The 288,358-nt window shown below is 35.6% G+C and overlaps 6 protein-coding genes across 7 annotated transcripts; 2 read left to right on the plus strand and 4 right to left on the minus strand.

Annotated features, from left to right (window-relative positions):
- Nucleotides 1-276: 276 nt before the first annotated feature.
- On the plus strand, nt 277-5,166 carry LOC139685686 (NADH dehydrogenase [ubiquinone] 1 alpha subcomplex assembly factor 4-like). 2 transcript variants are annotated; one of them, XM_071582673.1, is made up of 5 exons: nt 277-292; nt 461-702; nt 821-912; nt 987-1,209; nt 3,424-5,166. In XM_071582673.1, the coding sequence occupies exons 2-5, from the start codon at nt 558-560 to the stop codon at nt 3,537-3,539; spliced, it is 576 nt and encodes a 191-aa protein (XP_071438774.1). In that variant the 5' UTR covers nt 277-292; nt 461-557; the 3' UTR covers nt 3,540-5,166. The 2 variants fall into 2 exon arrangements, with proteins under 2 accessions (XP_071438774.1, XP_071438773.1); XM_071582672.1 differs by lacking the exon at nt 277-292 and having other exon boundaries at nt 299-702.
- An 8,551-nt stretch (nt 5,167-13,717) lies between these two features.
- Nucleotides 13,718-31,416, minus strand: LOC139685862 (transmembrane protein 135-like). Its single transcript, XM_071582978.1, has 9 exons — nt 31,052-31,416; nt 30,703-30,833; nt 30,486-30,612; nt 30,261-30,415; nt 20,023-20,302; nt 19,585-19,752; nt 17,687-17,827; nt 14,895-15,061; nt 13,718-14,779 (listed from the first exon to the last, which is right to left on the minus strand). Exons 1-9 carry the CDS (start codon nt 31,196-31,198, stop codon nt 14,695-14,697), a joined length of 1,401 nt encoding a protein of 466 aa, XP_071439079.1. The 5' UTR covers nt 31,199-31,416; the 3' UTR covers nt 13,718-14,694.
- A 31,854-nt stretch (nt 31,417-63,270) lies between these two features.
- LOC139685804 (DNA-directed RNA polymerase III subunit RPC5-like) lies at nt 63,271-98,247 on the plus strand. The gene is made up of 9 exons (XM_071582922.1): nt 63,271-63,327; nt 63,459-63,557; nt 70,017-70,189; nt 70,413-70,603; nt 81,701-81,876; nt 86,443-86,644; nt 91,094-91,305; nt 94,571-94,734; nt 97,284-98,247. Exons 1-9 carry the CDS (start codon nt 63,271-63,273, stop codon nt 97,510-97,512), a joined length of 1,503 nt encoding a protein of 500 aa, XP_071439023.1. The 3' UTR covers nt 97,513-98,247.
- Nucleotides 98,248-100,623: 2,376 nt separating this feature from the next.
- LOC139685687 (rootletin-like) lies at nt 100,624-215,021 on the minus strand. Its single transcript, XM_071582674.1, has 50 exons — nt 214,446-215,021; nt 214,016-214,352; nt 212,927-213,085; nt 210,918-211,172; nt 208,531-208,653; nt 205,146-205,271; nt 204,610-204,735; nt 202,672-202,848; nt 201,228-201,417; nt 198,115-198,280; nt 189,149-189,319; nt 187,156-187,305; nt 185,314-185,410; nt 183,200-183,403; nt 180,074-180,269; nt 178,577-178,689; nt 175,081-175,218; nt 171,673-171,870; nt 167,479-167,601; nt 164,794-164,909; nt 163,012-163,447; nt 158,347-158,626; nt 156,596-156,759; nt 153,377-153,544; nt 150,449-150,508; nt 144,458-144,562; nt 144,069-144,215; nt 141,826-141,981; nt 140,312-140,424; nt 136,684-136,936; nt 135,353-135,631; nt 132,830-132,979; nt 130,665-130,841; nt 129,936-130,100; nt 129,519-129,827; nt 129,196-129,384; nt 128,902-129,083; nt 128,121-128,380; nt 124,824-124,966; nt 123,172-123,424; nt 120,972-121,173; nt 117,649-117,799; nt 116,345-116,467; nt 114,320-114,463; nt 111,251-111,421; nt 108,506-108,643; nt 108,258-108,395; nt 105,145-105,392; nt 104,717-104,901; nt 100,624-102,304 (listed from the first exon to the last, which is right to left on the minus strand). The coding sequence occupies exons 1-50, from the start codon at nt 214,955-214,957 to the stop codon at nt 102,201-102,203; spliced, it is 9,270 nt and encodes a 3,089-aa protein (XP_071438775.1). The 5' UTR covers nt 214,958-215,021; the 3' UTR covers nt 100,624-102,200.
- Nucleotides 214,984-229,195, minus strand: LOC139685805 (tropomyosin-like). Its single transcript, XM_071582923.1, has 8 exons — nt 229,160-229,195; nt 227,459-227,561; nt 225,234-225,337; nt 221,279-221,503; nt 217,008-217,087; nt 215,421-215,569; nt 215,119-215,343; nt 214,984-215,000 (listed from the first exon to the last, which is right to left on the minus strand). Exons 1-8 carry the CDS (start codon nt 229,193-229,195, stop codon nt 214,984-214,986), a joined length of 939 nt encoding a protein of 312 aa, XP_071439024.1.
- A 14,058-nt stretch (nt 229,196-243,253) lies between these two features.
- On the minus strand, nt 243,254-244,778 carry LOC139685863 (cytochrome c). Its single transcript, XM_071582979.1, has 4 exons — nt 244,700-244,778; nt 244,422-244,468; nt 244,006-244,147; nt 243,254-243,733 (listed from the first exon to the last, which is right to left on the minus strand). The coding sequence occupies exons 2-4, from the start codon at nt 244,458-244,460 to the stop codon at nt 243,588-243,590; spliced, it is 327 nt and encodes a 108-aa protein (XP_071439080.1). The 5' UTR covers nt 244,461-244,468; nt 244,700-244,778; the 3' UTR covers nt 243,254-243,587.
- Between the last annotated feature and the right edge of the window lie 43,580 nt (nt 244,779-288,358).

Below are 288,358 nucleotides of genomic sequence, written 5' to 3' on the forward strand. Positions count from 1 at the left end.
GATAGTACTATTACCCATGAGTGTTACCTATAGGCCCTGAAACTCACACACGTTATCATGAATATTCAAGTACGATTAAATATACGCTATATATGAACCATGAGTCTCTTCCACTTGCTTTTACCCCAATGGAAACCTTCCCGAGGAAAGTTTGAATTTGCGTACCGCCCTACATAGAAGTAGTTCAAATTGTGGCTATGCAGATGGCGTAAAGAGGTCACGTTCGCCTCCCCTCCAAGTATTTGTTTTCGACAGTTGAAGTTTGATATACGAAGGTTGTCTGCTACAATCGGTAAGTGGTGGAGACTAGTACGGAAAGAAGTTGGTCGATAACGTGTTAGACTTTGGATCCCTAAAAATGTTAATTAGTGTTTTATGAGGAGTAATTTTTTTAGTTAGGCTTTTAAACCTTATGGACAGAATATTATGGGGTTAAGAGTTTGTTTTATATTTTTCTAAGTTGATTTTAAGGCACTTGGATCCTTACTGCGAAGATCAAAATTTTTTAAATCCGCATTATGATGGCAAAGTATTCTTGAAAGTGATCTTTGTAAATCATGGGCGCAGCTGTATCTGGTTTGACTCGAAGAATACAGAGGTTTAATATTGAAAATAGAGCTCATCGAGAAATAAGCAAAGAAAAACCTACACCTGCTCCTACATATCCTTCCACCGCCAGGGAAATCGAAAGGCTCTCTAGAGGTTTTGTATTTGTTTTTAGCTGGTGGGAATACACGAGATTATGTTCGAAATTTTCATTTTTGAGGTTTTTAATCACCTCCGACGTGTTTAAAATAAGAAAATGGCTTTAATTTTTCAGAAAATCCGGAATTCATTGAGCAGCAAGCTCGAAAAGATAAATATCTCCATGAGCGTTTAAAAAGTGTCTACTTAAAATCTTATGACGTTAAGGTAAAATTTCATGATCTTACTGAGATTTTAAGTTAACGTAATTTTAAATAATTAATTAAGTATTTAATTTCCAGGAAGAGCCTAAATCTAAAGCCTCTGATGCAGTAAAATCACTTCCCATTAACCGTTCTACCCCCGAGGAAACAGACTTGGGCTTTATTGAGCCAAAAATGATATCCAGAGGTCGAGTGACTTTGAGACAAGCACTGAAATTCATAGCCGAGTACCAGGCGGACCCAAAGAGTTCCGTCGTGTCTACTATTGCCGCTCAGCATCATATTAGCCTGGAAATGACTGGTAATTAAAATTTCAATTGTTGTGTAAATGTTAGTTATAAAATTTACTCAAACATCCACTGGGATTTAGCTTGTAAATTTCTCGATCATATGAAAATAAGTGCCTTGCATATCATTTTCATTTACTCAGTGATATTAATGGGTACTATCCTATATAACTAATTATCTTGCTTAAGCCACATGCCCAGATATTTCTCGAACATTACTAGAGATTAGCCTGTTAGTCTTTAGTAATTCTCAATGAGAAATAGCATTTTTAATAGAAAAACTAATAACTTTTGTCCACCAAAAATTTTGGGTGTTTTTGGTATGGATAATTCTAAATATTGTTTTATGACTCGTTTTGGATGAAATTTTACCTCTTTTAAGGGTTTGAATATAGTTAATTTCCTGTGATTCCGTTATGAATGATTCACATTTCTGGTTTTAATTTTCTCACCGAAAAACTTCATCTTCAATACAGATTACTTCTTTTTGCTTGCTCACTGATTGACATGAAATATCAGATATTACGCGAATAGATGTAGTATCTTAACCTTGATTGATTAAACCCATCATGAATTTTTGTTTGCACTTAGTGTGTAATGACATCAGTCAGCCATACTGGGCTTTTCCTAAAGGAGAAGAGAAGGGAGCCCATTGCCAGATCTGTACCAAACACATACAGTGGAATTTTCAAGATTTCTTGAGTTTTGCATTGAGTAGCATTGAAGATCATGGATTTGAATTGCAATTTATTTATTCACACATTCAATTGCAATTGTGGAATCTGCCCTAGTCTTAATTAATTGCCTTTATGTTGTCATGAAGATGAAGGTGGACTGAGCCATGGAAATGTCGTTTTTCTTTAATGCTACCCAGTGTTGAAAACTGAGAGATCACGAATGCTGTTCACTGCAAAAGTCTTACTCACTTAATGCTAAATATCTCATTATTTTATTGTTAGGTTGTTATTAATTCCTAAACATTAATTCAGGATTCATCAGATTGAATGTACAAGTTTTCTTCTTTGAACACACAATTCTGGCAAATATTTCTAATAATATTCAGTTTTCCTGCTCGTTTTTTATTTCCTATGTGAGAAAAATTTTTAATTTGTTAACTTTATTTCTGTTTGGTTGAAGTAGTTTTCCAAAACATCCTCTGATTTATGCATATATCCCAAAAATAATGTGTAATTATTGTGTGTATATACCTGTACTTACTGCTTCGAATAAGATTTAACTTGTATTTCATGGTAAATTGTCAGTTTCATGTGGAAATAAGAGAAAAATCCGATAGGAAAACAGAAAGTTAAAAATGGAAGGGCAGGATCATTCACAGTTATTATTAGTCCAGATGGTTTAGTAATGCCTGTAATTTGACATGAAAATTCTTAAACTGCACTAATCACACCTTTAGACATTTTCTAAAACTGATTTTTAACTTCCTTAAATGTATTCATTTGGGGAATTGTAGAAAGATGTTGTGGATGATTTGCGAGAAAACCTGAAAAAATCTTAAGTAATTTATATTGTCATTAACAAATATCAACAAAAACATCTGAATGTATTCTATATCTTCATTGCATACTTGATATATTCAGTAAGAATGTAGCTACTGTGTACCTGCAGTACAGTATGAGAGTTGATCTAAGCTTGAAGAATGCAATGGGAAATTTATGTATATGATGAACCCAATAGCACCATTGGAAGTGTGCACCTTTGGCTAAATTTTACAATGTTGTTGCTGGTATGATACACAGAATTAGAAAAGCATCATATTTCATGTATTGAGCCAAAAATGGAATATAAAATTTGTATCTCTCGAATTGCAACCTTCCAAGGTCAGTTTGCCTTGTAGTAAATGTGGACATAAAACCATTTTGATTTTACTGGCCTATTAGAGAGCTGTAAATTTAAGTTTAATTTAAGACCTAGATGTTTGAATTCCTGTTGTGTCAGTCCCTGGAGTTAAGAAATAATTATGCTTTACTATAAATCTTCAATACCAATGGAATAGTTAATTCTATTATTTTAATTGTAACTGTATATGGATGTAACTAGTGGAATAGCAACTTGGTACCAACCCAATGCTTGTTATGCAGGCAAGCTTGGTATTTTTGACATAATACTTAAATTATTAGTTGTTTTATCTAAAATGCTTAATAATTGTCATTATTTTATTTGGGAGTGAAACACTGACTTGATCTTATAAAATTATTATTTTATTTCAGAAAATATACTAAAATATTTTAGGACCTTTGAAATATATATTCCTGATAATAAAGAGAAAATTGGTGGAGAGAGGACAACAGTAACACACATTGAAGGAGGGAAACCGATAGAGTAAATGTGATGACCGAGCTTGAATTACTACAACAACTTATATCCCATGTTAGAAGAATCTGCCTTTCTGCCATTGGTTAAGGAACCTCATGATGTCACATATGTACCTTAGATTTATTTTATTTGAATTTTTTGGTACCTCAACTACTGCTTCACCTTAAAATACTAGAGTAAAGAATCGAATGGTCAGCAAAAATAATTTTGACCTAGTATAATAAGGGAGGATAAATTAGCAATCTGAGTTTACCACAATAATTTGGATACCAATGATGAGAGAATTAGCAGTGCTCAGGGTGGCCACTCGATCAGGAAAATGTGAAAGTATGGAAATACTTTTTTTAAATTAGGAAAAATGACCAATTTTGTAACAGCTCATCCATAAGAGCTGTTGAGCTTCAGAACTCCTTTGTTTTTACACAAAACAACTTATGTTTGTCAAAGTAAAATATGAAGTCATTTAATGAAAGCTGGAAACATGGTAGTCCTGGGGTAGAATGTTGGACTGGACCTGCGGGCATGGATTCAATTCCTTCATCCAAAATATGTAATATTCAGGTACCTGAATTTCCTGGGAAAACAGACAACACATGGAAAGGAACTGGTCCCCCTACCATTATGTGTGAATTTTCCATGTCATTGGGCTTAGTATTGGGCAAGCTCTGCACATGCCTATCAAACCAACATTCAGGATGATAACTGTGATTGTGGTTTATGTTTTTATAGTGAATGCTAATAAATATTCTCACACTTAAATGTACAGTATTCCTAATGCTGCCAACCAAAATGCTTTTATCATGCAAGGAAAAGTATGGGGCATGAGACGGTATCAGGTTTGAGTATGTGGAAAATCAATTTTGATTTTTTTTTATTTCTTTCAAAAGTCTGGCTTGGTTGACCAAATGTAGCTTCCAGTTCTTGTCTTGATGCAGTTTAACAATTAGGGGAACGGAGGTAGATGGGGGTAAAAATAAGTTTAAATGAGAAATTGGGCAGCAAGGTTTTAGATTTTTTTGAAATTACATTATGTAGAAAACTGAAAAATCATTGTAATGTTAATGTGGCCCTATAAATTAACCATGACTGTGTGGCTTTCATATGGAAAATGTTGATTTCCTTCGTTTACCTACTTTTTGCTGGTTTTGTTTCATGAAATATGCATCATGACAGAGTAATAGAAGAAGTTTGAAAATAATTAATCCTAAGAGCTCTGAAAAGATGTACATTAACAATGATATAAGCTTGCAAATGCTTGTAAAAGCATTGCATCTCGTTTAAGTGATACAAGATTAGGTTGAAGCAGCACTGTGAAGAGGCAAGAAAAACGTGGGGAAATTCTCTCAAAAGTATTTAATTTTTGTATCAAATTTTGTGGAAATTTTTAACCTTTGGAGAGACCATTTTGAGTCTTTTAACCCTGGTATTTTCATGGACTTCTGGAACATCCTTGTAAGCTTGATGAAAATCTAACACTGTACTTTGAATTATCTGCTGTGTTAAATGGAAATTCTAAACAACACAGAACAAGCATAAAAAATTAGAAAATCATCAAAGCTAAATTCCTGACTAATGTTTAATGAAACAATATGCTGGAAAATACATAGGCAGAACTAATAAACCATTATGAAAAAGAAGAGATTTTCTGTTTGTTTCACTATGCCTTGGGTTTGTCAGAATATATTTTAGAGCAACCCAACGTTGTTATGAAGAGTTATGTAGAAAACAAATTCCTCTGTTGTAATAAAGTAATGATGCTGCTGACTCAATAGTGACAGATTGGCTTTTGAATTACAGCTTGTTTTGCTACCAAGCTCATTTAGTCATTCTAAAATGAACACTGTATGGGTCTTAACAAGAACCTGCGTCACAGTTATGACAGGGTGAAGATCATGAGTGAAAAACATTTCCAACCCTAGGTGGAAATGCTTTTGACTCATGATCTTCACCCTGTCATAACTGTGCTCTAGTGATAACTGAGCAAGTCTACTTCATTTGTGAGTGAAAATATTTAGTCAATGCATTAAAAAAAGTGAAATTATAAAAATGAAGATAAACTTCAGAAAAACTGTTTAGCTGCCACATGAGCCCCCTGGTGGTCAAGAATGTAGTGGAATAGTTGAGATTTTTCCAGTACTTCTTATGGTGAAATGCACCAAGCACCGCTGGCCAAATGTTTTAAAAAAGTCTGGAATACAATATGCAATTTAGAAAATCCTGATGAGAGCTATGTTTTTTACAGCTCTAAGACCAGTTGGTGTTTGGTATAGACCATCACACACGTAAGCCCTGGCAAATGTCAAAACAATAGTAGGGCCAACTTCAATTATATCAATGGCTGGTTAAATAAAATCACCTAATTTCTTTTGCTCTCTGGACACCTCTGGTGGTCCTTGCACCCCTTGAGATCACCATGAGTTACTCTGAAAATTGGGAGAAACTCTGGAATTGTAGTAAAATAAATGAATGGCCCCCCTGGTTCTTCTTACCATTATGGTTAAGGGAGCACTCTCAGGAGTGTATGCATATATGCATGCATGGGAAATGGAAGCAATAAAATGTATGAAAAGTACTTTGACATTTAGGGGTGTGCTAAGTAAGATATTTTCCAATGAGAAGAATGTTATAGGATTCTTTACTAATGAATAATGTGGGATTAGTAAGACGAAGTATTTATTGTGAACTTAAGTAGATGATATCACAGTTGAAAACCAATACCAGTGTCAATGGAAGTATCTGCAACTTTCAGATAATTTTTCTATGTAAGCGCATTTTTATTTGGATATTTGTTGGCTACATGTAGCAGTGTAGTATTCCAGCAAGATACATTATTCATAGTTTAAATATTTTTGCTCTATAACATTCTAACATACTGTAGCTGATGATTAGCTAAATCCTGTTTTGTTTTGAAGCCAAAATTTTTATTGAATATTTGATGACAAATAACATTGATATTTCACTTGCAATTCAAATTATGATATCCATAACTTACTAAAATTTGATGAAAGTCTACTATGCTGTAGCTTTATTATTTTGTATGGATTATTCTACTAGTCAGATTTTCATGTAGTGGCATTTTTCTTGGAACTCATCTTTTTAATATTTTCACAATTCTGTAAATTCTTGGGGGATGGGTATGATGTGGTGGCTAATGCACTGGCTTCCCATCCATAGGGCCGGGGTTCGAATCCTGGAAGTGATAGATTTTTTTCATTGGCTTCCTGATCCTTACTTGAGATGCTTAGCGGAGAGCCTTTTAAGTGAGTATGCCATCTGCCGGATGGGACGAACTGTGAACCCCTTGGTACCCTTTCGTTAAGAGTAGGCTAATGCCAACGCTCGGTTTCTCTCCACCCTTCCTCTTTTCCCATCCATCCCTAATGGCACAAATTACCTAAGCTGTTGGTCGTCTTCCCTAAATATCTATTATCTTCTCTTAAATTATTTTTTAAAAAATTTCAAATTACAAATTTGGAGATTTCTTGGGACAAACCAAAGACATATTGGGTAATATAATTTTTGTTGTTTTTATTAATCAATTCCCTAATTATCTAATGTTAATTTGAATTATTCTAGTGCTATAAATTATTATACTTAAATATCTTGTGGTTTTTTATGAATTTGCATTCTTTCAACACTTGCTGAAACCCAGTGTTGCACTCATTGGTTTGACTTGGTGGTTTTGACCGAAGAAATGTTTTCCTGAGCTTAAAGTCTATTGAATTGACCTTTTTCCATGCCAATTAGCCAGCTTTTGTTATTCATGTAGTAGTGAAAATGCCTATGCACTAGGTTGTATCCATAATGGTCAAAGTCACATGGCCTCAAGACGTGTAGTATTTTAAGTCTTAAAATTTCAGATATCAACATTGACTGATAATCTTGAAAGCATTCCCAATCATTTGCCATACTCATCTGTGTTTAAAATAATATGAAAACACTATCACAATCACTCCTATTTTCCTATGCCAGAATTCAGCATTCCAGAAAGTTTGTATTTATGCAACTCCAATTTCAATATGCTAATCTTTTTTTTTGTGATTTAAATCTCTAGAATTTTGATTGATCGACACTAATGAGTCTTTGTACACCCCTAATGACATTAGATGGAAGAGCAAAATAGAGCATGACCCATTTCAAGGGTTTTGATGGTGTTAATATTGTTCTAATTGCCAAGCAAAGAGCAATCTGGCAGCATATGTGACAAGATTATCCAATACTGTTTTACATCTTTTTCAAAGCCTTATTATTGTACGCAATTCATTTTATAGCATGCATAACAAAGTTATTGAGTGTGTTTTAGTTATTTAAATTAACTGGGGATCGAGATGGTGCGGGGGCTAACGTACTGGCTTCCCACCCAGAGGGCGCGGGTTCAAATCCCGGCGGTGTTGAATATTTTTCAGAGGTATCTCGATCCCTACTTGAGGTGCTTTGTGGAGGGCACTTTGAGTAAGTACGCCGTCCGTCAGATGGGACGTTAAACTGCGGACCCCTTGGCGCCTTTCGTAAAGAGTAGGCTAATGCCGACGCCGGGTTTCTCTCCACCCTTCATCCTTTCCTGTCCATCCCCTATGGCGCAAATGACCTCAGCTGTCGGTCGCCTCCCCTCAAAACTACTACTACTTAAATTAACTATTATAAGTGAAGTACATGACTGTAATTATATAGTAAATACTTCAACAATTGTACCGCAGCTCTCGTAAAAGAGCTTCATCCATGTGCTAAAAGCTTTAATGATTTATAGAGGTTCAGTGTATGGGCCAGAAATATTGCCTTGGAATATTTTGCATATTTGTATAAAGGAGTTAGATGCCCTACTTACTGGAGATTGAAGCATAGAACTTATTAGTTTGATTAACTAAAATATCAATAATAAAAGATATTTTGATACCAAAGTTCTTTTTTTTAGAGAGGGAAGGTTACCATATTACCACCTGATATCCTCTGTCTTTTTAATGGGGAAAATATGAATTTAACATAATTTATGTACATTATTTGTGAATGATCATCAACCACACAGTAGAATTCTGAGGAATTTAGTATTGATAAATTGTATAATCCATTAAATGTTTGGTATGAAAAAACTGAACAATCAGATCTGGATGACAAGAAATCCCAACTGAAAATTGTTGGTAAAAAATGAGTTGGCCCAAGATATCCTGGGAATAATTATAATTTTTATTGTTCATTCCACGAACATTCTGTGGATCTTGTCAAACATTAATACTTACAAAAAAAATCAAACAAGTGTATGTATGCACATAGCAAAAAAAATGTGCATGCAAATGTAACTTGCATGTTGAGAAACTTTCCCCATGAACAACAACCTTGATGTGGTGGAAGGGCTTGGGCATTTTGATGGCCACTAAAGTTGTGCTGGTGGGAGCAACGATAATTGCTTTCACCCATGCTAGTTAGGTGAAAGGGTATGAGAGGGAAGAAATATGCAGTGTGTGCAGAGGCATCTGACCCCAGTGGGTCGGCCATTTGAGTAATGAAGTTACATTAAAAATGCTAGTGAGGAAGGAAATGGGAAACTACCTAAATTTTTTATCCTAGGAATCTATGATAGACAAAAATTCAGAATTGTAGTAGTAGTATTTAGGGGAGGCAACCGACAGCTGAGGTCATTTGCGCCATTAGGGATGGATAGGAAAGGATAAAGGGTGGAGAGAAACCTGGCGTCAGCAGTTGCCTAATCTTTACGAAAGGTGCCAAGGGGTCCGCAGCTTAACGTCCCATCTGACGGACGATGCACTCACTCAAAGTGCCCTCCACAAAGCACCTCAAGTAGGGATCGAGATACCGCTGAAAAATATTCAACACCGCCGGGACTTGAACCTGGGCCCTCTGGGTGGGAAGCCAGTACGATAGCCACCGCAACAACCCGATCCCCACGAGAATTGTATCCCAACAACTTTGGGATTTGATCCACTGGGCCATGTGTTGTGTCTGGCAGCAGGAGGGGAAAGGCTTCCATAGTCATCATTCCAAAAAACCCTTTCAAAGCGGAATCGGTTTCAGCAGCGGCAAAGAAGAGGATTGAACCAGTTAGAATAGGGGCTTGAAATGTTTGGATGATGTTGAAGTGGGGGAAATTAGAAAATATAAAACTGGAGATAAGTAGAGGAAATGTAATTGCTTTGGGGCTGTAAGAAATGAGATAGAAGGATAGTGGGGATGATTGGAGTGATAATCACACGAGAGTCAAGTACAGGAGAGAGGTCAGTAATCAGTAAGGGTTGGCAATAGTGTTGAACATAAAGATTGGAAGGAGTGTAGTAAGCATAGGGCAGGTGAGTGATAGAATATATTATTAAAAATACAAGCTGGACCAATGAACTCACCATTAATCTGGCTACTTTGCCATAGGGAGGAAGGAATGGGGTACACAAAATTATGGAGCTTGTAATGTGGTGGTGGATTATGGGAGCGATGGAAAGAAAAAATGGTACTATAATTTAAGACCAAGGAATGACTGGGGAGAAAGCAATCGAGTACTGCAGAAAACAGGGTTTAATCCTAACAAATGCCCAGGTGCATATTGAGGAAGAGATGAGAGATCCATTTGCAGTTTCCCAGGAGTGGATGGAGATTCAGATCATAATTTAGCACTAATGAATTGTATAGTCAAATTCAAGGGAATATAACAGGAAAGACAGATGAGGATATGAAATGCCAGGAGAGAGTGAAAAATTGATTAATGAGAACAAGGATACTGGTTCAGTAGGAGAAATATGGGAAGATATCATAAAGGAATATCAAAAGCTGAACACAAAATTCTAGGAAAAAAAACCAAAGATTATGGACAATATGATTTTGAAGACAGTTGAGAGAAGGAAATGAGAGAATTTTAATGCAGAATTAGGCTGATGCACAAAGAGATAAACAGTAAAGGGAGGTGTAAACAAATTAGGTGAAAGAAGTTTGGTGGAAGACTGTATGAAGATAAGGAGTTTTTACAAAGAACTATAGAAGTGGGTATATTGTATAGAAAGATGGGAAATAAGAGGATAAAGAGTCGGGCACACTGTTAAGGTGTCGAAGGAATTTCATATCAAATTGAACCTAGAAAGATTTGAGAGAGATGGAAAGAGTGAGCGGAGAAGCTGTCTGGTAAATAAATGTAATGGAGTTGCAATTTTAGATAAAGGGAGAGATCATTTCATAGATGGGCCCAACTTAGGTCCAGATACACTTGATTTTAAAATAGAAGAAAATTGAAATTAATTTAGGCTGTGGGGGATGGATAATATACCTGGAGCACTTATTAAGGGTCTTGAATAACATGGAAAAGTTTTTATCACTAATTCGTTCCATTCATAGGGGAGGTATTTGGCTGGAAGATTTTTTCAGGTCAGTGTTTTGAGGACCAAAGAACAATTAAATTTGATTTTTCAAGCACTTAAGTGGTACTTCTGGTCACCAATAGAAAGGAACATAAAATACAGTCAAGATGTACTAGTTTGTGTCATGGATTTAGAGAAGCCATTTTACCGAGTGAATTGTATAGAATTAATGAATACAGAAGATAAAGGTAGAATAACTGAAGATAGGAGTAAGTTGGAAGGATCTTATCTGTAACTTGCACATCTCTCCCTCCATCCATTGTAGCTCATAACAAGTATTCTCTGGCACAGCCACTAATATATGGGGCCAAATGGATGTTAATTCAAAGGTAAACAATATTTTTACAAGAATAATTTAATAAAATGTTCATATTAAACAACTTGAAACAAATATAACAATGCAATTAAAATTATTTAGTGAAATTACCACACATCAATGGTACAACAATAACACAAAACCAACATAATCAAGTAATTCCTTTAAGGGTTATAGAAACAGCAGGGCAAGTCAACAGAAACTACAACCAGGTATAATAAGAGCAGTAAGAGTGTAGTTCATAACAATCAGGAGTTTTCCAAGAAAATTTTTCTAAAAACACACAATTAGGTGAAATTGTAACTGGTAAAAACATAACCAGAAAAATAAAGAATTCCTAAGTTCATTAATCAACATTAAACATTTTTTCTAATGCATAATATTTTTAGTGCATGAAGTATGTGATGCCTACAACAATTCCCCATGCATTCCAAATATTTCATGTTAAATTCAGGAAAACCACCCCTATACTACCAATACCCCAATATATGATACCCCTGTTTTCAAAATCACTCAATCAAGTTCTGCCATAAGCCATTACTGCAATTACATCACAAGTTTTATTTACAATGTTCATGTTCCAATTTTCCAATTAAATGTTCCAGGTGTGGCCCCTTACTTTCTTTCTGGATTCACATTTCAGGCTCTTCCTAATTAGCCCACAGTAAAAGTTGGTCTCACAACAAAAAAGGAACACTACACCATTCTCATTAGGAAATCCCCATTTCCACACTGCAGTGAAAGATCACATATCAAATTCTTAACTTTTTCTAAAATATGGCCCTAATCCAGAATTTTTGAAGAAGTTTATTCATTAAAAACTTTTTCTTGATTTCCCAATTATCCTGACTGAGTGACCACCTTGCGGAGGACTATTCCATAATACAAGCGGGATATTTCCCACCTCCTGGATCTCATCCATTTCTTTGTCGCCTCCATTGACTTCCTAAAAGTTGTGCGACTCTGTTCTCACCAGTGGTTTGGCAAAAACTTGAAGAAACCCAATGGAAAAACAGTTTTGAGTTGCTATAATGCCTATTAATCTTTATAATATAGTGCAAATGTCTACCCATTTTGTGCACAGTAAATATCTTAATTCACACACAGTCAATCCTTACTTCATGCCAATATTAATATTAATCACCCCAGATAAAAATTTGAATAATTGCTGGATACTGAAAATAGAATAGGTATACCAAGGTACTATGCCCATTTCCACTGAATTTATTTTCTTGTAACATGTTTACCTTTCTTTTTACTCATCCTGAAAAATGTTTCAAATAAGGGATTTGCTATTTTCAGGGAATTAATTAGTTTATATTTGCATCAATTCACCAGTGTAATTTTTGAAAGAGCACATGGTGAATGTGCATTCATTCCATTTTAAATACACATGAGATATGGCAACTGCACCATATAGATAAAATTCTTTTACTGTAGATTAAATGTACTGTAGAGTATATTATGGTGTTTTAGAAGAATGAAGAAAATAAGCTAGGTGGGGTACATGAAAAATAATATTTCACAAATTATGGGAGGGGTTCAGGGAAATTGTGAAGGAAGGAAAAGAAGTTATACAAGGTCTATGGAGAAAATACTGATGTGCAAAGTCTACAATCAAAGTAAGAATGCTTGGATAAGTAGGGAAGATGAAGGTAGAGAATAGTGTTTTTGGCTGGTAGATGACAATATGACAGCTGAAAGTATGAAGAACTAAAGAGTAAATGCATAGGACATAAGAATTTATGCTGATAGCATGAAGAACAAAAGAATACATGCATAGAGCATATGAATTTATGTTTGAGGAAGATTACGATGATATGCAATAGTTGCCTGGGACCATCCAAAACGTACCACTGATTTGCAAGCTACCTATGATGCTGATAAACATCATGATTTTTGCTCGCCATATTTTACCTGCATATGTTTATGCAACATATGCTGAACTTCAGTAATATTTTTTATTGCAATCAGATTTTAATTAATAAAGACTGCATTCTCTTGGGTGCATTGTCTACATTTGTTGTTGCATTCTCGACATTTCTCCACATCTTCAAATTGATGATGCTACCAGGAATCCTGATATAACTGTTGTTAACACAGAACAAATAAATGCGGTGAAAACTAATAGAATTGAGTCCCTGCAATCTACAAACTGCAGAAGCCTTCACAGCAAAACAGTAGCTCATTAAAATGGTGCAATGATATGAAGAAAAATATTTCACTGTGGCCTAATATTTTCAAACCAAATAGTTTGAATTTATTTCTTGGTGGCTTCAAAACTAACTGTACTACATTATGAATTATTATACCACATTTAAAAAGTAAAAAATAGTAAGATTTTCATTAGATTAGTTGAATCATAGGAGATATATATATATATATATATATATATATATATATATATATATATATATATATATATATATATGTATGTATGTATGTATGTGTATATATATATGTGTGTGTGTGTGTGTGTGTGTGTATATATATATATATATATATATATATATATATATATATAATGCCTAGTTAGCAAACACCTAATCCAGCCAATTAAGATTACCACTTTTTTCAGAGGGCCTTTTCCAAGACCTTAGAAAATTGCATCACAGTACCCTTACATCACCCATGTTAACTTAAGTCAACATGCCCCAAATAACCCTTCTGGAAGAGTCTGCTCTCCTCACATTCTAATTTGGTTGCTCCATTTCCACAAAAAAACAACACACTAGGAAATAGTCAAATGAGAACCAAGGGGGGACTCATTTTCTGATACACCTTGAAAGCTATGAGATTTAGGAGGTGGGTTCTGACCAATCTGTGGCTAGAAAATGCATTGTAGAATCACATCTGATGAGAAGGGTTTAACTGGTGACTCTGAGTTCCCCAACCTGAGTAATCACCAGGTGATTTGTATTATGGAATAGCCCCCCAGATTCCCTTGAGGTAACTTTGGTTAACCTTGTCCTGGATGGTCAAAGCCAGACGAAGATGTGATGGAAATATGTCCGGTAAGAAAAACATGCTACATGCCCAGGGCTCTATGGAAATAAAATCAGTAAAGATGGTATTTCAGTCAAGAATAAATGCAGATATTTCAATGAAATACTTCCTGAATGCAAGGCAAGAGAATATCTTGAAAGCAAACAGACAAGCATTCGCATCATTCCCTAATTAAAAAATAATGATGTGAAAAATGGCTTGCTCTTGTAGAAATAAAAGATTGCCTAAAAAGACTGAAATTCATCAAATACAGAAATGAGTGATGTATCAAGAGTAGCACTTCATTAGTGTATATCATATATATCCGCATCACAGCATAATTGATGGCCATTTACAACACCCCAAATTTAATCTTATATATCCACATGTTCAAAAATTTTAAACAAATTTATAAAATATGTACCCAGATAAAATTATTGGAATGATCAACATTTTAAATTGGTTTTTGCCCTGTTTTTTGTATTACTAGGAAAAAACACACATTCATACTTTCATATGAATGGTTTGAGGCTCTTGTAAAGCTTGGCATTGCTGGTTCCATATGTTACTAAGCAATCACGATTTATGTCCTGAAACCTAGAAATAAAAAATTACTATATCAGTTCGATGCATTCACACATAATTATAAATAAAATTATATAGCAGCAAGAGTGAGCATAATTAAATGAAGTGTATGTACTAAAAAACCAACCTTCCACCAGATAGTCGAACTAGGAATTTCCAGTACGATGGACGAAGGTTATGAGGTTCAAGTACAGCAGCATGAAAAAGAACTGCCGTAAAAAAGCAATAAAGGAAAATAGTACATCCAGGAATCTTAGGCAGCTGTCCTTTCTCAATGCCAGCATTATACATCACCTGGTGAAAAAAACAATATTGTCTGAGTGAACAAAGACAATAAACAATACACAGTGAATCCTAACATAATGAGTACCTCAAAGAGTGAGTAATTCACATTACGAGAAAAAATATTGGCCCCAAAAGGAATTGCTTAACATAATGATTGATGAGGATAGGGGAATTCCTGGAACGATTGTGCACCTGCTACTTCAGTTTGTGTTTAGCTAGCATATTAGTGTCACTAGTGATCACATTTTTCCAAACTAGTGCTCAGACATGTTATTTGCAATTTTTTGTGTAAAGTTTAATAATATTTCGGGTAAAGTTTTAGAAAGGTCCTGGAAGAAAAATCCACAAGAAGACAGCCATGAGGGAATAAAAATAATCATAGAAATGAAAAGTAAAATCATTGAAAATTGGGAACAAGGTGGGATCATGGCTGATCTAATGCACACATCAACAGGATCAACATCAACAGTTTGCATTTTTTTCATGAAAAAGGACAAGACTAAGGAGATAGATGCTTCAAGAGAATGAAAATAGCATTTATGCAACCGTTACATATCCTCAATGATGCTGACAGGTTGCTTCTCATATGGATAAATGAAAAGCAATATCAATGCAACAGTATTTACGAGAATATAATTTGTGAGAAGGGGAAAGTGATTTTTGCCGACCTCGTTTAGAAGATGTCAGGATCATAAATGGTTAGAGAAGTATTTACGGTGAGCTGTGCATGGTTCAAGAAGCTAACGACAAAAACTGTCATCCATGGCACTGTGAGGCATGGTGAAGCAGCAAGCTCTGTATCAAAGTCAGCAGAGAAATTTATTGGAGACTTCAAAAAGCTTGTAGATTCTGAGGGCTGCTAGCCATAACATGTTTTTAATTGTGATGAGACCGTTCTCTTCAGGAAAAAAATGCCATAGGAACCAACATTTGTGCATATGACAGTAGAAGAGAATGCATTGCCCGACTCAAGGGAGTAAAAGGCCATCTCATTCTGCTATTTTCCACAAATAAGCAGCGATTTGAAAATCAAATCCCTGCTTGTTTGCCGCTCAGAAACTTAACAAGCCAAGTGTTAAATCCAAAACAGCAGACTTAATGAGATGTGGAGGTGATGGGAAACTTTTGCATTGTACCATGCATATGAGTCATCACCCTAATAAGGCAGGGGCAATGCATGCCATAAATTTATTTAACAATCATTCTGAGTCATATTTATACCAAATAATGAAGTATCGGCAAATAGAGATGTCTCGAGACATATTTATAGTAAAAAGGAATTAGGTATGTAGCATAAATAATAAACTATTTATTTAAACTCTTTTCTGTTTTCATAAATAGAGTTCACATTTCAGGTTGCTTCATTCCACGTTAGAAGAAAAGATAAACATGATCCTAAACAATGCTATATTATTTTCTTTGAATTAACCTTGTGCATAATTAATTTTTTTGGCATGTAATGCATTATCGTATAATACATTAACTTATATGCAAAAAGATATTTCACAAAACGAGTATTTTGCTTCATGAGAAAGATTGTAGAATGAACTATGCTTATTGTACAAGGTTCCACTGCAACTCTGAAACACTCGAAAATTAAAAGCTATCATTTGCTACATTATTTTCTATAACTGAGACATATTTACAAGAGGGTAGTGAGATACACATCTGCATTCACTCAGGGGGGACACCATGAGACATGTGAACATGAAAGAGACTTCAAATGTCCTACTTCTCCCACTTGGCAATTTATACATGATAGATAGACCAAGTATGAAAGAAAAAAACTCCAAGATTTAGTCTCCCTCAGCAATAGTATTTAACTATCCATGCTCACTTTCCTGCCTTTACTAACTTGGAATGATTCTTATGAAGGGGCCTCATCCACATATATGCATTACTATTCTCAGAAATAATTAATCATTAGACCATGCATAATAATAATAACAACAGGAACACATTATTACGGCGACTGGATATGAAAAATAAGCAATACCATTCCCTAAACAAAAAACTTGCAGGAATAAAATAAAATGCTAATATGGAATTACTATGCTTCAAAAGTCAAAATATGGATTTTTTCACTGTTAATTAATCATGGCAGTCTAAATACAGCATTCCATAGGACTGGCAAATTGGCCTCGATTTAATGGAAATGTCATAGTAGCAGCCGAATTACCACCTCTTTAAGTCAATAGATTAGGTAATATAAACTAAGGAATCATTTCAAGTGCTTATTATTTATATGTGTAAGAAGCCTCATAATCAACAACTATTTTTACTAGGTTGTCTCATTAGTCAACATGTTTTATTGGCATGCATGCAGATGAGAATACTTAGCCGTAGCTTACTCAGTATCATTATCAAGAAAACTATTCTCAATCCATTACCCTGAAAAACTTTGCTCTAAGCTTTGCTCATAAGTCAGGATGGTATGGCATTTTTCAAAATACTATTCAACCAATGAGACATACTTAAAACAGTCTTAACACATTAAAGTAACATAATCAAATAAATAATTTAAAAAATCAAATGTTACAACACTGCAACATAAACAGGAATACTCTGTAGGATGAAAAACTGGCTTTCTTTCTGAATAGTTTTAAAGTTTGAATTTTCTACTTCATTACTTACTTCCAACATTTTCCAAAACATGTACAAGGCAACTGTGGTATTTGGATAAACCCAAAATGTGAGCCCAGCAACTAGACCAGCAGGTATACCCATACTAGGAGAATCACCATTGAACAGTTTGCGCAGGCAGCAAGATGATAACTGCCAAATATAAACAAAACACTGTGAACTAACAAATTACTCTGGTTAACCTGTTAATAGTTAATACTGATTGTAAAAGCATGTGGACACTCATTTTTCTTAATGAGCAATGCTTTGAACAATTTCATAGCAATCCGAATCATCATCAGGTGGGTATTTCCCATTAAGTGGGTATTTCTCAAAATTTCCATTAATTTTATTTCTTAACCTGTAAGCCATTATAGAATTTATCAATCTTCATTCATTGATTAATGTGTTTGTATCCCAAAACATGGGATTGCAAAACAAATGCAATTTGCAGCAAAAAACAAATAAAACTAATAAAAGTTTGTTCACACAACTATCTCCCTGCATTTAATGTCAACTACCATAAAAAAATAATTTGTAACCATATTCCTTTGAAGTCTTCCTTCATGTCATCATATAAGTGTAAATAATGTGACTTACAGATTCCATCCAGGGTGATTATTAATTACCCACCCTGCTATTTAACCAATCGGGGTGGCACCCATTTTTCATTATTTTTTCCAGTGCATATTTATTTAATCCAGCAAAAAAATTTGCCACATGAAGAATATATCTTTAGCTTTTAATAAGCCTTTTGGATATTTACGAAGAAATTAACCCCTTTTGATTTTAATGTTAGCCTATAGTTTTTTTTTTTTACTTTTTAGGTGATATTTGAATTACATAATTTACATGGTTATTTTATGAGAAACTTTCCTTTTACACAATGATTGCTATTGTGATGTGATTCTTCATCCATAATTTATAGATAAATAAAAGACAGTAAACAATGTAATTTTAGGGTTTAAAAAAAGGGTTCGCAATTTTAAATTAAAATTCTTAAAATTGGATTCTGAACAAACCATTCATGTAAACAATCAACTAAAGTCTCATATTTGCAGGTTTGGTTGCTTCCTTTAGAGTCCTCATTTTTTCCAACTAATCTGAGAAGGAACTTTCTTCTTCCACAATCTATCCTCATGCTACCTCCACGGGATAGGATGATTCCAATGTCACTTGAACAAAACAACTTTTTAAGTGTTTGATAGCATTCATCTCATCATCATTCATTTTCTATGATTAATTAAATCAAATTTAATTTCTTATGAATGAATGCTATATCTGTACAGCATGAAAAATTTACTTTTCAAGTCAGTTGGAGCAATGATTTGCAAGACTGTTCCCTCTCACAAAGGAAAAACACCCCTCAGGATCATTAGAGGAGGAAAGATTCCTTTACTTTAATATCCCATTGTAGCACTATTTTTCTATGAATTTCTTACTGCAACGGTGTTGGGCAGTAAGATCTGCAGTAATGTCTAAACCCATGGTATAGGCGATGGCATGATACCTGGGGTATAATATACTTTAAAGTCCAATTTTTCCAGATTAGTAGAAATAATGAGGATTAACTGAATCTACTTCTGTAGATGAGATTCCTTTTATCCATAAGCAATTGTTCCTATTTATTAGGTAGCCATTATATTTTTTAATTCACAGCAAATTACTTAGAAAAGCAAAATATAAAATTCTTTTCATTTTAACACATTTTGTTCAATTTTGTGCCTTTGTAATAACCTATATCCAAAAAATGATTTTTTAAGCAAGGGTAATATCAAAATTCGTTCACACTTCTATTGGAGTCACTACCTACGCAAAAAGTGATGAGCCAATAAATATTCTAGAAATTCCATAAAAATAATCTGATTACCACCAACAACGGAAGTAACTTTACAGGTTCATCAACTCACCCTAAAAAATCCAGAAAATCCTCCCAAAAATGCTCCTAATTTCAATGAATCCTTAGACAAAAATATCTTTGGCAATGATTTTGGCTCTTTTATCCACTTCTTAATCCCCAGCAAGAAGGTAAGGCACACTTGCAGGCTATATCCAACAGAGAATAAGTTAGCTGCACCCTAAAGAAAAATAATGTCATGCAAAATTGAGAAAATGAAAGTTTAAATCAACTTACTTCACAAAGGAAAATAATCACATCAAATGTATCTATTGTCAAATTTCATATGCTCCTAAAATAAAAACCAATATACAAAAAGCATAGTAATATGAGGAATAGTTTGTTTTGCATTCTATGTAATTATCAATAACACCTAATTACAGGGGTAACAATTGAATTCAATGACAAATAGATGATTATGTAATAAACATAACAATACACTGTAACTCACTTGAATGGAGTAATAGACACAGCTTGAAGGATGTGGACACAATGGATGCCTGCCACCATCTTTCAACTTCCTCACTAAGTTCTTGTAAATTTTACAAATTAATAATGTGTATGGAAGAACTGATCTCTGTCTTTGATGACCATGGCTGGCTGGCAAAGTATTTCCTTTTGCTAAGAGTGGCTCGGCTCCTTTATTCCTGCTACAAGACACCTTACTCATTGCAGGAAGTATTTCCTTATTCTCAGTGAAACCTTTCTCTTCATATGGACCAACAACAAATCTGTAAATATTGAAAATGACCAATTGATTTTAAATTCGACTTTTTTACTGAGGAATTAGTTTCCCTAATATTGTAACCAACTGATATTTTAACACTGGGATTTGTGTGTGTGATATACTAGCAAAATATATAGTTGTTTTTCAATAAAAAATATATTCAGGTAGAAAACCCCCAAAAAAAGCTTCATTTAAAGGGAGAACGTGACCAAGACAAGTTATTTTCAGCAGTACCACTGCAACAAAGGTAAGCAAATCTGTTTGGTGTCCTCTTTGACTTCCTTGAGTCAAAGTGCACAGGGAGGGACACTGCAATCAGGCCACAAGAGGACCTAGGCCAGCCAAGAGCTCAACGGACTCATGCTTTCCACTGACCTCATCACCATGAAGCATATGAGTCTTCACCAGACTTGGAAACTGGCAAAGGGCTCACATGTATACTGTTTTCAAACAGCAAACCGAAATAAGACGTGAAACAAATGATGAAAGTTTGCGTGAGCTCAGAGCTCTGAGAGCACAGTTGTAAATTACACATCACTGTCATGATGTTACTGAGAAAATCAAAACTTAATAGTAAACACTAAAAAGCCATGAAAGAGTGTTATACAATGTATATGGTATCTCAAATTGAAACTATAAGAAAAGAAGTGTGTTAGTCCAGTAGGTAATGTAAAGCAACTGACTAAAGGGCTGGGTTCAATTTTGGGTGATTCCTCAGGGTGCTCTCAGCTTTGCCCAATCCATGTAACTTTTTGGGGACCAGATATTCACTGGAAATGACAGGCAGTACAAGGAAAAGAATCTTGTCCATCTCTGCAACTTTAATCTGTGTAACATCCTGTTAATATATGAATCTTGCACACCATTAAGCTTAGTATCAAAGCAGCCCCCAGGTTGATTACTGTGGTTCTCTTAATCATGTAAACCTAATTATTGGGTATAATCATCTCTGATTACCCTCAGCTATTTCTTAAATACTTTTAAGCAGTATTATCAAGGAGATAAAAGATTTCTCCGCTAATCTATCAACTGAACCATGTGTACCACAAGATTACTATTTCCTGGTTAACAAGTTTTCATTGACTTTCAAGTATATACTTCTATATTTTATGGGCATTCATAACATTATATTTTAGGGCATGCCTAAATATTTCCCAATAATTTTTACTTTGAAAAAAATGAATAATACACCTTGAAAATTAGTGAATAAAGCTTCCTGCAAAGTTAATTTGTAGTTTGTTTGTCCTTTGAAGAAATTCCTAGAACATGAAATTCTATGCCTAAAGATTTTATTTTGTAAAAATGACCCCTCTAATATTTCACAACTATTTTTTATGCTATACAATGAATACCATGCCACTTCATAATATAAACTATCATTCTTCAACCCATAGAATTCAACCTCAAGGAAATGAAGTTATTCCAGATTTAATTATAATATTGTACATATCACACCAGCTAGAACTAGAGGTGGCATGATGGTTAAAAATCTGATACCCTGCTCTTTTTCATGAATTCTCTGCCCCTATGCAATCTCATAGAGCCTAGTTCCTACCCCACACAGAGAGACAAGGAATTAGACCCACCGTAAACCATGTCTCTTTTAAGCTCTCAGTTGAATGACCCAAAAATTCAGACAGGCATTATGTTTGAATGAGAAAGAATACAACAACATGGATAAAAACTAAAATGAGAATTGGCAATTTTCAACATCCTGACTTCTCACATAACACCCAAATTATCTCAACCGATTTACTTCTACATGAATACCATTTTATCTTGCCCCTAAATTGAATTTGTATTTGCAAAGTATCTCAATTTAGGAGAAGGGATCAAACATTACACCAATCACAGCTCAGGATTGTGATTGTCCAAAGCCCTGATGCACTCTACACATTCAAGGTCAGCAATGATTGGATCACCTATCCCAATTCAAACAATATCGCATACCAAATAAACACTCCCAAGACTGCACCCTTTAAACATACAATTCACCTCCTTCCTTAGACAATATGTTGATTATGCTGGCTTATGAATTTCTACTTGACTCTAGAATTATTCTCTGTCAACATAGAGATGAGGAATACATAAAAGAATAATTTATAAGGTATATTAATTAAGTCATAACTCCAGATTTTCCAAGGCATATAACAAAGGAAGGAATTTCAAGTTCTTGAAAGTTTTGTGGACAGCCTCGGATTGCATTGTGTTAGGTCACCTTAATGGAATTCACAAATAGTGGCAAGATAGAGATTCCTCACAGCAAAATTTGAATTCCATGGGTTTTCTCCAATATAGCGTTAACATACTATATTTCTTTCCTTCTGTCATTGATATTTGGCCAGATGGCCCTTTGTTTAATGTTATGTACATTAGCCAGGGAATAATTCCTAATATTGACATTGTCCACCAAATTAGTAAAATTACCATCAACATATCCAAGGATTGCACATCTACTATGATTGATCCACGATTACATTGTCCATATCAAAGATAATATATTTTTCTTGGGTACATCAATGCTGAATAAAATGGTACCTTAAATGGCAAACCTAACTAACTTTCAGGATGAACCTCCCAACTGAAATCCAGCATCACCTGGATGTGAAGCTACCACACTGCATTTTACATAAACTGCATGCATCAAAAAACAAACAAGGCACAAGCACCGATTAAACATTTTGGTAGGAAGATGACAAGTCCCTAGAGTAAGTGAAGAGGTAGCAGGTATATGAAGATCCCTTCCTCAGGAATGGAACCCTCATTGGCCAACTTGAAAGTTTTGAGAGAACTGACTATACATAGGGAGTATGAGGTAGGGGCAAAAAACCCCAATATGAGATGTGAATGACCCTGTGGCCCAGGGTGATACTGAAGCATATTACTGGTGGAATTTCTTGCTAGTCCTTGGTTCCTGGTGCCTTAATCCTTTCTTTTCCATCCCTTCCCATTGTCTCCTACTATCCAGACTCTCTAGTGCATCACATTGTGCCTGGATTTGAGGTGTATTGAATTTGTACATAAATGTAGCAGATGAGTGTCTTATGACAATTGCTGCAAACCTCTAGAAATTTGACCTTTTCATAATCATTTCTAAGATGCAAATTAACAAATGGAAGCCAGCAGAATAATTGTCTAGCTGAAGTATTTTAAATGGGAAAGTTAGCAAAATAAACATTGTATATGCTGATTCACTGGTTTACTCTTAGTTAAGTTCACTAATTTCTGCAAATATTCAAACAGGATGTATCCAATCCAACCATCACGATATTCCTCCAATAGTCGGGAGAACATTAAATTTTCCTGGGCAATCCATATCTACAAATAACTTTATCCATGGGTAAATATTTGTCATGTTAATAATTGTTCACTACATGCCCCAGAAATGACAAGAGAGGGTCGGCAATCAAATTGCAATACTAGAAGGATAAAAAAATGCAAAGATTAACAGCTCCACAATCCTGACCAGAAATACTCCAGTAATTGCAAATTATTGATTGAGGGCCCTCCATTGGATCAACTATGATTTCTTGGAAAATAAAACCAATATTCTGAAAAAATAGTGATGTACTGTTTCACTAACATGGTTGCTGTGTAAATGGTCACAGTAAAAAAGAATGTCAACAGGGGCCAAAAATGGACATAAACTAAAACTGTTTTTGAACATAAAACAAAAGAATGCTCAGTGAATTAATGTTTATGCCCTTATTTTCACTCAAATCATCTAGACACAAATTATTAGCATCACTTGAATCCTCTAAAATGGTACGTGGGCAACATTCCCCACATAAAATGAGTCAAATACTTGTTTTTCCACAACATTCACCAAATTCCTGGGTGTTCCTCATTTTACCAGTTTTATAGGTTGGTTGGCACTGTGGTTAAAGTACTAAACTTCGAAACATCATATATCGACTTATTATTGACTTTGATAACTTAACTAAGAATGTCATCAAATTTTAAAACATTCTGAGGGCTGATAAGAGATCGAGAGCATGAAAATTTTCAAGCGGCAACCATTGATAACTACCCTTGGAAAGTGGTCTTTTAAAGTTGTTGTAAACATCAGTCTCATAGAAGGCAGAAGACAAGGAAACATTTATGTTTTGGAACACAGCAAGGAAAAGTTGTTTCCCACAAAATTAATGAAATGTTTACAAGTATATAAAAATATATCCAAACGAGATAAATTTTATGTAATAATAGGTTACACAAACATCAATCCAATGGCTGGGTGGAATAGAGTGAGTATTGGTAAGCTGATATTGTGTAAGAGTCAGGAGGCTGAATGCTTCCCTGAAGAAATCCTTTTTAATTGCTGTTTGAAAACATGACTACACTATTTGCTACAGAGACTCAATAAAAAAAGAGCCTAAAGAGATCTAAAGGATTTCGCACCAAAGAGGGCAAAATGAAAAAATTAAGACATCTAGAAGTCAAAAGCCATAGAGATGAAGAAAAATGATCAAGTAATGATCAGAGTTATCCCATATTAAAATTGGGAACCAGGGAAAATAGTTGGAAAGTATAGTAACCCTCATATCTTGAATAAAAACAAATTTACTTTTCACAAACGTTTCAAACAATTCCACTGCCATACTGTAAATGCTCACTTTTGCTAAAATACGTCAAATTCTCACATGCATCATAATGCACTTCATGTGCTAAGAGGTGATGGTTATCCCAGCAAATCAGGAGGAAGAAGAAACGTCAGCTGCTTCATCTAGAGCAGTAGTTCCCGAAGTTGGCGCTACTGCCCCCCGAGAGGTGGTGCTCTAGTCTAAGGGGGCAGAAAAAGGCAAAGAGGGCCGCAGGGGGACGCCGGAGGATTCTGACAATGTGATATTTGCGAAGGCTCAATAACCTTCTTTTTGCCTCCGTTTTGAAATTTCGGTTTTCAAATTTACATTGTTTCCCGCATCCTTACAGTACAGCATACTTCCATTTTAAAGTAAGAACGATTGAAATATATTTTTGAGCCTTTCTCGCATGAGGGAAACTTTCAAAGGGGTTTAATGTCATTTGGTCTAATTTGGGCACAACTTTGTTGTCACAGTGCTTTGGCAGTAAGGTTCAATGTATTAAAACCGGTGTGAATCCAGAAAGGAATCAGCTCATCCGATAAATAGATCTAGTGGTTTTACATCAAATATTTACCAGGATAATCATTTTCCAAACCATTTGGTTCCAACAATATTATCAAGTCTGTACTGGTAAGTTATTTTTCATTCATCGCATGATATCATTCTCTTAATTTTACTATTACATTAGTATTTGTATTAATTTATGATGGCAAAGTATATTATGAAAATAAACGGCCAGTATATTTTTTATGTTTTCATGAAATGGTAATAGATAGTTCAAAAAGAGAATCTTTTCTCTGATACTTCGTATATAAACGATTGAACTTTCCCTTTGCCGGCTAGATATCAATTAAATAAATTCCCGGTAAACTGATATAAGTCACAGTTTTGCTGACATTGTGCATTTACTTTAAGCATAGCTTTTTTCAAACAATGGTATTCACAAATATTTTTTGAATAAAAAGAAAACTTTGGGAAGATTTCGACTTCACAAGTAAATTGAGTAGTAAACATACTTCTTCACAAAATTCCTCTTCATAATATACCATCAAATGGAAAGGTGGCCTTGCTATGGAATAAACTTTTGTTGAATCAACCCACACACTAGTATCCAAAAATTGAACCAAAGCCAATTTCACCGCAACAGTCCGTTGAGCTGCCTTTCTTATGAATACAATGTAGGGAATTGCATGGACTAATATGACCACAATGACATAATAGGAGCCAAAAAAATATTATTTCACCCAAAACTGACTGGGCCAGTATTATAAATCGAATTCAAGAGGATCTTACTTTGCAGCCAAGTATTTGGTTTCTCTCTGAAAGACAACAAAAGTGGATGTTCAGACCTCTGGCATAAACTCTCTACACATCATTTTTAAAGTTGCGCTCACGTAATAAATGATTGAAATTAGGCCGCAAGCACATAAATATTTTGTTTTGTTCATAAGATTATCAGTAATTTTCTTTTAAAAGTAACTACTTAAAAATGAACCCACGTCTAATCATTTACTTGTATGTGTACTCTATTTCGTTAATATATATTAAATTTTATTTTAAGAAAATTTAATATATAAAACTTTATTGTGAAAACAGAATGGCAGGAAATGACTAATCAAAGAAGAAATGTAGGCATAATAATCTGGATTATCTTAAGTACAGATTTATAGTCACCTATAAACAAGCACAGGTGCATAAAATGCAAACGGGTATTTTCAAATGAGGCGATGAAACCTTCCAGACTAATTGAACATTTTAGGAAGGCACATCCTGACAAGACAGAAAAGACTTGAACATGTTTTTAGTCACTTTGTGATAGATTGCAAAATCGTCCAACACTTTCAAATATGTTGTGTAATGCTTCAAAACATTTCACTGATGGTTTGCATGCATCATACAATATTTTACTCTTAATTGCCAAATCTGGAAAGCCACAAAAAATTGGTGAAGAACTCGTCACACCAGCAGTTAGGGAAGTCCTGAGTACTGTTCTGCATAAGCCACCATATGATACAATAAAAATTATTCCCTTAAGCAACACTTCAGTTCAACAAAGAATAGATGAAATGGCTGAAAATCGGGAAGATATATTGTGCGGCCTCCTGAGAACAACAGAATTTGCATTACAGTTACATGAGTCAACTTTGCCAGGTAATGAATCTGTGCTTCTAACTAATGTACGCTTTATTAAAGAAGAAAATCTATCTCAAGAGTTGCTGTTTGCAAGGCAATTAGAAAATGACACTAAAGAGGAGTCAATATTTTGTATTGTGGAGCAGTTCTTCAGGGACAAAAAATTTCACTTTCTAACATACTTGCTGTTGTGAAAGACAGGGCTCCGTCAATGACCGGTCATCATCATGGTTATATTGCAACTTGAGAAAATATGTAGCAAATGTTTTTGCTGTTCATTGTGTCATTCACTGAAAATATCTAGTGGCTGAAATACCGATTGATTGCCTTCACCAGTCCTTAAACATTGTAATTACATCAGTTAACAAAATCAAAGCCCATGCTCTCTAAATGATCAACTCTTTTGTGAGTTGTGTGATGAGAATGACGAAGACTTCAGACGTTAGTTACTACACACAAAAGTTCGTTGGCTATCAAAAGGCAGTAGTATAAACTGCTTCTATAATCTATTTGACACTGTCGTGCAGTTTTTTGAGGAGAAAGATGCTTTTCTCAGGGAGAACCTTAATGAGATTAGGAGTGACGTTGCATTTTTGTCTGAACTATTTGCAAAGTTCAATGAAATGAATTTACAATTGCAGGGAAATGATACTAACCTTATAAAGGCAAAATCTGTGGTGACAGTGTGTATTTCAAAGTTGCTTTTGTTTAACTGCAACATAGGTCGCCGCGAAATTCATCCATTTCCTTCCCTGCTTAAGCTAGAAGAGCAAGTTGGTATAGATGATGATGATTTGGGAGTCTCTTGTGACCATTTAGCCACCTTACATGAAAATATGACACAGCGATTTGAGGATATTATTATGTTGGAAATTCCAGACGAAGATAAAGCCGTTTATAGATACTGAGGAAGTTGGAGTGTTAGAGGAAGAATTAATTGGACTACAAAATGACGCTGAATTGAAACCAAAGTTTAAGATAAATTATCAAGAGTTTTGGAAGCAGGAGGATGTTTCTGATTGTTATCCTGCATTATTGATGGTGGTTAAAAAACTCCTCCTTACATTTCCAACTTCATATTTGGTGGATCGTGGTTTTAGTGCAGTCATTCAGCTTATTTCCAAGCAGAGAAAAATACTTCAGGTTAGTGAACGCTGTGATTTAAGACTCCCACTCAGTGACATTAAACCGGACGTTGGAAAACTGGTATCAGGTCATCAAGCCCATCCATCCCATTAAAATTTTATTTGATGGAAATATGTTATTAAATTAGTCAATAGAATTTCCTTGAATGACTTCTAGACCATCAAAAACTATTATCAGTAGCCAATCGTTCAACTAATTTTAACAACACATGATTGGTTATTCAATTTTTATAAATTGAAAATGTTTGTTTTATAATTGCTCAATTTAAGGGAAAAAATGACATGTAAACTTCCAAAAAAAGCTTTTTTAAAAATATTTGTTTTGATAATTTATTATTATGTAAAAAGTATTCTCTCATCTAAGTCCCTTTTGTTGTGTATTAAGTCTTTTGCATAAATGTGATATGAAAACAATACATCTACTGCATTAAAAAAAACATTTAACCAGTCATCGTTTTTAATTTAATTAATTCAATATTCCTCATTTGGTTATTTTGTTTAATGATTTTAATTATTATTTTAAAGCTGCCGATTGGGGGTGTTGAGTATAGGTTTATGGATCCATATATGATGGCTCGAAAAGGTTTGGGAAACGCTGATCTAGAGGAACCCACACATATGACAGGGACCACATAAGCAGATTCATTAGAAATGGGAGTCAACAAATAAGAATCCCCACAAGAAGAGGCAAGAGTGCCAATGCATGAAGCACTTAATGTAAGGGGGAATGTAAATGTAGAAAGCTTGAGTGGGGGAACCTAAATTTGTCAGGGCGGCCCTCATGGGTGGTATCTGCATTATCTGGGTGAGTGGGTTAACACTCTGTTTTGCCTGAACTACTGTACACAATACAATTTTCCATGATAATCTTATGATAAACACACATTGTGAAGCATCCAGACTTGAAATTTTGATGCATGCATATGCATGATGTATTAAATTAACATGGATTACGGACAGTGACTGAACAATATAGAAGTGAAGGCATAAACTTAAAATTTTATCCTTTTGAATTATCAGTCCACAGCCAGAATATGATGGCCTTAACTGAATTAAGATTTGTATTTGTTTCTAAATCCGATCATTATCAAATATTTAAAGTCATCTACTAAGTAGAAGAGGCATTTGAAAATGTCAAGTTTGGGAAAGATCTCCCTAGGCAAAGATGTCTCATGGCATTTGAAAATTTGGCATGGGAAAATTTGCCCTGGTTGAAAGGAGATTATCAACATATTTAACCGACTCAAGGCAAAAAAAACGACAATTTTGTTGGGATCACCTTGAATTTTGTGACTAAATAGAAACTCCATCTGCATAGCTGAAGACGGACATCATAAATTATGAGTGGAAACAACCACAATGATCACTTGAAGATCGGTTTCATATACAATTGGACAGCTCACCTAGCACTAAGCCTGACAGATGTGTAATTCAAACATCAGGGGAGTGGAGTTTCTTTACCTGTGCCTTACATGGTTTCTAAAAAATTTTTCGCCCCAAAAAATCACATAGTTTAAGTAAAGCTGGGGGGCCAATGGTTACCAGAAATGTCACACTGAATCAAACCCAGCCATCCAGTCAATACTTCAGCACTCTACCCACAGGATTATCATGTCCCCTGGGAAACACTCAAGCATATGAACTTCTAGTGAATATGTTTTCTGTCTAATGTCGGTAACTTGAAGCGCACAATACAAAGGGACATTCAATCTTTTGCATCATAAATTATACACAAGTTCTTGGGATTGAATCACATGCAATATAAAAACAAAATAAGTAAATGAGGCAACCTCCAGTTTGTGGCAATAGGTCATTATGACAATCAAAGTTAGTTGTAACTTTCCACAGACATTTTCAGAATCTAATATGAGTAGAACATTGCCACTGACTTGCATTGACAATATGAAAAGAAGTTGAAACAACCGCTCTCATTTGTGAGCAAGCTTCAATACTTATGAAATAATGATAAATCCATGGATTTTCATTACTTCAACTATTCTGGTTAAAATTAATCGCAACATACATTACTGTAAGTCAGATTTCCAAAAATTCCAGATTAATCCTAAATCTTATACTACGGTAGATTCAAAAACTAACTCACCGTAATAGGGCATAAATGGGATCGCGACTATTGTGAACTCCTCTGTATGAATACATTAATGCTGCTATTGACGCCATAAAAATTAGCACTTCTCCTTTGGGAATAGCTCGGACCAAACCTCTGGAAACCGCCATCCTGAAGAGGGTTTCTGATGCCTGAATAATATTAATGCAGGAATGTAAACTACAGACATTAAGGAATAAGCATTTAAACATTTATACTTACCACATTGGCCACGTAGAGACATAATAAACTTCTTCTGGATGGTCTCTCCACCAATATTGAAATAAAACTTGAAATGAACGCCGGCAAAAATGATACCGTGAGATAATTAAAGTTTCCCAATACTTTTCTACAAATAGATAAAAATTGCTGATTAAAAAGACGAAACATGTAACAATGAAAATAGGCAGAAATTCGGTTAAGCACTTAGGCCGCTTACCTTATCGCACAGACAATTAATATAAAGGAAAATGCGTGGGACGTCAAAAAAGCGGAAGACTGAAGGATTCCCAAAACTGTCTTCTTGATATGTAGCACCGAAGGGATTTTACCTCGCATAAGGAGGGCAAGCTGAAAAAAATGTTCATTTGCGAAATACAGACAATTATTTCCACAAACTACCATTCTATCAATTTTTATCCACTGTCATTCTAATTAATTTCTCACGACACACTGATCTACCTAACAAACACACTGAAGAAACCTAGGCAAAAATTCGTTACTGCATAATAAATCAATACACTTCAGGAAAATAAATATTTAACAAGTAATGGATATTTCATAAATACCATATAAACGGTTGTATAAATTCGGAGGCATTCGAAAACCGCGTGGAATCCAATGAATGCTGATGCTTCTGTGCAGGAAGGTGTCCATGGATGTGCATAATCATGACACGAGTGTCCCAAAGTTTGAAACTTGCTAAATAACACCATTTTTTAATATTTGAGTCCATAATCATTAGCAAAACATAATATTGCCACGATTCAAACCTTCACAATACCAACAGACGACACTACTATCAGTAACGTGCAAGATATTATATCCTTGAGTATTGCGAAAGCATTATCTTTGCCTATCCGTGACATAACAAATCGCTTTTGACGAAAACAAAAATACGACGAAGGATTCCAGAACTGTCAAAAAATAAAAATCATTCGCTCCATCCGTTTAAGTTCTTTGCTTTTTTCGCCTCACCTGTTTTGGGGAAATATCAAAATTACGTTTGGATCTAAGCGGCCTATTTGAATTTATCTATATTGTTTTACTTCAACGATAAACATACATACAATGCTTTCAATTTCATTTCAGAATAATCACTAATACATAATAATAAACGTATCGTCGGCTAAATGGTACTAAGAAACGCGATCTTAGTCGATTATAAATGACAAGGTGCCTCATATTTGAATAGTTACTATTGTGTAATCGGTGGTTTAAACTCTCTGTTTGCCACACTTTCACGCTATACCTTACACTGAATAACCACGTGACTTTTTCCGACTTCAGTAACAATGGGCCGTTGAATATTAATGGATGGTAAATATGCCCCTCACAAACAAACATGCTCTTTCAAATCAGTCAGCGTCGCAATTTCAAAAAGATGGTGTCACAAAGCAAACTGAAGTTAGTTGAATATTGCCCATGTTCAGCTTTCATTCATCCATGGAATCATAATTGTTTAGAAGGAATTATGATGATGTTTATATCCTGCCTTAAAGGATCGTTCAAACTTTTCCTGACAGTGTATGGGGTGAGAATATTTTGGTTATTTTCATTAGCGATTAACCTTAACATATTGATTTTTAAAATATATAAATTTTCAAATTTTATTTCATATTTTCCTTTAACCGTGCTCATTGTCTATGTCATGACAAGATTTCATTTTCATTGCAAACAATGTGTAAACTTAAATATCTAGGGAACTACACTAGACGAAATTTCTGCCCCTTCAAGAAAGTAGGTAGTATTTCATCCATTGCTTTCTTTAATTAAGAGGAAAGGCAGAGGAAATTCTCTATTTTGAGAAATTCGCGGAGTCATTTAAGTCTCACCAACTTTTTACTTCGTATTCAGTTTGGAGAATGGCCTATACCTATATTTTTCATAGCCAGTAATTTTTTTATCAAGATAAATTTTCTGTGTGCATAGAAAAATTGGCTCTTATTATTGATGGTTACAATTCAGTGGTTCCCCTTCCTACTGCTGTGTGTTTTATTAGATTTGCTAAAGATGGGACGAGTTTGGACATGCAGGGCAAGTTTGAACGATCAATCGTGTGGAGTTGTAATTGCTTCCTATTTTCATTTGAAGTTCATTTTCATACTATGCAAGTGCTCTTTGTCTACCAAACAAAGAAAGTATTTCATTCTTCAGTTTCCTTGTTCCTTATGCCTATCATCAACAAATCTAAAAAGCCTATTCTCTTCCTATGTAGTGGTAGTATTTGGGAGTTGACCAACAGCTAAGTTCATTTGCACCATTTGGACTAGAAGGGTAGTTTGGTTGGCGATGGAGGCAGGGTCGACAGAAACCTGGCATCGGCCTCATCTTAATAATAGGTGCCAAGGGATTCACCGATGCCCCATCTGATGGGTGGTGAACTTCACCTGAAATACCACATGGCATTGCAATTTGGGATTGGGACTATTATAATCAGTATTCTACCGATTAGGGTAGATTTTGAATGAGCATGGCCCAAAAAACTATCCAAAAATACATTTCCTTGCCCCTCTTAACAAAAAGCACTACCTGAAATCGAGCGCTACAGCAAGCTCATTTCCAATTCCAGGTACTTATTTCCTCCATTCATTGCATCCAACATATCTATCCTATTCCTTCCCCTTCGCCCAAAGTTCTCCCATCTATTAGTCTTCAACATCCTACCACCTATCAAAATTTTCTGAATCAATCTTTTTTACCTCCTTTTGACTTCTCCCAATATTCCTTTCTCCTTCCTCACCATGCCTTGCCCTTCCTCGTTTGTTTTTCTGTTATTCCACTTTGCCTTTTCCATCCTTCTCCACATTTCAAAAGCCTCCAATCTATGGCTATCACCCTGCTTTAAAGACCATGTTTCCGCACCATACAAAATCATGCTCTATATCATAGTTTTAACAAGCCTTTTCTTAACATCCTTGCTGAAACTCCAAATCATTAATTCTCTCCTCTATGTGAAAGTTTCTTTGCCTGACATAATTCTTCTACTTATGTCTCCACTATGACCATTTTGGTCCAAAACACTTGGGAGATAAGTAATCTTTTCCACCTCCTCTAGTTTTTACCCTCCTATTTTAATATTTAACTTAGCTTTTCTCTTTCTTGAAAACCGGATTACCTTAGTTTTATTTACACTTATTCTCATTCCGTATCTATCACGCTGAATTTCCAATTCACTCAGCACTGCTTGCAATCCCTTGGCTAACTGACAAACTAAAGTTTGGTCATCTGCAAATCTAACTGATTTTATGAATGCCCCACAGATTTTTATTGCTTCCTCAAGTTCTTCCCATACCTCTTTTACCATATGAGATTGGGATATCTCTGAAAATCCTATCACCTCCAAGACTGAAACCTCGTGAGTCAGGGTGTGAAGCTAGTACATTAGTCACTGCACCATTCAGATCCTTTAATCTCTTCCTTCCTTTACCCTACTTGTCCAACATTCTTCAATATATCATGGCTGTCACAAAATCATAACACTACCTCTCATGATATCCTCCTCTCACTTTTTCTGCCTTTTTTGATTTCATGATTTTACATTATTATTACAGCAACTTCCTCTCTTTGCTGACCATATTCTCAAATTTATCATTTGTTTCCTGCTACATCCAGCTTACTCTCCATTCTTCTCCATACCTAATTTAACAAATGATATAAAGTTAATAACAATAGTGCTATTTTTGTTGAATAGATATTACTTATATGTGATATTAAAAAGGGTAACATTCTTATAATTTCATATCAGTAAACCATTTTTACTGGCACATTTTTACTATATATATTTTTTTAATTAAAATGAGAAATCTAAATAAAATAATACAAAAGTACTGTGTACCTTTGTTTTTGAATGCATTGCATTTCTAATTCTATTATCAAATTTGTTTTATAATTTTTAATTGGAAAAATGAATATGTAATTTTTCCCAACCTGGTTGTGGTCATCAGACATCAGTTGCCTTGGTTGTAATATTACCAGATCAATTTGGCCCCTTGACTTTTAGACTTAGCTGGTTGATACAAATACTTCAGTTTATTCTCATTATAATATAGTTTCAGAAATATAATTCCACATAATTTCCAGGCCAGTTTCAGTTGAACTACAAATGAAATATTTAAACTGAGCTTGGCTAAAGACCAAAGGCCTTGGTCCAATTCCAGGTAACACCTATGGGCTCCTCAGCTTCGCCCCAGCTGTGAAATTTTTTAGTTACCAGATCTTCCTGGGGAACAGGTATCAGTCAAATTTTTCTGGTGACTTGGCTGAGGTCATTGTGGAGTAACCTCTCTAGTATGGTTATTGCCATATTTTGTCATACCATGGGATATGAAAGGGGACAAGATATTTTAAGTATGCATGCATATTCAGGGTAAAATTTCTACTTCCTGTTTAACCACAGCAGACAATGTAGGGGGTGTCTACCAGATTATATATATTAAGTATAGGTAACAGGTATGTAAATTTATTACCACCTATCAAAATTCAGCTGCTGCTACTGACTTCCTAATGCACATGGAAATAAACATAGTGTTGCCATTACTTTCCAAATTCAAAATGGTAGCACCAACAACAATGATTTTCCAGTGTTGTCGTGCAATGGAAACCAATACCACTATAGCTCATTAGTGTAAACCAAGCAGCCCAGACCATAATAATAATAATAATAATAATACTTTATTCATTTTAAAAATGGTACAACCATATTAAATGTCGTCAATCATAATATTACTTAATATATAAACATAAGTTCTTAAATGTGATGAAGATTGTCACAAAAGAATTCATCCAATGAGTAAAGTGGGTGAGCAAGTAACCAGGTATATACCCTATTCTTGAAACTCTGGATACCATCTGATTTCAACTGAGTAGGCAGATAGTTATACAGTCGTATGTTCATATTGTGAAATGTGTTGTAAGTTGATGACAATCTACAATAAGTAGTATTTAGATTCGATTTACCTCTTGTGGAATAGTTATGGAGGTTGGACCTTAATTGGTAAGTTTCTAGATTAACTTTCACATGAATCAGAGCCTTAAAGATATACAAACAAAATACAGTCATGATTCTATACCTAATAAAAAAAGGTTTGCAGGAATCACGTGGTGGTATATTAGCAAGAGAGCGAATAGCTCTCTTTTGCAGTAGCAAAATTTGTTTAACATGAGGGGAATGACCCCATAACTCAACACCATAATTCAAATGACATTGAAAGAAGGCATGGTAAAGTGTTAAACGATACTCATTTGAAATGATAAAGTTGAGCTTTCTTAACATATAAACAGCTTTACTAAGTTTATTACAGGTCTGACTGATGTGAGTCTCCCAATTAAGTTTTGTATCAATATAAATTCCTAGTATTTTAGCAGTTTCAATATCAGTTGTTTTTGATTTAAGACTGCACACAATATGCTGAGTTTTGTTAGTATTTAATTGTAAATGATTAACATCAAACCATTCCTTAGCCTGTTTTTGGGTAGCGCTAGATCGTAACTTTGCATCTTCTGGATGTTGACACTTTTGCACAAAAGTAGTGTCATCAGCATATAAAACAGATCTAGGTTTCATATTACAGGGCAAATCATTAATCATGATAATGAAAAGTACTGGGCCAAGCACAGAGCCCTGTGGTACACCACATTTTACTTTAAGAGCTGCAGACCGACAGCCATCAAGTTCAACCAATTGGTGGCGATCATCCAAATATGACTTCATTAGTTTCAGTGCAACTCCCTTAATACCATAATATTCTAGCTTTGTTAGTAATATTGAATGATTAACACAGTCGAAGGCCTTACTAAGATCACATAGTGTCACTGAGACTGATTCCTTTTCTTCAAATGCATTAATGACATAATTAACGATGGACTCTACTGCCAAAATTGTAGATTTCCCAGATCGAAAGCCGTACTGGGATTTGGAAAAGAGATTATTTAACTCAAAAAAATTACATATTTGATCTTTCATAATAGCTTCAAAAATTTTACCAAAAACGGGGACTATGGAAATGGGGCGGTAGTTAGCTAAATCATCTTTATCACCTTTCTTATAGACAGGTACTGTTTTGGAATATTTTAGACATATGCATATCCATTTTAGACATATGCATATGGCATATCCATGGAAATATAAATGGCAATAACTTCAAAGATCATTAAACTATTTTTTCTAGATAAAAATACTGATGAAAAGGAATTTATATCCTAATAAAAGTGGCTTTTGTTTGTTAAAAGCACTGATTCAATCAACTATTTATGGAGCATTAACTGGCACAGGCTTTGTTACATTCAACTGTGGAATAAGGTAATAATTCTATGATTTTCATTTTGGCTCTTTAACTTATTATTGCATGCCAAGCTATGCCATGAAGTACCTTTTTAAAATAAAATTAGTTTCACCATCATCATGTACTCAAGAAAAAATAAAGATTAGTGTAGTTTTTTGACTGAGTTTCATGAATAAAGTGGTGAAATTTGGTGAATATTTACTGCTGCTACTGCGCTATTCCCTTCACCTTTCTGCAACAGCCAATTCTCAGAGCAAGTCCTTGGCTTGGGCACAATAGTTGGCCAGACTAGCTCACTTTATGTGCCCAGTTGAATATTATAGCATCAGATACTGGTCCTTTTATTATGCAATTTTGTTCTGGGAAATTTTCACACAGAATGGTTTTATTAAATGAGATAGTACATATTTATCTATTTTTGTATTATTTACTTTCAAAATTTAATCATTGTACACCAGTTCATTCTATAATTTCCAAAGAAAATTGCCTTTCATCAACAGAAACATCTTAGGGAGATTTACATACAGGACTCTTGGTTTTGTGCCTGGAATTCTAACTGGCTTGGGCATTTTTTTTGAACATCCATCACAAAGAGGACTAATGGCCACCAGCTTTTTACAGATGGTAAATGTGCCCCAGAAAGTTAAATTTTATTTTTAAAAAATGGACTACATTTGAACTTTTCGTTTTATCTTAATTTTTAGGCAATGGGGTTGAAGATGACAGAATTGAATTATTTTAAATACATTAAACTGACAAGGAAAAATGCCATTCTGATATTCATGATTTGTAATTCTCTCATCATGTTCTTGATCAGTACATCCTCAAAGATAGTGGCAGGACACTGGTGAGTAATATAATTATTATTTTGATTGGTGATTTAGGTACCTTCTTAAAGATTATTAGGATTTTGTTCTTTCATTTTTTTCTCAGAAACATGCCAATCATTTTAAGGTATTCCAAAGTGCTAAAACTTTTCCTCACTCTTTAATCATTTTTCCTGAATTGCCGAAAATATTATTCCAGTCTGAGGAGAGATATTTTTCCATTGAACATACAATTCATTTAAACTTATTTAGCACTAATCATTTTTTAGCCTTTTATGTAAGGTTTTTTAACATGAAAATTAGAAAAAGGACAATCACAAAGACTTCAAGCCTAGGCAATGGAAAATCCATTTGGGCAGGTATCAAATCAAATCTTCTGGGTTAGCAATAAAGGATAGAGCCTTATCACAACCAGGACTAGGAATAACTAATTACTATAGTTCCAAGCAAAGTTCTAATCGGTAATTATAAGTATACATTTTGCACTGGAAAGAATGCTAAGCATCAATTGTCATACCAAGATTGTGAAAATTATATGTTTATTGTCATTATCTCAAATATTCCTAAAAAGTGAGCAATGAAATTTGTTGTGGAATGACCTGACAATGCCCGTTTTAAGGCCCCATTCTTAGACTGCTCGGCCAAAATTATAGGTTGGGATGGGACTCCAAAAGTCATGTTTTAAAACCTCAAGATGCAATGGTTCCAAGAAATGTGAATAATTCCATAAAGCCTACCGGTCACAAAGCATGAGAATCCTGAAACTTCCCAACATATTCACTCTAAAAACCCTTTGGTTCCTTACATTGTCTAGGATGCCCCTTCATTACAAGTAGACACCCTTGGCAGAAATCTCTTCATGGGTTGTCACCATTATCAGAAAATTTAAGCTCTCAAACACTGAATCCAAGGTCCTATTTGGTATAGTTGGCATAACTTCCATTAACATTATTGTATAATCTAAGGTCCCTCTTGATAAACTGTTGGTTCTTTAGCTGTTGAGCAATTATGATGAATCATAATTTCATTTGATTTTAAACTAATGCTCCAAATCTCCATGAGAATAATTTTTTGAAGTGGCTAATATATTTATTGTGGGCCATTGCCCTTCATATTACTGGCATAATCATTCTCTTAATCTATGATGCAGACTGCTGCTGCATGGGAAAAAATCTGCCCCACATATATGTAGGAGCTAGTACTGTTACAGCACATCATGTGTTTTCCGGTACTTACTCCTATTTTTCCGAGAGTGTGGAGGCCTAGGGATTGAACATTTGGTGAATCACCAAAGGAATCTAGGCTCAAAACTAGGTAATGCCTGCTTGAATACCCCATATTATCACAATATTACCACATATGCAGCAAATACTGTCTTAGGCACTAGAAACAATCACAGTCTGGAGTTGGTAATGGGAGAAAGAGAGAAAATCCCCACCACCTCAATACTATCCTGGCATACTATACTTTTCCACTAAGTGGCCCCCTTCACTATATTTAAATGGCAAAAAGAACCAGAACTGAGATAGTAGGAATGAAATGGAGAAGTAACAGGGTAGAGAGAGAGAGGAAACAAAGTTACAAGGGTGTGTGTAGTTGCCTACCAAGCCCAATTTTATCCTTTGACTTGGAAGTGTTGCTAATAGCAACTTTCCCTTAGGTTAAAATCTCTTCGGGGTTCTAGTAAAGATGAAAATAATATGCAGTGTCTGAAGAGTGTTCAAAACCCCCTTGGATGAAACTTTCCTCATTTATAAATCTGTAACCATTATTATTGCATATTTTTGAAAATCAGAGCTTGCCTCACCTTGTCCATTTTGATGATTGCACTGTACATGAAAGATGGATGGCTTCTTGTTTGCCTTCACATCCAAGGCTTTAACTCATTATATTCTTTGTGTAATGTTTTATTTGTGGGATATTTAATCAAGGGATACGATTAGTGTGAATTATATACAATGCAATAATCAAAGTGAACAGGGTGAGGCATATTAAGAGGCTTTTTGGACTCTGCTTTTGAAAAATATACAGGCATTAGATCATTATTTATACCTTATAAATCGAGTAGCAAATGCAAGCAGATACATTTTTTATAATTGTTTCAGATTCTTAATAAGTAAAGTTTCATCCAAGAAGGTTTTGTTCATGTTTTTTTCCTGTCCCCTTGTTACTTTCTACGCCTCATTCATCCCATCTCAGTCTTGTGCTCTTTGTCACTTAAAAATAGCGATGGAGACATAGCATAGTATGCACCATGTAGCTCTTCAGCTCTAAGCTGTGATTGTTCCTAGAGTCTACAGCAGTACAGAATGTGCTGCACATGTGTTGGTATTGTGATGGATGGTAAGCCAGATGTAATTAGTCATAACAGAACTGAAAAAAACCATTTATTTTTCGGGAATGATAATAATAATAATAATAAGTTTATTTGTTCAGAGACTGCATCATACAAAAAATTGTACACATAGTATAGGACACGTCAATATATACAATAATACACAATGTAATACATATACCTATTCTAAGTTTCATGTTCCATGAAATTCCTAATAGAATAGAACAAATTCCTTTGAAGAAAAGCTCTCAATTTCCTTTTAAATAGACAAATGTTTGTGCTGGATTTCAGGTCCTCATTTAGCTTATTAAACATAAGGAGACCCATAGATTTAGGGCCTAGCGCTGTGGTTCTAGTTCTTACGTAAGTTCGGTGCAGATCATTTTTAGACCTGGTCCCATAGTGGTGAATACCACAATTTGTGTCATACATTGAAAGGTTTAAAAAGGTGTACACCAGTAATACATAGATATAAATACATGGCAAAGGTAGAATGTTCAATTTATGGAATAATGGACGACAAGGAGCATTATGCTCTGATTTGACAATTAGCCGTACGGCTCGCTTTTGAATTTTAAATATTGTGTCTGCAAGCGGAGAAGAACCCCAGAAAAGGATACTATATACTAAACAGGAGTAGATATTTGCATAATATATTGACATGAGGACATCCATTGTTACGGTAAACCTGATGCTTCTAATAAGGAAGCAAATGGTATTCAGTTTTTTGCCCAGGTGACATATATGCTCCCACCAGGACAACCGCCTGTCTAGAACTATTCCTAGGAATTTTGCATGGGGCGCTTGGGGAATTAGTTTTCCACTTGATTCAATTGCAAAAGTGGCCATGTTTTTGTTTTTATTTGCAAAGTAAAGTAGTTGGGACTTTTCCACATTTAAATTCAGCTGATTCCTGCTACACCATGAGTTCAGATGTTGAACGGTTTGTTTAGCATTGTTTGTTAAACTTTGGACTGTAGAGGCAGTGAGTATGATACTGGTATCGTCTGCAAATAAGAGTGGATCATCCCTTTCGTTGGTTCTTATATTCTCAGGTAAGTCATTAATGTAGAGGAGAAACAGGATAGGACCCAGAACTGAACCCTGTGGGACACCTTGGCATACAACTTTACCAGGAGAGATGAATTTTTTTCCATCATTGAGCAAAACCACGTGCTGCTGACGGCCCTAAAGATATGAGACTAACCAGTCATGTGCATTGCCCCTAATGCCATATTTATGCATTTTTTGCAATAGTAAATTGTGATTTACTGAGCCAAATGTGTCAGAAAAATCAAAGAACATTCCTACAGATTCTAACTTGCAATCAAGAGCTGTCAATATATTATCTATTGCCTGATAAGTAGCAGATTTGGTGGGCCTATTCTGCCGAAAACCATGCTGAAATTTTGACAGAATCTTCTCAGATTCAACATATGGGATGAGGCGATTGAGAAACACTTTCTCAAATATTTTGCTAAACTGATTTAGGAGAGATATTGAGCGATAAGAATTCATTTCGTGGGGGCTACTTTTCTTTTTATAGAGCGGGATAACTTTTGCAACTTTCAAAGGAGGTGGGAATATTCCTTGCAGCAGGGATTCATTTATAATATGTAATAGAGGTGTCCTGATCAGATGAAATGAGCGTTTAAGAACTGGGCTGGGAATCTCATCCAACCCTGAACTAAATTTATTTCGTAGATTCTGAAAAATATTTTTCAATTCTATGTCTGTGCAGGGGTAAAGAAATAAGGATTTGCAAGAGCTGGTAAAGCTTGGCTCCAATGGGTGAGCTGGATTTAGGGGGGCACTTGTTTTGGAGAAAAATTCATTGAAACTATTTGCTAGGATGCTGTAGCTGGAGATAGGATGGCCTTTGGGGTCATTGATTTTGAGTTTGACTCTTTGTTTTCCTGCTCCCTTGGCTTCATTAATTATTTCCCATATGGCCTTAGTCTTATTTTCTGCCTGATCAAGTCTATAGTTGTTACACGACTTTTTAGCATCATTAAGCATTTTGCGGTATAATTTTTTCAAGATTTTAAATTGAACTACAGTTTCCTTGCACATCGAGGATTTACAGACTACAGCCATTTCTTTAAGATGAATCGACATCAGATGAATTTCATCAGTGATCCATTTTTACGTATTGGCTTTGGCTTGACTTTAATTTGCAGATTAGGATAGGCTATATCAAAGTAAAATAGAAATTTGCTGTAGAATGCATCAAACTTGGTTTCTACAGTTTTTGCAGAAAAAACTGCATCCCAGGTTTCTGTATCTAACATTTGTGAGAAATTAATATTATTCATCTCTGAGAAGGAGCGGCGAGTAACTGTATAACATGGAAAAGAGAGGCCTATTTCTAGGCTTGTTAGTATGGGGTAGTGGTCTGAAATATCCTACAGAATCACTTCTGATTTGGCACAGTTGGTGTTGATGTTGGAAGCAATTACATCCAATAGGGATGCTGAGTGTTAGTGGTTAATGATGTTCTTTCCTTCTAGATTCTGCTATTGTTTTACACCAATTTCAAATTTCACTTACTCCCCTGGCTTGAATTCAGCTTTGTTCTTCTGCTTCATTTATTTCCACTATCAATGCATGTAATTATATAATTTATAAGGAAAACTTGTTAAGACACTCTTTATTGAGAGTGATTCTTCAGATCCAATATGGAAAATAAATTTTTCTTCAATTTTATTTAAATTACTTAGGATTGTGAAATGTTAAATTAGCCAATTTTATGATGACTCAATACATAAAGGTCTCAAGATCCATGTAATTAAAAAAAATAGGAGTAGCAAACAAGTCACCCATTTATACGGGGGTATATACATTTATACACCCTGTACGTTCTTGGACCTTCGTTGTTCTTCGTTTTTATAAATGATCTTCCGGGGCAGCTGCAGATTAATAGTGCTAGGAAATGTTTTAATATATGCTGACGATGTGAGTGTAATGACATCCAGGAAACATTTATGTGATCTAGCTTCGGCTGGTGAAGTTTTGCTGAAATGTATGACTACATAGTGCGCAGACTAAAATTTGGTTCTAAAAATTGAAAAAACTCAAGCAATGATTTTCTCTAATTCTCACAGCATTATTGACATTGACTCTTTTACAACATATGGTAGTCTCATAAATACAGTTAATAATTTTAGGTTCCTAGCACTCCATTTTGATAGTAACCCAAAATGGAATATTCATGTTATGCACCTGATTAAAAAGCTAAATTCTGTGTTCTACTTATTCTCTATCATAAGACATTCAGTAAACTAAAATGTATTGATGATATGGTATTATGAGTTATTTTATTCAAGAATTTTGTATGGCATAATGTTATGGGGTCTGCCCTCTCACCATCTCTTTGAAGATGCAGAAAAAGATGGTAAGAGTGATATGTAACCAAACTTTTTATGCCCACTGTTGTCCTCTTTTCAAAAAATTGAAATTGTTATCCCCACCATGTGTTTATATTTATCAATGTGTATTGCTTGTGAAACAGTATAGTGCTGATTATTAAATGAACAATAGCATCCACTGGTATAATACCAGATACTGCGACAACTTATATATAAAGTCAACCACTTTATCCTTGGCTTCGAACAGTCCAAAGTCTATGTTTGTAATATTATATAATAACCTTCCAGTGAATATTAAATAAGAAGAGGGCATATGTGTATGCCAGTCTTTAAGAAAGAGGTCTGGGAATACCTCATTGATAAGTGTTTTCATAGTGTCAAAAAATACTTGAGGCCAAATTTATAATGTTTTCTGTTATTTTAAACTTTGTACTTGACATGTCCATTACACTTGCCAGTATTATTACAGTGCACTATTGTCTTGGAAGAATAAAATATTATTATTATTCATTCATAAGCTCTTTTTCAGGTTTTTTGATCCAGCTTCTCCAGAGCATCAGGCAAAAAAATTAAAATCACTCTGGTTGAAGCACATTGCCAAGGTAAATCATAATCCATAATAGGATTGTTCATCATTTATTAAAACTGCATTACTGCATCTGTATGCTTATCAATTACAGGATGGAATTAAATACTTTGCAATAGGATTTGTATTAAATTCGTTAAGGAAAACATTGGAGTGCATTATTTTAAGGCAGAATTTTCGAGCAGTCATTTCTTCACTACAAAATCCAAGAATGTATGGCCCTGGATTTTTTTTGGGGGTTTACAGCGTGGTATTTCAGGTGTGTAAGTTTGATATAATAATCTAGTTATTAAGGAATTCCCTAAAATGCCATTATTGCCATCCCTAGGCTCTTTTTCATGTGTGGAGCTAACTTATCTTTGTGCTACACCCACTCGTGTGTGAAATCATGAATTCAATTCAGAGGAGGAGGGAAGGAGGGTATGTTCCTTTCCTATGGTGATGTATGGATGTTTCAGGCAAAAGTGGTACCCAGAAAATCACATCTTTATTTAACTGAGCAGACAGTGAAGTATGAAGTGGATTTTAATTAAGAATATCCATATAAATTACAGAAACACTAAACAGCCATGCTAACTCAAAGGTTGACTGTATGTATAATTAATTGCAGCAGAAACATATGTGCACTGGTCATCCCTGACTTTATGCAAAGGAGTGTGAAGTTGATGTTATGGCAGTTTCAAAAGTTGTCTAAATCATACTGCTCCTTCTTTTTATTTGTGAAACAGTTATAAGTTATAAAACCTAAAAGCTAAAAAGTGTGACTAGCTAACAATATCAGTTGTGAAGGTTAATATCTGCTGAGAATAGGCTGACCTGTTGCTTCAGGGAATTGCACATTTTATATCTGTCTGAACTTTGATTTTGAAGGGTATTGTGCAAGGGGTGATGTTGCCAATTCCCTAGTAATATACATAATCTTTTTGAATATCTTATTCTTCATTTCTTGTCTCCATACTTTTACCCTTCAAGAGCAATTTGTACCTTATTTTTTATAGAGTATGAAAATATTTAAGCCATATCTTTAATTTTACTAATCAATCCAGTGTCATGCGTGTAATGTAATAATACTCTCTAATGCACATCTTTGCTATAAAGTAAGTTGCTATAAAAGTTAGGAAAATTGATGTCTTCAATATCAAAGGTAATTATTACTTAAAATACAGGTCCGATTATGTGGATTGCCATAGAAATATTTTTAAACATCTTGTCTACTTTATTTTATACTAAATAATGGTCATTCTAGTGTAAGAATGTAAGGGTAAAGAAGGTATCCTATTATTCTGTATTTAGCTCTACCTTTATGACAGAATATTTATAAAAAAAAGTGCAGTAGGATCTCTTTTCCTCAGAGAATTAAACAAATTTCAGGATATTAGTCACCAGCAACAGGAGTTGAGAACAAGTCTCATGGACGTGAATAATAATGTACATGACGTTAAAACTGGTGGACAGAAACAAAAACACAGAAACACAAAAAAAGAAAGGAAACTCACTAGGTTTCAAATTTTCAGTGTTCCACACCACCTTCCTCAAGGAAGAGAAAGACAGAACTTAGTTATATTGCTCTTGTGAGTGCTTTTACATCTATATATATATATATATATATATATACATATATGCAAGCGTTCATCTGGTTCCTGGATTCCTGGAATCTTCCAGGTATTAATATTAGACATTAATTACCCCAATCTGCACATATTTTTATCCCCCCTCTGCCCCTCTGACCTTCCATATTATCCCCACCCTTCTAAAAAAACCCCATCTAACTCTACCCTCACAAACCTTTACCCACTTTCCCCTTCCATCCATCATTTCTAGCCCTGTATTTTCCTCAATTCTGTCCTTCTCTTCCTTGAGAAAGGTGACTTGGACCACTGAAAATTCGAAACCGATTGAGTTTCTTTTCTTCTTTTTTGTATGTTTCTGTGTTTTTGTGTTTGTCCACTAGTGCTAACTTCATTTATACACAAATTACTCCTATTCACCAAAGGTCGTAAAGTTTTGGAGTGCTTATTGAAAAATGGCTGAGGAAGTCAATATTTGCTGTTGCAACAGTGACTGTTGTTTCAGAAAGACTGTGATATGACTACCAGATAAATCAACAAATGGAAATAAAAATCATATGGGAGAAACAGGTGCCTGTAGTATTGAAGACAATGTTAGAAGTGATTTTCTATGGAAGATATAACTAGCCATCCTCACCATAGCCTACGGATGATAGGGTTGGAAAATATCCTAATAATAGTCACAAATATAACTACTTGAAGTCAAATTTTCCAGACCATAAAAATGTGTGAAGTATATTGTCGACAGTGTTATATCTTCAGAGAGGTAAGATACCACATGGAAATATGCTGATGGTTATACGATCACTCTGATCTGTGGTTTACAAAAAACTCATATACATAAAAGATGATATAACAAACTTCATATCCTTTGACTTTATTGACTAATGTATGTCTACTACACATTGTGTGTGGGGTTTTTTCAAAATGGTTTTTTTTGTCATGGTGACCTAGTTTGGAACCATTTAATGGGTGAATTCTTTGATGATAATGCGGTTTACTTTTATTAATCCCTCTGAGTAAGTTTAATGAACTCCACCTACAAAATATCATTTTAAATACTAAAACTTAATTTTTAATATTTCATTAATTATCTATTACTTTCCTGAATGAAAGGAAGTTTGTTCTTTTTTGATATGCTCAAAAAGGGGAAGTAATGTAAGTGCAGTATTCTCTGTGTATATTCTTTTGTTCATACTGTGTGCAGGGTAATTTTGGTATTTTACTTTTGTATCATGTGATGTAGTGATATCACACCTGCTTGGCCCCATTAAAAGGGTAAGCTCCTTGATGACAATGCAATTTACTTTAGTTAAGCCCTGTAATAATTGCTGTGAACAACCCCGATAAAACATAATTAATATCTTATTTTTCCCTTTTTGCAAGGTATTAAATTGCATTTTACAAGAATCACTGGGAGGAAAACCACATATAGCAGCCCTAATTTCAGGATTTGCTGCTGGAGCATCGTCATGGTTCATGCAACCTAGTTTACCACTTTTGTCAACTTCCCTGGCTTCTCTAATACTGGTAATAGTGGTTTTTGTATTAGGCTCCAATTTTTATAGTTTTCTAAGATATAGTCAATTAATTTCAAGTAAATAAGTGGCTAACACACTGTCTATGGTATAAAAAACTTGGTATTATAAACTTAAGTGAGTAAATATCTTTTGAATGATCAAGGATGATGCACTTCAACGAAGGTAGATTTAGGGCTAAGGGACATGAGTTTCTCCTGTTGAAAATGCTTTGATGCTGGTATATTTTTGCTGGGTGTCAGTAAATCTCTTTGCATGAGAACATTGTAAATTACAGAACTTGGTTTTTTACCCTTGCAATGGAGGACTGGATGAGGAAATTTGGGTATAAAGTTATGAATTAATGTAATAAGAGGTTTGCTTTAGTGCACTCATGAGTGTTTCCTCTCTGTCACTCATGAGTGTTTTGCTTTAGTACATTCATGAGGGAGGGAAGGGAAAGTGTGCATGGAAGAAGGGACAGAGGGGAGAAGAGAGAGTATGGCATGTTATCAATCTTCACTGCCTTATTTGATTTCAATTGCCTTGAGTGCCCTTTCTATTTCACAATCAATTTTGCTTAGACCTTAGTTGTCCTCGATAGCATCATATAAGTGTAGAGAGAAGTAGTTCTCTCTACACTTGCTGGTGAAATAGCAACACCAAAAATGTAGTTCCTGTTGTATTCTTTCCATCTCTCTTGAGTTTTCCCTGCATTCATTAATAATATTCCTGTCATAATGAGGCATTCTGAACTCTTTGGATATTCCCCCCTTTTTGTACATTTTGGAGAAGTGGGCAAAGGACTTTAAAACTTTCAGCCCCAAAAATGACCTACAATCTTCAACAGGCAGCACTTCACCCCTGCAGGCTGCACCAATACCTCATGTCACACTCTCATTTGGTCTGACTGCTAGCCGCTGTCATAAGAAAAAATACAGCTCCGCAGATGATTGAAACCTTACAAAAAAGGCAATATATTCATCTGCTAAAAGCAGAAATAGAAAATGGTGCTCCAATCCCAGCCTCTCAACTTGTAGGTTGACGACTTCCCATCCTACTGACCAAGGATAACCTCTCCAACCATCAATATCAGGTGTCTCTGGAAATATGAATCATTCTTATTCCTGCAATGCAGTGGAGATAGGGACATGTTAAGTACATCTTGACAAAGATAATAAGGTTTTTGAATTTTGTCCATCATGACCATAAGCATTGTTATCAATGCAAAGGTCGGTTTGATAGGTGAGGGTAGAACTCACCCAGTACTAAGCCCAATGGTGTGTGAAATTCACGCATCAAGATAGAGGGGTCAGCTCCTTTTCCTGTTCCACATATGATTTTCCAGGGAATCCTGGCACTCAAAAAATCACCAAGCTTGGATGAACGTGAGGGATGCTCCATCATAAGTTTCTTTGCTAAGTAGGGTTAATTTCAACACAGCTATGTGATAATTTTCCATTTTGTTTTCAAAAACTCAGAGATAATTTTGTAGCTGCCTTTTGAATTGAAATATATTTCATTTGTTTACAATTGCTTCTTGAGTACTCATGTGATTTCATAAATTTAATGCAGTTCATGAAGTGTGTTGGCGGTGCATTAAAGGAAACAAATTCCAGAAACTCAGTGTCTTTCATAGTACCCTCAGATTTTCTTTTATTATTTCCTAATAGTGTTTAAAATTTCCTGCACAGCATACCCACCTCACCTATTTTCTGTAAGCTCACCGTATTCTTGCATTGCTTCTTCCATCATGCTTCTTTTCCACTTTTCCTTTCTTGCTTTGATTTATTGGTTAGATCTTATTACTTTATTCTCCCTAATTCTATGTTTACATCATCCGATTTCCTTTTCTTATCTACCTTCCTGATAATCTCTTCTGTAATACAACAATTTCTAAACATTTTACCATTTGCTGTTCCTATTTTTTCATTTGCAGATTGTGACATCCCTTTTTTAGACATTCACATCTTTCTTGTGCTGGACCCATTTCCCTCTCCTCACTCATACATTTTGGTACTCCTTCCTTTTCATCCCAGGTAAACTTTCTACATTCTATTTGCATATTCATCTTCCTTTTTTGTCATTTCAATTTTATATTAAATTATGAATTTAATAAGAATCCACTCCTGGGAAAATGTGGGAATTGATTACACTGTTGTGTACTGATTACAATCTGTACCTTACGATAACATATATAAAATCTGATTGATCTCTCTTTGAAACCCCTTGTATTTTCCATGTAATCCTTCATAAAAATGGGTTTGAAACCAAATGCCAATGACAACCAAGCCATTATCACTGCAGATATCTTATATTTTCTCCCAGTGTTCATTCTGCATTCCTAAACTGTACTTGCGTCATTTGCTACCATCCATCCCTTTGCCCAGCACCACATACCAATTCCCCAAAACTATCAAGTGTTTCCTTTAAGGAGCATCTGAAATCATTTTCTCTAGTTGTCACATACATTGTCCACTTATTCCTCCATATCAATTTTCGGCATGTTCACCGGAATAAGAACCAAGTTCATCAGTTCAGCCTTTACCTATATTAATTATATTCTACTACTCGCTTTCTCTTTTTTCACCTGAGTTACCAAATATCTTACCCTGATTTATGTGGAGATTATATTTAACTTCAACTGAAGACTGTTACCTCAGTTTTATTCTTATTTATTTTGAGTTTTTACTTTTTTTTGTCCCCATTTGTTTGTAAATATTGGATAGTGTTCAGGTCAGGTCTCTCAACAAGTATAGCTATGTCATCCAAAAATCACAATAAGTATACATATTTACTCTCTCTAGGTGCATTTATATGAGTACATTGCTTCTTATCTTTTCCTTGATATTGTTAATGTCTTTCTCAGTTTTTTGCACGGAATATCGGAGATGATAATCGTTAACCCTCACTTACCCCTTTTTTATTTTAACTGCTTTCCTTTTGTCTTATCATTGCCATCTGCTCTCTATATGGGGGGTGTATCAATCCCCCCTTTTTGGAATTCACTCCAATATCTGTAAGGGTATGTAGCATTATATTCTGGTACAGCATGAGCTGTCCCCTGGTTTCCACATTTGTCTACCTTTTTCATTTATGGTCTTGAGATGAAGATATTTTGCTTTATGTGGGGGAATCACTTTTAAGTAATTATTTTTAGAAGAGTCTGAGATATTTGAATAAAATTTACTCTGCATATTAATTGATCCTTATGTACGTAATGTTGTAAATTACAGCTGATTTTAATTTAAGTTTTACAAATATTAATTTGTTTTATTGAGGAAGCTATAGATTGAAGTTAATAGTAGTATGGAGAATACTTATATGGAGGCTTATGCTGTGATTAAGTTCATTATTTTGAAAGGTTACAGGTCCCAGAAAATCCATGATGAAATGGGGGCTGTTTAAGGAAATAGTAGCCCATCACATTACACAGTTGTGAGGTGGAAAAGTAATTTTCCAACTGGCCTCATGTCCCTCTCAGATGAACCAAAAAGAGCTAGACAATCACTCATGAACAATGCTACCACAGTAAAGAAAGTGAAGAACTTTATCCCATTAGACTGAAGAGTAACCATCCAAATGATCATGAATGAGACTGATCTTAGCTATGGCAGTGTGTGGAAAATTAACCATGAAGGATGGCACCTGCCGAAATTGTCAGCATGCTTGGTCCCACTACTACTGACTCCTTTTCAGAAGCAAACACAAAACAACTTATAATCAGGTCCACCGCACAACCATCAATCTTAGCAAATTGCCTTTGTAATTTTGCCACATCCACCCTATTCTCCCAATCTTGCCCCAAGCAACTTTTTTTAATCCCAGAACTCAAAAAACCATTGCAGGGTCAGAGATTTGACAACAAAAATGATGTCATGCAAAAGGTAGAACAATGGTTTTCAAATCAACATGCTGACTTCTACAATGACAGCCTTCAAAAGGCCAAGAAATGCTGGGAGGAATGTAAACCTCCGGATGGTGATTATGTAGAGAATTCTTAAGAATAACAAATAAAAGTAAAGTTTATATTTCAATTATTTTTTAATAATAATTAAAAGTCTACGATACCCCATCATATGCCCCACAGTATTTCTTCACTTTTATGCATGTAATGTTTGGTTAGGTTGCATAACTGGTAGTAACATACACTAACCAATGTAAATTATCCTAATTTGGTATGTCATTTCTGAATTTGATTAGTGCCAAAGTGAACTATGCCATATATCCCTGGTGCCCTGTTTTTCTTTAAGCCTTTCACTGCTTTTTCCAATTCAGATGTAAGGATTTGGTCTTCTGTTTCAATTCTGTCAAAAGTATTGTTTTATTCCAGTATTCTCAGAATTCATTTCCTTTCTATCACAAAGCTTCCAAATACTGGTTACATCTCTTCTCCTTAATTTTATCTCTAATTTGAATTGCTATCCCAAGTGATATTTGTTCTGAGGCATCAAATGAAGTGGTTTCTCAAAGTTGTGTAAGCTGCTACAGTTTCTCACTGGACAAGGTCATGCTGCACTCCTCCCGCACAAGTCATTCATCCATTCACTGGTGGAATTTCTTAAATTTTGGGCAATTTCATTTCTTAACCCTTTGTATCATTTCTGCCTTTCCTTGGTTCCTGAGTTTTTTAAATTACTTATATCTTCCATTGGATCCAATGCATAATCTGTAATCAATAGTTTCCACCTTACAGGCCAGCATCTTTTCATGGCTTCCAAAAGTCCACTCATCATTTCTCACTATCTATCTTCAAAAATAATTCTACCATTCGCAGATATTTATCAGGCACCCATTGGAATAGGTTTTTCCCTGTAGCAAATTTCATGAAGCCATTACCAAAGTAATTAATTCAAAGGTTGTTTTAATAGGAAAGGGTAGAGCTCACTTAATACTTTGATCAAAGGTATGTGTAATTCACACATGGGGTAGGGAGATTGGCTTATTCTCCTGGGCTACTGCCAACTTCTGGGGGTGAGCTGGTATTAAAAGCATGAAATATATGATGATATATATGATATTGAAATTAGACCACCATGAAAGCCTTGCTGAAGTTCATAATTACTAAGCATATGGGTATGATTGGTGGAAATCTATTTGTCTTCCTTCCTTGTATTATTTTAGATGCTCTGCAAATTGATGAATAGTAAGCTGAATAGGCCATTCCAATTTCATGGAGAAATAATATACATCATCTGTTGCGGCATTATATTTCAAGCCAGAGCCTTAAGTCAAGAAATGTGCCCTCAAATAGTGAAGGAAGTAATATCAACAGCAACAAATAAGAGGTTGGTTATGTAATATTTAGAATTATTTTGGAGGTGCATAAAAATAAAAATCTTTTTTGTCATGACATGATCTGGTATTCTAACGTAACCCCTTCATTCAAAATGTTATTGTGAAAAATTAATAAACTCAACAGATGTAGCTACTGAAACAGGCATGACATATTCTTCATTTTCATTACAAGTCCCCGGAGTGTTGCCACCTTTACCTTTGGTGCCACATCATAATATCAGCACAATCACTGACTCAGCATCCTCCCTTTTAGAGTACTGAATAGTCCCAAAATCACCTTGAAATATTAGCAAAGTGGCCACTTCTCATGACATAACACTTTTATATAAGGTGTCACTCTTTTGAAATTTTGTGGAATTCCATTAAAATTTACACCTGCTGGAAAACTTGTGCAAACCACTGTTACAAAGTCACACACCATCCAGATTTTGATGCATTGGCATCATCATCAGATGAGGAGACATGGTAAAATGGCTCCATTTTAGTAATAAAATTCTTTAGCTTTGTGCAGTGAAAAAATTCTGAAAAATAATTTAGTTTTACCTTGGTTACAAACCGTATTTCACACTTGTGGTCATTTGGGGAGGCGACCAAAAGCTAAGGTCATTTGCACCATTGGAGATAGGTGGGTAATTTTCTAAAAAAAGGATGTCTAGAGAAAGAATTGAGTGAAAACTTGCACCAGCATTTCTCTTAACCTTATGCGCCAAGGGGTCCACAATTTATTGTCTCATCTGACGGACAGTGTACCCCACTTAAAATGGTCTCCATATGACACCCCAAATGGGGATTGAGATACCACTGAAAAATCCTGCCAACACTAGAATTTGAACCCAGACTTGCAGGATAGGTAGCCAGTTTATCAGCCACCACACCAACCAAATCTCCCACATTTTATTCCAGCACTCGGACAGAACATTACAGAAATGAATCAATTTTCTGGATTAAACCCTCTCTAAATCACTGTTTCACTAATGAATTTCTGTTACATTTCACTACCCTAGTTCATTGATGCTTAATGGTTATACTCATTAGATAAATCTAAAGTTACATGATCATGAACCCTTGAACTGTATCAGTAATAATTAGGAATCTCAAATGAACAATTAATTGTATCATCATGAACTCTGCCAGTAGGAGAATTGTAATTGTTCATTTCATTGTTTGCTAAAAAAATTCAGTTTTGATTAACTATGTGATATATACATTGCACTACAGTCTTACATTAATATCGCATGCCCTCAGTATTTTTACTGCCATCATTATTTCTTAACCCAGGTTTCTGTCTGATTTCATAGTAGGTATAGAAACAAATTCTGTAATTGGAGTTCATGCCCTTAAATAATAATTACTGACTGTTATGTTGATTCCTGGGAAATACATGGGGATGAAACTTCCCACTTATTCCACCATAGTTACTCCGGCTAGTTTATTATGTTATAATCAAGCTTTTCTCACACTCTTTATGACCGTGGCATACATTATCCTTCATTACAATTCCACAATGTTATACGTATGGCTACTTTTCCATCATTATTGCCCCAAATTTCCTTTTTATATTGTAACTAGAATTGCATGAAGCACCTAGCTAAGTAAAGAGGTCAAGTGAGTAGGCACTAGTATATTGTGTAGTCACTTTTGCTAATATTTGAAATTGATGGGCAGATGATCATAACATTCCATCGATGTATCATATTTTATTCTGTATCTATAAAGCAAATTAATGTTACGAAGATCATTTGAATTCCAACAGAGTTAGCTATCTCATGCCTTTCCTTTGAATGTTTCATTGCTTCTAGTTACCGTGGTTTAAAACTACCATCTTTCAAACATTTAAATTATAAATAAATATAGCTACCAATTTTCAGCATTCTTCAGTCTTCTCAGAAATTTAAGGAATCATTTTCTCTTTTCATTTTCAGATCAGATGAAATGGCTAATTCATTAATGGCATGCATTTTCAAAATGGAGAGTTTAATCAAACATGTTCCTTGAAAAATTATAATCTAGTGCAAAAAAGTAAATTATTATGGAAGAGTACAAGGTCACGTAAATAAAAAATGTTTTCTTGAGAAAGCTAATCTCATTCCTAAAATTATTTGATACAATTTGATGTTTAGGCCAATATAATTGTAGTTAAAAAGTTTTAAAACGTAAAGTTGTGCCATTTATTATTTTAACATTTTACAGTTATGTGTAAATGTCAGTTTACTTCTGAAATATTGAAAATCAAGATTGATCTTTACATGACTGATGTACCAGAGAGCACAGTTATCAACCTGAAAGTTGGTTTGATAAGTGAGGATAAAGCTCACCTGGTACTAAGCCCAACACCATGTCAATTTCGTACATAAGGGAAGTGGGAGCAATTCCTTTCCCTGTGCTGCCTACGGTTTCCAAGGAAATTCTGATACCAGAAAAATCAGACAACTTGGGTGATGCTGAGGGTGCCCAGAGGCAACCCTGGGATTCAAACCCAGGCCCTCCAGTCAATAGACCGGGACTCTACCCACTGGTTTACTATGTCCATGCCTGATGTAAAAATAAATAGCAAATCTACTGGAGTACTCATAGTTATTAACGTGGTCATTTGAATCAATAAATAGAAATACATGGATAGGTGACTAAAGAGGTATAGGATTTTCAGGGTAGAGAAGAAGGGTGGAGTTAAACCTCTTTTATATACCTCATTTATATGCCATCAGGGATAAAAAAAACCATAAACACAGTAACCAACCCGAAGGTCGGTTTGGTAGGTGATGGTAGAGTTCATCTAGTACTAAGCCCTATGCAGCATGTGAAATTCACACATCTGGGTAGGGGGCCAGTTCCCCTCCCTGTGCCGGTTATGGTTTCCCGGGAAGAGCTGGTACCCGAAAAATCACTTTAGCTTGGGTGGAGCTGCAGGTGCCCAGAGTGCCTCACCCAAGAATCATACCCGGGACCCTCTGGTCAGCAGTCCAACACTCTACCCCCTGGGCTACCGCAACCCACGCCATCAGGGATATATTATCTAAATAAGTTCAATTTACATCTAATGTGGTGTCATTAGAAGTTTTCATGAGTATAGAATATACAAAATTAAATAAAATCATGGAAAATATTCCATGGGTTCATGTGTTCTAAAAACCCTGGATAAATCTGAATTTCTCCAAATCAAGTTCTATAGCCCCTTAGTGTCAAGTTTGACGAGGATACAGCACTGCACTTTCCCAATAATATCCTTAATAGAATAATAAAGTCATGTTATTATTGCTGATCTACAAAATATGGTAAGTTTTGGACGGGCACAATGGTATGACCATTCCATTGCCATTCCCAGTGAAACACAATCCAACATGCAGCACTTTAATAAGCCCCTCTTTTGTCCTGAATCCTTCCTTCATTCTCTATAATATATCCTATTCCTTACCCTTCCTCACTTGACAAACCTTCTCCCATTTATCACAGTCTTCAGCATCCCATTACCATAATCCTCTGCATACATCTTTCCTCTCTTTTTGGTTAATAAAGTCATGATTGAAAATGAAAAAGTAAAGAGGTTTAAATGATATAAATGGACTATAGACTAGAAATGAAAAAGACAATATATACTCTAATGATATGTATTTCATGCATAATGGGAATATATATCCTCTTAGTAAATATTTATATGAAACCTTTTACCTCAATTTTACCAAAATAAGAGGATTAATAACAACAGTCATTTCAACATCAGCAAGAAGAACAGATTTTGTAAATGATTAAAATATCTTTCTAAGGTTAGCTACTTTGTAAACATTAAATGACTAAATAAACATTATCTTAGAAATTTACTTTATCTTATGAAGCCTTTGATCTTGTCAACCATAATGTACTCTCTGAAACATTACATAGGATTTGTGTCAGAGGCTCACCAAAACATTGGTTGATGTCATATTTACAAGACAGAGTTCAGCATGTTATTATCTATAGAGATGGAACAAAATATACTTCTCCCTCTAAAATAATCAATCAAGGTGTTCCCCAGGGTTCCATCCTTTGGCCCACACTCTTTCTAATATATGTTAATGATGTACCCAATATATTGAACAGCATACCTGGCAGTCATCCCATTTTATATGCTGATGACACTAACATTCTTATTTCCTCAGCCTCACCTCAGCAACTCCTTCACAGTAGCATTCTTGTAATCCAGAAAATTCATTCTTGGTCTATAAATAATTTCCTTGAAATTAATGCTAATAAATCACAAGTACCAAGTTTTCCCATTGATAACGCACACCCAGAACTTTGTAGCTCTCATGAATTTGTATAGATACTGCGCACCCAGGGCTTCATAGTTATCTTGAACATGTATAGAGGCTGTGCATCTGTATGTACATATATATATGCACGTAGAAATTATGTATGGCGTGTGTAAAAATACGCCTACATCGGATGTGTGTGTGTAAAAAAATACATCTATGTTTGGATTTTTTCAATTTTTGTTACATAACGTGCACCATCATTTTTTCGATCATCTGTACATTGTTGTGTAGATAACGTGCGCGTTATCGATTAAGGAAATACCGTAATAAAATTTTCTAGTACGAACACTCCATCTCAAGTGTTGAACATATCATTAGAAGGTATATATTTTGCCTCAGGTTGAGTCACTGAAATTTCTTGGTATAGATTTAAATTTTCATCTTTATTGGAATTCTCATATTGATATGCTCTTTAAGAAACTCAATCCACTGTGTTTCCTAATCCGGTCAATCCACATTACTGTTTCTAATAATGTTCTTCTATCTCTCTATTATGGTCTGTATTATTCTCATATTATTTTAAATGTTGTTTTCTGGTGTTCATCCCGACAGGCCATATCCATTTTTAAATTACAAAAAAAAGTTGTACGATTGATAGCTAATGTTAGATGTGATAGTCTTCCATTATTTAGGTAGGTTAACCTTTTACCTCTTCCATGTATTTATATTTTTACTACTCTAGTGTACACAAGAATGAACAAAAAGAACCCCTACTAATGCTGATGCTCACAATCACAGTACTTGTAATATAAACAATCTACATGTCAATTTTGTGCGCAGGAGATGCACCTACCAAAGGCCCAAGAACATGGGACTTATTTTGTACAATAAATTTCTTTCTTTTCTGAAATCTAATGTGTTTAGTAACCTTTAAGAGTAAATTAAGATATTTTTTATTCGAGAGAATGTTTTATAGTGTGGATGAATACGTCTTGTAATCAATGAATGTGTCTGTTCTCTATTCAGCTTGAATAGTATCCTAATGTTTCTATTGTTTTACATGCATATGTGTGTATTATGCTTTATTGAAACCTATACCACATGGTCTGCTGGTGAATAAATGATGATATGACATATGGCAAAAATCAATTAAAAGGAAATTTGGATATGCTACACAATTATCCCCTCCCATGGACTACAACCTTGAAGTGGTGGAAGGTCTTGTGCATTCTGATAACCCCTAGATCTGTGCTGGCGGGAGCAATGATAATTACTCCTGGTAGGGTCACCCATGCCTGATAGGTTGAAGTTTAGGAGCCAGATGAAAGGTAGTCCACGCAGCGTCTGTTCCTAAGTGAGGCGGCTGCAATGGCGTCTGACCCCAGTGGGGCGGCCAGTAAGTGATGGTGTCACGTTAAAAACACTATTGAGGAAGGCAACGGGAAACCACCTCAATTATCATTCCCAAGATAAATATGATGGACAATATAGAGATTTTGAGTCCTGGCAGCTACAGGGCTTGGCCCAATCGACTGTGTGTCGTGCCCGGCAGCGGGGGAGGCAAGGCTTCCACAGTCGTCATCCCACGAAACCCTTGCAAGGGAAAACCAGCAGCAGCAGGACAGAAGACGCAGGAGAAGAAGACCAAGTTAGTTAGAATAGGAACGTGGAATGTTAGGACAATGATGAGGACAGGGAAATTGGAGAATGTTAAGCTAAAGATGGAAAGGGGAAATATAGGTATTTTAGGTCTATGCGAGGTGAGATGGAAGGATAGTGGGGATTACTGGAGTCATAATTATAGAATAATATACAGCGGCGGGGACGAGAGCCAACGAGGGGTTGCCATAGTATTAAATGAAAAGGTAGGAAGAAGCGTAGTCAACATAGAACAGGTAACGGATAGAATATTTCTAGTAGAGATAAAAGCAGAACTGATGAATTTAGTTATTATTCAAGTATACATGCCACCGAGCAACCATACGGAGGAAGAGGTCGATAGGATATACGATCAATTAGAGGACATGATCGCATATGTTCCTTCAGGGAAACATTTAATAGTGATAGGGGATTGGAATGCAAAGTTAGGCAAAGGAAAAGATGGTGATGAGGTTGGGACTATAGGCACGAGGAATGACCGCGGGGAGAAAGCAGTTGAGTTCTGCAGGAGACAGGGGTTAGTCATCACCAACACTTGGTTTATACACCACAAAAGACGCAGGTATACATGGAAAATGCCAGGTGACTCAGAAAGGTATCAGCTAGATTATATACTGGTTAGACACAGGTTTAGGAACAGTGTGATAAATTCGCACAGCTTCCCGGGAGCGGATGCAGACTCTGACCACAATTTATTTGTTATGAAATGTAGAGTCCGTTTCAAAAAGATAAGGCAGGGGCAGCGGGTTAGAAAATGGAATGTAGAAGCATTAAATGGATTGAAGAGGAAGAAGTACCAACAGGCAGTAGAGGAAATCATGGAGGATGGTAAAGAGCTAAGCACTATTGAAGAAAAATGGGAAAGTATCAAGAAAGGATTATCTAAAGCCGCAAAAGAAACTATTGGAACTGTTAACGCGAAAAAGACTAGGAAACCATGGATCACGGATGAGATGATTACAAAGATGGATGAGAGGAGAAAATGGAAGAATGTAAAAACAGAGTTAGGCAAAATGAAGTACAAAGAGTTAAACAATAAATTGAGGCGGGCAACAAATAAAGCAAAGAAGCATGGTGGAAGACGCAGTATGAGGATATGGAAAGTTTGCAGAGGAAGGGTGAAATTGGTGTGCTGTACAGCAAAGTTAAATCTTTATCGGGAAGTAAGAAAGAGATCTATGGTAACAGTTAGAGATAAGGCGGGGAAGATAATAGTTGACGCAGGGAAGATCCAAGAGAGATAGTGTTAGTTCCTTTTCTGAAAAAGGTAAAGGCTACGTCATGTGAGGACTACAGGACAATAAGTTTGATATCTCATACAGTTTAAGTTGTTCTCAGGATCATAAACAAAAGGATAGAGAGTAGAGCAAATGATTACTTAGAGGATGATCAGTTTGGGTTTAGGAAGGGGAGAGGTACGCGTGATGCCATTGCAGCAATGAGATTATTAATCGAGAGGAATTTAGAACACAACCAGGAGGTATTTGCCTGTTTCGTAGATTTTGAAAAAGCATTTGATAGAGTGAATTGGGAAAAACTAATGAGAATATTGCAGAAAATAGGATTAGATTGGAGGGAAAGGAGGCTAATCCGCAACCTATACATGTCTCAGACTGCTCAGGTGCGAGTGGGAAATGGGGAGTCTGGATGGGCAGTGTTAGGAAGAGGTGTAAGGCAGGGTTGCCCATTATCACCGTTGCTTTTCATCCTGAATGTACAGGAAATGATTAAAGAGGCATGGGAAGAACTGGCGGTAGGAATGAAAGTGGGCAGGTAATTTGTAAAATCAGTTAGGTTCGCTGATGACCAAGCTTTAGTTTGTCAGTCAGCCAAGTGGTTGCAAGCATTGCTGAGTGAATTGGAAATTCAGTGTGACAGGTATGGGATGAAAATCAATATTAATAAAACAAATGTAATGCGATTTTCTAGAAAGAAAAACGCTAAGCTAAACATTAAAATAGGAGGGCAAAAACTAGAGCAGGTAGAACAGTATACGTATCTCGGAAGTGTTTTGGACCAAAACAGTCAAAGTAGTATGGACATAAGGAGGAGAATTGTGCTAGGTAAAGAGGCCTTCACAGTCAGGGGGGAGGGTATGACAGGGATGTTGAGTAAGGATATTAAGAAAAGATTTGTAAAAACTTTTGATATGGAGCGCAGCTATGTACAGTGCGGAAACGTGGTCATTGAAGCTGGAGGACAGATGTAGACTGGAGGCTTTTGAAATGTGGGTGTGGAGAAGAATGGAGAAGGTGAAATGGTCAGAGAAGAAAACAAATGAGGAAGCACTTGGAATGGTGGGCGAAGAGAGGGGTTTGTTGGGAGAAATCCTATGGAGGCAGGAAAAGTGGATGAAGGGAGTATTGACTGGCAGTGGGATGTTGAAGACCAATAGAGGGGAGGATGTTGGGCAAACGAGGAGAGGGAAGGAACAGGATATGGAGAGTTGGACTGGATGAAGGGAGGAAGAAAGTACTCAGAGATGAAGTAGGAACTGATAAAGAGTAGGATCCTGGATTTTGTGTTTTGTTAGGAGTCACAAAATATTTATTTAGTAGCTGTGTCCATCCAAAAACCTACCTTAACCGGTAGATTACCTAATAAATAAATAGTATAAAGTGTATGTTTGCAGACCTTATTCAAATATTTTTCTCAACTTATTTACAAATTTTAGGTGCGTTATCATTATGGGCAGAATGTTCAGTTCCTTAACCATACAGGCCAGAGGAGGCAGGTTAGATTGCCAATGGTTTGCCTGGTGATTTATCAGGTTCTGATAAGTTATCTCGCAAAAGGTTTGAACAACCTGGAAAATTGCAGGCAACACAGAAAGAACTGCCAACTCATTCTCTTTGATTAATTAGCATTTTGGCTATATTTCAATTCTTCATTCAGGCATTCCCCAAGGATCCTATCTGGGTCCACTATTATTTAACTTATTCATAAATATTATCATAATAGTGTCGGACCATATTCCTTTTATTTTGTATGCCGATGGCTATGTTTTTAAGAGTTCAATCAATTGATGATCACCTAACTTTGCAAAACTGACTTAATAGGCTCAAAACTTGGGGTGAGCATAACAATCTAACTTTCAATTAAAAACAATGCTATTCTGTTACATTCAGCTAGAAAAGAAGTCCATAGCATTTTGAAGAGAGACTATGCAATTATCCTAGAGTTCGATTAAAGAATTAAAGGACCAAGGAGTTATTTTTATTTCACAGTTAACATTACATCAACATTATAATAATGTTTAATCTAAAGCATACAAATTGCTTGGATTTATCTTCTGTTAATGTAAAAACTTAACTCATATAGCGCCGTTAAAAGTTCTGTTCATCTAATCAGTTAGGTCACTCAGTGAATACTGCTCTGCTGTTTGGCCACCTTACTACAAACTCCATATTCATACAATGGAATGTGTTCAAAAAAATTTTGTACAAAATTGTATTTCAATTCAATTTCCACAAAGATCTTTGTAGCTATCATGAAATACTTCCTTTGCCATATATCCCCTCCTTGCATAAACATAGAAAAATCAATGACAATACTTTTCTGTATAAATTACTTTCTAACAAGATTAATTCCTATCTTCACACCTAAGTGCCAATATCTTTCAGAGTACTTTCACATGGCACAAGGCATGAAGCACTCTTTCAAATTAGATGTGCAAAATTAAACTTACAACTCACCTGTAAGCCATACTATGAGAGATGCCAACAGTTGTGATTATTTTGACCAATTTTCTATTTCACCAGAATACCTTTAAAAATTGTTATTAAAATACCTGGGTAATTTTAGAATACTAATTATTATTGTATGGATATCTGTACATGTCAATAATTTATTCCTTATGCCCCTTGGGTAAAATTTCTTAACCGATCCTACAAGGTTCATTTAATGACTACTACTAACATTTATAATTTTTGACAATCATATAGCATGTAATATATTATACTTCTCTAGACTGTATGTCTTATAATCGGTTTCCTTTTTTTAAATTTGGAGTATTATTAAATAATGATATTTTGTCTACATATTTAATCTATCTAATCTAGGTATGCATGCGTATCTATATACCATCTGAAAATGTCTTTCCTGCATTACAAATCAAGTTTCTTATTAAATTCCAAATTATATTTTAATTCTCAATAAGGGGTATATCTTTATGTAATTTACTTTATTTATTTATATGTAAATACTTTAATAATTGTGGAACTAATCTAGTTTTTGTCTTTCTTTGTGTAAAAGGGCTATTCCGGCTATTAATATCTTCATAATGAGTGCGTTGCCATCTGCCTATTTAGTATATATTTTCCAAGTAAGAAATGCCTTTTAAAGATCTGGTGCTTTCCCAGCGTATTTGCTTAATGAAGTTTTCTCGGGTCTTCCACCGGGTCAGGGGTTCCATATTGGCTGGCGTAAGTAAGAAATGCCTTTTAAAGATCTGGTGCTTTACCAGCGTATTTGCTTAATGAAGTTTTCTCGGGTCTTCCACCGGGTCAGGGGTTCCATGTTGGCTGGCGTATCAATGCTCGTCTCGTGCATCGTCCTCAAGGTTGGGTTCCACCCCTTACCCGGTGGAAGAGTCGAGAAAACTTCATCAATACCTTTTAAAGTTTGATTAATTTGAACTCAATTAGTATCATTACTTTTTGCATGTGCTTTCTAGAAGTGACTCAGTTCATGGGAGTTTAATAATAAAACATTTAATAATACTTTTTTATACGACTACACTTTCGGAAACTGCCCGCCTTAAATCAAACAAGCCAAGAAACTTATCACAATGTCTAAATTCAATGCAGGATAACCAACGCAACAAATTCAATTTTGGTTGGTAGAGGAAATCTTATAATAACTGACTATTCCATACCGCGATTCTGTTTTGAAATTGAGGTTTCTCTAGATTTTATGGGGCGACATAAAGTTTTCTCTAATAATTGAAGGAGATCCTGCCCGATTTATCCAATTTAACGTCATAAATATTAATGGACTTCATATTTTGATTCTTAATGGTTATCCTGTGATGCAGACTAACAAGAGTTTAACTTCCTGCCGATTTGACTATGTTATGACAATATTCCGTACATCTCTATATTCATTTGTTTGTAAACATGGCATCAGGTCATCACAGTCCTCCTGCTGATCCAAAAGACAGGGTTGTTTTCGAGGTATATGTTTGTTGACTTTTAGGAGGAAAATGTTTTTCATGTGGAGTCTATTATATGTGCATATTTATGAGTGTTTCTTTTGTAGTTTTTTTAAAGTTTATTATTGTTTGTGACTTTCTTTCTGTTCACAGGCACCAGTTTACCTATCTAAACTCTTGCACAAACAACTACATATATTTCAGTATCCAGTTCGTCCGAAAGCGACATCTGTCAATTTCCCCGTGATTCGGGTTTGTAAAAATTTCTTGATTGAATTATTAATTGAACTAAATCGTTGTGGCCGCATGGGTTATCATATTTTAATCTAAACGATTGTCATTCATCGTAAATATTAGAAATGGAATGTATGGGCCGTTCTTCCCGGTTGCTGTAAATTAAAATGGTATTAATTTCCTTGGCGACGGCAATATTAAAGAAAAATGAACGTGGTAACTGACGTTAAGTTTCAAGTTACGGTGTTACTTTTAACTGCCCTGTGTGCTCGGTAGAGATTCACTTTGTAATATAGAATAATAAATATTGTAAAATCATAGTTTAAGGCTATATCCCATTATTTTCAGCCACAAACATGTTTTTATTATTGCATTATTTGAATTTCCTCTCGTTAAACGACCTCAATAATCTATGCGTGGATCCAGTTTTTAAAACGTCTGTTGATCATTGTACTCGGCCATTGCACAGTTTAGTTTTTCTTGTACCCCATCCCAAGTTCCTTTTCTTCATTTAAAAGATAGTTCGTTGATTTCGAACGTTGTGTGTAGCCCATTTGCATCTTTGTGTGCTCCTTATAATAAAGAGATTAAACGTTTTGCATTTTTGTTGGGGGAATATTTTCTCCACTCAACTTTAATGTCATTAATCCTACATACATGTATAATGGACATGTCACCTGTATGATAATGTATTGTCAAACAAACTATGAGTTATACCATATTTAATATGGTTTTGTATATGTTAATATACGAAGTGTGTAGCCTCGATCATCCATCCTGTTCTTTAAACTAATACTCTCATTCATTTATCCTCTTTGCATGTTAGGGAAGATTCCAATCTCTTTTAAATATTGACATCTTTGTGAGTTTGGCTTAATTGTTAAGTCTTTTGTTGCAAACCATATGATATTAAATGAATTGACTGGAATTATTAGTTACATGTATGATTATTGTCTATTGATATCATATATGAATTTTTGTGCAATTGTTTATCTGTTAATATATAATGGCAACATACTTAACATCAGCAGGCTAGTACAAGGAACTAAATGATAAAGTGAGGCAAGAAACTAAGAGAACGAAAAAAGCATGGTGGAAAATATTCTGCAAGGACATGGAAAGTTTACAAAGGAAGGGTTAAATTGGTGCCTAATACAGAAAGGCGAAAGATTTATCAGGAAGTAAGACAGGAAAATCCATGCACACTATTGAAGATACTGTAGGAAAATTACTAACAGAACCAGGTAAGAAAAGAGAGAGATGGAAGTAATATAAAGAGTGTCTATGCGATAAAGACATTAAACCAGCAAGCTTAGACAGAAGGAGAATATGACATAGATTGGGATAGCTTAGGACAAGGTATATTTGATTGTGGAACAGAAAGGGCATTGAAGGAATGTAAAACAAGTGGAATTACTAAGGGTTTAGAAAAACAAGGTAGGAAGAGTTTCAATGGGCTAATTCGAAGCAAATATGAGGGAAGAAGTTGGCCAGAAGATTTGTTTTGATCACTGTTATTTACCATCCCTAAAAAAATTTCCTCCTGAATTTAAGGGCTTTGGAACAGCAAGTTTATTTTAACGTGCGGCAAAAGATCTTCATAGGTTCTTCAAACAATGGGTGAAAAGGATGGCTTATGATTACTTGGGAGATCATATTTGTTTTCAGGAAGGGAAGAGGCATGTGATGTCATAGCAGTAATGAGGTCATAAATAAGATGATGAATCAAGATATATTTGTGTGTTTTTAGATATTGAGAATGCATCTGATGGAGTAATTTAGACTGAATAAATGATTGTATTTTAGAAGAGAAGAGGAATAGGCAACTTATCTGTAAGCTATACTGGCGTCAAACTACTCTGGTGCTTATGGAGGATGGAGTGTATAAACCTGTGCTTTTGACTGTATATGTAGAGGAAATGGTAAACGTGGCATGGTAAGAATTAGAGATAGTGATGAAAGTCAGTTAGGAATTCATAAAATCAGTTTTGTTTTCTAATGTTCAAGCTTTAGTTAGCCAGTCAGGCGAGGGTTTACTGCTGCGTGCAATGGAAAATTTGTGTGGTAGGTATGGGCTGAGAATAAATGTAAGCAAAGCAAAAATTGTTAGGTTTTCAAGAAAGGGGAAAGCTTTGTTGTTGGTTTAAATTGGAGGGCAAAAATTAAAGTAGAAGTGTACATGTCTTAGAAGTGTCTTGGACCAAGGTAGTGACAGTGGAAGAATCGTAAAAAGCAAAGAAACTTTCATAAAGAGGAGGCAATTGTTGGCAAGGATGTTTCATTCCGGGTATTAGGAAACCCTTGTCAAAACTAAAACATGGGGTATGGTTTTTTATGGTGTGGAAAAATGGTTATTGAAGCAAGATGATAGGCATAGATTGGCGGCGTTTAAGGTCTGGGTGTGGAGAAGCATGGAAAAGGTGAAGTGGACAGAAATGAAAAATAAACAAGGAAGTGCTGAGCATCGTGGGTGAGGAGGGGATTGTTGGGAGAAATCTAAAGGAAGTACGAAAGATGGATACTGAGAATTTTGCTGCAGGGGTGGTATGTTGAAGACTGTGATGGAGAGGAGAAAGAAAAGCATATGAGGAAGGGGTAGGAAAAGGTTGAAGTGGGTATGTTGGAAATAAGTTTTCCAGGAATCCTGCATCATTATGTGCAACAAAATATCTATGCAGTTTAGTATGTTTGCATGATTCTTATGCCTGCCTGTATCTCCCACACTTTTGCTTTCTTCAGTGCCTTCCACATTTGAATCATACAGGGACACCTCCAATATCTGTTTGTCAGTGAAAAATTCAAACCAAGAATCTTGAGACTCAGTCAGCAGTCACTCCCAGATATCCTCCCTCCCGTGTTTTCGAATTCTAATGGTGAAGATGCCAAACTGGATAGTTGTGTGGTCCTAAAAAATTTCTTGATTTGTCGAAGAGCTTCCAGGTGCACTGTAATAGTGGATTGGTGAATATATTTGTCATCCATGGAAGGATTGTGGGTTTTTTTTAATTCTTTCTTTCTATCGCCAGAATTTTCATTCTTCTGTCTCCCAATGCATTACCTCAGCTTAGAACCATTTAGCAGCTGCTTTTATATTTTTGTAATTAAAGGACCATTTTGGTAGACACACAGTACCTGCCAGTTTCATCAGCATTGAAGAATTGCTTTGGAAGTAGACTTTTTTCTTCTATTAACTTCTGAAACTAAGCCTAAAATTTATCAGCTGAAAAAGATATTCGTGGTTTGATTTTTTTATTTAATTTCTTTTCATTATACTGGTGACAAAGTCATAATCATGAGTGATCATTAGGAGTATGATTTTTTTATGAATGTGACAAACTGTTGTGCCTGAATCCCCAATTCTTTGGCCATTTTTTTTATTATGTCACCTCTATCTAAATGATTAATAAATTCTGCACAAGGGATTAAAGTATGTAATCTGTTTTCACCCTCCAGTGAAAACTGTGAAAGGGGCCCTCTTGATCTAGCTGTGTGAATCATGAAGATGAGGGGAACGTCATTATTTTGTCTCATTTTTTCCCCTCTGTACGCACCAATTCTCCCGTGAGCATTTTGCATCAGGAAGGACCAATCATTTTGTTGATGGCTGATGAGGGTGTTACATGGATTAATACTCTACCCCCTTAAGAACATAAAAACAATGTCAGCAACTTTTTATCTCTTCTCTTACTTAAAGAGACATCACATTACACACAGCCCTTCTCATCTATGGGTTAGCAATCCATCCCATTGCCCTCCACTCCACCATCACCATTGATACACAAAAGCGATTGGCGATGCATGGATGGTCTGAAACCCAGATAATGCAGGCATGGATAATTGTGTTTACTGTAATTCTAAATGAATTCATTGCGCTGAAAACTAAGTTGGTAGTTTAATTTCCAATAAGAGGGAAAGGGTGTGTCCATCATTTGTATGACATTTCTAAATCACTCCCAAGTCTTCCACGCCTGACTCTTCATAGACCTTACTCAGTTAACATCTACCCCCTTCCTCTATCATTTTCACTTTCTTGACCAAGTGGCTCCTGTTTCTTTTATATATTGTCTCTTTTCCTAGTAATTATGGGAATATTGTTACTCAATTCATTGAATTCAATATGTCAATGATATAAAAAAATGACAATGATACCCTTTCGCAGTCAAAGAAAATCATTCACCACCTACTCATTTCCAGTAAGAATCTCATGTTCAGATTCACCAACAATGCTGTCATCCATTGTCATTACTGTATATTAAGGTGTAGTTGATTGCTTGAATAAATGCTGAATTTAAATTCACAAATAATGACCTTTACAGAAATACTGAATCACTGGTTGGCCTGTCACAACAGGGACTGAGAAGCATGCTCCTGAGGTACAGAACCATAGTGTTAGTGGTAATCTGTTGATGATGCTTTTAAGGAGCATGAGAAATTTGGCCATATCCCCCATCAAAGTTTTAGTTATTAATCGTATGCTGCTTGACCAAAGTATTAGATTTGATGTTGACGTCAGATTTGTGAATGATCAAGCTTGAGTTGACCAGCTGGCCAAATGTTTCCAACCTTTGCTTCCCAGCATTACAGAACCAGTGTGATAGGTTTGGGATAAGAATTTATTATGAGGAAATGAAGATAGTTTTGTATGGCTTTGAAACGTGGTCATTTAGCCAAGAGGATGAGCATAGATTGGAGGCTTTTGAGATGTGAGCGTTGAGAACAATACATTATATAAAATGGTAGAAAGGAAAGCAAATAAAGAGGTTATAGATATGGTAGAAAGACAGATGTTCGGATGATTTTGAAGAAGATAGAGCTAGTGGATGCAGGAGATACTGGGAGGCATTGGCATACTTACGATGGCAATAGAGGGGAGAATGTGATGTAGAGATAAGAAAAGAATAGGATTTTGGATTTAATAAAAGGAAGTAGAAAGCATTCACATATAATGAACAAATTATTTTAATATATAGTGTGGTTTTAAGGATATTCTGTCATTTCAGTTAGGGCTTAAGAGAACAGTAGTGTTAGTGTCGGAGTCCAACAAAGCCAGGAGGCCATGGCTAATAAATAGGTCCTGAAACATGAAGTGTTTTGCTTACTTTTAATTGAGCCACAATATCAGTACAGCCTCCTCTTTTCTTCTTCTTCCGTATAGTAAGTGTGCTTCCTTGGTAATAAACATCTTCCTCTTATTTACATAATCTCTATCATTTACATGCTTTCCTAATTTTGAAATGAATTAAGTTACTTTTTCATTCTACACACACACTTTATTTAGAACACAACCTAGGTTTCGAAATTGGATGTCATCATCAGGTGGTCCTCACAGGAGCCAGCTTTGTATATATCGTGTGCCTTCAGAGTGGGGGAGGGAGGGTTGGTCAGAGTGGGAAGGAAAGGGAGGATGTATGGGTAAAAACATTAAATTGTAGATGAGAGGGAAAGGGAAGTACAGCTTTTGGTGCCACTCATTGGCTGTTAATAGGGGTTTGTTTGGGAGGGGGATACCCTTTGTGGGGAGAAATGGATGTGATATAGGGGTAGATTTAGGAGGAGGGAGTGGGAGGGATACAAAATTTCATTTTCCAGTTCATCCTTGCAATGAACACATTTTAATATTTCTAATTGCTCCAATGTATTGAGTCTATGGCCTGTATTTTCAAAATTCAGAATTTCAGTCTCAAAGTCACCTTGTGGTCAAGTTCTATAAGGTGCTTTGCTAAAGGGGATGTTATGTTCCTTTTCTTTACGCATATTTTGTGCTCCTTTAACATTTCTCCAATTGTCCATCCTGTTTGCTCAAAATATTTAGTGGAACACTCCGAGCACTTAATTTCATGCCTCTCTTGTTCTCTCATCTTTGGGAACTTGGTCTTTAGCGTGTGATATCAGGTTCTTAAGGTATGAATTATTGTAAATTTAATTTTTCTTTTTGATAAATTGTTTATTACTTTTTGAGAAATATTCCCTTGATAGAGGATTTTTTTGCCATTCAGCAGTGGGATATTTCATATATTCAGGGTTGTAAATGTTGCTTAACTTAATTTTAGTAAGTTTCTTCTGGTAGACAATTGATGAGAGGGAAAATACATATGGCTCCATGGGAGTGTCTCACTTTGAATAAAATTATTTCACTAATTGTTTCACTTGAAGTATAAGATTTTATAAGATTAGCCTGCCTGTAAAACTTGTAAAAATGTTTGCCATTTACCTTGTGTATGGATGTCATATACCAGTGGTCAGCACCAGATGTGTATGAAAAAGACATACATGTGGGGTAGGCTCCTGCCCAAAATCAGACCCAATTGTTACAGTTCAAGGCTAGATGCTTAATAATAATTCAGACCTATTTTCAAAGCCATTACCCTGGTCATGAATGCCATCCGTTTTAATTATTTTTGGCAGATATCCACCCCAAACAATTGCTCTAGCAAATTATGAATTTATAATAAATCATTTGAATGTTACTCCCTTTAGTCCAGGATTAAACCTGCTCTGAAAGAAGTTGAATTGGAGGTTAAATTGGATACAGGGAATAAAAATTTTGATCAACCAAGAGCTGCTTATATAGCTGCCCGAGTGGATGGTGAAGACTTAGAAAATGATGATGATGACGACGAGGATGATAACACTGACAAGGTGTATGAGAGGTATTAAAAATTGCTATTTTTTAGATTTCCTCTGAAATTGTGGTAAAATATTTTATCAATTCTTGCTTATGACTGCTAGAAGTGATAACATTGCTTTGATTTATTTTTGTTAATGCTGTGTATTGAATCACCTGCTGTAAATAATAATTTCTAAGTAGTTTAGCTCTTTATTAATGTTACTCCATAAATCATACTCCAAATAAGCATTTCTTTTTTCCTTTAGTGGGATGGTGGATAAGCAAGTCTATTTATCTGGACCGTATAATGTAGAAAACCCCTTTAATTATGCTGTTGGCAAATTTCATAATGGAGAGCTTCATTTATGCCCAGTAAAAGCAATATTGGAATTACAGCCGTCACCCTCTCATGGAGACCTCCCAAATGATGAGCTGGACAAAGCTTGTGAAGAGAAAGGTAGGCACGACTATCTAACTATAACTACTTTTATCAACTTCCCAAGTGATAAATGCAAAGTGAAATTAATGGAATGGTGCATTGTTCTAATTTTACCATGCATGATTTTGACCCTGCCCATCTCAATATCCAAAATAAGCCAAGAGCAAACTTTATTTCTTGTCATACACAGTGTGCGGCAACATAACTCTCTTTTTTCAAAATGCTATAAAACCCATTTCATGAAACAATTTTTTTGTTATTTTTTATTGTAGGTACATATTGAAAGTTTTGTTTTACACAGTTTTAAAAATCAAATCAGGTAGGTGACATCCCCCATTGTTCATACGCTGAATAAGCTGATTTCTGGCATTTGCCATGACCCTTACCAGCATAGCAGCAGGTATGTTGGCAATTCCTGCCCGGATATTGCCCTTCAGGTCATGTAGGGTCCTTGGAGGGTTGGTATAAATGCAGAATTAAAAAAAAAATCGCAAGGGGCCAATGGGGGAGCGGGCTGGCCACTCTAAATTGACCATAATTGAGATGAGATGCTCCTGGAAGTGTGCCCTCATTACAGCCATTGATGCCCTTGATGTGTATACCGCTGCTCCGTCCTGTTGGAACCAATTGTCCCCTAAGTCCAGTTCATCAGGTCTTGGGAAAAAATTCTTCCAACATATTTACATACCGGTCTGAATCCACTGTCACTGTGACCTCATATTCTTCAACAAACCAGGGACCTGCAATACCAACTGAGGAAATTGCACACCACACTGTGACTTTAGGTGAATTAAATGGCATTTGATGCAATTCTCTGGGATTGGCGTTAGCCCAGTAGCGCATGTTTCTGTTTTGTATCACCATTGTGTCATCATTGAAAAACACAATGGTGTCCTCAGGAAAGTTTTCAGGAAGAGCCTGACAATGTTCCTCTGAGAATTGAAGTCATGGTCGGAGAGTTCATGCACAATCACCAATTTTTAAGGATGGTAATAAAGGTCATCATAAAGAATTCGCCTCATTGGACAGTCAGAAATTTCAAGGGCTGATGCATGGTTGTGTGCAGAACGCCATAGGGATTGCAAGATGGTGGCTCCCACTGCCTCAATGTTCTTAGGTAATCTGATGGCTCTAGGGACTCCAGTTCTTTGTCTTGTCGCACTCACGGTTTGTCTGAACATAGTGACCCATGTAACAATTGATTTCCAGTCTGGGACATAGTCCAACAGGTCTACGTTGAAGCAATTTTGGAAGGCCCGCTGGTATGCTTACTTAGCTACAACCTCTACAGCCTGATTGGTGTGCATTTTAAAAGAGGAAGTTATGTTGCTGCACCCTGGATAATGGTCACTTTCTCACCTACACTATTTCAATGATTACTAAGGAGCTTATTCCATTGAAAAATTGGACAGGATAGGGGACAAGTTTATTCATTTTTAAATCGCATGATGATAAAGAAAACCAGATTTTCAAGGTGCTGGAAAGAAGAAAATAAGACAGTGAAAGATTGTTGTATTGTTAAATTAGTGCCATACTTTGTTTTCCTTATGTCATAGTCCATAAAAGAATTAGTTACTTTGAATGTTATTTTGTTCAGGAAGAGCATGTGATTACATCATACATATTCTTACATTAAAAAAAGAGTGCTTTTTTGTGTAATCTATCCAAGGACAAAAGCTGTTATTCGTTGGTGCTTACTATCGCATGAGAGTATTTAACCTCAAATGGAGAGAAGAATGATGCAAAACTTCAGAAGGGAAGAAGTTGCTAATGAAGGCTTGTGCTCAAGTTTTAGAGGCTAGGATCAGAACTCCATGATGTTGAAATCTTCATGAAATGGCATTGAGATATTTTTTTTTAAAGAAGGTAAGTTTTATACTGCCAAATTTTTATCATTTCCATTACTTTATTTAAAAAATAATTTACTTACTGAAACCAATTTAATAATAGTCAAAATGAAAATTGGTAGGAAATTATGTTGTGGCCTCTATTTTACAGGTATGAATTGACCAAAATAGTCTAGCTACTTTTAGTTGATGGGTTATCTTTTAAGTAATTGAATGTCCTGCTAATTATGATACCACCTTAGTCGTAAAATGATCCCTAACAAAATAGACCACTCATGTTTTGAAGTTTCATTCTTTAAAGTGGGTTAATCAATCATAATTTTTTTGCACAAAATTTTAATTCAAGACCATTAACTTATATTAGAATTTATTATTTCTGGTTATCAATCTGCTGAAGATTGGCTTGTAGCAGCTCTTTGCCAATATCTTTGTTCTTTGCACTTCCACATTCAATCTTGCTTTTCATTATTCAACATTTTCCTACCTAGTTAATCCTTTCCCATTATACTGTCTAATATCTCAAATAATAAACTATCCATTCCTACCGGGTTCAAATCCTGGAGACAAAAAATATTTTTCAGTTATAACCCAATCCCTACTTGAGGTGCTTTGTGGAGAGCACTTTGAGTGAGTTTGACGTCCCTTGGATGGGACGTTAAACTGCAGACCCCTTGGGGCCTTTCAACAAGAGTAGGCCAATGCTGATGCTGGGTTTCTCTCAACCCTTCATCCTTTCCTGTCCATCCCTAATGGCGCAAATGACCTTAGCTGTTGGTTGCCTCCCATAAAAACTACTACTACCTAATGTATCTTAGTGGTGCTAACTGACTCAATTTTTCCTCAGGGAAATTTATGCTGCACTTCCTTGTACAATTGCTTTATCCATTCTTGTCTGGCTTTTTTCACGTTTCAGCTTTTTAGTTCAGTTTCTCTTTCACTTTTCAGTTTCTGATACTTTTGTAACAATATTTTTTCTTTCTCATCCTTGAATTTTGTACATTATACTCTCTTCCTTTTGATGGGTACTTTGTTTGCAATCCTCATTTTGCCCTGGTTTTTAGCTGAGGGTCAGGGATCAATTCCTGGGCTCACTCAGCTTCATTTAAGGTGTATGATTTTTCATCTGCCAGAACTTCCTTGGAAACTATAGTCACTGGGAAACCTTTCATAGGGAAAGGAACAAGCCCCCTATGTGTGAATTTTATATGCCATTGGGCTTAGTATCAAGTGAACTCTACCATCACCTACCAAGCTAACCTTTGGGTTGATTACTGGGTATATGGTTTCTTCATATTTTCTAGGATCATGAATTTTCCTTATCTTCTCTTCTATCATTGAATGAACCAACCTGGGATGCGAACTTATTTACGCAAAACAAAGTTCATGGTGTTTGTGATGGTGCAGTGGCTAATGTACTGGCTTCCCACCTCAGAGAGTCCAGGTTCGAATCCTGGTGGCGGCAAATATTTTTCAGTAGTTTCCTGATCCCTTATTGAGCTGCTTTGCAGAGGGCACTTTGATTGAGTATGCCATTCGTCAGATGGGACGTTAAGCTGTATATCCCTGGGTGCCTTTAAGAGTAGGCTTATGCCAATGCTGGGTTACTCTCCACCCTTAGTTTATGAATGTTAAATAAGCTGTGGTTAAATTTTAAAATAGTAAATTGCATTGGCACAACATATCAGAATGAGACTCTTTCATTATCTTATGACAGGGCAATGCATTCAGCCCTGCTGTTATGTACAAGGTCTGTTCCAATAGTAGTAGGGCTAAGTCAATTTTTAAAAATTATTGCCGGAATTGATAAATTCACTCAAAAGTCTTCGAAGGGGGGCCCCTTGTGTATCCATACACCTCTGCTAGCTGATTTCCATACCTAGTACGCCTTCTGGAAGTTGGTGCCCAGAATTCTGCTAAGCTCTCTCATCATGGTCTGTTGTAATGCTTCCACTGAGCCGTGGTGGTATCCTTTCAGCGTGGATTTGAGGCAGGGGAAGAGGAATGACATTATCTAAAAAATTTTGATCCTCACTCAAATGTTCGAGAAGCTCTTGGGATATCCACGTGTGAGTTTCCTTTTGTTCTTCCAAGAGCACTCGTGCCACCAACTTTGCACACACCCATCTCATGCTAATTTTTTTGGTCACAAGGTATATCAGTATTAGGGCTGCTAAGTTCATCAGAAACCATGTGAACACTTAATTTGTGATCCCTGTCCGACAGAGGCTTCACTCTTGCAAGATTTTTGTCTCTTTTTAAGGTCCAAGGGCATACTGGATGTTCAGCAACTTCAACATCTTCCTTACCCTCCCTAAACAACTTGTGCCACTCGAAAACACCATATCCATGCATGGCATTATCACCATAAGCTGTGTTGAGCATGTCATGAGGCTCTTCCGGTTTTGCCCATTTCACACAAAATTTACATTCACACAAAAGATAACTGGTTCATGAAGAACCGTAATGAAGTCGCATTATAGAGGTTTTGCAAATGAACAATCCATACTGTGCCAAGGCTGAGAGCCAACTGCCATCAGCCTCCAGCCCTTCCTGTGGCTCCCCTCCCTTGAACCTAGCGAGAGAAAATGCCGCCCATATGTCCGTCTATCCGGGAAAAAATAAGTCATTTTCTCATGATTAATTTTCATTCATAAATGATTTTGTGAAACACATGACTAGTCTTTGAATTCCATTGTAGACATATTTTGATTTATTTTAACTATTTTGATATATTCTGAACAAAAAAAGGTGAAAGTAAAAGATATGAAAAGCCATGCTTTCAATTGACAATGGCTCTTAGCTTTGAATTACTTTATATATTTTTAACTTAGCTGGTTTTGAAAATGTAAGGTGAACTTTATTGTATGGACTTTTATTTATATTTTTGTATTATTTATTATATATCTTTATTAATTTAAAAGAAAAAATAATGTATTTTTCTATGCACTTTGCCATGAAGCTCTGAACATGCTATGTTTGACTTCTTTCATGCATATTTAATTTTTAAATTTGATTGCTGTAATTGAGGACTGGCCATTGAATGTAATCATTTTTTTCCTATTTTTCATATCTTGGGAGAGAATAGAGGCCTTTTGCCTTGATGCCATCAAATCATATGAAGTCATCTAATCATCCTCCAGGAATTTCTCCAATCACTTTCCTGCTATTTCTCTGTATGAGAAAAGAAAAAATAGCCTACTTATCAGTGGCTCCTAACCCATGAAGAGATTTCAAGTGTTTGCAGCCCATCCGGAGAGTGCCCTTTAAAACTTCAGAAGATCTTTTACTCATCTCCAAAGTGGCAGCGTGGTAAAATAATAAAGGCCCCACATTAAAAGACTGCAGTATTTGACACTTAGTGACACTCTGAGACTTCCTTTTGCCTGGAATGAAAGTCATTTTGCACCTCCGGCTATAGTATTTTGCCTCTAACTTCCCATGAAGGCAACTAACTGCCTTCATCACTGTGCCTATTTTCATTTACTTTGAAGTATCATTAAAATAATTCTAAAAGCATGTTAAGCATTGCTGTGAAAATGGTATAACAAGCTTTCCAATATCATTGGGAACCAAATACATGGAATGGCAGAAAATGTTTTATTTTTCAAATATGCCTTCTTTCTCAATTGGATTTCAAGATACAGCTTTTGGAAGGATCAGAATCCAAATTAATCATATGAAATGAAGAAGAATTTATGCTCTTGCAAGTTGATGAAACAAATCTGTTTGAACACCCAAGTTTTATAACAGGTGTGAAGAGAGATTGCTCTTTGGTCATCCCATCAAACTGCAAGTTGGATATTCCATCCAAAAAAGTTGTGAAAATATGTCCATCAATGTTAAAGTTTAATATTTAATCCTAAAATTGAGTACCAGAAAGGAGAGTATATCTCATCAGTGATGATACTAAGTGAAAAGATATCAGTATAGCAGGTCAAAGAAGGGGCTCAGGCTGACCCTAAAATTCATTGAATTTATTGTATTTACCTGATTACCAGATGACAGAAAATAAACTAGTGTGTGAAGATCATACTAAAAAAGTTTAAAGACAGGTGATTATGAAAAATCTATTAAATGGAGCATGGATCATGAGCCCATTATGGGTTGCAATCTGGCTAACAAAATGTTATCCCTTTTGTTTCATAGAATGGTGCTGGTATTGAAACCATGATGATCTATTTACGTGAGCCCACAAAATTTCAGGATTTGACTCTACAGCTGGTTGAACACAAAAGGTTGCTGAACCTAGGAAAAACCAAGTTTTATTTTAATTTATACTGTATCTTTTTGTCTGTTAATGCAGTGTATACTTTTGAATAAATTCATTTTATATGACATTGTAATTTTGAAAGTAAGCTCATTAAAATTTTAAGTGAGCCCAATGCAGTTTCATTTTATTTCAGAGTTTCCTCTTTCTATTTCTTTGAAATAATAGAAGAATTGTCAGAGATGCACTAGTCCAGTGAGTAGAGAGCTTAGCTACTAACATGAGGGCCCAGGTTTGATTCACCTGATTGACGCCTCTGAGTACCCTGATATTCACCCGAGCAGTGTGATTTTGCAGGTACCATAACTTCCTGGGAAGCCATAGGTGCTACAGGGAAAGGTTCTGGCCCCAATAACCTGATATGTGAATTTCACTCACCATCAGGTTTAGTATTGTGTACCTTATAATCTACCATCACCTATCAAACTGACCTTTGGGTTGATAATTGTGATTCTGTTTTTTAATAGAAGAATTTTAAAGTGCAATTGCAATATCTTGGAATTATCTTGAAATGAAGTGTGTGTATGTATGTACCATATTTCCTGGTCCATGAGATGCCCTTTTTTCACTTCAAAATGTGTCCTTAAATCAACCTGCATCTTATTGGCCAGAGGTTCATGAGTATAACTTCAACCTATAAGCACAAGCCGATTCACAGGAAAAATACTTACTAATAAGAATTTTTACCAAACCAGACCTAGAAAATTGTTGCTTTTATTACAAGTTTTGATAATATCACTGTTTTTAGTCAGTAGTAAGCTACAGATTTTTAATATTTTGTTGAAAGTACTTCCTAAAAATCCTGAATAAATTGTAAATGTATACAATGTAGCACACATAGCTTCATCTCACATGTGGTGCTGCTGTGAAACTTAATACATGTTGGACTAACGAGGCTGTTGCCCAAGGTGGTGCCCAAGGCTGTTGCCCAAGGTGGTGCATTATATTTCTCCTGAAAAACTTGGGAGTCTACAAGTATTCAACCTTAAGTAGTATGAGAGTGCCATATAGGCACAGAAAATAGTTGCATGAAATACAAAGTTCGATACTATCCAAATAATAACCGAAATCAAGCATCAGATAAAAACTAAAATGAAAATAACCTTATAGGATCTCAAGAGAGAAGCATGCCATACAGTATTGCATTTAAACTTGAATTTCTTAGTTATGCCTCTGAACATGGAAACAAGGCAGCTTAAAGGCATTTTGGCCTAGTGATGATGAATATCTGGGATTCTATTTTGAATAAATTTTGATGTACTTGTGGCTGCTAATTTTTAATGTGACAATTCAATTTCCTTCATATGAAGTGTTAACGTCAAAATACTTTATCTTTTCTGTCTGACCCGAGTATTTTTCATAAATTGTCACCCAAGAAATCAGGGTGCATCTCATGGGCCAGTGTGTTGTATGGGTGGGGAAACAAACCTATGTATATAGAAATCAATTCTTAAGTGTCTGTCAATGGTATTGCTAGCATCAAAATGGTAGTGTAGCCATGTCTGCCACCATACCATAGATGGCAACTGTGCTGTTGGGTCATGAGCACTGAGCAGACTAAGGGAGTCCTGGAGCATGGCCTCCTGTATGCCCGCTGCAAGTTCATCCACCTTTCCCCTACAGGCCTGTATACAAGAACCTGTATACAATTGATGTAATTGAATTTTTGACGAAGCCCATACAATTATGTATTGTTCTATGGCGAATAAAACTATCTATCTATCTAGGCTGAGATGTACTTTGGTCTTTTCCAGGAGGGAGTCTTTCTCTCAAACAAACATATCTTTGATGAGGACTATTAATGTTACAGAGGAGCTCAGGTGCATCTCCCCAAGTTCATGTAGCAGATATTAATATTTCATTCATTTTTCCATCTATTTGACGACCGTGTTCATTTTGGCATGAGTTGACAATGTGATCAGGATTATTGAATGCAAACGATGGTCGAGAAAAGTGATATCCGGCTGGGTTGCAGGAGACAGTACCTCAGAGTGGGGATGGAATAATGCCATCAGATGGTACACTTGTCATTCTCTACATTGGACCTGATGTACCTAGAGGCAAAGGGCAGAACAGGTGTCTCACTGATGCTATCATGATATATATAGAGGGCAGTATGAAACATGTAAAAAGTGAAATTTTGCTGGTGATTTACTTCGACCAGGAATAATAGACACCTGGACAGGATATCATTTAAGGCCACTGGTGCTCCTCAGCACAGTCTGCATCTCATTTCTATTATGCTCATACCAGAAATGAGATGATAGTAAATGAAAGCATTCTTAACACTGTCTGGGAATATGCAAGAACAGAGTCCTTGGTATTGAATTTCAGATGTAAGGAATGAAGGAAGGTGAATGCCAGCTCCCTCAATAGCCTATGTGTTTTTTTTTATTTTGTTAGAAACATCCATGTATGGGCTTGGCATGCTTCTTGCAAAATATTTCTGCACAGCACTCTTTTATTTGAGCATGAAGACTTAAGCCTACAGCAATAGGATCAAAGTTTTGCCTAAAATTCAATGGGTAAAGTCCATGTAAACTCATCTACTGCCCTCATTGCCACTGGGATAGAAATGACTCGAGGTCTGCAATATCATAATCTGTGGGGTGCAATATGTGTCTGTGCTGTAGAACACTCTGCATGAGTCACTACTATGGATTACTGAGTATGCTCTTCCTAGAACTGCTCTATCACAGAGACACTCAAAGCTTATTGGCCCTCTGCCAACTAGATTTTGTTGGAGATACATTTGGGTGAATGAAGATTTCAAGTGAGGTTAACAATGTATTATTGTCTTTATCGTGCTCTCAAGATTTTGTAACTCATGGGCATTCCATTTGACAAAGCCAAGGTTGTAAATCATATTCAGAACTGCAAATATTTCATGGCAAGAAGTATGCTCTTGTCAGACAGCTAAGGACTCTTGATGAATTTGAGAGTCTGTATTTTACGGTCAGTTTTTCCTTCACCAATGTTACCCCCTGTATTAGATGTGGGGAAATATCTATTCATCCATCTCATCATCATTGAGATAATATAAATTTTTATTTGCTGCCTATATTTATTGGCATAGTGCATTCAACCCACCAGAAGTTATTCATGGTGTCCTTTTTTGGAGCTTGGAAATACTGTGCACCAGAAAAAGCTTTCTTCACATCATTTTCCGTGACTAAAAGGGCTCCATCCACGTCACAGTGTGGTCATAGTACTTGTTAAAGAAGGAATGAAACTAGATTGTTTTCATTGAATGGGTTTGGTCTTTGAGAGTTTGTGTAAGTTACCTTCTAGTATGTTTCAACATCTGGAGTGTATGGCCAGGATTTGTAAACAGGCAAGGATGGGTAGAAGAACAGGATCGCTAAAGGAAGAAAGTGAAAGTTTTCCTCATGGTCCTAGTCCATTTGTCTTGAATTTTTACCTGTGGTTGTACATAGACCTTTTCTTGTGCTTGGTGGTGGAAATTATGTTTTATGTAGGGGGCAATAGTGCACCCATATAATATGAGATATGCACTTTATCTTGGTCATGAATGAATGCTTTAATGCCATAGAATAAACGTAGGTGGAAGTCCAATCCTAAGAAGGAAAGCCTAAAAATATTTTGTTATCATCAACAGACCACAAAAGTTTTGATCAACTTTACCAGTGAATAATGATAAAGCAATAAAGCAAGGTACCTGATGATGACGCTTGAGCGTTGAAACCGGTTGTACGCTAATAAAGAACAGTGAAAAGTTACTTTGTATTCTTAATTTCATTGATAAAGCAATTGTCCAAAACTAGTGACGTAATGTTAGCAAACTAAACATGGAAAATAATTTTTTAGAAAAGGTAAGTTTATCTTTTGTGATTTAATTCTACCAAGTCTTAGCCTCCTCAGGGATAGTTTATTGGATTTGGTAAAATTACTTGTATGACTGTTTAAGGAATATGAAGGAAACTGGAAACCATGGTACTGTTATCCTCAAGAAGAGCAGTAGAGTTGATCCTTTTACTTGGCTAAGAAGTTAAAATATTAGGACTTGAGTAATGAAATTAAGAAGGATAAAGGTTTTTTGTAATTCTGTGAACTGTACAGTCCTGTGCTTGTAAAACTTAGGCATGACAACTGCACTTTTAAAATTACTTTAAAAAAAGAATGTCGGGAAGATGATAAGCTTGGTATTAAAATACCAAATTGGTTATGTCCTTATGAAAAAGAGTTTTAGAATTAAATAATGGACTGCAAACCCTAGCCAGGGTCTTGTATCAACTACAACCATCAATTAGGATTGTGGAAGTGGCATATTCAAGAATATAAAGCATTTAAAAAATAATTGGAGTTGGAATGAAGAGAACTGTGCCAAGGGTGGATTTCCAATGTTAAATTGAGGCCAGTCATCCAATCAGAAAAACTAGTAAAACAAGATCAATTGAAGAAAGAAGTCATTGCTTACTTTTCCCACGTTTTGTGAGAAAAGTAATCAATGCCTTCATATAGTAGAGGAATAGGTCTTCACATAGTAGAAATAATACAGCATGATCATTTTTGAGGAATTAGGACAACTTTGGGGATTTTACCAAACCATATTTTAGGTATGACTAGTTTCATCACATATGTGACATCCATGAATATTGTTGCCTACAAGCGCCTCTGGTGATTTTCATAAGCGGTCAGAGTACACAATCTACTTCTACTGGTTGTGTGCTCTCTCTCCTTCCCTGTCATATATCTTACTGCCTATAATGTTGCTTCTGCTCTTGCAAATGTGTCTTTTCTCACTTGGTTCCCCTTTTTGGCTCTGAATTTACTATCAACTTTACATTTAGTAAAATAAATACTTAGCACCCTATGAGTCGTCTTTTGTCATGCACCTCTCAGTAGAGACTGCAAAGGCTTTGTAATACTAAATTAAATGGGCTTGTTCCTTGGTGTTCATACAAAGTTATTGCAAATTTTCTATTTAATGTTATTTATGTATTCACTCAAAATAAATGAAGTGCCCTTTTTCATGAAAAGCTGCTGAAGAAATGGAAGAATCTTCGCCTGAAAAAATCTGTGTCAAGTTCCAGAGGCAAGAGAGTGAGCGCACTAAGAAATTGAAGATGATGACATACAGTTACTATATGAAAAAAAGAGCAGAAGAAAAGTGGATTGAAACTCAGTATTACCCTGCTAGTGCCCAGGAGTCGGAGGTAATTTACTATACAAGTATGCTGTGCAAAACAGCTAATAGGTTTTCAAATTACTGTATTGTGTATGGCATGGCAAGTGATCAGTAGATATATATCATACATTAATACATATATATATATATATATATATATATATATACACACAATATATATATATATATATATATATATATATATATATATATATATATATATATATATATATTTATATCTAATCAATATTTGTGTTAGAATGGTTTGCCCCAATAAGGTGATCATCTCAGTGAAAGTAAATCCTCCCCTCTTTAAACTTGAATGTTTCTTGTGTATATATTCCTTATTTTTACTGTTATGTCTTTAAATCTTGGGGGCTTGGTAGTCCATGGTTAAGGTGTTGGAGTACTGACCAGTGGGGCTAAATACAATTCCTGGGCACCCTCAGCTTCACCTGAGCTGTGTGATTTTTTGGGTACCAGATCTTCCTGAGAAACCATTACCGGCACAGGGAAAGGATCTGGCTCCCCTACCTTTATGTGTGAATTTCACACACCATTGGGCTTAGTATTGGGCAAACTCCACCATCATCTATTTAACCGACCTTTGGGTTGATAACTGTGTTTACAGTTTATCTTTGAATCATAAGTATCTCATACTACTAATTTTTAAGTTATTCTAAGGGTCAAATCAATTATGAATCAACAGTTTGTTTTGTGCCATGAATTCATTATCTTTGATAGGTCAGATTTTCAAATCTTCAAGGTTTTTCATCCCCATGTTGCACATTTTCCTAAAAGTAGCTCAATCAAATTCAGAACCCTGATTTTCCATGTATTCTAACTAATCTCTCTTTATTCTTAAATGCCTGGCTGTGATTCTCCTGCTTACAAATGTGCTCATCTTTGCTTCAATCCCCTTTCTCCTGTCTTTTTCATCTTTACCAATTATTGTTATTTGGGAGCCTACCATTTAAGGTAGCTATTAGATAGACACATACTGGGCACTCCTACATTTCTTAGCCAAGACTAACCAGGTAAAATCTGACACACCGCACTGCAATCAACTGTTCATCAATTTGGCATTCATTCTATCTTCCTTCTTTCCTTCCAAAATACCTATTCTTTTCCTACCCCTCCCTTGCTTACCTAACTTCCTCCCCACTATCATAGTCTTCAACGACCCACTGCCTATCAAAATGCTCTACATCCATTTTACCTGCCTTCATTCCATCTCCAAACAATGCCATCTATTCGCCCATCCAGCCTAGTACTTCTTTGTTATGATTTTCTATCCATCCATTTTACCTTCTCCATTTTTCTTCATGCATCTTAAAAGCCTCTAATCCTTCTATTCCTATCAACTTGCTTCAATGACTTTTAAATTTCCTAGCTGTGCAAAACCATGCTCCATACTAAAGTTTTACTAGTCCTTTCATAACCTCCTTACTTAACGTCCCTATCATCATTTCTCTCCTTGTGAAAAATTATTTTCCTAACACAAATTACCTTCATATTTCCTTACTACTGTGACCATCTCAGTCCAAGACACATCCAAGATATGTAAACTGTTTCATTTGTTCTAGTATTTGCCCTGCTGTTTAAAAGTTTAACTTTGCTTTCTTATTTCTCAAACACCTCTTAACTGTTGTTTTCCTTACATTGATTCTCATCCCATTCCCATCTCACTGATTATATTATATGCTCAGCAATGACTGGCTGACTGGCTAAATACAGCTTGATCAACTTCAAACCTAACAGATTTCCCTGCCATCATACACAGCTAAGTTTGGAAAATGTACAAATTAAAGTATACAATTGACCAATTTAGTTTTAAAAATACCCTAATCTGTCAAGTGCAGAAACTTAGGTTCACATTCGTAGTAGTAGTATTTAGGGGAGGCGACCGACTGCTGAGGTCATTTGCGCCATAGGGGATGGACAGGAAAGGATGAAGGGTGGAGAGAAACCCGGCATCGGCATCAGCCTACTCTTTACGAAAGGCACCAAGGCCGCAGCTTAACGTCCCATCCGACGGACAGCGTACTCACTCAAAGTGCCCTCCACAAAGCACCTCAAGTAAGGATTGAGATACCTCTGAAAAATATTCAACACCGCCGGGATTTGAACCCTCTGGGTGGGAAGCCTGTACAATAGCCACCACACTAATCCCAATCCCTTCACATTCGTGTTAGTCTTTATTGGCAAAGGGGACCATATAAGCTGGAGCATCATAATGCAGACTGAGAATATTGTCTCATATTCATCCTCCTCTTCCAGTATTATGAACTGTATTTATTTTCCATCAAGAGGGTTCTCCAAATACCTCTTCCATTTATTCACTTTGCCTTGATCTTCTTGAAGAATTATTTCATTGCTCTCTTGATTGATATCATTGTTTGTTCTGCATTCATTAAAATGGTGTCTCTTAGTTTTGCAAGGTGCTTTCCCTTGGAAAAGGATATGCTGCATTTCTTCGTAAGGATCTTCATCTATCTTCTATGGTAATTCTTGCTATTGGGTGATTTGATGTCTTTACATTTTGTGACAGTGGGCAAAGAGTGCTGGAGTACTGATTGTAGGGGTTGGATTCATTTCTTAGTAATGGTTCTGGGCTCCCTCAGATTTACTCAAACCCTGATTTTCATATGGGATACACAGCCAAGCCCTCTATTTACTGGACTACAATGCCCCTGAATGTGGAATGAGAGTGGATTACTGAATGATCATACAAATTGCACTTTAAAAGATGTAAAAAGAATAATATTTCTGAAGCTTTAATTTTTTCATGTAGAAGTTTTTACAAGTGTACAGTAGGACCTATATTAACAAGGAGTAGGGAGCGATTTGCGCAGTGAGCAAAAATATTTTAGCTTAAAATGACTCACGAAAAGTGAAGAGTCAGGCGTGATGTTGTGGAATCGAGACATAATAAGAACTTCGTTGCAATTTTCCACAGTTAAAACTTTATTTCCGACCATGGTTTCCATACACTGTATCATCATCAACCTGATGATGTTACAGTGTATCGAAACCATGGTCGGAAATAAAGTTTTAGCTGTGGAAAATTGCAACGAAGTTCTTATTAAAATGACTCGCTTAATGAGACCCTTTTTGCGTAATTAGTGATTAGGAGAGGGGAATTTCTGGTATGATTGTGTGCCTACTATTTCAGTTCGTTTTTAGCACTTGTTCCATTAGCATCTTAGTGTCGCTTGTGATCACACATGTTTTCAAACTATTGTTGAGGCATATTATTTGTGATTTTATTTTGTATAGTTTTAAAAATAACCGTAAAGAAAAAATCTACTGGAAGACAATCTTAAGAGATTAACAATCTCAGTAGAAATGTAATATCATGCAAAATTGGAAACAAGGTGTGAGTGTGGCTACTCTATTATGCACAAACAATTGGTTCACATCAACAATTTGTATTTTCTTCAAGAGCAAGGACAAAATAAAGGAGATAGATCTTTCAAAGAGAGTGATAAGAATATCTAAATAGTTACATATTCTCAACAATTTTGGAAGGTTGCTTCTCATATGGATAGAAGAAAAGCAATTACAATGTGACACTATTAACGAGAATATCATTTGTGATTAGGTGAAAGTGATTGTTGCCAATATCGCTAAGCGAGATGACTGCATCATCAATGGGTGAAAAGAAATATTTAAGGGGAGCTATGCATGATTCAAGAAATTTAACAGAAAAACCAGCATTCATGACATTGTGAGACATGGTGAAGCAGCAAGCTCTGAGTCAGAGGCAGCAGAGAAATTCATTAGTGACTTCAAGAAGATTGTAGATTCTGAGGGTTGCTTGCTGCAACAGGCTTTTAATGACAAGGCGGGTTTCTTCTGGAAGAAGATACCAAAGAGGACCTATAATTGTGCACGTAACAGCGGAGTAGTAGAATGCATTGCTCAGCCACAAGCTAATGAAAGTCTTTCTCATGTTGCTATTTTATGCCAGTTCAAGCTGTAATTTGAAAACTAAACCACCACCACCATTTACCATTCAGAAACTCCTATAGTCTTGAAGGAATGTTAAGTCCAGAAGAGCATGCTAAATGTGATGTAATCGTGGGGAACTGTTGCATTTTACCACGCATACAAAGCATTGTCATAATAAGGCATTGGCTGTGTTTGCCAGAAATTAATTTAAGAATAATGCTGATTTGCAGTTTTACAAAATTTTGAAGCATTTACAGAAATTAATAAAAGACAGCCTTCTAGTTAGAAAAAATCAGGTAAACAACATAAGTAATAAACTATTTATTGTAATTCTTTTATGTTTTTACAAATTGAGTTCACATTCCAGATTGCTTCCTTCTGTGAAAGAAGAAAAGATGAACATGATCTTCAATCCCAAACATTTTATACATAAATTTCTTTGAATAAACCATGCACATGATTTATTTTTTTGTCGTGTAATACATTATTATATTTTACATTAATTAATATGCAAAAAATTGCCTCACATAATGAGTGTTTCGCTTTACGAAAAAGATTGCAAAATGAATTATACTCATTGTGTGAGGTTCTATTCTATCTGAAAATACTATTTTTCTGAAAAAGTCATTATTCATTTCAGCTGGAAAGACAGAAGGTCCTCTGCAGCCATCCTCGACTGGAAGTAGCAGGATTAAATGTGGAGAAACAGCAGTATTTAAAAAGTTTAGTGCCATACAAACCTATAGAAAGTATTCCAATTCCTGGTCCCTCAGTCATGGTTTCTGTAGCCAGCCTTAAGCCAAAGCATTGGCTAGAGAAAATTCGGACTCTTCTTCTCAGTGGTAAGTTTATGTCCAGTTCATTTCAAAATACCCACACACCCATTGTATAATTTTTGTTCTTAAGCTGTCTTTTTTTTAAATATAATGCCATCTGCTAATGAATTTAGGTTGTTGCAATAGGTAAAACCCCATGAAATTGTGTCATTTTATTTTTAAAGAATATTCTGTGCACTTTTTATGACACTCAATCTGGAATCAATGGTAGACATCTTATATTAGCATCATCTCCAGAATATTTTGCCCTCTTATTATATTTTTGCCGAATAGTTTTCTGCATTCCCTTTGCCATTTACAGTCAATTACATGTATTTGGTACTGTCCACTGTTCTACAGTTCACAGCATTAGCTTAATATGTATGCAGCAACATTAATTATCGTTCAATTATTGTGTGTAGAAATTAGTAAAAGGGAGTAATTTTTCTGTAAAAACCTAAATCATTCATTTTTGGCTCCAGGAACCAAAATGAGAATGTCATGAAGGGAATGTTTGTATATGACATTTTTTTCAGTCCTACTATTGGCAAATCTACAAATTACAAGTAATCAAAAATTTGACTGTAAGCTCCTGAAAAACAAAAAGTTCATCCAAGTATTTCATTGCATTAGAATATCTTTCCAAATGCCAGCAACTTCATTTGTATAAAAGCCCTAGCTTGAGACTAGATTATTATTAGATTTATAATAATTAAGAAAAATGCCACTTTAAACTTTCACTCATGATGTTATTTTCACAGTTGGATAAATGAGGTCTTCAAATCCTTAGAGATGGTTTATAGTATGGAGAATGAAAGTACCATTATGAAAATGGAAATTTTCATATTTTTATCCTTTATGTTGGTGTCTTAATTTAGCATATTTTTCTACTGTTTTGTGAAGTGATTTTCAGGGCATTTTTGTTATTCAATGGTGGTGCTCAATATCTGTCTACATACTACAATAAATCTTGAAGTGGCATTCAGATGCATTTCAGATGCAATGAATGGATCAAGTCCTAAAAAATTGCTGGCTGATTGAATAGTTAACTCACTTAGCAAGCAGCATTTGAATTATTTTCGTAATGTCCATAATGTGATTCTGTTGCAGTAAAAGTATGCACCAAATTCTGAAGGGTTGAGTTATCGTACTTTCACTCATAGCTTCAGGGAATTTCATTTAGAGAAGTTGAAATTTTGATCTAGAAAAGTTAAGGGAGTTCATAAACCTATAACTCTGGTAACCCTAAACATGTCAATGTACCATTTTATTAGTATGAAATATCAATCACATCAAATTGGGGATTGAGATGGTGTGTTGCATAACGTATTGGTTTCCCACCCCGAGGACCCAGGTTCGAATCCTGGAGATGGCAGGTTTTTCAGTGGTACCTAGATCTCTACTGGAGGTGCTATGTGGAGAACACCACCCATCAGAAGGGGCATTAACTTGTGGATCTTTTGACACCTATTGATAAGAGTGGGCTAATGCCAGTACCAGGTTTCTCTCCACCCTTTCTCTATTCCCTGAACAACTTATCCTGGACAAATTATCCACCTAGCCTATAAAGACATTAATGACCTTAGCTGTTGGTTGCCTCTCCAGAGAACTAGGACCAGTGGATATTAAGTACACCAAGTATAATGAAATATAGTTGGAACGTCTTATTAATATTGTGATATGTGTATATATATATACAAAAATATATATTTATCTGTATAAGTGTGAAAATTTGCTTTGATAGTTACAAATAAAAAATTTCTTTATCATAAAAATAATTCCTGTGGAAACTTTTTCATGTCATTTTCTTGACACGATAACAATATATATATGGTGTTGATTAGACTTTACCCTCATTTAAACACTTTTGTGAACAAATCCATTTACAGTTGTAATAAGAATGATTTCCATGCTAATTTCTCAGTGAGTGCATATGAAATATAAATAGGATTATGGTAAAGGCTGTATACACTGCACTCCAAATCTACCACAGTCTGAAATTTTTCCCATTTTCAGAGAATATAGCCATTCCTTTCATGATATACACGATAGAATTTTTATGGACACTAGCAGTCATATTAACTTTGCCTCTATTATTATCATGCAGTGGTTTTTTGATTATGTAATATAAATGGGTTTGCAAAATCAAAATCGGTTTTAAGCTTTGTGGAATCATAACCTCCTACTGTTCCAAAACGTTTTTCGATAAATTATTTCTTTAATTCTTGCTTGGTTGAAGGTTTGCTGGGAGGATGTCCAATGCTCGCTTGACCTTATTCCCTGGAATGTTCTTTCCTCATTATCCCCTGAAGAAGGAGTGGAATTCTTCTAAGCTGTCCTCAAGGCCGTCATAAAAGACATTGTTCCTCTAGTTAAGCCCAAGACAAAATTCCCCTCGTGGTTTAAACAGGATACAATACATGTTCTTGGTAACAAAAATCGTGCTTGGTACCTCCTTAAGTCTGTCCCAAATGTGGAAACGTGCCGATCCTTTGTTGATCTCTGCCGATATTCTAAATGCCTTATTTTCCATGACTACAAAAACTGTGTGCAGACTGTCTCATCTAATATTGTAATTGTCCTGAAATTCCCAAAGCACTCTCCTATGGAACCAAAAATGCCACGGGATTAGGGAGACCCAACCTCTTTCTAAAATTCTTTTCTGATTTCCTGCAGCCTGCTTTTAACCACAGTATTACCTCCGTCCACTCTCTCCATCCTATTGCAAATCATTCCCTATCCCACCTACAGACAGAGTCCCGGAAAGTTTTTCAATACTTCTGCAAAATACCCCCCGACTACCTGGCCCTGATGGTCTCGGCCCTAAATTTATTTGCAATTGTGCTTCATTCCACTCACAACCTTTAGCCCTCTTGTTCAATTGCTGTTTTCCATGGAACCTTCTCTCCTCAATGAAAATGTGCCAACGTCATTCCGATACATAAAACAGGTTCCAAGAATGATGTTTCAAACTATCCTCCTATCTCATTGCTTCCAATTCTGTCTTCCATTTGTGAGCATATTAGTCTCTACAGGATTTATTATTTTACCTCTCCCTTTTTATCTTCCCAGCAACATGGTTTCCTCCCAGGAAGATCATGCCTTTCAAATCTTGCTGTCTTTAAGAACCAGGCCATCATGGCAAGAGACAAATCAAGTCAACTTGATTCCATCCATCTACCTTGACTTCTCCAAGGCTTTCGACTTCCTCCATCATCAGCTCCTCCTTCATAAACACAGCCAACAGTTTGGCATACATGGTATGTTCCTCAGCCTTCTTTGTAGCTTTCTCACCAACAGAACCAAGCGTGTGATACTCTCAGATGCTTCTTCCTCTTCATTTCCTGTGAAGTCTGGAGTGCCCCAGGGTGGTGTCCTTGGGCTATATCTTTTCAATTTATTCATTAATGATCCTCCTTCCCGGCTCCTTCCCTCCCATGTTTGTACCCCTCTCTATGCTGATGATTGCAAGATTTACTAGAAAATTAAAAATACTTCTGACTGTATTCACCTTCAAATTGCCATAAATCAAATTTCCCTGTGCTGTGATACCTAGAAGCTTAACTTAAACCCTGGAAAATGCAACATCATGAATCTTGCTCTGAAATAAAATCCCTGACATTCAACTACACCATTAATGCAATTCCCTCAAACAGAGTAACAACTATGAAAGATTTAACCGACCAAAAACTAAATTACTCCGACCACAATCAGACTGTAAAAAATAAAAAAATGTTCCTATTAAGCCTTCTTTATAGCTTCACAGAAATTAAAGATCCAATAGCACTCCATTCGTACTTCTCAACAATTGTCCTTCCCATAGTATCATATTGCTCCCCAATTTGGTTTACCTCAGCTCCAACTAAGCTAAAATCCCTCGATTGCATCTCTCACTTCTTTGCCAAAATAGTCAAACACTGAGTCCGTCATTTCCGCAATGTGTCCTCAATTGCTGCTCTATCTTCTTTATCCATTTCTAACCCCTGAAACTGCAGACTTAAAGCTGATTTAAAACTCCTACTCAACACCCTATACTCAACTATTGATTGCCCTGCACTGCTCTCTCTCTCTTCAACTTAAGGATACCTATTCGGTCCACCCGCACCCACTCCTTACTCCATCTGCCTATTCCCAAGATATCTCTCACTAAGCTCACCTTTATTTTGCCTCTCCTCCCTTCTAAATTTATTCCCTCACCCTGTTGATCCTTATCATTAACAATTCACCATCCCAGCTTTATCCCACCTGTCAACAAATTAAATATTTTCCCTTGTCCATTTTCAGTTCTTGTTTATTGTTTTACTGTTGTTGTATTTTGTCCTCTTTTATGTTTTTTTTATGTTTTTCACTGTAAATTGGCCCTGCTGCTCTGTGTGAATAATGTTTTAAATAAATAAATAAAAAATATGAAATTAAGCCGAGTTGTCACAAAATGATTTATACTTAGCTTTACTCATATATTTGTATTGATTTCAGCTAAAATTATACAGTTTGGGAAACTGGTTTCCTTGGTGTCTGATGAAAGAAATCTTAGAGATGTCCATTGCCTACTATGTGCCCTACAAACACAAGCAGTGATGGTTCGAGGTAACTGGATTGTGAGAAGTGAAGTCATGTATCCAGAAAATACCAAAAGTCGCTACAATGGAGTGCCAGCTGTAATCATGTGTAGATCTCGAGATTATCTGGTAAGTGATTATGTGGTAATATCGCATTTTTAACTCGATGGGGTGGCATAAAGAGGTTAATGGGTACCTCATTATTCAGCTGCAACATAGATAAAATGCTTAAGAGTTGGCTTTGTCTATATTCTGTTTGGGTGGAATAGGAATTGAAGGCCTATATTTTAGGTTTTAGTTTCACCTTAAGTATATATAAACCCAGGTATTTTGACCTCTGGGAAACCTCACTTCATGACTAAGTGACTTATTCGGATTCCAGCAAGTATGCAGGCCACCAGCAGCTAGCAAAGTTATTGTGATTGATAATTCAGTGAAAGTTTCAACTTATATTAGATTCCATTAATACTTTTACTACATGATGCCTTCCCACACATTCAGTAAAATATGGTATTGAATGTATTTTCCTTTTTAAAAACTGTGAATGATGTTATCTATTGACTGTAGATCTTGCTTCTTTCAACTTGATTTATGAGAAATGCGCTATAATTCTTCAACAGACATAACCAATAGAATGCCCACATCATTAATAACTGTTGTGCAATTCTAGGATATACTTGACGATTTGTCATGGTCATTTATGTTGTTTGTAGATTTTCTCTTTGTGTACCCAAAAGTCAAATTTACTGAATTTTGCACTTCTTCAGTCATCTAGTTTACGTGTCTCATGCCCATAAAAAAAACTTTTTGCAGTATTTTCATGATAATTAAGAATCCTGTTGTTGATTATAAGCAATGAATTGAATAAATACTTTTTTAATAGAAGATTTTATGTACCAAGAGAAAATATGTAGTTAAACACTTAGAATTATTTCATTCCAGTACAGGTTACCCTTTTCAACCAAGATTTTGTCTACCATGGTCTTTGCTTGTATGCGGGTGATGTTTTGAGTACTAGACCATCAACTGTGAGGCATTAACCTAATATTTTGCTTAGAAAGATGTTGAGAGAATTATATTTTCTAGCAAATAGGATTTTATCTTAATAAAATAAGCCTTATTGCATTTTATAAAACTCCATAGCTGCTTTAAATATTAATACACCATCATTTTTTGCATATCAAAATACATTAGAATGATGAGCTATATCATAATCTTTCAGCAAATTTCTATTTTGCCTTTATATGATGAGAATACATGATATTCATCTTTATCTGAGGAAAAGTTATTTCCTTGAGGAAGAACAATATACTCTGCGTGTATACGGAGATGAGTCTGCAAAAAATGCGTGCTCTATTTTGTCTGGTGGTCGGAAGTACCCTTTACCTAAACAGTCCCATTAAATTGGTGTGATTATTGAAGACACTTTCATTTTATTTCTTGGATTACTGTTTAGTTTCCTGCAATGGAGTAAGAATGCAAGTGTAGGTGGAAAATAAATGTAGTTTCAATGGTGAAGTGCCTAATATTGCCAGCTTTTGCAATGAATACAACAGTGAAAAATCATGATTTGATTCTGAAACATGCAAACATGTGCAGACATTTGTCTAAAATGAGAAAATTTGTCAAGAATTCCAAGTATGAAAAATTATGAAGGTTACTGAAAAAGTGGTTTTCAAGTGCTTATTCTTCAAATATCCTCATGATGTAGAAAAAGCAATACACAGTACCACAAAATTGGGAATTGAAGACTTCACTGCATCCAATGTTTGGTCGGATAGGTTTGAAAATAGGCACAAACTTGTATACAAGGCTGAATATGGTGAGAGTAGAAGTGTTCACATCAAGATTACAATTTTGTGGAAGGTGTCAGAATTGAATAAATTTCATGAAGGCTATAGCCCTAAAAATGTTTTCAGTACTGATGAGACAGGGTTTTTACTATCTTATTAATCACAAATGCAAATGGAAGTGAGAAAATTTAGCTACTGGTGGTTGGTAAATAAAGGAACCCTACGTGCTTCAAACATGTGGAAGCATTGTCCACCAGATACGCAGCAAATTCCAAAGCATGGATGACCTCAGAAATATTTGAGGATCAGCTTCATGCACAGGATGCTAAAATGGGTTATCTGAATAGGAAAATCCTGCTGTTTACTGAGCAGTTTCCAGCCTACCCTGTAATTTTGCCCTTGAGAAATGCACAGTTACAATTTTTCCTGCAAGTGGTACTAGTGAGCTACAGCTGTTTGACTAGGGTATAGTTCACTCATTAAAGGAACATTATCAAAGAATGATTAAATGAAAATTAATATCTCTACATCATTGTAGTAGGAATATAAAGGCAATCAAATTGAGTGAAATAGATGTCCTACACTCCATTTTATGGGTTAGGAAGAAAGTTAAAGGATCAATCAAGTACTTGAGGAAGCAGGATTTAATGTTGATTGTAATGAGAAATTTCAATTAAAATCACTCAAGATGATGATGATACTAAAGACAAATACTGGAATCTTCATGAGGAAAATTGTAAATTCTAAGAGTTTGTCAATTTTGATTCTTGTTTTGTGACTACAGAGTAGTGTTGATGACTTTTTGATTTACACCTGGATGAAGCTGACGATGAAGAGGAGGATGAAGAGGTTTCTCTACCTTCATATCTAGACACAAGTGTTGCTATACATGTTCAAAAAAATAACTTATTAGGTGGTAATTGCTGCAAGCAAATGTTTAGTCAACTGTAGAATATTTTGAAATTAAGTTCATGATATCAATAATTAGAAGAAGTTTAAACACTTGAAAATATCAGACTTTTTTATTAAATACTCATGTTAATCATCAGAGAGAGTCAATGGTTTCCAATAACATATAGAGTAGAATGACTCAGCCATCTTAAATCTTTGTTATGTTTACAATATCTACTTTCAGTATTCAGAACTTGATACATTATATTATTTATTTGGAGAATCCACAGGTACCTGTGAAGCGTATTTGGAAGTTGTTCCTTTTACCTTATTTTATATTATTTTATCATGATTTTGTGCAATATGAGGAAGTTATAACTTATTATTTTATATTTAATGTGTTTTCATCATTTTCATTCATTATATGTTAATAAATGAGGAGAGCTATTCTTTAAGAGATAAATAGTAACCCTGCTCTTTATAGCCTGTTTCTTATTTTTACCTTTTCTCCAGTAATTTAGCATGTAAAAGTGAAAATTCTCCTTTTCCTGTGATTTGCATTTTCCCACAATTTACACTTTTTTTCTGAAGTCCCTTGAAAAGTGTAAATAAGGGGTTCTATTGTACATATGTTGCCATCATACTGTCTATTTTTATGCTACCTCTTGTGATTTTATGTAAGTAAAAATTTTCATTACAATTCTTTTCAGCTTACGTTGTTTAACCAGTACAAATATGTTGGACGGGTTAAATTTGTTAACTTTGTCAAAATTCCTAGTGAGGAAGCCAAAGAAATGCTGATGGAGATTGCTATTTACCATAAGAATAAAGGCTGGGACCTCAAGTATCCAAATGATCATGATTTTATGCGGAGGTAAGCATTATATCCTGTTTTGAGCACACCATACAGATCTATGAAGCTTGCCAAAATTCTAAGGATAATTTTGCATGTGGGGACTGAAATGATAGCATTCCACTTATATGAGTGTCTAATGACCTGAAAAAGCTGGGAAACTCAGGGAGTGTAAGCATTTTTTGCTATAAAAACCTGTGTAAATGATGTTTAGGCTGAATTACTTGGGCGAGTGATGTTCCCACGCATTTTCAAACTATATTCTCACCCCATGGATGACTAAACTCAGTAGTAGTGCTCAGTCCTGCATGCAACTCGTAGTGCAGGGTGCCGAGGTTACAGCATGGCAATCGCCTTTTCCCTTCAGAAGCCCTCTAACAGCCACTGCTGTAGGGCAGGGCCGGCTGCCATGCATAGTGCACTGCGCCTGGTGAGTAGAGATGTGGAGGGGAGGAAGGTTCATACTCCAATTTCAAAATGAAATGGAAGTAATATCAAAGTACAGGAAGAGAGGTTGGGTGATGGACTGAAAGTACGGGGAAAGAAAAGGAGAGGAGGGTGGATGTAGGAGAAGGGGATGGTAGAGAGTTAGGGGTAGGGAGAGAGGGAAATTTGGGGGTGATCAGCAGTGGGGGGTTTGATGGGGGGAAGGGTTCACTCCCAAGTGGGCAAGGTTCAGACCTGGGTCCAAGTAGACGCCCGGGAGTCCTATGCGTGCCACCTTAAGGGTTTTGAGCTTTAATGGTGTGTCTGAGGGAGAAGGGAGGCAATAATTGATATATTGTTACAGTGATTAAAGGAAACGTTGTGGAGAGAGGCATGTCTAAGAACTGGTAGAGAGGCTGGGAGATGGTTTGCAAGAGGCATGGTGATTGTTTATGTTGAGGGATGTAGTGCATTGCCCAATGTAGAAGAAAGGGCAGAGCTTGAAGTTGAGTTGGTTAAATAAAGCAGTTTCTGGCAACACTTGGTGGAAAATCTTCATATTGAAATTGAAAATAAAGAACTTGGCTTTTCCGGAAAAGCCAAGTTGTTTATTTTCAATATTGAGTCGGCTAATTATATAATGGGATGTACATGAAGGAATACTGTGGGATAGGAGAGAGTTGGTCAGTTGAGAGGGGAGGCAAGGAGTGGTGAAGATGGTACATGTTTTACATTTGGGTTAGTGGCAAGGTATTGGGGTGGATTTGTGGATGATTGAGGATTTAGATAAGGAATTGATGGATTTCAATATGTCAGATTAATTGACGGATTATTTAAAACTGATGGGGGGACATTTATATAATATGTTTACCGTTGTTTTGTGATTGATCAAAATGGGGAAGAGGTCATTGAGGATATCCCATATTTTCCCATCGATAATGCGCACCTTATGTATAACGTGCATCCAGAACTTTTTAGCTATCATGAATTTGTATAGATACCACATGTCCAGGGCTTCATAGTTATCTTGAATGTGTATAGATGCCGCGCATCTGTATTTACATATATATATATATATGCACGTAAAAATGATATATAGTGTGTGTAAAAATATCTCTATATGGGATATGTGTGTGTAAAAATACGTCTATGTTTTGATTTTTTCAATTTTCATTATATAACGTGCATGATCATTTTTTCAATCATCGGAACATTTTTGTATAGATAACGCGTGCGTTATCCATGGGAAAATACGGTATTTAAAGGACTGGATTCCTGGGAAGTACACTGTGCTGATGGAAAGGGTTTGTAATTTATTAATGCATAGGAAGGTTTGCGCATGTGAACATTTTGGAAGATTTTTATTTAAAAGGGACTCAGGATATCCATGGTTGAGGAAAGCATTGAGTAAATTGGTGAGAAATTTATCAATGTGTGTTTATACCAATTCCAATTTCCGATTTCAAATTATTGCACATCAAGGATCTCATGATGTAATCCTGTAATGGGTACTAACCGCAATCTGTCAAATATTGGTAAAAATGTATCAGAAACCAAAAATCTAAAACCTTTTGGAAATAGATGTGTAGCCACTTTTTCAAGTTAGCTAGCCGAACATTTTCTGTCTCTGAATTTTGCCTTAATTGCAGTAAGATCTTTGAACTTCCCACTTGAAGATATTTGCTGCAATTAAGGAGAAATACAAATGCACAAAATGCTTCATATACAGCAAATCTCAACAGCTGTCTCAGCATGAAAAAACTGCTGGCAAAGTCTATGATACAAAATCAAGTCAATTAAATTTAGCCAGGAAAAATTAAAAATTTCAGTTTTTAACACCCTGTTAAAAAGAAGTACCCAGAGTGTAAACTTTGATGTATAAATTTTATTTGTGAATATTTAGTACCCTGAAGCCTACTTTAAAACAATGATTGAACTGATTTGTTGAATTATTCTCTTATCAGCTTTAGGGGAAATATTTTCACCCAACCAATAATTTTCCTTCCTTTTTTTGTCAGACATTATTTTAATATGGATTGTTTTCTTTTTCAATTGAATTACCGTTATATTTTTAATATATTGTTGTTACTAATTCACATGCATTGTATTTTATGATTAACATGGATTTAATTTTTTATCTCCAGGTATCCAGATATAACAGTCCACCATCAAAGGATATTAGAAGAAAGAAGGAATGCCCTAGATTTGATGTTCAAGGAAATTCATGAGCCCAGTAAGAGCCCAGAGATTCTCAGAAGGCAGCGAAAGAAATCTGGTCGTGATACCTCTGTTGGGATGAATGAGAATGGGAGTGATCCTGCTGCCATCCCACGCCGGAGGAAAAAATCTAGCAGTAATGCAGGAAACTTTTAATACCATTTCAAAAAGATTTTCTGAGTTCCATTGAGTTAGTACAAATTTTCATATAGAAGTCATGCTGGAATATGTGTGTAATAGACATTTTTCATATTTGTGGAATTTTTTGATCAAGAGGTATCAAGTGAAATGGTATCTGTACCATAACCACTGATGAGGTGTAGACAAAAGCCTTGAGGTGGACAATTTGACTACATATTTAAATTTCCTCTTGAAGTTGATAGATCAAAAAGTTCAGTTATAAATGACCAGGGACCCTTTACAATTCATTATTTATGGATCTTCATAGATAAATGACAATCTAGAGTTATGGATACTTGTATGTTGACTATATTGCATACTAAAAATTCTTAAATATCATATTAGCCCAGGCCTCAGATGTGTATGGTGTTGAACGTATTTACATATCTTGTCAACTTTTCCAAGTTGAAGTATGGAAGATGTTCACTGAGTATAAATTGTTATTTTCAACATTCCATAGATAAATGTATTCCCTCTTGTGTGTTTAAATTTAGAAAACTGTTCTTGGCTATATATGTGGGAGTATGTGAATTAATAGAGGAAAATGGCCTCTGAGCTATCTTTACCATGTGGTAATTTTAAAGCCTTTCCTTTAATCTGACACATTTTATTCATTGACAACCAGAAATAAAATAATTTATTGTTTAATTTTATATTTCTGATTTTAAGTTGAATAAAATAATTTTTAGAAGTTTTTTATCATTGGTTTAGTAACAAAAAACAACCTGACCTCCAGCACCACAGTCTGGTCCCTCTTCTATTCAGCATACTTCCTTCCTCCATTCTGTCTGACATGCCTATACTAATACTACCCTTTCGTCATTTGCCTAACCTTCTGACCTCTATCACAGTCTTCAATATCCAATTGCCAATCAAAACTCTCCCTAGATAGATAAACTGTTCCATCTGCTTTAGTTAATTACTCTTATTTTAATACTTAACTTAGCCTTTCTCATCCTTTAAAACCATATAACTTTTGTCATGTTTTCATTTACTCTCATCCCATATCCCTACTTTACTCCCATCCCATCCCTATCATACTGACTTTCCAAGGCACTCATCAAGGCTTGCAACCCCATGACTGGCTAACAAATTAAAGCTTGATTATCTTCAAGCGGGGGAGTAAAATACTAAATAATATGACAAATAGTCTGAAATTATTTATGTAAAATACTATCTTAACTAATTCATTAAAGCAAAATCCAAAGAAATGGATGTCTATAAAGAGTAAATATAGTCCAATAAAAGAAAATAAATATGAAACTAGCCCCAAAAATCTCTGAATAAATTGTTAAGTGAATTCAGAAATTCACAAAAACCTTGACATGGTTTTTATTTATTTATTTAGCCTTAGTCCGAAAACAACTTTTTGGTTTTTGCATCGGACTGATAACGGTTAAAACAATGGAGATGGTTACAAACACCCTAGCCCTAGGTGGAGGAAAACCCACCCATGGAGGAATCAAACCTGCAATCCTTGGAATGGCAGACGTGGATGTTACCCTGCCACCACTGAGGCCGGCAACTACCCAAAATGTTTACATTCTTACATCATCTTTATTTCCTATTCTTAGCTACATAGATGGCAGTACAACTGTAGGATTTCCAAACTCAAGCTGCCTTTTCTTTAGGTGCTAAAGGCCTAGTCAGTTTGGTTACAGATTTATTGTTTCATTCGTAGCTGTCAATGTTCCATTTTTGATATCCTTGAAAGTTTCGATGAATGATGAAGAGCGAATATTATTTCTTTCTTTTTTCATTATTATTCTCTGATGAAACTACCTTCTTTTTTAATGGGAACGTTAATAGATGTAACCGTAGATTTTGGAGCAACAGTAATCCTCAATGGATGTGAGAAAATCACAATCAATATACAGAAAAGTGCAAATGTTTGGGCCATAATTATTGATGGCAGAATTATTTTCTTTTTTATGGATGGAAATTTAACAGCAGCCAAGAATGAAGATATGCTAAGAAACCAAGTTACACATGCACTTACATTGCACAAACATGGTATCAGTATGATGGGGTGGCAACACATTTCAGTGTTGATGTTTGAGTTTATTTGGACACTAAATTTTCAGGATGTTGACTTAGTCATAACGATAAGGTCAATTACAAAATTTGAGATGAAATTTCATACTCTTTTGATTGGTGAAATGAAAAATGGTGGTTTGCATTTAAAATAATTATAATTTGAAATGTTCTTGAGCTTTGACCTCAATGTCACTACTGAATCATCAACAATTAATCAATAAAATTATGCACTTTTGTGCATCTGAGTTAGAATAAATGGATAGTTTAACCCTCAAACAACCTGCAAAGGCCGGGTATAAATAAGGTCAAGTACATATCTCGACTTAAAATTTCCCCCTCTTCCCATTCCCTGGGCTAAAAATATGCCTTCCCATTTGAAAAAATTACTTAAAACCTTAAAAAAACTTACTTGACCTTAAAATGACCAGGTATGACCTCAAGGTCATATTTGGCCTCTATATAAACAATTCTACAACTTCAGTATACAACATTTTTCTCAAAACCTATAGTTTCTTAATATTAAAGGGTTACACTTATTTTTTGACAGCATGATTCTGTCACAGTTCTTTTGCATCAACCTTGAGTTGGGGTGAAATGGAATACATACAACATGTTTATCCAACTGCACACCTTGAGAAGGGGAGCTCTGTCAAAGAATAAAAAGAATTGCACAAGGGGATATGTATGAACAAAATAATAAATGCTAATTTTGTGCAATGTTGCTTACAGTAATCTGAATGACCTCTTATGGCCTTTAATAACCTGTCTCAAGTCAAATCCATTTCACATGTGGGATTAAGCAGATCTGAGGAATATTTTACCATAGTTAGCCAAATGTACCCTCCCAAATTTATGAAATGACTACCTAGAACAATCAAATATTATTAGCACACTAGAATTACATGTGTGCCTGCTTTGGCTTTGTCATCACCAGATGAGGACAGAGGTTCCCAGCAAATGAATGCCCCAAGTCTATTTTAGTATGGTAGGCATTTTGCAGTACTCTATTCATCAGAATTGTTTTTGGAGGACATAAATAAAAAAGATAAATGCATAAATGCTTTTAATTTATTGAACACAAAAATAAATTAGAACATTGATGAGATATAGTTCATTGGGGAGTAAAAATAATAGCCAGTGTTGTACAGTACACAACTACTTCAAGTGACATCAAGTTAGGATACTTGTATTGGCACATATCCATTCCGAAGTGTGAATGAAGCAATGCAGTAGAAAAATATAAATAATATGAAAGTTATTATATACACTATAGCTAGGCTCTTCTGAAGGATATATCTTGCTGTTAAAATTGCTAATGAACACGAACAATCTCTTATGATGACTCAAGTTCTCAGCTCAACCAATTTTGATGCAGCTACCCAATTTCAATGCAGCCACCTAATTAACACACCACATCAACAGACTGACCTGACAGGTATGATTTCCAACCCACATTCATAGCCAATTGTAATGCTTATACCACAGAGACAAACACATGATGATAATGTTTACTCGATGATGCATTGTGTCAAAACTTCTCACAGGCTTACTGCATTTGAATACCACTCGCTGTATGTCATGAATTTCATACAATGCACATTTACTGTAGCTTTTCTCTGTGGTCTGAGTTTAGTGGTGAGAAATTGGTCATCCACAAGTTTCGACACCACCATTTAAACGAAAATTTCAAGGATATAGGAACAAAAAATAATTACATTAATCAATTACTTTATAACTATTAAACCTTCACAAGATAAAATGTCCACTAAAACAAATCAGTTTTGAGAACCAAAGTACCAAGTTGAAATTATGACCAGTGACATCCCTTGAGCTGAGCTACCACTTTTATTCTTCTTTAAAAACATTTTTGGAGATATATAATAAAATATCAAACAATGCAAACAAATTGAAGTAAAACAGAAACAACTAATACAAAACATTGAAACCAATTCCTTACAGGATTCTCACAAACCATTTGACTTACTGCATTTGGATGTCATTAGCTGTGTGTCATGAATTTCATAAAATGCAAATTTACTATAGCTTATTACTGTGGTCTTGAGTTCAGTGGTTGGAAATTGGTCACCCACAAGTCTCAACACCACCATTTAAACAAAAATTCCAAAGATATAGGAACAACAAATAATTACATTAATCAATTACTTGAAAAATATTAATCCTTTGCATCATAAAATGTCCACTAAAACCAAACAGTATTGAGAACCAAAGTGCCAAGTTGAAATTATAACCAGTGACATCCCTTGAGCTGAGCTACCACTTGTATTCATCTTTAAAACATTTTTGGAGATTTATAATAAAATATCAAACAATTGACACAAACTGCAGTAAAACAGAAACAACTAATACAAAACATCAAACCAATTCCTAACATAAAACTGACAATTAATTGGTATCACACTGTAAATGAAAGACGTTAAAGTAACTTTTTTCTACTGCCTACACAAACTACCAAAATAGGCCACAAAAATATATATCGATTATATACATTGGATTGTACACATATTTTGTGAAGCCCTTACATAAAGAATTTCTTACTGGATGGAACATTTAAAAGTTAAATAGTTACAGCACCTTTTTTTAATGAATACATATGGAATTCCTTAAATTTAAGGGGAGTGTTGATACTTCTCCTCAGCTGGGTTTTTTTTTCGAACACTAACTGCTGAGGGTAAAGAATGCATGGTGTATTGAGAGCCCCCATTTGATGCTCCTGAAATAGATTGCAGAATATATATTGTACTATGATTTTATGAGTGCAGTTTTCTATTAAATGAAAACCTAGGTACGAGGGTAGTTCTCAGAAGTTCTCGGAAAGGAATGGAAATAAACAACTTACCCCAGTGAAACTTTTTTTATTCGTCAATTTTGTCACTCTGTACACTAGTGCACTTAGTCCAGCAATGTTCCAATGCCTTGACCCCATCTCAAAAATTAGATTCCTTCGGGCCTGCAATGTACCTGTCTACTTTGGCTGTTAGTTCTTTGTTTGAAGAGAATCTCCGTCCAACGAGGAAAATTTTAAGCTTGGGGAGAATGGAAATCTGATGGAGCCAAATCAGATAAGTAAGGTGGGTGTGGCAACAATTCCTATCTCAGTTCACATATTTTTTGCTTTGGCAATAATACTTGTGTGTGGCTGTACATTGTCTTGATGAAAGACAACTTTATTCCTTGCCAAACCTGGCCTTTTTCTGTGTATCTTTTGCTGCAGTTGGTCCAAAGGGTTAGCAGAGTACTCCCCAGTAATTGTTTGACTAGTGGGAAGATAATGCATCCGCAAAATCCCTTTTGCATTCCAGAAAACTTAAGCCATCACCTTTCTGGCTGACCTTATTGCTTTTGCTTTCTTTGGTGGTGGTGAATTAACATGTTTCAATACTTGCACAAACAGTTGTGGGACCCATCTAGCAGATAATTTTCTCAAATTCAATTCCACTTTTAAAATGTGATATTCTCATTCAGATGACATCCCTACAGCTTCAACAATTTCTCTTTCTTTCACAGTTGGTGATCCTCCATGACCATCTCTCGCACTTTTACAATAATTTCTGAGATAGAGGCACATTTTTGCCAACCACTACATGGATCATCATCTAAGCTGTACCGACCGAACTTAAACTCGTTTGTCAACTTGGCAACAGTTGAGTATGAAGGAGCAGAGTACCTCGGAGTGTTCTGAAAGTCGGCATGAATTTCCGTTGCTTTCATACCTTTCTTTATGAAGTATTTAATCACTGCTCAAATCTGAATTTTTTCCATCTTCACAAATCATTGTATGGGAACAACAACAAAGAGGCATCAGCACCACAGATTTCTTCCCAGAGCACTGACATGTTACATATATACTCATAAAGGATTACCTATTTCTACAATGGAAACCCTTTCCACTAGCGCTGACGTCTGGTGGCGATTCCAAAAAACTTTAAAACCACCCTCGTACATATACATGTAGTTTTTAACTCATTAATATATGTACACTATCTAAATTTCTATAGTCCTGATATAATTGGGCATGGATTATTAATAACATTTTTCATGAATTTAGTCATTAATAATTGAAGTGACCATGTTTCTTGGGTTTAATTTCAACAAAATTTTACAAATCTGTTGCTTACTACTGACTCAGAAAAGTGATATTATTGAAATTTGTAATAAAGGCAACCATTTTCTAAGCATGATGTGGGAAAAATACTTGGAAAACTGTAACTATTTTTCCAGTGAATCTACTGGTGCTTATAGGTTGATGTTATACCCATATGCCCTCCACCTGTAAGACGCAAGTTGATTTCAGAGCACACTTTGGAGTAATAAGTTGTATCTAATGTGCCTGGAAATACGCTCATACATTTTTGGAAATTATACAATTTTATTCTGACCAATATTTAGACCTTATAATGCCATTTCAAGTAGAATGGTAAGATAAATATTTCTTTTGCATGAGAACAATTTTAATTTTTCATGTTTATTTGATTGCATTTGTAGTGTTCCCTTAAAATATTTGATTATTCAATTCTTTCTTCATAATTAGAGCAAATGGACAACATGAGTAGGGGTAAAAATTTGAAATGAATTAGATGACTGACAGCAAAAGTGCATAGATGTTTCCAAACCTATTATATGGGTGTGTCATTAGGATTAGATAGCGAAATACCATCATATTTAAATTAAGTGCACAGGGACAGTTTAGCAAAGTTTACTATACAGTGGAACCTCGCTAAGTGAGCACCCCACATATCAAGTAATTCACATAATCAGCAAAGACAGTTCTCAAAAAATTACTTGCTTAACAAGCAACTTTTCACTAAATGAGAGGGGATGAGGAGGATTCCCCGCTGCTTTAGTTTGCGTTAAGCACTAGTCGGAGTCCTCTTGCGATCCTACACAATAAATATATATAAATACTTTTTAATAAACTTTGATCATACTTCATTTTTTTTGGCAAGGAATTCATTATCATGTTTTTCATTACTTTGTATGGGAAAAATTGTTTTGCTTATTGAGGATTTTGGTTCATGAGAAAGGTTCTGGAACAAATTGTGCTCGTTGAGTGAGGCTCCACCTTAGTTGATTAAATTGAACTAGAAACCAAATGTGCAATAGAAGTAGAAAAATGATAGCTTACCAGAAGAACAGGGTAAATTGAGATGTGTCTGAGGGTGGCATTGTGGATGGTGCACAATTGTAAAGGAATGAGCTGGCTGAATTATTCCTTCTAGCAGAGATTGTGAGCCAATACGAATTCCAGTCATTGATCGGAGGACTAGCACCTTCATTTTTAATGTTGCAATCACACTCCAAACCACAACCCTTGAGCAAAAAGACAGAAATAAATTGATTAACTACAAAATTCAGTAATTAAAATATGTTCAACTAAAGAACAGACTACTTTCAGACTAATTTAGTTTTCCTCTTTTGCACGAGATATGCAGTTTCATTAGAACTCTTTTTATTATCACATTGGATTTAATTGCATAACAAATAATAGAATAATTATTCTTTTAATAATATTAAATGAGCTGAGGTTTACATTTTTTGTCTCTAGATGCTTACCTAAATGATTTGTTGCCTCTTGATTTTTGGCATGATGCCTCAACTGAAAATCCACTGTGAGTATTACTTCTGCCTGTCATTGCTTCAATAATGGACCTTTGTTCACCAGTCACTTTTGAAAGTTCATCAATTGTTTGGTGCTTGAAGACTTTGTAGTCTTCTAAAAGACTAAGGAAATAGCGCTTCTGCCATGATAAAGCTTTTCTGTTGCGCTCAGACCTCCAATAATATGCATATACTCTTTGAAACTGGAAAATGCAGAAACATTTATTAACTATTTTTGATGGATATTTCAAGAAATGGATGGGATTCAACAATTGAAATGTCATAGAGGGTTGTTTATACTACCCTGTTGATAAAAAAGCAAACAGAGACCATAAAAATTTTATTTTGCAAAATTTAGTCTACATCAATTTTGTCCCCTTCAAAGTACTCTCCATTTGTTGCTATGCATTTATTCCATCTTCTTTTCCACTGTTTAAAGCACCCTTGGAAGTCCTCAGCAGTTAGGTGTCTTAGTTTAGGTCTCAGCGTTTCTTGCCCAATGATGTCCCCTCATCACATTTTTGCATTTTGGGAATAACAAAAAGGTCACAGGGAGGGAGATCTGGCATATGATGAGGACGATCAAGGATGGTGATTGAATTTCTTGCCAGAAACTGGCGCACAATTAATGCTGAATGTGCAGGTGCATTGTCATGGTGAAGGATCCATCCATCATGTTCGGTTAAAATAGTGTGCACTGTTGATTTTCCTAAATTCAGTTCATCAGCTATCATTCGGACAGCTTTTCGACAATCGGTAAGGACAAGGGAATGCACAGGATCAATGTTGTCGTCAGCACAAGTGGTTGAAGGTGTTCCCGGCTTTGCATCATCTGTGGTGTCTTGTCGGTCATCTTTACAAGGCTTAAGCCACTTGAAAACGGATGTTTTCTTCAGAGCATTATCACCGTACACAGCTGTCAACATTTCAGTAATTTCTTGATAACGTCGTGTCCGTGTTCTTGATAATGTTGTCGTCAGCACAAGTGGTTGAAGGTGTTCCCGGCTTTGCATCATCTGTAGTGTCTTGTCGGTCATCTTTACAAGGCTTAAGCCACTTGAAAACGGATGTTTTCTTCAGAGCATTATCACCGTAAACAGCTGTCAACATTTCAGTAATTTCTTGTTAACTCTTACCGCACTTCACCAAAAAACTTGATGTTGATTCGTTGTTCCGTGATTTCGCCAATTTTCATTTTCGACAAACAGTAAAAACAAGGACAACAGAAACTAACACATTAATGGCACCATATGCAAAGCTCAACGGTCCGCCAAGTACAGACGGCTCATTGGGTCTCAGGCAGCTATTGCCGCTAGTGGGCAATTATGGTCTGCATCATGGCCACAAGATTGCACCAGTTTGCGTATTTTTTGGGCAGACCATGTATTTTTAAAATTTTTTAATCTATTAACTTACCCTGCAAGCCACCACTAGGGTATGTGGCAGAGGGTAATACACACCAGAATATTTTTTACCCTACCGCAGTTGGACAATATTATTGTGATCCCTTATCGTTCATGGAAAAAAATGACATCTTAAATCTATCTGCTCTACACTTAATCACTCTAATTGTATTGACATGATCTCTCCTACCAGAGTATGATGGGAGTGATAATACGTTTTTAACATCACTGCTAAAGAGACCCTCTTTCTATTCATGCAAGAGCCTCAATCTGTAATTTAACCTTTGCTCCGTGAGTGATTCCCAGCCTAGCTGCCATAATATTTTGGATATGCTACTAAGTTTATCAAAACAACGTTTTACAAATCTAGCTCCTTTACGCTACACGCAATCCAATTTGGCAATTAATCCAACTTTGTGAGGATCCCATATACTTGCACCATATTCTAAATGAGGCCTTACCAGTGACAGATAACATTTCTCTTTGACTTTTCATCACATTTACCAAGTACTCTTCTAATAAATCCTAATTTATTGTTAGCAAGTCAACATATTCCCCGTATTTGTTTCACCCAGGAGAGATCATGAGTGAGGGTAACGCCTAGGTATTTTATTGAGTCTACACATTCCATTTCGGGTTCCTAATGCAGTAGGCTTTCAGGAGGGAATTGCCCGTTGTCAACAAATTTATCACTATGCACTTTTTTAAATTGAATTCTAATTTTCAAGTGTCGCACTAACGTTGTACAGCATTTAGTTCATCTCATAAAGCTACCGTGTCCTCAGGATCAAGGATATCACGGCAAACCACTGCATCATCGGCAGATAAAAGTATCTTACTAGTGGCTACGGAGTCAATGTTGTAAACGTTAAGTAGGAATTGAGTTTGATGAGTTTATGAGTTAGTCATTTGAGTTTGCTTATTTTATTTTTGTCAAATATTAATGAAGTTTTATTTTTGTAATTGCTGTGTTAGTCAATGTAGATAGTTAATTATTTTGCATTAAAAATTACTAAAAATAGGGCATGCTAAGATCTGCTTTGAAGAAATTTTAAACATGAATTTACAAGTTAAAAAAAGTCTTTGCGTTAAGGTTACATTCTCAACCAGATTTGATGAGTAAACTCAAACCAATGTTGAACTATTTTTATGGTAGTACATTTATGTAGTCACTGAGATTGGCCATGAATCATATAAGACTTAAAATACCAACTATGACCTAAAAAATATGACCTATCCTAAAAAAATCAAAGAAATTTGCTCATAAGTGATTATAAAACCACCATCAGTAATACTGAGAAATCAAAATAGTATGCAACTTTGTTGAAACCATAAGTTCTCCTAACATCACGATAATGTTGTACATTTTTGGTTTAACTCTTGGCCTAAAATAGATTTTGATGTAGAGTGATGTAGCAGCATAACTTCTGGCTATGTCTGCTATTTAAGTGATTGATTATAATTCATGAAAATTATTTGATATTTTCTGAAATACATGGTAAGATAGATATTGCAAAAAATATTGCTAATTCTTATCAAATTATTTACATTCTGAAAATACTGATATGATTCTGACATCCATTACTCCACTACAGGCATACCATAACGATGTGTGCCACCATATTAAATTGAAACATTGTAAAAATATCTCATTATTTTACTAACCACTTCATTGAATTTCTGAATCTCTTTCGGAGTTGTATGATGGGAAATGGATTCATTCATTTGAAATAAATATTGCCGATCCCTGAGCAGCATTGCCCTTTCATTGGCCCACATTGATCGCTCTCTGGTAAGCATATCCTGAAATAAAATTTGACATGTTTTCAACACAGGATATTAAGATGCATTAACGTGCATGAAATATATAGCACACATTAGAGCACAACTAATATGTAATTTTAATATTTTACCTGTAATGCCACTAGTTTTTGCTCTAAGTGAGAGCATTTAGCTTTAAGAAAATTATTTTCTCTTTCCAGGGGGGCTGGATTAGGATTTTGATATTCATCATTGTTTCTCACATGCCATCCAAGCACCTGATTGATACCCTGTACACCAAATAAAAAAAACATATTACTGAAAAAACAATATCTTAACAGAAATCTCACATCACAATTACCGAATACCAGTTCAAAAAACCAAAATGTTATGAAATCTTCACTATCTTCCTTACTTTTGAATGTTAAAAACAATCATTTGCCAATATTTTGTATTTCATATGCCAAATTGAAGACTGAACTGCAGAAGAGACCTATTTACATCTATTTTCTCCTCAGAAGTTATAAATATTCTATAAATGTTACAAGTTAAAGGTAATTAGGTGAAAAATTCTAACATAGGAGAGGAAAATGATTATTATTCTGAATTCTGTGATCAGGGAATTGAATCTCACAGGCCTTATAAAATTCCACAGAATGGCTGAAAAGGCCCATGCCTTCAGCTAATGGGCTACAATCATTGCTCAGTGGGTTAAAAAATGAGTGTGCTAGATTTGAGATGAGAATCAATGTAAAAAAAGTGAGGTGTTCAAGATATAGGAAGGCTAGTTAAATGCTAAAAAAATATGGCATAAATTAGGAATAGTTTACCTTTTTGGAAATATTTTGGATAAAGATGGTCAAAGAAGTCTGGATGTTAGAAGAATTGCATTAGACAAAGAAAGTTTTACAAGGAGAGAGCTGGTGACAGAAATTTTGAATGAGGATGTTAGAAAACGATGAGAGAAATTTTGATTTGGAGCATAGTTTTGTGCAGCACAGCAACTTGCTTGTTGAGGCAAGATGTAGGTGTAGATTAGAGGCTAATAACATAGCCTCTAATAGCAAGTGGTAATGGAGCAGAATGGGAAAGAAAACATCTGATGAAGTACTAGACTTGAGAGGGGAAAGAATTTTATTGGGAGAAATCCAAAGGAGGAAAGAGAATTGAATGCGATCCATTTTGATTGGCAAGCAATGTTGAAGAATGCAACAGAAGGGAGAGGAAAAGAATATAAATGTTGGATGGGATGGAGGTTAAACGTTGGCAGAGCTGAAGGATTTCTTGTAATGTAAGGTGTTAGGTTGTCTTGTTAGGGTAAGCTAAGAAAAAAATTACAAATGTGGTGGTGGTTGATCTGTGCCCATTCAAAACCCATCTTAAACAATTGATGGAAAACCTGAAGATCAATCTTAAACTCCTCTGTATCACTGCACAAAATGAAAACTTTTACCCCTTAAATGGAATCATTTTTCATTAGCAATGAAAGTGTTAATTCACCACTGACGTGTGAGATATCCTGAATGTATATGACACTTCATCAACAGCCTCCATGCCCTCGTGGAACCTCTTAACAGCAACCTTTTCTATTATTCCTTCAAGTCTACAATTTGTCAGTTTGTTTTTCCTTCTGTTCACTTAATTTCTTCTTAACTTCTCCACGCCAACATTGGCGATGTTCAAACAAAGGCTTTCAAACATTTTTGGACTGTACTAACAAATGAGCACCTATTTAATTTACACTTTTGACTTCAGTAAATCTGTAACTTCATTTCTTAAAATTCTCTTCAATGATTAAATTTATTATTATGTTATTAACTTACTTTTTGATTTCATTTTGTTTCAAGTTGGAAAAACATTTTCTATATTTTCTGAAGGTCAGTTGAGATAAGAGGATCTTATGCTAATTAATAAGAAAATAATAATCATACTGCATAATAACTGTCTCTAATAATTGAACATTCACTTAAGAGGGCACAGCTATATAAGTTTTCTTCAATTTGGATTCAATTTGAATCAAGACTCTTGATTGGATTTGATTCAAAGGAGAATTGATGATTTGAAGCTCCTTAGAATTCCATTGATGAAAATCACCCTTTTAAACTAAGGATATCAGAAAAAAAATTGTTTCCTCATGCAGTGAAGTCTTGATTTTCTGAGTCCCAAGTTTCCAAGGCTTCACATTATTCAAGTTACCTAATCACCCATGCATGCAAGCATACCCATTAAATAACATATCCACTACTTTGGCTGAGGTAGCAGCACCAACCCAGTTTAACTAGGCAAGAAAATGTCAGAATTTGATTGTTGTTTATTGTTTTACATATTTTTTGTGATTTTGTATTTCATTCAAGTTTTAAAGCCATTACGTGTGCCAAGTTAGCATTTTCTGAGTGAGAATTTAAAGGATGTTTTTGTTCCTTTAGAGATTTAGTGGGATGGGATTAAGCAATAGGTAAGGGAGAATTAAAAAAGTTAACGTGATTTAGGAGTTGGAGGAGAAACCACATGTGACTGGAAGAGAAAGAGAGAGGAAATTAAGAAGAGGTGTTAACAATGAGTTTCAGAAGGATATAGTGTCAATATTAAAAATCAATGAAGAGGGGAATTTAAGAAACCTCAAGTTTTTTTTGGTTGTTAATACAGATGACAGAAAGGTAGCCCAGGTACCAGAGCAATATAATAATTTAAGGATTTTGAAATCTAGAAGAATTTATACTGAAGGGAAGAAGAGTTCGAGCCATTGTTAGTTGGATGGATGGATATTAAGTTTGGGAGTTAGAAAGTTAAACATTGCTGAGGATGAATTAGCAGCTCCTATGGAAGAAATAAAAGCCAACTAAGAGATGAAACAATTCATGGACATACTTGGGTGTTACAAAATTAAAATGATATACCTGCAGGTTCTGAAGCACCTCTTCAGCATTAAATGAGTTGTCACTGACATTTGGTGTTGATGGTAAGGATGCACTATTCCACCTGGAGCACTCAACAGATATATTAAAGTCTTGATTGGGCCTTGCTTCTAAAATGCTTCGGAGATGTGCCACTTCTTGCTGGAACTTTATCTATGGTGAGTGAAATATTAGCAAATTAATACAAACTGGAAGATATAAGGATTAATCCTCATTCAGTAATCTGAATATAATATTTACAAACACATTCTACTTTCCATGAAACATGCAAGAGTAAAATTCTTAAAAGGACATAATTTATGCATTTGTGATACAATATAAAACAATTATGAAATGCAATAACAATAAACCATGTCCTTTCTCTATTAATTACCACTAGGAACACTAGACCTGTCTTACTATCCCTTGGCAGCAGCAAATTTAAATCTCACATTTAGTATATTCACACAGTAAAAACTATATTTCAATTTTGGTTAATAATATTTTAGCAATTTAACATTTACATACATTGAGAGACATCACCCTAATAAGGCAGTGGCTATGCACATCACAAATTTATTTAATGATAACATTTAATATTGCCTTGCCAGCAAAAACAAATGTCTCTAGACAGCTTCCTAGTCAAAAAGAAAAAGTGATGCATCATAAACAATAAATAAATAATTTTGATTCTAATTTGTTTTCTACAAATCGAATTCCCATTCCAAGCTGGTTTGTCCCATGATAGAAGAAAATATAAAGGTGATGTAATTTTCTTTGAATAAACATTGTCCATAATTTACTATTTTCAGAATTATCTTATTTTACATTAATTTATGTGGGAATATTCTTCTGGTTTAATAAGTTTTTCCCTTCATGAGAAAGATAATGGACAAGTTATGCTCGTTAAGAGGTTCCACTGTAATTAGGTGATGAATAATGATACTTTGTACTCATGGGGGTCACTCCTTAAAATGGTTTTCTACATTACTAACTTCTGGTTACCATATTATTTCGAATGAAGATCATTGATCATCCTTCCACACAACTACTTAAATTTTGCTGATCACTCATGGTTGAATTTTTTGTTACTCAAAACACTGCTGTTTGTTAGCAAATTGTCTATCATCTCCCATATTATACCAAATTCACTCTATGGTGCAAAATTTCATATAATATTCATATGCATTTGTTTTTATCTGCTGATGTAAATCAACACTTCTATTGGAGTAGTGTGCAAATTAAATCAAAATTTTGGTAATTTATTATGGAACATCCATTCCGCAAGTTCTCATTTTTTTGGAACTCCAGCATTGTCAATGGTTGGAGTCTATCAGACTGCTGCACTAAGATATCAAAAAAACACCAAGAAAGCAACCCAGAAAGTTCCCATTTTTGAAGAATAATCAGTTTTGGTTGAAAAAACTAGTAAATAAAACAGATTTTGGGTATTAATATCAGCAACAGATGCAAATGGAAGGGCTTAAGTAAATATGGGAATGTATGGTGCTAAATTCATAACAGTCTGAATTTACTACTCCTCTGCTGGGTCAGAGAAGCAGTGACTTGGGTAAAATTGATTGACCAAAGATAGGAGACAGTTAAATGTGTGCCAGGTGTCTTATGCATAACCTATACATGTCTTACACTGCTCAAAAGTGGGCCCTTGCCTTCAGCTAATGAGTTAAAATCATTGCTCACTCAAAATGTGAGATATCCTGAATGTGCAAGACACATCAAGTGGGTCCATTGACAAACTTACAGAAGAAGATGGATACTGCAAGGATTTTTTTATTACTGTTTTGGACTATAACTGCAGATAAGATACCAATGCTCATGAACAAAAGTAAAAGCCTTCAATTAGGTTGATTGCCGAAGGTTTTCATGGGCCATTGTGAGAACTACCAATGCCAAAAATAATTGCAGTAAAATAAAAGATAAAAATCATAATTTTGATATTCTTTTTTTTAAATATCACAGAATTTTATTAAATTATGTTATACTGTCATTAGGAAAGGTCAGAGGTATAATACTTGTCATTAACTTTTCGTTTTTATTCTCGCGCTGCCATCTCATCTTCAAGAAACTTAAACAAAACCCATTGCCAGCAAGATCTATGGGGTTTTTTTTCATAGAGCAACTACAATGAAATTTGGCTCTAACATATTTACTGACAATCTTATGATACCAGAGATATTAAAAAAATGAAAGAATTACGAAAGATTTCATAATTTAATTGAAAACCATAAAACCATAAACACAGTAATCAACCTGAAGGTTGGTTTGGTAGGTGATAGTAGAGTTCACCCAGTACTAAGCCTGACGGTGTGTAAGATACACACATTAGGGCAGGGGGGCCAGCTCCTCTCTCTGTGCCGGTTATGGCTTCCCAAGAAGATCTGGTACCCGAAAAATCACACAGCTTGGGTGGAGCTGCAGGTGCCCAGAGTGCCTTGCCCGGGAATGGAACCCGGGCCCCTCCGGTCAGCAGTCCAACGCTCTACCCCCTGGACTACTGCGACCCACAATTTAATTGAAATTATAGTGAAAATAAGTAAGTCACCTATGACTTACATATGTGAAATTAAGCGATCACCCTACCTCCAGCCCACTTTCCCCCGGTTGGACTACAGCTTCCTTATAATATTTCCCATTTAGGCACTTTATTCAGGGAAAAGAAAGTTAAATGTGTGCTACATTTTATTTTACCCATTCAAATATTTATTAAGCTCAGCATGAAACATTTAAATATAACTAGGTGAATCTCACTCCTAATTTTTACCCTAACTTCTAACATATTGCTTGATATTTTGCTAAATGTGTAGTAAAATGCACATTTGTATTTACTTGATTGCTTGCACCAAGGATATTCTGTTATTCTTCTCGGTGAATATACCCATATTACATTTGTTACCGTAAGGAGAACACAAATTCAATGTGTTTTCGGCAGAACGGCACAGGCTGACTGATACTTGATAACATGTGTGATGCTCAGTAAAATATTTGGAAGGTTCTTAGGGGACAGCAAATCAACTTGACCAATCAAGATGAGAATTTCAAATGAACACTCACTCTTCTCTGCTTCTCTGCTTCAAGCTCCTGCTCCAAAGCCTTCCTCTCACAGTTTGCCTCTATTTCCTTCAGCTTCAGGTGCTCACCACTCATCATCATTTCAAGTTTCATTCTCTGCTCTTCATTTGATCCCACAGCATACCCCTATAGAAAACCATGGTGACCCACATTTTTAAAGGAAATGTTTTTGTGAAAGCATGGATAGTTAAATCACACTCCTTTAAAAATAATGGATCTCTTAAATGTAACATATGCCCTTGTCAAACTACTAAATTTAGAGGTTATTCTACTTTTTAATATACATAACAAGTCAAAGTTAGTGTTTTTAATCAACAAAATAGAAAATTGTAAACTGAAAATCAAATAGAAAAAATAATTATTCCATAAGGGAGAATTCAAATTATAAATAACATTTTATTATGAAAATAGTGTTAGAAAATTTTTCATAGGAGATTAGCCACAAAAAAATATGTGGAATAAATTAGGATAAATATATTCAAAAGTACAACACTGAAGTTTCACTTGATTCTAATCAAGCTAATATGTTGTACAAAAAATGAACTCTTCGCTATTTACCTTCTTAGCAAATAATGTCCAACAAAGAGAGGGGGACAACATGATTTGCATTTAACAGGTTTGCGTGAAAGGGTGGGAATGATTTTGGAGAAGTTGATAAAACTTAATTTCTGTTTATAGCAATAGTAAGGATTTTGAACAATGGAAAGCTGTAAATAAATATTATGTAGATTTTTAAAATGAGGGTGCCAAATACTGATGATTCATTTCTGCATGTTATTCATGCTTATAAATTTAAGTTGTGAGAGAATGAACGGAGAGAATGAAATTGAGATAAAGCTCTTAATGAATTGAAATATACAGTTCTGTTTGATATGGGAAAGGGCAAGAATGATCCCAAGGTGTAGTGAAAACAGAGAAATTGTTGAAGAAGTGGATGATTTTGTACCCCTCAGCATAATATTTATGAAAGGTAGGCTAGAAGAGGAGAAAAAAAAGGAGTGTGAATGCCCTCAACAAAGTTGTTGGTGTATTTGTAGTACATAAAAAAATATTTTTCCCTGGTATCAAAAATAGCTGTACATTTAAGTGTACTCTATCTCATATTATTGCATGAGTATGAAACTTATGTTTAAATAAGCATAAATGCCAAATACATAAGGTGGATGCCATTTTTGAGCTGTTAACAAGTCACCAACAAATTAAAATGATGGTCACATGGAAACTGAATGAAATATGCTACTTTTTTGAGATGCCAAGTTTTGATGCAAACAAGTGATATTTTTTATATAATAGCTGACAAATTAACGGAATTTGGACTAAATAGAAAAAATGAGAGTTTAATTTACAAAAGAAATTCTTGAAACAATAATAATGGCATCAAAATAAAAATGTCATGAACCTGTTTATGCAAAAATAAAGAGAAAGGCTGATCATTTATAAATCCCAACTGCCACGATCAAAGAAGCCAGGTGGGATATGCCATGCTACTCTTTGGAGATTAATATATATCATGTTTCTATTCTATTTAAGAGGAGAAAAGAGAAAACCTGTATTGAGGGATGTGGTTAATTGTTCAACATAGATGATGTGCAAGTTTACTTTTAAAGAGGTTAATGACATCAGGTAAAGTGGAGACATGAAAGCATATGGAACACGTGAGCGTTATTATGAGAGGGAATGAGTGGTAAAGGTTTGACAAGTTTTACATCTGACTCAATCACATGAAACTGGCATGGAATTGAGGGTAGTGAAGAATTTAGAGTGGTTTGGTTAAAGAGGCTTCCATTATACAACATATCAGGGATTCATTAGAACCAAGTCCTGTCACATTCAAATCTCTAACACCTGGAACAAGGAATTGATCCTTCCTATTGGTGGGTTCTATTAAGCCTAATATCACCCAGCTCCTTGATTAGCAATCACTGTAATAAAAACTCGGGCAAAAAAGCCCTCTGAATGTTTCAATGGAAAAGATTTCTTAAGATTTGCATGTAAATTAAATTTTACCAGCTCCATCTTCAATTGATTCAACCGTGCTTCCAATTTGCTTTTCATATCATGCTCTTCTTTAAGAGATTCTTGAAGTTGCAGAAACTTAGCATGGTACTGTGTTAGTTCACCTTCAAGTGCCTAGAAATAAATGCAACAAAATGAACATTTAAGGAAATAAAAGTAGAATTACGATGTAATAATTAGCATATGCTCAGGAATACATGTATATCAAAAAGTTTTTATATATAGAAATGCATTTAATTAGAATTGCAAAGAACAAAGTGAGGATTTAGTCATCATCAGTTATGCATCTGAACTCTGGGATTAAAAAGAATAGAAAAATGGAGGTTCATTCTCCTAGTGCGCACATTCATTAGAGCACATAAATATGATTTAACTCTATGAGTTAACTTTTTTGCTTTATTTTTCATATCAGTCACATATAAATACTAAAAACATTTACTCAGGTAGTTTAAATTCAAAATGAGGAGCTGTTAGAGCTGGCTAACTTATGATAATATGGGAAACTATAGTAGCCATTTCATATCAAAGGGGGGCATAACAAGGAAATTTGTGGAGTAATCTGCAGGGAAACAATCTTGCGACAGCATCAGCAATGTGAGATTCATGAACTGGCACACACATTCCCTGTGGTTCTTTGCACAAAAAATCTATTTCACATTAGGGATAACCACAGGATGCAATCCTTCTTCCTCCAAGTGGTTCCCTACTGAGAAATTTTGTAAGAGAGCAACAATAGCAGGTCACACTCAACTAAGTCATTTAAGGATTCAACCAATTACTTAAGTATTTATTCATATTAAATACAATTTTTATTTCCACCTTCCGATATATCTTTTCTGATAAAAATAACATTTGGTCTCCAAAGTTGCAGGTTTTTTGTAGGATTTATTCAAGGTTTCCCCATTCCAGGTTTTCAAGGATTCAACAATGGCTGGCCGCCCTACACAAAATTTGAAAATTAATAAACATATTTCAACCACAAGGTGGCTGTCTTCAGCATATTTATGAGTGATTTGCAATGGAACGGAAGGTTCTGACTGTGCGTTTGTGTATAAACTTTATCTTCCATTGGGTTGATCTGTGAGACTGGATCAATATTCCCACAAACCATTTCACAAAAGCTGCAAATTATTCCCCTCTTGAACATGAATGAGACATTTATTGTTTTAGACCACATTTTACTGAATAAAATATATATTATCAGTTGATCGAGAGAAATATCAGTTTGATTTACTAATTTTATGAATGATCATGCACAATCTTATGCATGCAGAGAACAATATCTAAGTTTTTACCTTAGTTACTCTAGCATTCATCTCTTTTGTCATGCTGGACCTCTTCCTTTCAATTTCCAAAGATAATTGTAGTTGAGAGAAGTTCGATTTTTCTTGCTGCAGGACGGATTGTAACCTAATAACATGTGATCTCTCTATTCCAAGTCGATATCTGAAAAAAATATGACTCCTTAAAATAACAACAATAAAGTCAATGCTTTTCACATAGGGTCTGTCCCCAAAAATAAGTAGTCCTTATCTCTTCATCTTTTTCAACTCAAAAGGCATTATCCACAAACAGTTTGCGCCTCAGGGACACAGTGAATGGTAAATTTTACGTGGAGTCCTTAAAAGTCTGAAGAGTGCAATGCATTAAGAAGGAGATCTTTACCAAATGGAGGCTGCACCATGACAATATACCTTCCCACATCGCCTTTCTCAAGACCGAATTTCTCAAACCTTCCTGGTCAAGCACACTGTGGCAATGCTGCCTCAATTGCTCTACCACCCCGATGTGACACCGCTAGACCTCTTTTTTCTGAAGAGTAAAAAGGAGCTTGAAAGGCAACAATTTTGAAATCCTTGATAACATTAAAAAGGCCGATATAAGATGCCTGAACAAGTTGCCCATCAACACCTTCAAGGAAGTGTACCATGACTGGGAGAGGCACTGGTATCAGTGTGTCAATAAACAAACGGGCTATTTTGAAGAATTTTAGTAACCTGCATTTTGATCTACAATAAAATTTTTTTTCTCTGGATTTATTCCACTTCTTTTTGGGGCAGACCATTCATGTAACTACATAAGGAGGAACCTTTTTCATATGAGCATAGCAGCTAATTGTAATGAGTAAAAAAAACCTTCCAGGTATGAGTAGTTGAATGTATCCATGAATTCTAAATGAAGTCTTACGCTTATACTTATGAAAGAATGAGAACTGAATAAAACAAAAACATTTCTGCCAAATGTGAATGTATTCATAAAAAGCATTAATGCTTAATACAAGATTATTGAAAACACTAAATGCTATTCTCAAGCGAAAAGAATGTTAAAGGAGGAAGGCAGATTAATTATAATTTCAAAAACAAGACTAGCATTCAAATGAGTTTATACCAATATAAACAAACCATATACATGTAATTGATTAGAGGGCATATTTCTCAAAGCAACAGGTTCATTTATAAGCCCACAAGTCTACTATTCTTAAGTAATACAAAACTTTAAAATTTACATGTGTAATATAGACAACTTACAAGTGCTAAACCAATTGTTACTCTAAGGAGACTCCATATGAGTAAATCACAAAGAGATGTAAACTAACTTCCAACTTTGAGAAACAGGGCTAAAGTCATACCCTAGTTTTTTCAAGGGCTACTGAATACATACAATAATAACTATAAAACCATAAACACAGTAATCAACCCTAAGGGCAGTTTTGTAGGTGATGGTAGATTTCACCCAGTACCACCCTACTCAGAACTCACCCCCCCAGTACTCACCCTAAGCCTGAAGGCATGTGAAATTCACACATCAGGGCAGGGGTGCAGTTCCTTTCCCTTGCCAGTAATAATAACTATATACATAAATAAATGTAAGCCCCAAGAATGTTTTGTTCTCAGATTTTAACTCATGAAAATATTATGTTTCTGCTTTTTCCAAATTTTATCTTATGATTTCCCAGTCCTAATGAAATCTACATTATGCATGTTCTGATTAATAGTCTACAATGTTTTACTCCATCAGACATATATTAGGGTAATGTGAAAAATTTTTGACCAAACAAATGAGCGGGATATTTTTTTCTTCAAATTTATTTTTCAACTTAGTCTTTTATGTTGATTCAATTTTTCCAGCAATGCTCTAACTTTTTTAACCCTTCCAATTAATAGTTGACATCTTTCTCTGCAAAATAGGCATTTGCATATGCAATAACCTTCTCATGCAATTATAATCTCTCTCTTAGAGGCGAAAAAGTTTGGGAAACAGGAAAAATGTCACCGGGTTTCAGATTTGGTGAATACAGTGAGTAGTCAACCAATTTGAAGTTCCATTCATGAATTTAAGCCAAGGCAACTGCCAAAGTGAGACCAGGTGTGTTGCCCTGATGGAAAAACACTTTCTTCTTCTTCAAATGTGGTATTTTTTGGCAATATCTGCCTTCAGCTTGTCAAGTAATGATGCATGGCACTCTCCCTTAACTGCGTTACCTTTTTGCAGACAATTGATTGACGCAACTCTGTGACTATCTCAAAAAATAGCTGTCATCACTTACATGGCCGATGGAACTGTCTTCAACTTGTTTGAAGCATGTTTGCCCTTTGCAGCTCTCTGTTTTGAATGTTTTTTCATCTCAGGAGTGTAGTGGTTGGTCCAAGTTTCATCTACAGTTACGTATCAATGCAAAAAATATGACTCGCTTCACTTAAACTGCTCCAACAGGACCATATAAATGTTCATTCATTCTAATGCATTTTTGATCCATTGTGAGAAAATGCAACACCTGGCGGATAGCTTACATAGGTCCAATTCTTCAGTCAATACACAACAAATGCATTCTTCTGATATTCCTACAGCCTCTCCTTTATATCCAACCTTAATTTGATGGTTGTCCATTACTATTTGGTGAACTTTTACAATGTTTTTGATGGTAGTTAAAGTTTTGGGCCATCCCGAATGCTCATCATGATCTGCCACGTTTATATTCAACAACGCAAAATTTCACAGTCAAAAATGATGCTGCTTAGTCCCTGTACACAGAATCTAATATTGTCTCTCGTAGGCATATAGCCTTTCAAAAACAAACATTTAATTAGCTTATACTCCACATGTTATAGCTTGATACTCAATTTATTCCATTTTCACAAAAACCCTCACATTGTCTCACTCAAACGATTATCAAATTACAAATGAGGGCTCAAAATGGCTGAAAGTTTGATAAGTATCTTTCAACACAAGAGCAAACAGCCTAGCTTTTGTTAAAGAGTGCTACAATGGTCATGTTGAGGTCAGAAACTTTCAGATAACCCTCATATTAACTTTTGAGACTCATTTTATCAAAGGTGACACTAAAAATATACAAAACATCACATTTAACGGCAATTTTGATGCAAACACCAGGAATACTACACTCTTTATACATTATCGATATTATATTATTTTACTAGAATGCAAAAATTCACATGCAACATAAAACCATTTCTTTCTGATAAATTACTTAATAAATCATAATAACAAAGCCAATTACATGACATTTTCCGGTCAAATGAACTCCCTGGAAAAAACCAATTTCTAAGTTGTAGTAAGCCTGATCTTAAAAAAATATGAGGACCATAAAATTACTCACATAGTTTTCTGTGTCTCAGCCTGAGATTGATTAACCAACTGCTTTAGCTCAGACACTTCTGCTTCCAGTCTTGCTCTTTCATTTCTTTGCTCACCAAGGCGCCCAAGAATCTCCAGCTCATGGCGCTGCTTTTGTCCAACAACATCAACCACACCAGCCCATCCGGCATGACCTTCCTTCTCTTGGAATTCCATCCAATCCCCTGAAGGAAAGACATCATCACTCAGTTAAATTGTGAGAAATTAATGAAACCACGTACAATGGTTGTAATACCACAGGTTAATATGCAATGATTTCTTAAGCAAATATATGGCTTTCACAATGTATGCCTGGAATTTAGAAATGGACACTAAGGTGTGGACACTTCATAATTGATTCCTTAGTATTTAAGTAGAATGTGTGCTCCGAATTTTTATTCCTTTTTATCAATTATATCAGAGACATACACTTCACGGAAAGATGAAGTAAAAGAATAGAGGCCTTCGAAACATGAATTTGGAGAAGGGTGGAAGGAATTAGATCAAAGGTTAGAGTGAAGAATGAGGAGGAGCTATGAAGAATTGGATAAAAGAGATAATTGGTAGAGAAAATCAAGAAAAGAAAGATGAATCAGTTAGGACGTCGTAAGGGGAATTATTGCTTGCAGAAGTGGAAAGGATGATGAAGAAAGAGGTATACAAAGTTCAACATATTTAAGCTGGGAATAAAGTATGAAGAAACAAAGAAACTGGCTCAGGGAAGACAGACATGGTTGCCATCCTTGAGTGAAACTGCCAATCAGCAGAGCCACCCAAGATGATGATTATCAATTATGACATAATTAATATTGCTTGCTAATATAAGTGCAGTTTGTTTAGTTAACCTTTAGATGTACTAAAATATAGATAAATAATTAGTTTTAAACATTTGAATGGAGTATTGAGAACAATTATCTGATCAGTCAATGATTTGTGATGATTTAAAAGGAAAATAAGACAATGAAATTAAAAACATAGACCAGCTTAAAATTAAAATTGAAAAACTGCAAGAAATCATGCTTTGCAATACACTTGAAACTATAATTCCTATTCAGTTCATCACAAAAATTCCAATGAAATTATTGCATTGTAATTGGGATGCTAATAATGAGTTAATTAAATTAAACAAAGTTTTTTATGTCTTTACAAGAAAAGTGTACAGACGTACGAGGGTCATCCGGAAAGTAGTACCCGTTCGTGCCGCATGAAGTGCTGACGACGCGAGTAGCCGCTGGACGAGGTCAGATAGCTTCAGTGGCTTGTCTGCCTTCTCTGAGCCAAGTTGCGTGACGCTAGCATTGCCTGTGTTGTTTCTGTGATTGTTTACAATGTTTAAAAAAATTGAGAACGCCGCCAGTTGTGAAGTGAGGGCAGTGATTAAATTCCTCAATGCAAGAAACGTTCGCCCATGTGATATTCATCGCCAATTAAAGGAGGTGTATGGAGACAATGTAATGGACGAGTCGTCTGTTCGGCGGTGGTGTCGCAACTTCAACATGGGGAGGGGGAACACACACGACGATGAGCGTTCGGAGAGACCGTCTGTCATTACAGACCAACTGGTGAGCTCAGTTGACGAATTCGTGAGGAACGATCGGCGCGTCACAATTGATGACATCTGTGAGCATTTTCCCAATGTTTCTCGAACAATTGTTCATGAAATTGTTAAACACCATCTGCATTATGCAAAAATTTGTGCAAGATGGGTCCCTCGCGTATCTCAATGAGCTGGCGGCGAAGGACTATGCAGCAGGAATACAGAAACTTGTCACACGTTATGACAAATGCCTTAATTTGCTTGGAGATTATGTTGAGAAGTAGTTTAAAGTATCCTCTTTCAAATAAAATTTTTTATGTTTGTTAATATTTACTTTTGTGTCTTTATTTCATGAACGGGTACTACTTTCCGGATGACCCTCGTATTTAATTAACTTTAAACATGCTGACATTTCCTTATCATTTTCATGAGTTTACCCTCCAAACAGCTTAATACAAACAACATCCTATTTAATAGGTAAGAAAATGTATTCAATTATTCAATATGCTGGTTTTACCAGATTTCAGAACATTTAAACTTTCTCCACTTTTTACTCTGAGGCATACTATACAGGCATAAAGCCATATTAATAAAAGGAATGTTGGGTTCAGCTATTTCTATAAATAAGGAAAAACAATGCCCATACTATTCCTGGTTTCCTCTCTCTCTTTGGAAGCCAGTTCATGCTGAAGACTTTGAATTATCTGTAGGAGCCTTGCTCGCTCTTCTTCAGCTAAGAGTTCTTGTTTTTTCTTTTGTGGAGTATTCGACATGCTACTGTCTCTTTGATCATCCTCATCTACACAAATCGGTGACCCTAGTGGTGTTGCTGTGGATGTGGGTGTCCCATTACCGGAAGTACTCTTTCGACTGGCAGCAATCTCACTTAAAGACAATACCTAACGTAGAGAGAAAAAACATTCATTTTTCACATTTCATAGAAGAGAAAGACAAAACATAGTTATTTTTAAAGGAGTCTACACTAGCTTCATCCTAAATGGAAAGTGAGAAGATAAGATTTGTATTGATTGAGCATTGTGATGAAATGCATCAAGTTTCCAATAGTAATGGCAGCCAAATATATAACAAACAGTTTGTTAATTCATCCAGAGATGATGGCGTGACAAAATATTTATGATGACAATATGCTAAATATTCATATCATTAACTTAATCTCTTGAAACTAAAACAGACTAACTCTTACATTTAAAAGAAAATATTTCTGAAACATAAAAAAATAGTCAAAATACTTCAATTTTACAAATTACCATCAATGATGTGATGAACAACTGATGTTTATCAGTATTGCAACCAAATTTGGCTAATGGCACTTTAATTCCATCGGATTCAATTGAAGCTTTAATGAAACATCAACTTCTATTCAAGACTGAAGTCAACAGAGTTGATCAGCTGTTAATTGATGAATATCATCACAAGAGCATGTGTTACCATTTTTTGTGAAATATTACTTTGGTGGAAATGAGTGATCAGGGATTTTTCTGCCATTGGTAATTTTAAAATGTCTAAATAGCAAATGGTTATTTATAAATGATTTATATAAAAGGTTTCTGCAAAATAGATTTATTTCAGATATTGCTACAATGCCTCATAATTCTTCAGAGTACATCCCTTGAGTGACAATACACTTTTGTCAGGGCATTTCCCATGACTTGAAGGCTAACGGGTTAGCGGATTCCTGAAGCTCCTTAATGGTACGTGTGCAAGCTTCTTTGATGGTGCTTAGGGTCTCATGGAGGTATCCTTTGAGGGAGGATTTCACTTTTGGGAATAGGACATAGTCTGCAGGTGCCAAGGCGAGACTGTAAGGGGGTTAGGGAGTCATCCCGATTCTGTTGCAGAAGTTGTATTGTGTAATTACCACTACAGTAACAACTACTACGTAATTTTATTACATAGGAGCTGAATAATTTTAATAATACTTCAAAAACGATGGAAAATCAATGAAGCAGCCATAAAAGCCTTCAGCGCATGCAGCGTGAACAAACAAGTAGTGTTCCTATTGTTCGTACATTTTCTACAGATTATAGATATCTGAAATTTTACAACCACATCCTTGCTTCATGAACTGTCTCAATCAGAATAAGCAGATTACCAATGGTCTTCATTCAACGGTGACATAATTCAAAGACCTTTTTCTCTTCCAATTTATTAACTATTACTATTTTTTGCTAGATTTTGAAGCACCTATGCAAAGCATAACTATAAGAAATATTTTAAGGAATTAGGAACCTAAATTTTTTCATACGTTCCAAGGTGAGCCATTATGATAGAACTCACCTCAATGCCTTCCTGCTGAACTTTTTCTATCATCTTTTCCAAAGATTCATGCTCTAAGGGAGAAGATCCTCTCTCATCAGCATCAGAAAATGGTTCCAATGCTTCAATATTTGAATTGACACTGATCTTGCTCTTGAGAGACTCTGGAAAATCAATGACAATTTTAAATGGTACCATTTATGCACAACAATCAAAATATACAGTACTCTCTTTAACATAATCTTTTTCAGCCAGATGAAAGCTTAAAACATATGGTACTGAGAAAACATGCTACAAAATTTTGTTTCACCTAACTGTAGCTGTAATTTCCTGGCAGAGTCTATATTATAATCACCCTTAGAGTATAGGTTAACCTGAGAAAATGCCAATATACTTTACATCAATTCATTATAACCAACTGCGATATTCTTTTTAGTACCTTATTTCATCATAATGACACCATAATAATACGTATATCTCTTAAATTGCCTAAATGCACATTGAAAGCAATTTGCTATAAATTTATATCAAGAGCACCAAAGATAATTTTCAAACAAATTGATGCATTATGTTGATAAAATCAAAGCCTGGTCAATCAAGCACCTAGAATTGGCTTTACATAAAAAGTTTCTGTTAGAATGAAAAATGTATCTGAACATAATGTAAATGAGTTAATAGATCATTAAATTGTCTCAGAATTGTATGTAACTGCTCCATGGCTAAATGCTTGTCATGAGAAGATTGGTATTGTGCCCTCCCCATTCAGGGAAATTCACAGCCTTGTTTTATTTCATTTTCTTTAATGCCTTTTCATTTTCACAACCAAATATGCCTGGATATAAGCTAACCTCATCGATATCATATTATTTGTCCTCCAAGATGTGGCAATTAATAACTGGACTGATACTACAAAACATTGTATTGATATCCAATTACAATAGAAAGTTTATTGCCTCCATTGTACTCTCCTTGTGGAACCCTACAAAGCTCCATACAAATTTTCCTTTGTTCAAAGCAGTGCTGGAAGTCCACCTCTGTCAACTTGTTGAGAACCTACATTGATTTTACTTTCACTGCTTCTACATTGTCAAATCTTGTCTCCTGAGCTCTGATTTTACCTTAGGAAATAAAAAAGTCAGAGGGGGCCAGGTGGGGAAGGGGGGGGGGGCAGTGGGGGGTCCAACATGGTGCTGCTGTATTATGCAAAGAATGCCTTAACAGACAAGCTGGAATGGGCTAGCACATTGCCTTGGTGAAGCATCCAGGAATTGCTCTTCCACAAATCAGGTCTTTGTCTCCTCACTAGTTCACAAGGGCACTCAGAACCTCAATGTAAAAATCTTGATTGACTGCCTGCTCTTCAGGAACCCAGTGAATGTAGACAATTCCACGCTTATCAAAAAAGGAACAATCATCATGGCTTTGAATTTTGATTAGCTCATTTTCACTTTTTTTGCCATGGTGAGTTTGGGCTGTTCTAATGCATCGACTGGCACCTTGTTTCAGGATCATATGTAAAAAACCCATGATTCATCGCAAGTAATCACTCTATCTGACAATTCTGGCTGATTACCAATGTTGTACGAAAAAATCTCACTAATGTTTATTTTCGATTCCTTTTGCTCTAGAGTGTGAAGTTTTGGCACCATTTTTTTGCAAATGTCACCCATGTTGAATGCGTGACATTTGCACATTCTATGTTAATACCTGAGATTTCAGCTAGAGCTCGGACACTCAGATGATGATTTGTGTGGATCAATTTACCAATTTTATGGATGCTGTCATCTATTTATGATGTTGAAGATCATCCAGGGTGCAGATTTTCTTCGGTCATTTCCTGTCCCTCCTTAAACTTTTTAAACCACTCAAAAACTTGTGCGCCTAAAATTCACTTCCGTACATTTCCTTTAACATGGCATGAGCTTCCGTAGTAGTTTTCCCATGTTTCACTAGAAACTTGACGTTAACTCAATTCTCCATTTGAATACTTTGGATTTTTTGACAAGACACAACTGCAAGGACTTTCAACAGTCGATTGCTACCGCGAGACTGAGCAATATATGACCATGCCCATCGAGGCCAGCGTGGGGAAGCATAACAGGCACAGACATGTTCAAACCAGTTGGGGTACACTCAGTTTGACAGTAGTAGCATCAGTCTGCTTATTTCGTTGCCACACCCTGTACATCTAAACTTGCTGGCCTAATAAAAGTCACATTTGAAAAGTATGAGCCATTTTTTGTGTTTAAATGCTGGTGGGTCAGAACTAAGTTTTCCCCATGCAGTACTAGCCGCTGATTTTTTCCGAAGCCACTGAAGTTATCATTTTATTTCAATTGTAATTTTCTGATCAGTGAATGTAGATAACAATTTCCATGAAAATTGTCACTCCTGCTAGTTGCGAATTGTATGCTGATTCAATTTTTTTGCGCAAAAGGATCAGAAGCTGCCCAAACTCATTGGGAGTTCTACCCAATTAATGGACCAGTAGTAATGAGTGAAGGAAATGTTATATAATTATGTCAAGGCTTCAAAAATGGCCACATAACCATGCATGTTGAAGAACGGGGTGACAGATCCTGCACCCAAACTGATGAAATCATTCAACTAGTAGACCAAGAACTGCAACTTGATCAATGATGGACGATTAGTGCTATGGCTTATTAGAAGTAAAAGGTAATTATTTATAAAAGTGAATGAAGTAGGTTTACAGGAAACTTAAATCACCAATAAAGACTTTTCCTAATAAATATATTCTTTCAATGAGCAAATGGTCTTTATTCTTTGAATATACCTTGTGGCTTCTCTAAGCATCTTTCTGATCTTTCTTGAATCTTTTCTGGGCCATTTAATAATTTTCCAATTGCATCTTTGATAATTTGAATTGATTTTCCTTTTTGGATCAAGGATTTCATGCCATGATGACCTCTAAAGCCTTGCCTCCCCAGCTGTCTATGTTTTCTAACTGCCTTCCTCAGTAATATTTTTTAAATGACACCATCGCTATAAGGACTGCCTCACCAAGGAACATACATTGAGTGGACTCTCTTTCGCCTCATTCCTTCCCCTCTATCTATCTAGAATGGGTCCCAGCAGGTAGCCCTACCAGGAGATATTATTGATATCCTCACCAGTAAAGTAAAAAGGGGCATCAGTACATGCCCCTTTTTAAAGCCCTGCCACTTAGTCAAAGCTGTAGTCCACGGGGGGGGGGGGGGGGGGGGGGGGGGGGGGGGGGGGACAGAGTACAAAGTGAAGTGAATTTATCATTATGCCAAATCACCCAGAGAGGGTTCCCACTGTATAGTATAATCTTACCTTGGACTTCCAGAGCCTTTGTGAGTTCTAGATTTATTTTATCTCTCTGACTAGTAAGATTATTTATCTCTGTTCTCAGGTACTTGATTTCTTCAACCAATATTATGACTCTGTCCCTTAAAGAAGTATTCTCTCCAACTGGACTGTGTAACTTCCTTTGACTAGCATCACTATCTTTACCATCACTGGAGTTATACTTTTCAGAGGAATTTGAAGCAGGCGAAGTTTCATGATGGTCAGTTTGATGTTGACATTCAATACTGAAAGATCAAAACTATGATTTGCATACAGAAATAAAAGAGTTACCCAAAATATACAACCCACAATAAGAGAAAACTGATACAGAATGAATAAATTGAATATGCCCACATTTTCCTTGTCCACATCCACTTTGCCAAAAAATCACTTGAGACTACTAAGAACTTTAGCATTAAGGCATAGCAAGATTTTTTAAATATTAACTACATAAAGGTTGCCTATTCATGGAAGATTAAGCAAGATTTTTAGCAAGGGTGGAAAAAAAAATTCCATTCTATTCTAAAGTGATGAACATTGATGTAATGTTCATGAGTTATTATTTATCACTTATCCAAAAAAATAATGAAATAAGAATATATTTTCTTAGCGAATATACTTCAACAATCTTCATGACATTAAAACTTTTTGGCATTGAAGCCCTTATTGCAATTGTCTCAATGTTATATATTCGTAAAAGAAGAACTCTATAACAGTAAAATAACTAGGAAAAAAGTAGTATATGACCTCAAGATCGAATAATAACCTCAATGTTTCAATCACAGAAATGACTTCCATCCTTTCCTGCTGTGCAGCTTTCAAAAGCATGTGCTGGTCTTTGTTTGCCCAACCATACTTATCTATCCTTCCATTAAGAAGCTTGATGTGCTCCTCTTGTTTTATAATCTCTTCTTGCAACTTAGAATTTGATGTTTTTAATTTTTCCACCTGTAGGAAATGAGAGTTTGTTACATTCTACCTTAATATGTATTACAAAAATAGTGCAGGTTTCTCTCCAGTTAATGTTCAATGCAGCACGTGCATTTTAAATGTATCCTACCTCTTCTTCAGATTTCAGTAGAATTGTTTGAAGGGATTCCTTTTCAGCTTTCATGCCATTAATTAGAGATTCCCAGCCCAAACTCTCTTTTTCAAGTACCTCCAAATGGTGACTGTGCCAAGTGATTTTCTCTCGTAGCTCCTCAATGAGAGATGATAAATCATTTTTCTCCCCTAAGAGCTCATCCACCTTGACAAACAAATTGTAAAATACAGATAAATCAAACAACACATCTCACGGTAAAAGTATAAAACCTTGTAATTCAACCACGAAAATAGTGGAACAAAATTAACTATCACACTAAATCAAATAACATTTTTTACCTTGATTGTGAGTTCTTTGATTTCTTTTTCCTTGTCTGAGAGGACAACTTTTAATTCATCAATTTCCATATGGCCGGATGTTTGCACTTCAGCATCTTGCACTAAGGAAGATAGAGTACCTTCTGCTTTGCTTTTAGAATACCCCGTGCTGGAGAGTGGAAGAGAATCAAGTTTCTTCTGACTTTCCCCTTCCAAAATAGGTGTATTCACCACAGTATGAGCTTCCCTAATATATGGAGTAACTGGTGATGCAGTCAATCCAGGAGAATCAGTCAAATTCTGGATCTCAAGTTTTGTGCTATGAAACCACTGTGCAAAAAGAAATATGAAGTATTAATGTAAACTTTCATCAATTCACTTACTTATTCAAATAAGAATTTCAATTATTTTCTGCAATACAAAGAATTATGTTCATACCTTATGAAGCTCCTCAGGATGAATCACACTAGCTCCCCCGATGGACATCTCGGCTACGGCACATTCTCGCAGAGCCTCAATTTCTGGACCAAGGGATGAGTCATTGGTATTTAAGTTCTGAAGATTTGGTTCATTATCCTCAACAGGTTTCTTCGAAAGTTGCACCTGTTCCAATATATTGTAATCACTCACATTGAAAAATTCATTGACATTTTAAAAATGAGGACTGACAACTGATGTGCACATGGTTGTTAATTGGTAAATTTTTGTGATGAATAATTTAAAAACTAGATTTGGAAAATTATACTGAAGATTTTCAAAATCAATGCAAAATATCTAAACATAAAAAATTCAAAATGGAATTCATATAGACTTTGAAAAGATGATCGAAATAAGCTACTGAAAAACAACTGAGATCAGCTTTCCCTGAGAATATTTGACATAGTGAGACATTTACTTATAATGGCTATGATATTTCAATCCAAAAGAGATACTAATGACATGCAAATTTTGGGTTCATGCAATATCTATGGAAAGGATCAATTATCATTCTAACTCTTCATAAAATAAAATTTAACAAATGGTAATTTTCTCTCATACTCATTTGAGAAAATATGACTAGTAGAGAAAAAGGTGAAAATTTCATAAATGTAAGAATTGTTATCAACTCTTACAATGGAGAGATTTGTTAAGGTTAGGTTTTATTCCATCTTATATGCTCCAACTTACCACCTTTTGAGACAAAACACTATGTTCTTCATTAGCCTTTACCAATTGTTCCTTTACGTTTCTTAACTGCAAGCTCAAGAAGTCGATTTCTTCATTTTTCTCAGCCAACAGGGCATCCAAAAGCGTTGAAAATGGAACTTTTTCACCATCAATTTTGATTCTGTGAGATAGTTTTATCTAACAAACAAGAAAATATGGGGAAAATCAGTTTTTATCCTGGTGAAAGTTATCAATTGGAAATAATAAACTTGATCAATATAGTTAATTAGTAATGCCCATTACTGTTTCTATGGAAGACTACAATAAGATTTTTAGCAATACAAATAGCAGGATCCACATAATTCACAGATTTTAAGATACCAATTCAAACAAGCACTAGGCTTCTATTTACAATTAACCTACCCACACAGATGAAAGTATTGCCATAGATTTTTGTGACTCCTGATCACATAAGCATTTGTTTTTCAACACTATGGTCACAGTCATTATTCACTTATCAGCTCCACATATTTTATATCTCACCCAAAGTATTACTAAATAGATCTGGTAGACTTAGATCTGTGGCCCTTAGTCCAAAATCTACTAATTTATATTTGTGGATAGGAATGAATTTCAATAGTTTTTCACTTAACATTGATATAGCAGCAAGTGCTTCCTTCGTAAAAATAGCACCAAAAAATTACAAACTTGGAAAATCAATTTTTGGGGTATTTTCATGGAAATGAATGGGGAATTTACATGGCATCCTGATTTTACTGGCAAAATTCAGAACCCTAATTCTATTAAGTTCACTTGTTTCAAACCCTGACACTTTGAAGTCCAATATTCTTTGGGCCCTTGAATTGTAACATAATACGATTTAGTTGTGAATTCCGTTTCCCCTAAGTCGGCGATCCTCACTCACCACAGCTGGATGGATGAATTCCAATGGTCAGAAATCAAGAAGACAGAAAAGAGTGTACCAATAGTTCCTAATACACAATTTATTTTAAATGATTTTGAGGTAAATAATATGCATTTGAATCAAAACACCAGATCATGGCTTAGACTTTAATTGGAAATATTGTCCAATTAATTTGTGCAAAACAAAATGTAATAATTTGCTAAATACTGACTGTAGAAATAGAGGGTAATATATATGATTAAATTGGATGGAAATTACAAAATTTAATTTTGAAAGTAGTACATATTACCTTCATTTTTAGCAAAAATTTCTAAATTACATGCAATAAAATGTAAGATTATAACTAACTATTATACTTACATTAAACTACATCCTTTTACTCTGCAATAATTATATAGTCATGTGATCATTTTTAATTATGACCCTAGATTTTGGACAAATATTTCAATAAACATACCTATTGCATTTAGAAACTTTCAGTACTTTCCAAAGCAAAATTTAACTTCCTAACTTCCAATGAATGGTTATTAATAATAACTAAAATGATTACATAAATAATAAGATCACAGCAAAAAAAATGAAACACCAAATTATAACCCAACTTACCCACTTTCAACAAAGTACCCTGCAAAAATTACTACTAAAAGGGAATTATTATACAGGTATTTGGGACAACTATGACCATCATAGCAATGACAGTAACTCATCAATATAATGTCTGAATCATAGTAGTTCCAAAATCCCATTCATTAGTGGTCATTTTTTGAAGGGTGGTTGTATAATTTACTAAAATGGTTTAAGGAATCATTGATTTTAACCTAAAACATGGCATTTATGAATTCAAATATGATGACTGTTAATGAATGCTTCTAAATTGGAAAAATCGGACACATTTCTCCAACTAGAACGAAAGAACACAAGAAATGGATCTGCTGAAAATATGAAAATCATCATTTTGTGATGCACATTTAAATATTCATACCGATTTCATTAACCTCTCACTTTAGGTAACAGGTTTTATTTTGTCAGAAAAATTGATTAAGGGCACAATGGATGTAATTATAACACTTGAATTGTTACATAACCTGAGGGATTATCTTTCTTTTATACAGAACTGATGTCATAGAAACTGCCCTTAATTGTGCTGGTATTATTCACTATGAAGTGGGACATAATATCAGGGGTTAATGAAATAATTTGGGCATGGCTATACTGCCAAATGGTTTAAAACATCACAAATACCGAAATCTATGTCATTTACCTGTAGGGCATCCTTTTCACACTTCAGATTTTCCAATTCTCTAAGGGTTTTCAATGTTTGTGCTTCTTCCTGGGCTTTTCTAATTAATTCCTTTTCTTGTGAGGCCACCACCTTCTTAGAATTCTCAAGAGCACCTTTTAATTGTGTCACCTAAAAAAAGAGAATGTAAAAACCTTTAAGGGTCTAGTTCTAAAATGCAAATTGGTCATTACATAATAAGCAGCAATACTTTTTTCATTTGACTTTATACAGGTGATTTAGGAAAAAAATGAACAATCATACAAAATTTAATGTACATAATATTTATTTTAAATTTCCAGTTTTCAAAAAGTGCACTTATACTCTAGAAAGTACAGTGGAATTCTCTAATACAGCGGGACTGGTAATTATGGTCTCTCACATCATCTCATTTCATGATCATTTCAAAATTCATAAATTAATCTACATACCTCACTGACAATGGTTGTATGGATGTGAAATCCATATGTATGGACACATTTATGAACTATAAGCGTTAAATAAATATCTATATTTCTTGTTCAAAGAGGCCAACCTATTAAGCGGTACTATATCAATTACCTTCATTGTGACACTGTGGATTAAATCCATAAAAATTTGATCAGAAAAATTATGACATCCACCTATTTTTAATTTGTACGTTCAAGATTCATGAATTCATCATTCTTTTATTGTAGATTCATCAAAAAACTATATGATGCAATACATTTTCTGGTGATAACAAAACTTTTCTGCATCAGAAAAAATCATGCTCTTTATTTTCAGAATAATGCAATGATGAAATTGGAATCTAAAAAACCCTGCCTCACAACTGGTGAGTAGCAGTGGTTTGATCAGAATGCACTTATTGGTGGTTCAGATTAAATATCGATTGATCTGGCATCAACTATCATATCTGTGGCCAAAAGTGATGCGCATAGAAATAGCTGCAATGGTGAACTTGATAATCACAAATATATCACAGGATTTTTTTATGATCTTATCTTAAGCTGTGAACATCTTCTCCTTGCTATCATATGCTCCTATGTTGCATCTACCACTTTAACTGTTACTATAATTATCTATAACAGGGGATACTTCTAGATGAGCAATCTATTGAATTTGAAGGACCTATTCTGGGTCCCCTTCTTTTTATTGCATACATACAACCCCTCTTAATAGTGGTACTCTGTACCTTGTCAGTAGTAGTACTCTACTCATGTATGCAGACAACAAAACAACCTTTCTGCCAAAAAATATTTCAAACATGATGACTTTCACGGAGATATTGACTCAATGAATAAACAGCACAATGATAAGCTAGTGCTCAATAACAGTAATGAAACAACTTTTGTAGAGTTGCAGACCAATCAAGAAAAATATTTCCCACTTCTCTTCTTAGATTGAATTTTTCAACATTGTGTTCCTTCTCTGAAATCAAATTCTTGGGATTGCATGAATCTCTGTCCAAAGAAACTCATATTGACAAACTATGCCCCTGATGCTACCTCCTGAGAAGGATAATAAACACTCACTGATACTAGCACTACACTTTGTCTAACAGTCAGCTGACATATGAAATTATAGTATAAGGTCATCTACACCATTACGTTAGACTCTTTAGGCTCCAAAAACGGGCTACTAGGATTCTGGGTAATATCCACGGAAAAAACATCTGTTCATTCAAATCTTTTTGGATTCTTACTTTGCCTGAGAAGGATAATAAACACTCACTGATACTAGCACTACACTTTGTCTAACAGTCAGCTGACATATGAAATTATAGTATAAGGTCATCTACACCATTACGTTAGACTCTTTAGGCTCCAAAAACGGGCTACTAGGATTCTGGGTAATATCCACGGAAAAAACATCTGTTCATTCAAATCTTTTTGGATTCTTACTTTGCCATATCTGTATCTTTTTCTCACAATTGCTTTTATTTGTTAGCAGAGATGATTGACACTCATAATTTCAGCCATTATAGAAGAACCCAATCTATGTAGGAATGAAACTTTTGAACTGCCTATATAGGAAACTCTAGAAACTATCAATCTGACAAAAATCTCATGGTAAACAAAGGAAGCTATAAACAAACTTTTTACACCTTCCTTTATTTTACCCAGTTAACTTTAATGCATTATGGAGTTCGGGATTTTAATTACCTCGGTGTGAGAATTAAAGTAAACTATTCTATCCCCTGGACATCTTAGCATCTTGCACCATAAAACTATTTTATTTTAGAAGAATTTCATATTCATAGTGAAAGGGGTAGTAAAATGACATTCTTAAATAAATGACTGTGATGTAACTTTACCATGCCCTATGACCTGATCCTGATTCAAGCCATTAATCCCATATATCATCATACTATTGAATAAAAAGGAACAAAACTAAAGAAACTGCCTATTCAGGCTATTATAATGATGAATCATACTCTTATAACAAATAAGGATTTGCCAATAAACATTGTAAATTAATGGATTAAACACATTTCACATAGAAACAAAACAAAGAGGTACTCACTTCCAGCTCCTTCTTTTCAAGGCATTCATTAATTTTTTCAATTTCATGACGTGCGTCAGCAAGGGCAGCACAGCAAAAGAAAGGCTGGTCAGGGGTGGCAGAAGGGGACCCAATGGGTGAGCGTGTCAAGGGTGATGAGGGGAGGGGTGTCACTGTCATGCAATGCACTTGACGTCCACCTCTCCGACGGGCTTCATCCAAACGAGCCTGCAGCTCTGATGTGTGCAAGAGCTGTTGCTCCACTTGCGACTGCAGCACTTCTCGCTCAGTAATCAATTCCTGCCAAAAAGATCATATTATTTGACCAAAATCCATGGGGCTATATTAACGTGAGCGTAGGATTAGAAATATGAATACATTTATAAAATATAGGACGCAACATCGTTTAAAAAATTTTGAATCCTGTTTTACTCTGCTCATAGCATTGATTTGTGATACTAGAAATCTGTGTCAGAACTTGAGTATTACCAATGACCTCAACCAATACTGCAATGTGCATATTCACACAGTAAAACAGAACACCATGATTTTTAAAACAGAGCACCATGGTTTAGCAACGTTATTGCCACTGTAATTAACCAAAACACCTCCAATCGTACAGCCCACACTTAAAATGTAGTTTTTATACATTATTAACTGACCTAACCCAATCCAAATATAAAAAGATGGTCAAATTAATAATAAATGTCTGATATTACTAATATGACCAAAATTATTGAAAAATTTTCCGAATGAATTCCAAAAGAGGGAATAATTATACACCAATGGTTAATAAATAGTGTGCATTGGACCCATTAGCCAAAACGAAGGTGTAACAAGCATTCTAAAAAGGTGCTGGGTTGAAAGAGAAATGTTTCCATTTGAAATTAAGAATTATAACATTGAACACTGAAGAAATCTCAAATCAATGTGGCATGAATTAAATTATATTCTTAATTATATAACCTGTTACAAATAAAGTAGGCAATTTGTAAAAGGTTTTCTTTTAACTAAGAAACAAGCATATTTATTTGAACAAACCTTAGTTAGCAATTATGTTGACTTAGGTTTGTTCAATTTTTTTGTTCAACCAAGACATGCAGATGACCCCAAACCAAGAGATATTCCCAAAATGATCCCAATGAATTCTATACATAAGGAGAGTAAATATTATTTACTTTCTTGCTGGATTGAAAACAATGTCATTGCATTCATGCATTTTCATAAGTGTTTAGTTCTGATATTGCTGCTCAATGATGCTTGGAGGACTATTTTATAGGCATGTTTCCATTCACATTACTTTCTGACCCTGGGGCAATTCTACATGTAATGGCTAGACACAATGACCTTACTTCCTCATTTCTCCTCAAAGAATGAAGCTGCATTTCCAGATCATGTATTTTTTTGAGCATAGGCTCTTGTGCTTGACAGTGGCGTGAGAATTTTTCTTGGAGTGAGGTGAACTCTGCCAGTGGGACCCGAGGGATAGGGTGTGACGAAGCATCTTTGCTAGATCCAAGTGCTTCTTCACTCACTCCTCCTTGTTCAGACACTTCATCTTCCAGAGGAGACTCAGACCTCCAAGTCGCTTGCTCTAACTGCTCCCTGTGGGAATAATTATTTATATGCATTAAAAAATTATCAAATCTCATGAAACATCATATCACCTAATTCATTGTTTTGTACTTATTTTGGTACAAAATGAACAACCTATGCAAATTTACCGTAATACTTTTAGTAAATTTCACAAATCAATTTGAAATATTTTGCATTTGAGAGCTCATTTTACAATTAATGGATAGTTATTTTTCCATTGTCTTTGTCCCTTTTCCTGCTTTTTACTCTCTGGAAATTTACGTGTCACATGCAGTGAAAAGTAAGGGTGCTGTCCCCCCATAACTTTTATCTTTCCTTATTTAAAATTTATATAAGTAATAATAAATTATTCTAGATCCACTGTTTCAATTCACAGAAAAGTTTTATTAATTAAATTTAGACTAACTTAATTTTTAATAAAATTTCTAAGTGTGGTAATCTTTGATTACAATAATTTTGGATTTTGAAGAGACTCATTCATATTAATCTCATGGCAATTATTGGTCTCCGTCAAAATAGAAAATGTGCAGAGTAAACACCTTTCTGTTGGACCAAGTACTGGAAGATGAGTGTAACTAAGGGGCTCTCATTGTCAGAATAAATTTCATTGCTAACACTTGCTTACGAAGAACTAGAAAAACTGTTACCCACACACTTTTTTAATGCAAATAACATATCTGCTGCTATAGCTGCAAGTTTAAGAATATGAGATTTTCTAGATTTTCAGTTTTCTATGAAACCTTTGAGCCCACATAAAGTAGGTTATGGCCCTTAAAAAAGATTCAAGCAGAGTAGGCTTAGTGTGAGCTACTATAAACTTTGTGATACCTAAGACAGTGAGCGTCTTAACTCATGAAAGCAAGCGTAAAAAGTATGACTTACTTGTGGAGAGGGAATATAATACTTCCCACAGAAAAAAGGTGTGAGTGAGTGGAAAAGGGAAAAGATCATCCATATCACACTGCAGGGAGAAAGAAAAGGTAGGTTCACAGCAGCCTACCATGTAAATGTACAAGGTACATTCACATCAGTGGAAGGTTAACCTGATGACCCATTTGAGAGACAAGGGAGGTTCACTTGGCACTAAGCCCTTAAGGGTGTAACGTTCACATATATTTAGGATATGGCACAAATTCCTTGATCTGTAGTGCCAGTGACTCCCCAGAAAGTTTTTCTATAGGAAAATCTTAAGGGTTTAATTTTAGTCGAAGATGCTAAGGGGCATCATTCAGACTGGGACTCTCTACTCACTAAAAATACACTCAACGCACGGTGCTTAGAATCCATATTTTGTAACCATGACTATTTTTATCATAAAGTACTACTTATGATTAGTATGAATGATTATTTTGCTGACCCTGTATAATTTTCATTCTTAGCTATTGTCTATTGCATAGAACAGAAACTTGGTAGGCAAGTGGATGGTATGATGAATAACTATCTAACTTCCAGACTTTGAATTGAGCAATCACAGTGTATTGCTTAAGCTCCTCTCTACATGACAGAGAGTTTCGAATTACCTAGGGCATAAGTAGAGGACCAAATTTCCTCTCAATTTTAGTATCACTCTGACCACTAACATCACAAAGAAATGCCTACATAGATCTAAAGTTACATTCTTTGAAGTCAGTCTTATGAAATCAAAATAAATATTTGAAAAACAAATAAAATGTGAATCATGAGTTTACCTGAATTAAAAGCCTTTCAATTAACTTCTGCAATTATTTAATTGGGCATTTCATAGGGCTGAGCCACTGCCGAAGGGCCTAGGTTTGATTTCCAGGGGCAATTCTGGGCACCCTCAGCAACTGTCACCCTAGCACTGTGATTTTTCGGGCACAAGATCTTTTTCGGAAATTACAGGAGGTACAGGGAAAGGTACTGACATGTGAATTTCATAGGCTGTTGGGCTTAGTACTAGTTAATCTTTACCCTCAACAATAAAACCAACCTTCAGGTTGATAACTGCGAAGGCAGTATAATTGGCAGTATAAGTGGCAAGCATTAATTGCCACTCAGCAATTGAAACCTACTGATTTTTCACTTGTTTATTAAATGTCTTTTGGGTTATCCTTGAGACAATGATATCTTAATGCTAGAATATATAGAAAAAAATCACTATCTCTCCTCCATTTCACAAAAGCAAAAACAAAAAAAAATACTTCCTTGAGTAACAAAAAGCACAGTAAAATGAGGGAAATAGCCAACAAATGATAGGCCAGTATCATAATTAAGCGGGTGAAATTGATACATCGAGTATGATGATGGTGGCTTACTTGGTTGAAGGGTGTACTGTAAAATTTTTGTATTATTGCCCACATGTTCAATTCTAATACTATGAGCACAATCCAATTAAAATCTTGACAAGGCTTCAATAAATATCTACCATCATAGAGGCTCTAGAATCAGAATGGTCATGGAAGAGAGAGAGTGGAGCTTCAGCAAGTTCCAGCAGAACCGTTAGTGAGAGAACACTAGAGCAACTTCCAGGCAGAAAAGAAAAGAACTGCATTTTTTGTAATGGAAAACAAGAGCAAAAGAGCTCTAGGTTCCAAATGGCACAAATAAGTGCGAAAAAGGCATGCATGGCTTATGTCTGACACAACATGTGTTAAATGAACAGTTACTCTTTAAAATCATTTGGAATTTCAAGTTTCTGTGCAAAAAGATTATACATAGGGATTAACAAAAAGCTATATATCTTTTCCCACTTTTATATGTTCATTCATGATTTTTTCTGGATTTCTTCCAGGATAATAGTGTTATACTAACATAACATTTATACAGGCATTTGCTAAATTTATATTATTTTTTTGCCACAGTGATAATATCTTAAAATACCAAGTTGTTCAGTAAATTTATATTGCAGTAACAGCATTTTGGCTGCATTTGTTGTTTCATAATTTCATAAAACAAATTTGAAATAATTTGTGTGTAAAATAAAACAAATTTCTCATAGATATCTATATGATTAAATCCAGGATAATTTATTTCCTGAATGTACCATTTTTTGCTGGTGTGGCTAAAATGCAGTGGCATTTAGAGGTCATTGCCGAAAAATATACTTGTAGGCCAATGGCCAATCTTTGCTAATGTTAAGGCCGGTGTTTTAAATTATTTATCACAGATCATTGCACCTGCTGCATTAAAGTTATTGCTATATAAAATCCAGTTCTACAAAATTAGAAAATCCAGCTCTACTGATCTGGAATTGCAAATATGTTACAAAAATATAAGGAAATATGTTATAAAAATATTATGCAATAACTTACATGTGTATAATTATACTAAAACATATGCAATCAAAATAATACAACTGACATAGGATAGGCTAATTCTACTAGAGGGCCATTTTATGCCAGAAAAATTAAATGTATGCTGTACCTTATAGAAACATCCTCTGAAGGTGAGCTGCAATTACCACAATCTGCAGGAGTTACTTGCAATGCCTCTATTTCCTTGGTCTTTTTGTCAATCAATTGTCCCATACCTAATAGCTGAAAGTTAAAGTAAGCCTATGAGTCACTTCAATGCAGGGTGGACATCAAAACTAATAGCTGAAAATCTTGTAATAATTTTAAAGAATTCAAGTAAATTTTTAATGTCCAATATAGCTATGTGATTATTGAAACAGATTAGAGATCAATTTTAAAGAAGAATGTAAGCATATACTAACCACAGTCAAGGAATATATTTGTAAAGTACACAAAGAACATAGCAATGTAAGTACAAAAAAATCATTATCAAAAGTTTTAATCCTCCCTTTTTTGTAGAAGTAAAAAGAAAATTAACTAGCCACAATAAATGTGAGCAGAATGCTACAACACATTAAAATTGCTCATGGCAGATCAGGCCAAGAGAAAAATGTTTTCATTTTTACTCCGGACTGTTGATGGTGCAGTAATATACACACTGTTACTTTGTCTCATAACTTGAAAGCTATGGTATTGGGTCTTGCCTCCTCATAACACTGTCTATACTAATTTTCAAAATAAAATATTCATTAAATTACATAAATGTACATACTACCAGTAACAGGTTTACTCCATGTGCTAATATTTCTCAGATATTTGCATTTGATGTTAGTCTAAAAATTATAATACACCTAGATCTTGTCAATACAGAGTAAACTCTCAATTATCCATTTTGCTGATTTTTCATGCTAACCCTTCCCAACTCCTCTAAATTTAAATAAAATTACAATTGTAAAGATAATTAAATTCTTTGAAAATTCTATGCACTTTTTAAAAAATTTAAGCTTGAAATACATCTGCATTTTAAAAGTTTTTAATTTCACAATACCTAAAGTTGTCAATAGTATGTAATGTTTTAATTTGAACATTTCTGTAATATCTGTACTCTATCATTATTGCTTTTTTTGCACTTGTTGGCCCTGAGTGGTCCATATTCTATAAGGCAAGCAAATACATAGCTTTATTATGCACATTATAAGGTCATTAATTATTTACACAGCATTATTTTCATCAGTATCATATGACAAATATGAATCTATGTCATTGATAATTTATCAAAATCCATACGTGGACCAGAACTTGTTTTTTCCTGGCTACATGATTGGTTTAGCTTTCTGAAGAAAATACATTCTGCTATTAACTTGATGATAGTTCTGTGTTCTGGTAATTCTGTAATTCCACCCTCATAAAATGGCTGAAAACTGGAAAAACGTACTCTCCATTTCTAAAAATATTTGAATTAATCACACTGAAAAAGGAGAGTCCCCATTTATATTTTTTTATATTACGACCATATTTTCTGCAACTTTGGTAATCCATGTTTTTTTATTATCTGTGCTTTATCGTTCATCCATTAGCATGAGCAATTAAGAGTTTACTTCATTGTAACTGACATAAAACATGAAATTAAGTGATAAATCCAACCTTGTAGGTTAAATCTTTCAGAGATGGTCCGAGAGACTTGGCTTGCTCCACCTGGAGGCAATGCTTTCTCAGTGCTTTTTCCAAGAGAGCTGTATGACCTTCAGTTTCCAATTCTCCTGGGATATTATATCCAAGGCTACTTCTCAGTGACTCCAACTGTAAATACAGAGTTTATGTTATATACCTTTTGTATGTGCAATGATAGGGGGTTAAAGCATATGAACATAATATTTAAAGATGCTTAAACAAATATTGAAATAATTTCTGTAACTTGATTAATGGGAGAGACATTACTTACCCATACCTGAAGGATATTGGAATGTATTTTGCTATCACATCTAAAATCGTTTTTTTAATTCTACATATATTTTCAAAAATAATATGCAATGCAGTAGAACCCAGTATGCCTTTGAAACTGTCTTTGAGAACAAAATTTAGAGCACAGAGTAGAGGCCATTCAAAGCGTTGTCACTGGGACTTGAATATACCCAAAAAGAAAGCAAATATAGGCAAGGAAGGGAGAACTCTGAAAACACAAGAAGTGGAAGAGGATGATATTACAGTTTGGATGACATGATGGCAGATCAAAATTGAGGCGTAGAAGCTTTGATATGGCAACTCGTATTTATCAACAGAGTTTCAAAGTCTCAAATTTTGGCAGTCATAGAATCCATTACTCCACAGGATATACCACCCCATACTTTCCAAACTTGGATGAACCTACTATGATATGAATGGGCTATCTAAAATAGTAATGATATTTTCAATAATGAATAAGTCTGGTTAGAGTTTTGTTTAATGGAGGGTCCAAAATACCAATTTTTTTACATAGACCAATGAGCAAAAATTGATGATTTGGTTCATTCAGATTCCTATGCACAAGTATTATTTTAATATATTATATTGTCTCTTAATGAAAATTAAAGAACTTTTTAGAATTCACAATATTTAAAACATAGATTAAGTGATTTGCCTTGATAGAAGAGAGACAAAGGAACAAAATTCAAGAACTGAAGGATGGAAAAACCACTACAAAATATAGAGAAATAAAAACATTTGAAAGGGAAAAAGATACATGAATGGACAAGGAATCTGTATGAAAGAGGTGAAGCATAACATTGACCAAAAAAAATTTGAAATAACATACACAACTAACTATAATACACAACTTTGATGAATGCATACCAATTGTAAACACCATTCTGAATGGCAAAGGTGAAATTTATAATGAAAACAATGTACAGTGAAAAGGTCGGAGTACTTCAAGCATAATTGATTGAACTGAAATATACACCACAATATGCATAGAAGAAGATATTGTTGTTGATGATGAATATTGTGGAGACTAAATTCTCAGGGCCAAACACAATACAATTGGGGAAAGCGGGGTAAGAAAAAAGGTAAGATTACTGGTAAAACTTTCATAAAATAACGCCCTGTAACTGATTATTTGAGATTTACATAAGAAAAAAAACACCGAAAGGTTTTAAGAAGAATTTAACAATCCCTCTTCTAAGCTAGAAGTGCTGAATAATTTGAAAGCTTTTAAAAATGTAGTCTTATGGTCCATACATAGAGCATCACAGAGAGTTAACAGCAGAAGATAAAGATGCCCTGACAGGGATGCTGGCAGGTATGGAGGGGGAATGAAAAAGCATGAGTTTATGATAAACAAGAAAAAATACGGTAATTGTCTGCAAAAGTAAGAAAGACATTTTTAAAAACATTATCTGTGAGTTAGACATTTTATTTTGTCCCAATAAAAGCTTACAAAGCTTAAATAATGATACAAATTTTGTTAATCCATTGACGGAATTCATCCAATATTTGTTTGTTTATTTACCCCACACTCAAAGAAGGCATTACTCTTTGTTCGTGATTGGAAAAAAGTGATGAATCTATTTAAATCCAGAATGGTATACTCACATATATTCAAACAAAAGATGAGAATACAATGGAAAAAATGAAGAAATAGGAAGCAAGAAGGGATGTAACAATAAACAATTTTTATTGCTCTGGGAGCAAAGTCCCTTGGAGTGGATGTAGGAAAAGCGGGATATGATAATCTAATTGATTTTGAATAAAATAGAAATGAATCAAGGTTAAGCAGAGTTTCAAGAGGCTTCATTACTGTTACCACTAAATTTTAAATATGTAGTACTTTCATTTGGGGACGTAAATGGATTGAAATGGTGAGCTATTTTTTAGGATTTTCACAAAAAAAGCATGAAAAATTTTCTTACTTCTTCTATCAGGTCATTCAATTTTTTGCTCTGAAGAGCCATGTCAGAAGCAAGCATCTCATTCTTTGCTCGAAGATCCTTTTCCAGCAGCAAACTGCCTTCCACTTGCCCTTCCAACTCTCGGATTATCTCGCGCAAGTCCCATATCTGTAAACACCGTGAATAAGACAAATAAGCATAAATTAAATTGTATGTTAGGCCAAAATTTCTGAGAATGTAATTAAATAAATGTTAAAATTAAATACATGGTAAATACCAATTACTCAGGATGAGATAGCTTAACTTTTGCAAATATTTCATGCTATGAAATCAAACAAGCCAGCCCAATGAGGGGGAATTAAGGACAAAAATAAGAGATTAAGCCATATACATATATAAGGTATAATTACCTTATCCACAGCAGCTTTCAATTCAACTTCCAGTTCTGCTTTCTTTGTGGAAGTCTCTTGCAGTAATTGAGTTAAATCCTTGGAATGCTGCTCTAAACTTTCCACCTACATTTTTAAAAGAAATTTTTACATAATTCATACATTAATATGTATTTAATTATAAATTAAAACAAATTTAGACAATTTGAATTAATTCTGCAATCACAAGAATTTATGCACTCAAATAAATTTTGGTTACTACAAACAAAAGAAAAAAATTTCTATCAGCACATGCACAAGCCTGCCACCAAAAGTCAGCGTCAGGATATAACATTTTAACATAATGGCCATTCATAAAATATAGACACAACCATTTGATGATGACCACTCTAGTAAAAGCCAAGTACATTCAAGCAAGAATGGAGTTTTTTTCAGGACTTTATTGTATGTACACAAAATATATTTATTGTTTGTAATATACATAAAATTTGGAGGTGCACGCTATATACATTGGCCATTTCCAAAATATTTGCAAAATTTACGGCAACACATAATCAGGAATCGGTTTATTGAACTTTGGAGTATTTTATTAAAAATTAATATTTTAAGTGAACATAATTCATACTGCACAGTTCTGACATACATAAAGCACAGGGTGCACCACTGAACCACTGCTTGAGAGATAGCAGATACAAAATAACACAAATGTATTTTAGAAAAAATGCAAAGAAAATAAATGAAACTGGTTATGAGGACAAATTTAGTAAAAAATTGACTTAGGTAGTACAAAAAGCAGATAATACTTACGTAGGATACCAAGACTTAGATCATAACCACATATAAAATGAAAGAGAAAATGTTAAATTTAAGGCTGCATTTATTCTTAAAAATTTTAAAGACAGTTATAGCTCTCAAACTTTTTTAACTGGAAGTGAATCTAATCTAAATTTGTGGGTATATAGAAAAGCAAATTTTATAGAAAGGGTACTAGTGGTGAAAGGTCTAATCACATTTAGTTATAATGAGCCATTTATGATCAATGGTGCAGAAAAATGCAGTGTGGTCCATTGAATTTCTATCCAATGCCTAGATTAGCTGCTAAGACATAGGTTTCAGTTGCATTAGCAATTAATGCCTTAGAACCATAGAAAACAAAGAAAGTTACATTAATTCTTAGTAATTTTGATATTACTTAAGAAGCAATGCACATCTCTATGCATTATTTTAATATTTTACGCAATAAATAATTTTCTAAAACAGAAAATTTTTTTGTTTAAAATGTGTTTATTTATCAGTTTTTGATTATTTTATTTTGTAATTTAATGTAAAACCTAAACAGAGATCTATGTAGATTTCTGAAATATGGCCATAGGTGACATAATTCCTCGATACAGGAATCAAGGAAATACTTTCTCATCTCTTTGATCTTTCTACAACAAAAGCATGCATCCTTTACAAGAAATATAGTCATACTTTCAGCCTCAGAAAAAAACAATTTATGAAAAATTCAAGGGGGAAGTTCCCAAGTTTGGTCAGAGATGTATAGTTTACAGAAAAGGAAAGTAGGTGGTTGGTTATAAGTCAAATGGCAAAGCCTTCCATTATTATAAGGACTCCCATTAATCAGATGTGAAAATTTTTCAATAAAGAAAGATTATAAAGTTTCTACACTCATAATTTATCATGCAAAAATTGTATTTTATGTTATATTGTTAGCTAAATATGTATGTGGCGTAAGTTTCATTTGGTTCACCACAAAATCGTAACAGCATAAACGGTTGCAAGTTGAAACATGTTCATTCACCTTTGTTATTAAGGTAACACACAGTGATCCATTGACATACAGTGAAACTACATATTTTCACTATCAGAATTATGTTTTCCCGCAGCTTACAACATTTTTATCAAGTCCTGCTCAATTTCCTAATATTCCTACTCGTACGCATGTGGTTTACCCCCTATTTACACAATTTCATTGTAAGTTTCCCACTATTTGCATTGCTATGCGCTAGATTAAAAAAATCACATTTTAAACAGTTACTCATGTACATCAGCTTTTATAAAAGCAATTTATTGACTTTGTTTCATATACATACACCTAAATGAGATGGATTAGGGGAGCAATGTGTACAGTTTTAGCAAAGAATTTAAATATAATGGACACTAATGATGGAAATGTGCATTAGTTGAACTAGTAATCTCAGTCAGCCAGGAAAAGATTTGTGCAATGAAATGAGTACATTGTATGACCAGGAATTAGCTACATAATTTATGCATGGTAATAAAACCTGAGGAAGGCTAATCATATCACACATAAATTGAAAATGTGAGGAATAACTTTGACCCAGACATGATTAACCTTGAAAAACACAAGAACTGGTGACTGAAAACTGGGATCATTTATACTGCCTCGATGCAACAGATATAACAGTCATGGGTTCCTGGATATTAAAAAGAATTAAAACTTTATTTTAGCTTTATGGCTTTAAACCTACACTGAATCAAATATAATTTTATTTTCTTCATACTATTTTGATGTAGGACAACTGTTTGCACCAGTCGGATGGCAAGGTACCTGAGAATCTCGTGTGTTAACTTTTTCTCGACCACACAAGAGTGCTGATTTTATCCTGCTTGACAATGGAAAGACGAGGAGAAAAACAACATTTTCTTTAAAAGACAAGTTGAAAATTCTGGAGCAAGTTGATTCTCATAATGGAATTTTCATTGATCTAGCAAAAAATCTACAATTGCAGACCTCTACACTGAATAAAATAGAGAAAAATTGTGATTTGATTCTGAAAGATGAAATACCGGTGCAGACATTTGTTTAAAATTAGAAAATATGTCAAAAATTCCAAGCATGAAGAATTATAAAAGATAGTGGTTTGACGTCAAGAGTGCAGCTCAGAGAAAGTTGTAAGAATTGAATAAACTTCTTGAAGGCTATAGCCCAAGAGATGTTTCAATGCCGACGAGACAGGGTTATGTTTTAATGTGCTGCTAGCAAATATACCGTGCTACAATGTCATGAAGGGAAGCTGAGACTATTAAAAGAAAGTATGTTTTATCAGTCACAAATGCAAATGAAAGTGAAAAGCTTTAGCCACTAGTGGCTGATAACACAAAGAGTCCTAGGTTCATCTGAGCCTAAATATGTGAAAACGTTGCCCACTAAATATACAGCAAATTCCAAATCATGAGTAACCTTAGAGATATCTGAGGATGAGCTTTATGCATTGGATGGTAAAGTGGGGTCTCAGAACATGAAAATTCTGCTGTCTATTGATCAGTGTCCAGCCTATCCATCCACTGGATGTACACTTGAGAAATGTACAGCTACACTTTATTCCTACAAAGTCAGCTCTTACCACTGGATTTAAGTATAATACACTCATTTAAGGTGGATTATCGAATAATAATTGTACAGAATCTTATTCCTCCACATTGCTGTGGTAGGAATATAAAGACAATCAAATTGAATGTACTGGATGCTTCATACTGCATATCACCAAGGCTTGGAAGCAATTTAAGGAGTCTACAATATATAATTGCTTTAGGAAGGCAGGATTTTAGGTTAATTGTGATGAAGAAATTTCAGTTGAAGTTATTCATAATGACAATGATACTACAGACAAAAACTCAGTAATTAAGCATATAAAAAGAGAAATTTTTCTTTTCCTGCAATTTGAATTTTCCCACATTTTATTCTTTCTCTGGGATCCCTAGGAAAGTGGAAATAAGGGGTTTTACTCTATTGCTTTTACCTAAATCAATCATCAGCTAAGGGCTAATTAATACTACAGGAGGGTTACAAAGAGTCTGCTCTTCCTCATTGAACATCTACAAGATGATTTAAATAATTTAAAGTGGGGTAGCAATTTCTTAAAAGTAAACCTAGAACTCCAGTCACTCTCATGTAAATACATACACACAGCCGTTGTCATTGTGAGAGAAGATCATCCAGTTACCTTAAATGTAAAATAAAAAATTATGAAAATTTCATTGGGTGCCATCCACATTGACATCAGAATCAGAGCATCAGTTGATAACAGAAAAGATGCAGGTTGAGGCATTTTTTTATGGGGTGGGTTCCATAAATCCTCCTGTAACATTACAATTATCTCTGGAAAATCAAATCAATGTAATACGTGTTCCTTACCCTTCCTACCACTCAGACAGATTGTGACAATTCGACCCCTATGTGACTTTTGTCTGTTCCCCATTGTGAAGAAACGCCTTTATGGAAAGAGTTTTCCATCATCAGAAGCAGGTGTTTGAGAACTAAACATGTTTCAACTTGCCATGGTTGCTGATGCAATACTGGTCAAATCAATGATATTTTTACCACAAAAATATTATACATTAAGCTAACAATAATAAATTAATTTTTTTGCACAATGAATTAAGAAAATAAAAAATATATATATTCACTCTTTATTGAACAACTGTCATGGAAAGTGAACCTGAGTAGAGTAAATTTCACTTCAAATAACCATAGTGATCAAATATGTCATTTAAAAAAATACATACAAAAACATTCAAAGTAAGAGAGATCCACAAGAAATTCACCTTGCAAGATACAGAAAAGGGGCTACATCCATCACCAAAATTCACAGTTGATAAGTGTTTAGTGCTGAAAATATTTTATATACACAGGTGCTTTAAGATTTTCCATGGAAAAATACAATGGGATACCATTATAACTTGGTTACAGGAGATCATTTGGCTAGTGAGTCATAGACAGAAACATAAGCAGATTTATTTAAAAATTAAATGTCATAAAAGTAATAGTGACTCTATCATCTTGAAGATATACTGTTAATTATTGAGAATATATTGACACAACTATTAAAATTGTTTAGGGTTAAGACAAATCTTATTGGCAATAACAATCTCAACAATATCTCCAACTGTACTGTACTTGTACTGTACTACCTACTTCCTTGGCATACCATTTCTTAAAACCACCCCAAAAGCTCTTTTTCCTATCACATCAAACATCATAAAGCCAACCTACTGCCCAAATACTCATCTATTACTGTCAAGAGCCTCAAAAAAGTTAATACGCATAACCCTCTTGATTTCTCTCCGATACTTAACAAGTTCACATTGTTGCCATGTGATATGCAAAATGTGCTACATTCTCACAATGCATTCCCTTCTCTAACTCCGAAAAACTATGATTACTCTCATCTCTAATATCACCTATTATCTCTACCATAAATACTAATCTGCTGCTTTTTTATATTGAACACTGTACCACACAAATAAATATTAGAATAAAATACTGCACTTTTTGAAATTTCTCTTCCCCATCCACCTCTCTATTTTTAATTTATTTTTTCAAGTTAATAAGGGAATGAATGGCCACATGCTGTCTGCTATAATTTCATAACTGGTAAAATATTTTATCTTCAAATATTCTCATATATGATATGCCATGATATAAGTTGTTGATCTCACAGCTGTTGAATAGTAGACCACATTAGAATGGGTTCCCATTGTATTACTCCAATGTACTATCAACAATGAAATTGATTTGTGCTCCAAATAGTAGCTTCATGCATTTATTACTGCTTTTTACATACAGACTACAAAGGCCAACAATATTATTACCATTAAATTCACATATATTCAACAAATTACTACGCAATAAAAGCTGCATGAAAACAATGGATAACACAAAATGCAAAACAGTATGAACAACTAGAGTTATTCAGTGTTATTTTGTCTATAAAAGTGCACAACAAAAAGTACTGGGTAAATTAAAGTTATTAAATGAAAAACAAAAAAGTAAGAATGAGTAAGCATGTTCAAATGCCAAAAATATTTTGTACACAGACTCAAAACTGTTGCAAAATAATCGATTTGTGATCCCGATTGATTTGAATCTAAAAAAGGACATCCTTCAATTACATCATTATCAATAAAATTAAGCAAACAGATATGATAGCAGTATTTTTCAGGGAGTAAGAACGTAGCATTCTTCAAAAACAAGAGAAAACTCACTGTGGCCCTCGATGAAGGGTCTGTATCTTGACCTTCTTTCTGGTGCTGCCGTTGTTTTTCCTTAAAAGGAAGTGTTCAGGAGAGCAGGAAAAGAAAGCCAGAGAGAGTGTGCAATAACATACAATTAATGGATTATAATGTTTTGCATCCCCAATTGGAAAGATTATTGGAAATTCATCGAAAAATAGGAGGAGATAAAAAAAAGAAGGGGAAAAGTTGATGAGAGTTAATGTGAGCAAACCATGAGGAAATGTTACGAAAAAGAAGAGATTTTTCAGAGTAAGAAAAGAGAAAAATATGAAAACTCATTTGAGTAATTATCCTTCAGACTTGATTTCAATGATAGACATATTTATATAAAAATGTCATTTACCAAGTCTCCAGTCAAACAGCTACTGCAAAATATGCACAATTTAAAGTTTATGTGCAATATACAAGGTCTATCTTTAAAATTCAAAATACACCAGTTCTTAGACATCTTAAGGCAATGGATTTTATACATAATATACATTCAAGTTACTGCTGGCGTAACTCACCATTAATTTATAAATTATGTTACTACTGGTGACATACACGTATACTCCAATACAAAAAAGTTTTCTCAAAATATCTCATTAACTGTTGCCAATTCATTATTTCTGCCAAATTATGATTTTTGACAATTAAATTTCCTTTTTGGGGTTAATTGGTTTTGATATAAAAGGCTGCCAGGATTTCTTCTTCTGAAATAGCTTTAACGGGAAAAATGACCTTTTAGTCATTTTGCCAGGCTCCTATCCTTGGGTTGGCCACTCCCAATTCCAGGGGATTAATTTATTTGCTCAGTGCCATTTATTTTGAGAAAGAAAAAAGGATGCTGGATGAGTGTTTATCAATTTTACTCATCCAGGGAAGGTTTCTTTAAAATGTGGATAGCACAAATAGAATCCATAGGCGATCCCTGTAGTTCACAATAACTGTATTAACTGGAGTAACACATACATGTTAAACTTTTGATAACTGGAAAATACTACTAACATTGACATTTAAAATTACATTATAAAATACTGCATGTGTGTGAAAAACCTGAGCATAATAAAATCACTCCTTCACAAAAAAGAAAAATTCAAAAAGGCACAGAAATTCATCAAAAATTCTAACTACACCAAAACATTTCTGAACTACCAACCAATGTGAAAGCAAAAAGCAATTGCAAAACCAAAATTTGTGCCAATACTGTATAAGAACTGAAGTGAAAAAATACCAGTCACAACCCAACACCCAATTTGAGTGCAAATATTAAATCACATATAAAAAACAACTTCCTTTATCACAAAAATACTGCGACGAATACTGGACACTAAAATTCATAAAAATAAATAATTAGTTAAAACCATATGAAAAAAGTAATATACTTTAAAATAAGTACATAGGGCATCAATACAAAAAAACAAGTCTATCACAGATTAGTTTTATATACAGATCAGCAAGTTTTTTCCCACTTCTACAAGCTTTGTAACCACTAAAAAAGAACTCATTGCTAATGCAATGGGCAGTGGGATAGAAACTGATCATCACAGAAAAGGGACCATACTAAGTGAACTCAATCACTTAATATAACAGCAGGCACCAGACAGCATTATTTAATTTCATTAACATGTATTAATTTTACCACTTAATTCTGGTAACACAACCAAGATTCACTCAGGAAATTCCCTATACTTAGAAACTGGAATGCACTTTCAAGCATAATGTTTTAATCAAAAGGAAGTTTGTTTTTTCAAAAACCAACAAGAAAAATGGTGAATGATGTTTCATACATAAAAACGCATCTAACCTTCATAAAATATGGAGCTCAAAAAGATTTCAATGACTATATAACCTTTTAAAGATTTACTCATGAGTGGAACTATAAGCCAAAAAATAACTTAAGAAAACACCATAATCAACATCTAAACTTCATGCACTACACCTTTTAGGAATTAGTAAACACTTGTTCACTTCATGACTCATATTATGTAACCAATTAATTTCGAAGATTACTATTTATAGAAATTCTTGTAATTATTTGAGAACCAAAAAACTTATACCTATGCCAAACTTGAATAAAAAGTCTAGGGAAGAGTTTGGTATCAGATTTGGAATATTTTTTTAAGCTCCTATGTATACATGAAAGGATTTTTCCTAAAATTCTTTTAAAACGGGTCCACTTTTGTTCCAATGGAATAATTCGATTATTTTTTAATAAAATTTTTGCTTGGAATTATATGATAAATTACTTTAGCTTAGTACTTTTGATTTAAGATTTTACTATCTAAAAATAAATGCATAGTAACTCTCCGCAAGTCCACACTCAAGGATGGCTGACCCTCACGAATATTTGTAGGTTACAATACAAGAAAAAGATTTTCTTGAATGCTCCTACCTCAATTGAGACAGCTGATTGAATTCCCTCAATATTATTCACAACTGTCCATGCCTCAGAAATAGGGAGCTTGCTATTTAAAGACTTTGTATTAAACAAACAGAATTCCTCTGATAGATTAATGCTTATGTTCCAAAATTTGAAAATTACATGAAATGACAAACATAAATATAAATGCATTAAATCAATTTTTTATGTCAGTAAAAACCACTCCTTAAATGACTTATACCAATTAGAGTTGTTACCCCTTAAAAAAACCTGAACATCTTTTTACCACTCGTTTTTTGTAAAGTGGCCCAGAATTTTGTCCTCAAATTGGAGTGTTAAGAGTTCAGTGCTTTGAAACTTTTTTACTAAACCCCCTCAAAATAACCTCCCTTAGTAATCTGTTAAACAACTAAAATAAATAGAGATCTTAAACAAGGCAAGAAATTGAGAGATAGAAATTGTTTAGAGTCTGAAATCCTTCATATTAGCACTTGCTGTGAGCAATTTCAAAAGAGCAAGGGATGAGAAGCATGTACCTCTTTGACAATCCTCTCACGGTCCATCTTCTCCCGCTCCCTACCCTCCAAAGCTTCCTGAAGACAATGCAGTTCTCGCTGAAACTCCTCCCTCTCTTGCTCCCTCTCCACTGCCTGCTCCTCCAGGAAGGCACGAGTTGATCGAAGCTGTTTATCTGCAGCTTCAACCTTATGCATGAATAAAATGTCAAGATTAAAGGACAAGGAAGTGAATAGACAGTTTCAACTCTTCACACTGAATATTGATAGCAAGCTGTTTTTGGCCGTTAAAAACCCTTTTACTCCCATCATCATTCTCAGCCAAACTAGAGCAGAGTCCTTTCTAGCATTAAATGACATTGCACTTGACCACCTCTTCTTCTCCATTATGCTGCAAATTTTTCCTGGAAAGTGCATTGGGAACATCGAAATGGAATGTGCAGACTCAATTAAATACCTAGACGTTACCCTCACTCACGATCTCCCCTGGGTTAAACACATGTGGGGAATATGCGAACAAGCTAACAATAAATTAGGATTTATTAGAAAAGCACTAGGTAAATGTGATGAAAAAGTCAAAGAGAAATGTTATCTGTCACTGGTAAGGCCTCATTTAGAATATGGTGCAAGTATATGGGATCCTCACAAAGTTGGACTAATTGCCAAATTGGATTGCTTGTAGCATGGAGGAGCTAGATTTTTAAAACGTTGCTATGATAAACTTAGTAGTGTATCCAAAATATTAGAGCCGCTAGGCTGGGATTCACTCACAGGGCGAAGGTTATATTATAGATTGAAGCTCTTGCATGACTTGGAAGGGAGTCTCTTTAGAAAACCATAAACACAGTAATCAACCCGAAGGTTGGTTTGGTAGGTGATGGCAGAGTTCACCCAGTACTAAGCCTGACGGCATGTGAAATTCACACATTAGGGTAGAAGGGGCAGCTCCTTTACCTGTTCCAGTTATGGTTTCCCAGGAAGATCTGGCACCCGAAAAATCACATAGCTCGAGTGAAGCAGCAGGAGCCCAGAGTGCCTTGCCCGGGAATCGAACCCAGGTCCGGCCAGCAGTCCAATGCTCTACCCCCTGGGCTACAGCGACCCACACTCTTTAGAAGTGATACTGAAAATGTATTATTACCCCCATTGCACTACGATAGGAGAGATCATGTCAATGAAATTAGAGAGATTATGTTTAACAGATAGATTTAAGCTGCCATTTTTTCCACAAAAGATAGGGGATCAAAATAACATTGTCCAACCGTGGTAGGGTCATGTTCAGGTAAAAATTAGTCTGGTGTGTATTCACCCCCTGCCAAACACCCTATCGGTGGCTTGCAGGGTGCATAATAAATAAATAAAAAGGACAAGGACATCATCATACCTGAAATTACAGTAATTTCACCTAATTTAGATTGAATGTATTAAGTCAATACAAAATATAATGTTACACCTGGAAAATACCCAATGTGTGAGGATGGCATTTCCAAATCATGATTATTCAGCTTTGCAACACTTTCTTTACCACAAGGTTAAACAAATTCTTCCTGGAAATAAATAAATCAAATATGCTACTGGAAAATAATGACATTTGATATAAATGAATGGAATATTGAATTTCATCCAAGTATATATACTTTCAGTAGCAAGCACTTTAATCCTATGTCTTAAATAAGGTGTATTTAATTCATATCCCATGTGTACATCATTTGCACAGGTTTAAAATGTATTCCTTAATTATTACATGCAATTATAAATGTTTCTCAAACAAACTGAAAATGAACACGGAAGTGATAAAGAGAGGAAAAAGCTACTACTTTAGAAACATCCACTGTGAGCTCGTGTGCATCCAAATGAAGGTCATGGGAATAAGCCATGCTATTATAAGGACAACTATTTATTATGCATCTGTTTTATTGGTAACAGAAAACAATCGGGCAACAATGGTAACTCATCATGGCGCCATTGTTTCCCAATTATTTTCACCAGAGTTGTCATGTTCCTCAAATGCAATGTCATCTTTACTTCGATGTAGAACGTTGCCCATTTCATATTGTTAAAAAGACATTATGATGTCTAATTTTAACTTTCTGCTGGGACTTTTTCAATCACAAACACTAGGAATAGAGGAATGTTTTATTCTTCCCATTAACAAAATGTCATGAGTAGGTGCCTCATAACCTTTCTTTCACGTATTCAAGTTTCAATGGAAACTTTACCTATTTTGGAGCACATGAACATAAATTGTTTTACTCATATCTGTATTTACTAAATCCACCTTCTACTCCCTCTATTCTAGTAGCATCTTTTCAGTTGGAGGTGGCCCAAAATGTCTTTCAGCTGCCTTGTTTCCATGTTCAGAAGCATGATTCACAAATTCAAGTTTAAATGCAATACTGTACAAAAATCTTCTCTCTTATAATCCCATGAGGTTATTTTCATCATAACTTTTTACATAACGCTTAGTTTCAGCTATTACTTTGATATTATCGAAATTTGTATTTAAAAAAAACAGTTTTCTATGCCTTTACGATACCCATACTACTTAATACAGCTGATGTAATTGAATGCCTGTAACTTCCAGTTTATCACGAGAGATACAATGTATGTATGTATTAACAGAGGAGCGACATCCACAATTCATACTGGGTTTCGTGGCAACACAACATGTGAGACGAAACTAAACGCGCTGCATTGCATAAATTTACGATTTTATGAGGAAATTTTTTTAGGAAATTCTTCCAACAAAATATTTAAACTCTATCACTCACCACAGAATCAAATTAGTGACATTATCAAAATTTGTAATAAAGACAGCCATTTTCCATGCCTGGTGTGGGAAAAAATACTTAATATTAAGTATTTTTCCAGTGAAGAGGTTTGCGCTTATAGTTAGAACTTATACCCGTGTACCCCCAGCCCATTATACACAGGCTAATTGTACAGCACTCTTTGGAGCAAAAAGGTGTGTTATAAATCAAGAAATATGGTAATTGAACACCCTAAATTGTCAAAGAGCAAGATTTTCAGCAAACGGTGGTAGATAAAGCACTAACCTTTCCATGCAATAACAAGTTGATTGCTCTGATCATTATGAAGCAAAATCTAAATTGCTAGGACCACTAAATAGGACAGGAGATTGATCATATTTTAATTTATGCCATTATTTCATAGAGCATGCTGCTATGGTAGTGACATTATGAGCTTCATCAATTTTCAAATTATAAATTTCAAACCTACCTGTAACTGAAGGTCCTCTCGCTCCTTACGAGCCTCCTCTGAAAGTCTATCTCCTTCAACGCAAAGCTCTTCTACCAGTTGAGCAATCAGTGTGCCTGATATTCCTGCTTGACCAGTTGAAGCATTGTCTCCTTGGTGCTGGTACTCCTTCAGCACCATACGAGCTAAAAGTAATGTTTTAAAACAGAGTTGAGCATTTAGAATTAACAATTTTCTGAAGATGAATGGATTAATTGTGGAATAATGTTCCATTGGGAGACAAGGACTGGAACCCAATACATTCCCCTAATGGTTCATGTGGCCACCTGCCATACGGCATGGCCTAGCCATTTCACTCTATCATCAGTCTGAATCCAATATTTTTCAGGGTGACATCAATGCTCCTTTATCTGTCTGCAATGATAATTATAGTATGCTAAACTGTGACATTTTATAATTTTACTCATTTTATTTTGCAAGCTTGGCAGAATGCATGCATGTATGTCAGATGTCTATATTATAAGGGGTGCAAAAACCAAGAGAAAATTTGTGGATTGTGTCTGGAGGTTATAAAAAATTAATGTAAGTCTAAATTAGCACCAAGGGCAGAATAAAAAATTGTACTCCTCCCCATATTATTGAAAGTGAAACCTGAGTATGTCGGAAGGAGCATTAATGTCAACTAAATGAAGTGTGGAGAACGGGACGTCTTTTCAGTAAAAAATTTATAGGCAATTTGAGTAACGGGAAGGTGATATGAGATTTTAGAATGGATACATAAGCTATCAACTCTTATAAAGGAGATACATTATATGTAATTAAGTTGTGTCACCAACCAGAGAAAATTAAACAGTATACAGGAAGAGGTAGACCAAAAGACTCATGGGTGACCAGTTCAAAAGGTCACGGAAAGATATTCCAGAAGTGATAGGAGCACAAAAACATGCATGAAACAATGCATGTGTATTATAAAATGTTGGTCATTCATTGGCTCTGATGAAATGACTCCGAAGGGTAAGAAACCATTATTCTCCATTAAGACAAAGATCCACTATTTCAACCAGTCATCAGGATGCAGTTGCCTCGAAAGTGAGGAGATATTTTATAAACACAGTGGACATTAATAAATTTGGGCAGAAGTTAAGATAAAGATTAGATAGAGGAAACTGTTGATGAAATTTGCCATGGAAGTGGTACCCAAAATACTCGCGAAGATGAAGTCAATTAGCAGCTGTTTCAGGAATGAAAAGAGTGGGAAGCTGGAAGTGGTGTAACAGGAGTGTAAAAGTGAAAAATGTTTGATTTTTTGGAAATACCAAGGATAAATCTGTGAGTGCTTAGAAATTTGGGCAATGATGCAAAGTAACAGTTTTTTGCATCTTCAAAAACATGATTTTTGGGAACCGACCTGTAAGGAAACTGAGACTGGTTTAAGGTATGATTTATGAATGAATATACTGCACACAGCAGGTGTTTAACAATATAATGGTTCCATACAACTGCAGAAGAAATTCAAGCAACCTCTCTTTTGATGTAACAAATAGAGAAAAATAATATTCAAGCATACAAGACAATACAGAGCCTGAAACTCTTTTCTTTAGTGAGGCAATACCATACAGACATTTCCTTTTATTGAGTCTCATAAAAATATATGCTAGATGTACTCAGCAATTTCCATCCATGGGGCATTTCAAACTATTGTACATTAATATCAATAGTTATAAATTGTCCCACATGAGATGCAAGTGGACTATTATGCTACTGGTATTTACCTTTTTCCCCGAGCTTTGCAATTCTCTGAAGCTGCCCACTGAAATGAGTCACGTCATTGGCCTCCCCAAAGCCTTCAGCCACTGTCTCAAGCCTTCTCTGGGCCTCTGCCTTCTTCATCAACATTGCAGTCATTTGGGCCTCAGCCTGTGCGACTCTAGCATGGAGGGAAGCAATGGTTGATGCGTGCCCCTCACACAACCCTTTGGCAGTGTGCAACTCAACCTTCAGTCTATCTTTCTCGCTGGTCTCCATTTTTAAGTGATTCTCCAGGAGGGATATCTAAATGAAGGCAAAAAAAAGTTGTACACATCTCAAAAAATGTATTATAGGAGAGAAGAGTCAGCATAAATAGCAGGAGTACTGGAAGCTGCATGGTGTAATACAGGACTTAACTATTCCAAAGCCACTGCTTTGGATATTTTTCCAATTGGAATTAAACTCAAATTGAGTAGCTTCAGGCGTGATGTGGTGGAAGTCAAACATAATGAATAACTGATCGAAGCACTTCTCCACTTGATAAAAATTTTTCATTTTACGACCAGGTTTCGATGTATTACATCATCATCAGGTAACAAACTGAAGTTGTCAGCAGGCTTACATACATTTCAGAAGGGGGGAAGAGGATGTGGTAGGAAACGAGGGGGGGGGGGAGGAGAATGGGGGAAAAGGGTAAGGGGGGGACATGGGAGACCTTTACAAGAAATAGCGGAAACAGCATTTTGACCTTGTTAAAAAACACAGTACATATAGTCTTAGGGTGCGAAGTGGTCCATCCACCCAAGAGGACCACTTCGCACCCTAAGACTATATGTACTGTGTTTTTTAACAAGGTCAAAATGCTGTTTCCGCTATTTCTTGTAAAGGTCTCCCATGTCCCCCCCTTACCCTTTTCCCCATTCTCCTCCCCCCCCTCATTTCCTACCACATCCTCTTCCCCCCTTCTGAAATGTATCTAAGCCTGCAGACAACTTCAGTTTGTTACCTGATGATGATGTAATACATCGAAACCTGGTCATTAAATAAAAAAAATTTTATCAAGTGGAATAGTGCTTCGATCAGTTATTCATTGGAATTAAACTATTTAATATAAGCTACAAAAGAATTTTGGCAGAAGTTTGCAACTGACAGGTTTCCAAAATGACCCAGAAGAATAAGGTCTCCAACACAACTACATCCCTGTGGTAGTGGGTGCAACTGAAGGAAAATAAAACCCTGACAAATCTAGACAATCTGCTTGCACATTGTCTAGATGGGTCTTGCACACACTAGAAGCTATCTGGAGACCAAGGCTGTGGGCTGTACAGTGATCATCCATTGCAGCTGTGGACAGATGCTGCTTGTCAGTTTAGCCACTGACCATGGCATGTTGCACCTGTTTCCCGCCCTACCGTAAACTTTCTCTCCAGAAATTGGAATAATTACTACATGGCCTCACCATGATAATAATTAATTACCTTAATTCAAAATAAATCATCTGATATCACTCAACATGAAAATCTTCAATTATAAGTTCATGAAATATCAACATGAAAGTTTTATATTGAAATGTAATGAAATAATTGACTTTGTAATTCCACACACTTTATTTAAAAACACACGACCCAGGTTTCGACGTTGAACGTCATCATCAGGTGATGACGTTCAACGTCGACCTGATGATGACGTTCAACGTCGAAACCTGGGTCGTGTGTTTTTAAATAAAGTGTGTGGAATTACAAAGTCAATTATTTCATTACATTTCAATATGTTATGCAAATTCCACAAAGTTACGCCTGAGACAACAAATTTTATGAAAGTTTTATGTGAAAATTAAAATCACAGAAAGATTTTGAACAATTTAAGAGAAAAATACTAAGATTCCTATTAATATTATTACATGTAGAGAAGCATACATATAACAAAATAAATGGGAGCAGACAGAATGGTTAAAAGCATACTTACACTGAATACGTAGGTAAAATGGCTGGGAAAAGTGGAGAGAAATTTGCAGTTCATGTGAAGTTGTATGCAGAATAATAGATACCTCATAAAATTAATGACTAGACCTGTAGAAGTCCTAGGTTCAATGCTACCATTTCATAATCTTAATTTATAATTCTGTTCTAGCCTGAGGCCACTTGTATAGGGAGCCTTAATGCTTTACTGAATGCATGTATATCTGGGTTTCATTCATGTAAGAGTGTGTGTGTGTGTATACACACATATGCATATACACACCAACAGGAATTGCTTCAGGCAACAGAATTAAATTTCTGACTTCGTATTTGAGTCACTTTTTGTGAATTCCATGAAAGGGAAATGAAAAAAAAGCATTCACCTTGGCCAAGAACAAACTAAGATCCCTCCAATTTCCTGCCCATTGCTTTCTGCTGAAGGCAAATGATATTTATATTGTGAAATGTACGCATTTCAATGATTATCATCAGGTGACTCCACTAAAGTAACTAGTTTATCATCTTCCACAGTTATTTCAAGAGGCAAATGAAGTTGCACAATGTATTAACGTTTAATATTTCTGAAGTTATTTGTGACAATAGTGAGAAGGAAAGCAATTCTGATTATAGGCAAGTAATGGAAGTGATAGATTAAGTTATTTCAGTTTCCAAATAAGGTATTTGTGCACAATTTATTCTTATGAGTCCTTGTGGTGCTGTGTTGCTCTTAAAGAATTACAATAAGTTTAGTAATGTCTAATGTCTAGGAATGATGGAACAATCTGTGAATGTCAATACCATTAACGACCCTTGGTTCAGCTAAATGAAAGGAAAAGTAATGGTGACTCTGATTTTGTTAAAGGTACTCTATACTCTAACCCCTAAATCATCAGTTCAGTAAAAAACTAACAACTTCATCCTCTGGTCATAGAGCACATTACCACAATGTAAGGAGGTGTGAGGACAAAGTCAAATTATGGGTTCTACCTCTCTTTTATATGATATAATTGTGTTAATTGAAACATGGCTTTGCTTTCACCAAATATTGAATCCTTGGAGTTGGGTTTTAATGGTTTATATTCTTCCACATAAAGGCAGAAGTAACTTAACCAGCAACAAAATGAGGGGTGGCCGAGTAATGATGGCCATTCATTCTCCTCTTTCATTTAATCAGATAATTATTCACAATCCATTAAACCCCTATTTGTACATATTTATTTTGAAACAAAGGCAATTTTTATTGGTACCACAAATCTACCCACATATTTAAGTCCTGAATTTTTACAAAATATTGCAACATGATTGAAAAATTAATTACTTCAAATCAATTCACTAACATTATTTTACTTGGTGATTACAATATTATAAATTTTAACTGTGATGATTTAGACACTGACTGTACACACCAATCACAGTCATTGCAAGAGAAAATGCTGCTTGAAACAACATATTACCAGTGCCTATTTTAAGTTAATAATTCCTTCAACTCTTATAACAGAAGACTTGATTTAACTTTTTGTAATAAATCCTGAGTAGCCTCTTCTACTGATATTGTCCCTCTTGTGCCAGCTATTGTTAACATTCTGGCATCAATTATAATATCCCTCTTGATTTCAATTTGTGTCATGAGGAGAAGTGCAACTCTGATTTAGATTTCTCCAAATGTGATCATGCCTCTATTAGTGAATACCTCGAAGACGTAAATAGACCAGTTCAATGGTGTAATAAGCCTTTTAATGAGACACTGCATTTTACTCAACTGTGAACAGTGCTATTGGTCAGTTTACACCCAATTTGAATTTTGGTAACCCCTCTTTTCCGAAGAACTATTTTAGGACCTTTCTCCAAGGCATTTATTAGGTAATGTTGAACATCAACACGTTAGTTCCAGTGGAAATACCCTGTATGGAGCCATGTTGCTCACATTACAATACATTTTTAAGCAGTGCTGCTAGGTTATCAATTACATCACTTTCCAATAATTTGGCTATCACAGATTGAATTATTATTGGATGGCAGTTGGAAATATCATATTTGTTATTTGATTTATAAATGTAGTAATGTTATAACTAGTTTTAATAAGTTTTAACTACTTTTTTTCTGCTTCTTCACTAAAACAGTCATTCTTACCCTCTTTTTATTTTCTTTAATATGTCTTTCAGTGAGAGTTCTTTCCTTGAATTTCTTAAAACTAGTTATGACAGTTCTACTTTTATAAATAAAATGGCAAATGTGATATTTCCAACTACCATCCAATAATAATTCAACTGTGACAACCAAATTATTGGAAAGTGTAGTAATTGACTAACTAGCAGCACTGCTTGAAAATGTATTGATATGTGAGCAACATGGCTCCATACAGTGCATTTCCACTGGAACTAATTTGTTGATAAATTCCAAGAAACTGCGGGAGATGCTGCAACAGTAACTTTTAATGGATTCATCCGCTAGTATGCATTTCAATGCAACAATTTCAGAGTGTAAAAATCATTCCCTTGACCGGGATCCCAGTCAAGGCGAATGATTTTTACACTCTGAAATTGTTGCATTAATGTGTTCATGTTCACCATTACCAGACAGATCCCTTAGAGAAAGATCCTTTCCTATAAGCATTTGATAAGGCAAACCATACTACCCTGTTCAATTCAGTACTCAAGAGTTAACCTTCAATATACTTCAGTTTCAAACAACAATTTCATCAGTCTAGTGCTAAGGGTAAGTAATACTAACCTTATCAATCAAACCCTGTTGAGATTCGATGTTGTTGTTAAACGTCATGTTTTCATCTGCAGGTCTGAAACAGGTGGAAAGACCAAGCAAAGCACTTGCCTCAGCTCGTAATCTTGCAAGGCATTGTCTTAATTCAACCCTTATTTCCTCTCCTGATTCTTCTAATTGTGAGATAACACTTTCCCCTTGGTTTCCATTTTCTATCTCATCAATATTAAGTATATTTGGCAATCTCTCTGGTGCAATATGCACCCTCCTTGGCTGGCACACTCCATTTACACTCTCATCCAATGAACCATTAGTTTCACTGATGCCACTAAGTCTCAATACACTCTGAACAATAGAGTCATTAAGTTCATCTTCACAACTTTGGGTGTAGTCAAATAAGTCTTTAAGAAGCAGTCCCAATATCTGTGTAAACTTTTTCCACTTGTCCCTGAAAATTTTAAAGTTTTAATTAATTGTACTAAATTTTTAATTGCTGCACAATAACATCTTAAATTCATGACAAGAAAAAATATGTTCATGTCATTTTCAAATTCTTAAGGACTACAAATGAGTAAGCCATGGAAGAATTGTCTTAAATAAAGTTGAAATCCCTCCAGCACATAAGAAATTATATGCTAATGATATGCAAATGCAGTAGATCAACAATTTTAAAGATTAAATTCCTTAGTTTGTGGTGAATATGAAGTCCTGGACAAGGAGTAAAAGTAATGGTTACTGTAGCATAGAGGCATGACAGAGTAAAAAAAAAGCAGAGCAGTACAGAAAAACCCCTTGTTTGCACTTTTCTAGGAACATAAGACAAATGTATAAACTACAGAAAAATACAAATAGTCAGAATAGGAGAATTTTCAATTGAAAATTTTCTTTTTTTACCTTGTCTTTCCATTTTCAAGAAGGATAATATTTACAGTCCCCAGTGATTGAGGACAACTTAACACCTGAGAAACTGAGCTACCTTACCATTCAGTTAATGCAAACAGTCACCCAACATCAATATTTTTGAATAAAAACAATGAAATTATTTTTAATTCAATGTAGTTTTGACATGGTCAAATTAGTATGGGCATGAGAAGAATTTTTGTATTCAAAGAAGCTTCCACAAGGAGGAGGGCATTGACAACGGTGGCATTGAGTAAGGATGTTAAGAAAAGGTCTGTCAAAACTTAGTTAAGGAGCATAGTTTTGTATGATGCAGAGACTTGGTCACTAAAGTAATACGATAAGCATGGATTGAAGTCTTCTGAAATGTGGGTGTGGATAAGAATGGTAAATGTGATTTGGACAGAATGGAAAGCAAAAAGCTTGGAAGTCCTGGGCATAGTTTGGGAGGAGATGGGATTATTGGTATAAATCCAAAGGAAGTGGGAAATTGGAATACATAATACACGATATTTTGATTTGCCATGGGTTGCAGAAGAATGTGATAAGAGGGTGGAACATAAGGCAAGCTAGAAAGGGGTAAGAATAAGATAGGTATGTTAAATGGACTGAATGGATGAAGAAGAACTTGGAATTGAAGAAGTATTGCAGTGACTGATGTCAGGTTGTTTTTTGTTAGAATAGGCAAAGAAATGTATCCCTCTACTGCTGCATAGTCTGGGTCCAAACAGAACCAACCTTAACAGTAGATTACCAATAATAATAATGGAATGAGCTCTACCCTCACATATTAAATTTAATCTATAACTTATTATAGTATCAAGAAAAAATTTTGCAAATGTGATATAAGATGTGAGAAACATATACAATGTTTTTCCAACATTTATTGCCTACCTATCTTTCAAAAGCTTATCCAAATCAGTGTGCAGAATAGTTATAGAAGTGGCATCATCCATTTCCATTTCAGCCTCTCCAAATCTAGACAGAAGAATATTCTTTGACTGCTCCAGCTGATGATGCACAAACATGTAATTGACAAAAGGAATGACATTAGAGATTAATGACTTTCTTTGCATCAAAGAATCAGAATTCAAATGAGAGAATGCAAGTTGTTATGGCCTAAATCATGCTCTGAATAGGATTAAAGCAAAAAACTAAAGGATTTCAGGCGAATAAAATGGTAGAAAAACATTTGGCATATTATGGATCAGAAACAAGGCCAACTGATCGTGACAAAAATTTAAGCAACCAGAACAAAGTAATACAAAGAAAAAGAAAAACCCATTCCAGAGGAATTTGAGACATTTCTCTGATTCAAATTAGGCCACCAAAGAAAGATCAGTTATTCTTTTTTTGTCAGTGAACCAATCCAGTTCTGTAATTCACACTAGATTTTATCCTTTAGCTTTAAATACATTGATGAATAAAGCCAAAATTTATTATGTGCTACTTCTAATCTCATGGTAGAATTGTACGTCCATGATGTCCAGAAAGACTACCGTCAACCAAACAAAACATTTTTACAGCCCTAATGATTTCTAAAATACAGTCAAATCCATATAAAATTCTACTTTACAGTATATTGTCTGGATTTCACTTAACATAGACTAACTCTAATAGAATAAAAAATTTGATAAAGGAAGTCAATGTAGATGACGGGGAAATTAAGAGTAATAGTAATGCAAAAAGTTCTGACTGAAGGAAGACTGTTGGATACACTGGAAAGAAAAAGAAAGGGAATAGGCACTTTGGATAGCATGAAGCAATAGAAAGGAATAAGACAGGAAGGAAATTATTTTAAATAACCTACAGTTTAGGCTTGTACAAAGTGCAGAGAAAACATCAAGTAGTAGTTGTTAATAGACCATTAAAAGCCAACCTCTAATTGGAAAGACTACCTACAATGATAATAAGTAGACTCCACAATGGGCAATCTTTCAGACCATAAAATGTATCCATTAACTAATGTACAGTTACACTAGAAGTATTTTGAATAATTCCACCCACAGTAATCAAACCTAAATTGGGGTTTTACAGGTGAGGGTAGATCTCACCATGAATTAAGCCTTAATGAATGGACATGAAATTCACACAGGATTGGGAGTTGCATTTCCTGTGCTACCATTCAGTTTCTCACAAAATTCTAGTCAACAGAATATTGCAACATTTGAATTTTTACATTCCCTATTTCCATTATCAACATAACTACCAATCAAGTTTTATTTAAATAAATAAGTGACCAACTTAAGAAAAATGGCATTCGTTTTCTAAAAATTTCAATGATCCAACACAGGCACTACTGTTTTCTGGTACAATTAAATTTTACCTTCTTTCGTCAAAATATATTTAAATATTTTTTAATGTTTCTATATTAAAGAGTATTACAGCTGATATTGCTTGATTTAGTAATACAATTTGGTTAATGCCATTTGAATTCAATTAGGTTTTAATCAACTTTCTAGAGAAGAATGTAGTTAACAGAGTTAATCAACTGTTGAAAAATCGATATCTCTATGAAAGCATTTGTTTGAATTTTTTGTAATAGATAATTTTGACAAAAATACATCATTTGGAATTTTCTTTTTGCCTCTAGTACTAATAAACGTAAATTCACTTCTACCTTAGGAATTCCCAGGATATCAATTTGGTGTTATGTAACTTGGGGGGATGATATGAATATGGAATCATCTGTTTCAATAACTATGATAAACCATTAATTTACTGAACTATTTTTATGTGAGCAGAGGTCATTCATTATCCTCCTCAAGAGTTTTAGGCTATCAATATTTTCCAACGGTAACACTTTGGCTACAATAAGCCTTAGCACATAGAAGTATTGACAGCCTCTCTTTACTGATTTTTCATCTGGGAACCTTGGATTTACTTTATTAAGCTTCCATATTTTCCATCAAAGCTCATCAGCATAGCCCGATTTCATATACTTTATGTGTCAAAGAGAACTCTAAACATATTCAGTCATCAGAATTTGCAAATTTTTCCATAAATGGCTCAATGGTATCTTTATCAACACTCATGATGAACTTTTATTGGAAACATTATAACTCCTACTAAACCGTCACAGTCAATCACTACTTGCAGTGAAGTCTAATGCATGAAAGTATTTGGTAAGTTTTTTACAGAAAATTACTGAAGGGAGAATGCTATTAGAATGGAAAAAGGAAGAGACCATACATTTAGACAAACATGAAGTAGGGTATGAAAGATGAGAAATTAAAGAGGGTATAGAAGAAGAAGAGGAATACATTAAGATAATTTATAGATTTTCCTGTATTGATAAAGTATATGAATTGAAATTTAATGAGGTTACTCCCTTCCATGAGTAAGTATGGCACTGAATGAATTAAATAAGGGGAAAATGAGCAATCACAAAACCCTTTTGATCCTTAAATGTTGCCTGTGCATGCTTCATTAGCAGACATTTGAATGTAATAATACAAAGACACAGGTATAAGTTCATAGTCAAGCAGCTTACATAATTCATTTCCAGCATGCACAATTTCTATCTAAGCACGAAAGCTTTGGTTATTATTGAATTACTTAGTAGCTCTAAGCACAAACCTGATTCACTTGCAATTTTAGAGTTAATAAATCACGTCCCATACATTCACTCCTTGTAAATCTATCATTAAAATCTGATTCAATCCCATGTTTGAGCAAATCCACCCGCTGTTCCAGCAAAACCTAATAAGAAAAGAACCAAAGAACTTTAAGATAGAATTATGAGAGGGTTGAAAAATATCCATGGAGACAAAATGGATATTCAAGAAAATTATCATTAAGTATATTATGTTTAACTCTCAGCTGCTATCAACAAAACATTATTTACAACTGAAAATCATGACACCCTGTGGAAACGCCAACTTGGGTCTTCCACCAGGTCAGTTCCTCCATCAATGATACCAAAGTTTTGCAAAATGACTCGTCTTCTGAAACGTTGGCGTCATCGATGAAGGAACTGACCTGGTGGAAGACCTGAGTAGCCTTTTCCACATATATCCCTTCCTAATTGACACATTTAGAGCAAATTCAGAAACACCAACATGTATACAAAATGTTTGTGAATCTTACTCGTACTTCAGTACATGAATAACACAATATTTTAATGAGTATAATAGTATAATAGAGTATCAAACCCTAAGTCACTCACATCAACTTTTTCATTAATATTTATCTGCAATATTTTGTGCATATGATACACTATAACAAAAGAAAAAAAAACATTTCACATTCTATTTAGACAAGCCTCCTGAAGTTCCTAAAGTTAGAGTGAACATGAAAATATGCTAAGGAGTGATCATCTATTTTCTGGCGCCATACTGTTACACACTTTGTACATTTATCAGCGTGAAATCCAGCTGAACTTAATGTAGATAATTTTGTTATTTATAATTAGGAAACCTACAAAGCATAACATTTTTGGGTTAAACCCGAGTTTTATTTAGAGTAATGCCTCTGAGTAACCTCAACTTCAACCAAGCTGTATGATTTTTCGGGAGCCAGATATTTTTGGGAAATCATAGGTCGCACAGGGAAAGGAACTGCCCTCCCAACCCCGATATGTGAAATTGACATGTCATTGGGCTAGTACTAGGTGAGCTCTAACCTCATCTATCAAATCAACCTTTGGGTTGACAACTGTGGTTGTGGTACATATTTCACTTCCATTTGAATCAAACTCTAATTAGATATTTGTTACAACAGCAAAATACTTACACTGAATAGAGAAGTAATTTTAAAATAAAAGATGGTCCTCCAGAAAATGTTTTGCATGCCTAACTTGTTCATTTCTTTCTCTCAATAAGATCATTTACATTTTTACTTTTCTTAATAAGTGAGAAATAATGCAACTGCCATGTATGATGAGCTAGTTTTCATTTGCTTCCAGGCTAGCAAGTCTCACTGAGTTAATTCGGTATCTGAGTTATTGTAACTTTTTTCATACACTTGATCGTATGCTTTGTTACATTTTAAAAGGTACATGTATATGGACAAAAAGAAATAACCTTCCTGAAATGGATATCTGAGAAAAAGAAAGTTTGAAAAATCTATCAAATGCTAATTTAATTTCTATATTGATTCTTTTGATTAGTACAGAGACTTCCATTCCCTTTTCCACTATAATTTTTATCAATGCAGATTGTGAACAAAATTAATTCCATCAGAATAAAATGGAGCATACAATATTACGCCTCAATATAACATACATTTTATAGTTCCATATAAGTTAAGGAATTTATTTAATGCACTGCCTTATTTATTTACTGATTTTATTAGCAAATTTATTACCTCAATTCTAGAGTTTCTAATATCAGGGAGTCATTTGAGATTGAATATGTAAATCTCGTTATCATTATTATTTAAAATTACAACTTAGTAGGCTTCACTGCCCCAATGCATTTCAAATTGTGCATGAATGAACTATTTAACATGGGTCAGACTACACACTGAAATTTTCAGTCTTTCAATGTAATGTGATAATTGTCATTTTTGGTTCAAGAAAAAGCTAGCATTGTTCCAGACAATTTTGGGTTACCTAATTCAGAAAGAGGGCATCTATATAACAAATTGCAACAAGTAAATAAAAATGGTTTAAAAACAGAATACACCCTACATGGTAAGGTCAGGACATACTTCACTGGTGGTCTAAGTGCTCACTGGAATCATATTATGCCTATAGTGAAACTTCAAGTTTATATTTAAAAAAATAAGAGAATGAATGAAATTGAATTTTCTAGTTTTGTTTTCTTTGCCTCGCTTTGCTAGTATTGGCTTTCAGCTGTTCTAGACACCCTCCAAGTTCTATGAAAGTGCCACCTACATGGTGATGGTTTCAAACCTGAATTGAGTAAAGATTTTGTAACTTTCCCAATAAAATTACCCAATGAGAAGAAAATTGTATACAGCGATCTTTAAGTTAGAAGTCATTAATTTCTTGAAAGAAAAAGCAAATCACGAGGCTGCCAGGATTTAGAAAGACCACACAGAATCGGGAAGGATTAAAAGAGTGTCGTATGAAGAAATAAGCCAGTGGATCCTGGCAAGTTGGCAAGGTGTCAGAGTGGCTTGTGTAAAAAATGGATTTGAAAAAGCTTTAGGCAATATTTCAATGCCAGAGCTAGAAGATTAGGAAGAGTTAACTTTGGAGAGTGAACTCTGTAATGTGCCTGAAGAGAAAATAAATGCACTTAATTCATTTCATTGTGATTCAGGTGACGAATTTCTTGGATTCGAGTGATCTACCTATCCTATGATATATTTAAATATACGTGTATATAATACTACGTACTCTACGTATACGTGAAGTACTATGCATTAAAATAAAGAAGTATTGCCTATTAGAATTAATGAAGAATAAAAATTATATGTTTCTTTTTTTCTCATGGATTTATAAGATGAAATAACTGTAAAAGTAGCAGATCTGTATAAAATAGAATGCAATTAGAAAGGCATGCTTCCAGACCAATTTATTTTTGCAAGACTCTAAAGAAATTATTGTGCACATAATTATGCAAATGTTCAGATTTTTTCAACTTTCATTACATAACGTGCATCATCATTTTTTCGATCATCTGAACATTTTTGTATAGGTAACACACGCGTTATCGATGGCAAAATATGGTAATTGAAAAACCAGGGTGGAATATCAAAATACAAAAGGTAATAAATTTTGGAATAAAATAAATGAAAAATCTAATCTCACATACAAAAAAAAGATATTCCCTAATGAAGTAAATAATGCAGAACACATGAAAGATTAGATGCAATAGTGATTAGAGTCATTTTTGCCTCTAATATTTCATTAAAAACATTAATAATAATTTCTGACCCTGGATAAAAATATTTATTCTATTATGAGGGTAGTGAGTACATTTAATGAAAAAAATTCATGGTAAGGGCTCATTTTGCATTAGTTCGGCCACATCGTGAATTGGTGAAAAGTTTTGGGACGCATTAGAAAAAGAATTTGAAAAAAAATTACAATGGGTTAAAAAAAGTTCTACTAAATTTATTAATAATAGCTACAAAAAGAAAGTAAGTGTGAAAGATGAAAAATGAAACTCAGCCCCCCCCCTTGTCTCAAAGCTATAGCTTGTTTGAAAGCTCATGGCTGCTCCACACACATGGCAGAACCCAAGGGAGGAGAATGTGACATTGGGAGAGGAAACTTACAGAGAGGACAGCAAAATACCTCAGGCAAAGGTGGGTAGGTAACGACCACAAATTTTTTGATCACTTTGACTCACAAACCTCTCCACTGGTAATTCTTTAGCACAGACTGGCCCACACCAAAAACTGGTTTCTGCATAGGAAACAAGCTTTCCACCAAACTATACTAAGCTGCACAAATACTACAGGAATATTCAGGAAGGTAAAGGGGACTAAAGTTTCCTTCTGACATCGAAACAATACTCAAAAAAGCCCATGCTATATCAGCAAATTATATAACCTGGATGAAACTGGCAAAATACTTAACAAATGAAAACTTATGATTATTTTTTCTAAGCACAATTCAAGAGAACTGCAAAACCATGACTAAAAACTATTGTATATGACACATACGACTTGCAATTACCTTTCCTTTATGAAAAACTTTTAAAAATATATACATAATTTTCCAAATAGAGGTCACGAAGGCTGGCATTAATTAGACACTTATAATTATAATTAACTGCATCATTAAAGCCATACCTGAAAATATGTTCGCACCTAAAGGGTCTAACAGAGGTAGATAAATGTCAAGGAATATCTTACAGGGTTGGATAATTCTGAATGATCACTCATCAACTTCTTTGCCTCTGCCAGGCGGCGATCTGCCTTAGTCTCCCCTTGATCCTTTACCCCATCTTTTATTGCAGCCAGCTTTGAATCTTCAAGGGCAAGGTGCTCCCTTAAGTTGGATATCTCTGTTGAGTTGGCAGCATCTTTCCCACTCCCTTCGGCAAGCAGAGCCTGAAATAATTGTGAGATGAAGTGTCAATTATGGATATTAAAGAAGTCACATCTTTCAATGAATGACAAATGGACATTGCTCTAATATTTTCAAGATCCAATATGATGAATATTAGTTAGATCTATTATATAGTTTGATCTAAAATATTAGTTCGAGTTCATTCTTAGCTAGTCAAATCCAATTGAGAAGTTTATGAATTATTCTTAAAGAAAAATTAAATATGGTATTAAACAATATAGATAATACATTATATTTTTAAATAAGACAGCTAGAGTGGAACTGAGCTTTAAGTTTCCCAATAAATAAAGACCTGCACAGATGTGAATATATAAGTAAAATTCTGAAATATTCATAATGTGGCATGAAATCAATACTGATTTAACAGTCTTATGGCCAAATTCCCCCTTCATATATTCTACCTTATTTTATCCCATAATGCTTCCTTCCATGTTTCCCTAAATCCCGCAGTAGTTCTGCAAGGATGTCATCTATCCCCCAGAGCCTTGTTCATTTTTGATTTTGATGCTTTCCCTAGTTTGCTATTATTTATACATGGGCATAAGTTCTCTCATCAACTTCATATTCTCCTTCTGTGTCTATATTCACCGGTCATATATTTACCTATTATTTCTTTTGCTGGAAGCTGCTCTGCTTCAATGAACACTTCTCCAGTTTTAGGTCTTACAAATATGATGTGAACAGATTTTTCTTTCTTACTTCCTGATGGTTCATTAACTATCCTCTAAAATACACTCACCCATTTTCCTCTCTCTATAAATTCTCTATATCCTCTCAATTCTCTTTCTCAAATATTTCTTACAGCTTCATATTTTCTAACATTATTTTATTATTTATCTCTTAGTACTTTCTTCTTTATAATTCAGTTACTACTCCTATGTTTCCTTCTCTCAACCATCCTCCTGACAGTTACTTCTGTAATCCATGGCTTTCTCATCTCATTCCTATTTCATGTACTTGCTTTTCATTTGTAGTTGTACTAGCCACTTAAAAAATGTTTCCACCTTTTTTCTACTGAACACATACATTGCTCTTGATCCAGGAATTCACCAAGAACTTCATGGTATCCCATCGTTTTCACCCTGGGTAACAAATGCTTCAACAATCCATTTCCTTATACTTTGTGCTTTCTATTTCTTTTCAGCATCCTGAATTTAAAATATTACACTTAATTGATACCTAATTATGAACTAACTGCTGCCAAGGAGATGAGTGAATTGAATAACCTGAGTTATGAGTAAAATTTTGAATGTTGGTTGGATAAGGTGACTGTAGCTCACCTTGTGCCCAATCTAGCACCAAAAAAATCACACAGCTTGAGAGAGGCTGGCGGTTTCAAGAAACATCATCCAGAAAACAACTGGAGTGCAGCACCCTATCAACTGGATAACATGCCTCCATTAACTGAATAAGTTGCTCCTACATCTATGGTGATGAATGATGTTGTCTAACTGATATATGTCTGAACCTCCCAGGATTTTTCATATAAAAGTGCATTCATTGTGGTGTATTAAACCATTACTTCTGCAAAAATCTATAATTTTCTGTCAGTAGTAATTCCTTATTCTTAAATCATACTCCCTTTTTCACTCCTATCTTGCCTTTTTCCTACCACTCCATTCTAATCTCCCATCACTATCTAGGGTTTTCTTCAGTGTACACCAACATCATTTCCTCTAGTTGATCATAACACTGACAAAATCTTCTTCCCTATGGTTGCTTGTCAGCATCTAAACCAGAATAAGTAACAGGTTTGTTGGTTCAGGTCTTACTTCGACCAATTTTTTCTTATACCCACCAGTTTAATGTTTACTGCTCTTCTTCCTACCTTTTCGTTCAATGCCACTAACACTACGACCTCCTTCACTCACACTCTGTTACTCAGGTGTACATTATTTGGTCACTATTGCTCCCATAAACCCCACTATTCTTCCATCCACCTTGCACAGCCCTAACACATCTATATTTCTCTATCCATCTCCTCTGTGATATTATCTAACTTCCCTTTCTTTAAAATCCTCTTAACATTTTACGTCCCTATTCCATCAGTCATAATTTTCTTCTGTACTTTCTTTTCTGCTACTGTCAATATGGCTGTGTAAGGAATTATTTGATGACAATCACAGAGCCTCAACTCTACTACTGCCAGACATACCCACCCCAGTGGGGTGGATCCTGTAGTTGCCACAACTCATTACCTAGTTTGGTTCCATCATTATTTGAGATAGTTTCCCATTGCCTCAAACGAAAGTTTTTCAACATAGCCCCATTTAAATGGCTGCCTCACCCAAGTCAAATACCTTTGCAGCTTTTTACGTCACTCAGCAGCGTCTCTCACTGAGGGACACAGCTTAGTGGAGTATCTTTTGTCTAAGTCCTACACTTTTACCTATCTGCCATGGGTGGTCCTTCCAGAAATGACTATTATTGGCCCACCAACATAGCCCATATGGCCACAAGAACACACAATCCTTTTCACCATGCCAGGATTGTAGTATATGAGGAGGGCTGGAGTGCATAGTGAAGTGAATTTATCATAATGTAAAACCAGTGGTCCATAGGGAAGGGTTCCAAAACTTGTCTTCCAACTATTGCTTTTCCAGAAACTAAATAGAAATCCACCCCTATTATTCATAAAAAGTGTCTTCACAACTGATCATTTAAGAGAATTTGGAACTCTTTGAGTGTAGCTGCTCCAACAGGTTGGGAGCTTTAGCTAAGAGTTCCCGTTTATCATACAACTGATAAACAATCAGAATATATTTTAATTTTTAGAGTAATTAAAATATTTATGCAAAAAAATTCAAATTTTCAAAGCAGATATAACTGGCAATTCCTACACTAATACAATAATAAACTTCATGATTTCCTGCAAATACAAATGAAAGTTAATTGCATGAAATTGACCATAAATGAGTATACATCACAATACCTCAAGAAACAAAGAACCCAAATCATGCCAGTAGTTAGTCTTTCCACATTATTCAATGATCATGCATGAGTGAACAGTTTCAAATAAATGAGTGAATCTGTTAGAGAAGGTACATAAATGAAGTTCGAACAATGATTATTAAATTGTATCAGAGTGAAGATAACATACTCCTATAGCTGCAGCTTATTTGAAGTAAATTTTAGGAATAAAACAGAACTATGGATTTTAAAACTATTAATTTCCCTCTACGTGGATGTACCTGAATTTGCCCATCAAGATTTTTAATTATGGTATGTCTAGCTTGCTCAACTCCCTCCTGCAACTTTGCATCAAAATTCTCTTTGATTTCTTCCAACTTGGCCTCAAAATGGCGTTTCACCTCCTCACAGTTTTCCTCCTGGCAAGAGAATGATGTTGCAGGAATATGTCCAAGAGTACGATGGAGTTCCCAACAGGTAACAAGCACACAATAGGATGGAGAGAGGGAAACATTAGCACAGGGAAGGAATTAAAGCATAACAAATCAATCAATATTAATTGATACTTGACAATTAGATCAAAAAATTCAAGCTTATTAGCTGTTTGTGTATCAGGGGCTTCAGGGAAATGGACAACTAGTAACAGAGTAACTCTGATAGGCATGCAGAATCACGCAGAAGGCAAACATTAAAATGCACAGCGAGAAACCTACATTTTTTATGAAAATTGATGCTTTTGTTTTGGTCCCATTCACTTTGCAGCATGGTATGGCATTTGGGCAAGCAGGCTTGGAGAACCAGGAAAGCAAGAATGAGGTACTCATAAATCCATTGCTTTTGCTCCCCATTATTTCCTTAAATTTCCATTTTACATGATTTTAATGTCCACTACAGTTAAAGAGTCTTGTAACTTTGCGGCAAGGAGCTAAATATGCCATAAGTTAACTTTCCCTTGTTAAACTATAAAAAGAATGAATGAGATTCTGGCAAGACACACATTGGATACATGCCATGATGGTGAGCCAAACAAACAGAGCTGCATTGCTTCACTTCCAGAAAAAATACAATCAACATGTGTTTGTTGACTGTCCTACCCTTGCCTAATACAAATGTTTCATCATATCTTTAAACTATCACATTTGAAAACGTGAACGCATACTGTTCTTTCTCGTCAGCATTCTATTAACAGTAAACCCTTGCTAATCCGGATTATATGGGGCCAGAGGTTGCCCAGATTAAGCAAAATCTAGAATTACCTGGGATTTAACGTATGGAACTCCAGAAGACATCATTCTTCGGCACTATTCTGGTGCAAATTTAATCAATGACAAATTAAAATGACTTTACCAGGTGAAAAAGATGCCTCAAGTGTACAAATATTATACATGTAGTTGAAAAAATTCTATTTGAATAAAATACATTGCAGATTGTTCTCAGAAATCAGCTCTCTTATTCTTAAGTAGCTTCAATCAGCAATGATAATATGTTATTAGCAACTTAATCAAGAATATTATACTTTTTATTTGATCTATTTCCATACATTAAAGTGACTCGATTATATTTTTAGTTAATAAATGCAAGTTTAGCCTTAGAAAATTGACCTCATTTTTTTTGGATACTTGAGTAGTGTTGGCACAATACTCAGTCAACTTTGTTCTTAGTCATGCTTAAAGTACACCATTTGCAGAAGTAATATACTAGCCTTTATAGCTTACTTATGCTGTGGAAATATTTAAGAGCCCACTATATAGCTGATAATGTTCTATGTGATCACAGTATACAGCTAATGGCAATTGAATTCCTTAACACTTTATTGAAGGTAGCATGATTGCGTACAAATGAAGTTGCCTAATTTAGCAGGGGTTGACAAATGAATAACACTGTGAGTGTGCTTATTTTTGTTCACACTATTATTATTGTAGATATTAATTATTGACAATTTCATACTATAATGACTTAGCTTAATACATATTCTAACACTAAAATCATGTTTAGTTTATTCCTTGATGAATTTCTCTATGCTAGATAATTATTTATCACAATTCAAAAGCTAATGGACCGATGTAAGTGAATTCTATCAAGCTCAAGAATTATTAACAATTAAAATTACAAATTGGATGATTTTAAGTGATAAAAGAATTAATGAAAAGGAAAATTAACAACCACAATTGAAAAAAATTTGATTTCTGTATAAATACATGCATACATATGGACTTCTACATTCCATCATTGACATAAGATTAACAGAGGAGATGTATGAGAAGAAGAGGGAAATGTTTTAAAAAGCTACTTATTTTATGTCTTGGTAGTTTCCTACAAATTACAATCTCTGTCAAGTTTTCAGATATTCATAATGTTGTCACGTGTTTGTTTCCAACATTTCATCTATAAAAAATATAATAGTATTCAGGCTCACCCAGACCTTTGGGATTTTAACTGACTTTTCAGCAGGCTCCTCTTCAAATTCCAAAGATAAATTTCTCACAGGCTGAACTAATATCAGCTATTGCTTCTTCTGCTAATGTTTGCAAACCCTGACCACCCTCATCAACCTAAAGTCAGTTCTCAACATAGTCAACAATATTTTCATAGTCAACAATATTTCTTCAGCAGACTGCAATGTTCCTGATAATTATATGGTTCAAATCCTGTTAAGTGTAAATCAACCTCTTCTTCATGCAACATCTTTTCCAACACATTTACATTAGTTGATTGTTATGGCTAATAATGCGGAAACTTTTCAAAAGTTTCAACAGACTAATTAAGAGGGTTGTTTAAGTCATAAAAAAGGTCAAATATGGCACCAATATTTCAAATTAGACCAAATATTTAAAAAAGTGAGCTCAAATCTGGGTGCACTTCCACACTTAGGGAGGACTTTAAAATTGAAAAAATGTATGCTATGATTCTTGAAAATTGTCACCTAATTACATATGAAGTTTCTAAAAGAAATTGATATCTGTAAAGTTTCTAGTCACATGACCTTGACTAAAAAACTGGTGATGCATTTTGTTGCTGCAAAATTCACGCAGTGCCAGCTGACATATAAAGGGAACGAGAACCATTCACAGTCAGTCGAAACATTTCATTCAAATCATAACTTCTGGCTTTCCTCAATTCCACAGGACAATTCAGCCATTTCTGCCAAATTTCTGGATCAGAAATGTTATACGAGGTGATTATCCTGGATAGCACAGGTATCAACAACTGGACGGTCACCACAAAAAGCACAGTAAATGCACTGGGTGGGAAAAAGATCTCAAAAGACCAAAATAATGCATGCCAGAGCTGTCCAAAGGTGGGGGTCATGTTCAAGGTATTGGGCCATGAATAAAGACAAAAACATAATGTATACTCAACCCTAGTATGTTAAACTGATGTGCAACAAAAATGAAACAAAGAAGAAAAATACCAATTAATTTAGTCTCCAAGACTGTGAATACTCCAGGAAAATGTGCCACAAGTATCCATTCTTGCAAAAAATGCTTTTGTGCAATTCTATATTAACAAAACTGACAACAAGGGCACAAAGTAATCAATACGGTGAAGTCATTCTTTTCCCCTGTCCACATAACCATTGTGCATATATGATTACATAGTATAGAAATGGGTGATGAAAGTTCCAAGCATAAATAGGGAACAAATTGTGCCAACAATGACTGACAAGAAAATGACATTATGGCACAACTTAGTTCAAGATAAATGCAATTGTACCAATCAATGCTTAACTAATAATACCCACGGAAAATCATGACCAGCAAAAACATGCATAATTACCTTCTTCTTAATCTCATGTGCTAATCTATCTATTTCTTCTTTGTGCTGGATGCTCATACTTTCCTTCAGCTCACTGACTTCATTAGCATGCTCTTGTGTTAACCTCTGAGATGCTACGTAAGAAAAGAATATTAGAAGTCAATCAATGGATTACAAAAACCATCACCTAAAATGTGAAATTATGGATAACAACAAATGAAATGCATATATTTTCCTTGTTATCTTATAATAACAAATGTTTGAGTCATTTTTAGTACTGCCTTCATGCTATATGGCAAAGGATGAATTCAATGAAGCATTTAAGCATCTTTCTAAATACAGCAACCCTATGTTATATGAACTCCTGTCCACCACCATTATGTCCCACACTATAAAAATTATTAATTTTTATCAGAAGCTATTTTTCTTCAAGAAAATCACACTTTCTATATGAGAAATAGAAAATCCTAATAAACTATCGGTTAAAAAGAACTTTGAGATGGACTAATGAATGAAAGTGGACAAGCGAAAGAAATATTTCTACAGCGAATAAAATTTTAAGAAGTGAATGAAATCACCTTGAGATTATTCACACTTTAGCCCAACTATTATTTTCCTTCACATGCTAACAAAAATCATTATCTCCTTCTCTTCTCAAAATTGTAGTCTCCCATTAACAAAATTGAGGACACTGAAGGTTTTTATCACGACTTACTTGGGAGTTAAAGGGCTGTATTTCAAAATGTTTCTCCAAAGACACTGAGCTCAACCTCCTCCTCTGATACATAATGAGGAGGCAGTTTGGTTCTCTGACAAACACAAATCTTGCTCTCTGTGTGAGATTGCAACACTTTTCCTCTCATTGCTCATTTTGGCTCGAGTGAGCCTCCAACTGACCTCATATATAAGAGAGGATTAGTTATTGCCATGACATAATCACATGCCAAACAGTATTGAAAACGGTTTATGTTCCTAAAGCAACAAATGACTATGATGACTTCTTGTTTCATTATGATGATGCTGACACGTGTGCATGCCTAGGGTTTGCTCAGGAACAGAAGTGTATACATTGTGTTTTATAATGAGGAAGAATTTTGTACTACATATTTTTTCCACAAAAACTATGTTAGGGATGTTTGCCGATGATTTCCGCTGGAAATGCTGATATGATAGGAATACCTGTACCACCAATAATGAAAATAGCACCAGGAAGAACAGGCTTTGTTTGTCAGATGGGGATGACCCTTTGATACACTACCCACAAAAAAGAATATTGTTGTTTTTACCAAGAATGCAATTATATGTCCAACTCTTTTATATTAATAATGCAAGATGAATAAGAGACAGTTGATAATCAACAATGAAGCCAAGATAAGTAATCTTTTTGAGATTTTTTATTGTTTGCATCTAATGGGATTGAAACATAATTTTATTATATATTATTAGGGCCCATTGACAAGTTGTTCCAATGGGCTTGTAAATTGAAATGATAAATTAATTTTAATCAGAGATAATTACCTAGGAGAAGCTCTTCCTTATACTTAATATGCATTCTTTCAATTTCAGCTTTCAGTTCTTCTATTTCACCGGAATTATCTCTAAGCTGGAAAGCTTGTAGCTCCTTATCATGGAGCTCATTTAAATCAATTAAATCCTTCTGATGTTGCTCCAAGAATTTATCCATCATTTCTCGATGACTTATGATGAATTTCTCCTGAAATTAATTAAATAATTAATAAATGCAAATTTGCTTTCATAACTAACTTTTAAGAGTTTAGGCAATGCCAAATAAAATATGATGCATTTATTGATTTATTTACTGATGATATTGAAAATTGATTTTATTATAAATCAAATTGAATCATGGTCATTGAATGATTATATTTGCTAAAAATGACCATTTTTTTCATGATTCCTGAACCTATCAAACAATTTTTATTCTTAAAGCAGTAAAGGCTAAAATAAAAAGCAGATAAATTTCATTTCCAAGTTACATGACTATTTACCTACACTAAATTGTTTGATATAAAAAATAAATCTCATTGATACACTGCCATTGCCAACTAAAGTGCCCAAGGCTCTAGAAAGAGAAGAAGCTATTACCTAAGAAACTTTATTTAAATTATGTTTTTTTCATTCAATAAGTTAAGTCTAGTGTAAGGCACCTTTTTAGCGATGTTTAATGAATTTTATTCAATGAGATTCCACATGATCAGAGTGTTAGATAACATTCAATAAATAATCTCATAATCTTTCATTTTGAGGCTAGTTATGTGCTTGCTAAATGGCTACTAATTACATAATTTTTTATTTAGATAGTCCTATATTTTTCTAATATGTCAATGTATGAAAAATACAGGACTACCTACCTAAAGTATTCAGGATTGAAATAATTATGAAAAACCACAAACACGGTAATCAACCCGAAGGTTGGCTTGGTAGGTGATGGTAGAGTTCACCTAGTACTAAGCCCCATGACGTGTGAAATTCACACACGGGGTACGGGGACCAGTTCCTTCCCATGTCAGTTATGGTTTCCTAGGAAGATCTGGTACCCGAAAAATTACATAGCTTGAAAGGAGCTGCAGGTGCCTAGAGAGGCTTGCCCGGGAATCGAACCTGGGCCCTCCGGTCAGTAGTCAAAGCTCTACCCCTGGACTACCACGACCCATGAAATAATTATAATTCATGAAATCAATATTTTTTATGAATTTATATTTGAAAAAAAATGTCATGATTGCTCATCTCTTTGTAAAGGTATAAACCATGCAGACAGGGGAGAAAAGTGAACATACATTTTTTACATCATTTTTCTGAATAAGGTGGCAATTTATACCCAAAAATACAATTCTCAACTTTTTCTTGGTTCTTCCTCAACTATACCTCAAAAGCTGCTGACTAATAATGACAATCAAAATGATAAATATAGAATTATAGTAATATAATTTTTTTATAGCTGAATACACTATGAGTATAACACTTTAAAAAAGTGTTTTTGCAAATTAGAAGCTGGAAATTTCATCACGTTGAATACTTAAATTGCATCATTTTAATTAGGTAAAAACCAAGTTTCTTGTAAACTGAGGACCACCGGTTGCACCTAAATTAACTCTTAGTTGGTCATGCGTGAGTCAATCCTATTGGCTTTCTTAGGTAAATTACTCCTTATCTTTTGGGCCTCTGGTCCAATACCTCTGCAAGCCCTATTGGCTTTCTAAGGTAAATTACTCTTAATATTTTGGGCCTGTGGTCCAATACCTCTGCAACGTCTATTGCATTGTCACCAACAATTCTTTCTCAGAGTATGAGCTAGTTCAGTTGAGAATTCAAGTCAAAGATGATATATTTTGTATGGTCGCTCCAACTTGAGCCTGCCACACTAAGGGTGACTAAGTATGTTACATTATTTCATATTGCTTACTCATACCTATGAATTAAATTGTAACATTTTCAAAATTTATTTTTTCACTATTCATACTTATTTATGTAACGTATTTTCCAAGGCAAGATTGAGACTTCACATTCCCTTCTTCCACCTAACCCCTGTAAACTATATTGAAGATAATTACAAACACCTAAGCCCAAGGTGAGGGAAAACACACCAAGGCAGGAATTGAACCTGCAATCCCAGGTTTGGCAGGTAAGGAGGTTATCCCACCACCAACAGGGCCGACAAAAAGTTGTCTTACACGGTTCTCCTACATGAATTAGGAGGGTAAGGACATTTGACTAACAAAAACCAACTGATATAGAGAAATAAATCATCTTCTCTGCAATGGGTAATGAGCCAAGTGCAACTACGTCAATGGATGAAAATTTGCAGGGATTGGATGAAATTGAGGACGAAAACATGCCGAAAGAAGCTGAAATCAGGTCTAAAGATTGAAATGTGGAACATGAAGGAGATGAGGATCATGTGAGAAGTGATGACAGAACTGAAGAAGCAAAAAAGAATTACTTTGCTGAGGAGTAAACATGTAGGCACCTAAACATATGATTCATATACAGTGCATGTATTCTGGTTAGAACATTTCTTGGTAGCACATTTCCCTCACTAGCAAGTCTGTTCCTTCAGGCCCTGTGTACTAACCATGTAAATAATTTCAAAAATTACTTGCATATTGTTGTACTACCCAAATTATTACTGTAACTTGCCATAAATGGACAACCCTTGTTTGCACGTTTTACTGATTAGTGGATTCTGAATTCCAGGTTCCTTAAAATTCATGATAAAAGAGTTCACTCTATTTATATAATATATTAAGTATATTTTACAATGATATTTTGTAGGCAAACATGGACAATTAAAAAGGAAGTAATAATGTGCACCAACTCATTTCAAATGTTATTTAAAAAACAATGTTTCTGGGGCGACATGGAATTTGTCCATAGACTTGATGGTTTCCTAATGGAATGAATTAAACCTAGGCATGTTTCGTTAGGACTGATTTCCCCATTATTTTCCAATTGTCTTTTCAAGATCTGCAAAGGTAGTATTCATATAGTATGTCAATTAACCTATATTTATTTGTGGAAGTGTGCCGGGGCGAAGTTTTCATATAAATTTTATAAATTTTTCCCACCCTAACATGAAGAAACAGCACACAAGGCTATTTGTTTTAGAGATTAAAATAATTGGTTAACCTGCTCTTCTTCACTGCATTTCTTAATTGCACTGGTAACTTCTTCGATATGACGAGAGTATGCCTCGGCTTCGGCATCAATCTGAGCTTTCAACTCTTTCTCATGTTTTGATTCCAATTCTTTGATTACTTCAGCCAATCTCTTTTCATTATCTTGTGCAAACTGCAGGCGCAATTCCTCACGAATTTTTGCCTCCAACTCAATCTGCAAAAAATAATTAAGTCATTATTATAACTTGAAACTAAGCATTATAAGACTAAATCTTATCAGTCTAAAATTTGAATATCATGGTGATACCATGTTTTACAGTCACATTAAAAATGAATTTATTTCAAATGACTTAAAGAGATTTTTGGCAGCTGTGTTTGAGATAATATACACACTATGCCACTCCGAAGAGCAGTTGAAAAATCTGAAGCACTATAAGGATGCTTCAGATACAAAATTAATAAGTTACTTAAATCAAAATTTACACTTACCATGACACATCAAAAACGATGTTCAAAATAACTATGGATGAGTAACATGGATGGTAATAAGGTAAGGGTCAAAGTTTAAACTTTTGCAAAGAGGTTAGAAGATAACTCATTACAGTTGCCACAGAAAGAGGGGCAAGGTGCCCCTAACCCTACTCCTAATGGGTTACCCATTTATTGTGGTATATACTGGATTATAAAGCAAGGTCAAATTTGTAGCTAACGAACACATACTATGGAATATAATTACTTGCTTTTTAAGCAAATTCCTGCTTTTATGCTTCCAAGAGCACCAATTACAATAATTACACAATTACAATATTTTATTCTAGTTTCACCCACCACCTGCAGTGACAATAACTGTTTATTACAGGGCTGATAATTTTCTAGCTATAAATCTAACGGTCAAAAGAGATAAAAGAGCAAATTGATGGCTCTGCGCTATGGGCTAACCAATTTCTTCCATAAAACTCTGTCCTTATCTACTTCTTTCATCCATGCAACATTCAAACACTGCTTTATATATGCTTTCCTGCTCCTGGGACAGGCAATATTCTTTATCTTGAGTCATTTATTAAACCACATACACTCATGACATTTTCAGTCAACCCCATCTTATCAAACCATTTAGCCTGGTTTTCAATTGGAAAGTTTTAGGTTACTGCAGCCAGCACACCCAATCAGGATACACATCATTGCTGCAGGAGTTTACCATCTTTTAATTTTCACCCCAGGCTGCAGCTCCACACTTTCAGCAGTATGTCAAAACCACTTCCTATTATTTGCCCATCTCCCGTCAAAAGCATAGCACACAGCTCATTTTTCTCATCATCTCATCTTTTTCCAATTTCTTCTGCCACAGTAATGAAAATTGCATTCTTCCTATCCTTTTGTACCACATAGTTTTGCAATTAAAAATTAAACGATTTGCACAAACAAGTAACTTGTCAATCGCTTTTCACGTTAGAATTTCACTAAATATTCCACACTTCAACGATTATATTATCTATGCATGCACCTTTCCATAGCTCCAACATTCTCCCAACTATTACAATCTCATATTCACTTATATCAAGGTAATAAATGTAACTTATGTCATGTTACCATCCAATTCATGTGTACACTCCAAACCATTGAACAAATCTAAAAAATATTATTTCCAACAATCACTAACTCTGCATTCATTCAAGACTATCAACAATTTTATTGTTTAAGTCATTCATCGCATTGTCCGCCCTTGTTTTGCACTCCTCATCCATCTCCGTAAGAGCTTCTTATTTCACTAATATTAAATCAGAATTTTTTCCTGCTTCTGCTATTCATATTTTTATATTACTTTCTTTCATAATATGTTTTAATCCTAATACTTCTTAAAATATCATATGCAATCTTCTGAACATCCTTTCCTTCAGCTGCAATTATTCTCTTGTGTGCTTATTTCTTTGCATTCGCAGAATTTTTAATGGAAAATAAACTCTTATTCAAGGGACTCAGGAATTTGCCAATATTGCTATACCCTAATTTTTGTCCCCAAAAAATAGTAACACTATTCATTAGAAGATCTCAAATTTATAAACATCTAATTAGAGGAAATTTATAAGTGATACACACCTAAGGGACAATTTGCTCATTACTCACCACATTGTGATTTACTCTCCTGTCATCATAAGACATCTCCTGGCCTACCATTAACTGCATGTCCATGCTCACTCTTTCATACTCAATTTCAAGGTTCCTGGGAAAAAACCACATAGAATCAATAGAACTTAAACAGGGTTTGTAAGATTCACAGACAAGAAGTGCTAAGGGGAATTTATAGATTGATGATAAGCAGGCTATGTTTAAAGTCAGGGCCATTGCTGATGAGACTCAACTTTGTCACCTAACTATTTGACCAGTGAGTATATTGCCTACTACTCCAATAACAACTCTATACTGCTGAAGGCTTTCTCAGCATGTAATGCAAGTATGCTTGGTAGGTGAGCAGACCAAGGCCTGAAGAGCATCAAAAAAGCTAGCAGTTGACCAATGGGGACCTACTAGCTTGGAGTAGTAGTTTTTAGGGGAGGCGACCGACAGCTAAGGTCATTTGCGCCATAGGGGATGGACAGGAAAGGATGAAGGGTGGAGAGAAACCCGGCGTCGGCATTAGCCTACTCTTTACGAAAGGCGCCAAGGGGTCCGCAGTTTAACGTCCCATCCGACGGACGGCGTACTCCCTCAAAGTGCCCTCCACAAAGCACCTCAAGTAGGGATCGAGATACCTCTGAAAAACTACTAGCTTGGAATTATAATTTAAAGTATACATTCTTAATAAACTTAATTTCAAAATTATTCAAAAAAACTCTCTTGGATGTTTCCTCCAATATGTCATCATAATGGCAGCTGGAGTAAGCTACAGACGTCCTTCTGGCCTACTACAGAGCATTCATTATGAATATGTAAGAAAATTTTTCACCATAGACATATTAACTAAGTTTTAAATTTAATTTTGACATTAATTTTAGTCAACCATGACCTCAAGATCACACCATTGGGTTCATCAATTTATATATGGTCATCTACAATAAATCATTTACTGTTACTACTTGTGACGAGTAGAACAAACTCAGTCCTGCCTTGAGGAAAGCTCCTTCACTTGCAACATTTAAAAGAACCTTGCATAAGACGCTCCTAAAATCACAGCAGAATTGCAAGTAAAACACTTCAGGAGCTCATGGTTATATCATATTTATATAACTATTAGTCAGATATATCCACAACACATACTAATCTTTCCGTTAAAATCTCACTTCTGGTGATAGTTAATGGTTAATTTTTTTTAAAATTATCATTTAATCGTACTGTAGTAATATTTTTAATATTTCTTACTCATGTATTATTAATCAGTAATTTTATTTTAATTAATTTTTCTCCACATTTATATGTGTACATCAGTTCTCCTTTTGCTTCCTCTCTTATTTTTCATGCATTGATTTATTTTTATTTATTATTATTATTTTTGTTTATTAAATTATAACATTAGCATTATCTATTTACAGGTTTTCACAGATTTTTCATACTCCCCTCTATGTATGGGGGTTTTCCTGCACTGTATTTTTTCGTCTAGGACCTTATCCCTTACGTTTTTCCCAAAATTTTGCTTATCTTTCTACTCTCTTTGAAGTCATGCATATTCATTGTAAATCGAGTGTCATTATCTAGTTCTTTTTTATATTACTTGGCACTCAGATGCAATTATACTTTCATTGAATGCATTTGACGAAGGGTTAGATGGAAGAAGGGATCAGTCTTGTTCTCGCCTGAATAAAGCAGAATTATTATTATATTTCTACTTACATGTAGGAATGAGTTTATAAGTGTAAAAAAACCTTTTTGCAGCAATGCATTCACCAATTTTTCTTGCATATTTCAAATGTATGCAACTTATTTGCTTTTTATTCCTATAAGATTTTTTTGCAATTATCACTTGTGTAATACCTTGACGGATCAACATCCTCTGGGTTTAAGTAGAAATGGTCAGATTCTAGTTCTGCTTCGGAACCAACAATGCTAGTATTGCTGGAATTATCACTACAGCCAGTATGAGAACATTTCTTGCTTCTCTGAGTTAACACATCTTCTGCATATCTAAAGGGAGAAAAAAATGCTCCCAGTGAAAGGAAATACATAGCAGTGATAATTTAACAAGTTGCAAAATTATTTTTATCAATATACCCAAAACCCAATTTTTTGTAAGAAAACATACCAAGTTAAAGCAAACATTAAAAATGTCCATTTCATTACGATATTTGCTTAGGATATTACTATCCACTTCCAATTAATTCAAATGTAATCAGATAAATCGTTTTACTTAATTATTATCCCTAAAATATCAAACAATTTTAATAATTTACACTACATTTTTACCACCCTGAAAATTTGAGGCTTTCACCCTAAGAGAGACAACACAGCATGCATTACTTTTAGTGGTACAAAATAAAGAACCAACTCACAGGAAACTTAATATCACTAGATGTTAATGAAGAAATGAGGACAACAATAATCTGATTTCATTGGGCTTAAGTTATTTAATTTCATGGAGTAAGCAAATTATTCTTAACATATGTAAAAACTATTGTGACAGGTTAGGGGACCCAAGGAAAATATTTTTAATAAACAAAAAGAGTCACTTGTGGCATTTCAACATGATATACTGCTAAAAATCATCACAAGCTCACCTACAAGCATGCAACAAATGAGGCAATGTGAAATATAGCTGGGTTTGGTGAGGGGCACAGAGCTCATTTCCAATTGTAAGTGGACTGAAAAGTTTCTCGACAGGATATACCCTGGGGAGTGATTGTTGGGGAAGGAGGAGGGGCTTACAGGGATCTGATTTTTACCTTCAACTGTTTGTCTGTAAATGAATCAGTTATAAATAATTAATTCTACAGAGAATCCTGCTCTGGAATCTTGTTTCATTTGATTGCATCCCGGTACTTTCTTGATTGCTTTCACAGCATTACAACAATATATCAGTGCCCACACATTTTGTACAAAATGCTTATTACTGGTCCAAATACTTGCACCAAATTCCAAGAAACTGCAGGAGATACTACGAGAGTTACTTTTAACGTAGTCATCCACCAAATGTGCATTGCAACAATTTCAGAGGGTAAAAACCATTTGCCTTGACTGGGATTCCAACCTGAATCCCTCGATGTCCGGCTGAGTGCTTTAGCCAGCTAAGCTATCGAGGCATCCTCTTATATTCCGAGATTTTGTGGCCTTTAAGGGACAAGTTGTTGTGACCAAATACCATACATACAATGTCACAGGCATTCCTTGTCTTGCACGAAGCACTGTTTCTTTGAATTTGTCAAAGGTAAAACACCCCTAGTGTTTAAAGTTGGCTTTAACCTTGTGAACTGTGCCACATCATGGGCAACTACGAATGCCTGTGACATTGTATGCATGGTATTTCGTCATGATATCTTGTGCCTTTCAAGCCCTCAAAATCTCAGAATAGAAGAGGATACCTTGATAGCTTAACTTACCCCAGAATTTAGAAAATGATTTAGTAAGCATTTTGGATAATTCTCAAGAGTAAAACCAGTATCATTATATTATCCTCAACATACTGAAAGCATCAAGGAACCTTCAAGAATAACAGCCACTAAAATTAAAGCCAAAGTTATTTGCCATTTATTCAAAAGTACATGCTTTTTGGCATAAACAGGTTAAGATTTATATCTCTTTTCAGCGGAAAGAAAATGGAAATGTAATATGTTATTTTAGCATGCTAAAGGCAAACTATAAACTAACATGCACAGTTTGATGTCTGCAGTAGAAACTTTGAATTGATTCTTTTATTAATAAGCAGTTACCAAATATATCCAATGGATGTTACTGTTTCTGTCATTTCTCTGGGAATGGCCTTCAGATTTGAAAATTTAAATATTGCTCAAAGCTATTAATTAAACTGACCAACCTCTTTTCTACTTCAGCACACTTCTTTTCAAAGTATAACCTAAGACTTTCCATCTCCTTTGCATGCTTGGCTTCTAGATCCTTCTTCAGGGTTTTAATGTCATTTATCCAGGCATCATCTCCTGCGCCCATAATTGAACATATATTCTTGTTCATAGAGTAAGATTCTGACCTAAATAACAGTATTAAAGGATGTAATAACTTCAGACAAGTTAATGGTGAATGATATAACCTTTCACTTAAATGAAACACAATTAACCCCAGATAAAACAGTTTGCAATGAGATAATTTTAAAATTAATACACAATTCACTACAACAAATCAATGATTAATAATTAGAACTCCTAATTCCAGAAAATATAAAGTAACATATGTCCATGAATGCCATCCAACATTGAGGGCATTATCCATCACTGACAACATTATACAAGTAGCATGACTTTTGATTACTTATGCATATTTTTTTTACTATTCATTCAATGAAATTATAACTCCACTGCTTTTCAGCATCCAAACTCATGAGAGTTTGTTCACCTGCATGGGCATTGCATCGATGAAATATGGAAAGAGCAACAAGAGGAATAAGATTTTAACATTCTTCAACTTTGCTTTAACAATGGAATATATAACTTTTCTGTAATTAGGCAAGATGATCCTGACTGGCAATAGTTATGACAAATAAATTGGTATGATTTGGGAAAATTTGAGCCTAATTTAAATTCAAGATGCACGAATCAAGGTTTCATAGCATTTCATATAAGATGGTAATATCCACTGCGAAGTACCAAAGATCCCATGAAATACTTTAGACCAAAGTGTTATTTGGTATTGCCAAAAAAACCTCACTTTTGCAAAATAACATGATAATTTGAAATCAGTGATTGTGGCCCCTGGAAAACAATTCACAAAATCCAATTGTACATACAATTTCATTTACCCTGTGTGTTTGATAAAGATACATTCTTAAGTTTCACATTGTCTGTACTTAGCGCACAACATGCCATAAAATATGCCTGAATAATTTGCAATCAGGAAGGTGGTCCATGAAAAACTATGCATATAAGCCTGTTGCACTCTCATTGTTCCATCTACTCCGTGTGTGATAGAGGTGTATATAAGCTATGCATATTGCATGTGCTTTATGCATAAAAACATCTCGCAGATTTCATGTTGCTCATTTGGTAATGGAGAAAGTGGCCACAAATAATGCAAAACATAATGTATTTACATACTTTCATCTAGGATTCTGGTTTTTAGATAAAATGATCATTAAATTATGTGTAAGAACAGGTGATACCTCTGGCATAGCTTAATAGGAATTAAGAGCAGGTATTTATGTTGAAAATTTCTAAATGTGTAAAGATATAACATATAATAAGGTGACAATTGCTATAGTGACAGAGCCTTTGTTTACAATCGGTACTGTCAATAGCTAATTACCTATCCAGTCATGCTATTGGAAATAAAACTTATTAATGAAACAGAACTGAAGCTAAGCACATAACTGGTACTGGAACTAAAAAAAGGTAAAACCATCCCATCACTGATTTAGAATGTAGAGTATTCTGGTTTCTTTGTCTTATTACATTTATAAGGAAGAGAACACATGATGCTCCAACCTTTAGGAGAATGTGATGATGAATGAATATGGAAAATTAAAATTTGGGCACATGGCAATGGCGAGATCAAAATGAGATGTTAGAAGGGAGATTAAATATTGACTAGCTCATGGAAATTGGAGAGTTAGGTGCTCTAGGACCTACGCCTGTGTAATAATACAAAATCAATGGATTAAAAAACCATTGTAGCGTAACACTTAATTCATGCCTAAAACAGATTTCAAATCCAAGATCAATAGTTTAGACTGCAAGTGCATCATGCATTGCACTAACCAGGTTGGCTTGCTTATTCAGGTCAAAGAAAAACTGTTGAAGGCAACATGCAAATGGTCATTATGGAGTAAAGCTGTGAAATATCGCAAAAATGTGTAATCAATGAAATAATGTTTGCCAACGAATGTTGAAATCATTAAAACAAAAGATAATGAAATTCCAATGGATGTAACATTATGAATATTGGGTCTTTCCTTAACAATTTCAACAAATGACGAATCCACTTAATTAAGTACTTTGTGAAGAAGACTGTGGTTCTTTTAACGACTGGCAACTCAAATTATTATTACATGCATCCTTTTGAAATAATATCTTAGGGCATAAAATATGATCTGATCAGTTTTATATGTTTCATGCCACTCTCCAGGCATGTATTATACCGGCTCTGTATATATTACTCAAGATAATTAATGAAATCCATATCATACATACATCAAATAGTCTCTTGTACTAAGTGTATCCCAATAAAACAACTACTGTTTTTAAGCACACAAATCAAGGAAAACTCTAATTCATGTTAGTGTGTTGGCAGAAATGATATTTTGATAACATTAAACAATTATTAAACTTTTTTATGAGAAAATATATCAATACCACATGACTGATGAAAATGGTGAAAGAACAGCAAAATAATTATCAAGTTCCTGCGTATCTATAAATTACCCTGAGGTATAAGAAATAATGTGTGATTAAAAAAGAAAAAATTTTAGTTAGACACAGATGGAAATTTAAAATAAAATAAGATTTCCTTCAGTGACTTTTTATCTTATTCACTTGAGTGATCATTCTCCCCACTGAAGCAGAAAGTTTACATTAAGATCTGTGTTTGCTGTATCTCATATTTTAGGATCTAGGCATATGTCTGGGTGGGTACCGCTAAATATTAACGCAACCATTTACTCTCACTCCTATGGAAAGACAAAATACAAAAGCAGAGAGAAAACTAGTGTCTGATATTGCTGGATTTTGGGAGCTGCTGCACTGTTATTATAAATATTTTGTCAATGATTTCATGTCCACTGCAAGCCAACAGAACATTCCTGATGATGTGGCTTGCAATGGGCACAAAAGCTTGGACAAGAGCATTCATAATGATGATGCAGCAGCTCCCGCAAGCCAAAAATATTAATCATTAATGCTACGAAAACCTACATTCATAACTATTTACTCTTAAAAGATTGGGCCAAGAATGTAAGCAAGCTCAATGCAATACTAAGAAAAGGGTGGTGCCAGAGATTGAAAGCAAGTGCTTGATGGACTCTAAGGAAAATGCATATTCCCGTAATATATCAACCTTGGCCCGAGGGGTGGAAGAAGGAGGGTCAGAAGAATGGCTTGTCTTCCACGATGCCTCTCAAGAAGGCCTGAAAAAATAGAGAAATCTGAGCCCCTGTAAGATTTGCAACCACATTTTTAATTGTGACTGCGAGAAAAACAGCTCCACATGATATGCAGTGTGCCTATCTAAATACATCATATCTTACACCTAACTGAAATGATGAATAGTGCAATTATCACACACTGTTGAAGGACACATAATATGCTTATAAAAACTGTCTTGAGCTCTTGGTTAGTCTTTAAGACTGAGGATTAATGATGATTATGTGATGGAACCGATTTCAGACTACAGGATAGAACGAAATAGTTTCAAGAATTTGAGTTGGTTGCAGTGGCAATGGTTAGAAGGAAGTTGATGAAGACGATCACGATATGATGCCTAGAGATTTACTTACAGAGTGGGAAATAGTGAATAGTTAATACACATTTTTACTTCGAAAGCACTCAACTTTTCACAGGCCAATTTGAGGACTAAGTAGTTAGCTAATTAAAAAAATTCAAAAAGAGAAAGAGATGAGTTTATATATATTTTTAAAGGACAATGAAGGTATTTTTTTATAATTAGATAATGATATAAAAGGGAGACGCGGCAGCCCAGCGGGTAGAGCTCCGTACTACTGACTGGAGGGACCGAGTTTGATTCCGGGAAAGCCTTTGAGAACCCTTAGCTTCACACAAGCTGTGTGACTTTTTTGGTATAAAATCTTCCTGGGAAAGCACAGGCAGCACAGGAAAAGGAACTGTCCCCCACTACCCTGATATGTGACTTAAACATGCCATTGGATTTAGTACTAAATGAATTATACCCTCAACTGTCAACAAACCTTCAGGTAGATAACTGTGGCAGTGGTTTATGATTCAAAATATGACTTAAAGTCAGCAATTTTTATTTGGTTAAGGCAATTTTGGTGTGTGGTTTTATGTAGGAATCATGAGTTAGAATTAATATCTCAGTGGAAAGAATAATATATCAGTGGAAATCTCCACTTAAATTATCCATAAAGTGTTATCATATGGAGCCCCAATTTTTTGAAGGCATTGACACTTGTGAGATGGTTCCAGGGAGATTCAATCAGTTATTTGTGTTGGGATAAGAGCAGTAAGAGAAAAAAAGATTGCAAATATTGGCATATTAGCCGCTGAATATTTTGTATTCTGAGACAGCACACTCATGAAAAGGTTTCTACTTCTGTATAAGGCATTATCACTCTTTGTTATTATACATTGTCACTCTTATTTCTAGTCCATGCTGTAAATATTTTGTCATTTTTTGCTCAAGTTCTCACATCCCAAAGAATATTTTATCAGTACCTGCATTTTCAGGACAATGTAACACCTAATCTAAAGTGGGGAAGACAATGGAGGACTACATAGGGAAGGTGAGTTACACACATTGGGTAAAATATGCTTCAACTTCACAAAATTCAATCAAAATTGTGCAGCTTATAGTTGCTTGCCTTTTCCATTGTAGTTAAATGACTAATAATAAATCAAAATTAGAATTTATCATGATTTTCAAGTTGGTAATCATTTTTAACCCACCCTGAGGGCGCGGGTTCAAATCCCGGCGGTGTTGAATATTTTTCAGAGGTATCTCGATCCCTACTTGAGGTGCTTTGTGGAGGGCACTTTGAGTGAGTACGCCGTCCGTCGGATGGGACGTTAAGCCGCGGACCCCTTGGCGCCTTTCGTAAAGAGTAGGCTAATGCCGACGCCGGGTTTATCTCCACCCTTCATCCTTTCCTGTCCTTCCCCTATGGCGCAAATGACCTTAGCTGTCGGTCGCCTCCCCTCAAAACTACTACTACTCATTTTTAACCAAAATTTCATCCAAGAAAATTAGAAGAACAATATGGTTTTAGGTGAGGGGTTTTTTAGCAGATGTATGGGCAAGATGCTTTCCAGTGTAAAAAATGGTGTGGAGATAATTACTGGGATTTTTTGAGGAGGGATTTACTGCACCTAGCTGTGCACATAACATGCTGGCTAATGAGGGATTGGGAGATATCAGAGATCAATCAAAAAATGTGGAGATGTTTTTATTGTCATTAAGTATACAGATCACATTATACCAATTACCACCATGTTATTTCCCCAAATGTGTAGCTAATTGTGTAATATATGGAGTCAGGCAGTCTAGAGGGTATAACTCTGGGTTACCGACCAGATTCAATTTAGGGTAATACCTCTGAGCACCCTCCATTACGCACAAGCTTTGTGATTTTTTGAGCACCAGGTATTCCTTGGAAACCAAAGGCAGCACAGGGAAAGGAATTGGCCCCCTTACCCAGATGTGTGAATTTTGCACAAAAATACTTTCTAATGCCTTCTATATAAAATTAAAAATTCTTTGATTTAACACATTTTTTGTTGTGACTAAATAAAAATTATTTTATGGACATTTTGCAAAATATTAGATCAAATTTAGGGTACTCAACAGCTGTAAAATAGAAATTGATTTAGGGTTTTGTCCACATCCCTAAATTAGGGAACACAAACAAAAACTTAGTTTTATTTATGAAGGCGGGAAGACTTTGTTAATTTCAATCAAAATATGGGCTTCTGTGACTAAGGATTGGAATCAAACTTATGTGAATGGGTGCAAACTACATTTTTGGAGCTTAACATCATAATTATATACACAACAAAGCATAACAATACTCAGAAATATTCAGGCGAGCAAATAGCAGAGACTGTGAGAATAGCAAATAACTGTGAGAGTTTCCATAATTTTCATGCATGTCTTTTAAAAAATTAAGATGTATTTCTGCTCACTTCAGCACCAATTTACGAACAATACATGTAAGTGTTTCACAATGCCCAAACTATTTACCCTCCAGGGAGAGGTGTCCATTGCAAATCAAGTGTTGTGGAAATTAATTCCCTGGAGCACATAAATACCAATTATCACCATAAGAACAGTATCTAAAGCACAATTTTTATGGCAAATAAAGTGACTCTGCTTTTGATTTGAACTCTTGATTTTGGAAACACTATGCTTCCAGTAAAAGCATCCATAATTTAAACCAAAGAATATTACCTAAAGGAAAAGAGAATAAAAGTGGGCCTGTGATGAAAAAATAAAGCAGCAAAGAAATCAAGCATTTAAGTTTTGAGTTTACACTGAATAGGTAGGGTGACCAACTTTGGACCACTGCACATTTGCAGCAATGTGGTAATACTTCAGAAAATGTTTGAGGAATGTAAAATGTAAAATTTTTAAAATTCAAATTTGCACATTTTCTAGATATCACCTATATTTGTTCACTGATGCTACAGAAAAGTATATTTTTACCTACTCTTGTGAGGGTAAAAACTTCACTAATGTCTATAATCATAACGGAACACTACCATTATTCTTGACGTAATTAGTTCTACGCTAATTTAATTTCTTTGATCAGTCAATTTATTGCTTCTCCACGAAAAAAAAAAAATTTATAGGCCTAAGATCCTGGGATGCCTGAAACAAAACCTACGCTCTTCTTGAGGATTTAAACTCAGATTTACTTGTTTCTAAAATTGTTTGAATCATTGACCCAACTTGCACAACCCTTCCTTTTTTACGCAAATATCTACACTTTTTGGGCTAAAAACTTTTCACACAGAAGATCATTTAAAACCAAAAGAAAATAAAAATAAAATACAAATATATACTATAAAAATAAAGAAAAACCACTCCTTTGCTTTGGTTCATAAATGCCTGAAAGCAAGTCAGAGGAGATATTAGACAGGATTTGATAACTTAAAAAATCTTAGAAAAAAGAAAGACAATATATTGTAGATGAGGATAGCTTAGGCCCAGGAAACCTTATTTTTTTAATTTCCTGAAAGAATTTGATTGAGGGAACTGGGTAAAAATAATAAAATATTGCATTAGATAGAAAAAGGTTTGAGGAATAGGAGATTTATTTGCAGCCTGCACATGTATGTTTCATACTACTCAAGTGCGTGTGGCAGATGTCAGAGAGTCAGGATGAGCTAAGTTAGGGAGAGAAGTAAAACAGGATTGTCCATTTTCACCCATGCTTTTAAATGCATATGTCGATGAAATGATAAAAGCAGCATGGGAAGAACTGGAGATATGAGAGAAAGTTGGTTGGAAAATCATAATCAGTTAGGCTTGTCAATGATCAAGTGTTGGTTAGCCAGTCAGCCTAGAGGTATATCATTGCTGGGTGCATTACAAAAAGTGTGATGAGGCATCAGGAAGAGATGGGATGAGGTTCAATGTAAGCAATACAAGTGGATGAGATATTTAAGAAAGAGAAAGGCTTGTTGACCCTTTCACAGATGTGAATTTAACTTTTCAGCCTCTCTGTGGTGCACAATCATACTTAGAAATTTTTATGTTTGTCAAAATAAATGAATAAAAATTTTCCATTAAATAAACAGTGAATCTCGATTATTGCTATTATTTCCTTGATTTTATTATTTATATTATTAGATTATTCTATTATTTTGGGAGTAAAAAAGATGGGAGTAATAAAAGGAGACACAATACCCTCCATTTTCACCCCAAATGAGAAGTAGGATTCTGATGGTTGAACCGGAGCAAAAGGGTTAAAATAGGAGGACAAAGACTGCAACCAAACATGTCTCCCTCCACAGTATTTCTTTTAATAACTCTGCGATCTTATCGATTATTGCCTCCCAGGCACCATTAAAGCTACAAACCTTAGAGGTGGTGTGAATTTGGATCCTGGGAGCATACTCGGACCCAGGTCTGAACCTTGCCCATTAGGGGGTGTACCCTCCTCCTTCCTGTTGACCCAACCAACTCCAGCCAATCACTCCCAAAACCACCCTTTCTCTCATCTCTCTCCTATCCCCTTCTCCTACACCTACACTCCACCTTCTTCCCATCACCCATACTCTCAGTCTTCTCCATTTTCTTGAAAATAGTGGTTGAGCCACCGCAGTACATTTTTTAAATTGTGCCTTTTTTATGCTTAAGCTTTCTATACCATTATCATACCTGTGACTAACTTTATATGCACCAAATTTAGCTGTTTCTTTATTACATTTTTCTGTGATATTTTCAAGTGAGTTGATAGTAAAGTAAATGTGCTTTAAATGCAATGCTATATTTCACAACAAATTTGAAGGTTTATTATTAGTCTATCCAAATTTGTAGAAATCAGAGGTTAAATAGCCAATGCCACCTCATTATCTAGAAAACCTCTAAGGAGGAGCCATATTCAAATGAACAAAATCAATTTCATATCTTTCCTAAAGAAATGTGAACATTTTAAATTAATATCATTCATTAAGAGAACAAAATGTGTTCTACTGTGGATATTTTTATGCTCAGAGACAAACAGGCATTGCAAAGTACTGCCGGTAAGTATTATTAATTGTGAACTTTATTTAAGTCAAAAATATTCCCCAAGAAGGGGTTTGGGCCCTCCCTTTCTTTTGCTACCAATCACGCGGCACCTTCATGCCTAAGCTATTTATAATAATAGTAGTTTACATCTGAATGTATTTGGCAGGATTAATATACAATTTAAATTTTTAAATATTGATTGTTAATAACAAATATATGGGAGAAACAGAGGGGCAATATGGGAGCACAGGGAGGATTGAAAAAATTAGCTCTGATAAGGAAGTTCACAGGAAATATGGACGAGTTGATCACCCTAGAGCAAAGCAAGATATTTCGTCTTAACAGTTCATTTCATATTCATTCATTTTACAACACACCAACTTCTTTAAAGAAAAAGGAAATATTACATACTTGTATTCCATTGGCTTGCCAGTAGCTTCTGCTGGCACAATGCTTGAAATATAATTTGAATACATTTCCATAAGTTTCATTTTAAACTGAGTTTGCTCTAACTGCAGTCTTTCCATTACTTCTTTCAAGCATTTAAACTGCCACTGAGCCATTTCTTTAATGTGACCTATGAAAACAAATTTATACATTAGCAAAGGAATCTGGATTCTTATTAGCTTGAAAGGATAACAATGAAAGTAATAACTTACAATTAATTAAAATCGTCAAGAACATCTTACAGGTAAAATAGTAGCAAGAATATGTGTAATTTCCTATGCTTTTTATCTACAACTTCTTTTGAATTTTCATATCCAATCAGCAACAAATATTTCCATGATCATACTATTCAAGCCTTAAGCATTATCTCCATAAGAAGAAACTAACAACATGTAAAATCAATAAATTATTTTAATTTGTTTAATGGCTGTTACTTTTTACACAGCAAAAATATCATTCAAATGCAATGATATTTACATTATTTTTCAATTCTTCCGTAGGAAGCAGGAAAAAACACAATTAAGAAATATGATTACTCACAAGGTGAATGAATGATACAATGTAAATAAATCTGAAACCGAGGTAAAATATTAAAAATATAAGTTTAACTTCAACCAATTCTAAATGCTCCCATACTGAACGCACATGGTCAACAGCAATTTAAAAGTAATTTGAGAAGGGAAATGTAACCACAATGATTGAAAATAGCCACAAAAATATCATATACAAGTAGGAATTCATAAAATGGGCACCTTCAACCAAAAAGAATCTGTTATCATGCATCTGCCTCTGGGACCCAATATTTTTAGTAGTAAGGCTTTTTAGTAGTCTAATAGTGTAATTAATTTACAGTAGTCCACCAACAATCCCTGTAAGCCAGTTGTTTTAATTTCTACAAAATAATACATTCTTGACTTAATATTTTATTTCTTACAGCAAAAATCATTGCTTAAAAGGTTTACTTCTATTTGCTCTTCCAAAAAAATCTTCTGAGGCCAAAACAATGTTTGAACATGTATTAATAGCAAATATGCCAAAAACATTGCAAGTTGTATAATACTCATTAATTATTTATGATAGAATACATTTATCTAGCAGACACCAGTGTTTGCCATAATGCCAGTGTTACAATTGCTACCATAATGCTAGTGGGGCAGAACACTGCAAAGTTCACCAAAGCAGCAAGCTCATCCTCTGATTTGCCATTCATAAAAACCTCAGCGCATACATTTTATGGGCCAAATTAAAAATGCAAATACTGCGATGGCCCACTGATATGAAATATATGGTGAGTTTAATTGAAATTAAACCTGAGCAAAGACTTTCACATGGGTGAATTCAGTTGATTTGTCTTACGAACAACAACATTCTCCCGCCTGCTATGAATACCAGCCACAAAATGCCATGGAAATTTCATGTCTCTATTAAATTTGAAAAAATGGTCATTTACAGATATTATTCCAGTATAGATCCTACCTTTCCTACTCACTAGACATTGGATAATGTAGCTTACAATCTACTACAGTCTAAACTTTTGACTAGCTCAAACTGTGACTTAAATTATATTTTGTTGAATAAATCAAATGTAGGATTCTGATCATATTCAGTCAATTGAACATTTCATGCAACCTATCCTCAACATAGAATAATTGAACATATGAGATAAACTTTCCTAACTTTTTGAGTGCAAGCCTAACTTTGACTCTTAATTGAGACTTGGGTGAACTTTTCTGTCCCAAAATTTTCAAAGGTAACACAAAGCAGATAAACAGTTGAAGTCATAACTAAAGTTTATAATTTAACAGTTTTGAAACTCTATTTGGAATATTACTTGGTGTTTGCATCCTTTGTTTGGGTATTTACGAGGTTCATCCGGAATGTAGTACCCGTTCGTGAAATAAAGACACAAAAGTAAATATTAACAAACATAAAAAATTTTATTTGAAAGAGGATACTTTAAACTACTTCTCAACATAATCTCCAAGCAAATTAAGGCATTTGTCATAACGTGTGACAAGTTTCTGTATTCCTGCTGCATAGTCCTTCGCCGCCAGCTCATTGAGATACGCGAGGGACCCATCTTGCACAAATTTTTGCATAATGCAGATGGTGTTTAACAATTTCATGAACAATTGTTCGAGAAACATTGGGAAAATGCTCACAGATGTCATCAATTGTGACGCGCCGATCGTTCCTCACGAATTCGTCAACTGAGCTCACCAGTTGGTCTGTAATGACAGACGGTCTCCCCGAACGCTCATCGTCGTGTGTGTTCCCCCTCCCCATGTTGAAGTTGCGACACCACCGCCGAACAGACGACTCGTCCATTACATTGTCTCCATACACCTCCTTTAATTGGCGATGAATATCACATGGGCGAACGTTTCTTGCATTGAGGAATTTAATCACTGCCCTCACTTCACAACTGGCGGCGTTCTCAATTTTTTTAAACATTGTAAACAATCACAGAAACAACACAGGCAATGCTAGCGTCACGCAACTTGGCTCAGAGAAGGCAGACAAGCCACTGAAGCTATCTGACCTCGTCCAGCGGCTACTCGCGTCGTCAGCACTTCATGCGGCACGAACGGGTACTACTTTCCGGATGACCCTCGTAATTGCGAATCATTTTCTGCTAGATATTCAATTTCCTTATTTCCCAATACATGTACCATGGGGATGGGGTAGTCCAAGGGTAGAGCATTGGACTACTGATCGGAGGTCGATTCCCAGGCATGCCTCTCAGGCACCCTCAGCTCCACCCAAGGTGAGTGATTTTTCAGGTGCAAGATCTTCCTGGGAAACCATAATCAGCACAGAGAAAGGCACTGGCCCCCCTACCCTGATGTGTGAATTTCACATACCATCCAGCTTAGTATTGGTTGAGCTTTACCATCACCTACCAAACCTACTTTTAAATAGACTACTGTGTTTATGGTCTTTTATGATATATTCTATAAAGATATTTGGACTTGGGGAAATAAAACCAATGCCATAAACTATGACTGCTTACTGAAAATGTGAGAGTATCAGCATTGCTGCATCAACCTCACTACTCTCATCAAAATAACCATTACCATCAGATTTTAGGACTAGCAAGGCTTGTACGTTGACAAACGTGTGTTGAGGATGAGGCTGGCAATCTTGGTCTCTGCTCATATCACATGCTTCAACACTCTCAACAGTCATTGGTGGCACTTCTGCGTCATTTTCCTTTGTGGTATTGGCTTGTTCCTGCAATTTTTTCAGCCATGCCTCGCCAAGTCCCTGGAGGAAAAACAGGAAAATGTTGTCTATTGAATCTATTGTGCATATTATCCAATTTTAATCAAAACATGAGGTTCATCTTCCATCATTGGTGGCCACGGAAATATTGTAAATTGAATGTGCCCAGTAATGTGAAAGTATCCCCAGCTAATACACTTTCAGTTAACATTAGCAGGTGATTGAGAATATATTCAGATACTATGACCAAAGTTCCAGCTTTGATATGAGTGTAACAGAGTTTCCTTATTATTACATATGTTAAAATCTCTTTAACTGATCCCATCATAATAAAATAAGCGGCTACTTCTGTTGTCAGTTTTCATTTAATATAAAACAAGGTATATTTCATGGTTATTTACCAAATATTTAATAATGGTACACATAAAAGATGTATTTCTGACAGTAATCAAAATAATTATGTACTCTTTATTCATTTTCCAATGCTGTGGATAAAATTAGCCTCTCAGCTATCCTTGATACGATATAACTCTTTTATTTCTATTGCTAACGGTCAACTGCATGCTAAAATTATGCCACAAATTAAACTATAGAAAAAGTTAAATGGAAAAGGACAGGAAAATTAAATAATGGATTACACATGAAAGATTATGAAGATAGATGGGCGAAGGAAATGGAAAAGTGTGAGCACGGAATTAAGAAGAAGGGAGTACAAAGATATAAAAAATAAACAGAGGTAAGAAACCAATAAGTTGAAAGAAGCAAGGTGGGATATGCAACACAAGGATATAGATCTTACAAATGAAGGGAGAAATGGGTTTGCAATACAAGATGGTTAAAGACCTATCTAAAAGTAAGAAGGGAAAAACCATTCACAGTATTACATACACAGCAAGCAAATCATTTAATGAACCAAGAAAAATTCAAGAGAGATGGAAAGAGTACATAAAGAGGATCTATAGGCAAGGATAGTTAGTAAGGCCAGCAAGTTTAGGCAAAAAAGAGAACATGACATAGATGTGGATAGCTTATGCCAAGGTGTGCTTCATTGTGAGAGAGAAAGAGCAGTCAAAGTTTGGGTTCAGAAAGGGGAGATGCACGAGTGATGTCAAAGTAATAATGAGGACACTAATAGAGTCCAGTTAGATAAAGCTAAGAAAGGTATTGATGATCAGTCCTTGTCCATCCAAAACATTCCTTAAATGATAGACTACAACAACTACTAATAATAATAATATCATTCATGCAACAAAAATGATTCATCAAATTCCTTCAAAAACTAAAACCAATTCCTACCTTCAGAGCCACCTGGAACTCGCTGATTATTTTTTTCTTGAGATCATCTAAAGCAGATGCATTTACCAGGGATGCCTGCAGAGCTATGTCATAACATCTGAAAATCAAGCCTTTCAAATCAGATTCCACGGCTTTAATTAATTCATTGGCATTTTCTTTAGAGCATTTGCTCATCTCCTGCAACAAAGAGAAAACAAAATGTAGTACAACGAGATATAGTTTGAATTTGAAATAATGAGAAAAGTGAAATGTTTTAGGGTACTTCTACACTTGAAATAGAAGTACCATACTTCCAGGCCCATAAAGCACTTTTATTAACTCCAAAATGTGCTCTAAAATCAACCAGCATTTTATGGGTCGGGGGTATACAGGTATAACTTTGACCTTAAGCACAAGCCAATTAGCTGGTAAAATACTAACTATTAAGTAATTTTCCCATATCAGGCATAGAAAATGGTTTCCTTTGTAACAAAATTCAATAATATTGCTGCTTTGAGTCAGTAGTGAGCAACAGAGTTTTAATATGTTGTTGGAAGTACTTCTTAAAAAATTCCCAAATAAATCATAAGTGTACACGATGTAGTGCATTTAGTTACATCTAACATGTGGTGCTGCTGAGAAACTCATAGCATTGGACTAACATTGGACTAAAAAAGAGGGGATGTCACCCCTCTTTTAATGCATACATAATTGTATCACTTCCAATAAACTCGGGAGTCTATAGGCATTCAATCTTACATATAGTATTAGACAGTCATAAAGACATAGCACATGGTTGCTTTTAATACAAGTTGAGTGAATATCAAAATAATAACAGTAATGAAGCACCGGATAAAGAGTTAAAATGATAATAACCTCATGGTATCTCATAAGAGAAGACTGTCAAACATTATTGCATTTAAACTTGATGTTGTGAATTATACTTTAGAATACAGAAACAAGGCAGCTGAAAGGCATTTTGGCCCACCTCCAACTGAGAAGATGGTACAAAAATAGTGGGAGCAGAAGGTGAATTTAGTAAATGTGTTAATTTAGTATCAGTGAAAAAAATTACATTCATGTGCCTCAAAATGGCAAAATGTTAAAGGAACACTTTAAGAACTGGATAATAAATCAATGAAGAACAGGATTACTGTTTCAACAAAAGTGATTTTAATTGAAGTAAGAAAATAAGCTATTGCAGATTTTTCTGAGATGTCATGGCGCTAGAGATTCATGAGGAGAAATGGTCGGTGCATATATACCAGATCTACAATAGAACTAAAACTGCCAAATAGGAAAGAAAGGTTACATGGCAACAACTCGTGACGTCAGACCTACGGGAAGAGTAAAACAGCCATCAATTTCTAGTGTTTGTGATTGAACAAGCCATGGCCAAAAGTTTAAAGTGAAACTATAATAAGGTATTTTTAAAAATGTGAAATTATCACTGCTATACATGGAAATTGAAGATAACATTCTGTAAAATGAAAGTGACAACCCCAATGAAAATAACTGCAAAAATAACAGCAGCAATGACAAATTTCTGGGATTCAGCGATGAATAAATATTGATATATGTGTAGTTGCTATTTTTATACTGTAACAATTCAATTTGATCCATATTAAGTGTTAATATCAGAGTACTTTGATTCTTTTCAATTAGATTACAAGTATTTTTTTGTTAATTCTAACTTGAAATATCAGGATGTCCTATGGGCAGGGAAGGTGGTTTTACATTCAATGAAAGAAAAGCAAAAGTAAACCTTATCAAGTTTAACATTGATGAAATTAATTACACAATATAATTAGATTATGATTGAACGAAAAAGTATTAATTTATTTGGTTTACTAAAAATAGGGAAGTAGATAAAAATATTACTTCACAGATATAACAGAACATGGAACTGTCCACAATATATTCCATGTGACTTAAATAATAACATCAATTTTTCCTCACCTGTCTGATATTTAACTCTTCCAAAAGTTTCTGGTGCTCTAGTGTAGACTTCAGATCTTCCATCTCTTGTTCATGGACTACCTTTAATAAATTAATTTCCTGACTAACTTTCAAATCATAACTTTCCTGGAAAGAGATAAAGAAAGTCATTTTGCATTTTCCATAGTGATTTTGGTCTCTAACACACTAAGAAAGGTTCATTTAGAAGAAAAGAAAGTCGAGAAGGAAGTAAAAATACTGCCAAAGGAAGAGAAATATTACTTTTACCATAAAAGTATTAAGGAAATGCAAATTACCCATTCAATTTCACAATTTGCACATCTTACAAAAATATATTTTGTATTTTTTCACTGCCAATCATTAATTAGATTTGAAACACCTAACATTTCTTGACTAATTCCAAAATGATAACCAGTGAAATAGACAGATACATTACCGCATTAAAATTCCAAATCAAGAATTAAATATGAGCTCTTGTGCACCAACTGTAACTTTTATTGCTAAGAGAATCAAAAACCAGTAATGTAAGTACTTACTTTATATAATTTTGTAGCTAAAGATACTCTCTCAGCAAAAATTCTTTGAAAGATTTTCTTTAGGGCTTCTCTATGTTTTTCATCCACCTCAGACCATACAGCTTCCAGTTCTTCTCTATAGCAGTCCTATAAGTAGTAAATATTTTCATTTGCGAGGCACCCATTGAAACATATAGATAAAAATATAATAATATACAATACCAATGTATATGAAAATGAAAAAAATGAAAATTAGGGCATTCCTTACTATATATCACAAGAAGGGAGATCTTTTTCTAAGATAAAAAATATTACAATGATTATGTAATTGACAAAATATCACTGCATAAAAAAATTAATGCCTAATTAAATAATTAAAATTAATTAATTAAGCAATGAAATATAAAGTTTATGATCAGAAGTGTCATCTTTAAATCAATCTTATCAAGTGGGTACAAACCTATTTCACCTAAAATGATTCCTTTCTTCAACGCCTACTTCCCCTCCCCTTCTACTCTTTTACAATAATTCCAAGCTACGGTAATCTTTCAAACTCTTTTGCCATCATCTTATACTTATTTGACCAACCTTAGAATTCAAAGAAGTAACTACTTTATGGTCATTTAAGAATTAGAATATTTTCTAACAAATCATCCTGGAATATTAACACACCAACTTATTTCATTCTTAGATTTCTGTGATATTTCTATGTATGTTTTCCATCAATTTTATTTAGAATGATGTTGAGCCCTTGGAGGGCTCTAATTGGTTGAACAGGCATTATTGTTATGCAATGAATCTGATTGGTTCACACTTGCAATGTACTTCTCCAACTTAAAATCCACTATAAGATTTAGATATTAGTATATCCATTCACCTTGCTGAAATTTTTGTGCATTCCAGTACCTCATTTGCATCCCAAATGAGACTGGGGTAGTGGAAGCTTGCAGGGCAGATCCCCTTTTCTTTCTCAAAATCCAGTCTGTGGCTGGGTTTCCGATTAACATGCTTTGAGATAGCAGAGTAGTAACCTTTTTTTCATAGCTTGTTCATATTTTTATATTAATCTCACATTGGATTGACCTTCCTATCTGCTAAATATAGGGTTTTTAATGTGCATTTCAATTCACAACCTCCTTACTCCTATGCACAGTAGGATGAATAGGGAGCCAAGGCCTAAGGCTTAGGCAGGGAATCCTTGCAATTCTCTACATAGTCCCTCCAATATACAGTAAGAGCTACATGCACTACAAGCTTTTCTCAGAGGAGATTTCTCCTCTGTACTTTTCTTCTTGCCCTCTGCAAAAAGGTCACTTTTAGATTCATATTTCATCAGCAGTCATGCTGCTCTAGTGCTTTGATCAGGTGCTCTACCTTTTTCCATTGGGATTCCTTATCAGAGATAGTGACTGGACAATATATCAGTTTCTTCATTAATCTGCTCCTTAGCAAGAATTGGTGGTGTGATGCTCTAGACATGCTATAGAAACAAATGTTTAATTTGGAGTAACTTTTATCATCCTTTGAAATAGTAATATGAAAAAGTTAAGATTGTAAAGGTCAAAATTGGTATTACTGATCATCTGGGGTAAAAATAACATTCAGACTGACGTTAATCCATGCAGTTAGAACCTCCAAATATAAGACAAGGGTATTTATAGTTAATGGTAATCAACATACCTCTGTCTTTTTTAGTTATTGACAAACTTGGGAATACCAATACAGTGACACCTCGTTTAACGAGCACCTGACTTAGCGAGATATTCATATAATGAACAAAAATATTGTGCCCAAAAATGACTCACTTAACGATTGACTTTTTGCATAACAAGTGACGGAGAGAGGGGTATTCCGACAACAATTGCATGCCTCCTACTTCAGTTTGTGTTAAGCACTCGTTTGGCTAGCATATTCAGGTCATTACTTATCACACATTTTTCCAAACTCGTGTTCAGATGTGTTATTTTTGATTTTTATTACAAAGTTTAATAATATTTTGTGCTTTGTTTTAAAAATATCTCCAAAGAAAAAGCTGAAATAAGACAGCCAAAAAAGAATAAATAACAGTGGAAATGAAAAAAAACATTATTGAAAAGCATGAACAATGTGTGACCATGTCTGATCTAGCATGTGCAGAAATTCAATCTATACCAGTGATTTGCACCATCCTCAAGAACAAGTATAAAACTAAGGAGATACATGCTTCAAAGGAAGTGACCAGAATACCTGCACAGCAGCTACATATTCTCAATGATGCAGAAAGGTTGCTTCTCATTTGGATAAACGAAAACCAATTGCAATATGAAACTATATATGATAACAATATTTTATAGAGGCAAAAGTGATTTTCGCCAACCTCATTAAGAAGATGCCAGGATCATCAACAGCTAAAGAAGCATTTAAGGGAGGCTTTGCGTGGTTTGAGAAGTATAAGAGAAGAACCGGCACCCACGGCACTATGTGGCAGGGTGAAGCAACAAGCTCTGACTCAAATCCATCAGAGAACTTCATCAGTGAGTTCAGGAAGCTCGTAGACTCAGAGGGTTACCTGCCACAACAGGTTTTTAATTGTGATGAGATGGGTCTCTCCTGGAAGAAGATGCCGAAGAGAACCTATAATTGTACATGTAACAGCAGAGGATAATGCATTGCCTGGCCACAAGCCAATGAAAGGCCATCTCACGCAGCTATTTTCTGCCAATGGAAGTAGTGGTGGTTTGAAAATTACACCCCTGCTTGCTTACCATTCAGACAATCTATGAGCATCCAATGAAGTGTAAATTCCAGAAGAGCAGACTAAATGTGATAGGGAGGTCATGGGAAGCTGTTGAATCTTACCATGTGTCGGAAGCATTGCCCTAATAAGGCAGTGGCTATTCACGCTAGAAATTTTTTTAATGATAATGTTGAGTTGCATTTTCATAAAATTTTGGAGCACTGATAAAACCAAATGTCTCCAGGCAGCTTTCTATTAAAAAAGAATATGGAAAGTATCATGTATTAAACTAATTATTTCCATTTTTTTTATTTTTGCAAATGGGAGTTTGCAACATGTTGGTTCATTCGGCAATAGAAGAAAAGATGAAGATGATCCACAATCCTATATAATGTGCATAAGACTTTCTTTGAATAAACCTCGTAAATAATTTATTTGGCATGGAATGCATAACTGTATTTTACTTTACGTTATATAGGAACTGTGTAACTAAACGAGTGTTTCGCTCTACAAGAAAGATCCCAGAATTCTTGTATACGAGGTTCTAATTCACTGCAATTATTTATGGCAGCCAGAATAAATGCATTTTCATAGACTAAATTTCTAACCTACCTGTGACACTGTTTTTAAGAAACTTAATGAAAATATCTACACTTTAGCTATCATAAATTTTTTTAATTATACACTTACCTTAATTTCAATATCCCCTGGTTTTACTTCCCAGCATATACTAGGCTTAGACATTATCATTTCTTCAGTTTTCCCTTGAGTTTCAACAATTTTTTCAGTAACTTCTTTCTTTAATTTGTTAAGCTGTACAAAAAAGGAGGAGTTTTAGCATTAAATTTATAATGACTAGAAGATGAGGACAATTATAGTAAATGATCTATGAATATAAATATTTTGAGTTCATCTTACATTTTGGTAAAAACCCTAGCTCTGGGTAACTGTAACAATTGAGCATCAATTATTGAACATCTGATATCAAAGGCTCCCTCTGACAATAACTACATATCACTTATTTACTTGCTCTAAAAACAATTAGCATCTTGCGAAGGCATGTAACTGTTTATCATTGAAAGTTGCAGCACATATATATGATGGGCTATTAAGAGAATAAAATTTGACAGAAAAAATCCCTGACAATTCTAATCACACAAGAGGATATGTCAAAATCCAACTGGAGTTGAATTCATACCCAACACCAAACTATGTTACGTTGTATTTTAATATTCAATTACATTACTCTTCAAGAAAAATATATTGGATGTTTTCATGAGCTACTCTTGAAAGCCAACTTCAATTCAGTTCGAAATTCTCGATTTCCATGCAATGAAAAAGTTCACTAAAACTGAATAAATACACTATATAGAGATTTGAATCAAATAATTAGTCCATAGTTATTTAAGATATTGTTTAATTAAAATTATTAAAAAACCAAATGATCAAGGACGACCCTAAAACACATAATCACATTATGTACATCTTTAAAAAGAAAAAAGCTTATTTGGCAGCTCTAAATGCCTCTGCATATCGTAAAGAAGACAATTGGTAGAAAGAATGGGAGACCACTCAAGCCCCCAGCACACACCATCTTTCACAATTAAATAATAAACAAACCTTGGATTTACCGGCTAACTAACACATAGCAATCTACATATTTAACCAATTTGAAGATCTTCCCAACTACTCTCAATCCAGCCTCCCGCCCTTCCCATACGTCCCTTACCATTTCCTTCACATATATATTGAAATAAGCAGGTCATAATGCATTTCCCCATCTCAATCCCCTGCCTAGTACTGCCCACTCCAACCCAAATTGCTATCCACACCTGTGCAGTTTGGGACATAGGTTCTAGATAAAACATCTCTCCAGTCTACTCATATCTTTTGAAAAATTTACATTCCACAATACATAACTCTTTGACTATAACTCCCAGATGCCCTGCTTCATATTTCACTAAAATTGGTATTATCAGACTTGACTTTGAGGAACTTATCCATAACAGAAAGATAAATTGCTAATTTGTTAATTCCACCCAATGTTTTAATCATCAACCCGGATTTCAATAAATAGTATAATCATCTTCATCTAAATATGATACAATGTACTGAAACCTGGGTCCTAAGATTAAAACATCAAGTGGAATCAACAGAGCCCCAATTTACCTTTCCATATAGATCTCACCTTGCATAGACCTAACAAATCTGTTTCCTCAATTCCCTCACTGGTTGATTTCATTCTTCCCTATCTTAAGCATAGTCCTAACATTCCAAGTCCCTATTTTCATGTTGGCATTCCTCTCCTGTCTCTTATTTTTTGCTGCCATTCACTAAGTTATGTAAGGATTTAATGTGATGATGACTGAGGTCACCTTGCCTCCTCTGCCATCCGGCATGACACTTGGCCCATAAGGCTGAGTCCTATAGTTCCCAAGACTCAATATCATATTAGGTTCCATCATCATTTCTTGGGATAAATAATTGAGGTTTTTTACTGCTGCGTTCCTCAATAGTGCTTTTGATGTGACACCATCATTCAAATGGACATCCTACTGAGTATAGACACCCAAGCAGCCACCTCACCGAGGAACTGATGCTGTGAGAACTACCTTTCACCTGGCTCCTAACTTTTGAACTACCTTTCATGAGTGACCCTACCAAGAGCAATTGCTTGCACCAGTGCAACTTAAGTAATAGGAACAGCAAAAAATGGCAAAAGGCCTGTATTTTTCATCAAACAATTTTTGTTTTGGAGAAATAAGATGAAGTGTAGCATGGTGCAATTTTTCAATATAATTTACTCATATATTTCCATTAATGCACATTAGAATGTGCATTAATGGAAAAAGGGGCTAATTTAATACTTTCATTATTCATTGATTGAGAACTATTTGGGAAAAAATTTTTTGCACACCCCTACTGTTAACTCTGAACAGCACTTCACCAAAAAATAATTTAAGAATCAGAATAAATTATCATGTTGACTCATGTATAACAAACAATTATTAGCATGCATTGCTTAAATTTGTTTCTTGGGTTAAAAGTTTAATTTGGTTCATCAGATGAAACTTTACCTGCAAAGCATGAAGCTGCTTCAGAGATGCCACATCATTTGCATGATTCACTTTAAGTTCAGTGGTGAGTTTTTCATGTTCCTGTTCCATGCAATGTACCAAACACCTGATCAATTTAGAATTGATGGACTCCATCTCCATATGTGCTTGCTTTACATTGCTCAGAATATCTTCATTAGCACAATTATCAATGGTTTCTAGGCCACAGGTATCATGTTCCTGCCCTTCCAGCAATGGAGGACTTTTTAGATTACACTGGAAAAAAATAATGCTAAAATATTAGTTCGCAATGTTGAAATAAGTGAGCCATTCATTTACAGACTTTATATAATTTTTTAGTTCAGAATTTGAATTAGAATTATGAACACTGCAAACATTTGCGATATTCATGGCTGCAGATATCAGTTATTCATTGTGTTCGACTTCCACCACATCAAGCCTGAAGCTACTCAATTTGCAGATACTAGATTTCTCATTCAGTAGAATTCATAAGTGCAATGCAATGGGTTATCATAAATAGTAAAATAATTCATAAACATACATCTTTTAAATAATGAAATGTATAATTTTATTTTTGACCTAAACTATCGTACATTGACAGCATTACTAAAATCTTATTTCTATTTTTTTTAGGAAATAAAATGCAAGGGCATAATATGATATCTTCCTAAACCCTATGTAGCATTTATAAACATTGAACAACTTGAGTTCAATACCTGTGCACTATTACCAATCCCTCTTTCAGATATTTAAATTACAAGCCCTCACTGAGGAAAGGAGTAGGCATCAAGTGCAGACACCTGCTCTCACTTTGAACTATTTAAATTACTGGCTTACTTCCCGGAGAATTTCAGTACTAAATCAATTATCTTAAATTTTTTTATTGCTAAGCCCTGCTGGAAATCTAGCCACATATCCATTTGATTGATTCCTAGTAAACCACAACCAATACGACTAATAAAAAGAATCTACATTTAACAGGTGTACAATGCAAACAATTTATATTTAAAATTCTTAAAATTTAAAACAGGGCCAAAATGAATATTTGCCCTAGACAAGTGAGAACTTGTCTCAAATTTGAATTTTTTTTAAAGTTTAAAAATAAGTCAGATACGCAGAAGCCATGAAATAGTAAAAACCATATATACATGCACGTAAACCATACATAATTACATGCAGATATGATACTTACAACTATGTAAGTATTATATCTGCATATTATCTCGTGATATGAAAATAAGTTGTGGAGGAAGTGTTGTGCATGATTTTGATGCTGATGAAGAAATTAGTGTGTATTGCATTGACTAGGCAATAAAGAAAAGATTTGACCATGAGCTCGGAAATGTATATCTTAATAGAGATAAAGACTTTCAAGTTAAGGTTCTTGATGCCACTATGAAAGCACAACTTCTGTCATGACATCAATTAAGAATTGTATCAATTCCAATTTTTCAAAAAAATACAAGGTCACTAATAGACAACAACTGTAACTGCTTAAGTGAAAACAAAATGCCAACAATATTTTGCATTAAATAAATACATATACCTAAAGCGTGAAACCTTGTTGTTTGGAAAAACATCAGCAGCTAAAACTAAAATGATGATATTAGGCTTCATAACTTTAATTTTGTACAGGTCAAGTACTTAATATGGAGAAGCAACAGTTCAATATGATCAAAAAATATTTCAAAGCAAACAATAAAGCCATTTTTATGAATCCTTGTTTTTGTAGCAATAACAAACAGAAGAATACAGTAATGAGGCTCATAAGAAAATTATATCTCAACTTATGAGTCAATTTTTCATCGCAGTTTTCATGAGCATTAGAATATTATCTATTTCTACTCCATAAATTTACGTTTGGCCGAAACATTTCTTTCGTTTCGGGCCTACCACATTTGAATTAATGGTACAGAACCAAGAGAATTCTGAGGACAAACAAAAAACCTTAGAAAGAAAAAGGTATGCCATGGTCAACTACCTGAGGCAAATATTAAAATTATACTCACCACGCTGAAAGACTCAGCAACTTGAATTTTCAGTTCTTGAAAATGTGAAATGGCCTCGAGTGATATCTTTGCCTGGTTCAACAGTTCATTCTTTCTTTTCAAATATAGAGCTAGCTGGCAAATACCACTTTCTAGGGATGCTCTCAGCCGTGCTATTTTCTGAAAAATGTAATACAGTTAAGTACCAGCATACGTACTGGCTTCCCACCCTGAGGGCGCGGGTTCAAATCCCGGCGGTGTTGAATATTTTTCAGAGGTATCTCGATCCCTACTTGAGGTGCTTTGTGGAGGGCACTTTGAGTGAGTACGCCGTCCGTCGGATGGGACGTTAAGCCGCGGACCCCTTGGCGCCTTTCGTAAAGAGTAGGCTAATGCCGACGCCGGGTTTCTCTCCACCCTTCATCCTTTCCTGTCCATTCCCTATGGCGCAAATGACCTTAGCTGTCGGTCGCCTCCCCTCAAAACTACTACTACTACTAATATTATACCTACACAACATACCTTATTCCAACTCACATTACAAACACAACAGACCGTCCCACAACTTGTAATGTTGTGGACAACTACTCACTGGAAACATTTCATGCAGGATCCGTACAATTACAGAAAAACTGATTTCAATGATTGCAATAGTTTTTATTCAGTTGAATAGATTCCGACTTAGTTCAACTTTTATCTTAATTTACTCTATGGCATAAGCAATTCATTCAAACCAAATGTAGGGCTACCAAATGTGCATGATATGGTAGTATCTTACATTGACAAAAATTTAATGATATCATCCCACAGATATTGAATATCTTTCAAAGGTGGAAATCTAAGACAAGGCATTAAAGATGCAAGTTGAAAGAGTAGAAAAGGAGATTTTGAATTTCCATTTATGAAAAGAAATGTAATTTGACCCGGGTCCTTTAAAATGCCCAGAGTGGCTGGTGTGAATTTTTATTCATGCTTTTCAATTTTTTAGTTTAATTAAACCAAAAATTATATCAATAAAAGAGGCTAAAACTACTTTTCATTGGCATGATTAAGTTTCCAATTTTACACTTTCAAAATATAGCTTATATGTATCTGCATCAATGTACATACCTTTAGAAACAAAGAATCAATCTTCTCTTCAGTTATCTTCACAATATCATCAAATTCTAACTGCACTTTTTTCCAGAGCTTTGAAAGAAAACTTGAAGTAAAATCTTCTTCCATTTCCATAGAGTTGCCATCAATGTCTTTCAAGGAGCCAGTCCACTGACCCTCAGCATTAACTGAGATATTATGGGATGATTTGACGAACGTCATTCCTTTTTCATTACTTTGTACACCACCAACTGTCAATTCACTTTTATTTACTTCTAATGCTCTCCTTTCACAAAGCAAATTTTCAAGATCATTTTGTAGATTCATAGCTAGATTCTCTGCATTTTTACACCTATAAAAAAATCTCAATAAAAATCAAACATGTTACATCCATAGAACTCAATTTTCTCCACTCATCATTAAAACTCAATTTTCAAGATTTTACCTTTTCTCTGCCTTATCACAAGTATCTATTGCACAAATTAGTTGGTTCCTCAAACTCTTTTCCCTTTCCTCCATGATTTTAAGCTGCCTTTTAATAATTGATCCCTCCCTTGCTTTTGCACCCAAATCAAGTAAAAGTTCTTCAACCTTTGAGTCATTAATTATAGATGCACCAAAACCCATTTCACTGAGTTCACATGAAGAATTTTTCTTTTCAATTTCCCTACACAAGTCTTCTGTAATGCTAACACATGCATCAGGATTTTCCAAATTGACTTTTACCTCATTACAAACATTCTTTGTCAATTTTGAGGAAGACGTGGGGGGGCTACTGTCTGGAGACATTACTCTATTTTCAAGCCCCAACAAATGTGTAGAGGTGCCATGGGTCAAATTCTCCATTTCACCATCTTTTTCACACTCAGCTTGCACCTCATCTTCATTTGACAAGGAGCAATTCATATTCACAAGCACCATAAAATTTTTCTCATCGTCATCCCTCATTAAATTCATATCAGATAATATATGTTTCAAGTCAGTTAACTTTGATGAATCACTGGTTGAAATTTCTATAAGTTTATCCATCATATTCAAATCTATGCTTGATTGTGTGTGCTTATTCTCTAGTGTACTCTTCGGCTGGTGCTCATTAAGCTGCGTAGACAACCCAGTACTGTCAATAGAATCTTGCTGTAATTTGTTACACCTGTCCTTCATTAACTTAAGTTCACAATTAAGATCTTCAATTTGAGCATTTAATTTACATATTTCTTCCTTTTTGCTTATCACTTCACTTTTTATGGATTCACTCTTCTCTTTGGTTGACTGTAGTTGTGCAACTGCTTCCTCGCTAGCACATTTATACAAGTGTGCTTGGGATGACAAGTATCGTATGTTATCTGTTAAAAGGGAATTATTTCATGATCAGAAACCATATTATAAGCACAAAGTCTTCCCAACCTGCATTTAAACTTACCTGATAGGCCCAATTCACGGTGTTTCAAGAAAACATCTGCAGGGACTTGAAGAAATTCCAAGCTCTCCAACACTTGCTCCTTTATCTGGTTGATCTCCTCCAAATGCTGACATTGATGACTACATTGCTTATAATATGCTTCATTTGCCCTACAGGGATAAATAAGAATGCATGAAAATAATTGGTGATGCCAAGCAGGCATTTCAGACTTCAGATTTCAGACAAGCAGGCTTTCTCATTAAATATATGTAGAAGTTTAACCACACATGAACTTGCATGTGCACATGTTAAAAAGGAAATCTCTAAACCAAATTCCTTATGCACTTTGACTGAAAAAAATGAAGAGAGATTATATGGACGGGTTCCCTTACGAATTTTTACAGCACACAAATTGATGACAGTTTTGCTGATATTTCCAATGGTTTTCCAAAAGTGAAACTTTTGTGATCAAATCAATTTGTTAAAAAAATTCTTAAGAAAATCTGTGACATACTCACCATGCAAAATGTGAGTTACCGAGTTTTTTAGCAAGAGCCTTTAACATATCGGTACAAACCGATATGCCATGCTATTTTATGATTCAGGCACTAACATGTTTCAATTATAAACACATACAGTGAATGTAGAAGGTGTGCGTTCCAAAAGTAATGCAACTGAATCTCCCTCACCACTCTTATTGGTCAGAGGGTGGGATTGAACTAATTAAGTGAAGGTAGAGTAGGTGAAGGGGAGACTCAGTCTCAGTGCTCTCCAAGCTGTGGAACTGGCAGGACGTCAGTTATTGTAAACCTCTGCATGCCGACCGTGTCACGAAAGACCAACCAAGCAGAAATTTCAAGTGAACTTTTGCAACGTATTAAAATGAACCTGATTATTTGGACAAGGTCATCACTGGTCATGAAACCTGGGTTTTTCAATACGACCCACAAACAAAATGCCAAAGCTCTCAGTGGCACACCGACCAGTCCCCCAAGACCAAAAATGCAAGAATGAGCAAATTAAAAGGGAAAACAATGCTCATTGTCTTTTTCGACAGTGGAGTGGTCCATAAGGCATTTGATCCTCAAGGACAGAAAATTAATGCTGCCTACTACGTGGATGCACTAGAAAGACTCCAAAAAAGGGTCTTCAGGATGAGAATAGACATCTCTGCTACCTGGCAACTCCAGCACGACAGCACGCTACGAGTCCCGAGTACCTGGTAAAACATCAGGGACTAACATTACCCAACCCCCCCTATAGTCCTGTCGTTGCCCCAGCAGACTTCTTTTCGTTCCCTCAGATCAAGGCAGCCCTAAAAGGAACCCATTTTTAGTCCATAGAAGAGATCCAATCAGCTGCGACGAAGACCTTGCAAGAGGTCCCCGAAGATGCCCTCCAGGGCACGTACCAGTCATGGCAGAGTCGCTGGAAAAATTGTGTAGAGGCCCAAGGACAGTACTTTGGAGAATTTTAAGTGTTTGTGCAAATCTATTTGATGAATTACTTAAAAAAAATAAAAGCATCACTTTTGGAATGCACCCTGTATTCACATTAACTTAGATAGTGATGATATCATAACAACCTCAAAATTCTATTCCAGCTTACCCATTTTCAATATTTTTTCTGCTCCTGTCTGGGAAGGGATGTAAAGCGGGTGATTCAGATATCTCAGTTAAGCTCCGATCCTGAAATGGAAGGACCACGGATATTTACAAGGAGCATTCAAAAAAATAATTCATGCATTAATACTGCTTAGCAAAGCAATTATTATTAAAAAATTCAAAAACTTTAATGGCTATACACCAATTTCTCTCTGGTGTGGTACTAATAATGGGATACAATGCAAAACTTTATACTTTTCCAAAAACTATACTTTTTATACTTTCAGATTTTAAGTCGTTGACCACCAGTGTTTCTTCAAATCTCATTGGTGCTTTGGTGAGAGAAACATCAGTCAAAATTGACAAATGTAAAATAGAGATATAAAAAGCAGGATCATTAGGAGTGATTGGGAAGCTTGGCAATATAAACATACACATAAAGGGCAGTTTCAGCTTTTCTTGATACTTTATACCTAAAGAAATATCATCAAGTATGCCACCACCAGCTTTCATGCATAAATTTAAAGGTGTAGGAATATTTTGTCCATACAAACTAAATACATCTTCAAACTCAAAAAAACCTTACAGTGAAAAAAGATACTAAGATCAAGACCAGGCATTTATTATATTGGCATAAAAAGGCACCAAAACCAATAGGTGAACGAAGCCATTAATTCATATGTGATTACCACAGATCTTTTCATATTCTCGTCCACTGCAGACCATCAATATTATGTTATTTTAGTGCAGTCTTCGAGATTTAATTATTACATTATTTCTTGCCATTTTTGAGGGCTTATTAAAACACACAATATAATGCAATATATGTTTCCCTTTTACATACTGGGAAGAAAAAAAACTGGAAACTAAGCATAAATGTTACACAACATTTTTCAGCTGTTGCAGTCCCTCATTCAAAAGAGTTATTTGCCAATGGCAAGATACACATCTATATACACAGAGAGAATATATAACTACATGGAAATGACTGGTTCTGATAGCTTGTTTCTCAGTTTACCATTATGGTATTAAATTATTTAGTCTCCAGTCATTAAAGCTTTTATACATGGGCACCGTATGGGAATTTTATTTTAAAACAGATGGAAAAAAAATAGGTACCACTGTTTGTAAACCAATTTCAGGGATCATCATCTTGGATTTCAAATTAATAACATCCTATCAAGGATAAACCTACATTTTAAAACTGTCATATACTACCTTGATCAAAAAGTTCCCGGAATAACCACCGTGTGGCGCTCCCATCGTTCCGATTTGAGTTCTGTTATTTTTGTTAAATTGGTACATCTGTTGTTGATATTCCCTTTAAATCTTAGTGTCATAACTTGACATTTGCAAAAGTTACGTAGCCAAGAGTACATCTATCTCTGTGTGTGTTGGCGATTTTTTACAATTTCAGAAATGGATTTAAATTTGCAACAACGAACTTGTATTAAATTTTGCGTAAAAAACGGATTTAGTGGCGCACGGACGTTGGAAATGTTGGAAAAGTGTTTCGGCAACGATTCTCTAAAAAAAACGGTCGTTTACCAGTGGCACGAGCGGTTCAGAAGTGGTCGTGAGTCAATCGAAGATGATGAACGCAGTGGCAGACCATCGACATCGAAAGCCGGTGAAAAAATTGATAAAGTAAAAGAAATGTTGGTCAATAACCGCAAATTAACCATCAGAGAAATAGCGGAGGACTTGAACATTGCCTATGGATCCGCCCAAGACATTGTGGTTAATGATTTGGGTTTCCGTCGTGTAGCAGCAAAGTTGGTTCCAAAAGACCTCAATTTCATGCAAAAAAGAGACCGTGTTGACGTCGCAAAAGACATGATTTGCGAGGCTGAATCCGATCCCACATTCATCAAAAGGATCATTACTGGAGACGAGACGTGGGTTTATGAGTACGACACGCAATCCAGACATCAGGCAAGTGAATGGCGTTCACCAAATGAGCCGAGACCAAAAAAACCACGTCGTTTTCAGTCAAAAAAGAAGGCAATGCTGACGGTTTTCATGGATTACAACGGTGTAGTGCATCATGAATTTTTGCCAGAAGGCCAGACAGTAAACAAAGAGTATTATTTGGGCGTTATGAGACGTTTGCGTGAAGCAATTCGCCGAAAGAGACCAGAAATGTGGGCAGAAAACTCGTGGATTTTGCACCATGATAACGCACCGTCGCACAGTGCTATCATTATTCGTAATTTTTTGACGAAAAATGCAACAAATACCATCCAACAGCCACCGAATTCACCTGATTTGGCTCCCTGTGACTTCTTTCTGTTCAATCGAGTTAAAAAACCATTACGGGGAACGCGTTTTAGCAGCCGAGAGGAAGTAATGGAAAAATCGCAGGAAGCACTGATGGACATACCGAAAACCGACCGTAACTTTTGCAAATGTCAAGTTATGACACTAAGATTTAAAGGGAATATCAACAACAGATGTACCAATTTAACAAAAAAAACAGAACTCAAATCGGAACGATGGGAGCGCCACACGGTGGTTATTCCGGGAACTTTTTGATCAAGGTAGTACTATACATTATATAAGGGTAGCATGTAATTCAGTGAACAAAAATATATAAATGCAACTACCACCTGCATCAATTTTCATTTTCTCCCTTAAAATAAATTGCATTAATGAGGATTTTTACACATTGCAAACATAAAATTTGTAAGTCACTTATTTTTGCCAGAGAAAGGAAAAACAAATACCCGCAGCAAAAATAACTGGCAATGGCACATCATTTATCAAGGGCCATTTTTTGCAATAAAAATTTTTTGCTGTTTTTCCGTTGTAGAAATTCTTATTTTGGTGCATTCCCATTAGTCAATAAATATGCATTTTATAAATTAATCTGCTACTGTAAATGTATTTGAATAAATGAATTAAGGCTTGTGTTATCATCTGAATACTAGAATTCCTTAATAAAGCTATGAGAGATGTTGAAACACATTATTGATATAATTAAATTGTTAAACTATTACATTTAAACAAAACTCAGCATTTATAATTTGTCATGACCCATTAGACAACTTGACGCATAAGACACACTGTGATTTTTCAGGTTAGACTTTATGAAAAATACTTGGATCAGACAAAAGATCAAGGATTTCCATGTTAACTCATGATATGAAGAAAATTGAATTGTAACATTAAAAAATTAAAAGCTACACATGTATCAACATTTATTCATCATAGAATCCCAGAAATGCATCACCAATGTGCCAAAATACCTTTTAGCAGCCTTTTTTTCCAAGTTCAGAAGCTTAATTCAGGAATTCAAGTTTAAATGCAAAATTGCACGACAATCTTTTCTCTTAAGATCTCATGCGGTTATTATCATTTTAACTTTTTATGTGATGCTTACATTCTGTTTTCATTTCAATAGCATAGATATTTGTATCACATGCAACCATATTCTATGACTTTACAACACTCTCACACTTTTAAGATTAAATGCCTCTAGAATCTGAGTTTATCAGGAGAGATACACTTACGCACATATTAGTAGAGGGGCAACATTCCTGTTAGCCCAGTGTGCATTGAGTATTGCAGCAGCACCACATTTAAAATGAAACCAACGCACTGCAATGTCATAATGTCAATGTTATTTCCTATTTATGATTTATGAAAGAAGCTGCCCATATACATAAAAAGGTGTATGACACAAATTAAATCCAGTAACTATTGCACAGATTATTTGGTCCAGCAAAGTTATTCACAGCTGCTAGGAACTTAATATTTCAATTTGCCTCCATACATTGGTTTCATACGACTAATGACTAACTTTATTCCCATTTGCTTGCAACTACCCTTGAAAAGCAAAACACACTAGACAAAGGACAGTTAGGCAGGTCATTTTCTAACATCCTCATGAAGCATTGAGATCAGGTAGGCAGGTTCTCACTAGCATATGGCAGGACACTGTCATGTGGAATCTTATTTGATGAGATGAAATGCTCCGGCAACTCCATGGAACCCAAAACTGAGTTTATGATAGGCAACTCAATTTAATGAATTGCTCTGCAGAAAGGCACACGTCAAATCGAAAAATTTAATAAGGTTAACAAACAGGCTTTGGCTTTAAAACTTAGATGAGAAATTTTCATTGGCTTTGATTTTAATGAAGCGATTTTAATTAAGTACTTAATTGCCAGTCACTAACAAGTGACAAATAGGCTTCCAAACAAAAGTATTTCATACATAGGAAAATTTTCTTAACTGGAAAACCAAAATTATAAAACCAATAATGGAATTCACCTGCTCTTCTGAGATGATGTCATCATCTTCATGTTTTACCTGGTATACGCTGGGCAAACTCTTTGAGGCAGAGCTAACTCTTGTCTTTAAAACTTCCACATAATCTTCAGCTAACCGCCCTTCTTCATGTGCCTTCTTCACTATGCTCAGAATTCCATTCAGTGTTTCCTCAAGCTGAGTTATAGTACTGTCCCGTTGCTTTAACTCCTTATCAAACTCCTCAATCTGCAGTAAAGTATTAATATTATATATATAGTGTAATATAATCATATGATAGTAATGTATATATATAGTATAGTAATGTATACATAGTGTAGTATAGTAATTAATATAGTATAATAATGAAGCTCATTAAAAATTAACATTACACAAAATAAGCATTCTGTCATATTACAGAAGTGTGATAAAACAAGTTAATACAAAAAGATTTTAAAGAAAACTCATTTGCTGCTCATTTACAAACACAGTCCATGCAAGGAAATCATTCATTCACGCAAAAAAATACTGTCTCATTTCAAATGAAGTAAAACTTTTCAAAGTGATGACTCATACACAGAACCAAGTGTTAATCTGTAACCACAGGTACTTCTGAAACACTAACCCAGACAAACAATCTCACAGATCACTGTGCTTTATTATGTTATACTAATATTTTGTAGAATAGATATGTATTCTCTATTGGCACATTATAAATTCGTATCCTTAACATAGGCCAAAAAAATAGAATGCTTAATATGAAATATACACTGATATTTTTCTATTTACAAGAAACCTATGCATATTACCTGACTTGAACATTCATAGCCAAGATAATTAAAGCTCTATCACATGAAAATCGATGAGATTTTTACTCACAACCAAGATTAAGGTTAAAGTTTTATTCTCCTTCCAAGAGTTTCTAACTAGTAAGTTGTTTGAGCCACAGTTTCATCCCAATCCACCCATGTCAGGGAGGCATCTTCAGGCCCAAGTGGCCTTCGTTTCATTTCACCGCCAAAATACAACAAACAATATCTAAAGCCATCACAACACCATGAAAATTACTTTAACATGAAGAGTCCTCCACGACTGGAAGGTGAAACTTATGTCACCAAAACAATCTATGAAACAAGAATTCCTGGAAGAAGAATGAAGTCTTCATCAACCACCAGTCACAGAAGCCTTTAAAATGAAAATAAAGGTCCATGGAAATGAACTAAAGCAGAAAATATGTAAAAATAAATCTTTAAAAGCAACTATAGATTCCCTGGAATTGCCCTTACTAATGCTGAAACTTCAGCACTGTAATTTTCTGAGGATTCAAAGAGATGGCTCTCTTGAAAGTATACAATTGGCAGGATGGCTTCTCTTTCTTTTTAGGTGAACAAGGGAAACAAGTTTTTCCTATGCATTGGATTGAAACTAGTTGTATCAAATAAAAAATTTTCTGGAAAATATCCAGCCTTCACCTTTCATTTGAAAATTAATTTCCATGTAGTCAAGCCTGATACCATCAAGTGTATTAGGAAGTTTTTCTAGAAACCTACCTAATGTATACACCCAGCAATTTTCGTGAGCTAAAACATAATGGCACATATTAATAAAAAATAGTGATGGGCCAATACCAGTTTTTCGTAATATTCAATGCCACTAATTATTCACAATATAATAGGTCTACAGTCAGCCTAGGTCCATTTTCCAGGGTTTAAACACTAGCATTACTCATGGACTACAGTGCAGCACATATGACTAATAATTACTTTGTAACATTGAATGTTCAGTAATTTGCCAGAATATCCTGTTCCTTTAAAGCCTTTAGAAATACCTTCTGTAAGAGGATGCATGTAGCTTAGCTGGCAGGTAGTTTAAGCCCTTGGCCAATCATCAAGGGAATCCAGGTTCAAATTCCAGTCCAGGGGAATAATTTTTTCAATGAGAAATTCCCATGATCATAATCAAGCCTTTGCTTAACTTACAGGAAAATAATGTCATCTCCTTAGTCTTAAAGTCTTAGAAAAAAACATTGCCAACACAATGAGCAGCTATGTCATTATGTCATATCTTAGGGGGATGAGATTGCATTCAACAAAAGCATTGTTTCAGTCATTTTTTAGCTTGTACTTAATTCCTATCCTCGTTAAGCTTTGACAAGTCAACATAATGATAACACTACATGCTGTCCCCAACCAGCATCTTAGAAGAATTCAAGTTTTCAAATAATTGGGAAATGCCATCACCTCCATTCAAAATCTAATTCCACCCTAGATTTATGAAAATAATATTTTGCTTGGTCAATAATGTCAAGACATGTTTACTTATGTAAACAGAGACATATGTTCGACAAACCACAATAGAACTTTATGAATGACCTTTTAAAAATAGAGAAAAAACTAGGATGAATATGATGTATTCGTTTAGGACATATCTAATTTGAAGGCATTGAATTTCTGAAAAATCAAAACCAATGCAAGGATTAAAGAAACACAGTTTACAAATGTCCACAGTCTGTGAGACCAAATGCCTAAGGTTAGGGATTGAAAATTATTCCAATGCCAGAAGGTAATATAAAAAATATAAACAAAATATTCCTTAATAGTTAGAGGGCATAAAACATTAATTTAGAAGGCGAGAATATTGAGAAACTGGTTCCAATCTGTGAAAGCCACAAATATCTTTATTAACGATCTACCGAAAAAATGTCAGAAATTGCAGTAAGATTCATCTGCCTGCACTCAGATTCAATCCCCCCATTACTATCAAATGTTTCCCTTGATAAAAATCTGTGATTTTGTCATCTAACTAATTGTACCCTATCGACTCCTTCCTCCCTATGATTGCCTAGGGGCATGTACACCTTAACAATGACCAAGTTAATTGGCTCCACTTTTACTTCTACTTATTATACTCTATCAGTCACTTGCTCTGTTTATTACACTTCTACCTAACTTTTTGTTACATATTATAGCCACCCCTCGCTTGCTCTCACCCCCTCCACTGTAAATTACTCTATAGCTATCACTCCAGTAATCCCCACTACCCTTCCATCTCACCTCGCATAGACCACAAGTAAAACATCAATCTTTCCTCTTTCCATCTATCAATTCATATTCACTAATTTTCCAGTTCCCAATATTTTCCAAACATTCCAAGTTTATATTCTAACTAATTCGCTATTTTTTCTCCAACTTCTGTGCTGACACTGTTAGTTTTGCTTTGCTAGGATTTTGTGAGATAATGACTGCGAAAGCCTTGCATCTCCCACTGCTGGGCACAACACACAGCCAATGTGGCTGAGTTCCGTAGTTGCCAGGACTTATTTTCTCTATAGTGCTTGTGAAAAAATTATTCCTACTACTGTGTATCTTTTCACCATGGTGTTATCATTCAAAGAAGTACCTCACTATTATTGCTCAGTTGCACGGCAGTGGTGGGCAGACTGTTGTTTCACAGTGAACCACTTGGTTAGACTGATTAGCTAAATGAATGTTCATTGCAAAATTATTTACCTTCTTACAGAATACATAATATACTGAAAGTAGCAAGTTTAAAAAAATTCACTAGGGTAGCCTTTCTTATCTGATTCAAATTAAGAAAATGCATATGGATTTTTCCTTCATCGTTCCATAATCTACTTTCTGATAGCTTAAAACTCATTCCCTGAAATTCCAGGTTTTTTTAAGATTTCCCTGATTCTCAATTTATTGTCTATTTTCAAGGATAAAAATATTGATGACCATCCTGGAAAATTAAGCAATGGCAGTAGGTGACACAGAAAAGATAAAGGTAAGTTAGTGATGAGGGAAACTAAAATAGCAAAGTCAACATTGCATAAGATTAGCAATATGAAGGGTCCCAAACTGGCCTAAATTTTTTCCAAACTTATGGATTTTATTTATCATAGATTTTTCTGATTTTTGCGTGGACCATTACATGCATTAACTCTTGAGAAACAATTACTGAATAATAAATGAATTACCCTTTCTTGGCACTGATGAACATACAGCTCCAGTTCAGCAGTTGTATCCATATTTTCATTTGCTGAAGTGGAATGGGGTTGTTCAAATTCTTGTGCATTGCCTTCTACAACAGAAAGGAAAAAGGAATATTTTTTAATTGTTGAAAATAGATTTATAACAATCAAAACTAATGAACCATAGCAAATGACAACATCATTCAATTATTAAAATTACAGGGGACTGCTTCAGGAGGAATAACTGTTAATACCTTATACAGGGTCCAGCAACATAACTTCCCTTATTGAAAGCAATTTGCATTTGAAAAAAGGAAGTTATGTTGCCGCACCCTGTATTACAAAATACTTAACAGCCTGCCTACTTATAGAACATGAATAGAAAATTATCTCCCTAAATACCCTCAATAGATATTGGTACAAACCCATAGCAGTTAGAGCAGGTAACAGTATATAATTCTGTTATAACTTGAGCCCTGTGGCTTGAACTTATGTGGGTAATTATGGTAATCCAAACAGCGTTGCCAAATATGAATTATTAACCCACATTTTGGGTTTCTTTTTCAGGCCACCTTCACCAGGCAGGCTTCACTGACTGATTGTCAACAGGACCATAGGGTGGTAAGGAATGGAAAGAAAGAGAGGGAAGGAGACTGAGGGAGGAAGGGGAGGGTTATATCAATCATGATATTTGGAAGAGGGGCAAAACAAAGGGGCCCAGATCTGACTTTAAAATGCTGTCAGATTTGTATAAGAAAATTCATTCATGAAAATGTATTTGCACTACCTACCCTTATTTTCATCACACAACACCCACATCATAGTAACCAACTGTCATCTAATGCCACTCAAATATAAGTGAAATCGCCACCAACACCCAATTGGTCCTGTCAGGTGCCAATTGTCAAAGGATTCTCCATTGAGCAATGGAACCCTGCAAGTCATTCTTTCCCTTTTTAATGGTCACTCAGTCCTCATCTCACTCATTGTCTCTCCCCAAGTCTTTGACAAAAGCTATTAAAACCCCTTCAAAGAAATCATACTCCCATTTCACCAAAAGTAGAGGTCCTTTTAACAAAAAGTATGGATGAGGCAAAGATCAACCCATGTGACTTAATCATTACCAATCATATTAATTTCAAGAGTGCACACTAAAATCCAATTTTACTGAAGTTGGCAGGGACTCATTCAATTCAAGGATTTATTCTTTTATGGGCTTCTTCTATGGACTGAAATCACATAAAACCTGGACATGAACCCAAGGGCATTGCAAGATTACACTTCAACTGTAAATGCATTATGCACTGATAACATTGAAGAGGGGCAATTCAGCTTCACAGTGAAAATATGGACACTGATGAGGAATAATTATAACTTTGGTGAATTCATAATGAAAACATGCTCAAGTACATAAATATACTTTTGCGGCAAAAATATAATTTTAATAATTTCTAATCTCTACTCAATATATGTTGACTGAAAGGATTTTTTCAAAGGCAGTGTTTTTTTTTCATTTATCCTGGGTGGCAAAACAAGACTCAATTTAACCGTTAAATCTTGAGACAATAAGAAATTGGCAACTTTTGCTGAATTGATTCAATTGAAAAATTTATTAAAAATATTTTTAGCAACAGCTGGTAAGCTTCCTCACCCTAACTTTTAAACTGTGGGCATTGGTTGCACTGGATGCACATGAACTGTGGTATCCAAAATAAACTCCTAGTCAATAACATGCAGGTGATTATTTTCCCATGGTTGCCCCAGTAAAGTTTATTCAACTAGAGTTAACTAATACATGATTTCATAGATAGCTCCTCTTCAGTTATCTGAAAAATATCTTGCTGTTTACTACCTAAATATGCATTGACATTCACTGTTTAATATGACAACGTCAATTCTAAACTAACACTGAATCAGCTTCAGTTCGAAGAGGATATCATTTTACTGCAGATCTTAAGTGTTCCTTCCAATATTCATTTCTCTTATAAACATTTTTGCGCTGTCTGGCTAAAGTACTCTATGGGAATCCACACTACATGGATGTGTCATTCTAAATTCATCCCTATGTACACGGAAGGCCAAAAGTCTACATTGTTAAGGTAACTTTCTTCATAAAAGAGATTGGCGGGCAATATTACTAGTCATAAGAGCTTCAGATACATATATTAAATTATTCCATGGTTGCACCAATCTATCAAGTAAAATTTAAAATGTATACCAGTCATAATTACCATCATCCTGCATAGCCAACTCCATTGCTATTTCCAGCTCTTTGTGGAATTCTTTCTTCACATTCTGAACTGGAATGGGATCTTCGCCTTTAATTTGGCCATCCTGGTGGATAATATTAATAATATTAAACAAAGTTGTGAAAGGCTAAATACATGGGCTGGACATACAAGGAGACAAATAGTAAGAAGTTCCAATGAAATATTAATTTTCACTGACACACTGGCAGATTTACATTTTCACAAACTGAAATTCCCATATTTGAGGATAGGATTGGAATAATGCACATACAAGGAAATATGATCAAATGATTTGCAATTAGTGCACCTGAAATCTAATAAAAGCATTCAGCTGCGGTATAAAAACTACGGGTGGCATTTGCTTGTTGTTGCATTGGATAACAACTATCAGGATGGCCACTCATATTCTAGCTTCTCATTCTCTCACTTCCCAAACTTTATCTAAAATTTCCCAGTGAAAATTGCACCCTGTTTTCTGATTTTCGCCTGGCTGTTTGAAACACCCCATTTCTATTTTTAATTCCTGAGCCAAATAAAAATTCCAGAAAAAAAATTATGGACAATTTCTAGATTTAACGACTAAGTATCCATCTTAACATAAATAGAGGTAAGCAACATGTATCTTAGGAAAATCATAATGGATGGGTAGTCTATAATATTGTATACTTCCAATAACATACAAAATAAGGTACTTACTTAAATCAAAGGCCATTGAATTGGATCATCATATGTGACTCACGATATACATGAATTTATTTGTTACCACTAATGAAGGAGATAGCTTCCATTCCAAGGAAAATAACTGTTTCTCTTAAATTGATTTAAAAAAAGCTATCTTCTTTGCAGGTATCTGCACCTATGACAACTCATCTGCATAGCTGAGATGCATCACTATGTCTGCGGCAAAAAACTACAATAATATATTCTTATATTTCACATGGGCTACACCAGCTAAGCGAAACGTTATTCTTTTCAAGTATAATTTCCTCCTGTTTGACCATGTTTCTGCAAATAAGTTCAGTGGAAAATAAAACCTAACAATTGCGAATAATTCTCGTTCAAAAACATAGAGGTATTCATAAACCACGATAAAAACCAAACTAAGGTAGCAATCAATACTAGTTGATCTATACCACGGTAAAAGTGTGTAAGTACGGTTGATCATGTTATGTTATGATAGTATTAAAAATGTATCAAAAGGATCTCTACCTTCTAAGGGATTCTGAAGGCATTTTTATCCTTAGAGAAAACTATGAAATTCAATTACATCCTCTGCAATTACACACTACCGTATGGACATGTCAAGAAAAATTTAAAAAATTGTATTACTTCAGAAACACTATTTGAGTTGAAGTTTGCAGTCTAACTCGTAATATTTTAGTCACAAAGAAGATACCAAACCATCGGAGATTGTTCATCGAAGATGCAATCGGAGGTTGTTTCTTTCATGTATCACAGTGCAAAATTCTTTAAAAGTGCAGTTCGGTAAGCATACACTAATTTATTTCGAAAGATTGAATTTTCTATCTTAGGGTAGCTAACCAATTGTAATTCATAGAGCATCCAGCTAATAAATATATAGCTTAACATATATCTGAGTCAGTAGGACATCAAATGAAAATAAAACCCTTTCGAGTAGTTTAAATAAATAATAAATTAGGCATAATACCGACTTCAACTTACATTTTTTCTGCCTGCTTCCTCTTTACGACTTTCCATCCTACGACAACGTTAAATTGTAGCATGAAAAGCATTGACATGAGGCTGTAGCTTCTTATTGCTTATGTTAACAATTAATTTGGGGTTTAATAGGCACATTATTCATTTGATAATGTTTACCAACGACTTCCTTTAAAGCCGTCAACAAAACATTAAAACAAAATAGAAACGAAATGAATAAAACATATTACGGCCAGTTCGACAACATCCATCATTCAAATAACTAGCGCTCGTTGCATGACTTTAATTTACTTCAACGTTCCTCCTCATGATTAGGTTACACAAGGTAATGGCTATTACTTTGATTGATATTAATTAAATGTATTAGGTTGGTATGGGTTACAAAATAAAATTTCTTAATATTTATCATAATTCCTGGTTGTATTCTAATGGTGATTAGTCAAGAAAAATTTTGTTTATGTATCTGTAAAAATATACCATTAAATATTTCGTTATGATGGTGGCAGGGTGAGATTAGTTGCCTTGCGGAGCTAAGTGTTTTATAGATCCATGCAGTATTAAGATACATGAAAAACAGCTCGTTTTGATTTTTTTTACTTTTTTGGTTGAATTTTCCAGGGCTGTCTTCATTATAGTGAAAGTTGGTGCGTGCGGAGGCTGTTAATATAGATATATGAAAACCTGCAATTTTCTTATCCTCATCCTATCCCAGATAAATATGTATGGACGTATATATAAATCGGCAGCCACGATTCAATCAAGGATAAGTCTCTAACTTTAAAGAGGAAGGCTATGGGTTCACAGGAAAAGTGACGGTAGAAGTAATCCCATGAAATTATTATTTGTATGGATCACAAATCGTTTGGCTGTACTCGAAAAAAAGGTTCCATTCAAAAACAGCCTTCAAACCTAATTTTAAAGCCATGAAAAATATGCCCATGAGCTTCTGGTAAAATGTAAGGGATACATAGTCCATCACAGGTAATATATAGCATTATTATAATGTTTAATGTCAGGTACAAATTCAAATAATATCAGAAACATTTTAATATTTTGATATTTGTATGAAATTCAATTATTTTTCCAAATTTTATTTAAGAATCTCCTCTCAATGTCTTGCTGTGATTTTTATTGTCATTTCCCCTAGACGCCTCAGTAGAGACCCTGTTGAAAATAGCTTGCATAGGGATGTGCAATATTCTGCACAGTTAGGCATCATATGGGAATTAATTCCCACATGTTGCCTCTATGGGCAACTTACAAATATTTTCTCACCCAGAGGACACTGCCATGCTACACAAAATTAAGCTCCCAGGCTCAATTTTATCATGTTATCAAGAAATCACAAAGTACATACTGCCAAGTAGGTGCAACTTTTCTAAAACAATTTCCTAGTACCAAGGGATAATTTTTCCTCAGGAAGTTAAGGCAAATTTATCCACAAAAAATAAAGAATAAAATAATTTTTTTAAATAGAAAAGTATTAAAATACATACATGTAAATATAAGAAACTATTACTCTGTTACTGAGAAACTCATTACTAAGATTGGTATTTCCAAATATAAAAATTTGTGCAATTAAATATTTGTGAAACCTGGACTAACTTCATCCTGCTGTTATTTACCCAAGCCCATCATTCAAACAAAGGAGCCATTGCCATCTTAACATTGAGATAAAAACATTCAATTGGAATACTCTTTTAATTGTTTATATTTACGATTCCAATATTTGTACTTAATGAATTGGGATGAATTAATCTTTGGCCAAGGAAAATTTATACGAAAAAATCAAAGGAGTTTAATTCGTAGCTCAAGGTGTATGGGCTGGAGAGCTGAAATATTCCAGAATTCGGGTGTCTGCAGATGTAATCCAGTTTTTTAAGTGATGCCTTTAATATAATGTTTCATTTATCTCAGTAAAATTCCAGCATTTATTTTCCAATGGCAATGGTTAATTCTGGCACAAATGGAAATTCATTTCTGGAACTTCATCATAAGTTTAACGCAACTAATATTGAGGTCCCGAGAGCAAAAAAATCTCAAAATCTTCACACTGACTGAAGAGGAGTAAAGAGAAAATTGGTTTGATTACTCCAGTTGTGTCTGGATTAGAAAACATGGGAAAATAAACAGAAATTTATATATTAAATTAAATAATTCTTAAGGTTCAACATTCTCAGAGTCAAACCCGCAGTTACTTAATGCATTTGTTTATTTATAATTCCTGTTGTAATGCTCTAAAATATTTACATATATTTGGAATGTTGATTATTGAAAAAGTTTTTACTCCTGTCTCTGCTTTTAGCATTTTTTGAATGTGCTAAAAATAAAACTCATGTTTCTTAGAAAAAATATGAAGTGCTCTGTTCTTTGAGAATTAAAATTTAAGATTAGTTTTTTCCAGTCACTAAGTCTTCTGTGCGTTAATAGATATATTAGCTATTTATTACATTACAAAGCATCTCATGATGTCATTTACCAATGAATACTGGAGCAGCTCATTTCCAATGGCTTACCACATGTACAGGGCATAAAAAAAGGTTCCTAATTTTAGAAAAAAATGATAAAACTCATTCATGATCACAGACTTCACCAAACATTTCCCCCAAGGCTTCCATTTTCCACATGCTCTCCATGTATGGCATATATATCTCAAGGGGATAGGCTTTTCTCCGAGTATTAAGTGCCAGTGAATTTTAATTTTTTGTTATCATTACCATTTAATATCTATTTTTCTTAAACAAGCTGTATCAATACTATAATTAGTAGTAAAGGTATACTTGTCGTTATTGATTTAATAAGGATATGTTTATTGGCGATAAGTCCTATTTTACAATGCTGCATACATGTTTATTTTAGATAGGATTCAATAGTGACTTTAATATTTTTTTATTTCTTTATATTTTTGCAATTTTTTGGGTATGTTTATGATAACTCTGCTTAAAAAGCAAGGTTTTTCTTTGTTTGTAGTCTAAATTTGTCTAATAAACTTTTTACTTCGCAAATGGATGTAATTTATTTCCAAAATTATGAACCATTAGAATTTTAATAATTCTACCACTTTCATTGCATTATATTACTTTTTAAGTATGATTTCAGATATAATCAGTGGTTGTCGGAAAGTGAAAACTTGTATTTAGCACAGCTTAACTGTTCCAGTGAATTTGTCCTAATTTCTTCTCAAGCTGGTTTGTATCCCCCTACCCTGAAAGAGTAATCTTGCTTTTATTCCAGAATAGTTCGTTAGAATGAAGTTTTCACATCTGTGATAACTTGTGTCCTCCAAATTTAATATTTATCTTAACTTGCCTATTTCTTGAGTATCTCATTCCTTTCTTATGATTACTTCGCATTAATAACTATCACACATTCTATAGTGCTTTAAGCACAGACGGTAATCCTTTGGCTGACTGCCTACTTAATCATTTACTAACATGATTAATCAGTTCCTGGTAGCAGTGGCAGTTTTAAGGGAGGCAACCAATAGCCGAGGTCATTCGCACAATTGGGGATGGAAGGGAAAGGAGGTGAGAAACCCGGCATTAGCCTACTCTTATCAAAAGGTGCCAAAGAGTCTGCAGTTTAACGTCCCATCCAATGGATAGATGTCCTCACTCAAAGTGCTCTCCGGGATTCAAACCTGGGCCCCCTGGATGGGAGGCTAGCTCATTAGCCCCCGCAACATTGCGATCCCCTTATTATTGCCGCCCCTTGCTGGATCTCTTCCCTTCCACTGTATATTACTCTATAACTATCACTTCAGTAATCTCCGCTATTCTTAGATCCTACCTCACACAGCCATAAAACACCTGACATGGGGCTAGGTTAGCATGGCCAAGTTGTTCTTCACCAGGAACACAATGTACCACGACAATGCTCCCAACCTGTGTGGGAGGGAACATTGCCGTGGTGCAACTATTAGGTATCACATTTTTGCGACCCTTTTCCCATTCAAGCGACCCTTTTTCTTAATCCCTTCCACCATTGGGTGGATAAATGTGGTTAAACTATATAAATTAATATTATCTTTATTTCAATCCATCAGATTGCATTCATTATATTAATCCCTTGGCTTCCCCGACTTCTATTTGATGAAGGATCCATGCTGCTTCCGGGAATCATGGTCACATAGGTGTGTTGATGGACACCAGTTTTGCCACCAGTCCTGGAGGCGTCTTCAGGTCAAAGTGATGCAACATGCAGCTGCACATTTATATTCTTCAACCATCAGTCCTCTTGCCAGAAGGGAATATGGCCTATAACGGACTTTTCAGGCATTTTGTATTCTGTATATAACTTTGTATCACCATGTATTTTCATTTGAGCTTGGCCAATAAACCTCTTCTCGAACATGAGCATCGCAGATCACTCTGACCTGAAGACACCCCCAGGACTGGGGGTAAATAGTTGTCCATCAACACACCTACGCTATGGTAATTCCCGGAAGCAGCATGGATCCTTCAACATTAATTATATTTTAAATTACCTAAAAATTCCTCTCATTTTAGGAGACTTTTTAGGAGCAATTTTATTTTCATCCACCTGTGATTTAGACAAGAATTCATAAACCTATAAAATGAAATACGTACAGAAGAAGATTCTGTATCCCTGTGCACAAAAATGTTTAGATAAACCGTAGACTCTCGAATATCCATGCTAATGGATGTACGATGAAGCACGGATAATTGAAAAACATGGATAACCAAAATAATTGGAAAACATAGTTGAAATATAAATGGAACCAATTCATATATATCCAATAGGTTTAAAAACAGGTGACTGCCATCAGGAAAGAAAAATAACTCTCCTTTTTCATTCCTTGTGATCAATAAAAATGATTCTTTATTCACCATAAGCAGGTTTAGGATGGTTTCAGCATAAAACAAACATGTACATCAATTCCGCAATATACAACACAAGAGAAAAGTTATTAACATTACATGGAGACATTTAAGAAAACATTTTAGACTTCCTTGTACATAAGTTCAACAGATTCAGGCTTGAGGTCGTGGAAGTTCATCATAATGAAATAAGGACAATTTGCACTTTTCCACAGTTTATTTAACGTACGACGCGTTTCAACTCACAGAGTCATCATCAGGTACAAGACAAACTAAATAGTAAGGAGACCTTATTTATATGTACAGAAGATGTGGTTGGGGAGGGAGAGTCGTGTAGGGGAGAGGAGGAGGGGGGGGGAGAGGCGGAGAGGTTATAAAGAGCGAAAAATGGGGGGTTAATGACAGGAAAAACCGCAAAGTGGGGGACGAGGGGCTGGAGTATCGGGAGCGGGTTGTTGTATAGCAGGGGGTTAAAGGCTTAAGGACATAGGGAAGGAATTATCAGTAGGAGATAGTGGGGGGGGGGGGGAAGATGGGTCAAACAGGTAACTTTCTGGGAAGCAGAGCCCACTGCTGGTTTTAGTGGAAGGGATGAGCCACGTGCTGCGAGGGGGGGAAGGGGGGGGAATGCACTAGTTAATTCTTGGAAAATATGATGACCGGTGGTAGAGGGCAGTGAGAGACCCTGACAGGGGGGGGGGGGGGAAGAGAGGAGAAGGTAGGAGGGTGAAGTCATGAAAGAGGAGGGGCAGTAGGATTTTGATTCTTGAGTTTATTAATCGTGAAAGGGATCTTGAGGAGGGGTGAATGGTTCACAAAAATTTGTTCATTTAGGAGAACATTGTGGTCCTCCTGCAGTATTTCCAATTGTTCCAATGTGTCAAGTTTCATCCCCTTATTCTCCAGGTGGAGGATTTCCGGAACAAACTTGTACTCATGTGATGTCCTTATTAGATGTTTGGCTAGGAGAGACGTTTCATCACCTGATTTCCAGCATTTCTTATGTTCTTTCACTCTCGTGATGAAACCTCTCCCAGTCTGGCCTATGTAGCACTTTTCACAGGAATCACATTTCACTTTGTACACACCGGATTGAAGGAGGGGGTCCAACTTGTCTTTATTTCTGCATAATATCCTCCCTAGTGTGGAGGGGTTGTAAAGAGAAATGTTATATGTATCTTTGGGGAAACGTCTGGCTAATTTGTCCGTGAGGGGACCAACAAATAATAATTTACACCACTTTTTTGTATTGTCTTTAGCGGGCCTAAGAGGGCAAATTTTGGAAATAGCAATTCTCTGGAGTTTTTTCTTTAGCATTTTCATTATTAAATTTGGATCATAGCCATTAGATGATGCTATGGATTTTATAATGTTGAGTTCCTTATTGAAGTTGGTTTTTGTGAGGGGTAAATTTACTAGTCTATGTAACATCGCATGGAATGCGGATAGTTTATGAGCAGTAGGGTGACAAGAATCAGATGGAATGATAATGTTGCTATAGCATGGTTTCCTGAATACTGAAAAGTTGTGTTTGTTATTTTTAATGGTTATCGTGAGATCCAGAAAGTTTAGACCTATTTCGGACTCTATTTCCATGGTGAAAGAAATTTTGGGATGTTGATGGTTAAGTATGTTTAGGAATAAATCTAGTTGTCTCTCACTCCCTGTCCAACAGCAGATGATGTCATCAACATAGCGATGCCAATAGAGGATATTTTTTAAAAGGGGATGGTTGGAATTAAATAGGTTTCTTTCGAAGTCGTCCATAAATATTTCAGCTAATAATGGTGAGAGAGGGGATCCCATAGCGAGACCATCTGTTTGGTGATAAAAATTTTTGTTGAATAGAAAATAACTCTGATTAGCACATAGTTCCATGAGCAAATGAATTTCTTTAGATATTATCGGGTCCACCTTTGATTGTTGGAGTATTTTTTGAACGAGGGACAAGGTCTTTTGGACGGGTACAGAGGTGAATAGATTTTTTATATCAAAAGATATGAGTTTAGAGTTGGTAGGTAGTAAGATGATGACTCTGTGAGTTGAAACGCGTCGTACGTTAAATAAACTGTGGAAAAGTGCAAATTGTCCTTATTTCATTTCTTATACATAATGCACTAAATTTATCCACAGAGCACAAAGGTTTAATAATCGGTGTTTTCAGATTATGCTTGACTGCATTTGAAGGAGAAACTTTCAAGTCAGGAGGAAGCACATTAAACAATTTGGCCTCTTGGTGGTATGGTCCCTTACAGCTCAATTTAGACGATCTTGCCTCAATCGAGCTTGGTGTAAGTGTATCATGATGATGGATATTTTGGTTTTGTTCTTACATTTGCATGTTTTTCTTAACAAAAAAGATTATATTGCATGCACAAAGAGCAGCCAGGGGCATAATTTGTAGTTTGACACCCCAGAATGTAATACCATATGATAATTGAGATTAAAACTTTAATTAATAATGACATTTTAGGATTTTTACGCCAGTACTAAAAAACAAATGAAAGATGTTTTATTTAAGTTTATATTTTTACCATTTTAGGGATGATTCAATATGAACATGTAAGAAATTTATGCTGTCCGCAAAAATTAGGGCTTTATCGTATAGATTAACAAATAGAGATGGATTTTTGCCCAAATTTATGCACACGTTTTTTTGTAAATTTATTGACAATACGTTGTGTTGAAACCAATTTTAGAAGGCATATTACTGAGAAAATTATTTTTCCTGCAGCTCAGGACTGGCTTTGGCACATATTAGAATGGTTGTATCATTATCAAAAAGAAAAGATTTAGCATCAAAGATACACTCTGGCATATCATTAATGTAGAATAAAAATAACAAAAGACACAAGATTGAGCCTTAAGGAAGACCTGCTTTAACCCTTTTTTCAACTGATTGGTAGTTTGATTTGTGATTAGCGGATTCATCAACATGAAATATTTTTACTTGATTTCTTCCCTGAAGATATGATCTGAACCGTTTATTGGGATGCCCAAAATACCATATTTTTTAAATTTTCATAACAAAATCCTCATGATTTACAGCGTCAGACTTAGCAATATCAAGATCTATCCTTTTTTTAATTTTTTGTCCATAACATGTAGTACATTTGTAATAATTCATGGAGTGCCGCAGACAGATTTATATTTCCTAAATCAATGTTATTGTTTGGAAAAAGTGTTTTTCTAGGAAATTAACGATACTTTTAAGCATTACTCTAAAAAAAAATTTATAAATACCAGAGAGCAAACTAATTGGTCTATAGTTTCGTATATTGTCCATATCGCCCCTTGTGTCAACTGGTTTAACGTTGCTCCGCATTAAAATACCTGCTGACAGAGGTTGCAGAGATGCACAAGGGGTTAGGCAATTTGAGACAAAAAGACACAATTACTGATTTCAGTTTTTCAACTATTGAAGGTGGGTGGTGGAATGAGGGTGTAATCATAAATCTACAACAACACTCGACTGTATTCAAGTGAATAGCAGAACGTATTGCCAGAAAGTGAAATCAGCGTCCAAACCGGTTCGGCACTAGGTGCATGCTTTCAGACGCCTTAAATGTAAGGCGCCTAATCGAAAGGTCGTTTGGACGCCCTACGCATTAGTACTGCCATAAATTTAGCTAGGACTATGGAATTAAAATATGAAGAGGAACGTTAAGTTTTAACAATTGAGATACCTTGTGTAAAAACTGTGCGCATTTGCAAAAATCACGTCATGATTGTACGAAATTCTGAGTTCACATCACAATTTATTCGGCAGTTCTTTCCTAAACATTTTCCATTTATTTCTTTTAATTAGCAACTAATGCGATTTCTAGGACTAGTTTCGTATTTATTTTCTTTGAACGGATTATTTTCTAATGTAGGTTAACAGTGTATTTGGATTTTGCTTAAATCTATTAGTTCAGATACTACTGCTCTTCAAAAATATTACTTTATTTTAACTATTTAAGTAACATTTTCTAGGGTGGTTTATTACTTAAGAAGGTTCCAGAGTGGATTTTCGTTCATTCATCCTTATCATTAATTGTTTTAAGATATACTTCGTGTCGTGTATAGTTCATACATATTATGCATTCTTGTACTATTCAAGGTTTGGCATTTTTTAAGTTTAGCTTGGTATCAATTAACTTTTTATCATGAAATTAATTTTGGTCAGCATTCTTTTAATTTTTGTTGGTTTTATAACTTTATGGGCTTTCCTCAAGCAGTGAAACTGACTCTGGCAAGGTTTGGCGAACGACCGCTGAATACCCAGCGGCAAGAATGCAGACTGCTATATTTCAACTCGGGGCATTCTTAAATACTCTCCAAGCACAACATTACGCTCGAAGGTTATTTTCCGTAATTGTTATACACAAAATTAGATTCAACAAGCAAACGATCGAGGCATGCATAAAATTGCAGTGGTATCCTGGGGAAATAGAACAGGTGCGCGAAAGGAGTAAAACAGATTGACTTAAAAAACGACGTTCTTAGTCATGAAATGAAACACTGAACAACGAAATGTGTACACAGATCTATATTTCAAATTTCTGTATTCAATAACTTAAAATAATAAAATCATTTTTACAAGAATGAAAGCTACAATCATGTGGAAGACGCCAAACTTCTCTTGCCTGAGAAAAGTTAATAAAGCCCTCCGTTTATTCCGCGCTCCCTTAGTAATATATACATGTACACACTAAGAAAACCACCAATGTTTTTGTGACCTACATGTAATATATTCCCGCCATGGTGATGTTGCATCAGCTGGTTGCCAAGCTCTAAGCACTTGGATGACGGGTTGCAATATGGCGTATTTAGGATGCATAGTCAACCCAACGGCAGAAATAGGTTTCTAGTCTAAATTTGCGCCCTCTTTCTGCCTAGCGAATAGACACTTCAAGATGGCGTCCTCCCTTAATTTGAGTGATTATGCCGCTATAGATTAATGACGAGTATGGACGCATGTATATTTAGCCAGAAAAAACAAATGAGTGGCGCAGGAAGAATATTGACACAGGATCTCCGATAGGGGTTCATATCCGTCATATCTTTTAAGAAATGCAGTGTAGTTAGTTACGGTACGTCATTACCTGTTAGGAGTTAGTGCACTTTCCCTTAGGTGCTTAAAGGTAAGGCACTTAATGAAAATTTAGCTTGCGCTCAACGTGGTATCTACAAAATTTTGAGTTCATTATACAATTCATCAGATAGTTTTTACTTTTCCATATTTTCTCGTAATTTACTGACTGGCGATTTATTGGGACCAGCTCTGTGATTATTTCCTTTAAACAGACTTAATTTTTTTCTATTAAGGTTATCCATTTCTTCTACATTTCCCTTTAATTTATTAGTCCAGTTAATCATTTAAGACTTGTGATCTTATTGCAAAATAATCACTCGGCTAGTTTTTCGGTTATTAATCCTTGTAATGAATTGTTTTAAGATATGCGTCGTCAGTTGTAATTACCTGTATCTAGGTCTACATTCGTGACCTTACCTTCCTTAAGCTGTGTGACCTCTTTTTTACAAACCAGTCGTAAAGTAAAGATCTGGATTTTGAAAATATTGTACAACAGAAGTATCGTGTACACATCCTGCATTGTCTGCCAACGTGCTTTTGAAGAGTAACTTCTTGGTGCAAACATCCTGGAACAATGCAACATTGTTCAAATTAAGTGCATATGCACCAAGAATAACTCATTTGTTCTTCAGAATCTGCCAATTCCTGAAATAAACTGCTTATAAAATGAACGATTACCTTAATGATTTAAGAAAGGCTAGTCAGTTTACGAGCAACAATTTCAACAATAGTTCCACCAATTGCTCCAGTAAATTAATGCTGGAATGGTCTTTCTTCCACTGTCAGAACAGTGGTAACTGCAGGCCCAAGTTGTGCAAAACAGATACTCGAGCATTTCTGGAAGTAGCCTAATGGAGGGCAGGAAGGAAAATAAACCCATTTATGATTATGGGACATCAGCATTACTTCTCAAATTTGACTTTTGTTAGGTAAAATAAATTGCAATACACTTGAAAGTTATGAATTTAGTGCTGCAGCATCACTTCTGAAGTGCATTCTTCAATAATATTTGCTTTGACTTGATACTATTTGGTGGATGACCAACTTAATTCAATACTGGTGTATTCCTAAATTAATGCAATGTTCCCTAAAGAGTTGGTGATAATGTCACTATGGAAAATCATTACATTATTAATAAGGGGAAGGGATTCAAAGAAATCTATTGTATTTAAGTTAAACTATAAGTCATAAGTAAGTGAAGCCTAATTCTATTATCTTACCAAATTCAATAATTTGTATACCAGTTTATTTACTTCTTATATATTTGACGAAATAAGTTTTATGGAGGCAAAGAATTATTTTTATGCAAGTAGGAAGTAATTGATAATGGTTTAATTAGATTAAATACATTAATCAGAAATCCAGTTTAACTTTCAGTGAGGTGAACCCTTTCTACATAGTTTTGGATGCAGGGAATAGTGTTTAATACTCCTCATGCCCAATATTTTTGTCTGCTTCTATTATTATGATCTTATTAGCAACCTAATTTTAGTCGCTACTTGATGATCAAGAATAGTTTATCATCTCTACATTCATGGTATTATTCCACCATCAAATTCTCCTTTTATACAGGGTCAATAATAGAAATGGGAAATACTAATGATGCACCCACTGTGAGGCCGATGACTTTGAAAAGCATTGAAAACTTTCAAAGCTCTCCTGTCAGATGTGGACAGATGTTTTGAGGTGTAGATGGGTAACCTAATTTTTCTATCTTCTTTGAATTTCTTGTAAAAACATATGAGAATTGCTTCCTAAAAAACTGATGAATAAAACAAGGAAACTACAAAAAAGGAGAAGGTATGCCTTAGAAAATGGGTATTAAGTCTCCCTAAATACTTTTAAAAACTCCCAAGGAAAATGTGAAAACATTATGTAAACAGATAAAAAAAGAATGCAGAAGTAATATCCTTGTCATTAGGACTAAAGCTAACAGAGAAAAACTCATTGCCAATTATAATAATACAAATCATGCAGTTAGGCAAGTTTTCAGGGGTGAAATGAACCATTCTGAAAGCTTCACTATTGCTACCATATCACTAGATGAATTAAATGAATAGTTTGTTAATTTGGTGGAAAATATTATTTCTAATGTTAAATATCAATCGAAGGAGCAAATAACATGCTTACGAGAGAGAGGACCAAGTATCATACAATATTAAACTGGAAATGGAATACAAAAGTAGAAATTATAAAAATTCTCTTAACTAAGAAAGAAAATTGCATGGATTTTCTCTCTCTTAATAAAATTGAGTCCTTTTCTATTTAAGCCAATGGCAACAGTCATTAACACCCATTTTCAACGTGCTATCTTCACTTATGAACTTAAATATTCTACCCAAGTCCCTGCTTATGAAAAAGGTAATCCATACTGTTACTGTCCCATTTCAATAATTCCATTCTTGGATATAGTTTTTGAAGCTGTTACTGAAGAACAACTTTATATCCCAGTTTGCATATCAATGGGGGAAGTCTACGACTCATGCCATAGAATTCAATGTACAGAAAACTTTACTCTATGTGATCTGACAAGAGATTTTGATTGTGTACCTCTCTTGATCCTATTAAAAAAAGCTGAAATATTACGGGGTTCAAACTGCTGTTCATAAAGCCCTATGCGTCAGACATAGTATCATCATTGGGGGGCGGGGGCGGCGTCAACCATCCTGAATGTGCAATACTGAGTACAGTGCATGACCCTGTACAATTTTTAGTCATGATTAATGACACACACCTACAAAGTGTTACATCTTAACCACTGCTACACCTTTATGCAGATGATGCAACTTTTGTTTAGAAAACTAAATATTATAATACAGCAATTAATTCTTCACACTACATCCCAGGGCAAGAAAACGCATGGTTTGAGATTAACCTGCTCTAATTGAGCACCAGCAAAACTTAATTTGCAGGCTCAGGGAGCTACAGCAGGACCAGAACCAGGCATCCAACTAGATTCTAAATTGAAACTGGACTTACATTTCTTAAGTAAATAGGAAGCAATATCAACGTGTACACCTTTCAGGGAAACCAAAATTGCTAAAACCATGCAACATGGAAACCATGCCATGGAAACAAAAATGCAGGGAAACATAAAAACGGACTCCTCATTGTGAACCACTTGCTAGTTCAATTACATTTCTTCGGAGTATATTTTATATACATTTCCTAAGTTTATGAAAGTCAAGGAGCGAGTAAATATAAAATATATTCCCTCAAAGATCAATCATCCACTCTCATACAAACTAGGGATAACGGTTAACTCAATGGGCAATGCAAATTGAACAAAAAGAACGCAGGCTGTTTGAAAATTTTGGCATTAGTTCATTTACAAATCACCGGAAAAAGCAAGAACTTTAATCACTAGATTCAAAAATGTAATTCCCCCTGACTGTTATCCAACCCACTCAACACCATTAATGAGCATTTTTATTGCAACTTCAATGAGATTTTTTAACTTATGTGTACTGATTTTGTGAATTCCACCTGATATAACTGTTTTTGTCTTGAAATTTGTTATTTGCAATTTAAATATGAATACATATACATTTATTACAACCTTCTCCCTATCACTCAGGAAAAGAGGTTCCGAAGGACTCCTGATTGAATACCCATTTAAATTATAATTAAATTTGCTGCTGTCTTGTGCGCACATAAGCGCCTATATGTCAGCTTGCTAACCGTGGAAACCGTTTCAGACCGCCACTGTTGTCCGAATCTATCGCTATCCCTGGCGCGCAATTTGGACAGCCGCAGCCGAAGATTATTATTATTTGATTCACTCATCACACACTAACGGCAACTTTCCGGCAAAGAATGCGCAAAGGACTTACAGCCTCGATGACTGTTGCCCCTGGAAGATAATAAACTACGAGAAATAAAAACTAAGGAGGAGACGGGATTAATCGTAGTTGAGGAATAGGACTCCGTCCGTTCTATTGGCAATGCAGTTGGTTCCGATGACCAGCCAACTGAATTCAAGAGAAAAAATTCGTTGAGGTTTTAAAGCAAGAATTACTGAGCAAATGTGATTAAACCATGGGCTACACTATGAACTCTAACAATGTCCAAGAAAAAAACCCTTGCAATCACACATCCGGATCCTCTCAACATGTCATTCGTCAACAAAGCCAAAAGCGGGTAATGTTAAAAATTCACGTATACAAAAACGGCAGGCAATTAAAATTTAAGATTTATTTATTTAACATGGTCATGGGTAAAAACACATGATTTCAGAATGGTAACCATATTGACATGATTTAATTGATAATTTCCAAAAGAGACCAAACAAATTAAATAGAATTTGATTATAACGAATGATCATGATCAACAAGAAGTCACTGTACAAATTTACAAGTTTCATCAATTAATTGTATGCTAAACATAAAAATAAATTACACTGATGGACCGCAAGTCAATATCTTCACGATCCGTAGCGAGTGTCTAAAGAGAACTAACTCCACTACAAGAGTGCTGACTTCATCCAACAAATTTTTGTCTAAGTTCATTGCTATTATTTTGTAGCTTGTTCAAGATAGGCTATCAAATCACCTCTTTCTTGTGGTTTTTTAATTCCCGCGAAAATCATCTTTGTTCCGGGAATATATTTCTTTGGATTTTCTAGGTACTCAAAGAGAGTATCCTTATTCCACGTGATTCCTGGAAAAATTAACCATAAGGATCAATACTGCACATTAAGTAGACACTAAACCTATAAAAACTAGGCAGGAAATGACGCTCTTCTCTTTCCATTTTTAATAATACTCCAATTAATGAAATGCAAAAGTAATCTATTCTAATGAACCAAAGCAAATGCAAAAACGTGTCGAAGGAGTTCTTTAAAATTAAGCAATATTGTTTACCAAACTTAAAGCCTATGTATAGGCTAAAATTTACTTAATATAATCGAGAGAAACTGCCGATGAGCGTACCCTTGCTTTTGTTGGCGTCGGTGTACACGAAGCCCGGCGCTTGGCCCGTTTTCCGGCCGAACAGCCCGTTCAAATTTGGCCCAGTTTTGTGCTTTCCGCCTTTCTCAACGGTGTGACACTGAGCGCACCGTTGCACAAAAACCTAAAAATTTTAAATTGAGATACATTAATACCATTCAAAACCAATTTGGTATCGAGAGAGTGATACCTTGACCAAGGGAATTTTCAAATGTATCACTCTAGGGAAGCCCAATATTCACTAGCGAATCCATATTCACTCGTCAGCAGGTGATAAGTGGGCATAATTTCCCAAATCTTAGATTTAAAAAATTCTCCCCTTGCGCATTGTTATATGACACAGCGTTGAAGAAATCACTGTAAATGCAAAACCGCTGTAAATAATTGTAATTGCTTACCTTCTTTCCTTTTTCGGGATCTCCAGCAGGTACACCCATTATAAATGCTACAAAAAATCATTGAAATTAGTGATATGAATAAATGTTCAATCTGAGGAAGAATTCACTATGCCCACGGCTGCGCGCATTTAAAGCATAATCACATTATTATATATGAATATTTAAATATTTTATAATTCGATTTAGTATGAAACAATTATTCTCTTCAAATTAACGTCATTTCAAAAATATTAGTAGTTCAATTAAATAGATTAACGGCAAATGAAGAGCACACGCACCGTTCACCACGACCACACGCTTCGTACGCTGAATAAGAGAGAATTGAGGGAGAGTTTTACGACCTTTACGAAGTCGCGAATGTCGATCGGTCGTATCGTTCTCACTAAAGTTACTCAATTGGAATTTTCAAGTATATTTATAATAATTATATTGATTATATGATATATAAAGTTGATTTATAAACTATCAGAAGATATTTTATCAGCGAATAATCCATTATATAGCAGAATAAAATTGAAAATAAATAGCAATGTGGCAACATTGTCGGGTGATTTCAAATGTTTACCAAATGTACCCATTGGAGAAGTGCTAGAGTTTCTTGAAGTTTACCGCGAGCTAGCGTACATACTTAAGGTCAGTTGTGTTTCCCTTTGAATTTTTACATGACATACTGGAAATATATTAAATCTATCTGGGCTAGGGTGACTAAATAACTTTGCTATATGTCGTGGATTCCGTATGTTGCCTTTTAAGTCAGTTTACTTTCTTTGATGCATATCATACTCCTTCAACCAATATCATTGTAATTTGACGGGCAAGCTATTATTGTTTTTATTAAGTGTCGTTGCTTCATCTGATCAACAATTTTCGTTTTTCTGCCTGCATTACGATAATTATTTCACAAAATTTGCTCACCAATGTTCAGCTCAGGCTTGCAATTATCTCATTGTCACTCTTACTCGTATTTTACCTAATGCAATTTTAAGCATATTTGAAGCATTTAACAATCTTCAAGACTTCATATTCGTTAGGCCCACCGACCAATTTTTTTCGCTCTACAGACATTTAGTGTGTCCCTGCATTGATACATTGTACGTAACTTTTCATTTTTTGACTTGGCAAGTTCTATCATAAATATGTTTTTTTTAGTATTAGTTTATCGCGTGGGACATTTTGTTTAATTGGTAATAGCATCTCAACGCTGTGCTTTGTAGTTAAGTTCAGTGTTGGGTATTTTAGAAAACCTCTGTATAAGTAGTCAGTTTAAGATATAGGCATTTCCTCGAAACATGTCTGTCTGTCTGTTTACATGTCGTTCAGTGTTTCCTTGTTAACTTATTCATGCTAATTGACACCACTTATGGCACAAGTTGGCTAACATACATCAGGCTTATTTGATCCCTTTCAAATTGTGATGAGCCACATTGTTGAGCAATTATCTATTGGCTGTCAGTCACTTATTTTAAATCAAAGTGGCTCTACTGAAAAATACTGTCCAAGTTCTAGATATTAGTGAGTGAACATTCAAATTTGTCCAGGAATGAAGAATATCAAAGAAAAGTATCCTCAGATCATTAATTTATTGTTTATTTCTTGTGTTTTAAATCTAATCAGGTTTAGTGCAGTGCAAGTTCCTTCACTTATATCCTTATTGTGGCTCAAAGAGAAGTTATTCCCTAGGGTTGTTGTTGGTACTCTATTCATATAACGCCTACACGAACTGAAATTTTTGGTATCAGTTCAGGGAAAAGATTTTTTCTAATGATTAAGTTATGTGAAAGACTGCAATATTAGCCAAATGAGGTTGGATGTCAATATTTACAGTTATGTATGCAATGCATTTATATTTTTAGGATTTTTTTGCCAGTAACAGAGGTACTCCTCCCTGAAAATCTCGCTTTTCATTTTCCTACCTCATTCCTTGTCCTTCTCCCAAGGGGTTCCGAGCTGATAGTGTGCCTAGGGTCCCTTACATAAATATCCGGCTCTTTGTATGTCAGTCCTCAAATATTTTCATCAGTTACTCGTTCGTAAATATATCAGTTATTTAAGAAGGTGTTTTCATTATTTTATGCTTGTTTCATTGTCATCATATTATGCCACATGCCTCTATTGTGGCATACCTCTATTGTGGCATGCCTATATTGTGGCTGACATTGAATGGCATCAATTTATATATTTTGTGTCAAAATTGTAACTTGCACTTTTCAAATATAGTGTTTGCACTTTTTCCATTTTTTTGTGTTGTTTTGGTGACATTGTATGATTTGCATGAAAGTCTCCTATAGTTTTTATTTGGAGGATCTTGCCTTAAAGATTGGCAGTGTGAGGTGATATCTAGTAGAACTATTTTTTATTTAAAAGAAATAATTATACCCTCAGAAATCAACCCAAAGGTTGGTTTGAGAGTTTAGGGTAGATGTGACCTAATACCAAACCCAGTCGCTAGTGAAATTCATCCATTAGGGTAGTGGTGACACTTCCTTTCCATGTTCCACCTGTGGTTTGCTGGAAAGTCTGGCATAAAAAAAAACTGCTTTAGTAAAGCTGAGGTTGCCTGGATGCAATTTTCAGAATCAAACCCTTATGGTCTGAAAGTTCAGCACTATACCCACAGGATTACCATGCCAAACTGCAGTGCATTTTTACGTATGATATTTACACCATATGCCACAAACTGCTCGTGGGGCAGTTAGTGGCATATGGTGTTTTATGGTTAGGGACATCTACTGGCATATAATGAAAATTTTCATAAGTTCAGGGTATAAATGAAGCAGAACATAATGCTGGGTATCCTTTTGAAATGGAGGGTAAATGAACAATGACTGGGTGGTCAATGGCAAGTAATAGAATGGGTGGAGTTATTCATAAATTGTCTTCATGGGTAAACGAAAATTGACTGTAGAAAATTATATAGGTTTTAAAAAAATTCTCTTGCCTTATTCAACATTCACTTAGTATAAATAAATGTGTAATGTGATAAGAAATCTAGCCCATCTAATAGTCAGGCATTCATATTTGATATGCTCGCAAGGTTGGATCCTTAATTTCTTTTAAGGTTACTGCATTCTCTTTCGGTATACTATGTAAACTAGTTTTGTAGGACCACCAATAATTTAAATCTTAATGGTAGACTGGCTGTTATTAATCTCACAGGCCTTGAAATGGAACATTTTAGTAATATAACATGGAATCAGAGTGAGGAGGTTTGTAACAGAAGCTACTCACTCAATGCCGGGATCCTTTTATTTTGTTTGTAAGAATATCTCATTACTTCGGTTGATTCATCCATCAATGCGAATTGGTACATGGACTTGTGGCAGGAGGTGCTAGGACACCAAGTTTATTCATGCAACTGGATGCCGTTGCACATAACACCGAATACATGTTTTCCTGGAGTTGTGGATAGTAATAACATTGTGTTTGGACCAAGTTCCACCTCGTTCAATGTACAATTTTGATTAAACAATGAAATAAATTCAATTAGTATTTAAAAAAATATTTTTTAACTATTAACGTTTCGAATAATTTGAGGGTTACATAAATCAATTGTTGGTTTCTCCAATTTTCTGGTGCTGTGTTTTTTCAGCTAGTAGTTTTGGATTGCTGTTCAAGCATGTAAAATACATGCAACCATGATCGGCTAAATTGAAAATGATGTTACCCTTCAGTTCTTGTTACTTGGAATTGGATTAATTTGTATGGCATGATAGAAGGTGAAAGAGAAGCCCATGGTTAAATATTGGGGGAGTGAGGGGTTTTGAGATTGTTGTGGGGTTGTGAAAAGTGAAATTTGGGAAGAGCAATAACTACAGCTATGGTAAGAAACAGGATCTTTGAGAATAATAGGAAGGAAGATCATATCTGTCTTCTGTCTCATTACAGCACCTGGCTATACACTCCGGAAGATAAAAACAATGGATTTAATAAATAGTGCTGAGAACTTACTTGGGTCTAACTTCCGATAAATTTCATTATATGAATCAGAAACCATTATACACCCTAAATTACATTGAAAGTGCATGAATGAGTATATATAATATTTATCAATTTCCTGTTTTTGGAATGTTTTCCAAAATTATAATTCCATAAGCCTTTTTATTTATTTCAGCTTTCCTCCACTGTAGTAGTGGTAGGGACGAAAACTGATAGGTGGGTTTTTTGGTAGGGGTTGGATACCCAGAGAATCGAGGGAGGATGGAGGGAAACCCGGCGTCGGCGTTAGTTAACCTACCCTTAAAGAGAAGCTCCAAGGGGCCCAAAATTTAATTAAAATTAATAAAAAATTAATTGGAATCAATTTAATTTGACATCCCATATAACAGTAGGTGTACTGCGCTTGAAGTACTCTTCACATGGTACCCCAAGTAGGGATTGGAATACCATTTGAAAATCCTGCCAACTCTGGAAGTCGAACCCCGATCTTTGGAGTGGAAAGTTGACCACCCCAACTTTGAGAACCTCCGGTCTCTTCTACTCTCCCATGTTTGAGGAAAGTGTAGTATATATAGAAATTATTGTATACATTTTATTTGTTATTTTATTCCATTAGTAGGTGCAAAAAGTAGCTAAGCGACTGATATTTCTAATTTTTAAAATATGCTTTTTGTATTATTCCAGTTCACGAAAAAAATTATAATGAATGAAAGAAGAATACGTTTTATCTGGTACAACTAGTTTCAACGCATAGGCGTCATCTTCAGGTATCTGAGGATGACGCCTGCGACGGGTTGCATAAAAAAGGGTTGGTAGATGGCGGGTTGTTCACCCCTGATCTGAACTGAATGTGGAAGAAGAATTTCCTTCTTCCAAAATGAACAAAGACTTTACTTGCTACCGGGTTAAATTATACCTGCCATATTTGGAGGCTGCTCTGTTACGGGATATAATCGGTGATTTTGAAGTGGAAGTTCATTTTGGCGGTGAAGCATTTCGCCTCTGGCCGCTGGAAATGACAACTGGGTAGGTAGGAAAATGATGGAGGGACCCCGCCTAATTTCAGACGAACGGGTGAGAAGGGAAAGTGAATGAGGGCTGCTGATTTATCGTCCTGAAAGAATTTACCGCTGCCATTTTTAATATTCAAATTTGAATAATTTATCCTTTCAAGTTAGTGTAAAATTACTTACTCGCTGCTGTACCTGCTACATTAATTTTATGGGTTTAATTGCCCTTGATGTTTGCTTGGCGATAGTAAGTATCCAACCCTTCATTGATCTGAATTACAATTCGGCAGCAGTATAATCGCATCAATAAATCGAGCTATCCTGCGTTTTGAACCTCAAGTTATTTCAAAATGTAATACTTGCTTTCGAATCTTCGGTTTTGTGTAATATTTTTTGGATTTTCGTTCACTGATAATCTATTTCAGCTTTAAAACCTACCGTAAGAGTCAGAAGTATTTGTAACTAATTTTTCAATCCTGCAAATGTGTCGCTTACAGTCCGAAAGATATGCTGATAGTACGAAAGCAAAGTACGAAGCAAAATGGAAAATTTACAATGGACGTCGAATCCTGAATCAGGGAACAACTTCTGGATTCACATGTAAATATTAGGTAAAAAAAGATTTTTTGGCCTACGTTCTATTTACGAAAAAGTGTCAATCAAAAGACGCCTCCAGCTGAGGCTTCGTTCATTTTCCGCTGCTTTCTTTTTCAGCGACCGCTGAGCCCCGGATAGGTGTGCAACAACTGCATCTTTCCGAGAATTTCGTGCGGTTTCCAGGCGCGAACGGATTCTCGTTTTTAAGTGATTCCTTTATTTCTGGAGCCCGATTCCCTCCACCAAATTAATAGCATCCCCTGGCGTAAACGGTGAAATGTCCATGCTCACCTTTCATTTCGATCTCCATTTTAAGTAAATTGATATTTACCAGATCTGCTCAAGTTCTCATCCTGCGCAGTACTGTGGTATTTATTAGAATAAAATACAAATAATTTACACTTCAGCTTTAATCTCCTACGTCCTGTGCACCTTCTATGCCTTCTTCGTACTTGCTACAGACACACCTAGCCGAGGTCCGAGCTCATCACAGCAATCCTATTATTAACTATTGCACTAGGCGGGCGAGGCCAACGGGATTCTCAGCTCCACAAGGAGCTCGGAATTAATCTTATCGATCTATTATCCAAGAAATAAAATTAATAATAATGAATAATTGAGATAAATATTTAATATTTATCTCAAACACCCAAATCAACGTATGTTGCTGCCCAACTTCTCTCCTCCTCTACCTTCATATCTACCCCTCTGGATTCCTAGTGGCACGTTGTCTTTATTTCTCCTTTCTTATGTGTACCTATCTCAACCATTAAGTCTCATGGTGCGTCCAATCCCTATTCTGGTTCTTCTCTTCCTTTTCGTGCTTCATGCTGCCTTTCACTCCTCTGCTCGATAGACTATTTCATTTTTTCGAAGCGAGGGTTTGCCAAGGGGCGGAAGTAGTATTGGAAGCAGTTGGGTTGTCAAGGTGACCCCTGGGGCAGATGTTATGTCGCATCGAAACCACACTCCGATGTTCAGGAATCAGGGGCGGCATTTTGTTAGAAATGCAGTTTTACGCCAATCTCAATGTATTATCTTGGATTATGATGATCACAACTTGATCATGGCTTCATTCGTGGAGAATTGTCTAGGGTTCTTCTCACTGGCCATTTAGAAACCCTGTATGTGTTATTATAATAGATTTTACTAATATGAACTACTAGTTACTAAGTTAATTTTGAATCTTCAATATTGTAATAGCGTTAACACGGAAATCACAAATTCGAGCCACAATAATATATTTTGATAAAATATCTATCAGCGAATTCTTTTAATGTAAGTAATATCGCGAAAGATCGATTCAGATGAACGGGAAACATCTTCCTAGGGGATGGGATGGTAGTATTTCAGTCCGTGACTTCTGCTTATATCACAATTTACATCGCGAGAAAGGAAGGGAAACTATGGAAGCGATCATGTAATTTAAGTTGACTTGGAGGGCAGCTTTGACAGACCAGAAAAAAAGAATATATTCCGGTATTTACCGGAATGTGGTCCGGTGGTCCCGTATTTAAATACCGGACCACTCGTATGGTAAATACCGGACTGAAGAGGTATTTGGTTGAATGATACGGTACCAGAACACTGCTTATAATTTTTCCTTTCATTTTGATATCCTGTCGCCCAGTAGGCCTTTATTACGAGTCACTTGTGGCATTGTATCACCCAATTAATTTTTATTTTACTATTGTCCTTTTGGTACTGCACCAAGTATTGTCACCAGACGGATGCCTGAATGCGCTTTCTTGGTGTTGCCTGTTGCTCACCTGACCTATGGGATCGGCTAAGACTCGTTCAGTTAGGAAGTTTTTAGTGTCTCTGTGATATGCATCGTTTACGAGGTAAATATAATAGATAAATCCGAGACTTGTTACTTCTTAGCGCTGACATAAGATTAGGGCGTTGTGGTGAGCTTGCCATTACGTGGATCGTCCTGGGAGTAAGGCCACCAATAGAAAAAAATGGAGACAAGTCTCTAGAAGGAACTCACATTGCTAAGTGGTGAACTTTTCCGAAACGAATTCTCTACCATAATATTTCAGCCGTTTGTCTCCATGCCTATTGTTATAATTAGGCACCTTAAACTATAGTTTGTATTTTTAAGATATTGCATTCTTTTTTTATGTATTGAAAAAATTTCTAACAACCTACGTTTGTTCTCAACATGTATTCAAACTCATAAACATCAAACGTATTGTATTCGATGTTTTTTATTTTTTATATTTATCATCATCACCGTTATATAATGCGAAGATGGGCGGACTTCAGCCCTCCACACCTTCTTTTCTATTGCCGACTCACTTTTTCCCTATTAGGATTACTGCCCAACATTCCTCCTCATCTACTTGCATATCTGCCCCTCTGGATTCCTCGTGGTACTTTGCCTTCAATTCTCCCCTCTTATAAGTACCTATCACACACGTTGTCTCGTGGTGCCTCCATTCCCTCGTCTGGTTCCTCTCTTCGTTAATGTGCTTCATGCTGCCTTTCGCGCCTCTACTCTTTGGTGAATTACTTTATTTCTCACGTTATGTGTTCATTTAGATTTTAGTATCCGCCCTCTGGTCCAGGCTTCGAAGGCTTCTGTTATTATATCCACTTTGCCCCTGGTTCCTGTCTTTGGTCGATAGAATACCTCACATCATCCGAATGATTTCGCATATTATTTCCTTGTTTCTAAGCATATCCTCTGTGAGCGTAGAGGTTGCCTTTCTTCGTGGTTAGCGCCTTCTAATCGTGAGCTCTTCTCCGCTTGATGCCCGTCCAGGTCTTCTATTTTTGACATTGTATACGATTGACATTATATTCTATTATCTGGGGGGCATATACCACAGGTTAAATTATTATCAACATTTCATGATAAATCACCTCTTTTTATCACTGGGGCAGTATTTTCTTTAGCATGAAGTAGGTACAAGTTCAGTCCCAAGAATGCTATGACTTATTTTATCCTGAATAGACGGACGGACGGGCGGCGATTTCTCTTGCTGGATTCGAGGGAGGGGAGTCTCAGGAAATCCTGGAGGCCGGTGGCAGTTGGCTCCCAGCCTTTGCGAAATGCGGATCGTTCGTTTGCGAAGCGTCTATAACTTGACCTCGTAACGCTCCATCATGAACCGGTTATTGGACCAGCGCTACACCATCAAACTTTACGTGAAACTGGGCAAAACCCGAAGAGAGACTCATGCCATGCTCAATGCAGCTTATGGTGATAACGCCATGCTACTGTGATCGGGTGTTTTTGAGTGGCAAAAGTTGTTTCGGGAGAGTAGAGAAGATGTTGAAGACGCCGAACGTTCAGAACGCCCTTCGACCTCAAAAGGGATGAGAATCTGGCAAGATTTTCGTCACGCTGTCCAACAAATCTTGGCTTTTTTAGGCAGGGATCTCAGATTAAGTGTTCGCATGGTTTCTGATAAACTTGTCATTCCTAAAGTGATGTGCGTCGATTTGTGCCCGAAAACATCTTCCCCCGCCTCAAAGCCGTGCTGAAAGGACGTCACCACGCCTCAGTGAAAGCGTTACAACAAGCCGTGACGAGGGAGCTTAGCAGCATTCCGGGCGCTGCCTTCCAGAAGGCCTACGAGGTGTGAAAAACTCCCTGGAAGTGGCGTGGACGCAAAGGGAGCTACTTTTAAGACTTTTGAGTGAATGTATCGATTCTGGCAATAAATAGATTAAATCGACCCAGTCCTACTACTTTTGGGACAGACCTTGTATGATATAATTTTATTATTGGAGATCTTAAAACAGATTTTCGACCTGTATGGCAGATTGGCAGTTGGTTTTCTACCGTCATTCCTTTGCCTGTCCTGAAAGACTTATGACGATCACTTTTCTCGTCTACATGTTGGAAAGGTTTTGTTTCCCTTGGCATGCAGGAGGGCTGCGGTCGTCATATCGTAACTTTCCCTGAGGGGTCTTAAGTCCGACTGTGAGTGCGGGAAAAAGGTATAGAGAGGAGCCAGCTGACTCCTACGGCGACTTTATATATGGCCCATTTAGTTAGCTCTTCCTTGCACAGATCTGGTATTACGGCTATCAGTGTTATTCCATTTCGTCGTTAGAAGGCTTGTGGGTGAATACTACTGGAACTTTGGTTAGGTGGTTGGTTGGCGCGGATAATAAGAAACCAAAGGAGTGAGATGCCATTGTATTGTCTTTTAATATATCATTAATGATTACTGAGCATACTATTTCAGTGTAGCCAACCATACATATTTGTATCCTTGAAAACTAGAAAAAAAAGATAGGGGAAAACCTTTAAAAATCCTGGAAAAACCTGTAAATATGGAGAATTAATGTTATTTTAACGGATAATAGATAATGGACAAGGGAAGGAAAAATGACGTATTTTAATTTTATATGACTGACAAATGTTGCGATTTTTTTAAATTAGTGGCTTTTAATGAGTTATGTTTTCTGCAAGAAGGTAAAGAATTGTCTCTCTCAGCTGCGTACGTTTTAGGAGCCTTTTAGCACTTGACGAGTGCTGCCCTACGAAACAACTACCCAGCTGTCGGTGCGCTACAACTGAACAGTGAATTTTAGGTTCACCTTTCTGTGAGTGAGAATGCCACGGTGGATAAATATCAAACGGTAGATAAATATGAAGAATGGATGGGTTTTCTTCACTGGCACTATATGCCTACTAATATACTCCTGTGCTATCACTTGTTTACGGATTTGTATTTCCTGAATGCTAGCAACAAAAAGGCTGAAAGGTTTCGTGACACAATTAACATTCATCTACTTGTAGATGCCTAAAAGTATAAAACTCTTGTGTGGGAAACCAAAACTGCAAGCGTAATAATCTCTTTCGCATGGGGTATATTTTTTATTCAGGTGAGCCGTTACATTTTTGAAACGTTTTATTGATTCATTATCTACCCATCAATGTCTATACCTCATTGGAAAATACTGAAATATTTACGCAAGTAAATTTAGCGGTGGAAATTGGAATACAACGGGGATATCAGTTAGTGAAAATGCTAGCATAAATCATTGAAAAACGACTTATTTATATTGAAAACGTGTAATCAGGTACCATATAATTAGTGGCCACCCTGTGTTGGTTCCTTCAGTGGACAAAGGATATGAAATAATACAAGTAAACCATTTTGGCCTTGAACCGCCGAAGGAAATTGCTTTTTTTTAAGTTCTTAGCTCTTTTAAATAGCCTCTAAAAATAAGCGACTCGCCGCTTGGTGTCACGTGTTGAATGCAAAAATTACCAAATTTCCTTTTATCATTGCATTGAATCATTGATAACGATCTCATAGAAATCTAAAAATTACTTCCTCCATGGCGCGTTCGGATATTCATACATTTATACGAAATGTCTACAGCGCATGCATTTCAGACGTAAGGGTCCCGAGTATTACGTATAAATTCCATAATTCCTGCCATTTCACCAAATATAAATCCCTGTGAGAATAATCCTTTGGTAATGGATTAAAAAATGAGATAAGTTTTATCTCTTTCCGAGGCGGTAAATAAATAAAATATTTGAAAGGTCAATGAGTGTAGCAGTACAAAAGTGGCAATATTGTTTAGTTTAGCGACTCCAAAATTATTCTTGGTGAAAAGATTGTCCCCGAAAAACGTCGCAATTCCATTTACAGTAAATGTAAGCCTAGAAAGTTTTCTTCTGTCACTGCTATTTTTCAAAACTACATTATTATCGTATAATTAGTATTAATTATTCAAATAATAGTAAAGAATAAATAATTCTACTGTGGGTACCTGATGGATGAGATATTGAGTTTTCAAGGTTGCTGCGATCACGAGCACGCACAGAGCAAGGCACACGAGAGCTAGATTGGCATAATCTCGAGTTAGCATGTTCTCCATCTCCAGTGTCTCGACTTCCAAGTATCCATCGTTTTGAAAAGAGCACTTGTCAACTACTAAGTTCATGCACTTAATTTTGAAGGTGGGAGTTGGAGGGGAAATAAAATTTACGAAGATTCGAGGAAAAAGTACTGGATCGTGGAAGGGAGGAAATGGGGGTGGGTAGAGGGAGTAGGGGCAGGTAACATGTCCATAGTTTAGGTCATCCTATGATAAAGGAGTAAAAAATGGATTGGGTTTTTGGGTTGTCACTGTTGATCAATTCTTTTGTCTGTTGATCGAAATTCATTTAAAAAATGGGATGCAACTCTGATATTTCCCTGGTAAAATTAATCGAAACGTATTTACTGTCAATCTTTTTCGATAAGTTGTGAATACTGCATTTGTTTGTGTCGAAAATGGCAGATATATGGCAGATGGCTTATTTGAGCCATGTTTTTGGGGAAAACATGACAATGGATCTGTTGCAGTGCGGTGTGTTTATAGCGCATGTCTTCGGACTGAACATAGGTTATAAACATAATATATATGTATAATTAATTATATATAACCATAAACACAGTAATCAACCCGAAGGTTTGGTAGGTGTTGGTAGAGTTCACCCAGTACTAAGCCCGACGGCATGTGAAATTCACACATCAGGGTAGAGGGGCCAGTTCCTTTCCCTCTATATATATATATATATATATATATATATATATATATATATATACTACCTTGATCAAAAAGTTCCCGGAATAACCACCGTGTGGCGCTCCCATCGTTCCGATTTGAGTTCTGTTTTTTTTGTTAAATTGGTACATCTGTTGTTGATATTCCCTTTAAATCTTAGTGTCATAACTTGACATTTGCAAAAGTTACGTAGCCAAGAGTACATCTATCTCTGTGTGTGTTGGCGATTTTTTACAATTGCAGAAATGGATTTAAATTTGCAACAACGAACTTGTATTAAATTTTGCGTAAAAAACGGATTTAGTTGCGCACGGACGTTGGAAATGTTGGAAAAGTGTTTCGGCAACGATTCTCTAAAAAAAACGGTCGTTTACCAGTGGCACGAGCGGTTCAGAAGTGGTCGTGAGTCAATCGAAGATGATGAACGCAGTGGCAGACCATCGACATCGAAAGTCGGTGAAAAAATTGATAAAGTAAAAGAAATGTTGGTCAATAACCGCAAATTAACCATCAGAGAAATAGCGGAGGACTTGAACATTGCCTATGGATCCGCCCAAGACATTGTGGTTAATGATTTGGGTTTCCGTCGTGTAGCAGCAAAGTTGGTGCCAAAAGACCTCAATTTCATGCAAAAAAGAGACCGTGTTGACGTCGCAAAAGACATGATTTGCGAGGCTGAATCCGATCCCACATTCATCAAAAGGATCATTACTGGAGACGAGACGTGGGTTTATGAGTACGACACGCAATCCAGACATCAGGCAAGTGAATGGCGTTCACCAAATGAGCCGAGACCAAAAAAACCACGTCGTTTTCAGTCAAAAAAGAAGGCAATGCTGACGGTTTTCATGGATTACAACGGTGTAGTGCATCATGAATTTTTGCCAGAAGGCCAGACAGTAAACAAAGAGTATTATTTGGGCGTTATGAGACGTTTGCGTGAAGCAATTCGCCGGAAGAGACCAGAAATGTGGGCAGAAAACTCGTGGATTTTGCACCATGATAACGCACCGTCGCACAGTGCTATCATTATTCGTAATTTTTTGACGAAAAATGCAACAAATACCATCCAACAGCCACCGAATTCACCTGATTTGGCTCCCTGTGACTTCTTTCTGTTCAATCGAGTTAAAAAACCATTACGGGGAACGCGTTTTAGCAGCCGAGAGGAAGTAATGGAAAAATCGCAGGAAGCACTGATGGACATACCGAAAACCGAATATAAAAATTTTTTCGAGGATTGGATCAAGCGCTGGCATAAGTGTGTTGCAGTCGATGGGGATTACTTTGAAGGGGACAATATAGATTTAGATGAATAAACTTGTATTTTTAATTTTCTGAATAAATTCCGGGAAATTTTTGATCAAGGTAGTATATATATATATATAGTATAATTATTGAAGGTAGTGGCAGTCCAGGGGTAGAGGGTTGGACTACAGACCGGAGGGGGCCCGGGTTTGATTCCCAGGCAAGGCACTCTGGGCATCTGCAGCTCCTCCCAAGCTATGTGATTTTTCGGGTACCAGATCTTCCTGGGAAACCATAATCGGTTCAGGGAAATGACCAGGCCCCCCTACCCTGATGTGTGAATTTCACACGCCGTCGTGCTTAGTACTGAGTGAACTCTATCATCACCTACCAAACCGACCTTCTGGTTGATAACTGTGTTTATGGTTTATATAATTATTATGAGCGTAATGTTGGCATCATTAGATTATGTCGAAGTTATGTGCTATGTGCTTTTTCCGTAGCCAATTCGTTTTGTTTTTGAGGGCAGCCTATTTACCTGCTTGTAGCTACATTAGGAAAGAGGACTTCGTCGTGAAAGGTAATCAGAGTTTTATTGGATTAATGGGATTGAGTACGTGTTTTGAGTTATCGATGACATTTCTGTTTCTGGCTTCGTGTGCTTCCTAGGAGGATAGTAATTTGTGTACCAAAGTGAGCCATTGGATATTCCGCGACTTTTTAGGTGAGGCAGTTGATCTCTGAAATAATGGGTCCCATTTTGTCACCAGGGGTGCTTATTTTGAGGTTGGTTTTTGTATGTTTAGTTTCAACGATTTTAAATTCTTTGTAGCCATTTGAAGCCTCGTATCAATACTTTGTACCAGCTTCTTGTGCATTGAAAGTCACAACGTATAGAGGGTTATGAAAATGCTTTTTGAAATGTTCGTTTATGGAAAAGGCAGGTGACCACAAAGTCTTTGGATACAAATTCTGATTTATTTGGGCTCCGTTGGTTTTGGTCCCGAGAAAAAGCTATATTTAACTTTCTCTTAGTTGAATTTCATGTCCGCAATAACCTTAAAGAAACTAGGTTTCATCACTAGGACCAATTTCTTAAATTATATATTTCAGGCTAATTGAAGCGCAACTATTTTTTAATTATAATGAAAATGTCCGATCAGGTACTATTGACCGTAAATACCAGAAAAATACTCCTGGTTAATGTTGATGTCCAATTTTAAGTCATCCTTTCTTTAACCATATAAATTAATATAATTAGAAATATTAATATCCTACACCTACGCCCATACTTGTTCGGTATGGTAAACATTTTCGCTATGTCAGTTAACCTTTTCACAAATAACAAATTTAGCATCAATGCAGACAGAACACAGTAGCTATTGAATTTTTTGTACTTCCTGAACGTTGCGTTTATCTAAACCAATGGTGCGCTCGAATTACCAATGGCGTAATTTTTCCAATGTCTCGTGGATCCAACATTTTTCCTGATCCGGACAGGTTTCGTAATTTCATACTACTTGAAATTACAAGTTTGTAATAGAATTAATGAAGTTAATCAACACTGTGACGATCTCAACATCTTAAATTCAAAATTCATTGATTACTAAGCACTTCTATAGGTCCTACATAAATGTATAACACGAGCTCGGGTCGAAGAATGATAAATTGACTAACGTCCGGAACAAGTTCGCGACTCCTGTGTGTTGCGGTTAACTACGATAATTGGTACATCATTGACTACACAGATGAAATTTCTTAAGATTAAATTTATGTCTTGATATTTGCTAATTATCAAAGGTCTTCAAAACAAAATATCCACAGTAAAATTCTCAGGTATTCTTTTATTACTATGAATGCAGTCCTTAGGTATTACTTTCTCATGATGAGACTTGTAAAACATCCTTGTCATTAATGTATTTTAATTTAATTAACCAGTTGCGGTAGTCATTATATCCATTTCATTGCAGGAAAGACCTAATTCAACAACACGGCCTTTTTCAAAAATTATTAGTACAAGTATCTTGGAAGCCAATTTGCACTATATATGTAGATAACATGATGTTTATCGTAAAGAAACAAAATTAGGATTTTGAGTGACAATTTCTTTCCTTCGCAGTGGTGGGTACGTGGGGCACGCACTACAGCTTTCGTTCCTCGAAGAATGTACCACTTTAACTTCATCATAATTCGGTCAATGTCAGGATGACAATTGTTTTCGTTTGAAACACCAGATCCTTAAATGAGCGCATGGAAAATTCCCTTTCGGTGTTAGTAAAAATTTCTTTTCCTGGAAGCTGAGCAGACATGATTACAAAATCATGTGTAGCTTAAACGCTGCCACGCGTCACGTGACGTTACGACGGCTTACTCATTTAACCACTTTCCGTAACCGCAGCAGTCAATCCGAAGGTTGCTTTGACAGGTGAGAATATAGGCCAACTGTACTGATCCAAACGGTTTTTGAAATCCACGCATGGTAGAGGGGTTCCTTTCATGTGCCGCCAATGGGTTCCTAGGAAGATCTAGCGCTCGAAGAGTCACCCAGCTAGGGTGAAGCTGAGGGTGCTCGGAGGCATCCCCTGGAATCGAACCCGGGCCCTCCAGTCAGTATCTCATTGCTATACCCACTGGACTACCACGTCCCCGAAACATTTCCCTTTGCCTTAAAAAATATGGAATATAACTATCATTATAATAAAAAATCCTCTTCCGAAGAGATATATTGGACCTATTAAAATAGCATACTTAGTTGGGTAAATGAAGGGAAGGATATGCTATTTCCAGAAGGATGTTGGCCGTAAAGAGAAACTTACATAGGAAATTTCTTAATACACAGTAACGATATAAACCCACCCTTCAGTAGCTAGCGTTTTTAACTAGATATCGGAGTGGTACAAGGAAGGGTGGTGAGAAGTATTATTATTGGTAGCCAACCGTTTAGGGTAAGTTTCGGATGGACTCAGAATGAGCAGGACAATGTCCAGCAAGACAATGCAATATTTAGGATTGAGGATGTTGCCAAGGTTGAGTCTGTAGCGTAGGTATGGAAGGTCATTGGTTTAAAAAGGTTGTTGTGGGTTTTTATGTTTGTGGAGAACAGTCTCTTGGGATGGTATTTAGATTTTGATTAACGTGGAAGGAAGTTGCGTGTAGGTTAAGGACGTCATTTCGGTTTTCCCAATGCGTGGAGAGAATATACCGGTGTATCTCAGTGTAATAATGCGTTATCTGAGTGTCTTTTGATTACACAAATCTATAGTTTAATGAGGTATTTCTCTACTCATAAATTTTCTCTACTTCTTCATATGTACGAAGAGTGACCACGGATTGAGAGTGACTAGAGAATTGAGTGTTTATTGTGAGTAGGATCCCAACAGTTCTAACGGAGGAAAACTTGTCTCTTGTTGAAATTCATGTGGGAAGTGAACCCAATGGGATAGTAGCTGTTTTGTTACTTATAATTATTTATCGATGCACTTTTCCCCATCATTTTGGCAGTTCCGTTTACTAATATGAGTAATAAAGTTCTTGTAATAATGTTCACCCCTGCCTTACAAGATTGTCTGCAGTTAACTTATTGACTCGCCAGTGCACTTAAGGAGGAATGTATATCTAAGTGTGGAACATCGCAAATAATGAGAGTGATATCGCCGAGCATTCGCTTACTCCTTAAATCAATGAATTTCAGTTTTGTATACATTGCCTTTAGTATATTATAATGATTATTTTAATTCGTCCCTAAGAACTATTGTGTAAAATGATGCGGTGCTGGATTTGTAGAAAATGGACACGCTTAATTGTTAATTAATATCTACATGGGGATGGCCAGTGAATAAATATAAATTCTATTTGATTGGTCCGTGGTGAAGTTAAAAATCTGACGAAATTTTTTAATGACCATGGAACAATCCAATAGGTACAGTTTATATCCGTCAATCCGCAATTAAATAATAAAACAAATTCAGATTTTTCTGGAAATTTCTAATAGGTATTTACGGAACGCCATGGGGAACCGATTAGATTAAGTGCGCCAATATGTACCGCTTTATTTGTGATGAATGGTGGACGATTTTTTTGCAGAGGAATGTTTGCATGTTCAGCGCGCAGTAGAGATGTCCTTGTTCGGTTCATATTGATACGTAACTGTTTATCCTCCGGCGAGAGTTAAACACGAGGGAATATCGCCAGTAATGTGGACTAATCGTAGGCATCCTCTTTGGTATTCGTATGTCAGCGCCTCAATTTATTGTGGAATATAAGATTATTGTCATGTTTCCTGTTTTATTCCGGGGAAATATTCACCCGGCCTTCGACACGTTTCAGCCTCGACGCGTTTAAGTTTTAAGCTTGCCCTTGAGAGCTCTTTTCTGAAGTAAGGAGGAAATTCATCTCACTTTATTCTAGGAACTCGATGATCTCATAATTTACCTCATAAGATCGTTGAATTTTGTGTGAGCAGATAGTGGATGAATAATTCTGCAGCAGCATGTCGTGTAAATCGTTTAGATATCGGCTGCTTATCACATCTTGTGCAGAGAAACTTCGGTTGAAGTGGCTTTAAGTCATTCTGTATGATTCACAAGAATGGGTGAAAATTAGAGTTCAAAGCTTATTTATAATTGTTCGAATTTTAAAGCGGTTTTCTCATAAATAGAGACTAAGAGCCCTACCTTGGCCACAGCATAGACGTTAACGATCGTGGCTGCACAGCCTTGAAAACATCGCGACCTAGTTTCAAGCCGCGATGGTAGTAGTTCGGTCGTGTGGCATGCATTTCACCTTGTCACGTTTTTCACTTAAAACGGACTCTACCCAGAGGTGGAACTTTTCAAAGCAACGGAGATACGTCATTACCACAATGAAATGTGCGTTTAACAATTTTTTTTAACCTGGATGAATAAAATTCCCCTCGCCCATGCTCTAAAATATCTTTAGCGTTTTTACTTAAAATGTTTTTCTCGATGCCCTTTCAAAACGCATACCTCATTCAAATACTTTCGGAGGTTTCTTTCTCTAAGATTTACTCGCTAAATGATCCCCTTTGAAATGACAGTTTCCCACTCAATTTTGTCTATTTGCTCACTCGAGCGCGGGGTAGAATGCTAAGTGATTACCAACTCTATCACTTTTCTAATTCTGTTAATAACGTATCGCAGTGAGGCTTTCGTTCCATGCCGTATGATATGTTTCTTATGGTTTCATAGTGAAATGCGATTTTAATTGAATCTTAATTTGCCAGTGTTACATCAGTGAGAAGCTCGCTTACGGCTGACTCAGCCACGTCATTTTACGTGGTGTTGCATACTTTGATTGTGTAAGGTGGGATTTATCCTTCTATCCGGGGGCTATCCGTCTTGCAGGCTTAAAACCAGTCCTTCCTCAACGAACACAAGCTTTTCTTGAATTAATTCCGTAGATATGTTCTCGGAAACTTCGCCTTCGTAATCAAGGAAATTCCAAACCAGTTTTCAATCTGAATTAGTCTTAGAGATCGCCTGATATTAAGGTCATTCGAGTGTGACACTCGCCCATTTAGGATGCCAGTTCTTTTCACTCTGTCGCCTGTGGTAGAAAGATATGGTACCTAGGAATTATCAAAACTTTAAGCATTGACTCTGATTTCAGCGTTTTAATCTTAGCTGTTAAGGTCTTTTAAATTTACCTGAACTCAATTGCTAATGTAGTTGTAGACGTCAAACCTCGTTATCTGATTGAAATTTTCGTGAAAAAATTAAATATATATCTTATGCGGCATCAAGTATTTTCATTTTGAACTCCCATTGAAGTAATAAATTCGTTTTATGTTGGTAAAAACCTTGTAACCTCGTGTCCGAATGTCGCACGTCACTACCGGAACGGTGAGAGGGATAAGACCAGGTTGGATAAATATGGGTTACAATATTTGTAATATCTTGGGAAATTTCTCGAATTTTTTCTGAAAAATATGAAATAAACATGAAGTAGGTAGATCCTAGGCCCTAATTTATTAAATCAGAAATTGCCAAATCTGCATTTGATCGTATTTATTCTTCGTTATACAAGTCGTAAAACGTAGTGCAGTGGCGGAAAAAATCGACGCAAACCTGTTCGGCTTCCGAATTCGGCGGCATTCATGCTAATCACTAGGGCATACCCACCGATACAGTGACAACACGTGATTGCCTTGGAAATCCAAGCTCCCTAAATGAATATTCAAACTCTTGATGGACAAAGCGTAAAGGTTAATACGTCAGCTAAGAAATTTTCACAAGGCTTGGTTTTTTTAAGTTCATATTCTGAATCGTTTGCACATATTTCTCTGTATTAGTTTTCAGTTCGGCTTATTACCCACACGTTTACTAAACATGGTTAAGTTACTACAGCCTTCTACTCAGATCCTTCCTGGGAAATAATATCACTACGAGAATGAAATTATTGTTCGGAAATAATTATTCTGTGTTTAAAAAATAATTTTTACGATTTAGTTTACGTAGAAAAATCGGAAATTGGAATTTATTTAGAATGCATATAGCATACATATTTTAATTTCCCTAATGAGAGATGAGAAATAGTGTCAGGTAGAGTAATAGTTTACCTCATGGAGGGTTTGAATATTCTCGGTTACAGAGTTTTAGTTCTTTCCCGTCTGTGTATATATATATATATATATATATATATATACCTGTATATATATAAATATATATATTTATTTATATATACCTGTGTATATATATATATATATATATATATATATATATATATATATATATATATATATATATATATATATCGTGCATCTGAGGAAAACAAGGGTGGATATGCGAGACAAAAGTACGGGGGGAAAATTTCCTAAATGTTGGATACCAATAAATATGTTAAATAATTTCAATAATGATGATATTTGGTACGCGGTAGTCTAGGGGTTAGAGCGTCTATTGACCGGAGGGTCCCGGGTTCGATTCCCGGGCAAGTCTCTAGGCACTTGCGGCTCCACCTATGCCACCAAGCTATGTGATTTTTCGGGTACCAGAACTTCCTGGGAAACCATAACCGGCACAGGGAGAGGAACTGGCCCGCCTACCCTGATGTGTGAATTTCACACGCCGTCGGGCTTAGTATTGGGTGCATTCTACCATCACCTACCAAACCGACCTTCGGGTTGATTACTGTGTTTATGGGTTTTTTAATGAAGATACGTTTTACAGCAGCTGAAAATCCTTATTTTTTCTAGTTTTAAACTAATCCTTTGTATATGCGAGACGAGCAGATAATAAGAATAATAAATTAAGGGGATAGTTAAAATATTGGTCATGTACTAAGGTACTCAAAATAATGTTTTTATCCTTGCACGGTCGTTCGCAGTTATTCTGATTCTTGTCTTTTGCGGGCAAATGACATGGTAACTGTATCGATTCCAAACTTTATATCTTTAATCGTATTTTCAGCGTTTTTCCTGCCGTAGTATGAGGATAAAAATACATTTTAAAAATCATCGCAGAAAAGACCTTATTCTAAACAATGTAAGAGACTTAATCTGTAATTTAAAGTTCACTTCGTGAATGATTTCCATAATAGTTCATGCATAAATTGAGCTAGTACGTTTATGACACCGTTTTATGAATCTAGCTCATTTCGCTGTTCTAATTGTAATTCGGGAAAGAAATCCGACTTCGTGATTATGCCATCTACACAATACCTTGAAATCCACCGCAAGGGCGTGTGACCGGGGCTGTTGGGGTACCAGACGCACATTCACGAATATTAGTTCACACATCTGAAATTTACTCATCTATGCAGACATGCATATATACATACATCATGTGAGAATAGGTTTACTTGATCCAATAATTTAATTTGATATTTTAAGTAAATATATTCGGGTGCTTGGGTTCGATTTTGTTATGATTGCGTATCGTGCGAGAGAAAACCGAGTACTAAATTTGTCTGTCACTATATCTCTCAAATTTTATCACAGTGGTCGAATCTACGTAATACTATAATTCAGGGGCAATATTCTTACTGTTGCAAGAAAACTCAGGTGTCCTGTACCTTTATAAAAGTCCGTTTTGCCTTCTCGCTTCGTGAACCAAGTACTCTACGTAAACCCACTAACGCGACCATCATGCTTACTCTCTTCGCTTATTTACAAAAGGGTTTTTATAAATGGAATCCAATGAAAGATAGCATCTCTCTTTTACCCTCTCGTCACATTGCCCCAGTACGTAGCTAGTAAATCCAAGTTTTATAATAGGTTGTCCGCCTACTCCCCGTTTTATGTTTCTCCCAACTGAGGTCATGGGTAAGCGTATCGAAGAGGAGGTTCAGGCCTCGTAACAAAGGGGCATTAGTTGCGGGATGCTTGTACGTATTAGAGGTTCGCTCCAGCAACGAAGTTTATGGTGGGAAAATAAATGGCTGTCATGAGCGTCACTGTGAGACCTTGTGGCAGTAGTGACCTTCGGGCGTTGCGGGAAACGTGAATGGAGGTGAATGTGGGCCGTGCTCCCAGCCCCGAACAGCTGTCCCTTGGGTTCGATGACACCGAGTGGCGGAGTAACCCTAGGGAATCTCTTCGGTACGAACCAGCCGAAGGAGCAGACCGGTTTACATTATTCTTAGAAGGTAATAGATTGAAAAACGGATACGTAGGAGATGCCCTTTTACCGAGATATTAAGATGAAGAAGCAGCCACCCACATCATGCAGGGAATAAGTAGCAGCATTAATTATTATACACGCTTTCCTTCTTTTAGCTCGGAAGGTGCATATGCATCCACCATTATCTGCTTTCGAAGTTGTCGCTATTTTTTTTTCTTTTTATTCTTGCTGCTCGTTTTATTCTTGCTTAATATTGTAGAAAAACATTTTTTAGGATTTTATATTTTATTTTCTTTAAATGTCACGAGTTTTCCGGAGGAATTTAGGCTGAGAGCCTCTTGATTCTCGAAAAGAACAGGCTAGAGACTTAAAGAAAAATACGTGGCACATGAGTCTTGTTTGCGACCCGAGGAAATTACGAAAAACCTCCTATAATGGCTCCAAATTATATTGGTATATTCGATACCAAACGGAATGGCCATCAGATGCAACGAGGCATCTGACGACCATTCCGAAAGATGACTGCCGATTGTTTTGAAAAGTGGGAGAGATTCTGGGGTGTCTGAGGTTCCAAGGGGAGTGAGTACTTCGTTGGGGACTGAGGCCTCATTGTTTTAGGTCGGCTATTTTTCTCAAAATTTTGCATCACTGGATCCTTTCCGGACATACCTCGTATTTCATTTCGAAAGCATTTCCGTAAGGTAGTGGTCGGTCAAAATTTCGCTTTGTGTGCTTGAAAACATGTAATTCTATTGTCTCCTTACGTATTGTCATTTGAAGACCGAGGCGCAGAATGGATATGATGTATAAAAATAAAGTTTTTAGTGGAAATATTCCATTGGAATGTATTTCATATGCCATAATAGCATAAAATGCCAATCCCAGTAGACTTGTGGATGAATAATAGATACAGTACTTGAGCCTAAAATTATTTGCCGAGTATTCTTCCTCTTTTCTATGACCTGGGACGTTTATGACGTGTTTCAGGCTGTCCGTAAGAAGTACCTTAGTTTTCTTCTAGAAAGAGAGTGATAGGGGCATTCGATGAATTGAATTCAGCACCTTTTAGAAAAGCATTTCTCAAGTAAATCGTTCTCTACGCAAAATATTCATGTCATGCGCGAAAAGTTGGTTCTTGAAATTATCGCTAAACATACAGTTCAGTGGAAGGCTGTCCCCCTCCATCCTTTTTATGCGTATGTCTTTACTAACTTAAAACTCTTACAGAACATGAAATTTGAAAGTCGACTTGATTATCAGTGTGATTAACGCGGTTGCCTGTGTACCCGGGAGTCCCGGTTTCAAGGAAGTTATAAGTCATTTCGGGCCAGTTTCCTTGACATCTCCATCCCCCAAATCTTAATAAAATATCGTTATTAGTAACATAATTTAGATTTAGTGTGTATAAAATGAATAGACAGTAGGAATGTACAATGGCGGAGCCGGCGTGGATTTAGAAAAAGCGGATCATGCGAAAGGTTTTGGTCTAAATAGACCCAATTGTGATATCCTATATATGTAGTCTTGAATTGGATTTTTCTTCATTGAGTTTATGATTTTATCCGTTATTCCTGAAGAACGTGTGTGTTATTTAGTATTAACATAAGACTATTTTTCAACCGAGTTCTTCTGAAAAATGTTATGAAAACTTTACTTAGTTTCCGCTTCTCAAAAGTATAATGCCGTTCCAAAGTTCTTAGTTTACGTAATAAAGAGTTCATAAGATGTTGTTTGTTTTCCTATTTTTTTTACTTTAAATCATCGTTTGGTTGATGACAGTCAGCCGTCGATGTCAAAAAACCTGTTACATATCACTTGTGTACATGTCGTGTGTTATTTAGAAAATTAGACCCTCAGCCGGATATGAATAGATCAGGGCTCGAATGACGACCTAAGCGAATGGTTTTTTTCAATGTGATATTTTTGATACCTGGATAATTAACCTTGCGATTGATTACATGTAAAGCTTTCATAATTTTGTCCAATCAAAACTTTGTTTGGAATTTGCTCGAAGCATAAATAATCGTGATGGAACCTTTGCCTGTGTATTATAGGCTCGTGACTTTATTCATAATTACATTAATTGACTATTCATATTTGTAATGATGTTTCCAGAGAAATCGTAAACATTAATTTACCGTAATATTCACGCTCTCCTAATTATACTCATTGTATAGGTGCCTCAATACAGCAGCAATAATTAATGAATGATTATCAGCAATGGCTGACTGAATGAATGAATTAACTTTTATTTTACGTTCGTATTTTGGGTATCATTATACACTTTTTATGAGTTATTTATGTGATACCATCATTATAAGATAATAACTTGTTTAATATTAACTTGTATAATAATAACTTGTATAATAATAACTTGTGTAATTATAAAAACTCGCATAACATTTGGAGCTCTACAAAAGCTTATACTTTGACCAAAGTGCTGCGCTGACGTCACCAGCCCTGCTCGGGGCGGCAATTGTGGCTTTATTGAAATAATGCGTCATACAGTCGATATTTCCTGAACCAGATCAATGCTCTATATTTTCATTCTTCCTCATTCGTCAGGGCTACGAGAAAATACTCGAATTATGTCTATATCCACATGAATATTTTCTTTTCGGGAATATAGCTTCATCAATGCTTGTCGGTTTACGTTTTCAAAATTATCGATCGGCTGGCTATTTTTATCTTTCTTAGAAGTGAGGGAAATATTAGCTGCCCATTCAATTAATGGAAGGGATATAAAGACAAAAGGGAAAAGGATTCCATTTTTTGTGTTCTTTTTAAATTTGCTTCTCTTCCTCAGGTCAAGATGTAATGTTAAATCCTTGTGTGGTCTATGTGATGTCGTCGGTGGCAAATTTCAAATGTCATCATAATATTTTTATTTTGGATTTTCCAATCTCATTTTAAACAAACACATTTATGTAACTCGCGGATGTTTAGCAGCATTACGGGTCCTTCTCCTTTGTAATCTGACAATAAGGTCGATGAGTCCTGTTTCGAAAGGGTGATTAACTGCTTTCGTCCGCCGTATGTTCTGGTCTCATAAGTCTACGCTTCCCATCAGGTTTTCTAAGGGCCGAGCATTAAAGTTCACGCAGCGGATACCCTAGCGCGAGATGGAGCTCGAATAGGTGACCCCGTGGAATTCGCGCATGTTTCTCACCAAGTTATCCCAGCCGGCAGTGCGCATTCTCAAATATTGTACCTTTTCTATTTAGAAAATAAGTCCTTGCATTTCGAGATTTTTTACCAGGCATTTTGGAAAGGGCTTCCGCCGTTGAAGTACCCCAAAAATAAGTCAATCTTCGTTGCGAAATTTCTCGTAGTTTCTCTCTCAGACGTTTGGGCATTAGAAAAGTAATTTTTTTTAAATGAGACCTGACCACCTACTAACTCATGTTGTTGAAAAAGCTAAACACGCTTAATTAATATTGTGTTGGAAGTACACTTGGTATATTTGGTGCTTTCTTTAACTAATTAGTGATGTCGAAGATTAAAGGTATAAACTTGCTCCGTATAAAATTGGGTGAACTTGAGGTAAATGATAACATGTGTTAACAGAGAGATATTTCACAACGGTGATGCAATGAACGCTGCGTGGATATTTTCTTTCCCAGGAGTGATGCATTCTGCACAACCAGAGGATAGTTCTGTTCTGTTATTTGTGCCCGATGCAGAAATCAGTTCCCCCTCGTGCCAGGTTGTAAGTTGCCGGAATGGATTGTTCCTGTCCAAGTAGTGTGGTTTTTGTGTGAGGCTTTCGTTTACCAGTTGCCTGAATCCTTTTTCAAGTCATCAGATCTTTAGGAATGGTATACTGAAATGTAGAGATGCGTTAAAGAGAGTTTCGGCGTTTACCCACACTATCTTCACCTATCCGCACTTCGTGTATGTTTACAGTATACCTCAAAAGCTGCCCCAAGGATGTACGCTAGGGTGAAGTTGGAACGCCAGTCATCTCAGATATTTAATATGGTATAATCTGTTCCTCGACTCATGGCGTTTGACCTTGAAAAATCAATTAGCCAATGACAGCGAAATCTCTTCCCCTTTTCTCTTGAATTCTTTCAAGATGGCAGGAGAAGTGAACGACATTGACATCAGGAATTAGGTTAAATGTAAAAAAAGGGATGTCATGAAGGTCATATTGCATCAATTAACGCGCGTTAAATTTGGCAACATCGTAAAGCTCAGAGGAAATCGAACGCTGTGTTTCTGAAGCCCGGATGACGCAAGCATGTATGTATTCAATGCGCTTATGGAAAATAAGTGAAACCTAAATGTAGTACCCGTACTTCATTACGCCGATGATTTAGTGTAGATAACTTGGAGTCCTCAACACTGACAAGGCTCTGAATAGTTTCAGAAGGTAAAAGAAAATGAAATGGAAGGTAAATTCGTCCAATGACAAAATTAGGTGTTTGATTATAATAAAGGAAGAACGGTTGAATATTGCCGACCCCGGTGGCGGCGGGGTAACGTCCTCGTCTGCCATTCCAAGGGTCGCGGGTTCGATTCCCGCCTGGGTGAGTTTCCCTCCATCTAGGGCTTGGGTGTTTGTAAATGTGACCATTGTTATCGTTGTTAATAGTTCGATGTAAAGGCCAAAATGCGCTGTTTTCGGACTAATACTGAATAAAAAATAAAAAAATATTCATTAAACGGCGGAATAAGTGAATTTGTGGATTCTTTTGTGTACCTTGGTGGAATTCGAGTGAATTTTTCGCGGGTCACCCGAACCACGGGCCAGATATTCAGTCGTGGATTCCCTACCTGGCCCAAACCGGAAAGTAAGGTGCCTACCTGTATATAAGAACGGCATTTTCTGAGCCAGCGCTCAACTCTGTAAAGAAATGTCAAAACAGACATCGAAACAGAGACAGGTGTCGCATGGTAGGGTACACAAAAGACTTCATTCACACCGTACGCTAGGAAAACACCAAATCACCCGGTAGAATGTTGTTCAAAGGTGGTGAGGTAAATTAAGAGGTTTAAATGCGTATAAAATCCTTAAGAAAGTTTATTTGTAGCTCTTGGAGTGTATATAAAAAATATTTTTCTCCCTAAAGTGGCTAAAATTGCAATTTGTATGTAAATGTCTACTCCCTACGTTAATACGATACCAGCGTTACACATTGGCAAAGGATGTGGCTTCATTGCCAAAAGTGGAAGTAAGTTGATAGACGCATGATTCCTGTCTTGATAATCCACGTCGAATGTCATAAACAATCATCGCACGAAAGTGTTCACGAGTTAACTCCCATTTTTTCGCAGAGACAAAATTTTCGAGTCACTGTAAACGACACAAGTTATGATCAAACGACAAAATGTTCTGAAGAAATTAAACTTTGAAAGGGTCAAAATTTCAGATGGAAATGTCAGATGGCGCCTAAAGCACTAAGTGTTGTCAAGGCTCAAAGTATAAATAGCAAGACTCGTATTACTTCCTTGTCATCACTGAGACGGAGCTTGTTGATGCCTTCCTCATTTGGTCCCTATTCCCTGTGTTTCTTTCATTGCCTTTTCCAAGTTGGTATATATTAAATAATGCTGATCAGAGTCTTAATTCCTTTCGAACTACTTAAATTTATCACCTCTTTTTCCTTCGTCTGTCATTCGCTCTCAGACGCCATAGCTATTGTTAAGTTTGTGCATTATTTTCGGCGTTATATTCATGAAACTGGCCTCCGGGCATCAAATATTTGAAAATATATTGTACGAGTAATGCTGGTGTTTTATAATGTGCGGAAGGATTTGGTTCCAAGATATCTAAATATTCACACAGTTACTTTAATTTTGGCAAGTTTACATTTTATCAGCTTTATTACAGCTCATAAATTATGGCGTCAAAAGCTACCCTGTTCGACCCCACTTTGGATTGCCACTACGTCTACTATTAAATTGGGTTGTGAGAAAATAAACCATTGCCAAACTAGAAATCTTCCTTCGCTCTCATTTGTTCGTAGTGAAGATTTAACTTAAAGATCTTAGAGGTTATTCCACTCTAACAGAGATTGGGAGGGAGATGTATATTTTTCTTATCGCATGTATGGATTTTTTATGGATATCTTATTGGTATCGTTCGTTGTATCACATTGCATCATAAAATTAGTAGCAGTGGTATTAACGACGTTACTTTAAATCAGTAGAAATATCATCTGTTTGTGCAATCATTGAGAATGTCGCAAAAAGTCTGTGATACATTCACTTATAATGCTGTAGCAGCTCGGTTTGACTTTGAATAGGTAGTTTGTTATTGGTACCTAAATAGATAGAGCGTGTACATCAATACTTGGAGTTGAATTTACTCAGAATCACTCGAAGTTAACCTTCTCCCCATTAAACGGAGGATATGGGGATGTGGGAGGCAATATTCGTGCAAATTCATATTCATGCGACATCATATAAACCGCAAAATTCATGTACGATGTACGTGTAGTTTCCGGCATCATTTTGAAGAAGAAATCCATGACTTCAAAGAATACACTTTGTATTTCCTCCTAAAATATTGATTAAAACTTTTTCAAATGTTAATAGATATTTTATGTGAAAACACAGTCTATTCTTTGAAGTCGCAAAATTCGTGTATCTGAAGTGTATTTGCGTAGCAAGAGTACCTTTTATATGCTGTAATTGTTTTAATTTTGCTGATTTTATAATATTTATTTATTCTGAATCTCTCTTATGGTTTTTGAGGTGCATTAATACACGCACAATCATAAGTAATTTATTTATTATCTGGAAGATTTATCGACACTGAGAACGTGGTGATTTTTCTAGAAAGAGTTAAAGAAATATACAGGGCCTGTTCTCCACTCTAGGTAGTAAAACTAATTTCTACGAGCGCCTTTTAACTTCGAATGAAATATTTCGGACACCAAATTGAAAAAAATGGGACCCAATTACCACTGAATGCGGAAGCAAAATCCTTAATTCATACTTGGAAGAGCGGAAGAAACCTTCTGCTCTCGAAGTGTCTGGAAAACAATAATCGTTGATTCTACCTTGTTGCACACATGCTCGCCCACATGCCCGTGTTTACGCCTTATTGGTATCCAAGAGTACTCCAAGAAGCGTTCCACACTCGGAATAACCGAATGGGATTGATTGCCCAGCGCACTTGGCCCCATCGCTCCTCCACCTGCCGATGTGATATCTACGACAGATTGTCAGCTTTTTCTTCGCGGAATGTAGGGCCCTATGGGGGAAGGGATCTGGTGCGGGTAGCGGGAGGGATCGACCTCATGAGTCCTCAAAATACGCCGTTTTTGGGGTAGAAATGGACCAGCGAGGCCTGCTGGTGAGTGATGCATCTTTTTCCCATGCGTTTGCGCGTGCTGTCCCAAGAAGTTGTAGGCTTGAATTACTCACCAGGCAAACGGCTCATTGGTTGAATTGATCATTCATAAAACGTGGACGTAAACAATGCGATTTAAACTCGGCCGCCTTCGGGAGAAAAATATACCTGGAAATGAAGGCGCACGGCCTAAATGAGAGCTCGTAAATGGTAGCCATTCAGAAGATTGCAGATTTACACAATCGCAATTTCTGAAATTTTAAAGCAGTTTAATTGCATCATTTTTACGGCTCTATTTTCGTTGAAAACACTCCTTAATTTTCCGCGAAACTCATTTCAAAGTTTGAAGCAATTACAAAAGATTTACTGTGACCCTCTGCTTACCCAATACACGTTGTTTATTTCGTCAGAGAAGAAAGCCAGGGAAGTGACAGTGTTATTTCAAAGGTGCTGCAGTCGGAGCGAATGGGTTCGCGAACCGCTTCCTAAATATTGGAAAAGAGAATTGAGGAATCGAGCGATGCCATGCCAAGCTAAAAGAGACTGCTGTTAATCTTTTTCTTTAAAGGTGTCTGTAACCCAGCTGTCCGAAATGCGAGTCGTCTCTGTGTTGACACAAACAGACGCGAGTAGTGCTCATGCCGCCTGTGATAGGCAATTTCGGGCCCTTCACTTGAAGAACAGTTTTCATTGTGTCCCCAAGAAATTTCAGAGTTGTAGTTTTTTATTCGCACAGTCATATATTTTTTGTCCTGAACGCGGTATTATGACAACGAGCTTCATCTGGTGACCATCAACTCGGAATCTAGATTATTTATTGCGGAGGAATACCGTTATTGAAACAACTCTATTGAAATGAGGAAACAGCTAAGTTTTAGGAAACCCATTATCACCTTATTGGTCGCCTAAATAACTCTCCATACTGACATCGTATTGTTATAAATACTGGGTACGAAGAAGACTTCACTCATGCGGTGGAACTATAATCATTCATCCCAATTGTTTGGTAGACTGACGGAATGGGCGTTTGTCTCTTTAAAAAGCAACAGACGACTGATAACTCTCGGAACACGGTAGCAGTTTCAAATGAATATATAGCCCATAGCTTAGCTAAAAAAAGGCTGAGAAAAAGAAAGGTTCTAAAATATATATAAAGAAGTGACAATTCTAGTCTAAGTTGTGAACAGTCTCTTTTGTTAGGTTGATGTTGCTTTTCATTACAGTAAATTTGCCGTCGAGGCAAAAATGAGGGCTCTTTATTTCAATGACTTTGGAATATTATGTATATATGCTTGGTGTTTTTTTCCGTCATTTCATGTCACAAACTTCGATATTATAAAAAATTTAGTCGTGCATATATCAATATAATGTATCAAAATAGGTAGAGACACTCTTATGTTTGTATAAATATTAGGCCTAAATAGTCATAAAAATAATATAGTTACACTAGTGATACGATATTTAAAAAGTGTAAGCAATGTGTAGGGCTTCCCAAAGTAAGCAGAAAGATAAAGAATATTATAACTACAAGTGTACAGGTATATTTTAGGCGATGTAGAAAGGTTGGGCCTAGTTAGCATCTGTTTTATGTGTACTATTAGGTAACTTTGTAAACGTTAATCGTGGAAGCCAATATTTAGTTCCCATTATTTCCCGTGATATAGACTGGCACCTAACTTAGAAAGAAATCTCTATGCGGGTCGTGTACCATGCTGACTTGTAGATTTTGGTCATTCTATTGTCTATACGAAACCAGTGCCACCTAGCAAATAAAATTTTACTCACAACATTGGCTGTTTTAACTTATTAATGGTGGACTCTAAAATAATTTTGGTAGTATTAGTTGCAAGTAAATATTTAAAAATTCCCTTAAAAAAAATCGATAGCAGTTATTGTATAATAGAGTATACTGAAAAATCGGCTTCAAAATTATGCTGGGTAGATCAGTCATATATCTGCCATTTACTCCCATCTCAAGCTGAGCGAATAGAAATCGCCTGTTCGTTAATGAATGAAATTGAATAAATATTTTGCAACAATCATTGAAAAATGCAACAACCCTTGCCATGCAAAGATGCATGGCATTTTTTATTTAACTATGACCCTCATAAGTTTTATTTATTATGGCGGAATAAACAAATAAATTTGTTAATTTTTGACTTTTTCTCTCCCATTCACTGTGTTAGTGCAGTGATTCGGAGTGTAATTCACAAGTACTCATTCCAATTAACATATTTTTGAGAATTCGTACTCTTTTGTACAAAGCGTTTTTGTTTTGATGGGATGGCAGTCTTCTTATTGTCCTTATTACGGTCATTTTTTCCAGCAGCTTAATCCATTAAAAACATTTGTTACAATTGCTAATGTCACGAGTCAGACTCTGTGGCATATTTTTAGTGGATATGTAATTACGAGAGGAAGATAGAACAGTAAAGAACCTTGCCCCTTATACATATTTTTTCAGTTTTTCGAAAGAAGTGTGAACATGAACTTCAAAAATTTGCGTATGAACCAGAATTGAAATATTTTTAGTAGCTTCTTCTGTTTATATTTTTATATATGACACTTTTATTGTACGCCGCAGATAAAATGCATCCAGAGTGATATGAGGACTAATTATAACTGCTGTATTAATTACATGTTAAGCTAAATATAGCTCAGTTATTTTCATCGTTTGAATTGCAAAAGTTATCGACAGTTCCTAATATTTAGATGTAGATATGCATCCGGATTTGGTATTGCGTGATATTTCAAACTATTGAAAGTTATTTCCTAAAGGTTGCTGATGAGTAACGTTAAACCCATTGATAATAGACATTTACAAGTGCTTCAAGCGCACTAAAATGCTGGTCAATTCTATCCTGGTCCACATGAATTCGTAATGACTTAATAGGAATCCTTCAGACCTTTTCCAAATGGAGTCCCACGCCACCATGGCTTGCAGGGTACTTTGTTGAGAACCTGCGAAAAAAGCTCATCACAGTCGTGTTGAAACGGGTCATGCCACGATGGATCCCGGACGCACGAGCTCCATCCTGGTGCAGTGGACACCGTGTCGAACCGGGGACGGCACGAGATTCACAGGCAATGGGGCAGGCCCGAGAGGATGTCGTTCGGTGCTCGGCTGTCTGCCCTCAGCGGCCCGTCAAGTGCGCCTACCGGGCGGGCGGGTCCCAGCGCCGGCTTTGCGCGCGCCATGACGGTCGGTCTTCCTCCGTCGCCGCCGAAAATGGGTCACCGATCGCTCCCTCTCCCCTTCGGCGTTCTCCCACCTCGGTCCCCTCCTATTCCTCCTTCTCTCCCTCCACCGCCACCACTCGGCCCTCCCCGCATGGTGTGTGCATGGGCATGGATCAATACACGGAGGGAGGAGGGATCTCCCCATCCCTCCTTCGGGGTCTCCGCATCGTGACTCACTGCAACGTCAGCACTCGGGTGTCTAGACGAAAGGCTGCCATCCTCCTCTGCGTCCACCCCTACTCGCTCATCACAATCCTCTTTCACCCCCTCCCCACAACCTCCCCAAAACCTCCCTCTGCGTTCCGCCTCCCTCCCCCGGCACTCGCGGCCGCGACCCGCGTTCCCTCCTTTCTATTCGCGGGGGTCTGTTAAAAGTTAGCGTTTCCCGAATCTTGTCCCGCGAAAACCATGGAGTCTCAACCGGGGGAGATTTGAGCAATCGCGGTGAGGGATGGCCTCGGCTGACGGACCCACCGCTAGCGGCGTGTGGCTTACGTAAGGGTCTACTCGCCCCCATTTCGCCAGTTTGTTGGGTCGCTGTCTGCTCGAAAAACTTGGCTCATGCAAGCGTTATGCCTACCGAGATTGGTACTTTGGTCCGTCTACAATCGCATCTACGCCCACGCAGGCATGGATGGCGTATGTGTAAGCACCAGTAGAATGAGATGGGGTTTGTTTAGGAGACACTTAGACGGACTTGTGTAGGTTTTTGGAAAATGTAATAGAATAGTAAAGGAGTTTTCACTTTGCACTGGTTGGCCGAAATTGGGAGTACCTATAAGAAGAGTATTGTGAATTCATCGAAGGTTTTATATCAAGGGATAAGATATTGCTGAAAGAAGACCCGCAATGTTTTTGAAAATATCTTCGTAAATTAAGCACGCGTGTTGTGGTTACCGGAGTCCCCCCAAACACGAAGAAGAGCAATCGAGACGTAATTTAAAAAGATGCAGAGCTCACGAGTTTGCATGAGACCGAGGGTATCCTGAGAAATTTACTCAAACGGTAGATCCGAGCGCCCTGAGAAAATAAGGAAAATGGCATCCTTTACTGACATTTAAATTTTCGTTGACCTCTCGCACAATATGCCTTTACAGCGAACCCAAACTTAAATACCCCAAAAACTTTTTACAAAAATATCATTTTCATATACCAGTCCATTTGTGGTCACTTCACGCCTAACTTAAATTTCATAGCCGAAGCAGGTGTGCCCCAATACACGCCGCATGTCAACCGCATAATACCCTCTTGGTGGCCCATGTGGAGGCCATGGCGGGGGTGTGTTGTGATGAGTTAGCTGTGGTGGAGAACTTTCAATTATTCGTGTCAGGTATTGTTAGCCATTAAAAGTTTCTACTGTGCTAGATATAGCATTAATTCCTTTGATTTAAAAACCTGGTCTTATCGGGAATCATGAGTTGGCCTACGGATAGTAATGCATTTCCTGAGTGTGATTAAGAAATAGTAGTCTCTCCAAAGAGTTCTGGAATTGAGATCGTCTTTTTCAAATTTGGGACTACTGGAGCTAAATATGATTGCGTGCATATGCAACCTTCACATGTCCCAACGGTGCATGGTAGATGATCCAATCACCAATGAATAGGGTTAAACGGCAATGAGGGGCATGGCAATGAGTGTGAAGGGAAGAGAACGTGGGAGGACCTTGGGTGGAATTCACAGGGGACACCTTTGCTGCTCGTGGATGTTTTCAGCAGTGGTAAAGGAGTCTCTAGTTATTTATTTGTCTTCAGATTTAGTTCCCTAATTTTTTATAGGTGTTCCAATCGAGAAATAGAAGTTAACAAGAGTTTCTCAAATGAAGTCTTAATCTGAATTTTGACGAATCATTAGCTAAAATACTCCGCTGAACATTCATCGCACCTGAAAACACCAAGTTTGAATTCCGTTGACCAGCGCATTTATGTACTCAGAATGTATTGCACCAATTCATGCGTGAATTTGTTGTTCAGTCATTTTCCCGTCCTCATAGTGCGCTTCTTGGCCAAATTGACGATTATTTTCTAATTTCCTCATTAATAATTTAATGGCATCATAATGTTTCGCACAGTGACATTAATTATGATTTCAACTATTAACCTAGGAAGGTAGTATTCATTCTTGAATTAACATATGTCGTATTTCTGGCTATTGCCTCCAGAAAAAGTGAGCGTATATTTCTAAAAATTAATAATACGCGTATGAATAATAAACATTCTTTTCCTCTCGGTTTTCTAGGTTGCCGTGTAAATGGGTATTTCTGAAATGCAGTAGTGACGAAATTGTGAAACTTACTGGTTTCAGTGTAAGATTTTAAGTCTTTCCTTCATAGTGGAGGTTGTATTTAATTTCAAGGTTTGCCCAACTGCTGATGCCATACAGCATGGAATCACTTTTAACATCAGAAAATGTATGCGTGGAAGTATGAGAATGGAACACTTAGCCTTCAGGTTAACTAGTAGGAGAGTAAACACCTATTAGACATCCTAGGCTCTATTTTCGTGTAGTTCTAAATTGTATTATTTTTAGAACAGACGTACAAAATTAGTTCAGAAGTCGAAGATGGATGAAAACTACTTCGGTTGGAATAGAATCATAGCTGTTTCGCTTTTCGCCCTCTTAAATTGAGAACATTTGGTTCTCTCGTCTCCATTGTTTTGGCTTTCTGGCCACAGACGAGCTAGAGCATTGGGGGCGGCTGAAGCGGGGAGTCCGTTTGGTCGCTTCACTGCCACTCGAGAGACATTACCGTCCGAGGTCCTCCAGTTAGCGTGCCTCTTGAGAGTACTCTATAAATCTGCACCTTCCTCCCAACGGCCTTCCCCGAGGTCCTCTGTCTTCATCTCCCAGTCGAAGAACTTTTTCGCAAGGTATCCAATTTCACCTCTCTCTGTAGTCTCATCCCTATAATGACCGTCTTACACTACAAGACACGATCACTCTGTCGTTCTTCCTCCCGTGTTTATTTTTTTAATTTTTATGTAATTATTTGCCCTATGCATTTGTTTGAAATAGGCATGCTGTATCATCTTTATTACCTGCATTGATCCGCACTTATCACTTTTACTTTTTCTTTGTTGTCTTAATGTGCCGTTTCGTTTATCTATTGCGTGACCATCTTAACATTTTCTTCGAAGAGGAGATGATAATTCCTGGCAGGTGGAACACAACTTCTTGATTTCGTCCTGTGTCTTACTCCGGGGTTTACGCTTAACATGTGTTTAACATCTCATCATGAACTATAAATTAAACAGTAATAACAGACCATTATTTTGAAAAACATGTTTACACTTCCACAAAAAGCAATCTTGATAAAACATCGACATCATGGAAAGAGCTGAAGACGAGGGTACTGATTATTTTCTCAGAGTTGAGATACATCGAGATTGGTATATGTGTTCGAGGAAAGCGAAAACGGATCAATGTTGTCGGGGGGTAAATTCAGCAGAGAGTAGGGGAGAGGAATAAAGGTGACCGTTTGATGAGCGATAATCTGGAAATGGGCATGCAGAATAATAACCGCGTATGGGTAGGTCGCGTTGTTATTCTGAAATTGAGTGTAGAAAGCGGTTGGAGACAGTCAGTTATCGAGTTAAGAGTACTATTAATGAGTTTAATAATCAGTAAATATCGTATCAATGAATTTTATCTGAGCTTGTGTTTGGAGAGATTAAAAAATTGAGACTGCAGGCGGAATTGCATCAGTGGAAGCATCGCAAAAAATGGGGCAATCTTTGCTTTGCTCTAATTTATAAGGGATGTTCGACTTCATGGAATTAGTTGCAGTAAATTCCTTACAGTCACTCTGGATGCGTCCTTTGCTTGGTGGCCCTATTTCTTCAGTTGGAATGAAACAGACTCAAAATAATCCCGCTAAAATCTAATATTGAGGAGGGATCTGGTAAGTCTGTTTAAACAGCAACGAGATTCTTGTTCGATTCCTGATTGGGATTGTAGAACCATTTTGTTGTTCGTGGGTTTCCGTCCGTTATAGTTTGCCTGCCGTCAGATGGTACGTCAAGCGTATCTCGTTCCGGAGGGTTAAGGCATGAGGACACAGTATTTTGATTCATTCTTTTCAACCAAAACAAAAATATGTATTTTTCTGTATATCCTGGAAATATCAGGGTATCATAAGGGCAGACAAAAAGTAAGTGACCACCCGTGACACATGATCCACCAGACTCTCCAGTATGAAATATAAAACTACATATATGTAATTTATTTATTTTTCTGATAAACGATATACATGTACATTTCCAAATTTATTTGAATGAGAGGTATAGACTATGAGCGAAATAAACAGTCTGTTAACGATATTAAAGAACTGTATCTGGCAAAACTCAAGTGTTGTTGAAGTACAAGTAGAGAAAGAATGAAATATATTATGGCGTGCGGTAGTGTAACTTGTATAATCCTGAAGTAGCAGTTTTTTCCCTGGATGTAGAATTTTACTTTATAGGTCCCACTTCCCTGATACTTCCAGTTCTTATCATGTTTACAGGATTTGTCTTTTACTATTTTTTAACAGGTTTTATTGATCGATGAAGAGAATTACGCTTTCTCATTTCGAGAGTATTTCACTGATAAATTCCAAATCTCTCATCATCACGGCTTTACAAGCGGCTATGTGTCAGGTTCCTTACTATGAAACGTTTTACATTTTTTCAAGGAAAAATTATAAACTTTGTAAATACACAAGGTATTTTTATTTTGACAGACAGTGCTGGACATAGCAGTTTTAGATGTTAGCTCTTTGATTTCGTAAATTATCGACACTTAGCTCGTGAAATACATGCACATATTACACACACACACACCATGGTTCTCACCCAAATGCTGGGAGGACTTTAAAGGTGATCGCTGAAGTTAGCATGATATCTGGTGGCATATGAAGTTCATACTCACAAGGAAAGGGTGCCGTTTCCTGTCGCCTGAAGTGTTCTGCAAATATTTTGTGCTACCGTGTGGGTTTAGAGTGTTTTTGTCCTAAGACATCACTCACATTTGATCCTGGAAAACTCCAGTTAGCAAGCCACCATCCGCCGTAAATATTTAGTGCATTTACAATGTTTTAAATTTGTTTTGTGAATTGCGATTGAATCTACTTGGAATGTTCATTTTTGTGTAGATAAATCCATGCAGTGTCGGGCCTAGAGGCGTAGAGGTGAACATCCCCTGCTGTGGCCACTGAATCTCTCGTACACTTGGATTGAGACTATCGGAGCGAGCGTAACCTCCGAGGCATACACAATAGGGTGTTAGTAGGAAGTTCGAGCTGAGGTCGCTCCTGCCATTGAGGGTGGATGGATGAGTGATTTGGATGGAGGATTAGGGAACATTGCTACTTATTGAAATGAAATGAAATAATTGACTTTGTAATTCCACACATTTTATTTAAAACCACCACCCAGGTTTCGAAGTTGAAGAACGAGAAGCAACGATTGACACCGAAAGATGTAATTCTCTTTTCTTCCCAGCTACATTGTAATCTTTTTACCCTTCCACCCTCCGTCTCTGACCAACCCCCCTCCCTCGATCAGAAGGTATATATACCAAGTTTAATTACTAGGTGGTTTTCTGAGGGTTTGGGAGAGAAAAACTCAATAAATCATTTAAAACTCAAGAATAAATGAGTATAATACATATCATATGCGATTGAATCTTCATTATGATCACAAGACATTCATATCCCATTTCCGGCTAAAAGAGAGCATTGAAAATTTTGCAAAATTTCAAAATGTTGGAGCACGTTTTCTAATCAAAAGCTATGCTGTGTCTAATTACTTTGCACACAAGCCAAATTTTTGATTTTCATCAAAACGTAGTTCTGTTGTGATTAAAGTAAGGAAGATTAGTTGAAGATGATGCGGGTTCCACAAGCGCTCAAAGTAGAGGTGGTTAGGACTGCATAAGCATAACTGTTGCATGGAAGCTACATGTATTATTTCCTCAATTACGGTTGCATGTTCATTTTATTCTAACGACAACATCCAACGAAATATCGGTTTTGCTACTGAAATCGTTTGATGTCTCCTAGACTCAGAAATTGTGAAAAACACTTTGAATGGGGAGTGTACATGACCAATATAGGGATCAAAGAAACAAGATTTACAGTAGAATGGAATTGAGTTGTCTGATTTCCCAAAACCCAATAAAGCTATCCGAGCTAAACGGATGTACCATCGAAGCGGAAAAGTAATGCCCCCTGCTACAAAAGAGCCTTTTGAAAGAAATTTCACTCAAAACCCTTTCGAAAAGAGTTGATGGAAAATGGAAATTATCTATTCTTTCAAAGAGGACATGTTAGCACGGGTTAGCCTTTCTTCTATGAAATCCATAGTTACTGATAATCAGAAGTTGAGTGCGGACGAGATGTTCCGTTCAGATGACAGAGACTGTGACTTTCGCCTGGTGAAGTCGATACTCTATTATTGCGTTGAAATTTTCATGGAGATGAAAAAACTAATTTTTAATAATCCCGCTCAGAAAACATTAAATGTATCTGAATGAGCAAATCTCAAAAAATAATTAAGGAATGGGGTCAGTTGATGTGCATGTCATTCACTGCTTTGCTAGATTGCTAGACATTTCATGCATGGAAACTGTTAACGCTGGATAATGTTGTGTTCTTAGCGTTAATTAGGTAAAGACCTTTTTAATGATTATTTTGCTAGATAGGGTGATGACTTTAGAATTAATGGATCGCTTGCAAGCAGGTTATCCCAGTTTTTTGTTCGCAGTAACCAAGACTAATATCCTTAGCATATCCTAGAATATCACGTAGAATCGTATACCCACGTATCACGTAGGGTACCTATTACCGAATCAACTTCTATGCAAATCTATTCTATTTATTTATATGATAGTCTTCCGTTTAAGATAGGTTTTGGATGGACAAACCAGCTAACCGCCGCTAAATTTCTAAGACTTGCTTGACAAGATACAATGTGACACTCCGCACTGCAAAAAACTATTCTAATTCTGCATTCAAGATTGTACAGGTCCTGTATGCGGAACTAAAGAAGATGCACATTTGAAAAGTCTGCAATCTACGCCTATCATCTCGCTTAAATGACCCACGTTTCCACGCTTTACAAACCTCCCACCATATTGAAGTTTTCGCCTTCTTACCATACCTACCCCAAGTTCCTATCATCAACTCCCAACTTCTTGTTGCCAATTCTTTTCCTAGCGGAATTCATCTTATGTTCCTAGTACTTTGAATGTTTGAAATAATGCACCTTTATGATAAATATCCACCTGCTGTAGTTTATGCAGTATAATTTTAGCGTTTAACTTGCGCGACCTATGAACACTACAAATATTTCTTAGAGTAAAGCATGATACTAGTATTAACTTGCAGATTACGTTCTCGTTGTGTTTTGATGAGAGAACATAATTTATTATTCTTTTTATTCCATATGCACTTTTTTAAATTTTATGCATATCATTTATTATTTCACTATTTCCAATATCTAGTTAGCTCTCAATTTTCCCCCACCGCCCCCCAGTCCGACGAATACATATTTATATAGAAGAATCCGGCTCTCGTTGGGGAATAGGTGATCGGGACTTTCTCGGAATTACTTTTTTGCAGACATTAAATGTAGGCATCCATCATATTCTATCAGTCAGTTAACTTATGAATACAGATAAATCAAGTTCTTGAAATACTGAGCGATACTGAGTGACGTGATTTGTCGATAAGTTATCAAAGCATTCGTAACATACGCTTTGACTCGCCCTTCGCCGTCCAACGTCGCCGTTGTGTCCAACGTGACTCACTTGTATTTGCCCTTTGAAAACTTTCCAATTACTTGCCCATGTATTTCGTTTGTTACATATCTGCGGGGTTTCAAGGTGTGCCTTATTCTCTCAGATCTTTTGCGTATAGAATTCTCTGTGGCCGTTACCCCTTCGATTATTCTGGATTTGTCCATTTGATCATTGCCATCATCGCCCAGCACCAGGGTTTGAGGCTCCATTTCAAATATCCTTTTCAAAGGCTCCATGTCTATGGCCCATATGGTGGTACACTCCTCACATATTTCACCATTGAATGATTCATGTACTGCCTCCTAGCTTGTGACTATCATTTTTGGGCACAATAGTTGCCTCGTCTTCTTTTACTTTCTTCTTAGCTTGTTGCCCCTGGAACTTATTCCATTTTATGTCATTCCGCATCGAAGGCAGGTCACATATTGCCTTTCTTCTTCGCTAGGTCTTTCTCTGATTTCTATTTTCGGCATTATAGGACCTATGTTTTACGTTTATTTATGTGTGATATTGTAACTATTGATTCATTACGTTTACGTGTGGCGATATTCTCAGTTTCCTGCTATTACTACGATTTTATCTGAAAAGCAGAGCATTCTGATATTTTCCCTGGTTGCTTCAATTTATATAGGTCCAAATTGATTTTAGTGCCTCTTCCGAGATCAGGCTGAAATGCGCGTGAGAAGTTGCTTACTTGTGTTACTTCGTTGAATGTTTTTCTGCCGTCTTTCATTTTAAAAGACTTTGTTTATTAGTGGATTGTGCTAACCGCGTAATCTATTCACAGTTTTCCGTTAATTTTTAAAACTCCAATCTCGCAGTTTACCCAGATATGCTATTTAGTTGAATACTTTATCCTTAACACAGCTGGTCGAGGATAGGTACGTACGTGGTTCAAATTCAACCGACATGATGCAATATTCCGCGCTACTATATGATTATGCGACTTACACACCCCTAGGGCTGTGCTGGCGAACAATGATAATTGCTCCTGGTAGGGTCACTCGTGCCAAATAGGTTGAATAGTAGGGGCCAGACGAGAGTTAGTCTGCGCAGCGTCTGTTATTCATTGAGGTCGCTGCAGAGGCGTCTGGCCCCAGTCCGGCGGATATTTGAGTGATGGTGTCACGTTAATAACACTGTTGAGGAGGAAAATGGGAAACCACCAATTATTTATCGCAAGACTCTTTGGATGGGCACCACAATGGCAATGAGTCCTGGCAATTACGGTACTCGGTCCAATGGGCCGTGGGTCGCACCCAGCCGCGGGGGAAGCAACAAATTCGCGGTCATCATCTTAGGAAATCCTTGTAAAGTGAAAGCAGCAACACAAGAGAACCGATGGTTATAATAGGGACTTGGAATGTTAGAACGATGTTGAGGACCGGAAAATTAGAAAGTATGAAGCGAATGATGTAGTGAGGAAATATACGTAGATTTTTTAGAAATGTGGGAGAAAGAGGCGATATGGGCTGATTCGTAGTATTTATGAAGAAGGAATCTGGCCGGAAGACTTTGTGACATCAGTTTTGGTTCCTATTCCGAAAAAGGTAAAGGCTACATCATGTGAGGACTACAGGACAATACATTTGATATCCCATGCAGCTAAAGTCGGCCTCAGGATCATAAACAAAAGGATAGAGAGTAGGACAAATGATTACTTAGGGGATGATCAGTTTGGGTTTAGGAAGGGGAGAGGTACGCGTGATGCCATTGCAGTAATGAGATTATTAATCCAGAGGAATATAGAACACAACCAGGAGGTATTTGCCTGTTTCGTAGATTTCGAAAAAGCTTTGATAGAGTGAACTGGGAAAAACTAATGGGTATATTGCAGAAAATAAGAATAGATTGGAGAGAAAGGAGGCTAATCCGCAACCTGTACATGTCTCAGACTGCTCTGGTGCGGGTGGGAAACGGGGAGTCCGGATGGGCAGTGTTAGGAAGAGGTGTAAGGCAGGGTTGCCCATTATCACCGTTGCTGTTCAACCTGTATGTAGAGGAAATGATTAAAGAGGCATGGGAAGAACTGGAGGTAGGAATGAAAGTGGGCGGGGAATTCGTAAAATCAGTTAGGTTTGCTGATGACCAAGCTTTAGTTTGTCAGTCAGCCAAGGGGTTGCAAGCATTGCTGAGTGAATTGGAAATTCAGTGCGACAGGAATGGGATGAGAATCAATATTAATAAAACAAAGGTAATGCGATTTTCTAGAAAGAAAAAGGCTAAGCTAAACATTAAAATAAGAGGGCAAAAACTAGAGCAGGTAGAACAGTTTACGTTTCTCGGTAGTGTTTTGGACCAACACGGTCAAAGTAGGGACGTAAGGAGAAGAATTGCGCTAGGCAAAGAGGCTTTTACAAGGCGAAGGGAATTGAGGACAGGGACGTTGAGTAAGGATATTAAGAAAAGACTCGTAAAAACTTAAATTTGGAGCGTAGCTATGTACGGCGCGGAAACGTGGTCATTGATGCAGGAGGATGGACATAGATTTTAGGCTTTTGAAATGTGGGTGTGGAGAAGAATGGAGAAGGTGAAATGGACAGAGAAGAAAACAAATGAGGACGTACTTGGTATGGTGGGCGAAGAGAGGGGTTTGTTGGGAGAAATCCTATGGAGGCAGGAAAAGTGGATGAAGGGGGTATTGACCGGCAGCGTGATGTTGAAGACTGTAATAGAGGGGAGAATGTTAGGCAAACGAGGAATGGGAAGGAACAGAATAGGGATGTTGGACGGGATGAAGGGAGGAAGAAAGTACTTAGAGATGAAGAGGGACCTGATGTAGAGTAGGATGTTGTGTTTTGCTAGGGTTCACAAATTATTTTAATTAGAATCATGTCCATCCAAAAACCTACCTTAACCGGTAGATTACCTAATAAATAATTTTAGGGATGTGCGTAGTGGGATGGAAGGATAGCGGGGATTCCTGCAGCAATAGTTAAGGAGTATATACGAGGGTCATCCGGAAAGTAGTACCCGTTCGTGAAATAAAGACACAAAAGTAAATATTAACAAACATAAAAAATTTTATTTGAAAGAGGATACTTTAAACTACTTCTCAACATAATCTCCAAGCAAATTAAGGCATTTGTCATAACGTGTGACAAGTTTCTGTATTCCTGCTGCATAGTCCTTCGCCGCCAGCTCATTGAGATACGCGAGGGACCCATCTTGCACAAATTTTTGCATAATGCAGATGGTGTTTAGCAATTTCATGAACAATTGTTCGAGAAACATTGGGAAAATGCTCACAGATGTCATCAATTGTGACGCGCCGATCGTTCCTCACGAATTCGTCAACTGAGCTCACCAGTTGGTCTGTAATGACAGACGGTCTCTCCGAACGCTCATCGTCGTGTGTGTTCCCCCTCCCCATGTTGAAGTTGCGACACCACCGCCGAACAGACGACTCGTCCATTACATTGTCTCCATACACCTCCTTTAATTGGCGATGAATATCACATGGGCGAACGTTTCTTGCATTGAGGAATTTAATCACTGCCCTCACTTCACAACTGGCGGCGTTCTCAATTTTTTTAAACATTGTAAACAATCACAGAAACAACACAGGCAATGCTAGCGTCACGCAACTTGGCTCAGAGAAGGCAGACAAGCCACTGAAGCTATCTGACCTCGTCCAGCGGCTACTCGCGTCGTCAGCACTTCATGCGGCACGAACGGGTACTACTTTCCGGATGACCCTCGTATGTTCAGCGAAGCGGA

This window comes from Hetaerina americana, unplaced genomic scaffold (assembly GCF_022747635.1).
Source record: "Hetaerina americana unplaced genomic scaffold, ioHetAmer1.1.p SCAF_12, whole genome shotgun sequence".
Lineage (NCBI taxonomy): Eukaryota > Metazoa > Arthropoda > Insecta > Odonata > Calopterygidae > Hetaerina > Hetaerina americana.

Coding starts and splice junctions, on each gene's coding strand:
- LOC139685686 (XM_071582673.1), top strand. CDS start 558: ATGGGCGCAGCTGTATCTGGTTTGACTCGAAGAATACAGAGGTTTAAT. Junction 703..820: donor AATCGAAAGGCTCTCTAGAG/GTTTTGTATTTG, acceptor TTAATTTTTCAG/AAAATCCGGAATTCATTGAG. Junction 913..986: donor TAAAATCTTATGACGTTAAG/GTAAAATTTCAT, acceptor TTTAATTTCCAG/GAAGAGCCTAAATCTAAAGC.
- LOC139685862 (XM_071582978.1), bottom strand. CDS start 31,198: ATGGTGTTATTTAGCAAGTTTCAAACTTTGGGACACTCGTGTCATGAT. Junction 19,753..20,022: donor GTGTCTATTACTCCATTCAA/GTGAGTTACAGT, acceptor ATTTTTCTTTAG/GGTGCAGCTAACTTATTCTC. Junction 14,780..14,894: donor GTTCGACTATCTGGTGGAAG/GTTGGTTTTTTA, acceptor TTTTATTTCTAG/GTTTCAGGACATAAATCGTG.
- LOC139685804 (XM_071582922.1), top strand. CDS start 63,271: ATGGCATCAGGTCATCACAGTCCTCCTGCTGATCCAAAAGACAGGGTT. Junction 63,558..70,016: donor TCAATTTCCCCGTGATTCGG/GTTTGTAAAAAT, acceptor TACTCCCTTTAG/TCCAGGATTAAACCTGCTCT. Junction 81,877..86,442: donor CTAGTGCCCAGGAGTCGGAG/GTAATTTACTAT, acceptor TATTCATTTCAG/CTGGAAAGACAGAAGGTCCT.
- LOC139685687 (XM_071582674.1), bottom strand. CDS start 214,957: ATGAATTTAATGAGGGATGACGATGAGAAAAATTTTATGGTGCTTGTG. Junction 140,425..141,825: donor TGAAAGATTTAACCTACAAG/GTTGGATTTATC, acceptor TTTAACTTTCAG/CTATTAGGTATGGGACAATT. Junction 114,464..116,344: donor ATCAATTGAAGATGGAGCTG/GTAAAATTTAAT, acceptor GGTTTTCTATAG/GGGTATGCTGTGGGATCAAA.
- LOC139685805 (XM_071582923.1), bottom strand. CDS start 229,195: ATGGAAAGTCGTAAAGAGGAAGCAGGCAGAAAAAAT. Junction 217,088..221,278: donor ACATCATCTCAGAAGAGCAG/GTGAATTCCATT, acceptor CTTCCATTTCAG/GATCGGAGCTTAACTGAGAT. Junction 215,344..215,420: donor CCGTGAATTGGGCCTATCAG/GTAAGTTTAAAT, acceptor CCCTTTTAACAG/ATAACATACGATACTTGTCA.
- LOC139685863 (XM_071582979.1), bottom strand. CDS start 244,460: ATGGGTGTACCTGCTGGAGATCCCGAAAAAGGAAAGAAG. Junction 244,148..244,421: donor ATCCCGAAAAAGGAAAGAAG/GTAAGCAATTAC, acceptor TAAAATTTTTAG/GTTTTTGTGCAACGGTGCGC. Junction 243,734..244,005: donor CGACGCCAACAAAAGCAAGG/GTACGCTCATCG, acceptor TAATTTTTCCAG/GAATCACGTGGAATAAGGAT.